Source organism: Miniopterus natalensis, chromosome 19 (genome assembly GCF_054644295.1).
Source record: "Miniopterus natalensis isolate mMinNat1 chromosome 19, mMinNat1.hap1, whole genome shotgun sequence".
Taxonomy (NCBI): Eukaryota; Metazoa; Chordata; class Mammalia; order Chiroptera; family Miniopteridae; genus Miniopterus; species Miniopterus natalensis.
The window spans coordinates 32,100,013-32,382,590 of NC_142099.1; the positions used below are offsets into that span (position 1 = coordinate 32,100,013).

At 51.4% G+C, this 282,578-nt stretch overlaps 6 protein-coding genes and 1 long non-coding RNA gene across 9 annotated transcripts; 5 read left to right on the forward strand and 2 right to left on the reverse strand.

Moving 5' to 3' along the window:
- Positions 1–48,011: 48,011 nt before the first annotated feature.
- Positions 48,012–114,487, forward strand: PLEKHA6 (pleckstrin homology domain containing A6). Its single transcript, XM_087827860.1, has 26 exons — positions 48,012–48,141; positions 78,428–78,508; positions 79,176–79,290; positions 81,511–81,615; positions 82,302–82,374; positions 84,538–84,638; positions 88,008–88,210; positions 89,689–90,171; positions 91,261–91,756; positions 92,234–92,320; positions 97,093–97,173; positions 98,086–98,154; positions 99,366–99,446; positions 99,735–99,884; positions 100,630–100,725; positions 101,886–101,997; positions 102,611–102,750; positions 103,678–103,827; positions 105,046–105,175; positions 105,367–105,473; positions 106,341–106,517; positions 107,428–107,595; positions 107,671–107,804; positions 108,301–108,446; positions 113,152–113,275; positions 113,906–114,487. The coding sequence occupies exons 3-25, from the start codon at positions 79,189–79,191 to the stop codon at positions 113,265–113,267; spliced, it is 3,507 nt and encodes a 1,168-aa protein (XP_087683986.1). The 5' UTR covers positions 48,012–48,141; positions 78,428–78,508; positions 79,176–79,188; the 3' UTR covers positions 113,268–113,275; positions 113,906–114,487.
- Positions 100,519–171,773, reverse strand: LOC148090944 (uncharacterized). The gene is made up of 3 exons (XR_015716111.1): positions 171,387–171,773; positions 103,343–103,440; positions 100,519–100,959 (listed from the first exon to the last, which is right to left on the reverse strand). It is a non-coding gene; the product is annotated as an uncharacterized LOC148090944 (long non-coding RNA).
- On the forward strand, positions 122,381–138,544 carry GOLT1A (golgi transport 1A). Its single transcript, XM_016215433.2, is given in 6 exon segments — positions 122,381–122,405; positions 135,092–135,183; positions 136,126–136,304; positions 138,251–138,318; positions 138,439–138,503; positions 138,506–138,544. Coding segments are annotated over 6 exon segments (468 nt in total).
- KISS1 (KiSS-1 metastasis suppressor) lies at positions 144,581–146,801 on the forward strand. Its single transcript, XM_087828136.1, has 2 exons — positions 144,581–144,701; positions 146,584–146,801. The coding sequence occupies exons 1-2, from the start codon at positions 144,599–144,601 to the stop codon at positions 146,799–146,801; spliced, it is 321 nt and encodes a 106-aa protein (XP_087684262.1). The 5' UTR covers positions 144,581–144,598.
- Positions 161,943–171,806, forward strand: REN (renin). The gene is made up of 9 exons (XM_087827859.1): positions 161,943–162,040; positions 164,901–165,051; positions 165,608–165,731; positions 166,537–166,655; positions 167,544–167,740; positions 170,032–170,151; positions 170,551–170,695; positions 170,914–171,012; positions 171,645–171,806. Exons 1-9 carry the CDS (start codon positions 161,943–161,945, stop codon positions 171,804–171,806), a joined length of 1,215 nt encoding a protein of 404 aa, XP_087683985.1.
- A 2,503-nt stretch (positions 171,807–174,309) lies between these two features.
- On the forward strand, positions 174,310–190,928 carry ETNK2 (ethanolamine kinase 2). The gene is made up of 8 exons (XM_087828281.1): positions 174,310–174,623; positions 176,204–176,463; positions 179,315–179,437; positions 184,046–184,188; positions 185,002–185,085; positions 187,475–187,620; positions 189,168–189,241; positions 190,775–190,928. The coding sequence occupies exons 1-8, from the start codon at positions 174,366–174,368 to the stop codon at positions 190,845–190,847; spliced, it is 1,161 nt and encodes a 386-aa protein (XP_087684407.1). The 5' UTR covers positions 174,310–174,365; the 3' UTR covers positions 190,848–190,928.
- Positions 190,929–195,177: 4,249 nt separating this feature from the next.
- SOX13 (SRY-box transcription factor 13) lies at positions 195,178–240,144 on the reverse strand. 3 transcript variants are annotated; one of them, XM_016214921.2, is made up of 14 exons: positions 240,106–240,144; positions 207,891–208,089; positions 206,650–206,761; positions 206,479–206,565; positions 203,187–203,359; positions 202,698–202,766; positions 202,241–202,355; positions 200,227–200,312; positions 199,932–200,094; positions 199,414–199,523; positions 199,171–199,267; positions 198,730–198,873; positions 197,640–197,856; positions 195,178–196,945 (listed from the first exon to the last, which is right to left on the reverse strand). In XM_016214921.2, exons 2-14 carry the CDS (start codon positions 208,086–208,088, stop codon positions 196,687–196,689), a joined length of 1,830 nt encoding a protein of 609 aa, XP_016070407.2. In that variant the 5' UTR covers position 208,089; positions 240,106–240,144; the 3' UTR covers positions 195,178–196,686. The 3 variants fall into 3 exon arrangements, with proteins under 3 accessions (XP_016070407.2, XP_016070415.2, XP_087683803.1); XM_016214929.2 differs by lacking the exon at positions 240,106–240,144 and having other exon boundaries at positions 202,241–202,352; positions 207,891–209,091; XM_087827677.1 differs by lacking the exon at positions 240,106–240,144 and having other exon boundaries at positions 207,891–209,091.
- Positions 240,145–282,578: the final 42,434 nt, after the last annotated feature.

Below are 282,578 nucleotides of genomic sequence, written 5' to 3' on the forward strand. Positions count from 1 at the left end.
CACCCTCTTAGCATTCGATTACGTACATTCGGTTCTCAAGATTGTTGACTAAGCACTTTCACATGTACCGTCTCCTGTCACCAGTCACAAACAGCTTCCCGCCTGCTGTGCTCTGGCCCTGCCTTCCTCTCTCACAGCTGGCCAGCTGCGGTGATTTTCATCTTTCTGCTTCTTCATCGCTCCAAGTTCACTCCTACCACAGGGCCTTTGCATCTGCTGTTCCCCCTGGCTGGGAACACTTTCCTCCTATTTTTGCCCATCTGGCTCTTACTTACTATTTAGCTCAAGTGTTATCTTCTCAGAGGGACCTTTCCTGACCACCTCATCTGAAGATCACCCCTACTCCTCCTTAGTGCCTCTTACCTTTCTTCATAGCACCCACCACGACCTGAAAGTTTTTGTTTATGTATTTGTTTACTTTTTTTTTTTTTAAATATGTCTTTATTGATTTCAGAGAGAGGAAAGGAGAGGGAGAGAGAGAGATAGAAACATCAGTGATGAGAGAGTCATTGATTGGCTGCCTCTTGCACGCTCCCGACTGGGGATCGAGCCCGCAACCCGGGCATGTGCCCTGGCTGGGAATTGAACCCCTGTCGCCTGGATCCTAGGTCGACGCTCAATCGCTGAACCATGCCCGGCTGGGCTGTTTACTTATTTATTGCTGGTGTTCCTCCGCCACTGCCATGGCAGCCCCGAGAGCAGATTTGGCTATTTTGTGTTCCTGTCTTTCCTAGAACCTTCCTGGCACATGAGAGGAACCCAATATTTGTTGAAATAAATGAATGAAAACTGTTGGGAGATAAACATCAAAGGCATAACTAACTCCTGCTTCAGCTACCATTCCTGAAGTCAGTGCCTTCCCATCGCCAACCCCTATCCCATCTTTGTCAGAGGTGCCACCAAGGCAGAACCTTCAGAGCCTCAGGCCCCCCCCCTCGGGTTCTTGCAGCTCCCCTAACTATCTCTCAACCCACCCGCTTCTCATTGCCCCATGGCCACGACCTGAGTTCATGCCCCATGGGCTCTCACCTGGGTCATTCTAGCAGCTTTCCACCTGACCTTCCTTCCTCCAGGCCACGCTGCTTGCTGCAAGACCGCTTATTGTCTACAATGCAAATTTGGTCATATCACTCGCCATTAAAAACCTCTCATGCTTTCAGAGGATGGACTCAAGCCCTTGAAAGGGCTTTATAATCTGGCTCCTGCCTTCCTTCTCCAGCCTTGCCTCCCACGCTCTCCAGTTTGCCAGACCAAGTTGCTGTGGTTCCCTCGACACTCACCTCCCTTCCACGCCTCCAGCCTTTGCAATCCCTTCTCGACTTGTGTCCGCCTGTGAACACTTGCTCTTCCTTCAAGACTCTGCTCATTCCATCGCTTCTTTAGGGAAGCCCACCTGTATTGTAATTGCTCGTTTATGTGTTGTCATTTTCCCTAGATCAGTGGTTCACAAACTTGAGTGTGCATCAGAATCTCTCGGAGGGCCTGTTCAAACAGATTGCTTCGCCCCACCCCTCGAGTTTCTGCTTCAGAGAGTCTGAGAATTTGCATTTCATAACAGGTTCCCAGGTTATGCTGATGCTGCTGGTCCACGGGCCTAGACTGAAAACTCATCAAGGGCAGGGGTGAACACAGGGTGGTCAGAAAGTCTGGAAACAGATGATATTATTTGATTACATATTGTAACAAAAAATGCCCACGAGCTTGTCTGTTCCCAGACTTGGTGGCCACACCACATATCAGGAGCAGCCGTGGCCACTCTAGGAGCTGAGCGCTTTGCTGCATGATTTCATTTAATCCCCCCTCCAGCGTTATGAGGGAGATGCTATCATCCCTAACTGTTTGAGCAAGTAAACTGACACTTAGTAAAAACTTTAGTGTCACGAAGCTTGTAAAAAACAAAGGTGGGATCCAGCCCCACATCTGCCTGACTTCATAGGCTGTGCCCTTAGCATAACACTACCGCTGTCCCCAGCATCCCTGGCCCTGGCTGGGACAGGGAGGTGCTGAATAAACCCTATCTGACTGACTGACTGGCCCGTTCTCCTTGTTTACCCTCAACTCCCTAAAAAGATTTATGACATTTGGTTGGCGGGTGAGTTAGAAACTCTGAGGACCCCAGACATGCATCCCAAGATATAATCATAAAAGTGAGATAAACAGGCAACTTGGGGAAGCTATTTTTTCTTCTAGTGTGGATGAGTCAAATTTGAATGAACAAATATTAACATTTGCCCAGAATCAGACACATATAATTGTGTCAGTAAGTCCTTCCCGTCATGGTCCTGGGAGGCGGTTCTCATGGCATCCACAACTGATGTCATTGCTTAAGTGTGCCTGCGGGTTTGAAGGTGTCATTTACCAGGGAGGGGTGGTGCAGGGAGAAGGGAAAAAGCACAGGGGTAAAATGGGTAAACCCGTCGCAGGCCTTGTGCATGTACCACAGCAGCCCAGAAGAGGGAACCAAAGCACACGCGATCGGTGCCGCTGTGGCTTTAGGGGTTGGCTCAGTATCACTGCTCAGGCTGCTACGCTGACAGGGCGGGACGGAGCTGATAGGGCATCTTGCCCATCTTCTGCCACATCTCGCCCACTGTGGGTCTGGTAAACTTCAAAGCTTAGACATCTGGCCAGGCTTCCCTGCATCCTGCTGAAGCAGTCAGCTGTGGAGCTTGCCAATTCTGTCTCCAGCAGTGCCTCTCCCTCCAAAGTCCTGGGGAGGGACATGTGGCAGGGGCGCTTTCAGCAGAGACACACCCCTGCTCACCCTTGCTCCCAACCTGGGCCCCTGCTGCTCCTCCCACGTGGGTGCGGTGCCCCCATGGGCCATGCCCACCTGGCTCCCAGGGAGCCCCACCCAACCGTTGTCACTCCTGCCTGGCTCTGGTCTGAACGCTTCCTCCAAGAAGGTGCTAGAGTAGGGGGCCGCTCCATCAGTGCTTCTGGCTCATCCACGAGCTGCTTGTTCATCACTGCACAGGGACTGCAGGAGGCAGGGACGCAGAAGTCCAGGGCTCTGTCCCCAGGTTCTTGTGGGACACCCTAACCTGTGGGACTCTAGAGGCAGCAGTGCTCCGGCAAGTACAGTGGAGATGCCAAGAGCTGTTCTAATGTCTTCAGAGGGCAGATGGGACACTGGAGATAGGTCATAGGGCGGCAAATCTGGTGGCTAGTGCGTGTACCAGCTCTGCCCTCAGAAGGGCAGATGACACCCATGAACAGTAAAGAAGAAGATATGAGGGGAAAAGATAGTGGGACGGGCTCATTTGCAGATGAGGAAAAGCGAGGCTCAGCAGGCAAGTGACTTGTTCAAAGTCCCTTGGCTGGTGGGAGCTGGAGCTGGGGTTCAAACTCAGGCAGGTCCTCAAAGGTAACTCATCACATGGGCTCCCTTTTCTGCTCCCCAGTTGGTATGTCCTAGGAGGGACGAAGACCCATGTAGGGTGCGGAATGGGCAGGGCACGTTTGAGGGGCAGCAAGTCCCTCGAGTTAGCGGCCTCTTAGACCGCATGATGGGAGTGGCCACGTCACCTGAAAGGCAGGGAGGACCCGAGCGGTTAGAAAGCTGTGGACTTTCTCCTCTGAGCATCGGGGCTGTGGGTTCTAGAGCAGAAAATAGACAGAGCCACAGGGATATTTTCTTAGGAACCCTTCCTCCACCTACCTCCTCACATTCTTCTCAACTCCACTGCTCAGGTTTCTCCTCGCCTGGCAGAAAACAGAGAGAAGTTAGACTTGGCGAAGGGAGTCTATTTTCTCTGCTCCACCTCACCTGTCCTTGTTGGAACTCTCTTGCTACATCTCCCCCACCTTGCTCCCCAGAATGAACGCACTGCCCCCCACAGCAGTCCTCCCTTAGGCCTCCCAGGCCCCCAAAGCCACCCAGATCTCCTGGAAGCATGATGTGTCTGGTTTGAGCTTCTCACGGGATCCATGGGGCTCGTCTGCAGCTCTTGCCCTCTGTCTGCCAGAGAGGAAACCCTCCCAGCAGGCCCATCTGTGCGTCTCCTGTCTTTTCCAGCTGCCTGAGGATTTTGTGGGATGAGGGCTGGGGCCCTTGTCTCTTTCCCCACCCTCTCCATCCCCTCCTAGATGCTATTATCTCTGGCCCCAACCTTGCTTTGCTCCATTGGCTCCTCAAGGCCAGAGCTGCCCCCAGAGCCCCTCATCTTTGTCGAGAAGCTGGCTCTTCCCCTGCCTGTATGGGTGGCCTTGCCAAATCCTGGAGAGCAAGGGCAGGTGGGTTGGGTGTAATCAGTGCTGCCTGGCACTGGGCCTGCACCCAGGACTTGTCTGCCACTACAGCTGAGTGGCCTTCCCATAGCTGAAGAGTTCAGCATCTCAGCTGGGCTGGGGGAGAGTTGGGGAGGGGACCTAGGGATCCCCCTCCCCACCCAAGATGCAAGCAGGTGCATGCTGCTCTAACCTGAGGTTTCTAGCCCTGGTGTGGCCTGCTCTGGGGTGGGGAGGATGTCCTTCCAGCAGCTCTTTGTGGTGTGGGGAGTGGGGTTTGGATCAGATCCCCTTAATACCTCCCCCCCAATAGGGCTCCTCTTGAACTTGGAGGGAAGTCTGCATTCCTGATTATTCCATAATAGAGTTTTGTTTTTCGTTTTTTAAAGATAAAGTCTTCAGTAGGTAAAAATGATGCTTATACTCAGATCATATTTTTAAAAACCCTCAGAGAAGGGTAAGTAGTTGTATTTGAGTGAAGAAAGGCTTAATTAAAAAATTAAGTTATTTTAATAATAGTCAAAAAAGACAGAATAGTCATATGGGTGGGTCCTTGCAGATGCCCTTCCTCAAGCCCTGCTTTGCAAAATGTTTCCATATACAGAGGTGACCCCAAGAGCTCATGTTTTTCAGGCCACAGCTTCTGGGTCTCTGGGTGGGACTGAGACCCAGTGAGCTGGCCGGTAAGCTCAGGGGACCGGGGGGAGGACACTCCATTTTCTTTCCATCTTTCTGAGCTTGGTTATAAAACTCAGTATTTCTGTTGCACTTACTCATTGTCACAGAGAATCTGTTACTTTTCTAACATCCATAGAAATTTGAAGAAGAGAAGGAAACTGAGGGAGGGAGAATAGAGGTAGAGATAGAGATGATAGAGATAGAGATAGAGATAGAGATAGAGATAGAGATAGAGATAGAGATAGATAGAGATAGAGATAGAGATAGAGATAGAGATAGAGATAGATAGAGATAGAGATCTCTTAACGGTCTGGGCTTGTCTACAGCAGAAACAAGGCTGCAGTCCTGCTGTCTGAAGCCCTCCCTTCTGCCCTTGACCCTCACTAATGCAAAACACAGGTGCCCCCTAGATCAACCAGCATCTTTGCCCAAGGCCATTGGAGACCAACTTGGGTTGAGGACCTAAGGGGTCCTGGTACCTTGTAATGGACTCCAACCAGCACTAGAATGTTATTTCTTTAAATTCACTGTGCTGGGATGGGGAGGGGGGATGCAGGCACTAGGGCCCTGGCCAAGCCCTCTTGACACCCAGAGATGTGCCCACCTCTTGGGTGGACAGCCACAGAGGTGAAGGCCGCTACAGTCAGGCCTGGTGAGCCAGACCCCTGGGCACCTTCTGGCTCTCTGCACTCTGGTGGGAGAACCGGAGAATGCAGCTTACACGGAAGGTGGCCCAGATCCCCTTTTGGGGGCAGCCTTGTCCCGGTGGTAGAAGGCCAGCAGCGCTGTGCAGAATACCCCCTCCCAGGCAGCAGCATGGGTGGTTAGCAGCTTGTCCCTGGTGTGGATGGAGTTAAACCTTTCCGGGGACTATTTACTCCTGATCCTAAGTGACAGCTTGGGGAGGGAGGGTCACGTGGCCCTGAAATCCCCTCGGGAGCCCACGGAGCATGCCCAGCTGCTTCTGCCTGGGAAAGATGCTGGATCCTGCAGTCACCACAACAGCATCCTCTCCCTGCGCCAGGGACCTGCCAGCTGGAGAGATGACTGATTAGACCAGATCAGATCCAGAGCCCCGCTCTTCTGAAGGGGGCCTCGAGAGGCTGGGGAGGAGGACCCCAGCTGGCCTGAGCCAGGGGAGGGGTGCTTTGGGGCCCAGAGAGTCAGAGCTTTTCAGCGCAGGGCTCACACCTCGGAAGCAAAGCCGGTGAGTCTGTTTTGATGCATCATGTAGAGAGGAGGGAGGAGGGAGGCTGGGCTCTGGTCAGGGCTGGCAGCCGCCTGCCCTGTGAGTCTGAGCTGCTGGCACTGCGGTGCCACTGCTTTCCCCCTCCCTCATTCTTGGCAGCGTCACCTGGGGATCATGGATTCTGAGAATGCTAATTATAGCTCTCTCTGTGTCTTCCCCACCACACACGCCCCTCCAGAATCCCCAGGAAGGGCTGATGTGTTTGAATTTATTATATTTGAATTGTACCTTCTGGGTGGGGCCAGTCTGGGATGCCAGCTTCCTAGGGTCCAGCTGGGCCCCCAAACAGGCTAGAGCAAAGAGGCCAGCGCCACCCTGCCTCCATTCTTGCCAGAAGGGCTATGCTGATGGCTAGCAGGAAGGGAAGGTGGAGGGAGGGCCCAGGTCAAGCTCAGGTGAGCAGGGCTCAGGGTGAATGTCTTTTATGGATCAGAGGTTGGGTCCAAGGTCTTCTGAGGCTCTTGGACTCTTAGGGGGCATCTGATCTCTGGGGTCTAAGATCAGGTGGGGAGTACCTGAAGGAGCCTGGTGTATGTGGGCGTGGGGAGCTTGAGGGGACAGGTTTATAATGGTGGGAGCAGGCTGCAGCTGGATAAGAGCCTTGGACTTCTTGTGTGAGGTTGGGGAGCTGGCAGAGAGGGGTGGGGGGCTCTTTGTGACCGCAGGCAAACCAGGGAAGGGAAGAGAGGGAAGAGCCAGGATGGAGGGTACCAGTCCTGGGGTGCAGGGGGAAAGCAGTGGAAGGGGACGGGCTGAGGCAGAGCCCAAGGGGGCTGCAGCTTTCAGGGCTTGGCAGTTCTTCCCCATCCCTATAGACCCCGCGCCCTCATTCTGGTGGTGTGGGTGGTGCGCTCCACTGAGGGTCCTGTGCATGTGGGCTGGGAGCCCTGGTGGGCCTGTCTCTGCCTGAGATGCAGTCCAGATCCCCCAAACCCTGCTTCCAGGCCCCCCCAGAGGAGCGTGGCCTCCACCTCATTCACTGCCCCGCATTTTAGCTTGGGCAGGACATGAGCAGGCCCTGTTGCTGGAGAGGAGGCAGGAGGGAGGTCCCACAGCGACTCAGGCCTGAGGCTCCAGCATCTCCAGGTGGGGGCGGCTGGCGGGCCGAGGTGGCTGCCTCGCACTGCCTGGGCTTTCCTACAGGCTTCAAGTAGCTCTGTCTCCTCACTGCTCGGAGTCCTGGGCTACAGATAGCAATTATTAAACGTCCTTGGTTTTCTAATCAGCGGCAAGGCGATGAACGTGTTAGCTAGGAGTGTAATTAATCCTGGGGCGCAGCTCGGGCTCTAGACAATGGGGGCTTTTTTCCCCTGCCAGGTTGGCTTTTCCTTCTTCACAGGAAGGTGATGGTGCACAGCACATTACACAGATAATTACTTTTAATGCGTCTGCCTGGATTGAGTTGGATTCTTGCTGCTGCTCGGTGTAAACGAAGTAATTACCGTGGAAGTCAGTGAGCCGGGGACCAGCCCTGGCTCCCGGGTCGATATCACAGCCTGTAGGAACCCAGATGCCCCCACCAGGCCAGGCCAGGCCTGTGTCCTTGGGCTCAGAGGAGGGAGCTGGCGGGGCTTAGGCCCCGGTCTGGGAGAAACCGAGCTGTGTGCGAGCGGGCCGGGCCCAGGCTGAAGAAGCTCTGTGCCAGCCAGTTCTGACCAGCTTTGGGCTCTCTGAGCCCATTCCCTCTCTGTCTTCCTCCCTGGCATGTTGGGAGGTTCCCTGAGGCCACTGGCACTGAGCGTGGGCCCCCCAGAGGATGGTCAGGAGAAAGAAGGTTGAGACTGGGCTGCAGCTGCAGGAGGGGGTCCTGGTTTCTAGGGGTTTTGCTGGGGTCTGAGGTCTGGAAGCGAGTGACTCAGTGAGGTGACTTCGGCAGGCCAGTCTGCAACCTGTTAAAAACATTTAGAGATGAGAGAACATACTTCGGGGAACATTTAGAATAAATGAAGAACAGAGAGGAAGAGGAGTTGAGACTAGGCTGCGAGAGGCCTGGTTCCTGTGAGCCCTCTCTGCACCTTCCGATGTAGCACTGGCTGATCTGCTCAATGGATTCTGGTCCAAGTGTTAATGAGAGAGAGCTGGTGCACTGCCGGTGGGGTTGTGGAAAGAATGCCTTCCTGGAATTCGAAGAGGTGGGTTCAAATCCTGGTCCAGATTAGCAGCTGTATGATTTATAACAAGTCTTTGTCCTGGTCTGAAAGATGGGATTAGTACCATTACCCACCTCTCTAGCTGACGGCTAGATGAGTAATACATATGGAAGTGCTTTCACTGCAGATAATTACACAAATGTCGGTTATTGTTAGACGTGGGCATTTGAACAGGTATATGAGAAGGCAATGCTTTAACTCGAAGGCCAGACAGGTGCTGAGGTGGGTTAATAGGAAATGTGTTTAGGGCAGATGGTATTCAGGGTGACTGTTAAGCCCTCCCAGGTTGCTTATTTCGTCTCTGTAAAGCATTGGTCCTTATTGTGTGGATTCAGGAAATTGGGCTGGGCAGTCAGTGCTGATCTGATAAACGTTCAGGGTGTTCAGAGTTGTCCAGGCTTTACTCCTGCAGGGCCTAGGCACCCGCTCCATGGGGGAGGGGGGGTCCCTCCTAATCTATGACATCACCAAGTATACCCAGCCTAGCTCATCTTACTTGGGAAGCTAAGTCTGTGATTGCAGGTGCCAGTTTGCTTGTAATTAGTCTAATCCTTGCAATTAGCCTGTTAAAATCAACCTAGCCTCTGGTGGTAAGGTCATTTTCTCTGATTTTGCTTGGTTCCTGTCCTCGTTAGCATCAGTGGTATCCAAAGACTGTAGGCAAGCCTGCTTGCCTCCGCTGCAACTTTGGCTGCCTAGCTGGGGAACTAAAGAGGTCATAGCTGGGAAGGGAAACTGGCTTTTGGTGAGGTGAGATGGTGGGGTGGGAGTGTGCTGATGGAGGGGTCGTTAGACTTGTTAGAATCACAGGTGAGGTCTGGAACCCAGATTCCCTCCTTCTAATCCAGTGTTCTTCCCCTTTTGAGCCTCAGTTTTTCCATCTCTAAAATGGGGGTAATAATTTCTGCCCTGCCTATATCACTGCGATTGAAACGAGTTCATGTGGGAAGTGGATCTCAATGTAAAACAATGCAACATGAAATGGTTTGATCACATCAAACATGAAAGCTCTTTAAAGTCATACAGGTGGTCCCAGTGTCCCTGGCTACTAGTTCCTGGACCCCTGTCCAGTAATTCCTGATCCCCACTGTGTTCTCATACTGCGCACTCCACCCCAAACCATGGGTGATTTGAGGGCATTAGCACATAGTAGTAGGTGCTCAATAAATGTTGGGTGGATATATGAAGCTTTGGATGAGAGGGAGTTTGGCCCCCAAAAATAGGCATGGGGAAACAGTCATGAGAATCCTCTGATGGCAGTAGTGGGGGGCATTTATTTCCCATCCTGCCCAGCTTTGCCCCTCCCTTCACTAGGTGGGGCTGCTTCAAGGCAAGAGATGGTCCTATCCATTCTGTCTTTGTGATGGTTCACGCAGAGCCAGGCACTTAGCAATAATTTGATAACTGCTGCTGGAATGAATGAGACAGGGTAATGTGGTAGTGAGTGCCTGGAACTGAGAGTCAGATGAGTGGGACTCAGAATCCTGGCCCCTCCACTTCCTTTTGGCAAATATTTATTGTACGCTCATTATGTACCAGGCAGGTACTAGGTTGCAAAAGTGAATTTTCACAGTCTAGTAAGGAAGTAGATGTGTGGGCAGACAATTGTCTGCATATGATAGAGACATATGCTACATATGTTGGTGGGCAAGAAAAGAGAGGGACAGGCTCTCCCAGAGGTGCCAGGGGAGGATTCCCAAAGGAAGGGGTCTTAAGGTGGGTCTCATCGGCTTGAAAAGGTCACTTAATTTCTTTGGCTGTCCGCTTCCTAAGGAGATTGAAGCCTCCTTCACAGAGATATGGACGAAATAAAATAACATGAATAAAACATCTGGTACCGAATAATCTTTTAATAAAGGTAAAAAGTGTTTCCTTGAAGCCAGGCCAGGCTGGTGGAGGAGGGACAGGAGCCAAGAGCTCAAGGAATTGCAGAAGCCAATCCATACTTCACCTTAGCCCTGCTAATTAATATCTACGGGGCCTTGAACTGTGCCTCAACTTCCCCAAGTCTCAGCTTCTCTCCCTGTAAAGTAGAGGGGATAGGAAGTTTGTCTTGTGGATCGATGGAGAGACTTCACACAAGGCACCTGGGCCATGCCTGGCACATAGTAAGTGCTAAAAATGATAGCTCGTCTTTGTTATTATCTCCAACATATTTCAGGGAGAGTGCACTGTGCACAGACACACACATGTTGCATGCATGTTAACTCAGATATTCGCAGAGAGGAAGGAGGGTGAAGGGGGCGCAGGGTTAGGCTCAGTGACAGCCAGTTGCTGCTCAGCCTGAGAAAATTTCCTTGAGTCCAGGTGACTGGAACTCTTGAAGAGATTGGAGGGACCAGGCCCGAGCAATGAAACTGGGGCGGCGGGGGGGCATCTTGTTGGCTCATGCCCCGGCCTTGGGGAGCCTGCCCCATGGGAACCTAAGGGGTGGCTCCTGACAGCAGCAGCTTCATTCCCTCAGGTGCATGGGCCCTCCCCACCCCCTCGGGGGCCAGTCCCGATGGCAGTGGCAGCCGCTCAGTTGCCGGGCTGGTCCCCTGACCTTCCTGAACAAGGCATCCTGGCCGCCATGCTGGGTTGCCATGGTAACTGGCAGCCTCCCAGCTGCGTTTCCCGGGTAACCAGTTAGCTGGTATTGGAGGAGGGGGTGGTGAACTGGGGGGAGTTGGCCTCAAAAGAAGCAGAGAAGCAGTGGACCAAGAGGGAGACAGACCCCCGATGCCCCCAGCACAGCCCTCTCCTCTCACCCTCAGGGGACCGGGGCAGCCTGAGGACGGCAGGTAGGGAGGGATGCTGTGCGGTTTCCACGGTGCGTGTGTGTGTGTGTGTGTGGGGGGGGTGAGTCATTTTGGCCAATGCAGGACGCTGGCACATGCAACCGGGCCACGCGCAGCCGCTCTCCTGGGCCCCGACGGTGGCAGCCTGGTCCAGAGGGCAAGCCGTGCGCCTTGGGAACCCAGCTCTCAATTCCCGTCCCCTTGCCCCGCTTTGAGCCCTGGTTTCCTCGTCTATAAAATGGAGATGCTAACATGGACTTCCAGGGACATTGTTTGGGACAGTGCCTGGCACTGTCACGGGTAGGTCCCTGCTGCCTTTCCGTGCTGATTTTTCTGCTCGGTGGATGCTTCCCAGGCGTGGGCAGTGTGCGTGGGAGCTGGTCTGAGCCGGGCCCTGTGGCAGGGGAGCGAGGTGGGAGGGTTAGAAAGCTCAAGGAACGGGAGAGTGGCTCTCACCCTCAAGGAGGCCACCGTCCCAGTCCCCGCAAGGCGGGAGGCGGGGTGACACAGGCAGGAACACCTGCAAGAAAGTATTCAAAGTAACTGAAATTTTCGACTACAACCAGTAGGGATAAATTTTTCATCCCAACCCAGCAAACACTGGGTGTTACCTTTACTGTTAGCTTCCTGTTACATTCGGACTAGTCTGGTCTATTTTGTGCTTTTTTTAAAAAGGTAGTCTTGACCCTGAGCATGATTTCACACCCGCCAGTGGCTTGAGAGACACTAAGAGAAAATGCAATCTTAAGCTCCTCCGGCTTCTCTCACCTTCCATGTGTCATGTTGTCTGGTCGGATCCTTACCACTCCAGTCTGTGAGGCAACAGGCTCAGAGGTCACGCGGTTGCCCGGGGTCACAGGCCAGAGGTCACGCGAGTTGCCCAGAATCTCTGTTGCTCAGGTTCCTGGCTCAGGACCTCTGGGTGCTGATGCTGTCGCCCAGTTTTTCTTGCTGCAGAGGAACTGAAGGATTCTCCTTATAGAAGGAGAAACCAGGATCTAAAGTCCAGGGCCTGAGGCTGAGCCTCTCTCCTATTGTTACAGGATGGGAGCGTCTGGGTGCCGGGGAGCTGGGAAAGGTGAGGCTGGGCGAAGCAGTCTGGGTGTGCCCTTGGTGTGCCCTCAGTGTTCGTGAGGGGAGTACATCCAGAAGGGAAGGGAAGGATGGATCTGGCTTTCCTGGTTGCTCCCCTGGGCTGAGTATAACTGTGAGGGGAGAAAGAGTCTGTGTCAGGGTCCTGGGGCCTCTGGCTTCTGGGAGATTTTCTGACAGGAAAGCCTTAAGCCAGTCCCCAGAAAAGCCAGGTTTTTTTTTGTTTGCTTGTTTTAAATATATCTTTATCGATTTCAGAGAGAGGAAGGGAGAGGGAAAGAGAGAGAGAAAGAAATGTCAATGATGAGAGAGTCATTGATCTGCTGCCCCCTGCACGCCCCCGACTGGGGATCGAGCCCACAACCCGGGCATGTGCCCTGACTGGGAATCAAACCACCATCTCCTGGATTATAGGTCGATGCTCAACCGCTGAGCCACTCAGGCCAGGCGAAAAGCCAGTTTTTAATCGTCTGTTTCTTGTTTGACAACGGAAATGATAGCAGGAGGCCTGCCAAGTGTGGGCTTGACCAGAGTAGGTTCAACTTGGGGGGAGCTTAGCACCAGGTGGCGAGGTGGGGAGTGGCTGGACAGGGCCGGCACAGTGGCTCTGGAATACCGGGCAGAATGCTGGCCCTGTAACTGTTTATTTGGATAAATTAAAGATAAGGCCTGGAATCAGAATCAGAACATTCAGAGGAATTCATGCTGCTCGGCTCCATTTCCCCCTTGCTGTAAGAATGTAGCCCGTTTCTCCATCTCTCAGGGCCCGGTTTTCCCCAGGGCGGGAGGGTGCCCCGCGCGCCCATGCACTCAGTGGGTGGTGCCAGTTACCTACCTCCCCACCTAGGACTTTGCCCTTTGCAAACAGAAGAATGGGTAGGCAAGGGGGCATTTACAGCTGAGAGGCAACTCCTTTCCATTTGGGTGTATCCCCTCTTAGTTTACAGGGCTGCCCAGACAGCCCTGTGGCCTGGGCCCCTGGGAAGAAGTGGGGGTGTGGGGTGGGGTGGGGCTTTAAGCCCAGTCATTTCCTTGTCTCTCCTGGCTTCTTGTTAATTTACTTAGCACCCACTGATTTGTGCATCAATTCCAAACATAAAAATGAGAGCAGGCAGAGGAACCTTGTTCAGAACCCCGATTTCAGGCTCTGAGCGCTTTTGAAATGCGTCAGGCCAGGCTGGTGGGTGTGTGATCGGAACTCTGCTGGGACTCAAGGGGGGTACATGTTTCCATCTGAGGGTGGGGGAGCAGAGGCTGGGGCGATGGCGGGCTTCCAGTAAGGAGAATCAGTACCTTGGGATTGTACGAGGAGGTTGTCTCTAATGCTTGAATAAGAACCGATAGCACTCTGAAGGTGGATGAGCATCTTCTTGTAGGGACCTCATCTCTGCATCCATATATTCAGCATGTCCCCAGGGCACTCTGTACTCTATTCTCTCCAGCTTGTCCAAGGTGACTTTCAACAACCCCTCTTTCCCTGTGAAGGACCTGTATTTCTGAGACAATGGGGTAGAGCACATCGAGAAGTGGGGGCACAGTCATAATTAGAATTTACAGATGTTCTCATGTTTCCTGCCCAGCTCTCTCCTCACCCCTCGTATGACCCACGTTTGAATGCAGGCATATCAGCCAGTAAGATGGTGGAGATGGGGCCAGGGGAAAGATGAAGGACATGGTGATTTATCTGGCTCCACCTTGTCCTGACACCCTCCATAGTCACAGCTTATTTGTGGCTGCTCAGGACTGCCCAGCTGGCCTCCTCTCCCCCAGTGCCGAGACCCTGAGTCCTGGGAGAGGCAGGTGGTAGGTAGATGCTGTCTCCTCTGCAGGGGTGAGAGTGTGTGCATTTGTTGCTTCATGTCCATGTGCATGTAGGCAGGGCCTGCAGCTGCTCTTGGTCTCATCAGGGGGCCCCCCTCAGACCAAGCAGAAAGAAAGCCACAAAGACATTGAGGCAGAGGCTTGGAGGCAGAGCTGGGCTGTATCCAGGGGGAATCAGAAACCGTATCTAGTGCTGGTCCTTACAGCTCCCTCCTGCCCACATCCTACACGAGGGGGAATATCTAACAAGGCAGCAGAGCCTCCAGGAGCCATAACCTCCTTTTGAAGTTCACGCCTTCTTGGAGTCCAGAAACCCCATGTCCTCATTTAACCCAAATAACCCTCTGGTGGCAGCCAGCAGGGTGGGCTGAACTGATTCTCCTTTCCCTGTATTCTAATCCCTGGTGTTTCTGCTCTTCCCTGAGACCCCTGCATTATGGTCACTTTCTGAGTGTGTGTGTGTAGATGTGAGTGCGGATAGTGACGGGGAACTTGGGTGAGCTCTTTCCCCAGTGCCTCTGGTCCCTCAGTATTAAGATCAAGGACTCAGAAGAGAAAGGAGGGTTTGCTCCAGTGGCTTTTGGAGGGGGGACCTGCCGCAGGGGAGGGAGCAGCTCGAGGCTGGGAGGAGGGGGAACAGGAAGGGTCGTGATTGATCCTGCTGTCCTGTTCAGGGTGATTCTAGAGTGCCCTCCCAGAGTGTGGCGACCCGGCCAGCTTCCCCGTCTCTCTGGGACTGTGCAGGGGTGAGGCTGTACCCAAGGCACACGGGTTCTGAGAGGGAATAAAGATGGAGATCCTGCAGACCTGCCTCATGGCAGCAGCTCTCAGGTGGGAAGGAAGCAGGACAGGGAGGAAGACCCGGGAGAGCAGGAGGGATGCCTGGGTCCGCAGGGATGCGGCTGCCTCTGGTCAGCTGTTCTGAAGGCGGGGGGTGGAGCACAGCAACTTAATGTGTCCAGACCCTAGGGAGGATCTTAGTGAATCGGAACGAAAGCATCCCAGTTGGCCCAGCATTTCCAAATCTGGTGTTGTCAGAAGCAAGGCCAAGTTATCAACACTCACTAAGTTATATTTTATAAGGTGTCCTTTTATTGGCTGAAATGCTAGCTGGACATTGAAGTCGTTCAGAAATATTTTTATGCATCTATGCCCTTCTCTGTGGGGGTAAATTTGTATATCCTCAGAGTAAATAGCATAATGCCTTGAAATCGCTGGCGCTTCACACCTGCCTTCCCACCTTCCCTGGGCACTCTGCTCGGGGATGGGGCAACATGCAAGAGGGTAAGATAGGAAGCTGCTCTCAGCCCAATCCTTTCATGGACCGAGATTTCAGATTACACAGACCCTTGAACAATGTGGGGGTTGGGGGCTTTGAATACCTGCACAGATGAAAATCCACTTATAACTACAGTCTACCTTATGCATATGTGGATTCTTAATGGAGGAGTTGACCCTTGAACAATTGCAACCAATCTGCTTGTAAGTTGGCTCGAGCAGTTCAAACCCCTGTTGTTCAAGGGTCACCTGTATTTCCCACCTTGCTCAGAGCCAGGACCGCTGTCTCCCAGTCACTGGCTGAAGGATTTGCAGGGTGGAGTTGGGTCATATCCTTCTATGCCTTTCTCCTTGGAGATGTGGGCTTGTCACTCACTTCTGGGGCACTCTGATAATGTCGATAAGGTGCTGGGCCACAGTGTAATTTGGGTTAGGAAACGCTAAATCTCTTACGTATTTTTTATGATGACTGTGTATATTTTTAATATTCCTTTGAAAAGGAGTGAGCTGTGTTCAGCCAGCTTAGAGCAGTTTATCCCTCCCACAAGAACCTCATGAGATAACAGGTTGGGGAAGGGGGTGTCAGCAGAAACTCATTTGCGTAGTTCCCACAATTCTTCCTTTGGCTCAATTTGTAGCTGTCCTGGCTAATTATCGTCTGGGCACTGCTGCCACTTTCTCTCTACCACGCATGCCAGAACTGGTGGGCAAGTCGGGCCAAATGTAGCTCATTATAAACTCTGTGCTCTGGTGTCAGAGTCCATCTTCCTAGATGGACAGACCAAGACAGAAGAGGGACCCAGAGTCTCGGCCTTGAAAGCAGTCTTTCATTCCTTCCAGCCCTCCTGCCATAGCAGCCACCTTTCCAGGCCCAGACCCAGACCCATAACCTGCACCCTCCCTGACCAGGAGCACTGCTCTGTGCAGTGGCTCCTCCACTGATGGACGGCATCAATTCCTGTCCTTCCTTAATGTGGATCTTATACTTTTCTTTTTCTACCATCCACTCTTTGGTTCCAGTTTGGCATCTTGGCCATTTCTTCCTGGGCTGTCTGGTTTGTCGTCCTTTCAAGAGTCAGAGAAGTGTCAAGAGACAATATGGCACAGTGGGGAAAATATAGGCTCTGGGGCCCATGTGCCTGAGTTTGCACCTAGCTTCACGCTCACCAGCTGTGTTACTCTGGTTATAATCCTTAATATCTCTAGCCTCAATTTAACCATCTGTAAACTGTGAATAATGATGGCACTTACCTCATAGAATTGTTGATCGGGTTAAACAGATGAACATGTGAAAAGCTTAGAGCCGTGCCTGGCAACTGCAAGCCCACCCAGGGCATGGCAGCTTCTCAGCTCCTCCTGCATAAGCTGTGTGGACTCGAACGCGGCACGCCAGATGCGCTCTCTTCAGCGGGACACTGGTGCCCTCTACTTGACAATCTGTTTCTATTATGTCAGACTGTGCTTGCAGATCACTGGTATTTAAACTGAGCTCATTGTACTGAAATGCTCGGGTCACTTTCCCATGGACAGCTGGTAGGTTCAGACTTCCCCTCTCCTACATAGAAGATGTGATCCGCTTCAGAGGAAGGTCAGTGTCAAGGGGAGCCCAGAGCGTCCCTTTATATTGGTTCCAAACACACATATATCCTCATTGAAGCAGTCTGTCCTTTTATAATGCCGCTCTGCAACTGGTGTTCTGTTTGGAAAATCCCTTGACCCACACTGGCCTGGAATAAATTTCCCTGCTCCATGGGTCTTTTCTCTTTCACTCTTCTCTGCACTTGTTTATCCAGCGAGCTGAGCATGTACTGTTGGGACCTTCCTAACTTCCAAATCTAGCTTCCCTACTTCTCCTGCGCCTCACAGGTGCCCAAGCATATTCACAGGTAAACCTTCGAGACCCTGTTAATCAAGGGGGGGGAGGCATTTTTCTGCCAAGGGCCATTTGGATATTTATAACATCATTCTCGGGCCATACAAAATTATCAACTTAAAAATTAGCCTGCTATATTTGGTCAAACATTTAATTAACTCACCCCTAATGTGATGGCTGGAACTGCTTCTCTTTGGTGAGGCCTTGGCAGGGCCAGACCAAAAGATTTCGCAGGCCATATACTGCCGGCTGGCTGGATGTTCCCCATCCCTGCCTTCGTGGGCCAGCAGCATCTACACTACAAAGGAGCTTGTTAGAAATGCAGAACCTCAGGACTTACCCAACCCACCAAATCAGAATCTGTGTTTGAATATCCCCTAGGGGATTCACATGCGCATTAAAATTTGTGAAGTACTGCTCTGCATTTTTCAACTTGGGGTAGGAATGAGGTTGAGGGGAGAGGAATCCCATCTTCCAAGATCTTGAAATCAGTCCTGCTGACAGGGCTCCTGGGGACAGACTGACACTATTTCCGGATATTTGATCACAAACTCTCCACTTTCCTCATTTGCTTATTGGAATGCCAATAGAAAGGTTTTTATAAAACATTTAAAACTATGCTTAAAAAAATCTAGATTGTGTTTTTCCTATTTTATTAGTAACATGCTCTTGAGCATATGTCAAACCTTTGGATTATATGTGCAACTGGAATCTTTTAAGTGTTAAATGTAGGGTTTCATATTTATGATATATTTCATTTTGTTGACGTTAGGCCATTTCAGAATTCAGTTCTGATTCTGTGGAATTGTGCTAACCATCCTCCCAGCTTTGACTTTGTCAGTAGCAAAGCTGGTAGCATTGTCTCCTGAGTCTATGCAAATTACAGATGAAAACATGGAGCACGGCAGGGTCAGAACAGACCCATGGGACACCCCTGGAGGCTCATTCATTGGTTCAGCCAGCGCTGAGTTTAAAGCTGCATCCCTGTGATCAGACAAGCTGCTGGGAGCTCCAGCTCTGCTGCCTACTGCCTCTGTCACCTTTGGTACGGTGTCGCTGCCCCAGACTCCTGTTTCTTTATCTGTAACGGAGGAAACTGGAGTAGTCATCAGCATCCCCTGGGGTTCATTAAAGAAATGAGTGTGTGTGTCTGGGCCCCTTCTCACTCAGAGATCTTGACTCCATTGGTCTGTCGTGGTCCCCAGCCTCAGTATTTTAAAGAGGCTTTCTGGGTAATTCTAGTGTGAAGCTGGGATTGTGAACCACTGGGTCAGATCTTCTCTAAGGAGATGGATGATCTGCCTCTCTGATCTCAGGGGCTCGGCAGCCTGGTGGACATTTTCTGAGGCCTCTGCTCCCACAGCCTGAGCTCTGCTGGCTGCGGCCTGTGGATGGAGGGAGGGCCCGCTGACTGGTATAGTGCGGTGGCACACACTGGCTGTGCCTTGCAGGACCATAGTGTGCCCTCCTGGACGCCTCCTATCAGCTACCTGCTCTCGGACCCTTTTCCTCGGGACAGAAGGATCATCTGTGAATCCCTGACCCTGGCTTCTTTCTGTGTTTCTGAGCTAGCTCCTGAGAAAACTAGCCGAAGGCCAGTGTGGTCAGCTTCAGCGCAGGGCAGTGCAGACGGCTCCCTGCCTGGCCCCTCTCCGCCCTGTTTCTCTGTTTCTTTCCTCCTGACTCGAGAAGTGACAGCACTTTGGAGGCCATGCCTTCCTCTCCATCAGCTCCCGTTGGCTGCGGGTGGCTCCATGCTGGGGCGGCGGCTCCCAGGAACCTCGTTGGCAGAGATGTGAGCATGTGAACGCATACAGACCCCTCTGGCTTGACACCGGGGGTCAAAGCCCCTACCTGCCCAGCTTGGCTCATTTGGGGCTCAACTGGCTACTACCCTGGGGCTTAGGATGTTGCTTTGCGTCTCCGTTCTGCTTCTGGAGCAGGAGTGTACCCGGATCTGCGTGGTCTTGCCCCCCCGGTTGCTGCTGGGTGCCGGGAGTGCTCTGCAGCGGCCGTGAATTGGCTTCAGCTGGCTGATTGACTCCAGTGCGGGTGAGCGTCTAGTTACCAGGCAGCCGCCTCTCAGACAGCCGTTAATTGCAGGCACGAGAGAGACAATAATTATGGGATAATGGGTGGCTTTTGTGTGAGTCCCTCTCCTTGCACTATGTCAGCAAACACCGAGGATTTGTTTTCTAACATTCAGCTGCCCTGCTGAGGAGACACCATGGCCCCCTCCTGCTCGGTCCTCCCTGTCACTCAGCCCAACCCATCCCCGTCCCGGCCAGGGGTTTACCCACATCCCCTGGGTGACAGAGAGCATGCTCCCATCTTCCAAAATATTATCTTCCAATTCCCAGGCAGTCATGACCTCATTTTTAGTATTTGTGAGGTTGAATTGGTGCTTTATTAAAAAGTACTTTATCAACTTTGTTTAAAAAGGGTAAGTAAATACTACACTCTGCCTTACTCCACCGGCCCTTCTTTGTTAATATTTTTACTTGGTTGTAGTTAGTGTGTAGCTCTTGTCCTGTACCATGCATTTTTTGCTTAATGTTATTTATATAGACACATCCAAGTATGACAATGGTCTATAAATTTGTCATTTTAAATAGCCGTAAATAATTCTGTCATGTTACTCCATTACTGTATTGCTCTTCTCTTATTACTGAGAGTTTGGGTTGCTTCCAATTTGTTGCTATTATGGATAGCTCTGCTAGAAACATCTTTGTATGTTACTGATTTCCCCCAGTTATTTCCCAGGGGGGAAATTGAATGGTGAGTTATATTGATCCGGCACTGTGTCGGGAAGAGTTGAGGGGCTGGGGGGCTGGAGGCCACTGGGAGAGTTTAACTGATTCCTTCCCCTGGCTCTCCCCATATACAAGTTCCTCTTTTTGTACCTCTTTTCCTGTCCATTTCTAGTATGATCCTTGCTCCCTTATCCCTACTAACACCTTAAGTCAGTGACGTAGAGACTTGGCAGTCCAGTTACCTATTGCTGCATAACAGATCACCCCAAGATTTAGAAAAACAATGGGTTATCTCTCAGGGCTCTCTGAGTTACCTGGGCTCAGCTGGGTGCTGGCTTGGGTTGTCTCCTGCCCTTGCAGTTATCTGAAGGTGGACTGGGCCAGATGGCCGAGGTGGCTGTCATCTGGGAGCTCAGCTGGGGCTGTCAACCTGAGCACCTCCATGTGGCCTCTCCATGTGACCTGGCCTTCCCTCAGTGTGGCAGCTGGTTCCAAGAGGGGGTGTCTCAAGAGAGAGTATTCCAAGAGACCCAAGTGGAAACTTTAAGCCTTCTTATGCCCTAGCCACAGAAGTCATACAACGTCACTTCTGTTACATTCCATTGGTCAAAGTGAGTCACAAGACCGCCCAGTCGCAAAGGAGATGGAAAACAGACTCTACCTCTCAGTAGTAGGAGTTGCCAAGAATTGGCATTCGTCTGATCCTCTGCCCTTGAAGGCTGAAAGCTTGTACTGATTAAGTGTTCTATGGATCCTATCATCATCTCCTTAGGAGAGGCCATATGAGAGACCCTGCCCCTTCATTTCCACTCCAAATCCTGCCTGTTCTCGCAGCTCAGAAGTCAAGTGATCTCTTTCCAGAGCCTTCCCTAATGGCCCCACAGGGGTCATCTCTTTTCTTGGCATTCCTCCTCCCTCACCTTCCTAAACTCCCAAGGCTCTGAATCTCTGTCCACCCTTGTCTTACCCAGCTCTTATCACACAGCACAGCAGTCAGTGATTTAATGGACTTGGCTTGCTGTGTGGTCAGCTCCTGCTTGGAGGCAGGGATTCTGTCCTGTCCTTCTTGTTGATATCTGCACCCTACCCTAAAGACCTAGTAAAGTGCCTGTATGTAAGTGGGCTTCCATAAGTCCCATTCCCTTCCCCCTTTTCATATATTGGACACTCCACTGTCTGTTGAGTGAGCGAGTAAACTAATGAAGGAAGGGCAGGCAAGAGGACAGATGTTTACTGAACGCTTAGTGTGTGTTGCGCACTTACCAGCGCTAGCTGGTAGCTTGATGTAAATCACCTTATTTAATTTTTATAACAGCCTGGTAAGTACTTAGCTGTATCTCTGCCCTATAGATGTTGAAGCTGAGGTTCAGAGATGTTAAATGCTGTGTTCAAGGTGACATCGTTGGGTCACATAGAAAGTTGTAGAGTCATGATTCGAACCTAGGTCTTTGGAACTCAGGGAGAATGTTCTCCCCTGTACGCTTAACTTCTTGGAGCCTCAGTTTCTTCCTCTGTAAAATGGGGACAATAATACTTATCTCATAGGGTTGTTTGGATGCAAGTCAGTAGGACATGCAAAACATCCAGTCCTTGGTGTGGAGTAGGCATTCGCTTCATATTGCCCATCGTGACATGACTTCTTGTTCCCAAGGGTTTGGCGAGCACTCTACACCTTTATGGCTACTGATGTAGTTGATGGAACTGCTCCATCACTATCTTTGGGTGTGTGTGTTGCTCACCGACACACACATGACTACTCTGGTACTATGCTTCCTAATTCCTTGCATAGTCATTTCTCCCATGCGACCTCCCATCTTCCTTGTAATCACAGTGCAGACAGCCAGGTCTCCCATCACCCAGGGGCTTCCCCAGCAGCTGAGACTTGGGAGTCGGCCCTCCCACATTAATTGCTTTTGTTTGCTCTTTGAAAATTAATTCCAACAAGAGCTCATTAGTTCTCATTTCCCTCTCATCTTCATGTTCACATGCTCTCTTTACCGCTCAGCTCTAATTCTTTCTGATCTCTGTCTCATCGCATACAAGGGCTCCATTCGGGAGGATTCAGCAGTGGTGATGCTTTGCGGGTGAGTTAGGACATGGACCAGAAAGGAGACTGCAGTGCTGTGAAGGGGTCTCCTTGGTAGAGCTGGAGACAGTGATGATTTATGTCTTTCCTCCCCTGATGTCCTTCCCTCTTATTGCTCTGGCTCTGGCCTCATCAATTTTTGGCTTGAGACGCTGCCCAGGAAGGGAGGAGCTGGCCAGTGTAGGCGTCCACTAGTCTGGTCTGGTCTCTGTCCCTTCATTCCAAGCTCAGTTTCATCTCCCACTCCCCTGCCTGGCCACTGATATATAGCATCAGGTTGCCAGAATCACAGAAGGCAGAAGAGGTTGGACTTTTTTTTCTTAACTCTTCTCATACTCTTTCCTCCAAAGATCTGAAAAGTCTGGGAATCCAGACAGACTAGAATTTCTTACGATTCTTTTCTCCCTGCCTGCAGGCCCTTCTTTTCCTTTAGTGAGGGTTGTTTGGTAGACTGCAGGGCTCCTTGGAGGTGAGATGAAAGCCATCCCAGCAAACTGCCCTGTGTAGACCCTGCTTTCTTTATCTCTCTAGTCTAGCACTAGCAGGCAGCTTCTCACAGACAGCTACTAGCTTCTGTGATTCTGTTTCAGTCTCGTTCTGTTCCTGGATGCCTGGATTTTGATAGGTCTTCAAGTGCAGGAAAGCATTTCCTGTATCCATGTGGATTTACGAATATAGGGGCTGGCAAAAATAGGTTTACAGTTGTGAGTACGTGAAACAGAGTTAATCAAGCTACTGTAATAATCATAACCTGCATGTCTTTTTCCATACTAACCACTGTAAACCTACTTTTGCCCACCCCTGTATATATCCCTTACGTTTACAAGCTGGTGGTGGTGGGTTGACCTAGGGAGGTGGAGAGCATAGTAGCATGCAAGCTGACCAGGGCAGGCTCTGAATAATACCTCCTCCCCCCTCCCCCCACCATACCTTCCATGGAGTCTGGCCTGATGGCCTCAGCCAGAAGTGACCTCTCCTTTCACTGAATTCCAGTGTCTTGTAACATTTTCAGGAATTTATGCTTTTAGCTGTAGGGTGGTAGTAGATTATATTGGATCGATAAATTGGGGCTAGGTTATATTAGGCCTTGCATTTTGAGCTAAGAAATTCAGCCTCTATCCTGTAGGCAGTGGAGACACACTGAAGGTTTGTGAGCAGGGCTTGACCCAATTGTCATTTGCAGAGAGCAGGGAGATCAAATCAGAGGCATCCTTCCATCTCCAGGGCAATGGGACTGGCTCATGTTTAACCTGTAATCTAAAGACAGGAAAGATTTGTTGGTAATGGGGGCTTTGGTGACGCACTGAGAGCTATTTCAGGGGCTCGGGGCTGAGGTTGGGAATCCAAGTCTTAGGTAAAGTCTTAGGATAAGGTTAAGTGGGTGACTAGAGGCAGGAGGGTTAGGACCAGAACATAGGGAATCAGATCTAAGGGGTACATGACCCTTTACAAGGCCCCTCTTGACTCCAGCAAGCTTTACCTTGGGCCACCCCCATATGCTTGTGCCCTGGACCACCTTAGAGGCACCTCTTAAAGGAGACCTGGCAGAATTATTTGCTGGTTATCAAAGTAGTTGAGGCAAGGTGACAGGGGATTGTGGTAGAACAGCGCCTGGGGGTGGGGGGAGGGATTAAAAAGAGGGTACAGGTGTGCCCATGCCACATACGCACCATCGTCCCCATTGCATGGCTCAGACAGCTAGCCTTTCCCTGGTCCCCCTGGGGGCTCAGCCTGTACCACCCAGACAGAAAGCGGGGAGGAGGGAATGACATGACCCCCTGTCTGTCAGCTTTCTCCCAAGGTCACATTTGTCTCTATACTGCCCTCGCTGGAGCTGGGAGCTGCCTGGTGTTGCCTGAATGTCTTGTTGCCTTAATTCAGTTGCTCTGGCAGAGAGCAGAAGAGAATGTGGCTGCCTCCTGCAGTTTCAGGAGAGGGCATCCTCCTTCAGACTGTTCTCTAACCCTGAAAAACAGCCTCCTTCCCTACCCTAAGAGGGGCCTTCTCTACAGCCTTTCTCCGGTGGGGAAGGGAGGGAGGGACTTGGTCCAGGGGGCCCAGCCTGGGCGTCTATACATTGAGTGGAGTTGGCTGTAGTGTTGGGCTGAGGCCAAGTTAAACACCTCCCCACCAACTGTCCCATCCATCCTGCTTTTCTGGCCTGGCTGGGGATGGGGGTAAGGGGGTGTTGTCTGTAGGTTAACCCTTGGGAGGCCAAGGGGAAGGAAAAAGTCCAGTGGGAAAGTGTCTCTGTTTCCTAGGTAGGCGGGCTCATCAAGTCCAGAACGGCAGCCCAGGGCCCTCCTCCTATGGTGATCTTATTAGAGAAGTTGTTTGGATGGTCAGGGTTTCCGTGTCACTCGCTCTGTTAGCACAAAAATTTAAGATCTCACTAACAGGACGAAAAGGGACTTTGCTTCCACTTCCCGTGTCCAAGGCCCTCCCTGGCTCCTTCCTCTGAGATGGGGCTTGTATTAGCTATGGCCTTTGTCTTGCTCCCCTGTGTGGAAGTTTGCCTCAGGGGGCTTTTCAAGGCTAAAACATACCTAGCCCACACTACCCAATTCACCCATCCCAGGCCTGCCCCCAGGGAAGGTTCTGGAGTCAGGGATTCTCTCCCTTCCCCACCCTTGCCACAGTCAGCATCATATTACTCTGGGCCTTGTGTTCCAGACCTGGGGATAAATGGCCCATGGCTGGACCTCCTTAGAGGAACCTTCTACTTTTAAATAGGCTGATTAAGATGTCATTGTCTAGCAGAAGCAAGATGAGTGGGTGGCTAATTCCTGATGGCTGTAGCTGGGGCAGGGTGCACTCCACAGAGCACTGGAGAGTGGAAGCAAGGAGCTTCCTCCCAGAGAGCTGGATGGGCCTGAGCATTCGTGCTTACCACCCGGAGGGCCAAGGCCTGGGCTGCCCAGGGGCATGAGAGCCAGTTCCCTAAGGTGCATAACTTCAGATCATCCCTCAGAGCCCCACCTGCTAATCAGCTGAGAACCAGGGATCACGACATGAGGCTTCCCTCCTGTGGATTTGTGAAGCTATAGTAAAAATAGTCAACATGTATAAAGGCTACGCAAATGTCAGAGATTATTATGAATGCTATCATTCTGAGGCGAGGCAGAGAACTCTTGTGGTCCTAGGTTTCAGCCCTAATTCCTTGTGGAAGTTCCCGCAGCCACAGGCCCGTCCCCCGGGGGAAGGAGTGGGAGGAGCCCTGGGCTGCGACTTGCCTGCTCCTCCTGGCCACCCGCTTCGGGCCAAACCCCGATGGTTAGAGAAACCCCAACAGCTGGCAATTACAAACCCTAGGGCCAGATCATGCTCCTGCGCCACCCTCTGTCCCCTTCTTCCTAGCTCCTCCGTGCAGCATTTTTCATTTGCCCCTGGTGGAGCTCCTGGGCAGGGTGCCCGGGGCTTGGGGCCTTGGTGTTCTCTGGCTGGGCTTGTCCTTGGCCTTCTTATTTGGATGGCCTTGCACAGCCAGGCAGAAAGCTGCCTGCTCCTTCCCAGGTGCGGCAGGAGCTCGCATTTATGGTAACAAAACCTCGCATTTATAGAGCGTTGCTTCTGCGGGCCCAGGGCCTTTTCCTTCTGTGCATGCTCCTGGCTCTGGAGGTACAGGCTGAGGGACAAGATCCCGGTGGCTCTGTAACGGGGGCTGGCCTTAGGTCACACAGCAAGTGGCAGAGCCAGGACTTGAGTTTCAGAGTTGGGATAGCCCTGGGATTAGTCACGAGGTTCCTCGGCTGTCATCGAGGGACTCGTTGGCCCACTTCCTCCAAGTCTGTGGGGGAGGACCCGTGCCTGCTTGCCCGGCTTGGGCGTGGGGTGACTGCCAGGTAACCTTGGGCCCTGTAGTCCCTGAAGGTCAGTGAGTGTGAGGAGGTGCCCGCCCAGCGTGGTCATGAATACAGAACAGGCACCCTGTATGAATACTAAGCTAACCTGTGTCCCCTTCAGCACTGTGTCCCAAAAGGGCGGGCTCTGGGCAGGCTCCTCTGGCTCCCTGGATTGGCCACTGGGTCTGAGGTGGAGCCTCCCTTCGGCACTGAGGCCTCAGGAGGCAGGTGGATTAGTCCACTTGTGTCTCTCCCAGGAGCAAGCTGCTAGGAGGTAGGAAGGGGACAGCTGGGCCGTGAGGTGTGCCTGCCAGCTGGTGCCCAGACACCCTCCCTGGGCCCGGAAGGGCAGGGGACTCCCTCTGAGCAGACTGTGCTGGGACGGGCTGGGGGACCCTAGAGATGGGGGACTGTGGAGCGGGGGTGGGCAGCCACTTGGATTATGTGTTCCTGGGGGCCTCGAAGCCTCCGCCCCGCCTAGCTCTCCTCACACCTTACTGTTGCTTTCTTTCTCCCTTGCTCCTGTCTCCTCCCTTCTTTCCTTTACTCAGTTATATCCTCAGCTCTGGAATGTGCCAGGCCTGGTACTGTCCCCTCTATTTCCTCCCTTCCCAGGGCCTCCTCCAGACACCCCGCAGTCCTCTCCCTTCCCCTCCCCAGCTCTCCATCCCGCCCGCCCTCCTCTGCTCTCCTCTCCCACCAGCTCTGCGATCAGCAGCACCGGGAAGTGCCAAGGGGAGGACCAGCCTGGGAGGTGCCCGCTGTTTGCCCAAGGTGGGGCTGGCGGCAGCCTGGGCCCCTGGGCCCCTGGCTGGGCCGGGCCTGAGCGTGGCCGTGGGTGTTTGGCTCCCCTGTGGCCTGTCCTTCCCACAGCCTCTTCCTTCTCTCATCCCCTTTCCCTCTCTGGCGCCTCGTGGAGGCGGGAAGGCAGCAGGCGCTTGGTCCAGCTGCTGCAAGTGCTGCTTTGCGGTGATACCAGTTCTTTTCAAGACCTGAGTGTAGTAAGAGGCTACCTTCAGCAGGAGGCTGGAAAAGCTCTTAGATTTCAGCTCGGAGCAAGGAGGGCCCGGGGAAGAAGGGGAGTGCGGCACTCCGCCTCAGAAAGCTGAGCGTGTCTCCACTGCTGTCTTGTGGTGGGGCCATGGGACAATTGCTTTCTCTTATGTTGTACTGGCCCTGCCTCTGTCTAAGGCCCCAAGGGGATACAGCTGTAGAAAGTGAGGTCTAACTTGTTGCAGGGGAGCTTCTGGAAAAGGAAAAGTAGCCTGGGGTCCTCTCCCATCATGTTCTCAAGGGCGGGACCCCAGAGGTCAGAGCCAGCAGCTCCCCCCTGGCCAGCTCAGAGGGGCTTATAATGTTTTGTGCTTATGTCACTACAGTGATGATCATGGGGGGTCTGATTGTTATTTAAAAAACTTTTTTATCAAAGAGCATTATAAATGTACATAAAAGTGGAGAGAATAGCGTAATGACCACCATGAGCCCAAGCTTCAACGGTTTTTAAGTCATCTGGCCAATCTTGTTGTAGGTAGGCTCCCAGTGCTTCCTACCTTCTGATAGTTTTGAAGCAAATCCTAGACAGTTTGTCATTTCATCTCTAAAGATAGGAACTTAAAAAAAGTCATTATCATACCCAAACAAAATTAATAATTCCTTAATATGATCAAATATTCAGTTAATTTTCATATTTCTCTAATTATTATATTGTTTCCCCTAGTTTTCTTTCTAATCTGGATCCAAATAAACCTATATATTGTGACTGGTTGTTATAATTCTTAAGGCACTCTTAATCTATATTCTTTTTCTATCTTATAATGTTTTGCTGAAAAAACTGGCTCATTTGTCTTGTAGAGTGTTTAACATTCTGGATTTGGCTGATGCACCCTCATTATATCATTTAACATGTTCCACTGTCCTTGTACGTGTGGTTAGATTGAAGGCTTAATCACATTCAGGCTCCTTTAATTTACTTATTTGGGGGTGGGAGGCAAGAGTCCCTTGGCTTTCGTCATGTACATCTATCAGGAAACACACAGTGTCTGACTGTCTCTCCTTTTGTTACGCTAGCAGCCTTGGTGATCACTGCCTAGATCCTTTAATTCATTACAGGCTAATTGCCTGTTAATGACTCTCTCTAATTAGATGTTACTTCTTTCATCCCATAGTAAGTGATCTCTTGCTTTGGAAAAAGGCCTCATTCTCTGGGAGGTGTTACTGAGGAGGCTGAGACCACATGGCAACGGGGTGGCCCACTCCCACCGGTCCTGGCCTCTGTGTGGACCAGTAAGGCAGATCTCCCATCACTGCCAGGTTGGGAGCCCTGGAAAAAGTCCTTTGCGTCTTCATTTAGTCAAATTTCAAGTCTTTGTGTTGATGGAGGGAGTCGCAGCCCAAGACACTCCAGATAACTTTTCCAATTAGTTCTGCAGTACAGTTTAGCACAGACACAAACCTTCTCTGACTATACCCTTTACTCACCCCTACTACCACCAGCTACCTAATAATAACTCTTTATATTTGCATGATAGTTTAGTTTGTAAAGCGTGTGTGCGCATACATGAGAGCTTAAGAGGGAAGCACCAAGGGCTGCTTGCTTGAATGTGGATTTTGGTCCCACACTTTGTAGTTGCTTGGCCTTGAGCAAGTTAGCTATTTTCCCTCTGCATCAGTGTCTCCATTGACCTTATAGGGTTGTTATGAATATTAACTTAGATAATGTAAAGAGTGCCTGGCACATAGTAGGTGCTCATTAAACAATAGCTATTGCTATTTTGAATCATCTGCTCAATCCAGTATCTAACTGCAAGAATACTCACATATTACATAAGGACAGAATAGTGGCAGACAATTGAAATCTTCCCTTACGTCACAGGTGTGGAATTGTGTGCTACTTGTTCCAGAATCCATCAATAAGGAGGTCCAAGCAGCATTTCATAGCAGTTTCTTTCTTTCTCACCCCAGCCAGGGTCATCTCAAAGTAGCCAGGGCTCCAACCCAAATTTTGAGGATTATGAGGTTGTGTCCAGAGAAGTCAGGGAACTTGCTCTCTGAAACGCACAGAGAGTCAGAAGATGTGCCTACAATGGGAAAGGAAACCCGGCCACCCTGGCTCTCTGATACCTGCTTTGTCCTTTCCTTAGGAATGGGAGCAGTGGGGAGGGACTGGGAGGACGTGGGGTTTGGCTTAGACTGACTCTTGTATTTTTCCCTTTTGGGCTGTCTCTCACCCTTGAGGAGGCCCCCTGAGGCCTCGGGTCTAGAGAGCCGGGTGATCAAGCCTCCTCCCCGGCAGCCTGGGGTCCCCTGGGGCCTGGCACAGCCGCTTGCCCGTCTTCCCATGCAGATCAGAGACGGAAATCTGCAGCTAGACAATTAAACACAGCAACCTGCCTGGGCAGAGGAGGTGCCAATCTACCACAGGGCTCTCAGCACGCTCTTGGCCTAAGTGGGCCAGAGACTCCAGGGCTCCTGAGAAGGGGCATGGAAAGAGAGACTGGCAGGCACCAAGCTCGTTTGCTCTGTATTAGCTCCTTATCACTGGCTATTTCCTGTAACTCTCCTTGCGCTGGGCAATACAGACAAGACACCGTTGCAGGCCTTCAGATACAGACAGAAAGGAATGGAGCTGAGGATAAACAGGGCGAGGCCTCAGTTCCAGGTGAGATGGAGAGGTCAGAGGGCTAGGCAGATATGAGCGTGGGCACTGCTTTCTCAGGCATAAAATAAAAAGGATCCTGGTACATAAGGACCAAAATGAAATGTTGTATTTCTTGAGCTACTTTTTTCCCTGGGAGCTCAGCCTTGTGACTTGAGCATGTGAGCTGAGAGTGGCAGAGTTTCCATGCCAGGCAGAGGAGAGAGGAGGAGGGGAGAGACTGGGAGAGGCAGAAACCCAAGGAGCTTCTTGCTTCTTTGTAGTAATTTCATACTACAGAGGCTGCTGTGCAGAGTGGGCTTCTGCCTGAGCCCAGGGCCCAGGGTTTGAGGGGTGAGCAGAGTTCATGGGCGCTCAGCCCTGGCCCATTGGAACAATAGAGCCAGAGGGGGATTATGGGGACAGTAGATGCTGAGTGAGGTCGGACTGAACTCCTCGAAGCCCCAGTGCCTAGCTCTGTGCTGGCACTCAGGTGGCTCTCATGTGAATGAATGAATGAATGAATGAATGAATGAATGAATGAATGAATGAATGAACCAGTCGAGGAGAAGATAAAGAAACTGACTATGCTTCTCCTTAGACCCTTTCATTCTGTAGCTTGAACCTCAGGGGTTGGACTTAGGGCTCAGGCAGTAAAAGCTGCGTGTTGGAAATGTGTTCTAAATTGAAGTAAAGCTTTTCTGTCCCACAGAGCTCTACTTTGTGAATTAGCCAGGATTTTGGTTTCTCTTCTTTCCTTTTATCTCCCGACTGTGCCTGTGCTCACTCGCGTGGGCGCGGGACAGAGTGGGGCAGCCATACACAGAGTCCTCGGGCGGGGCACTGGGAAGGTCTCTAGATTTCAGCTCTCCGCGCCCTCCTGCCCCTCCTCGGGTTCTGAGTCTGGGTCTCAGTTGCCTCCGCTTCTTTGTCAGTGCATTGCACATAGTGGGCATTGATAAAACATTTGCTGAATTAAGAAATGACTGTAAATTGGCAAAGGCAGAAAGGAAAAGCTTTCTCCATCCTTTCTTCTTAGGCCCTGTTCCTTGCCCCTGGCCCTAGAAGAGGACAGACTGTCTTTAAGAGAAGGAGGAACTGAGTCTCCACTCGTGCCCTCTGGTCTTCATGAACTCAGGGGCCCAGTGTGAGCCCGAGCTTTGTTTCAGTTGGCAGAAGGGGCATGGAACTGGAGCCTGCCCTTGGCCGTAGAGAAAGTCGGCTACAGCAGGACTGGACACGTCGAGTGCCCAGCAGCCTGCCCCACAAAGCAGCTGAGCGGAGAGTGGAGTCAAGCCAGGGGAGCTCAGCTCACTGTGCTGGACTTGTTCAGGAGGGGGCTGGGCAGGGTGGGGAACGGGCACTGCCCCTTTCCTGCTCTGTCCAGTCTATAGGTTAATGGCAGCTCAGCTGTGCTTGGCTCTGGGAGCCTGGAAAATGGCTGTTCTTGCGTCTCCCCTGCCCTTCCTTCACCCTTTATTTGCCCGGCCACTGAGATCTTTGCAGCACGAAGTGAGCTCTGGGCCAGCTGGGAAGCAGAGTCCTGTTCTGTGACCTCCTCCCGGGTTTGCTCACAGGCTACTCTAAGAAATCACCAAGCAAGACCTTTCTCGGGGCTCGGGGTCCCGGGAAACCTCAGTTAGTTTCTAAGAGTGTTTTGCCCTCCAGCTGGGAAGGTAAACTCACCCAGACCTTCTGGAGGAACCATGGCCAGGAGAGGCTGGGACGTGCCCACAGTAATGTGTGCCAAGGGCTCCCCGGGACAAGCATGGGGGCGCTTGGCTTCCCAACCCTGCATACCTGAGGGCTCAATCTTTCTGAACATGAAGATTTCATGTGGTGCCCATGTGTCCTTTGGCACGAGAGGCTTATTTCACGTGTGAGCCCTTTGGTAGGGTGACCAATTTGTCCTGGTTGGCCTGGGCTTTCTCTATTTTAGTGCTGAAAGTCCCACATTCTGAGACCCCCTCTGTGTTGGGCAAACCGGGGCAGTTGGCCACCCTGCCCCTGGGGATGCTCCCTCTGCTGGCCCTCTGAACTCAGGGTGCCTTGTCTGTGTTGCTCAAATCACGGGGAACCTTTCTTCCTGCCATTCAGCTTCCATGGGCTGACCCCAGAGATCTGAACTCAGATGTCATCTACCCAAGGTGCAGAGGCACATCTTCCCTACCTCCCAGGCCCTCTAAGATTATCAAAACAGTCCTCTCTGCCGGCAATTGGGGCAGCTGAAGCAGAGCCTGGGGGTGGCTCCTGCCTGTCTGCAGCCAGGAGCTCTGATCAGGTCTTGCATTTCCGCATCTTCTCTTCTCTAAACAACTCCAAGCGTGGTCTGGCATCTGGCCTTCTTTACCCTCACACAGTCCTGATTGCAAGGGCTGAAGACACAAACAGGCGACACGCCCTCCATTTGGTAAAGGGGAAGTGGAAATCTGTGGAAGGGTTAGTAGCTACCGGCCCAAAGTCATGCAGAAGCGCGAAGATCAGAATCAACTTCAGATTCAGCACCTTCAGGCACAGAAGCCTTAGCTTGGTGATTTCTAGGATCACCTCTGGGTTCGTCTCTCTTGTTCCAAATCCCTTCTTCTGGATCCTGTCCCTCCCAGTTGAGATTTTGTTAGAGAAACCTGATGCCAGAGATGATTTCTGTGTTCTCTTTCTTTGGCCCCCACCCCTATCTTGTTGGTGCTGAGACTTTCCTAAGTGTCAACCTTCTTTCCGACAGGGGCCAAAAAATCACCAGAGCTGGAGTTGCCCAGCCCCACCCTTCCTGTCCCATCCCATAAAGGGCTTATTCATCAAGGACCCTTTAACCTATTTATAAACCTTTGTCCCAATGACAAACACGACTCTGCCCTCCTTAGCCCTGTCTTCTACCTCAGGCGTGGTTGAGATGCTAGGAATTTCCTCCCATCCTCTACTTTTACCAGGTCTGTTGGCAATCGAGTCCGAGAGAAGAGCTGCTCTCTGGGGGATAGGCCTGTGGGAGCGGCAGGGCTCTGGGAGGTGGACAGTGCAGAGGGCTCATGAAGTTCTTGTGCAGCCAAAACACAGCCCCCTCACCCCCGAGGCTGGATTTCTATTACACCTCATCATAGCCGTGGTGACTCACGCGGGCCCATGCAGAACCTGGGGCCCAGGGCAGAGTGTGACTCCGGGCCTCACTCAGCACTCACCGGAACACTCACTCAGTGCCTTGTAATGAGGGTGCACTGATAGCCTGGACGGCGCAAGCACATGACCTGCACTTGGCTGATGCGGTCAAGAGCACAGCACTGGAGTCAGTCTGCTAGGGGCCACTTTGGGTGTTTAAGCTCATTTTGTCTCATCTGTATCAGGGAAATGAAAACAGCCACTTTGGAAGTTGTGAGGATGGGAAGATGAAATGAGTTGCGTTTGGAATTGTGCCTGATACAAAGTGTGCGCTCAGACAGCCGTTACTATCAGCTAGCTCATACTCTCTGCCACGTGCCCGTCTAGTAAGCTGTTCATTCATTTGACAAACATGTATTGAGTGCCCATTATGTGCCAGGAATACAAGGATAAACTAGTTTAAACTTTCCAGTTACAGGGCATTTTCTAATAGCCTCTATTTCTATGTCAGTCTTCTTTCTTGCTCAATGCCCATGGGCAGTGACAGAGGTTGAGAAGTGGATCACCACTTGGTTCCATCTAGCTGTCTAAGATCTTAGTCTGCATGGTGTGGGGCATGGTGTGGTGAAAAGGCCACTCACCCTGGGGGCTGGGGGACCTGAATTCTATGGATGACCTGGTTGGTGACCAGCCAGGGTCACTTTATCTTCCTGGCCCTCAGTGATTCCATCTTTCAAATGGAATAGTAACCCCTTCCATTCTACCTTGTAGGGGTGTTGTGCAGATAAAATGAGATAATGGGTGTAAAAGCACCTTGTAAATGAAGGTGCCAGGATAGAACAAAGAGGAGAGAGTCCCCAAGAGCTCCCAATCTGAGTGTAGAAGCGGGCCTCCCCGGGAAAGGGCCTGAGGGGAATTCATATGGTAGCAACCTCCTTGAGGGCACTGAATGTCCAGTGCCTAGCACGGTGCTTGACACATAGTAGACACACAATAAATGCCTGACATATGGTTGTAGATCCTTAGTAAGTGTTTGTCAAATGATCAAATCTAACAGCCAGCTCTGATCACTGTAAATGCAGGGAGAGTATTAAGTTCCCAGGAAATGCAAGATCAGGGCTGGGCATGGTCTATCAGGGACGGCTTCCTGGAAGAGATTCTTTAGACGTAGGATGGGAAGAAGGAATAGAACTTGCATCGGTAAAACAACACTCCATGAGACAGGAAGGGCATTTACAAAATCCCCAGGGCCAGTTAGTTTGGTTTGAGTGGGGTGGGGGGGGGCGCGGTTCACAGAAGAAAAGAGTGAAAGGAGTAAGGGATGTTGGGAAAGAAGCCTTGAAACCCAGGCACAGAGGTTGCATGAGGAGTTGTCACAGCTGGGTCTTGAGAGAAAAATGCTGGGTAGGAAAACGCAGGAGCGTGTGAGAGAAGTGTGGTTGCGGTTGGGGGAGGGGCGTAGGTCACAGGGTGCCCATTATCTGCTGTCTCCCCATTGAGGGCAGAATCCCAGTGGTTAATAGGTGTGGATAATAAGGACATTGGTTGAGGCTTCAGGGGCCTGGGACCACCTGCCAAGCAGCCACTAATGACACTTTGAAGGTGGCAGAAACTGATGGCAGCCCTTTGATGTGCAGTCCCATTGCCTTCCTGGGCAGGGTGGGGAGCCAGCCTGGCTCATTAGCGTTCTGGGAACTGCTGTTGCAGTGGGAAAGGAAGGGAATGGACAGTTTCCAGAAGGCTGCCTGGGCTGCTAGGATTCAAGTCATACTATTTAGAGCCTTGAGATTAATAAAGCATTATTTTCTCCTTTTATAAAAGAAGTCTAGGCACACAGGCGCTCATGTGTTAATGTATTTAAATTGGGCAGCATGAGACTAAGAGCAGGGGGTGGGCAGGCAGACCTGAGGTCCAATCTAAGCTCTGCCACCTGCTGTGTGACCGCAAACAAGTGTCCCAACCTCTCTGGACTCCACTTTTCTCACCTATGAAGGCTTTAGTCAAAGCTCATTTAAAGATTAAGTACTGACAATGGTGCCTACATAGTACATAGTGAAGTGCTCAGGCAGTGGTCATGGTTTATGGTTTTAGTTACCCCCCCCCCCCCCCCATATCCCTAATCTCCTGCTACAAGGGAGGAGGCAGGGTCTGCAATGCAGAGCCCTGGGCAGCTCCGGTGCCTGATTTTCCTGACTCTGCAGCAGCTGGGCCCTCTATGCTCATCTAGGCACTGGGGCACCGAACCACAAGACTGCCTTTCTCCCCTCTGTGTCCTGGCACCTAACAGTGCCTGGCACAGAGCAGACTTTTACTAAATATTTGTTGAATGAAAGAGGAATTTGACATGGTCCTTTAAAGTTCACAGTCTAGCAGGGGAGGCAGACTCGTAGACAAGGAATTAAGAAAAATAAGATTAGATGTGCAGAGTGCTTTGGAAACCCAGCGGAGGAAAGCCTGTCTGGGTGGAAGTCAGGAGCCACTGTAGGGGGCAGGTTTGCACTGAGCCATAAAGGGCGGGGAGGGGTGAAAGGGGTGCAGCTCCCGCAGAAGGTACAGCACGCCCCGAGGTTGAGATGTACCAGGCAGCATGGGAACTGGAAATGCATCAGCATGGCCAGGGGCTGGAGCACAGGGGACCCTTCAGGGGTTTTCAGGGGAGGAGGCTGGAAGGTAGGCGGGCTGGTGAAGAGCCTTGGCAGCCTTACCCAGGAGAATGGATTTAATGCTAGGGTTTCAGCAGGCATGGGCACAGTTTACTGCCTCTCGCTTTGCCCCCATCCTTAAGGCCCTGTGCAGAAGAGCTACCTGAGGATCAGAGAGGCTGTGGCCTACCTGAGGGCACACAGCACATTAGTTGTAGGGTCGGAATGAGAGCTCAGTGCCCTTGGCTTTCACTAGGTGGTGCTTTATGTAGTGGACTGTCCTGTCCATGTTGCTTGACTCCTCCTGTCCTGTGGATGCTCTCCAGGGTCATCTGGGCAGCTGTGGCCTCTGGCTAACGCTCCCCCACATTCTGCCTTGCAACAACAGCCTTGTCCATTCAGAGAGCCCAGGTGACTGAGCCCAGACCGCTCCCCCACCCAGTTCTTTGGCGCAAAGGAGAAGCCACAAGATCCCCTGGAATAGCTTCCTGCTTCACTTCCAGGTGCCTGGCTGCCTGGCATGGGCCAGATTTGGCTTGAGGATTTGTTTTTCAAGAGAGATTGGGAAGAATTTTCAGTGTGATGGCATTATTCTGGATTTTTAAAAGGCCAAGAACCCTCTCTGCCCCCATTCTACCCCCACCTAATCTAGGAATCCAGTTCCAAGAGTTTGCCCCAGGGCCAGCATACCTTGCGCACAGTAAGTAGGTTTTCACAAACATGGGTGGAACAAGTGACTGAGTAAGATCATGGCCCATATGAGGAAGGGGAGGACCTAGTACTTTCCAGAAAAGAGGAGGAATGGTGGGGGCCTCTCGGGTTCAGTCTGAACAGGGCTGATCTCAAAGTCTCCCTATCTCCCCACTCCAGGGAAATTCCAGGGAGAAGCCAACTTGTTAAGTCTTGGTTTCCAGTTGTTTCCCGGAGTCAGGCAGGGGCCAAGCCTGCTCAGGAGCCCCTCCCTCTAGAAGCCACTCCTCCCTCCACCTCACAGCACCTTCAGGGACACAGAGCTTGGGTCTGAGGTGAATCCAGAAGGAAGAACATGGTTCTTTCCTCAGGTTTCTGCTGGCGTCGACTCCTCACCTGAGCAGCATTCCTCAAAGTTCACGCCACCCCTGGGTTGGGAGTCCAGTGGAGGGGTGTCCTGTTGCAGGCCCCCATCCTGCTAAATCCATTCCCAGGATCCAGGACAAGACCGAGCCTCCATTTAGCAGGGGGTGGGGGACAATGACACCAAGGCAGGGGTGATCAGCGGGGCAGAGCTGGACTCCAGGAGAAGAGGCTCTGGCTCTGTTCACTTCTTGGAGGTGGGAAAGGGGAGAAGGGAGAGCGATGGCAGCTGGAAGGTCACCCCCTTCCAAGCGTCCTGCTCTTCGTTTATATCCTGGGCGGGCTGGGGCGGGGGGCAGCCTGTTTCCACAAGTCCCTTGGCTTGACGTGACCATTATCTCTTGGTACCTGGTCACCACCATTTCCCCCCCCTGCTTCCTGCTCACTTCTCCCCCGTCATCCCCCCTCATCCCTCCCTCCCCTTCCATTTCTCCCTCCTCTCTCTCCTTTTTTATCCCTCCCATTTTCCCTTCCTCTGCCCTTTCCCTTCAACATTTATTGAGAAATCACTTACCTGCCAGACACTGGGAAACAAAGATGGGTAAGACCTGGTTGCTGCCCTCGGAACTCGGAGTCTGGTGGGGAGGCGACAGGTGAAAATTGTTGCCATAGCGGAGGACAGCCTGGCTCAGAAGGGCCTGCGGAAGAGGCTCAGAGAGAGAGCCAGACGGGGGAGGGGGGCACTTCCTTTGGGCTGCAGACCAGGGGAGTGATGGGGATTCAGGGTAGAAGCGCCTTCGAATTCCAAACGAAGGCCGGCCTTACTGGGACCCATTTGCACTTAGAGTCACAAAGTTTGTGACCAGGAGCAAGTCCCTTAACCTCTCTGGATTTCAGTTTCCTGATTTGTTTTTAAAAACAAATGTTTTCATTCTGTTGTGTTTGAGGCTCACAACAGAATGAAAATATACAAACCAAAGCCTGGGGTTTGGCCGGCCGGAGGAAATGTTAGCCAGTCTCACGGGAGAGGGAGTTTGGGAGCTGCGGGATGGGGACCCGCTCCCCTCCGCCTGTGCATTTCCTGCAGGCGGGTGACGGCCTGGGGTCACCCTGTCAGCCTCCTCTTCTCTCCTCTTCTCATCAGAAGTATGGACTGGGTTCGATGAAACCCCCGTCAGATCCAGAGATGAACTGAGCGCCTTGGGGGAAGTTTTTAAAATTAATTCCTTAATAAAGTATAGTTTGTGTGGTAGTTTCAGGTGGACCGCATGGTGGTTTGACATCTGTGTTCCTTACAATGTGATCCTCACCCTAAGCCTCGTGACCGCCTGTCGTCACGCAAAGCTATTACAATCGTTTGAGTACATTCCCTGCGCCGTATACACCTCCTCGACTTATTTACTTTATGACTGGAAGTCTGTACCTTTCACTGATCCCTTTCACTTTTTCACCCGTCCCTCCAACCCCCCTCCTCTCTGGCAACAAGCAGTTTGTTCTCTGTTTCTATGAGTCTGTTTTTGTTTGTTCATTTATTTTGTTATTTTTTTTGATTCCACATGTACATGAAATAATGTGGTCTTTGTCTTTTTCTGTCTGTCTTATTTTACTCAGCATAATGCTCTCTAGGTCCATCCATGTTGCTGCCAATGGCAAGATGTTATTCTTTTTTACGGCCGAGTCATATGCCATTGAACATGTGTACTCCATCTTCTTTAGTCACTCATTTATCAGTGGACACCTGCTTCTGTCTTGTAAATAATGCTGCAGTGAACATAGGGGTGCATATAGCTTTTTGAATTAGTATTTTTGTTTTCTTCAGATAAATACCCAGAAGTAGAATTGCTGGGTTGTGTGGTAGTTCTATTTTTAATTTTCGGAGGAATCTCCATACGGTTTTTCATAGTGGCCACACCAGTTTACAATTCCACCAACAATGCACAAGGGTTCCTTTCCCCCCACATCCTCGCCAATACTTGTTATTAGTGTTGGGGAAATTTGCATCAGTGTCAAGGTGGTAAGGAAACAAGGGCAGACTGGGAGAGACAGGTGCCACTAGGAATGCAGAGACGAAGGCCACCTAACTCTGTTTTCCCATCAACAAGAAACCCTCCCACTCTTCATTTCACACTCATTCCAGAGTGACCCCTGGCAAGGCATGGGCCTCTGAGGGCTGGAAAACGAGAGAATCTTGCCCTTCCTGGCATCTCTGGACCATGGAGGAGATAAAAACGAGACACGGTCAGAAAGAACCTGGGTCTTGTAGATTAAAGGGTGTGGGAGAATTTCATATCTTCTAGTCAGCTTTATACTGCTCAGCTTAATCAAGTACTTAACACATCAGATGGTTATGAGCCCTGTTAACCAAGTTCATTACCTCTAACTGTTGTTGCAAAACTCTCTGGACTCTATGATGGGACCCTGGAGGTGCTGTTTGCTGAATTCAAGCCGTTAGAAAACTAAATTGCTTGGTTTTGAGGCAAGTACAAACAAAACTACCCTTCTCACAAACAGGGCCAACTCCTCAGAGGCAGAACTTTCTTAGGTCTGGCTTTCCTCTCTGTGCAAGAAGGTCGCATCAATGTGAAGCAGACAGTGTAGTACAGTGGTTGAAGGTCCAGACTTGGGAGGTGGAATGCAAATGCTCCACTATTTATATATGCTTCACTGTTCATTAGCTGGGCGGCAACTTAACCTCTCTCTGTGTTTCAGGTTTCTCATTCTTTGTGGAGTATAACAACATCTACTCCATAGAGTTAAATATGAATGGAAGAAGCTAATTTGGAAAGCACTTAGCGTAGTGCTTTCAGATACTCAAACCCACTGCCCAGCCACGTGCTCCTCAATTACCTTGGTCCCTTTCCCTAAAGGAGGTGTGAGGACACCTGCGAAACCTCCCACACCTGGGAACGTGACTCGAAGCCTGTGTTGTCTTTGAAACTCTTCTTAGCTCTGCCCACAGCAGCGGTTTCAGTTTTTCTCCATGCTACAGAAAGATGTTTATCTTGTAAGCAAAGTGTGTGCATGTTCACACACATACACGCACATGTGCACACACACTTATGTGTATATAGAAATACATGAAATTACACTTTCATGTAACGCTGTGCCAAGTACTTTTCCAAAGGCTTCATGTACATTAACCAATATAATCCTAACAACAGCGCTATGAGGTGGGCTCTGTCAGTGTCCCCATTGTAAAGATGAAGACACTGAGGCAGAAAGATTGAGTGACTGAGTCAGGATGCTAACAGTGTGTGCATTAGGGGTTATTAAAGTATCACAGACTAATACTGAACTCCTACCGTGTGCAGTACACACTATTTTCTATTCTGTTCCATTAAACTTAAAAAGTGCCTATCTTGATTTACTAATTTTGTTCCTCCTATGAGTCAAAAATTACAGTGTGAAAGTCGCTGTCCTATAGAATCTGCTCAGAAAGCGAGTGGGGTAGTGACCGGAAAACAGAGGAAGGGGGAAGACACAGCAGCTCCAGTGTGGCCCTTTTTCATAAGTGGGGGAGCACCAGCTGGGAGTGCTGGGGCTCTGAGCAGGGGAAGGCACCCCGTGCTTCCCACACATGGGGCCCTGAGGACAGTGTGAGAGGCGCTGCAGCTGGGTGCTGGTGCTGGTTCCTGGAGACCTGGCTGGGCGATATTGCCGGTCATTACCTTGTCCCTTATTAGAGTCAAGTCAGAGAGTGGCTTTCCGGCCAGACCCCTGCTGGGAGCCCACGATGTGGGCTGACTGCCAAGGGCTTGAAGCTCCTGGGCCTCCTTATGAGCTGATCAGTGTTCCATCAACAGTACCCTATGTTTTGTTTTGAGGCTTGACTTTCAAAACATTTCTATATTTATCAAGTTATTTGACACTCAGGAGAACTGATTAGGGTAGCGGAGAGTCTGTCCCATTCGCAGGTGAGGTAAGAGAGGCACTGATGTGGCCAAGGCTCAGAGCAGACAGCTACGCAGGTCTCCTGGCTTCCAGGCCCGGTGGTTTCACCGGCAGGTCAGTGGGCCGTGTGATTCCATGTTAACCACGGAGCTGTTTAAGGAAGTGGATCCAAAGAGGCCGCCTCCCCATCTGAGGTGCATCGCTGGGCACCGCGGTTCCTCAGCCCCAGCTGCCCACTGGTACGATATAGGCGAGTGATCTCCACCCTGGGCTATCCCAGTGCCTCGGCCAGGGGACGGGGGAGTGCTCTGAGGCTGCTGTCTGCCTGGTGGTGTCATTCTCCCTCAGGTACGTTTGGAAGCCCCACTGACTTCTCCAAAGGGGAGTAAATTTGGGTGCCAGCCACATAAAGTTAAACTGAAGACTGGATGGCCACAGAAGGTGGAAACCGAGGGAAGTTGTGACCTTTTGGAAGGGACCGTCTTCTCTCTGGGATGGGTCAGCTTCGGCGCTGCACCTCTGGAACAGGAGGAGGGAAAAGGTCAGCGGAGGCTCTGCCAGCTCTGGGGGGTGCGGAGGGAACCCTGCCCCCACAGGCCCCACTCTGGCATTTGGGATAAGGGGATGCCGGGAGGTTGAGTACCGCTAGGCTGGCCCACTGAGAACGGTTCTCCTGGTCTATGCTGAGTGACCTCCAGCTGTCTTTCCCAGCAGCTGTCTCCCGAGCCTCCCTTGGGTGTCTTGCAGGGACAGGGAGTGCTCTAACACCCACTTTCCATCCTGTGTCAGGAAAGCCGGGCTCCCACCAGCAAGTGCTTCTCCCTCATCAGGCCTGGCGTTGCTTTTAATAGTCTGAAAAGCCAGGACCTATTTTCCAGAGCTGTAGCTGTTCCTGAAGGATCCGGCTTCTGCCTGCGGGGAGTGAGCCTTCAAAGCTCATTTTATCTATTGATCGGCGAGACAGCATTTGCTGAGCAGCCGGGCCCCAAATACTCTTCCAGCTTCAGTTGGTTACGAGGGATAAACAAGACCCTAACTACAGAGCAGTCCCAATAGTCAGAGTGAACACTGGAAATGGGGGTGATTCTCACCTCCAGCATGATCCCTGCCCTAGACAAGGGTCACTATTCTCCCACACCGTGGCACCCTGTCTGGAGCGCCCACCCTCCCTCTCCGAAGCTGCTGTCCCCATGCCTCTCCCTTCCCGATCATCTCCCAGCTCCATCATTCCGCCCCATTGTGGGCTGCCTTTGAGGGGAGAATGGTTTTGTGGGTTTGGTTTTGACTGTGTCCAGGCACAAGATCGGGGTTTCCTCGAGTTGCAGGAGCATCGTCTTGCTCAGTTTCTAGCATTGTGGATGCTCAGGAACTGTCTGGGGAGTAAATGACCAATTCATGCCCATCTCTTCACGGTGGAGATACGCTACCTTAAAGGCTGTCTTGCTCTGGAGGCTGGAGAGGACAGGGACATGCTGGGAGAGAGGGTGGGGACGGCATGGCCAAAGCAAAGATGCCTACGGCCTTTGGGGAAATACTGAGAAGCTCTGGCTGGGTTAGAAAATTTACCCACTGAGCAGTGGAATATGACCTGAAAGATGAACGGGGCTGCATGGCAGTGGGCCTTGGACACCAAGACAAGGAGTGAGCGGGGCCTTTATGAAGTAGGCAGGGGAGGGGGCAAGCACTGGAAACTTCTGACCAAGAGAACAGAATAATATGATGAAAGCGGGCATTGAACCACACCGTACAGACGGGAAACTGGCTGTATGTTTAAAGCATAATGCAGAGTCCTAACCTGCTCTTATCACTCATTTCAAGTGCTTCTTGGGGTCTAGCCTAAATCCTTTCTGCTGTAATCAAAGTGCAGTTTGTCTCATAGGAGGTGGAAAACAGCTGGACAGGGCCCAGTGACTGGAAAGAAATGTTGCTCTCCCATTTCTGTCCGAGAGAACCCACATTTCTTGGTGGAACAACAGTGTGTGTTAGGGTTCTGGGCCAAGCTGGCAGAGCCCTGGGGCATGTGAGGGCACTGAGGGCCTGCACTGATACAGGCGCCCGCCTCCAGGGCCGTGGGTTTGGGGTAATTTAAGCCCCTGTGGAATTAGAAGGCCTGGGTTTGTCCCTGAGGTGCTGCGGTCCCCTCCTCCCTGCCAATACTGGCACACACACTGTGTCTTTGGCATCTACGCAGGCATCTCTCCCCTTCTGCTCCATTGTGCAGGTAAGAGGTGGGGCTGATAAAGGTCTCTGAGCCGGAGATAAGGCCTTAGAAGAAGAAAGATAAGATATTGAAAGAGGGGCACTGGAGAAGAGGTTGGGGGGGGTCTCACTGTTTCTCACCCCAACTTGTTGAGGTGCCCATCTGATACCTGCCAGGGGGATCTGCCAGGAGCCACGGAGGCAGCAGGTGGCTGCTCCCTTTCAGTCTCCAGCTTAGACCATCCTAGGCGAGGGGGAGTGGGCATGAGTTCAGGTCTGTCTTGTCTCCAAGGGTCCTCCTCTGCTGCTGCTCTTGTCCCGTTTCTCCACCTGTCATCTGCAGCAGTGTCCGATGGAATCCCAGAGACTCCAGTCTCTAAAAAAGAAAGCTTTTCTTAAACAGATAATTTCTCCCCCTGAGTTTCCGGGGCAAGTGGAACATTCCATTTAAAGGGTGAAACAGGAACAGGTGAGCTACAGTGCAGAAAAGGGAGTACTCAGAACATAGGTGGGAGGGGTGCTGAGCCACTCACACTGCCACCTCCCACCAGCCTGCTCAGGGGCTCCTTGCTACCTGTGCCCTGACCCCAAAATGCCAGCACGGCAGGATATGGCTCTGGGACTCCTAAAGAGGCCAGGTAGGCAGACATCCTCTCAGAATACCTTGTCCTCCCATCTGGGGACCTTTCCTTTCCCACCCACCTGGGGCTGCTGTGTCCCACAGTTCTGGGGGCACCATTCACGCTGAACTTGTGAATGGAACCCTCTGGGTTGTGTAGAGGCTGGGAAGTCAGTGCCAGCAGATAAGTAGGGGGGCAGAATTGGACACTTTCCTGTGTACTAAGCAAACAATGGGACCTTTCCAGGAAGCTCAGGGGAGGGAGTTGCCTGTAAGAGGATCCCTGGTGGATGCTCTGTGGGGTAGCGTGAACAGGTTTCTGCGTTTGCTGCTGGTTGCTTAATTAGACACCTACGTAGTGCTCTCTGCTAATGACCCCACCTCCCAGGGAGATGGCAAATAAAAGAGTGGGCCTCGTCAGAGCGCCAGGTGAAGGTCTGAAGGCTAGCCCCTGGGGAAGGGGGCAGTGGAGGCCAGGCGTCACGGGATTTCCTTGGGCCAGTACAGACCATAGACTATCAAAGAGAGTGTGTGTTTTCTCTCTGGGACCGAGAAGAGAAGCATTGAGCTTGGGGCCTGCTTTTGTCTCCAATATTAACATCCGGTGTGTGTGAGCTTCAACCTCCTGGCTGTGGTGCGGTTTGCCCTCTTGAGAAGGGGAGGGTGTCCAGCCAGCTCCCGAGGCCAGATGAGCTCAGGAATGTGCATGTTTCTGGGGGTAGGTGCTCTGAGGTGGAGCAACCAGGTGTTTTTCCAGGTACCTGTGTTAGGCTGGAAAGAGAGCCGGGTGGGGAGCTCCGGCGATTGTGCGGAGGAGTGCATCACTGAGCCTTGTGAACTCGACTTCACAGACCATAGGAGCCATCCTGGGATTTGGAGCTCAGTTTTGATAATGGGCTAAGGGCCCAGCTGCAAATGTTCAGAGCTGCTCAGAAGCTGTGCTAGAGGCAAACTGATGCAGGTGGCTGGGGGAGCAGCTGGACTTGTGTTTGTGATTCTTCTGGGGTTGTTGCGATGGGAGGCAGAGGCCTCAGCCCTCTCCTGGGTGAGCCAGCCAAATATTTACCAAAAGAAAGGTGCCAGGACCCAGGAACATGTTGTGTTTGTGCTGCCCAAACAATGCCATGCCTCGCGGGCTCCCAAACGCCAAGCCCTGTTGGAATGCTGGCTGTAGGAAAGCGTGGGACTGGGCAACACATGTGAGCCAGGGAGAGGTCACACTGCCCCTTGGATGTCTCTGGGATGCTGACATCCTGCCTTTGGATCGTCTTTGCTCTCATTTTCTCCCACCCAGGAGGGCATGAATACATCTAGAGGGTGCATCTGGTGAGGGGCAGCAGGACTGTTGCAGGCTGTTGATCTCTTCTGTGCTTCTGATGGAAATGATAGAAATAATCATTTCTACGAATTTCAGAGACAGGGTGAGGTTGATGATCTACTGTCATGGAAAGTTTGGACTGTAAGAAAAAGACTGAATTTTGAAGCTGGGCAGACCTAGTTTTGAGTTTTGACTTTACCACTTACCAGCTGTGTGACTCATTCTGTGCAGATTAGCTTACTCCTCTAATCACGAGTTCCCTATGGTATAAAATGGGATTTTAGGACCCACGTTGCCACAGGCGATTGTGAAGTTTTCTCCCATGAAGACATAAAACAATTACTTTTACAGCATCACCTGAATTGTCATGTTGGGACGTAGGAAAAGTGACTATATTCAATTTCATCCAATAAGCATTTTGAGCAAAGGTATTTCCAATCCCAAAGGGTCAATGATTTTGTGTCTTTAAAAACCCTTTGGACATCTTGGGATGAAGAAATATTTGAAAGCTCTATTATATTTGATTGTGAACACTAGTCTTTAGTTACCCATTCAGGAAGTCTTTCTCTATTTAGTTCCAGAACTGGAAACATGGGCGGAAGCAGAAAATCATGCTAACAGCCCTCTCTACCAGGGGAACAGGCTACCTGCCAAAGTAGTGAGCATCCGGTTCCTGCAGGAGTCCAGGCGGCATGTTCACCTTTTCCAGGTGCTGGGGAGAGAGCTGCCCCCTGCATTGGGTAGGAGGGCAGACTGTTCAGTGCTGAGATTCCTTTCAGGGTGGGAGGCTCTGATTCTGGGACGACCAAAATGTCCCTGTCCTACTAGGCTAATGTTCGAGAGATTGGAATTAGGGGGAAATTCCTGATTTCCTTTTCCAAAGCACAGCCCCTTTTATTTGGACCCAGTCTTGACTCTAAGATCTCTCCTCTCCCTAAATGTTCGTCACTGCCGTCCAAGGCTTTGCGCTCCCGTGCACTCTTGCCCTGCTGCGTGTCTCAGACCTGGCTTCTGTTCTGGGTGGATCTTCCCCTGTATTCCAAACCATCTCGACAGGATGGGAGATAACAAATCACGCAACTGTTTACAGGGCCCTGGTGGAGGACCCAAGGGGAGAGGCAAAGAATTGTGATACGTGGCCCCAGTCCTTAAAAAGCTTCTCTTTCTCTTTTGGAAATAAGTTTTACATAAGTAAAAAGCTAGGTGAGTGTACGGCCTGCGTGAAATGACAGTTGAGGGGTAAAAACAACGGTAGGAGTAATAGCGGTGGGGAGAGTAACAGTAGTGGGCTGAGGCACGTTGGTGAACTGGGCCAGTGGATTTTGGACACTGATTACTGTTGCACTGCGAGTCTGGGGCCAGGGAGAGAGGGAATCAGTTGACCTGGCAGTTCGAAGCCTGTTTGTGGGGACAGTGAGTGCTGACGTTGATAGAAGTCAGAGAGCTTAGATGGAGAGCCCGTTAATAACGAAATGTTTTAAACACGCATAGATTACAATGTTCAAACGATACAGAATCGTATTCAGTGAAGTTTCCCTCCTGCCCTATCCTGGGTCGGCCTCTTCCTTGGAGGTCACCCCTGCCAGTGTCTGCCGTGTCCTACCTAAGAGGCCTTAAGCCAGGCTCAGCTGCGACCCCTGGGCCAAATCCTGCCCACCACCTAATTTTTCATGACTCACAAACCCAAAGTGATATTTACATTTTAAATGGTTGAAAGAAAAAAATAAAGAGATGAAGTTTTAATGACACATTAAGATGATAAGAAATTCAGGTTTTAGTGTCCACAGGTAGAGTTTTGTTGAAGCAGCCAAGCTCATCCATTTATACACATTTGTTTATACTAATTAATTTATGCTAATCAATGTGTACTCATTTGTTTACATATTATCTGTTGCTGCTTTGGTACTACAAAGGCAGAATTGAGTATTTGCAACAGAGACTATATGGCCAGTGAAGCTGAAAACATTTACTGTCTAACCCTTTACACAAAAAGTTTGCTGACCCCTGCTCTAGGCATTATAATCATATAGGTAGTTACCAATTATTTCTTAACCCGGATGGTAGCGTTGCTCTAAGTTAATTACTCTGCCTCTCACTGTCTTCATTTACTCTGTCTTGGAGACTGTGCTACAATATAGTTAGTCAGTGGGCGGTGAATCTTAACTTCATTTTAGACGGCAAAGGTATAGGTATGTCGCAGGGATATCGCGGGCTAAGTTCCAGGCCACCGCAATAAAGCGGGCAGCGCAAATCAAGCAAGTCACAGTCTTTTTGCCGGTGAAGGGTCTTGCCTTCACGTTGTAAAAAACCCAACACCTGTGAAGCACAATAAGCCGAGGTGTGCCTGTAGTTTTGGGAAATGCTCAGTAGCTAGGTGGGCTCATGGGACCTGAGCTTGGAGCCTGGAGCCAGAGGTGTGGGGGGCATTGGCAAATCTGTGACCTTGGTCTGTAAATTCAGGCTTTCCCTTTATAGGCATGAAACATTGCATTCCAGGCACTGTGCAAAGTGACCTGTGAATGTTCCTAGTCAGATTGACATAAAGACAATGCACGAGAAACATTAAACCAACACCCGAAGGAACAGTAAATACGAAAGGCAATTTAGAGTTAACCTCTGAGTCAGAAGTGAAAGGGAGTGTGCCCTGGTCAACAGAGCAGGAGGGCGGTGGATCTTTATTGAGTGCCTACTGTGCGCCTACTGCTTTATACTTGTTACCTTATTGAATTGTTACCTTTATTGAGTGCCTACTGTGTGCCTACTGCTTTATACTTGTTACCTTATTGAATTGTTACCTTTAGTGAGTGCCTACTGTGTGCCTACTGCTTTATACTTGTTACCTTATTGAATTGTTACATTTTCAATTTTACAAATGAGGAAACTGAGGCCCAGGAAGGTTAAGTGACTTTTTTCACACTCAGTGATTCAAGTGAGTATCTAAGTTGTATCAAAGCACGATCCCACCTGACATTTAAAGCTTTCTCCTTCCATTCCATCACCCAAGAGGCCAGATTGGGCTGGGAGTACCTCTGCTGCTTTGACAAGCCACTTCATCGACCTAGCCTCAGTCCCTTATTTGCAAACTGAGGCCACTGTCACTGTGATTTCCCTTCCCACTCTCACATGGCCTGGCTTTATTACCAGTGAATTGTTAGGGAAAGGGGTGGCTCTGTAGCAGCCAGACACAGGAACTTGGGAGAGAAGAGGGAGAGGAGGGGAGGGGAAGGTGCATTTAGCAATTAGTACACGCCAGACCAGTTATCTGGGATCTGAACCTCAGGGGAGACTGTTATTCCTTGATGTGGGGAACAGTCTGGAAGTTGCTTGTAAACTGGAAGCTTGCTCATCCTTACCCATGACCCTGGGCGCCGCTGAAGCACCTGGACTTGATCTGCTCAGGGGGTTGGGGTTGGGGAGACTGTGGACCACCCCTGCCGGTCTCCCTGTCTGCAGGCTGAGCTCTGGGAGTCGAGGAGCTGCAGCTAGAGGGCTGTCTGATGTTACCAAGTTGCAGGCAGGGCGAGGAGGGAGGAAAACGGGCGGGCGAGCCATCAGACCAAGGGGCCGGGGTGTGAGCGTGTTTATATAGGAGTCAGCCAACCTGCAGTCTCGGATTTCAGACCCTGCTTTATCGGAGACTTTCCCCTGGTTTTCAGTCAGCGCTGGAGCAGGGAGAGCCGACGCTGCGCCTTCCTTGGAAGCCTGGGGACCTTCTGCACTCGCGGGCTCTCTCCGTCTCCTTCCTTCTCACAGGAGCTGCATCCGCCACCCTTGGCAGTTTTCTCGGATCTGGAGTATTGTTTCATTCCCTCCCAATCAGCGGTCTGAGTCTTCCAGTTGGGTCCTGACTTCCAGCATGGAAGGTAAAATCTGGGGTCCAGGGGACCTGGGCTAGGAGGGCCTGCAGCTATGCAAACTGTCAGTGGAGAGGACCCCGAGGAAGGACGCACATGCTGGGCAAAGAGGAGTGATGAGAGGGGTGTGTGTTTGTGTGTGTGTGTGTGTGTGTAAGAGAGTGCGTGCGTGCAAGCTCACATACATCGGGGCACTTCTGTGATATTGAAAGCAAATCTTCCTTTACTTCCTTCCTTTCATTTCTCCCCTCCTTCTCTTCTAACAAATAAGAATGTCCCATGAATGTCCATCGTCCTTCAGGGTCTCCCATCCAAAAGTTAGAGAACATTCCTGACTTCTCCAGTGTATCTAGTTCCTCACCAGGAAGTAGGGGGCTGCAGAGGGAATTTAGGGACAAAGACCTGTCCTGGAGATAGATGTCCAGAGGACTAAGGCCCCTGGAGCCCGTCCTGGTTTTTGCAGGCACTTGGGAACATTCCTGATAAGCTGAGTCCTGCAGCCGTTTGCGGGGCTGGAAGGTGTAACCTGTATGAACACTAGCATGGAATCCATGTGAAATTAGCTGGAACCAGGGATTAGCCTAAAGGGATCAAAGCTGTGAGGCCAGGGACAGGAGCACTTTATTCTCAGTGCCTGGGATGGGGCAGGATGCAGGCCAATGTCTGGAGAGGGCGTGGGGCTTGGCACTCTCCCTGAAAGCAGACGTTTGGGTGAGGAGGTGATAGGTGGGTCAGGCTGGCTGACTGTGGCTCTGTCTGCCTAGGGTTTGCATGGTGTTCCTCGGTGGCCAGGAGCAGAGGTCAGAGACTACCTCATACAAGGGCTGGTGAGCTGGCAGCCTGGCCTACGTGCCAAGTCCCGTTATCTGTGCAGTCATTCCCAGCGGGTGGCCCATGCTGTGAGGCAGGGTGTGGCAGGAAGGGTGGGTGGGCCACGCCAGTGGGACCCTGCAAGAGGCTGGAGGTGGCTTTTGAAAAGCCCACTTGGGGTGGTGGGGTGAGCTGGAGGCAGAACATAGAGTGGATGGAATGAGTAAGGAGAGGGGACCGAGGAGTCCAGAGCTGTCACACATTCCAAAGCTGCTGCCAACCAGGGGGCCTCAGCTCTCAATATAGATGAAACCCAAAATAGTGAGAGAACCAGCCTTTGCCACCGACTTCTGGACATAACAGGAGAGACGGCCGAGAGGTGACGAGGGCTGGGCAGACCCCATCAAAGCGCACTTTCAGCGCGAGAAATTTAGAGCGCAGTCGAAGCTGCAAGGCGGTCACACAGCTGTTTGTTAGGCGACGTAAGGAATAGGTTGTACCGTCTGGTTACTTTGGAAACTGTGGGCATTTAAAAAAATTACTATTTATTTACATCATCAGCTACTTCCAAATAGAATTCCAGTGTCTTTGTATATTTGATAGATGCTGTGGTGATTAATTTTGGCCAACAGGTAATAATAACCCTTCCTTTATACAGTCGTGGAGTGCTTTCCAGCTTGGAGTGCACTTCATAGGCTCAGTTTAGCAGATGTCTGCAAACCCCTGTTCTCTCTGAGGTCCTGTGTTATATGTTGAGTATGCACAGCTGGATAAGACTCGCAGATCTCACAGCCTAAGTGCAGTCCTATATGGAAGACAGAATAGTATTCCTACAACAGAGATGGGGAAGCTGGAGCCAAAGGATGCAGAAGGGCAAGAATTAGGATCAAGACCCAAGTCCTTTTAAAAAAAAATAGTTTATTGATTTTTTAGAGAGAGAGGAAGGGAGAGGGAGAGAAAGAGACATTGATGTGAGAGCACAACACTGATCAGCTGCCTCTTGCACGCCCCCTACTGGGGATTGAGCCTGCAACCTGCGCATGTGCCCTGGACCAGGAATTGAACCTGCAACCTCCTGGTGCACAGGACGACGCCTGACCAACTGCGCCACATCCAGCTCCTGAGCCAGTGCTTTTGTGTGTTTTTCCTCTGCACCACCATATATATCCACTTCCCTCTACCCCTTCATCCCCCACACTTTTTCCACTGAGTAATGAGCAGGAGCAATAATCTGTGGGAGGCAGAGGGAAAACTGCTCCCTGGAATGGAGTCAGTCCTCCCTGGGCTTCTAACTGTGCAACTGGAATGGCAGCAGTGGGTCTGGGTCTCTGTTATGTTGTGGATTTGATGCTACCACTCACCGGAGACCACCTTTCTGTCTCAGATAATTCTTGACTTGGGGCAGACTGGCTTCCTCCCTTTCTCCCTGAATTATCTGAAAGGCAAAGGAGCTGTAAAATTCATGGGCTCATGTGGAGGTAGATGCTCACTGAGCACTGGATTTATAAAACAACAACCAACATTTGTTCAGTTCTTTGTAGTTGACAGAGTGCATTTACATGAGCCAAGAATAGTGTGTGCCCCTCCCCTCCGTATCTGTCCTGCCCTGCCCAGGAGTCCTGGAAAGTTCCAGATTCCCAAAGCTTAGGGTCTCTCTTAATTTTTAGACTTAAGCTAAAAGGAACATCAAGAGATCATCTGGCCCAGTGATTTTCAAATTTTGGTCTATGACAGAATTTTCACCAGTCTAAGGTGAAATGGCATAAACAGGGAAAACATACCGACTTTTTTTTTTTTTTTTTTTTTTTAAAGCAAGCTGTATTTAGTTTAGAGGATTTCTTTTGGAGGCAGGAGATATACTCAAATATTTATTCTGAGGTTATGGCTTTCTTATTTTTTTCATGAGCTGATGGTGAGAGTCGATCAATAGTAGTTGGCCTTTTTAAATGTCCTTATTTGGAAAATTTAAAAATTGGCAAGCTTTTAATGGTTCCTTAAATTTCAGTTTTTGAAATTTAACTGGTTCATGAAATCCAAAAATCTTGCCTCTAGGCAGGATCTTCTCCAGACAGATGAGATGCTCCTTGATAAGGGCTCTTTGGGGAAGGTTCCAGAAAACTTGGATTCTGATCTCTCTTCACTTTCCTTTCCCTGTGAGTCCTTGGACTATGATACCCTCACATTGTCTTGGTTTCCCCATTTTTGAGGTGTGGGAGGTTCCTACCTTAAGAACAAGGCCATTGGAAAAGGAATGTGCTCTCATTTCTTTTTCCCCTTTGTCAGAGAGACTGAGACCCTCCCTTCTCAAGAGGCTTGGGATCAGGCCTTGCCAGCTCCTGTTCCTATAATTACCTTCTATCTTTGGAAAGATGGGGGGATTTTATGGATTGGATTATGGGAACAGCATGAGGTGTGTTTTACATTTGGAGTCTTGGTGTCCAGTGGTAATCATTTGGAAACACCTTTGTAGCCAGTGGTCAAGAGTCAAGGGCATTAAAATACCTTGCTTTCTGTTTTTGAAGTGGTGGATCTTCCTGAGCTCTCAACGGGAGCTTTTCTAAATCTGGAGGCTCCTGGAGGCATTAGAGTGTCTGAGTCTTCTACCTTCTGAGGAGGCAGGTCTAGAATAGCAACAGATATGTGGGAATCCCCGGGCAGCTCCAGCCGCCAGCTTGAGACATGTGGTTGGGTGTGCACATGTGTGCAGACTTGTAGAAGAGACATCGTTTAGGGAAAGTTAGTTTGAAGTCACCCTGGAAATTGAACTAGATGCTCCTTTGGAGAGTACCTAAGACCTTCTTTCTGATCTGGAAGACCAAGCCCAGGTGCAGGAGATTCTCCTTGCCAAAAGGTTTCTGGGTAGTGGAAGGTCAGCATAGCAGCACAGCCCTTAAGAAAAGTCCTACGGAAAAGCCTACACCTGTCACTGATGACAGGCACCACGGACCTATTCACATTAGCTGAAAAAGGATCCGGGAAGTGCTGATTAAAGATCTCTGCCATAGATTATCCGACGGCTCCACCTAAGTTCGGGGCAGGTGAATGATGGTGACAAGGCAGTTGTTCTTCTGAGCCTATCTCTGGTCGCCAGTGATGGTCACTTTCCCCAAGGAGGCTTTAATGAGAACTTTGTCCTAAGTTTGGGTAGGTTTGGGACACAGAGACGTGAAGTGCAGTCAAATTCTTGGAGATAGGATCTCTTCTGAGATGTTCAACCCAAGAGGGCAGAAGATGTTAACCATTTCCAGTGGTAAAGCTCAACAAAGACATGATTAGGCCCTTAAAGTTGTCCCCAACCCTGTCATGGTGAGGCTGTGTAACTGGCTGCATGATCTGGGGTAACTCATTCCCTGTCTGGGCCTCAGATTCCTCATCTGTAAAATGAGGGTGTTAAATTTGATTACCACTATCCTGTTTGTTTAACTGCATGCCTCAGTCTCAGAGGCACACAGTAGGGCCTTTCCCAGAACTTGAAGCAGACTTTACTATTGCAAGAGAAGGAGAGTCTACTATCTCTTTCAGAATTGCAGGTCTACTTATTGCCCAACAATTGCATACCTGTTGGAAAAGTGGCTGGAGGTGGCAGCATGAGACGGGTACTCTCCAGATGGCAGATCCACAGCACTTCTGGAACCGAGAGACCTGAGGACAGTAATTGCCCGATATTGTTCAGTTATTGGACAGAGCTGGGTTCCCATTTTAAAAGCCTCCTGGGGCCATGAAACACATCGGGAGAAACACGCCAAACCTGTTCTACTGTGTGTTGGATGTGTTTGTCTCTCACCCCAGAGCGTCCCATCTCCCTCATCTCCCTCACACTCAGCATCTTTTCCTTTCTTCAGTCTGATTCCACAGACTTCAACCCCTTCCACCCATTAGCATTTCCTGAGGCTCAGCCGTCCATTCCCCTGGAAATGCCTCTAGGGAGCAGGTAGTACAGATGAAGCTGTGGGGTGATGGGGCAGAGAGAGGGCTGGAAGCCCAGTGAGGTGGGGAGTTGGGAGGCATGTATGTGAAGAATCCTCAGGCATGCCTCTACCTGAAGTCCAAACCAATAACAAGAGCGCACAGCTTCTGCCAGCTCTGTTCGGGTGGAAAAGCAGCAGATCCTTAAGGGCTGCTGGGCTGGATCATCTCCCTTGCCCCATGCCAACTCAAGTTCCAGGGAGCTGGCACCAGGCTGCAGGAACCAAGGGAACCAGGAGAGGCCCAGTCTGTGATGAGGCAAATGCTTTGATTGGCTGTCAGCATCTTCAGTTTTGGTGGCTCTCCTGAAACCCCCACCCACAAGGGTTGGAGAGCAGCAGAGACAGCTCCACAACTCGTCACCTGAAACCCTTGGGGCCTGTGGCTTTCAGGATGGTAACATGGTACCCATGCTGTGTATTACTAAAACCTCCAGCAGGGTGTGGAGCAGCTCCTGAATCAAATATATTAATATTTCTGCAGCAAGACCTATTTAAAGAGTCACATGCATGGGATAAATTAAAGGCTGTAGAGTCTCATGCCAGTTCGAGCCATGCTTTGATTGCCAACTAGGGTCAAGTCACATTGGGTTCTGCCACCAGTTGAGAAGAGAGCTTTCCATTTTTCAGATATTTGTGGACTTGGAAATGCTACTGGGGCACTGCAGTTCTGTGCTGCCTCCCAAGTCCTATCAGGTGCAGTTCGTATTCCCATTTCACAGACGAGGAAGCTGGGGCTCAAAGAGGGGTCAGAACTTGACCCCTCTTTCAGCCGATAAGTGTGACTCCAACCACACAGCTGAGCTGCGATTCCAGCCCAGGTCTGTTGCCTCTAGAGCCAGGCTTCCTTGTCGGAGCCATGGCACACTCTACCTCTCTACGAGTGAGTGGAGGAGAGTCGCGGCTGGGGGTTCGGTGGGGAGCTCTGATCAGGGAGGCACTTTCTAGACACCGGATAGGTTTCATTGATTTGTACATTGACTACTGGAATCCCATAAAGGCTCAGAAGAGAGAGAGCTCACGTGCAGTCAGCTTTATGGCTTCAAGAAGAATCCAGCTGGCTTTGTGGGGACTGAGCGCCAAGAACAATAGGGTCGTGTTGAGTTTAGTGAGGGAAGCATCACCTGTAGGGGGACATTTCCTGCCCCCTGTGAAGAGCCCATGGAAAGCACAGTCCTTCCTGCTAGAAGTCTTGCCTTGAGTGGGGACCGGCCTTGAGAGAAGAGCTGTCTGGAAGGATTAGGAGCCCCAGATAAGGATGGTATTGATGTGCAGCTTGAAATGAGGACAATTCAATTAGGGGCTTCACTGGTGATGGGAAGGTCAAGGGAAGTACTAATTCAATCTGCCAGAGACACACTATGCTCTTAATACTTTATTGAAAGATGGACATTGACCTGTTGTCTGGGCAATGGCATAGATAACTCCTCTCCCCCTACATTCTAAGTGTGTCAGATGGCCGCTGCCATTTCTGGGTCATCTCTAGATCATATATGATTTGAATTCAATCTCCAGGCCCCGGGTGCATGTGCTCCTGTGTGGTGAAGCGCCTGCTGTCAGGGGACTCCGAGCAGCGTAGGGGAGGGCCTGTGCTGTGTCCTTCACTAGGGAGATACCATTAGGAAGGGTGGTGGGTTCGTTGCCATAGGAACAAGGAACATCTGCTCTAGCCAACTAGAGAACAGATGGAGGAAATATTCTTAAAGGGACCATTAGCTCATGAAATTGGTGCCAGGAAAGTAGGTTTTTCTAAAGAAGACCTGAGGGGCAGAGTGGACCCTTTGGCCCGAGAGAACTGTGAGGCTCCACGGCAGCCAAGGACCCATATTTGCTTTAGAGAGCACAGAAGAAAGAACACAAGGTTTTTGTCCCCTGAACAATGGCTCTCCTATGGGACATATGTCAAGCGCTATGAGCTTGGTGGTTCGGAACTCTCCAAGCCCATCCGTCAGCAGCGCTCACCTGCGCCTTCATTAGGGATCTTAGCTCACCTATGGCCCCTCTCCTGTTGCCAGCTCCCTCCCGCACATCCCAGGGGCTAATCTGAATCCGGTAGTGCTGAATTCATCTGCTTTCTCCGACCTTGCCCTTCACCCTGTCCTCTCAGGCGCCTGATCTCCAGGCCAGCCGAGCTCTCCCAGCACTGCCTTGCGCTGCCCTGGCCTCCTCATGCCAGCCCATGCATGCAGAGCTGATGAGGTGTTGAGGCCTCCGGAAGTCACCGTGGTCATCTTGTCCCTCTTCCTGGTATAGTCAGGACTTCTGAACACAAGTTACTGAAACTACTCATAGCAGCTTAAGCCCCAAAGGGGGTTTTATTGTAAAGGTCAGAGAAATGGCTGGGCCACAGGAACAAACTAGAACCAAGAAGCCGGATGCTTCCAGTGTGGGCTTGTTTTTGCTTCTCTCCATGTGCTGGCTTCAACCTTTGCTCTCACTGCAGGGGCCTCACGACATCCTGGTCAGTCTACAGAGTAGGGAAGATGCCTCTGGCAGCTCCCTGTGTGCATGTCACCTGGAGAGGAGGGACCTCTTTTCTCTCTCAATCCCAGTTCTCATCCCAGGCAAGGGGTTTGGCTGAGCAGGGACCAGGTGGCCACCCCCATAACCAAGAGAGCTGTCCGGCTTGAAGAACATGGCTGTTTCCACTGTAACTGTGAGCACTGGTGAGGGCAGTTTCTAGAAAGGGGTGGGTACTTTCCATCTATCATAACATTAGCCCTTCTTGGAGTTTATACACCCCTAACCTCCCGATTCAGTTCTTTTCTTGCCTGGCCATGGGGATGGACAAGACCTGGCAGGTAGCAGGCAGTGTGACTGAAGGAGCCCAGAGCATGGCTGTGGGGTCATCGCCACTCCCTGTGGGTAGAAAAGGCATGAGACCTGAACCCTGAAGGCCATTCTGGCCCCTGTCGTGCCCACTGGTAAAATTCTATCCTTTTAGTAAAGTCCTTCCTACAAGATGTAATTGTTCCGTCAGACACTAGGGAGTCAACACCCAAAAGCTCATCACCGTTTGTGAACTCAGTTATTCATAACATAATTGAATCCATTGTCCCTCATTTCGACTTGGGCTCATGAGGACAACCATGCCCACCTTCTTGTTCAGGTTATGATCCAATTAGTGACTATGAAATCACCCCCTTGCATGAAGACAGGGGTTTGTTTCAGAGCAGAGCAGAGCAGAGACAACTTAAGGGGTCAGTTGTATAATCTCTTCATGGAGCTGTACCCCTTTATCTTATTTCGCCTTATTTCGCCAAACCTCTTACCTGTGTCCAGTGTAATGGCAGACATGGAACAGAAGGTCTGGGGCTGGGAGGAGGGGGAGGCAGGCCCGCTTCGCTCTGCTCTGCCAGGGGTGTGTGGGAGAGGAATGAAGAACCGAGTGCTTCCCTCTGATCCTGCCTGACTCCCCTGGAGCCTGGGAGGTGGGGGTGTCTCTGAGAGGAGGAGAGGAGGGCCTGCAGGGGCCCAGGAGCTGGGCTATTTCTGTAACAGAGCACATTTGCAGCCAGCACAGAGAAGGTCAAACTCTGGGCGCAGGGCTGGAATGCAGGGGGCCAGGCGGCTGGGGGAACTGCTGTTTCACCCCTTCTGGCAGCTTGGAGGCTCCTGCAGTGCCCTTTGGTGAAGGTGGGGCTGCCCACAGCAGAGTTCATGGGGTGGAGGAGACTGGGCCCTGGTGGTGATGGTGATGGTGCAGGGCATTAGAGGGGGTGGGGGATCGGTGCAAAATGCAAATACCCCTTGCAGTGGGGGGGGGGAGGAATGTAATTCCAAGGGGTGGGGGCTCCAATTCATGCTCTCTGCCATAAAAACAAATCAGGTCGGCAAAGCAGTGTGTAAAGGGGAAGAGAGACAGCACTGAGGCAGGGGCAGGGGCTCAGACAGGTGCCAGTGGGACACTGGCAGGTGTGGGGGCTGACTTCCCGTGAGGTGATACAGCTCAGCTTAAGGCTCCTTCACCTGCACTGGCCTTCCAGGGCCCTATCTAACTTATACTTGCAGTCTTTTTTTTAAATGAGGACACCCCAAATTGTGTAAGCTGCAGGCCCCACACAACCTGGCTCTGCCCCTGCATCTGCATGCACCAGCATCCCTCCCCCTCCCTCCTCCCCTCCCCACCACTTTAGCAGCCCTTTCCTCCACACTCCCCTGGTGTCTTCTCACGCCTGCGTGTGGTTGGGGGCTTCTGGGGTTTCTTTATAGATAAAAAATCGCCCTGTGTCATGCCTGTGTGTGGTTGGGGGCTTCCGGGGTTTCTCTTTATAGATAGAAAATCGCCCTGCCCCGGCTCTGCCTTTGTTGCAGAGGGACCATCTTGGCTAAATCTGACCGCTGTTGACCTCTCACCACCCTGCCCTTGGCCTGCTCCTCAGCACCCTACACATAACCTGCTGGGTTTTTCACTTTCTCATGCCTCGGGTCCTCCCCAGATCAACCCAAACCTCTGAAACGGGCAGAGGGCTCCAGGTGGGAAATTAGCCTTAGAGAGGGGCTTTCCCAAAGAACCTGAACTACTCAGGACTCTGTGGCCTCTTTTGTCCCCTCACTGACTCTAGGGGCAAGGTGAGCCCCTGTCTCATGTCCAGTGGGCCCCAAGGGCAAGCACTTGCTCATACTATGTACAGTTGGATGGGTACAGCATATGCACTAGAACTTGAGTCTTCTCAGTTAACTCCTCTGCCCGGTGATGTCACCCCTAAAACTGACTTGCTTTGCAAGTTCCAAGTGTGATAAGACAAAAAAAATTCACCTCCAGGTCGCAGTGTGCTAGGGGCAGCCCTCCCTGAGCTCCTCAGGTGTCAATTATTCTGATGCCTCAGGAAAAGGAAGTGGGTGGTGGCTTAAGGGAATCGCTAGGTGCCACCTTGATGGATGGCTTCTTTAGGAGCAGTTAGGCATCCATCTTCACGTGTCAAAGTGCTGAGGGGATTTACAGTCAATATCAGGCCATTGCTTCCCATGAGTGGCCAGTCCAAGGCAGAGGCAGATAGTGATTATTACTGGCATTTATTGAACATTTACTGGGTGCCAGGACTGCTCTTAAAATCTTTGCTTGTATAATCTTATTTATTTATTAAATATATTTTTATTGATTTCAGAGAGAGGAAGGCAAAGAGAGAGAGATAGAAACATCAATGATGAGAGAGTCATCATTGATCAGCTGCCCCCTGCATGCCCCCTGCTGGGGATCTAGCCCACAACCTGGGCATGTCCCTTGACCGGGAATCGAACCGTGATCTCCTGAACCACTGAACCACGCCAGCAGGGCTGTATAATCTCATTTAATCCTTCATGAAAAAACCCATGAAGTAGGTTCTTAATATTAACGTTTTTTACAGATGGGGGAATGAAAGCCCAGGGAGATTAAGTCGCTCACCCAAAGCCCCTTAGGTAGTAACTGGTGGAGCCAGGATTTAAACTGGGGCAGTCTGACTCCAGAGCCAAAAAATCTCAAGGCCAATGCAGATTCAAGTTAGTAAAAATAAACTAAAAGATTAGCTTGTAGGATGATGCATGAGAAGGGAATTTCGATTTGCACAATGAACACGAAGTGGGGAGAGAGCTGCCCGTGGACTGCCCTGGGCGCCAGCCCCAGCTCGCCCACCTCCTAACTGCAGCCTCGGCTGCTGACCCGGCCTCAGCTCCTCCTGCACCAGCCCCGGGCAGGCGGTACCTGTCTCTGGGGGCTAAGCAGAGGATTTGCTGGTGTCATGGTTTAGGTAACTGTTAATTTCCTTGTTTTTCCTATGCCACGTCAAATCTTCCTGGGGAGGGTGAGGAGTGATTTGGGAATTCAAGATTAATTATTTTGGGAGGAGAAAAATGCCCAGTCAGTCCTCCAAGACCCAGTCTCTGGGACAAGATTTCTGCCATTGCCACTTTCTACTGTCCCCTCTTGGTTTACTGTAGCTCTCAGGCAGCTGTCACCCACCGGGCTGTCTTCATCTTTTTTTTTTTTTCCCCTTTTAAAAACAAGGATATTCTCTTGCATAATCACAGTTCAATTAACAAATTCAGGAGCTCTAACATTAATACAAAACTTTTACGTACTATGCAGTCCACATTTAAATTTCACCAGTTGCCCTACTAATGTTGTTAGAATTTAATCCAGGACATGTATCTACCTCCCCTTAAAACTGGAAGTTTCTCAGCCTTTCTTTGTTATCCCTGCTCTGTGGGTGTTTGAAGAGTGCAGGGCGCTCCCTAGTCCTTTCTGTGCCTTGTCCAGCCTCCCCATCTCCCCCCCACCCCCACCCCTAGATTCACCAGGGTAAGGTGATTGAGGCACTCTCCTCAGGCTCAGAATTTAAGAGAATGTTGAAAAATTTAAGCATGGCTCCGTTGGGTGGGTCTCATCCTGTGCGCCACAAGGTTATTGGTTCGATTCCCAGTCAGGGCACATGCCTGGGTTGCAGCTCCATCCCTGGCAGGGGGTATGCAAGAGGCAGCCGATAGATGTTTCTCTCTTCCCCCTCCCTCTCTCTCTAAAACTCAATAAACTGTTCTTTAAAAACAAACCAAAAACAAAAAAACTCAGTAATCGAGATAAATAACATTTTCCTGTGTACCTCATAGGACCATAAAAGAGTCAAATGAGATAATGATGAGAGTGCTTTGCGAACTGTAAAGAGTTTCACTTGATATTTCCCCTTCTGTCATAGAACAAATAATCCTTTGTTTTCATAAAGACCATATTCAGGTCGGCCACATTATTTTAATGCAGTATTTTAAAAAATTCAAAAGTGCAAAAATTTCATGAAGAACAAAATATCAACATTTTCAATAAAGATGGGATCAGTACCAGTGCCACTCCAAAGCCATGGAGGAGCCTCAAGCAAAAGGGAAATTCAGTAATACTGATCCCGTCTTTATTGAAAATATTTCATTCATCACAGATTTTTTTGCATTAATGTTTATTTAAAAATTTCGGCATTAAAATATTATTAACCTTGACTACTGAGTTTTCGCAGGGTGAGTTTTCTCCCTCTTCCCATCATCCTGTCCTCAGATCAAGGGGGAGAGAGGCGGGGCTCCCAGCCAGCACTGTTCCTGCACCCCGGCCAGAGGAGGAGGAGGGAGGACGGGGGACAGAGAGAACGGGAGGGAGAGCAGGGATACCGAGGCCTGGAGCCAGCCCGGGCTCTGGCCTGGAGCCTCTAACAGCTTCCAGCTGCTTCCACACCCACCAGACTTCCTGCCTTGGGAGTGGTGTTTGATTGGATTTCCCCCCCTCTTTTCTCATCAAATGTGTGATCTAATTAGATCCTCAGATCCCCTCACGTCCACCAGTCTTCCCTGTCTTAACATTGCATCGCTCCCCTTTGTTGAACCTATTCTGACCCTAGATGTGTCCACCCCCGGGAGCCCCTTCCAGGTCTGTTACTGGCCGCTGTCAGAGAGCATCCACCCAGGGCTGGGTGAGCACCACAGTATAGGTCCATGTTCCCCACGGCTCTGGGACAAAGCCAGGGCGGAGGGACACCAGGAGGGGTGTCAGCCAGGCTGCAGGGGCAGGTCATGAGGTAGCAGCAAAGACGTGTGGACCAACTAGGATTCAGCCTTGCCTCCCAGGTGGGAGCTGGGTTATCTTCCTCTTTAAGCTTCAGATTTGTTTTTGGTGTTTTGGGTTTTTTTGTAAAATGAAAGTGTTAATATTTTCCTGCCTACCTCATAGGACCATGAAAGAGTCAAATGAGATAATGGTGAGAGTTATTTGTGAATGTAAAGGGTTTTACAGTCCTTTGTTTTTATAAAGGCCATATTGAGGTCTGCCACATTACTTGACCTAAATCAATGAGAGGAGTCCTGGCTGATTCAGGGCCATCCATTCCTGCCTTTAATCAGCATTTCTGTCAGACTAAAACAGGTCACAGGAAAAGCTGGGATCCCTTTCCATCCCCCACCCACTCATCCGCATTCCATCACAGTGTAAAAACGTAATGGGTGAGTCCAAGAGTAGTTGTGTGTATTTTTTTTAGTGTCTCCATTGAAGGCTTTTTTTTTTTTCTTTTTTATACTTTTATTAAGGGTAAATTTTGATGTGTTTTGTGAAACTATAACCGTAATTAAGATAATGCACATATATGCATCAGTCCCCAAAGTTTCTTCCTGTCTCTTTGAAATTCCTCTATCCACCCCATTCCCATGCAACTTCTGATCTGCTTTCTGTCACTATAGATTAGTTTGCATTTATTTAGAATTTTGTGTAGTGGAATCATACACTGTACACTAGTATTGGTGGACGGTCTGGCTTCTTTCACTAAGCATAGTATTTTGAAACGTATCCATGTTGTGTAGATTAATAATTCATTTCTTTTTATTGCTAAGGCAGATTCTCTTGTATGGATGTGACACATACATTGTACTCATCTTTTCATGAATATTTGGGTGTTTACAGTTTGGGGTCTTCCAGAGCAGTCACTATGAACATTTGTGTACGATCTCTGTGCAGACGTGTGCTTTCATTTCTTTCGGGTACAAACCCAGGAGAATCAATGGCTTGCTTGGTAACTGTATGTTTAACTTTTTAAGAAATTGCCAAAGCAGATGTACCATCTACATTGTTGCCAGGTGCGTCTGAGTTCCAGGTCATCTATTTTTGTGTCAACCCTTGGTACTGTCGGGCTTCATTTGAGCTCTCCTAGGGTGTGTGGTGTTACCGCATTTGCATTTGCATTTCCCTAGTGACTGATGATGTTGAGTATCTTTTTATGCCCTTTATTTGACATTGTATATCTCCTTTGGCAGAATGTCTGTTTAAATCTTTTGCCCATTTTTATTGTGTTTTTTGCCATCTTAATATTAACTGTAATAGTTCTTTCTATGCTGCATAAAAGTCTGATGCCAGTTATATGTTCTGCAAATCTTTTCTCTCAGCTTACGGCTTACCTTTTCACTTTTGTAACCATGTCTTTTGAAGAGCAAAATTTTTTATTGTAGTGAAGTTCAGCTTATTGATGTTTCTTTATCGTTGGTGCATTTTGTGTCAAATTCAAAAAATCTTCGCCAAACCCAAAGTCACTAAGCTGTTTCTCCTGTTTTTTTCTAGTTTTAGCTCTTACATTTAGATCTTAGTTCATTTTGAGTTAATTTTTGAATGGTAGTAGGGTCAGGGTTTTTTTGTTTTGTTTTGGTAAATGGCTCGCCAGGTTTTCCTGCACCCTGTATTGAAGGGGCTGTCATCCCCCCACCGAATTGCCTTTACACCTTTGTTGAAAATCAATTGACTACATAGGCATGGTTTATTGTTGGACTCTTCCATTCCATTTATCTATGTTTTAATTTGAATTTATTGGGGTGGCACTAGTTAAGCCATTTATCTGTACATCTGTCTTTATGCCAATACCACCTTGTCTTGGTTACTGTAGCTTTATAATGAGTCTTGAAGTCAGGTAGTCTACCTTCCAACTTTATTCTTCTTTTTCAAAGTTTTGCTTATTCTAGGTCCTTTGAATTTCCGTATAAATTTCAGAATCAGCTTGTGAATTTTTACAAAGAATCTGCTTGGATTTTTGTTTGGGATTATGATAACTGCATAGGAAAGTATGGGGAGATTGATATCTTAACAATATTGAGCCTTCTGGCCCATGCAAGCAGCCTATACTTTTATTTGGATTCTATTTAACTTCTCTTAGCAATGTTTTATAGTTTTCAGTGTATAGGTTTTGCGTATCTTTTGTCAAATTTATCCATATGTCATGTATTTTAAGTTATTGTAAGTGGTTTTTAAATTTTTCATACACAACTGATTTTTTAAAGTATGGACTTTGTGTCCTGATCCTCTTTTAAAAATGTAATTTAACAGAGCAGGAGCCTGGGAAGACTGAGGTGCAGGACATTTGCATGATCTGAGAAGCCTTTAAAATGGCATGTAAACATCAGCACCTTTCCCTGTTTTAAGTCAATAACGCATTCCATTAGCAACCCTGCAGTCAGCTGTGGCTGTAAAGTGTGCCAGAAGAGGGGTGGTATGGCGAATCTGACCCTCCACGGGCAGTGCTCCCTAGGTTTGGGGTGTATACTGGAAGGTGAATGAAACAGGTGGCAACGTAGCACAGCCCCTTTAAGAGACCAGGACCAACCCGCCATCCGCCACTGGGGAGGCACCCAGGAGATAAGATAAGGCCCCTGCCTGGTTTAAGCCCAGGTCCTGAGCCACAGTGGCTGGACTGCTGATAGACAAATAGGAACCAGCAGTGATAAGGAGAAGGTGCCAGCGACTAGACCCAGGCCGGCCAGAAGTGGAGCAGCCCAGTCATCCATTGAGACCTGAAAGGTGAAGAGAGAATGAATTGTGGGTGTTAAGAGTGAGGGCATTTCCACTCTCCTATATATCCTACCATATTTATGATCATGGCTTAAAATCTCTACTAGACTGCTCTTAAAGGCTTTATATGTAGTAAATGTTCAATAAATCTGTTTATTGAGCTCTTAATGCTCTCTCTACTGATATCTTTATGCTCTAGTGAGATGCTCTCAGATAGGGTTTGGAAACTACCTGATTTTTTGCTCAAACTAGAAAAATCCTGGCAAGGACTTATTCCGAAGAGCCTGGAGCTACTCATTTGCACATATCTGCATAGATTTGCATACATCCTACATGTAGATACCTTTATGCAGAATTTCGATTTCCGCAAATCAGCTGCCTATTTTTAAAGGGCTGAAGAGGGGGTCTGTGTCTACCCATTCCTGCTCACCTTTCATATGCATCCTGCAAAGACTGTAAAAATGATTTCTGCTACTTTGGAATATGAAGACCACCTGTGGCCATGTAGTTTATGCAGAACTGGGAAATCCTTTGCCTGTTGAGATGTCTCCTTTCTTTCGTTCAATTGCAATTCCTAGTTTCATTCTCCAAACTGAGGCGGACAGTTTTTAAGGCAAAAAAAACCCTCTAGCTAAACAGCCAGGAGCTAAAACTGCTGACTGTGCCCTGGACCTGGACAGAGGTGCTTCCACCAGCCTGAAGCCTGCCTCCTGGACCTGGCAATGCTATGACTACCTTTGTCTGTTCTCCCTCCACCAGGAATAAATAAAATATCATTCCCTCCCCCAGATCGCAGCTCCTCGATTGGCCCATGAAGCAAATATTTCATAATGTGGGCTCATCCAATTGGGCACCGTGCCAGAGCCAAGCGCCTCAGGTTGCGAGTGTGCTCCTATCAGGCGGGGAGGCGGGGTGGGACCAGAGGGCTCCCTCTGCACGTGGGAGGCAGCGCATTGCTCAGGTGCATGGCGCCAAAGTGGCAGTCGCCACTTCCTCGGGCCTGGGAAGAGGGGACCGCAGCCCACCAGCCAGCTGGAGACAACCCAGCGCTGAAGGGGTTAAGGCCAGTCAGCATGTGTGGCTGTTAATGATTGTTACCCACCAGGGACCTGGTGAGTATTAAAGGGAAGCCTTTCTCCTGTTCCTGAGTGTGAAAGGAGTCAGGCGAGAGCAGAGGGGACAGCAGCCGAGCTCCGGTGAGTGAGCGGTTGGTGGTCTGTCCACTGCATGTTTGGGTGGCTCTGGGACAGGTGAGGGAACACAAGAGATACCCATTTCTTCAGCTGGAGCCGGCTTTTGTTACAAGCGGATACAGATCCGCAGCTTGGGGCCAGATTCTGTATCATCCTGCTTATTAGAAGGAAACCTTCGGGACTGTTTTAGTCCGAGGGGTGAACTACTTGGCACAGAAGCCAGAGTTACAAACCATTGTCTGCTCGGATGCGAGACAATGGTTTTGTGTCGCCACCCTGCACACAAAGCTGCAGCTGCTGCTCTTCCTCCCTCTCTGAGCCATTGTCTCCGAGCTCCAGGCAGAAGCGCTGCGGCCTCCCGAGGGCGACATCCTGGGACCGGCCACCCTAGGATGGCAGAGGGCACAGGCGGGGGAGACTGACTGTCTTGCCTTTCACCCCTTTTATTAGGTGTGGAGAAGTGGAAGGGAGACACAGTGGGGGGGGGCAGTGCAGAGAGCTGGGGGAGAACTGATAACTCGTTAAGAAGACAAAGTTGTCATTTGGGAGCAAAATTGAAATCTAGGAAGAAAGGGTGCCAGTCTTTCCAGTGCAGGTGTGTGTTGTCCGCTTTCCTTAACTTTCCGTTTAGGGCCCTCAGCCCCTCAACCTCCAGCACACTTGTGCTCTTCAACTCTGGCACCTTCTCATGACAAGTCGGACGCGTGCAGGGAGCGTGGGCAAGAGCCTCTTGGCTCTGGTGCTGGGCGTGGATCAGACCGACTCTTCTCCGCCGATGTCTGCGTGTGTACTCGCACGTGCATGTGACAAAAAAGGAGCCTGATTAGTCGCCAAAGCAGAAATGTTGACTTTACCCCTCTAACCGGGGCCCTTTTGTCCTCTGTCTCTTTCTTGGGAGGAAAAAGGTTTGGGTGAAATAATAGTGACCTTAGGCGGCCCTGGAGGCATCTGTGAGGTAGGGACAGAGTGCTCCCTGTGCCCGTCTTGAGGGCAGATTTGAGAGATAGGGCAAACCCACCCAGGTGGCTGGCTTTTCCGGGTGCTTTCTCTGGCTGGACTGCCCTCCGGCAAACAGAAACCAGGCACAGTCAGGGGGAGGTGCCAGCCCCTAGAGCCCAGGGCAAGAGCAAAACAGCCGAGTTTCTGGGCATGTGAGCCAAGCAAGAGGCGGAGGCAGACTGGGAGAGGAGTGGGGCCACTGGTCCTGCTCTGCCTTGTGCTGAGAGTTAGCCGCAAGTGGACCAGCCTCCCAGGCGCAGTGCACAGAGGAACTGGAGCTCCCAGCCAGGGGTGCTCCGGGGGCACAGTCGCCCGCGTGCTCAGAAGGGCTTGGTGTACGGCTCTGCTGTTCCCATCCCGCGATTCTTAATTTGCAAGGGGCCCTGCGTTTTCGTTTTGCACTGGGCTATTCCCAGGCCCAGGCAGAAGCTGCAGCAGCAGGATAGTTGTTCATATGCTCCAACAGGTGTAGGCAGATTCACCTGTTACTCAGGTGTCACTTCCCAAGACTGGCTCTGTCCTGGCCCAGGCAGCACAGCATCCTTCCTCTCTAGTGACCTCCCAAAGCATTCTGTTTCTCCTTGTCACAGCCCCTCTTCCTTCAAGGCTACTGCATGGCAGGGGGACGAGGGAGGGAGCAGCAGTGTCCCTTATTTCCTTTCTTCCCCCTATTTCCTTTCTCCCCCCTTTCCCTTCCTCCCCCCTTTTTCCTTCCTCCCCCTTTTTTTCTTCCTCCTCCCTTTTTCCTTCCTCCCAGAGCCATTCTTTGTCTGTGTTCCAGGCTTGGGTAGCCTGGAGGTGCCTCTTTCACTCTTCTGAGACCCTCGCTGCCTTCTCTAAGCCACAGTTGGCCATGAACACACTCTGGCACCTGCTTCATGTGCCATTAGCACAGGTTCCATCCAGGTCTGAGTGGGTGCTGGGGCGGGGACTGGGCAGGGGCAGGAGGAGTCCTAAGCCTGCTGTCCTTGGTGGCAGCTCCTCGCTCTCTTCCCCCTGTGCTGGCCGGTCCTGCTCTGGACCAAAAGGCCCTGCAGACCACTTCTTTCCTCTTCCCACCTCCAGCCTGTGCTGGAAGTTGACCAATCCAAGAAAAAAAGGAGGGCAGGAAGGAGGAACACGTCCCCTGTGTCTCTTGACTTTTTCTCCTGAGCTCTTTCAGCTTTTTCATGTCCCCTCTCCCCACGGCCTCGAGCTGCACTATAACCTTCCCCAAATGACTCCCCCACCCCCGTCTGCCCCCCACTATGGCTGTTAGTAACAATATTTTAAAACTCTGGAGGGGAGTCTTAATACATATACTATTTTAGCCTGGCCGGGCGTGGCTCAGCGGTTGAGCATCGACCTAGGATCCAGGAGATCGCAGTTCGACTCCCGGTCAGGGCACATGCCCGGGTTGCGGGCTCGCAGCTGATCAATGACGACTCTCTAATCATTGATGTTTCAACTCTCTCTCTCCTCCTCCCTTCCTCTGTCTGAAATCAATAAAAAAAGATACATTAAATAAATAAATTGGGGAAACTTTCCCTTTAAAAAAAATTTAAAAAATACATATACTATTTTAAAATGATGGATTATTCAAATTAATTTTAATTGGACTTTGAAATGTACCTTTTGATTTTACATTTTAATGTTTTTGTTATTGTTGGCAGCAGATTCCTTTTTCTTTTTGGTTTAACTGAAGACTATAAGGGCACGTAGCACACAGCTGGTGGAAGGGCAAACTGGTTGGGAGTTAAGTAGTTCACAGAGTCCCAAAATATTAGAACTGGAAAGTGGCTTCGAGACATCTAGCCCAGCACCGTCGAATAGACTGTGCTACATGTGGAGTGCACTACAACTGCTCTGTCCAATGTGGTAGCCACTGTGGCTATTGAAATGTGGCTGGCATGACTGAGGAACTGGATTTTAATTCTATTTAATTTTAATGAATTAAGTATAAACAGCTACATATGACTAATGGCTGCTAAATTGGATGGCACAGATTGTAACATCAGCCACTTACTGAGCAACTATTAAGTGTCAAACATTCTCCTAGATTAGCAATTTTCAACCGATGAGCCATAGAATTTCTAAAACATGCAATACCCATTAGTCAGGGACACAGACCTCTTTTCCCTTAGACTGTCAAATTTAAAAAATGGCCAAAAAATGACAACAGCCAACATAACAATAGACCTTGAGTATGAAGGCCCGTCTTGAACCATAAAGATATAGGTCATGTAACAGAGCTGCATCTTATTGGTTACATTACATAATAAGGGTGCATCTTATTGGTTAATTCTTGGTAGCAGAAATCCTTATATACAAGTATAGGCACCTGGTTTTTCAAAAAGTCACTTTGGAGCAGAGAGAGTAGGTAATTACTATTATTACTATTTGGTAAATCAATGAAAGCTATATCTTTTTTTTTATTACATTGGCAAAAAATATATTTTTTGGTGTGCCACAGAAGTTCAGTAATTCGTTTACGTGTGCTATGAGATGAAAAGGTTTGAAAGTTGCTGTCCTAAATGCTTTCAGTGTGCCCTTTAGTCCCCCCAGCAACTCAGGTATCACTTCATGTTACAGGTGCAGAAACTGAGACCCAGGGAGGTAAAAGATCATTACTGGGCAGCTGCAGAGACTCCGGACTCTGGGAGCCCTGCCTCTCCCCTTCCCTTAAGGAGAATCCACTCGCAGTCCATTCTTTGTCTTCATCAGACAGCTTTCTACCAATGTCCTTCGAATCCTTTCCCTTCCAAATCTTACTTTTTTGCTCTGAGATGTCAGAGGAGCTCATGACGATTGTCCTCAGTCCTCAGAGGGAGAGGACACTGACGCCTCTCCCAGGCATAGCTGTTTTCTGGCTGGTTCCACTGGTGGCCCTTGTACTGGATCCTCCCTACAGCAGACATCAGTCCAATACATTACTCTGCCCCAGAGCCCTTGGCAAGCTCCCCAAGTACACGGGAAGTTCCAGTCTCCTCAGTCCTGGCAAAGGAGATGCTCAGAATTTCCCACAATCCATGTGTGTCCCCGCTGGCCTGTTACTCCCAGTCTAGGAAGGACAAGCAGCTGAGCCTCCCTGGGGCCACAGGGGCAGACTCTCCCTGTGCCCCCGGGAGCAACTCTACCCTAGAGCTTTGCTGCCAGCCCACCTGCCTCTGCACCCCCACCCCATGCAACCCCGAGGGGAAGGCTCCTTCCTCCAGAAGTAGTCACCCAGGCTTCTGCTCTCCCACTCCCATTGATTTATTGCTTTCTTCTTCCCCAGGCAAATCCTCTGCCTTGTAGGCTCTTATCAGAGTCTGGCTGGCCAGTAGGGAGGGAGCAGGGAGAGGAGGGGCCATGGAGCAGATGGAGAACCTGCCCATGGGATCTGGGGAGAGAAATTTGAGGCTGAGCTCTCCTGCCTCTCTCACTCACAATTCAGCATCACAGAGCAGAATGGCACATGTCCCCTCCCCCCGCTGTGGTCAGACCAGGCCTGCCTCTATAGCCACTCCGCTAGACAGCCATTCAGGCCCTGCTGTGTGTGAGGTGCTGGCCAAGGAAGTGACAGAGAAGGCTGGGCTGTACGCAGCGTGGATGTGGCTGTCCCTCCACACCTCTGTATCTAGATAGAACTCCCACCTGCATCACCCAGTCCCCAGACCTATGCCCACAGGGGTTACGAGTGAAAGGGTTCTGTGGCTTTCATCCCTGTGTCCTCCCAGCAGGCTGTGGAGCTGGAATCACCCTGGACTATGAAGCTCTCTTCCTTTTCTTTCCTGGAGACAAAGAGCTCAGGTTGGGCAGCTAGAAGGGACTGGGGCAACCCAGGAGACAGCACTTCATCTTGTGGACCTCAGCTCCCCTGACCTAAACTGGGCCTTGTCTTCCTCCCCTTGCAAGGACCAGAGAGCCCATCCATGAGTTTAGTTCCCCCCTTAGCTCTGTACCCCCTCACAGCACTATCTGCTTTCCTCCTCTGCTGTCCAGTCTTGTGGGAAACTTGTGTTATCTACTGAACAAGACATCACTTATTACCATTGCTTCATTCTTTTTTTTTTTATTTTTTTTTTTTTATATCAATAAGATTTCAGAGAGAGGAAGAGAGAGAGACAGAAACATCAATGACGAGAGTCATTGATCGAGCCCACAACCCAGGCATGTGCCCTGACCGGGAATCGAACCCTGATCGCCTGGATCCTAGGTCGACGCTCAACCTCTGAGCCACGCTCGGCTGGGCTCTTTTTTAAAAAATTTATCTTTATTGTTGAAAGTATTACAGGTGTCCCCCTTTCCCCCACTGACCCCTTCTGCCCCGCCCCAGGCCTTCCCCAGACCAATGCCTGTGCTGTGGCCGTGGGTTATGCATATATACATATAAGTTCTTTGGTTAATCTCTTCCCACCCACCCACCCTGCCTTCCCTCTGAGATTTGTCAGTCTGTTCCATACTTCTATGTTTCTGGGTCTATTTTGCTTATCAGCTTATTATGTTCTTTAGATTCCACATATGAGTGAGATCGTGTGGTACTTGTCTTCTCTGCCTGGCTTATTTCACTTAGCATAATACTCTCCAGTTCCCTCCATGCTGTCCCAAAGGGTGCGAGGTCCTTCTTCTTTACAGCTGCATAATATTCCCTGGTGTAAATGTCCCACAGCTTTTTTATCCACCCATCTACTGATGGGCACTTGTGCTGTTTCCAGATCTTAGCTATTGTAAATTGTGCTGCTATGAACATCGGGGTGCATAAGTTCTTTCTGATTAGTGTTTCAGGATTCTAAGGATATATTCCTAGAAGTGGGGTCACTGGGTCAAATGGCAGCTCCATTTTTAATTTTTTGAGGAGACTCCATACTGCTTTCTGTAGTGGCTGCACCAGTGTGCATTCCCACCAGCAGGGTACTAGGGTTCCCTTTTCTCCATTGTTTCATTCTTAAAAGGAGAAGACTAAGGCACAGAACAGCTTGATCCTCACAAGTTGCTGGATTGGGAACCAAGAAGACATTTGTAGCCTTTGAGGGTGTGGAAGGAGGGACATCAGCCCAGCTTCATACAAACACTTACTTTGTAAAATTCTTTCCTGCGGGTGGGGTCACTGCTCTCTGTGGGACACCAGAAGCAAATCTGCTGAGCTAGGAATGAATGACCTTCCACAGGCCCAGAAGTGGACAGCTGGGCTGCCTCAGCCTTTGAAGGGTAGGGGGTTGGGACTGGGCTCAGCGTGGGGAGGAGGGGTAATTAATTATTGCCCTGCCCCAGTACCTCATAGGACTCTCCCTGCGGCTGACTGTCAGGAGAAGGCAACTTGGAGGTTGAGGGGAGGGGACTGGAGCCGCCTTCCTCTTTCTGTCTGGCTTAGCTGGGGGCCGCTCAGGAGGGCTGAGAGGAGGAAAACACGAGCTGGAACCCCAGGCAGCTAGCTCCCTGCCTCCCTCTTTCATTTCCCTTTCCCCTTGCAGGCAGCAAAACAGAAGCACAAGGACAGGAGTGTGAGGTGCCCCAGGGAGCTGGGTTGGCCCAGTTTTGCATGTTGGGATGCGGTGTGAGGGGAAAATGCCTTTGTCCTGCCCATGACACCTTCTGGGCCCCAGAACCAGTTTTTACCACTTGAAGGGACATCGTGTTCAGACAGTTAAGGAATGGCTATCCCGGGAATGACATTCAATAATGTAGCCATCGTGAAGGACACTGGCCTGGAGTCCTCGAGGGCCCTGCCGTATCTTGATCACAGAGGCGGGGAGGGCCTGGCGGCCCTGGGCAATAAGGAAGAAATTCTGCATTTGAATAACTGGCGTGGAAATGCTGAGTACCCACAGGTCATCTTCATTTCTCAGAAGGCAAGGGAAATCTAAGTAAAATAATCAGTTTAAAGATGAGACAGTCCAAGTTAGGGTAGAAGATGAACATGAAGATTCCCCACGAAGTTCCCCTGAGAGATATTCATATTGCCCCCATTCACACACATACACACACATATACACACTACACACACATTACACACAGACACATATGCATACATTAGACATGTACACACAGATATGTCTACATTTACACGTACTACACACACAACAAACAACACATATACATACACTACACGTGCATACATATTATACACATAGACACAATTTACAGGCATACACAACAGACATGTACACGCACATAGGCATGTACACACTTAGACACATACACTATAGCACATAGACACACATCACATTTAGCATACATACACACACTTTACACACAGAAGCACTCATGAACACATTTACACAGACATAGACACACTACACGCATAGACATACTTCACATACATACACACATTTAGACACATACTACACAATGCACACTACGCACATAGATACACTCATGCATCATACATAACACACACATACACACATAGACACACATGTACACAGACACAGGCACATATATACACGTAGACACACGTACACATGCACACAATGAGCTGTTACCCTGACTAATGAGTACGCAGGCCCTCCCGTGCTTACCCTGCTGCCTTAGGCTTTCCTCTCTCCTATCACTGAAATAAAAGGGACACAGAGGCCCAGGGCAGGGTCAGGAGATGATACAGTGAGAAACGGGGAGGGCCATCCGCATGGGATGGAAGGGAGGAAACCTGGATCTGCCCCTGGTTTGTGATTTCCATCCGCTGGCTCCCGAGCCTACCCTTGTGCTTTCTGTCTGAGCTGAGGTCCCTGCTCAAGATGACCTTCCTGTGTTCCAGGACTGGCCACCGTGGGTAAGGAAACGTGGGCGGGGAGGGGAGCGTGAGCACAGGCAGCGTGAAGCAAGACAGAGCAGCACCTAGCATTTTGGGAGGTGTGAGCTGCTGGCGGGAGGACACCCTCTGCTTGCTATTTTGGAAATGACTGTGGCATGGGAGGGGTGGAGCCAGGACAGAGAGGGGAAGAGAGCAAGTGCAAGTGCAAGTGCAAGGCTGGCAGCTGGGCCCCCAGAGCCTGCAGAGCCGCTGTTTTGGTCTGGAGGCAGCAAAAGGAAAAGAGGCCGTGTCTTTTGAGGGCTCTGCACTTGCGAATGCCTGGAGGTGCCACCAGGGCCTGCCTCACTTAGGCCTCCTCTCTGTGCAGCAGCAGTCAGGAGAACAGAGGGACTCTGGCAGGAAGAAGTTGGCCGGGGAGTGCGCTTTCCCGGGAATGACTGGAGGAGCTCCGGGAAGCCGGCACGGCAGGGCTGTTGGAAATGTAAGCCTAGCTGGTTTTTAATTGGGACAGAATGCCGGAGCAGATAAGTGCCTTGAAAATAATGATGAGATCCAGAGGGGGAGGGGGAGAGAAGAAGCCAAACCTCTCTCCACCTTCCCCTCCTCTGTTGGCAGCAGAAATCTTCCCTGGAGTGTGGACAGTGTTGGCTTGGAATTCGCTAGCTTGGGAAAGAAGGAAGTGGGAGGGATGGGCCTTAGGCAGCCCTGCCTCCCACTCACCTCGCAGTCCTCTCTCCCTCTAATGAGCTGTAACGCCAGAAGCCAACGCGTCCTCAGGATGGGGAGCCTGTCCAGGGCTAATTCTCTGTCAGCAGATTCTCAGGAGCTATGGAAATGAAGCAGCTTGGTGTACGGCAGATAACCAAGAGGGGCCCAGGGGTGGAAGGAGTTGAGTGTCTTTCTCTGGCTGTTTAATATTTATCACAGTGGAAGCTCCAGGCGCCCAGCCTGGGGGAGTGTGTGTGTGTGTGTGTGTGTGTGTGTGTGCAAACGTGCATGCCTGCAAAGGGCCATGGAGATCCAGGTTGAATTTGCTGCTTTTGACTGCGTAGTGCCAGGTATCACTCCTGATAGACGCTGGTTCCTGGGGAGGGCATTTAGAAAGGAACCAGTACACAGTTACCTCTGCAGTGAGGCTGTCACTAGGACTTATAGGCTGAGAGTGTGTCTCGAACTGTAGAGTCGCCCCAACAAGATGGAGAGACAAATGCCTGGAGAGCAGAAAGGATCTGCCTCTTTTCTTTGTCGTTTATTGGCCTTGGTGCTTCTGGAATGCCCAGCCCCTGGTGCCCAGCCTCCTAAAGCCTGACACCACATGATGTTATTTTCTATCCAGCACCTGGCATATTTCTTTATTTGTTTTTAAGCAAAATGATCATAACCACTATCTCATGCATAAAACATTTTGAAAGTTTACAGCAATTATTTTATAGGATTAGGAGGGGTCTCATTTTCACAAGAGAAAACTAAGGGCCAAAGAAGTCAAATCAAAATGCTAATTCCCGTTGGATCTTGGATCGAAAGCCTGGTTCTGCCATTTCTCTTCCCACTGATGGCACTGCCGTTGGGGCCACCTTCATAGGTGCAGTGGACAAGGTGAACACCTAAGGAGCAACCCAGGAAGTTAGAGATGCGCCTGCCTCCGTCCCCAAACCTGCTTCATTGCCTTTCCTTGGTGGCATTTGCAGGGTCCATTTGGAGATATGTTCATAACCATTTGCCCTTGAGAAATGGAGGCCCTTTGTTGTCCCAAAAGAAAGGGCAGAGGTGGGTGAAACCAATCGCCTCTCCCGTTACCTTGTTTTAATGTTCTGTACCTGGTAAGTTCTCCCTGATGTCTAGACTGAAATGGAAACCTGCCATTCTGGGCAATTTAGTGGCGAAGGGAAAGAACCCCAGCTAGGCATTCCGTGCACCATGCGCTGACGTAACCAAGGATTTCAGAGCTCTCCACAGGCAGGGCAAACCCTTGAGCCTTCATTCCTATTCCCTGGGCATGGGAGAAGTAATTCAACTTGCAACTTAAGCAAAGGCTGTGGGAAGCCCCTGAGCTCAGCTTGAAAGGAAAGGGGATTTTTCTGCTTCTACAGGAAGAAAACTCATTTTCCCAATGCACCTCCACCCCCTCCTTCTGTGCAGATGAGCTTAATTTTCTTCCCCTCCTAATGGAGATGGATCAAAGCCAAACTATATATTCAAGGGGGAGCAGGCAGGGAAGCTGAGTGAGGGGGTGAGGGGGCAGAAGCAGCTTCTCTTATGGAGAGGAAGTAATTAATTTTAAGAGGGAGCAGAGATAGGGAAACCCTTGGTAATAGAATGTCAAACTCCAAATGCAGGGGGATAAAAATTAACTCAGACATGAAGGGTTTCTTTTGTTCAGTCATTCAGTCGCTCATTCATTCAACAAATACTTACTGAGTTCCTACTGTGCGTGGGCAGAGACCTCAGGTGTGCCTCAGGAGAGGGCCCAGCTCTCCATAACCATAACAGGGCTCAGGAAACTGGACAGGAGAGGGTGCCGCCTAGAAACTGAAGCCTCTTGTAATTAGGACAAAGCATTTGTAAACGTACCTCTAAATGTCTGAGTATATTGGCCTTTTGAATTTAATATTAGTTGCTTAAATATCAGCAGCTGTTGACCCCGGCTGTATCTGACCAGCTTGTTTCATCATGGGTTAAATAATAATGTCCATTTACTTTTCTGTTCACTGATTGCATTGTTCTCTGACGGAGCTCTCGCCTCAGTCCAAACAATTAGATTAGCCCCTCCCTTTCAGTGTCTGTTGTGACATCACAGAATTGCCACAACAGGCTATGATGTCAACAGAATGGCCGGTGCTGCTAAAAGGAACCATGTTAGGCAGAAAGGATTCTATCATCCAAAGACAAAAGTGGAATAATCTTGAAAGCCAGAGGAACTGAAATTCAGCATCAAAAAGAACATCTCGGTATAAGACAGCGTGGGTCTGGAGCCTTCTTTGCTAGAACCCTTTACAAACAACAAAGGCACTTAAGGAGGTTGATTGTCAGGCCAGCGGGTTTGCCTGGAAGTAGGGGGATGGAAGAGATGACCTTCAGAGGCCCTTGCAGCCCCAGGACCCTAAGTCATGGAGGATATTCGGAGGGGAAATTTGAGCATCTTCGGTGTCTGGAGAGTTCAGGGAATGAACGACAGTGCAGATCTCCTTGCCCCTGAGCAGATCTGACAGCTGACAGCTGGAATTTATCATATCACATCTGGGAACATTTTCAGAAATAAACACACGGTGACCCCCCTGAGCCCTGTCTACTGCCCTCTTCCTCACGAGCCTTCGATCTCTTCCGAGCACAAAGCCAGTTCTTGCCACCAGCTCTGGCTCCACAGCACCAGCACCCATGTGCCCCACAGGCTCGTCCTCAGCAGGACTAGCCCCAGCAGAGGGCAAGTGAGCTGGGGCTGGGGCTGGGCCGAAAGGGAGTGTGTGGGGGGACTTGGCAGAGGAGCTCCGCTCGTTCTGCTCCTGTCCAGACAGAAGAAGGCTGGGCAGGCGGGGAGGAGAGGAGAGGAGACGTAATCAGCCTCGGCTTCCAGGCAGCGTGGCAACAATAGCACAGGAATCCGGAGCTTCACTTAACCCTGTGCCCACATGATCAGCAGCGTCTCTGGGAAGCAGGTTGATTCCGGCCCCAGGGCCTGTGATTCTGGGCTGGGAGTCGGAGGCAGGGAGGCTGTCTTCCCGGCGGGTCAGCTGGCTGAGTTTCTGCCGAGCCGAGGGGCGTGCAAGCCCCCGACTCCTCCAGCCGCCCGGCTGCTCCGCGTCCTTAGCTCAGTGAGCTCGGACTACCTGGAGTTGACACCTGCTCCATGCACGCCCGTCTCCACCGCAGCATTTTCTCCTGGGGGACTTGGACTGGGGCGATTAGCCCCTGCTCGCTCACTCCGCCGGGAGCACTCTGACGGGCTGAATGCTGGGGAGCCTCAGGCCCCCTAGGGCACCTGGGCACCCTTCCCACCACCTGGGAGAACCCTCCCCCTTCCCTCTTGCTAGAGCCAGGAGGAGGGGGGACCGGCAGTGTCTGGAGCTCTGCCAGGGCCCTGCGCGGGACTGAAGGACTTACTGCTCAGAGGGATGGTAGGAGCAGGGTGGCTGGTAGGTCCTCTGAGGCTGCCGGACGGGGACAGAGCTGCCAAAAAGATGTTGAAGTTTCGGGCTGATCGCCGGGTCAGGTAGGGATCATCTTCAATGGACATAAGCCAAGCGAAGTGAGAGCAGGCGGCGTTGGCGACTCCTTGGATCCGGGGCTTCAGAGTGTGGGGTCTGCCCGCCTGACCTGGAGGCGGGAGAGCGGTTAGGTCAGTGGTTGCTGCATTGCAGTGCTTGTCAAGGGGAAGGAAGCTATTTTGAAGTTGGTAGTGCCAGGGTGGAGAGAGGACGTCATTGGTAGGGGTTGCTGGGTAGGAGAGTCTGGGGCAGGGAGAAACTTGCTGTGCCCTGGAAGAAGTGTGCCAGCTGACAGCAGACTGTTTGCGTGCCTGCGTGTGTGTGCGCTTGTGTGCGCTTGTGTGTGTGTGTGTGTGTGTGTGTGTGTGTGTGTGTGTGTGTGTGTGTACTAGTACCTGCAGGGAAGGTAGCAGAGTTAGCACCAGAACATGTAGAGCAGAAGGGGACTGGGGTGGGGGCAGGTGCTCTGTGCCACTGGGAAGAGGCAGAGACCTTGGCACCTCAAGGACCTTAGTTGTCAGACTGCCAGTCTCCTGGACCCCTGTGGGGGCAGAGCCAGGGCTGAGGGTGACTAAAGCGCTAACCTTCCTTGCAAAGGTCCCCTGCTGTTAATTGAAGAGAGCATCCTGGTTGCACCTGGCGGGGAGGGAGGAAGAGCGTGTGAGAAGTGGGAGCAGGTGATCAATATACTAGTGTTAGAGCCCGGGCCAGGTGGACAGTGGCCAGGCTTAGGGTCCCGGCCAGCAAGCCCAGGCTGCAAAACCCAGATTTCCCCTTAGGCTATAGCCACCGCCTGCTGTGCTTCTGTCTACTACACGTCTTTGAATTTGATTTCAACATGACTGCTTTGGAAGCTGAAAAAATACCTTTTGATATTATCTTTATTTTCAACAGCCCAAGGGCTGGGATGTGTCTCAGTGCTATTGAAAAGGGTCTCCAGAGGTTCTTTTACTTCTCTCATGCACCTGAAGGGACCAGGCTAAGATCTCTTTCCTCTGGCACAGGCTGACCAGCTGGCCCTCTGCTGTGGGAGGCTAACGTGGCCAGCCGTGTTAGGACCCACAGCCTCAGTACAACCTCAGCAGGCTCTGTCCAGGGGTGACCTGAGCCTGCTCTGGGCTCCCACAGTGTCTCTCAAGAGGGATGGGTGAAGAGGACCTTAGCACTCCTCCAGCCCCTCACTGGCTGCATGCTTGAATCTCCTGCAGCTTTCTTGCCAGGTGGTCCCCTGTGTGCAGAACCCATCTCCAGTGGCCGCCCTTTGTGGCTTAGACCCACTGTACCAGCCCCTTCAAGCTCTATCTACTGCTCCTCCCCCGTCTCCTAAGACAGCCACCAGGGAACCCGCCTGACATTCAGTCGACAAGACTTTCCAGAGGAGCTGCCACAGTGTTGCTCCCCATCTGCCTCTGCACAGACCCCGCCCCTGGTCCATGCCCCCTGCTTCCTGCAGGCTGTCCTCACAACACCCCACTTCTGGGCCACACATCCCTTAATTAGATCTGACTGCTGAGCCAGCTCTTAACCTCACTGCCGACAGCTCCCGAGGTCTCGGTGATATCCAGTAGCACTTAGATGGGAGACCCTGGACTTAGAGGGTGGGTGGGGAGGGTGGGGTGGGCCTCCCCCCCCCCCCCCCCAAGCTCAGGAGTGGAGTTTCTGGATCTCTCATTTCACCTACGGAGATGGCACATAGAGCAGCAGAGGAAGGAGTCCAAGGTCATGAGAGGATTCTCTCAGCAGAAATGAGTGAGCAGTTTTTATGTAGAGCACTGGCAGGCTTTGTCCCTAGGGGAGAACACACCCCACGTGAAATCTGGACCGTCCTGTCCCTCCCTGCCCCACCCACATGCCTGTCCAGGACCACCACTGGGAGGGTTAGGTGGGGCCATGTCCAGCCTCAGGGGTCTCCAGTAAGTAGTTAACACGGGCTAGTGAAGGGGCTTTTTCCACGCCCCACCCGACTGTGCTGCTTTCTCCACGGCCCAGCCTCCCATCTGGCCTCAGGGTCCCACTACAGGACCGAGACGGGCTCCCACATGGTCATGGGTCCTGTCACTGCCCAGGGCCTGTTGGTCCTTTGCCTGTGCCTCTGCTTCCTTCATCTTGACCCCAACTTCTCTCTTTTGCCTCCGCAGCCACAATGAAAGACGGAACACGTTTCTACACCCAGTGACTGGCCAGGTCCCAGAAGAAAACAAAAAATTTGACCTGAAAACGTAGGTCGGCCCCACTCACTGCCTGACCTCTCTGTCTTTGGCTCCCTCCACCCCATCACCATTTGGCAGCAGGGAAGGGGAACAAATGAGGGAAAGGGGAGCAAAGGGATTTAGGGTCACTCCCCTCAGTTCCGAGGACTGGAAGCTCCTAGGACCCTCCGGCTTGACCCTCTTGCCCACTTTCCCCAAATTGTAGCAGATCCCAGGTTGGGCTAAGGGAGTGAGCCAGGCCTGAGGTGGGCATATCAGCCAGGGGCCTCTGAGGGGACAGTGAGGGAGCCTGATGTAACCGTGAGAGCCAAATGCTAATTCTACTCACTCTGCTTCTCGACTCAGTGAAAGAAAGAAAACAGGTAATTAAATGACTCTCATAATGCACTGGGCTGTTGTGTCTTTTAAATTAAAAGAGAAAGGAGTTCCAGAGTCCTAGGGTTGAGGTTTTTAAAATAAATTTACAGGAAAGAAAGAAGAGACAGCCCAAGATTACTGGCATAAAGTCTCAGAAAAGCTGAGGAGTAGCTGAGATGACCTCTTGATAGCACTTAGGGGATCTAATTTTGTGCTGATGTTGGAACAGTGGGTGGCAGGGTGGGAAAGGGATGGTGGTTTCCATTGTTTCTTGGTTCTGAATAGTCTCTTTCTTCTCTTCTGGTCAACTTGAAATCAGATCGGCCTTGGACATGTCCAATAAAGCAGGTGGGAAACGCCCGGCTACCACCACCAGTGACATATCCAACCACAACATGGTGTCCGAGGTCCCTCCAGAGCGGCCCAGCGCCCGGGTGAGTCCAGCCTCTGAGGCAGGCTGTCAGTCAGGAATCCTAGGAAACGTATCAGCCCATCCAGCTGTGCCTGCAGGCTCCAAAGAACAGGCGAGGTGTTCAGGCCAGAACCTTCTAGAAAACCAACATCTAGACCAGGAGTTCTCAGCCTCAGCGCTATTAGCATTTTGTGTTGGATAATTCTTTGCAGTGTGGGATTACTTATTATGGGGTGTTGAGCAGCATGTGTGGCCTCTACCCACTTGATGCCAGCAGCACCCACCCTGTGACAACCAAAAATGTCTCTAGACATTGTCCTATGGCCCCCGTGGAACAAAGATGCCTCACCCTCATTGAGAACCACCGATCGAGGGGGATAGCAAAAGAAGACTGGCTTATGAAGGACATGGCAGTTGAGAGCTCAGAAAGGGTGCAGGAAGGAAGAGGGTCTCGGGAGGAAGTCGCCCAGAGAAGTATGTTGCAGGGAGGTCCGCGTGATGGGATCTTACTCAGAAGAAAACGTCTACGGGGTTTAACGATGTTGCAGTAACTGGACACCTGACTAGAGTCGTTCCAGTGGTGCGATGAGGGTAGAAGACAAACCAGAGAGGGCTGAAGAGGCGGTGAAAGGGGAGATAGAAAACCACTGAAGAAGAGAAACAGTTCTTCTAAGAATTTAGACAATCAGTGGTGGCCTGGGTATGCGATGGAGTACTCTCCGAAAAGTAAAGGGACTAGGACTGTGTGCCTTAACAAGGATAAATCTTGAAAACGTAATGTTGAGTGCAAAGCAAGCTGCAGAATATGAAAAAGATATCATTTATGTAAAATGTATAAACATGAAAAGCAGTGCCACATTTTTATAGATAAGTATGCAGTACAAGCATGTAGCCATGGACAGGCGTGCTAATTTTGGGTCAGCGGTTGCCTGTAGGGAGGAAGAAAGGTAATGAGGTTGGGGAGGGGCTCAAGGGGAGTTTCCACCCCATTTGTCATTTTTTATTAGAGAAAAAACCCAACACGTAGTGGTGATTTATTCCCCACTTTTCTAAAATATTTGAAATATTAAAAAAAAACACAAAAACACTTTTAAAGAAACAGCCGTTAAGGGAAATGAGGGGCAGAGGGTGGAAGCTGGGAGATATGCAACATGGAGGTAGGTTTTCTTTGTTTATTTTGCTTTGTTTCAAGATGTTAGAAGCAAGATTGGAATGAGCCAGTGGGTCGGTTCAGGAGAAAGGGGACAGCCAGCGAGTCACGTTTCTGTGGGGACAGGAATCAGATGCAGGGATGCTGTTAGCCTGGATAGGAAAGGGGCGCTCTTCCTGAGGCTGCAGAAAAAAGGCATTTGAAGCTGGCAGGGTGCGGTGGGGGTGTCTAGGAAGTTAAAGACATTCCTACCTGACATCCTCAACTTTTGCTGGGAAGTAGGACGCAGGGTTTTCTGCTGAGAGGAGCTGGGTGGGCGGAGAGGGCATTGGGGGGTTTGAGAATATGCCCAAGGTTCGGAGAACAGGAACAGTGGTCAACAAGGCACATATGAAATATTGCTCTATAGTGTTGAAAGGTCACCCGAGGTCATAGAGCCAACCTGTGTGGCTCCAATCCGCAGGTGTATGGATTTCGTCCGGCAGAGCTCGGCGGCTGAGTGCTGCTGGAAGCCGGGGCAGAGCGGCGAGGAGGCTGGAGTACCGAGGGGTGGGCGGGTGAATAGCTGGGAGGTCAGCGGTGCTTCAGGAAGGAGGTCACGCCAGGCTGTGGAAGGAGGGCAGTGCCCACGCAGCGGCGAGGAGCTGGGGCCCTCCCGCGGGTGTCCCCAGCTCCGTGGCGTGTGGGGCACTTGAGAATGAACAGGACACTGAGGACGGTGGTACAGGCAAGTTGCTGGCAGCTGGTGGGTCCCAGAAAGCATTGTGAAAGCAGTGGGGCGTAAGGATAGAAGAAGGGTAGGCCAGGAGTGAAATGAAAAATTTTATTTTCTCCTCAAGAAAACCCCAAGAGCCCACCGCTGTCAGACAGGCAGGTTATCATTTTGAGCCCCATTTTAGGGGTAAGACAAAGAGCCAAAGACTTAAGAGGCTGTGCTCTTGAGTTAGTAACCGGCCCAAGATTCACACGTGGGCCTCTCAGTGTGAGGGCGCCTCGGGAGAAGCCCAGAGAGGTTCAGCTGCTCCCCTGGCTGGTGGAACAGCAAGCAGGAGAGGGAAGACGCCAGGCCAGCTTCTCTCTCTGCCTCCACAGGCCACCCGGACATCCCGCAAGGCCATTGCCTTTGGCAAGCGCTCACACTCCATGAAGCGGAACCCCAACGCACCTGTCACCAAGGCGGGCTGGCTCTTCAAACAGGTGAGGCCCCCTCTGCCATTCTGTCCCCCTCCCCCCCCTCATGCCCAGTGCTTCCTCCTTGTAGCACTGAAATTCCTCTGAGCTTGCCACAGTCCATTCCTGTTTGGTATGTCTTCCCATCCCTCACTTGGTATATCTCTGTGAATGAATCTTCTAATTTTATGAAAGCTCAGAGAAGTCAAGTATCTTTCTAAATCACACAGAAAAATTAGTGTCCTATTTGAGAATCCAGCTAGATCTCCTGATGGCAGATACAATGACTTTGAAATATGCTAGGTCACCCACCCTGTTAGAGCAACCTGCTGACTCATCCTCAGCTGGTGCCTCTTGCTATGGAAAGGATGGGGTCCTTTAAGTCTAGGGTCCAGTTCTCCCTAGTGGCCTTGCCACTGTCCCTGCCTGCCCTCTGCTCACTCGCTCTGGCTCGTCTCCTGCCTTGTTAACTTCCCTGGGCGGGGGGAAGGCACTGAGGCCCAGGATGACAGAACTGAAGGTCACAGGCAATAATCCAATGTCGGGTTCCTGCATCTGGGGTCTCAAGGGGGTTAGTGCTACTTGTTAGTGGCCGAGCTGCAACCAGATGCAGGATATCCTGATGGTTAGTGCAGCGCTCTCCCTAACGCATCCCGCTCCTCCCCATGCCCAGCTCACAGCCCTCCTGTCTGTCTCTCTCCACTGCTCCGCAGGCCAGCTCTGGGGTCAAGCAGTGGAATAAACGCTGGTTCGTCCTGGTGGACCGCTGCCTCTTCTACTATAAAGGTGAGCTTGTCCCCAGGCCTGTGGGGATGAGTGCCCACCACTCTGTCCCATCTGCCAGATCGCTATCGGCAGGCCACCCACTCACTGGAGCTTGTGTGCTGACCTTCTTCCTGTCCCACAAAAGGCACAGTCTGATCCGTGGAGGCAGCACATTTAGTCCACTTTGTTCACTGCTATGTCCACAGCACCCACCACAGTGAGTGGCACACAGTAGGTGCTCCATCAATGAGGAATAAATGAATATCCCCAGCTTCTGCACTCTTTGTCCACCCAACACTCACTCCCGACCCTCTCCAAAAACCAGAGGGCAAAGGTCTGATAACACTGGCGAAGTAATCTCTAGGAAGGTATTTTAAAAATATACAAATATACACAGCAACATTGGGTCAGGGAGGGCACAGAGGGAAGAGTGAGGGTGGTGACAGTGGTGGTCCCGTCCCGCTGATGCAGGGCACTGGGTGGAGGAGGAGAGACGGTTTCCTTTCCCTGCCCCTCCACACCCTGGAAAGGGCAGAGCCAGACTTCTCTGGGCCTTCCTGGAGCAACTCAGTGAATCATTAACTTTGGCAAACAAAGGTTGTACCCAGTGACCCCCCCCCACCCCCGCCCCACACTGCTATTCCTGTGCCCTCAGCTGCTGCCACCTGAACTCTGAGGAGAGAAATCAGGAAGGGGCTGCATATTCAGGGCCCAGTCACAGAGGAAACCCCAAGATCGGGGGATAAGAATCTGCCCGGGCTGGGCCTCCAGGATAGAGGGCTGCAATGGAGCCAGAGTGTGAACAAAGTTGGGGGAAAGCCAGGCTCTCTTCAGAGGAGAAACTCTCAGCCTGGCATGAGGGCAGAACTTTAAAAATCTGTGCTCTTCAAAGGGCACTGCTATGGGGGTCACTATCCACTATTGGGGTCAGATGCTCTCCGGAGATCCCCTAAATACCAACCGGGACAGTACCAGGCAGGCGCCTGTCTCCTCTAGGGGCTGGCAGCCTCTGCTTTCCTGAAGAGGCCCTGGGTCTCCAGCCCTGGTCCCTCCTGTTCCTTTGGCTTAGCCCTTCTCTGGGTACCAGGCGAGGTCTGCACTCGAAGCTGGACATTGAGCCAAGCATCTTGTGCAAGTGGTGAGTAAGAGGAAAGAGAACCAGTGGAGTTTATAAACCCTAAGAGATTTCTTCTGAACCCTATCGGGGTTTTACAGCATTTCCAGCCCAGGGAATAAAGAGCTGTTCTGGGCAAGTGGGGAGGGTCTTGCCATGGCCTCATAGTGGCCCCCATCCTATCCTGCAGAACACCCCCACCCTTTCGGGCCTCCTGCTGACAGCTGGGGGCCCGCCTAGCTAATCCGTCAGGCTCCTTTGGAGATCCAGGATGAATTATGCAACAGCCTGATTGTTAGCCTGATCCAGGGCCCAGAGGGCCAGGAGGCCATGCAGGGGCAAGCCTTCCCTGGAGACACGAGGACGGTAAAGGGAGTGTGTCTGTGCCAGGAGAAGACAAAGCAGCTGCTGGGTGCCTGCAAGGACCTTAGAAACAGTCACCCAGAGGAGCCAGAGCAAGGAAGGGGCTGCCCACTCTCCCACGCCCATCCTGTTGCCCCGCTCTGTGTGGCCGTTGGGATTGTCTCGTGCTGGACAGGCACTCTGCATAGGACAGTGGTTAGGGATGATAGCTTGGGAGTCAGACTCCTCGGGTTCAGAGACCAGTCCACCGCTTTCTACTTAAGTAACCTGGACAAATTACCTAACCTCTCTGCGTCTCAGCCTCCTTACCCATGGAATGGGGTAATAAAGCACCTAGGATTGTTGAGAGGGTTAAATCCACTCAGAACAGTGTCTGGCGTAGAGCAAACACTCCCAAACCTTAGGTCTAACTGATTTGCTTACTTGTGTAGTAGAGTGTCAGCTCCCTGAGGTGGGACTGCTTCCCTCCCATTCACCTCTGGACAGGTCTAGAGCGTGTCTGCAGAGCCACCACGTGCCCAGTTCCAGGGAGTATGCGTCTGGGTGCTGTGCAGAGCACACCCATGTGGTGGTATATGGTGGCCCTGAGCACCTGCCAGTAGATGGGCAACAAATACGTATCGCAGTTTATCATAATAGGGTTGCCGTGCCCCTCTTGCCCCCTTGCACGCGCACGCTCACCTCACCGTGCCTCTACTTCCCAACAGACGAGAAGGAGGAGAGCATCCTGGGCAGCATCCCCCTCCTGAGTTTCCGGGTGGCCGCGGTGCAGCCCTCGGACAACATCAGTCGAAAACACACCTTTAAGGTCAGTTGGCCTTCCTCTCCCCGGTCAGATGGGGGAGGGAGGCGTGTTCTTCTAGAGCACAGGGGGATGGAGAGAGGTCAAGAGCCACCTCCCGAAGGAGTCGAAGTGGTAGTGGAGGGAAAGAGTGGGCAGTGGCCCCTGGGCTCCATGCAGGCTGTCCTAAGGCTAAGGTGAGGCCGTGCCGGGACCCCCTCCTCTTTCCTTGGGGTTGGGTGGGTGGTTCTCCCTCGGGTGGGCCAGGAGAGATGTGTTTCAGTGGTACCACAGTTTTTCCTAGGGGTGGAGGGAGGAGTATATCAACTCTATTCAGATAAATATCAATAAATGTAGCCCAGTTGTTTCCTGAGCCTGTGGACCCTCTGCCCAGTGGCCTGGCTCCTGGCCACCTGGGAGACCCCTAGCAGCGAGGCAGGAGCTACAGGCTGGGGGGTGGAGGGGCTGAAATTCTTTCTGGAAAGTCTTTCTTCCCACCTTGGGCCCAGGAAACTAGATCCACAATCAAACTTACTCAGATTTTAATGTTTAGAGGAAATTAGGGGTTGAATTTCATTATAATCAAGAGAAGCAAACCTCATGTGGACAGTTGGATAGAACAAGTACGCAGGGAGATGGGCCTCTCCTGCCCGCTCAGCACGGCTCCCTCGGAAGCCCTGGGGACCCACCCATCCAAGGCTGCAGCTGGCTCATCCTAGGCAGTGTTTCGTCACATTTAAAAATGGATGACCTATTAAAAATGATTTTAAAAATCCCAGGCTCTTTTTGTATTTTATGATGAAAAGACCCTAGGTTCCTTTTCATTTTCCAAATATGATATTGCCCGTGGATTTTCTTAGCACAAAGCTCTCTCTCCCAGTGGAGAGTTGCTGTCCAAGGCCCTGCAAACCTGAAGCTGTGGTATTAGGTGATGGGACCTACAGGTTACCCCAGGTCAGGGTCTGAGCCTGAGAGACCGCCCCTTTCTGTCCTTCAGACTCCGGCCACCTGGCCTCAGAGTGGAGGTGGACAGCACACACAGGTGCTACTCTGGGAACAAGGAGGGACTTCTTTTGCACATAATTAGTTTGCAGCCTCCCTGGGTCCTGTCTGACAGAGGTGTGAACAGAATGAACAATTAATAAAACTCTGGCTCCAGGGAGCTGGGTTCTAGCTGTGAAAACAGGAACAAGCTGTTTACCCAACAACAAACAGTCCTGCTATATGCACATGCACACACTCACCCACACAGGCAGACAGCCTGCCTCACCCTCGGTTCCAGACCGGTGCACGGACACATGCGCACTCCAGCGCGGAGCTCGCCAGGCATCAGATCAACACCCGCTGACTGACATCCACCCACCCTAAACCCCAGATCTTCCCTCTGGGCCCATCAGCTGCTCTCCTCCCTCCCCATCCCCCAAGGAGTTCACTGTCTCTTTAAACCAGCTCAGAGAGCTGTACTCAGTGGCCACAAAGGGTTCCAGTTGTGGCTATTCAGAGGCCCCTCCCCAGGGAAAGGAGGCTTGTCCTGCTGTGGCCACCAAGTGAAACTCTTGGAAGGCTGATGATGAGCCTGGACTGTCCCTGCCCCACCCACTGCTGAATGCCATGACCTCTTCCAGCCCTGTGGGGCTTGGACTATGCCCCACTGGGCACCTCCCGCAATTCTCTGGTCCCCTTTCCTGGCTCCAGGCAGGTGTCCCCTCCTGGCTCCCCTGCAGTTGCCCTGTCTTCCCCAGGCCCTCTGCCTTCCCCTGTCACCAGTAGTTGTTCCCAGGCCTCTGCTCTCTCCTCGTTCCCTGTGGGCACATGGTGCCCTCCGGTTGACCACGAGCTCTTCGGAGTGCAGAGAGCACGTCTCAGCTTTCCCGGGCCTGGTGCCCAGAGCAGTGCTCTGCACTCAGAAGGCTCACAAGATGCTGAGCATTTAACTCATCTGCTGTCCACTCCCACCAGCCCCAGGGCACGCCTAGACCCGTCCCACGTCTCCTCTACCATAGCCCTGTGTTCTCCACCACGGAGGGCTTGCCTGGGCCCCTGTTCTCCACATCCCTACCTAGGTTCAAACCCCCAGACACCTCCTCACAGCTTCGTTGGCTTTTTCTCAGCACCTCCCTGCCTCTGCCAACATGCTGGGCCCCCTGCTGGAGGGTGGGGACTGACGGTATCCAGAGGAAGGAGGCCTATCTCTACCCCTGGAAAAGGAGACGTGCCCTCACTGGGTAAGGGCTCCTGTCAGGAAGGAATCCTCTGCAGGGGGAAGGGGCTGCAGTGGAACCAAGGTCCAGCCAGGAGAGCATTTGGAGGGTGTGGATTTGATATCGCTGCTTAGAGAGCCCTGGGGCTTGTCCAGAGGAGCCCTGTCTTCTCTCCTTTCAATGCCAGAGGTCCAGGATTTATCCCCCAAGGGGTCAGAGGCCAAAGTGAGGTTCCCATCTGAGACTCTGAATCACTTTGGATCTCATGTAGAGTGGGATAAACATGCTTGTCCTGGGAGACGGAAAGTCTCACCTAGGGGGTATGCTGAGATCCCACAAAAAATCGAACGCTGGAGCTGCTTTTCCTTGGAACCTAAGAATCTTGAGTTTCACCAGGCAGACCCCTCCCATTCAATAGACGCATCCATTGAGGCCAGAGCTGGCCAGGAACAGAGCTAGGGTTAGCACTGGGATTCCCTGACTTCTCTCTGCCACCAGCCCAAATTCCCTTGGTGCAAGCTCTCCACTGCCTCCTGGTGGGCCGCACTGGGCATTGCTGGCTGCTGTTGTCCAGTGGTAACACCGAGTGGAAGGGGATTGTTTGAATAGCCCCCCACTTTTATCTGCTCCTCGACATTCCTGCCACGTGGTCTCTGTCTCTCCCTCTGGTGTTCGGTTGACCTGTTCTCTGCTTCTCCTCCTGACTGCGTGAGGACCCCTCCTCCGGACAGGAGCTTTCTTCTGGGTTCCCGCCTGCCGCACCTGCTCGCGGCCGCCAACTAGGTAGCGTGCCCTGACTGTCTGCGTGTGCCCCTTGCATGCCACGAGAGAGGCCCAGCTGCCTGCACGGAGGAGGCAGTACTAGCTTCTCAGAGGCCCGGACATTGGTGTGTGCTGGGGGCATCTCTCCCAGACATTGGCTAACTGCCCTTCAAATTGGAGATAGAATTTGATGGGAAAGTGGGCATGGTAATTGTCCCTCCTGCTTGTAATCACCTCAGGTGGGGCAAGTAAGCTTACCTAAGCTGCCCAGTGGTGTCCAGAGAGCTAGCCAAGGCAGACACCTGGAGCACCCGATATGCCTGTGGGCCCCCTCCTCACCTTGCTCCTGAGCTCCATGTGGAAAAAGCTGCAGGTCATGGGCACAGCCTTCCTGACCACCCACTCTGTGGGTATGGGTGTCTTCTTCCTACAGGTGACCGTGTGCTGGGTGGACGAGACCGGGGCCGGTTCCAAGCACTGCGTCTCCCCACAGGCTGAGCACGCCGGGGTCCGCACCTACTTCTTCAGTGCTGAGAGCCCTGAGGAGCAGGAGGCCTGGATCCAGGCCATGGGGGAGGCTGCCCGAGTACAGATCCCCCCAGCCCAGAAGTCGGTGCCCCAAGCTGTGCGCCTCAAGTGAGTACCAGGGTACAGGGCCTACGTGTGGGGAGTGCTAGGGAAAAAGGAAGAGAGAGGAAGCACCCCACTCTATGCCATCACCGACCCCACTGTGCTGGGTTGCACCACTGAACAGGGTGCCTGGCTACGCGATTTCAGAGCTGCAGTCTCTTCCCCTGACCGCTCCTCCTCTTCTCTCTGAGCTGGTGGAGGTCAAGAGAGAAGCTGGGCTCCAGTGGGGCCTGGCCAAGAGCCTAAGACTAGGCTCATTTGCTCAGTTTTCCTTGATTGTGCATGTTAAGCACACGAAGGTGGACTCAGCTTGAAATCCCAACGTGGTCACTTACCCACAGTGAGACCTCAGTGTAAGTTACTTAACCTCTGTGAACCTGAGCTTCCTGCCCTCAAAGACAGCAATTATAATCCTACCTCATAGCTTGTATATAGTTTATACAATTACAGTCCTGCCTCATAGGCTGCTGTGAGGACTATACAGTGTATAAAATGCTTGGTATGTCATGAGCACCCGGTACGTGGCCGTTCCCATCACTTCCTCAGCCACAATCTGGGTGCCTGCCTCTACTGGAGGGTGTTGAGTTTGATGTTAACAGGGATCTAAAAGGAGCTGTTACAGTATAGACTCCAAGTCTATTCACATGGACTAGAAATGTAGACCAAGCAGTGTCTCGGCAAGAATGCTTGAATATGGCGAGTTTGAGAAACTATAGGGGGAACATTGTCACAAGAGTCCATCTTTGCTTCACCCAAGGGGCATGCTTCCAGTGGTTCACTCATTCATTTCATAAAAATTTACCATAAATAGAAACATGCAAGGCACGCTATCGAGTGTTAGGAAAACAAGGGAGTAAAATTCTGACAGGCTCCTGCCTTGTGGACCTCATATTTAACGAAAAGTTGGTCCTGGAAGAAGCTTGTTTCTGAGAAGGAACTAGCATGTTTCTATGCCTGTAGCGTTTGTAGCACAAGCTTCTGCCCCAGTGCCTCCGTGTTTGATCCCACAGCGAGCGGTCCTGTCCCCATCCTGCCAGGAAGCCCAGTTCGAGGAACCTTTATGGGAGGGAGGGCTGGCCTATAACAGGCCTCTGTGGCTGGGACATCAGGATGGCCAGCGCTGTGAAGTTTCAGTGTCGTGTAGACCAAGTCTGGGGCTGTGTCAGGGACAGACTCCAGAGAAGACCGAGACTTGGGTGAGCTTAGTCTAGGCCACAGCTTGAAGGCCGGGCTGACGCAGATCAGCTGACGGGAGCGGAGTGGCCCGTGGGAGACGACCTGGAGGGCAGAATGAACACGTTACGCGTAGGCAGAATCGATGGCTTTATAATTGGGAGACAGAATTGTAATTTATCAAATTCTGTCTCCATTGCTACCTTTCTGCCCACCCTTCTCCACCCCTTTCTCCCTCCCAGTTTACCACCCCCCACCCAACTCCCTGCTGGGCCGGAATCACTTACGTCATCTCCCTTGGCACCCTGCAGCCACGAGAAGCCAGACTCAGAGAACATCCCACCCAGCAAACACCACCACCAGCCACCTCACAACAGCCTCCCCAAGCCTGAGCCAGAGGCCAAGACTCGAGGGGAGGGCGATGGCCGAGGCTGCGAGAAGGCAGAGAGGAGGCCCGAGAGGCCCGAAGTCCAGAGCGAGCCGCTGGTGAAAGCTAATGGCATCCAAGCTGGAGTGGAACCAGCCTCAGAGCCAGGCAGCCCTTACCCTGAGGGCCCAAGGGTCCCTGGGGGCGGGGAGCGGCCCACCCAGCCCAACGGCTGGCAGTACAGCTCCCCCAGCCGACCAGGGAGCACGGCTTTCCCGCCTCAGGACTCAGAGAGTGGGGGACACCGGCCCAGCTTCCCCCCGCACACCAACCCTGACAAGATTGCCCAGCGCAAGAGCTCCATGAACCAGCTTCAGCAGTGGGTGAACCTGCGTCGGGGGGTGCCCCCGCCTGAAGACCTTCGGAGGTGAGGCTGGCGAGGGGCGGGGTGGCGCTGGGCTGCTGTCTCCTCTGAGGGCTGGGCTGGGGAGTAACATAAGAGGCAGCCCCTTTGGAACCCAGGCTGTGTTGTGAAACCAAGAAACCCCAGCGTCCCGCTTACCCTAATCCTTTCCTGCCCTCAAGGCTCCCTCTGCCCCTGACTCTGCTCTCTGTCTACTTCCTTCAGAGGAAGGGACAGAGCACCCAGTATCTCTCCGCGAGGGGGATGGGTGGCCCAGGAAACAGGCCGGCAGTCGTAGGGAGGGTCCTTAAAATTATTCCAATCAGGCATCCGCCCACCAGAGCTCTGACCCTCGCACAGCATCCTCTGTCCAGGTTTCTACCGACAGGAGATGCACTAATCAAGCGCCAAGCCGACTCCATTCTTGAACGGCTCTAATTGTTTGCAAGCCAATGTTTATCGGCTGTTTTTAAAAAGAGGAAAGAAACAAAATGTTGCCACTCATTGATCCTAGTTCTGCCGTCTGTACCAATGCACTCTCATCTAGTGACTGGCTTTCAACCGTTTGAAGATACTTTCTGGGCCCTGGGGTCCGGGCAGCTCGGGCAGTGGAAGGCAGCAGCCTCGGGAGGGCTGCTGGCCGCCGGGGGTCTGGCGCCGGCCGCTGCCCCCCCTCCCCGGGCGAGCGCCTCCCCTGGCACAGTCCCGGGAGAGCCGGGAGCTGCCCTTTGTTCCTCCCCGCTCTCCTCCGGGGGCCTGGTATACTCGCTTTCTTCTGTTTGCCTCTGGACAGGATCTGATAAATTGGTTCACGTGGAGATAGAGATGGCTAATAAGGCTTAAAGTTTCTCCCCTGGGATGTTTCATTTTTAAAGAGACGAACATGGAAGCTCTGACTGGTGGAATTTGGGAGCTCAGGGAGGTGGCTGAGGGAGGAGTTCTGAGGACGGGGTCTTCCCTGAGGCTGTGTGTGCTCACGAGGCCAGCCTGAGGCACCCCTCCCCTGATCAAACCCCTCACTGGGCTGGAGGACTCAGAGGTGTGGCAGGGGGAATGGGCAGATGGGGGGGACATGCCCCTCTGCCTACTTCCTTACACTGTTCCCTCTCTCAGTCCCTCTAGGTTCTACCCCATGTCCCGCAGGCCCCCTGACTACTATGGCCCCTACTCCTCCCAGTACCCTGACGATTACCAGTACTACCCACCCGGGGTGCGGCCAGACAGCATCTGCTCCATGCCTGCCTACGACCGGATCAGCGCCCCCTGGGCCCTGGAGGACAAGCGCCACTCCTTCCGCAATGGGTGTGGGTGGAAGGAGCCTGCCAGCTACGGGCGGCAGGATGGCACCGTCTGGATCCCCAGCCCCTCCAGGCAGTCCGTCTACTATGACGAGCTGGAGGCCGCCTCCAGCTCCCTGCGCCGCCTGTCCTTGCAGCCCCGGTCCCACTCTGTGCCCCGCTCGCCCAGCCAGGGCTCCTATAGCCACGCCCGAATTTACTCCCCTGTCCGTTCACCCAGTGCCCGTTTTGAGCGGCTGCCGCCTCGCAGTGAGGACATCTATGCTGACCCCGCTGCTTATGTGATGAGGCGATCCATCAGCTCTCCCAAGGTGAGCCATCCGCCTGCCCCTGCCCCACCCCCTGAAGTCCCCGAGAAGCCTGAGACCATCTGCTGAGAAGAGGCGGAGATGCAGAGGCATCTGGGACATGGGGACACTGGTCTGTGTGTGGACAGGGCAGCCAGTGCTGCCCAGGGAGCCATTGGCCCTGTGGTTCCGTCCCCAGGAGAGCTGCTCGGGGGGACTTGCTTTGCCCCTTAAGTAGGAATATCGCTTTCTGTGCCCATCGCCAGGATATGCCTTGAACCCTAATTCTGTATAAGAGGGCTGAGAGGGTGCTGTCTTTTCACATCCTGAGGACCCGAACAGATCATTGCAAAGATATTGCACTGGACAGGTGCTGTCCATTTTAGTTTGGAATGTGTTCTGGGGCAGGATACAAATATCCCTAACCTTGAACTTCAGTTGGTGGGGAAGCCTGTGTCCCAGCCGGACCCTCTCACCTCTCCAATCCCCTTTCTCTTCCAGTATGATTACCTGGGAGACAGGCGGCCAGTCCCTGCAGGACTGTACCCCTACAACTACCCACCACCCCCCACGGTTCACGATAAGATGGTACGTCCTCTCCCCCCCCACAACCCCCTCAGGGCCTCTCCTCCCAGGGAGGGCCTCTGTGCCCACTGCCTGGCCCATGTGGTTTTTAGTAGCCTCTGGATACCTCCTTCCTCCCGGCCAGGACTCTGACCCCAAAAGGCTTTGGTGCCAGTTACCCCTTCTCCTCTGTGACACAGGGCAGAGAAGCAAGGACAAGATCTGAAAGCATGTAATGTCCTGAACCCCTGGGGCTCAGGACAATCCTGCAGCACAACCCAGGGGCCTGGACAGGGGCTCAGACTGTGGGCTGAGAAGACAGTCAGGCTAGCGCCCCCAACAGGCATGGTCTTCCAGCCTCTCCCCCGAAGCGTATCTGCTCCCAGTTTGTCCTTGCCTGGAATGCCACACTGGGGAAGGAGACAGTAGGACTGGGGAGGAAAAGATTTTCCATATTGTGTTTCCTCCATTCCCCCCCCCTCTGCTGTGTCTTTTCCTAAGAATTTCTGTCTCCACCTGGAAAACTAGATGCAGATGCTCCACTTGAGGGGGAGGGGAGAGCCACTGGAACCTGCAGGCAGAATCTCCATCCCCAGAGCCTGTGGCTGTCCCCTCACCCTGCACTGCACCAAGAGGCCAGGGTGGAGGAGGCGCTGGTGGGCAGGGAGGGCTGCTCCTCTGTACCCTCTCCTCCTCCTCTGCCAGTGTCCAAATTCCAGCCTTGACACATGGTGAATGCACCCATCCCGAAACAAGAGATTTTCCCAGAAAACTCGGAAGCCTCTGCCGGAGGTGCTGACTAGACTCCTCGGTGGTGCTTCCTCACCTGGGGAGGGCCAGGCCCACCAAGGAGCCGTGGAGGGGGCCCAAATGTGTCTCCCCGCGGCTGCTCTGGGTGGTCCAGCAGGCAGCTTCCTCGCCTGCCTGCATCCTCACAGACCCTTCCCCAGAACTCCTCCAGGCCAGAGGGGCCTCCTGTCCTTGCCCAGCTAACTCTTAACTGCTTTGCTTCCTTTTTATTGTTTTCTTTTGTCCTGTTCCTGTTTGTTTGTGTTGCCGTTGGGCCTCGGGCTCCGGGTAGGATGAACTTTTAGACCTTCAGTTGCAAAGAAACCTAGAGTATTTGGATCAGCAGGTAGGCAGAGCTGGTGCCCCCTCGCCACCCCCTGCTCCCGTCCTGTCTCCCGCTCCTTCCCACCTCCTTCCCACCTCCTCAGCTTCCATCCATTTGACAACCTTTGTTGGCACAACCAGGACACAACAAAGTGGCTTATATTTTGGTTTGCGCCTTCACGCCCCTCCTCTTCAAAGCTCTTTAGGGCAGCTGGGAGTTTCTTGGGGAAAGGAGAATACAAATGACCCCATGAATAATTAATGCCACCTCGGTTTGTTCAGTGCAGATGGGACCGGCCCCAGGGGCAGGCAGAAATTTGCATCTTGGCTTGAGAGAAGAGCAGAGATGAGATGCTTGGGTCTAAACTGCTAGGATTTAGTTCAGGAGGGATCTGGGAAAGTATCCTATCATACCCCAGAGGTGGTTGTTTGCCTCCACAGTCTGTAAACTGATGACTACAGACCTGTCCTAAGATGATTTGAAAACTATATCGATTCAGTGTATTTGCCCGTGCACATGCATACACAACTTACGTTTTTCTGAGAACTCACCACGGTGGACTCAGGGAGTAGTTTCAACCCAGTTTCACAGATGAGTGTCCTGAAGGGGCACAATTGTTCCCATGGGATGGAAGAAGCCACTGGCTGGCTGCCTGGGCTCCCGGCTCCAGGGCTCTACCCATTGGCTACCTGGCCTCGTGAAGCTAAGGGGCACCCACTGGGTTTAGACAGGCTGGGGGTCAGCATGCTGGGCACTCACCTGAGCACATACTCTAATGTTCTGTGCTACAAATCATGGGGCACCAGGCCGTGCACACACTGTCCTGTGGAGGCAGCCCGGGGTGGTGGTGAAAATAATAATGACAGTAATAATAACAATGGCGGCAGCGACCATAACTGAGTGCGTCCTCTGTGCTCCATCTATCCTAAGCACTTTACAGAACCTAACTCATTCAATCTTTATAAAAAACCCTGCAAGGTAGGCACTGTGATGATCTCCTTTGTATAATTGGTAAAACTAAAGCCCAGAGGGGTTAGAGAACGTGCCGGTGGCACACAGTGCGTGGCAGAGCTCGGACTATGATCCTGGGCTTTGACCTAGTTTACAGCAAAGGAAACATTTAATATATGAAGGAGCTGGAGTCAAACCTCATCAGGATGATTTTGTGCTCTCAAAGCTGTCAAAAGAACCAGAAACTAGCAATCAGAGGCTGTAACTGTAACTGCTGGTGGTGCTAGTCGCAAGCCACGTGACCAGCATCTCACTGGGCCTCCAGGTCTTCCTGAGCTCATCCTTGCAAAAGACCTCGGGGACTGGGAAGCACTGATATCTGTCAGGGACGGCTCCCAGCCCTCAGGGACATTGCAGTTTAGTTCCAGAAAGCAGCCTGTGCTGTCCAGTCCCTGTGGGTGTCCAGTCCGTGGGTGTCTAGTCCCTGTGGGTTTCCTGTCTGGGAGACCAATCCCCAGCCAGCCTAGGAGTGCTGACCCCTGGGGGAACGGGTCTGCCATATGGGGAATGGTGAGCAGGGCTTCCCCCCTGTGGCCCATCCACAGTGCCTGGCTGTTCAGTTATTCAGTGCATGCAGCAGTGCCTTTTCCTGGGGCCTCTGTCCTCCCAGGGGGGTCCCTTAGGCGGGGAGCTTCAGAAATAACCTTTCAGAGGATCCCCTCCCAGATAAACAGATATTCCAGATATTCCTAAGAGGCAGTTTTATATGCTAAGAGTCTAGAACATAGGCACTGCACGTTAGTTCCAGCTCTGCTATTTACAAGCAGTTTGTTTTTGTTTGTTTTTACCTTGAAAATGTCTCTTAGTCTCTGGGCCTTTGTTTTCTCGATTATAAAGCAGTCATTGTAGAACCTGCCCCCTCTACGTCACAGAGTTGTTGGGAGAATCCAGTATGAGAGCATTGGTCAGGCATTGGCAACGAGTGCTGGTTGCTGCTATGATTATTTTATTGTTCTTTTTCTTCTAAAACTCAATTTCAAATATTAACTGAGCACCCTTACTCTGTATAAGACACTGGGCCAGGTGCTTTCTCGTAAAATCTAACATTTTGGAGAGTCAGAGGAGGGTATACAGGAATCTTCCTAGAGATAGGGTACACGTGGGCTGCTCCTCTCCTTTACTGCTCTAGGTCCACTGGTTGGGGAAAGAATGAGATTTGTGGGTGTCCAGGAAGAGCCCAGCCTCCCTGTCTCTCAAAGCCCAATGTGTTGGTAGATCTGCCTTGTCTTACATACACACACCATACACACATCACACACAGGACACAGCATGACACACAGACAGCAGATGTAAACATACATACATACGCACACCCCATGCACAGTAAATACTATCTCACACACACACGGGCTCCTAGAAGATAGGGATCAATGTGAGTTCAGATCCTTACAGACAATGTGGTTGATGTCCTATTGACTTATACCTATTTCGCAAAGACTCAGCCTTATATTACAATGGCTCTTTTGAAAGCCTTTTAAATCACATTTTATGCCATCAAAAAATTTTCCAATTAAAATGCTGTAGACCCTGCAATGGAGGTAGATGGGTACCCCTCAGCCATCCACAGCCCACGGAAGCAAGACGGCATTTGGACTGCCATCTAAATGGTATGAGAAAAACGTGGGCCCAATAAAGGTTGGAAAGACAAGGGCAAAAAATGTGGGGGCCTCCTGAACTATGAACCCTGGAGATCTGCCTAGGGTGGCCCTGTCCTTTCCCTTACCCACTTCTCCTCCCTAAAAAGCTTTCCCTGAACTACTCCTCCCGCTGCCTCTGCCTGCAGGTGAATCGAGTTAAAGGGACATAGCGAAGGATCCTCCCTAATAAGTTCACTTTTTGATGCCGTCCACTGGAACCAGTGGGGGAAATGATGGCATTTCTGGTTGATTTGGTTGGCTTGTGCCCCCTCCCGCCCTCCTTCCCGCCCTCCCTCCCTCCCTCACCTTTCTTTCGTTCTTTCTTTTTCATTTGGCAAATAGTCTTTCCCCTCATGTTCCGAACGATCCTTGAAACATAAGATAACGTGTTGGGAGAGCAGTGTCCGATGCCTGGTGTCCCTTTAACATGGCTTGCTTGTTTTGGCCTCATTTGCTCCCTAGCGTCATCCAAGATCGGCATGGATGCTACCAGCCCAGCTCTGGAAACCATGTTTAGCAATCCTTTCTACTCTAGAGCCAAGAGGTGGGCAGGGGTCGGGGAGAGAGACCTGTGCCTATGTGTTTGGGAAGGCCTATCCAAAGAGCAGGTCCCAGTTGTTGCTTTTCAGTTGTTTCATTTAGTTCACATTTGGGGAGACTGGCCTTTGCAACTGCCCGTGTGGTCTTTTAACTAAAGCAGTGTGCAGAATGAGAGCCGGGCCAATGTGGTTGAGACCCACGATACTCGGGCACCCTGGGGAGGTGTCACTGGGCTGGGGCTTCTTCAGAGTTGCGAACAAGGGCACAGTGGCCTCCCAGCTCCCTCCTGTGGCCTTTTCTCAAGGGCAGCTTCAGTGCTGGTTTGAGATGGAGTTCACGAAGGAAGAGTGATGGGTAAGGCCAAATAGAGGGTGCTGGAGTCCCCAAGAGGACCTGCCCCTTTCTGTTTCCTGGAAAGCAAGCGCAGGAGGGTGTGGGGACGGTATCTCTGTGTGAGTCTGAGTTTGAATCGTCCATTCCTTCCTCTGCTGCAGATGAGTGAGAGTGAGACTCTCATCAGTATGGTGAACCGCATGGTGGAGAGTTCCTCCCCCAGGGCCCAACTCTTCATGCAAGTAAGACCTCTGCCTGGCAGCATGGTCCCTGTCAGCACCATTTCAGCTGCTTGTGCATGGTCCAGTCAACTCATCTGGGACGGGGCTTGCTCCACCCAACCCACTCATCTGCCAGGCCTCATCTCCCAGGCTCAGCCTGGTCTCCCTCCTTTAATCCCACCGTGTTTCCTCCATTTCTCACATTCATGGGGAAATCTAAGGCCCATTTCCCAAACCATCAAAATGGCCAGCACCAACATCTCATGCCTGCCAGGGATCACAACTCTGCCTTTAATGTCGAGGACTTCTATTTTGGATTTGGTGTCTTCTCCACAGACATTACTAGGGTCAAGGGCATGTGGAGCCATCCAGTGCCAGAGGTGTGAAGAGTGTGCTGTGGTTACTGGATGTGTCATCAAGGGCAGGGAGCATGTCCTGTACCCAGAGACACTTCTGAACTTGTATCAATCCTGGTTTAGGCACAAGCCCTGTGACTGGTATTAAATCCGCTAGGTCAATAATTCTGAAGTGTTTCCAGTACTCATTCCATTCTCTCATGCCTTATCTCCAAAAACAGCTCAAGGTTAACTGCTGTTCTCACAGTTGTTACCAACGAGCCGTCTGGGAGCTACATACCCTTGGAGTCCCTCTCGGCAGTAGATCCCAGAGCTTAGGGCGGAGGAGATACTCAGCATGAGCTGAGCAGCACCTCTGTCTGCAGAATCAGCCTAGGACAATTGGGATGGAGCCTAGCTTGGCCGTCCCAGGCTTCCCAGCCAGGGACAGAGAATCAGCTCAGCTCAGGGCCCCAGATGGAAGCCACCAGAGGTGGTGTACCACGGTCTCTGGCAAAATTGGAATAAGGGTTTCACTTTCCCGCCTCCACATGCCCTTCTGTCCCCTGCTGCTGTAACCGGCCTCGTGTTCCTGCAGGTCCCTCCGTACCCAGAAGTGTTCCGGGACAGCCTCCACACCTACAAGTTAAACGAGCAAGATACAGATGTAAGAGCAGCTCTCCTGGTCCCTCTGTCCGCTCACCCCCTCCTGCTGTTGTCCCTGTCCTTCAGCCCCTCCACAGGGCTCCTCCTCCTCCATCCATCTCTCTGGCGGCTCTTCATGCCTGTGATTCATGTCCCCTCTCCCTGAGAAGACGACATTCTGCCCGCCCCCCTCCCTGTTCCTTTCTCCTCCCTCCAGCTCACCCCTGCCTCCCACGCTGGCTGCGTTTCCCCTCCAGCGCTAGGCCCCTTGTCTCCAGCAGTGGGGCCTGCTTATTGTAGGAACACAGACTTTGCTAGGAGGTCAGTCGTAGTCCCTGGAAAGAAGAACATGGCCATGCCCTGGCCCTCGGGGAGCTTCAGGGTAGTGGCTGACACCAGGTGACAGTAGGTGGCAGCGTATGATTCATATGCTGAACAGCCTGATAATAGGTTCTGCAGGAGTGTGAGGTAGTAAAGACCATGCCGGCTGGCGGGTCAGGGTCAAAATGGGCAGCATGTGAGCTGGCCTTGAACTAAAAGGCCCAGAGGGCAAGACCTGGTCCAGTGGAAAGGAGCCACGGGGGTGTTTGAGGAATGGCTGAGTAGAGGTGTGCACGCAGGGAAGCACACGTCTTCCCAGAAGAGAGGTTTCGCCTGACCTGCCTCCTCCCTGACACTGGCCTTGCCTGGGTAGCAGATCTGCCCAGCAGGCCTGGGAGAGGCTCCAGCCAGCCAGGACCAGACCTCCAAGGGACCCGAGCGTCAGCCATCCTGAGACCCTGGAGGGAGGAGGGGAGAACAGGTCACTTGGGACTATGGAACCAGTTTCCATTGGTCACTGGTTTTCTGAGACTGTTGTTCAAACACCCTACCTACCCCTCAAGTCCATACCCGCGTAGCAGGCCCGGAGGCCAGGCCGCATTATCTCCCCGACCCTCAGGAAGCGGGAGCCCTAGGAGGACAGGAATGTAGGAGCTTAGTGCTTGGCTTCCAGGCCTCTTCTCTCGCGCTGACTCACTTCCTCAGAGAATAGGGAGGGTGGTACTTGGGGTAAAGACCATCTTCCCGCTCCCAGGAGTTCCCAAGTCAAGGTGAGGGCTAGGGTTTCTCGGCAGGGGACCGGAGGCGGTATCCAGAGGCCAGGCCCTGCCAACCCAAGTCTCAGGTCCCCATCAAATCGTGTCCTTCACCCCCTTCTCTCTCCCTTCCCGCCCCCACTCCTCTGGACCCCAGAAGTTGCTGGGCAAATTGTGTGAGCAGAATAAGGTGGTGAGGGAGCAGGACCGGCTGGTGCAGCAGCTCCGAGCTGAGAAGGTGAGAGCCAAGTGGAGGGCCTTGAGTGGGGGCACGTGGGGGGCTGGCTTGGAGAAGGTGTGGGCTGTTATCTCCATCCTGACTAAACCAACAGAGCTTTGCCCTCCTTGAATTTCTGTCCTGCCCTTCGTCAGGCCTGCCGAAGCTCTCTTGGGGAGCCTTAGGCAGTGTGAGGACAAGCTTCACTAATCCGCCTGGTTGGACCTCTAGGGCTCAGGCCTGTGTTGCTGACAGTCCCAAAGAGGAGGGCTCAGGGCTGCTCATAGCTGTCCCCCTGCCTTTCTTCAGGAGAGCCTGGAAAGTGCCTTGATGGGGACCCACCAGGAACTGGAGATGTTCGGAAGCCAGCCCGCCTACCCAGAGAAGCTGCTCCACAAGAAGGAGTCGCTGCAGAACCAGCTCATCAACATCCGGGTGGAGCTGTCCCAGGCAACCACGGTAACTGGAGCGGGGGTCCGCACCGGCCAGAGGGCCTCCCCTCCCAGGCTCTCCTCAGAGGGCCAGAGCAGGGTGCTCCTCCAGGAGGCACCTTAATAAAGACTAACACTGCTTTGCAAAGAGACAGTGGTCAGTCAGGCTCTGCATACCATGGTCTCCATGACAGTGGCGAGCTTTCCACCAACTGTGCCTGCACCAGGATGTGTTCAAGGTGGTGTGAAATCGAGGCCTCTTATTTCCTCGGCTGCTCTAATGCCTTTGCTGCCCACCCTGTCTTCTCCCCTGGAGACCCGGACATGGGCAGCAATGCTGCAGTCCTGGTCATCTCCTGGTGGGCACAGCGCGGACCTGCCAGTGGTGACGGCCTGGGTAATAGCTGTAGGGACAGCAGCAAAAGCCCCAGGAAAGCAGGGCCCAGAGAGGAGAGCAGACCTCCAGGAGCAAACCCCTTCCCGCCGGCTCCTCTCCTTTTGCCCTCGCCTTCACTCACCCAATCTGAGCCTATCCACACATCTGGAGAGGATGCCGTTTTCTCTTTATTTTGGTTTGCAGCAGGGTGGGCTGTGGCCCCTCTTGTGAGGCTGGTGTTTGGCTGTCTTTAGAATGTCCCAGCCCTGTGCACTCTCCCCCTGGCCCTCGCGCCCTTCTCCCAGGCCTGCCAGACTTCAGGCCCTAGCCCCAGGCCCAAGGGAGGAGGAGGAGGAGCTGGGCGAGGGCTGCCTTCTCAGTAGGCCCTTCCACGCAGGCCCTGACCAACAGCACCGCTGAGTATGAGAACCTCGAGGCAGAAGTCTCTGCCCTGCATGACGACCTCTGGGAACAGCTCAATTTGGACATCCAGGTGAAGAGGGCCCTGGGAAGGTGGGGTTGGCATGTGCTCTGGGTCTTCGCTTGTCCTTTTGGCCAAAGGAGACCGAGGTGGCTTCCTTTCTTGCTTTGGAGATTCCAGACCTAAGACGACGGGTTGGCTCTGAGACAAAAGACAGGGTTCAGGACCGCTCCCAGGGGACTCGAAGCTTCAGCATGAGCAGAAGGCGGGATTCTTCTTTGTTCCATCAAACCCCAGGGGATGGAGCTGGTAGAAGCAGAGGAGCTTAAGTTAGAGGCTGGGCATCCTATGACTAAACAGGTTTAACAGGCGTAAATATAAGTACAAGATAAATATAAATCTCCTGATATCCAAAGAGTAGGCAGGAGGGAAGCAGTGCACTCGGGCGTTCTAGATAGGAAGAGGCCTCCCTTTCTGGGACCAGTCAGAAACACTCTGTCTAGAGGTGGCAGGCTGGACATGGTGACCTGGGGGCATCTTGTTCATTGCTTGCCTTTGCCTTTTCTCTGCCCAGCACACGCACATCCCGTGCCTCTTCTCTAGCCAGTGTTGCAAGCCCTCTTTCTCTGATGCAGTTAAAACCCCGGTTTCCCCAATTTTCCTCCTGTTTCCCTCCTGGTAACAAAACCTACCACCCCAGCCTTGCAGCTGGGTAGGTAGAGTGAGGTGAAGGCCTCCTGGTTCAGAGGACCCAGAGGCCACTATGGTCTGTGGACAGATTTTAGGAGGTAGGTGTGTGATCAACAGTGCCAGCTCTTGGGAAAAATAGACCCAGATTTAGATGGTGGGTGCACAACTTACTAACAGATGGTTGGGCCCGAGTCCCTTCATCTTGGAAGTGGGGATAGCTGCTGCCCTCACCTCATAGAGCTTTGCAGCCAAAATGGGTTAGTGTTCACAAAGCACCCAACGCAGTGCCTGGGATGGGTGCTAAGTGGTGGCTATCATTACAGAGCGAGTGCTGTAACTGAATACAATTCATGAGTACTGGGGCATATGTTGGGTGTGGGTTTACAGAAGATCTATTTGGATATGAAGAAAAACAGGAAACTGGAAGCTCTCAACCTTGCGTGCACAAGGCCCCAGCCTACTGCTGGTTTAAGGGATGTGGGGAAAGGGCTGGGACACTCCTCAGCAGTCACTTCCTTTGACCTGCTCTGTGGCTGTTTCAGAATGAGGTGCTGAACCGGCAAATCCAGAAGGAGATCTGGAGGATCCAGGATGTGATGGAGGGGCTCAGGAAGAATAACCCATCCCGGGGCACCGACACGGCCAAGCACAGAGGTGGGCACCTCCCCTGCCAGCCTCTGGGGCTTCACCAGAAACACTCCCATGTTCTGGCTCCATCCCACACCTGCCAACTCACACTTCTCTAGACCCTCACACTGTGCTTGGAACCGGGGCGGGGGGGGGGGGCGCTTCTCAGGGCTCCAGAATTTCCCCCTGGGCTCTGGGTTGGTGGGTGGAACTCTCTTATCCGCCCCGCCCTTAGGAGCCCAGATATACCATTCAGAGATGCTGTTAAGCCGATACCCTAGATTCCTCCCCAGGAAAGGTCAAAGAGCAGCTGGGCCTCCCCAGCCCCTAAGCCCACGGGTCCCTTGGCGGTCTGAGACGTCTACCTTAGTGTCTTCCTTCAGCCTTGGGCCCTTGGCTGGCTCTCTTTGACATCTTGGGAGTAGCAGTGTCCCTCCATCATCTTCCCCTATGCAGCGCACCTCCCCAGGGTATGACCCAGCCCATAGAGTAAGTCCCTTTGGCCAGCTCAGGCAGCCCTGAGACACTAAATCTTCCCTCCTGTGTCCTTGGATCCTCCCCTGCCCTCTCCACCTACATAGCCCACCCACAGGCCATGCCCTACCCCATCCCTCATCTGTCTCCAATTGTTTTTCCCAAGGAGGACTTGGCCCCTCGACCACCTACAGCTCCAACAGCCCTGCCAGCCCTCTCAGCTCCGCCAGCCTCACCAGCCCCCTGAGCCCCTTTTCACTTGTATCTGGCTCTCAGGGGTCCCCCACAAAGTCTGGGTCCAATGAGGTAAGCTGATAAAATGGAGTAGAAGGTAGTTGGGGGAGGGAGGGCCAGGTCCTCATTTGCCTGAAACTACACAGATTCTGGGCCCATCTCCTCCCCAGAGGCCTGCAGGCCTAGTGCTTTGGCGCTCTATCTGAAGTAGTCCCTCTCACACCCAGTGTGGCCTTCCCTCCAGGTTTCTCCTTTACCTGCTCTCTCCTTCATCTGTATCCCTAGCCTCCTTTCAGGGAAGTCTCCTCCAGAGCACCAGGGTGGGTGGCAAAGACACCAAGTACTTTATAGGAAGTTAAATCCAGGATTGTTCCAAGGGGCGAGAGGGTTGAGGGCTGGTGTGGGGAACAGCTTCCTGGTCAGTCCATCATGAAGCATTTACTGAGGCTCTACTGCGGGAGAGGGGTGGTAGGAGGCCCTCTCAGAAAGACAGCCATGCGTGCCCAAGGTCTCCACTCAGGGAGCATAGCGTGTGGTGGGGACCGAGACCGATATACAGTAAAGTAGCCTCAGGAACATGGAGCTGGGTGTCTCAATACTGAGCTATGTGGTTCAGATCGTAAGTGCTTTGACGGTCCCAAGAGAGAGTGGAACTTGAACTCACCTTGAGGCATTGGGAAGGTAGAGGAACGAGCCATCACAGGCAGAGGAGATGGTGGAAGCACAGGCCCAGGGTGGGACGGTGAGGCCATGAGGAGAGACCTTTGGAGAAAAATGGGGGAGTGACGGGGAGTGGTGCACAGGTGGGGCTCAGTGGAGAGCCTGGAAGTCCCCACAGAGTTAGTTCTGCAGCGGGGGCTCTGTCCAGACCACAGGTGGGAGTTTGGGGGTCCAGGGCCCCCAGTCTCAGCAACGTCGCCGCCTCTGCTAACACTCGTTTCTCCTGCTCACAGTGGCTGCTCTTGTTCCTCCTAATGCTCTGGCTTCTCTCTGCCTCAGGAGCCCGGCCCACCGCGGCCCCCCCTTCCCAAAGCCTACGTCCCCCTGGAGTCTCCTCCCACCGTGCCTCCACTCCCTAGCGAGAGCCACTTCTGGCCATACCCCAACTCCCCTTCCTGGCACTGCGGTGGCGAGACAGCCAGGGGTCAGGTACCCAGCACCCTTGGGTCCTGGAGGGCAGGGGTGGAGGGAATGGGACAAAAGACCAGGCAAGGGGGCAAGGCACATTGAGTCATTTCCCCATTCCAGTATTAAATTTCCCACACCTGCATCTCTGCTGGCCCTCTGTCTGTCAGACTCTGGAAAGGGGTGGTTGGGACACTCACACAGGCCAGGCCCTCTTTCCCCTTTTTGCTTTCTATGGACAATGGGGAAATGAGTCGCTGCCCTGCCCTGTGCCCAGGCTCCTGGGCGGCCCCTGGCTGTGGGTGGTACTATGACCCACTCCCTACCAGCATGACCGGACGATGGGAATCAAGGGACCCCCACACACATACTGGTGCCATTCCAGCGTCCCGCTCTTGTCCACCCCGGGCCCCATGCTCCCATGCGCTCTCTGTCTCTGCCTTGCCTGTGTCCTCTCTGAGGCTTACCAGCCCTGGGAATGCGAGGATACAGGCCCCTTTCTCCCCTGTTCTGGCCCCTTCTCTCCCCTGGCTCCCTAGCGGAGATCCAGGAGAGGTGTGCAGTTAGGCTTGGAAGAGGTTGCACGGTGAGTAGACAGAGTCCTGCGCCTAAGACTGGGAAACATATTCTCATCTCAGCAGCTGGTGTGTGCATAACGCTGAGGGTTGCCGGCACGGCGGGCAGAGCAGGCAGCGGCCCCTCTGTTTTACAGATGAGGGGAGGGGGCTGGAGTGGACGTTTCTGACCTCCGGCCTAGGCTTCTTTCTCTCTGTTCCTCATGGAAACTTAGATTCTTCAGGGGCACAGTGGGAGGGGATGGAGCAGATGGTGGCTGAGGTGCCTTCTAGTCACATGATTCTGTGAGCCACAAGCTAAGTGGCCCTTCCTGCCCCCAGAATCCTGGCCCCAGAACTCACCTGGTTCTTTTCCCCAAGTCTCAGATAGGATCCTGACAGAATCCTCAGGTCCTTCTCTGGCTCACACGAAGTCCATGCTGCTTGGTGCTTGCCCAGGGACTGGTCGGGTTGAGGGGCCTCCTGGGGCGGTGAGCCCTCACTCCCCATGAGGCCCGTGTGTTGGCCAGCCCAGTGCCTCCTTGCCCATACCATAACTGGCACACACAGTATCCCTGTCCTGTGTTTTCAAGGGTTTGCATGCCAACCAATGCTAAACAAAAATATCACTGGGAGCCTAATTCCTGGCAGTTGCTCTGGCATTAAACATCTTATCCTTTCTCCCCAGCCCAAGGCAAGCTATGAGCTAAGCAAGAAAGAGCCCCACCAGTCATCACCCCTGGACACCTCCAGAGACATCAGCCTTGTGCCTACCAGGCAAGAGGTGGAGACAGAGAAGCAGACAGCTCTCAACAAAGGTACCTCCTGTCCCGGCTTCCCCTAGAAGGAAGGTTAAGGGTCACAGAGGGGCCCCAGGAGCTGCTCACTCATACCCAAAGAGAGTGCTTACCACCCCGGCCTTTCTTTTCCATGGCGGGCAAGACTGAGCCTCCCCTGTCTCTGCCTTCCCCACTCCATGAGGCCCACCGGCTGCTCTGTCTCCCTGTAGTTGGCATTGTGCCCCCTCGGACAAAATCACCCACCGATGAAGAGGTGACCCCGTCAAGGGTGGTGAGAAGGAATGCTAACGGGCTCACCAACGGACTCCCTGGCCGGGTGAGTACACACCTGCAGGCTCTGGGAGCTCGGCTGGCCTGAGTCAGGCCAGGAGCCCAGGAGCCCAGGAGCCCAGGGGCCTCTGTGTCCACCCACCTTGAACAGTGGCAGTTCAAGAAACAGAGCTAGAGGAGGAAGGCAGGACCAGCAGGAGGGCAGCAGCCCCACCAAGAAGGTCTTCTTCAAGGAGATGTGCCAAGGGACATGGACTATGTGTACAACAAAGATAAAAAAAATTATTTAACAAAATTATCATGACGTGCCAGTGATGAAATACAGATGCAGCAAAAACTGGTGGTCAGAGTCCAGTGTGCTGGCCAAAGCAGTGTGCTAGTGTCCTGGGGCCACTAGGAAATGGACAAAATACCGCAAACTTGGTAGCTGAAAATAGCAGAGGTTTATTTTCTCACAGTTGTGGAGGCCAGAAGTCTGCAGCCAAGGTGTGGGCACGGCTGGCTCCTCCTGGAGGCTGAGGGTGAGCCCCTCCCCTCTCCAGCGTATGGTGATTGCTGGCGAGCCTCGGTGTTTGCCTTGTAGACACATCACTCCAGGCTCTGCCTCCACCTTCACATCACCAATGCATGTGTCTTCTTGTCTCCCATAAGGACACCCATTCTTGGTTTAAGGGTGACCCTGATTCAGGATGATCTTGAGATCCTTAACTTAATTACACCTGCAAAGACCTGATGTTCAAATAAGGTCACATTCCAGGTACTGGGAGTCAGGACTTGGGCATATCTTTTGGGGACCCCTATTCAATTTACTACAGGCAACTTTCCCACAGAAGGAAAATCTTAAGGGATTAGGGCAGATGAAAAAGCTGGGTGGAGGGTTTGGCACCTGTCACAGCCTCGTCTCCCACTGCAGCAGGAGCGCCCCAAGAGTGCTGTGTTCCCTGGAGAGGGCAAGGTCAAGATGAGCGTGGAGGAGCAGATCGACCGCATGCGGCGCCACCAGAGCGGCTCCATGAAGGAGAAGCGGAGGAGCCTGCAGCTCCCAGCCAGCCCCGCCCCTGAGCCCAGCCCCCGGCCAGCCTACAAAGTAGTAAGTCCTCTCAGGGTGTCTGCACAGGGCAGGACCCACAGGTGTCTGCACCTGGGAGAGCTGAGGGGGGCTCTGCCCACTGGACAGAAGAGATCCTGCACCAGGAGTTTCCTTCTGGCGTTTAAAGAAAACTAACTCACAAAAAGGAATGCCCTGATGGTTTTGGTTGAAACATTATACACAGTTCAGTTAATAGAGGATCGTACAGAATCCACCACCCAGAAGTAGCCATGAGTAACCAAACGTTCCTAGAGTCCTTTCTATGTGCTAGCCCTGGGCTGAGTATGCTGAAGGTGATCGTCGTAGGCCAGCATCGCACGGCGCAATACAGCTCACAAGTCCCTGTCGTGTTCTCTCGTTTAGTCCTTTCAGCGATGCGGGGTTAGGAATTATTACCCCAATTTTAGAAACAGACAAACAAAGTCACAAGAAATTAAGGGAGTCCTGGGCCACACAGCCATTAAGTGCAGAGCTGGGAGGAGCCCAAGGCATCGGCCTAATTTTTCTTTCTACTAAGTATCTGCAAAATATGCAAAAATTATGACTCATAAGTCCTGCCCTCAAATAGTTTACCTTCTGGTTGGTGGATCGGAGTTTCTAGAATATGAAATGATTAGAGACACTGAATGTGAGACACACTGAACCAACTGCCCAAAATATATGTCACAGGAGGTGAACAAAGGGCACAGCAGGACGGGGAGTGATGAGTATTGGTGAGAGCTGTTGGTGCTGTTTACCTCCAGGCCTTTGCACACGGGCAGGCTTTGGACAAGCAGTGTGGAAGGACAGCTGTGCAGTGGGAGCGGTGGGGTGGCGGCCAGATCGGGCGCGCTGGGCCGGGACAGTGAGCACACCATGGTCAGGGCTCCCCGGGGACACGGGTAGAAGTGGAGGTGCCCACATCCCCTAGGTGCGCCGCCACCGCAGCATCCACGAGGTGGACATCTCCAACCTGGAGGCGGCCCTGAGGGCAGAGGAGCCTGGCGGACGGGCCTACGAGACGCCGAGGGAGGAAATCGCCCGGCTTCGCAAGATGGAGCTGGAGCCCCAGCACTACGACGTGGACATCAATAAGGAGGTGAGCGGAGGCCAGGGGGCGGAGGCGGGTAGGGCACCGGGAGGGGTGGCGGCGGTGACCTTGGTCCCTCTGCAGCTCTCCACCCCAGACAAAGTCCTCATCCCTGAGCGCTACATCGACCTGGAGCCCGACACGCCCTTGAGTCCCGAGGAGCTGAAGGAGAAGCAGAAGAAAGTGGAAAGAATCAAGACGCTCATTGCCAAGTCCAGGTAACAGGTGGGGGAGCCTCCACTCCTGCCCACCCAGCACCCAGGACACCTGGGGCACTAGTGCCACTGACTCCAGCACTCCAGCAACCCGTGGCGCTGGGGACCCTGAGCCTCCCTCAGAGCGCAGCATGTGGAGGCGGTGGCTCAGGGCAGCGAGCTGCGCCCAGCCCGTGGTGGGCCCAAAGGACCTCGGAGCTCACGCACATTCTCTCATCGAGATAGCTGATGGGTCACCCTCTGGTGACTTCTCCCCTTCAAGGCAGCCTAGATGTTTCCTTGAACATTCTAATTTGTTTCAAAACACTGTGGATAAGGGTCCCAACGTGTGTTTTTCCAGGTCCCACTCACCCCTGGGGACAGCCTTGTTGGGGACCAGAGCCTACACATGCCCTTGGCCGCCCCCTACCCCCGCCAACCTCAGTCCACAGGTTCCCCCCACAAGCCAACTGGGCCATCCTGTCCCGCCCACCATGTCTGTGTGTCTGTGCCTCTTCAGTATGCAGAACGTGGTGCCTGTCGGCGAGGGGGACCTTGTGGACGTGCCCCAGGACTCAGAGAGCCAGCTGCAGGAGCAGGAGAAGCGGATTGAAATCTCCTGTGCCCTGGCGACCGAGGCCTCCCGCAGGGGCCGCATGCTGTCTGGTGAGAGGGGCTGGGCCTCGCTCTGCCAGGGAGAACGGCCTACCATGTGTAGGGGAGGAGGCACGGCGCTGTGAGGGGTCAGGGACAGAGAGGAACAGGGCAAGGGAAATGTTCCTCAAGCTCAGGACGAGAATTTATTGAGCACCAGGTACTGCGCGAGGCTCAGGGTACACAGAGGCCAACGTTGCTGGCGTGCAGGAGCTCAGAGCCATGCTCACCCTCCTCGCCCCAGTAGAGAGGGATGGCCAGAGAAAGGAGATGACTGACTTGACTGGGAAAGATAAAAGGATTTACCAGTTGTGAGTGGGGGTCAGGAATTCCAGGGTAGCCTTTCACATCCCCTTCTTGCTGCATGCAGAGAGGAGGAATAGCCAAGGTGGTGCAGGTGACCAAGGAGCCAGACGGATACAATCATCACTTTGGCTACTGACCCCACCCCACTTTTCTGCTAAGAAAAGATGGGTCTGAGGAACTGACCTCACACTGGTACAAAGGGCAGCAGGTCCCACATAGACCCTGTGAGGTTAAAGTCAACAGGATTAACTTCTGCTCAGCCCGAGGCATTGCCCGGAGTAGATGAGAGTGTAATGGGCAAGAATGAATGAATGAATGAATGAATGAAGATGGGAAGGATTACAGAGATTCTTTATGAGCGGGAGCCTGAAAGGCAGAGGAAGACAGCGGATGAGGCATGAAGACTGGAAGACAAAATATTTCCTCCCCCTCAAGACAAGGGTTAGGAGGGAGAAGGAGAGGGAGAGGGAGAGGGAGACCGAGAGCGAGGGCTTTGAAGGTCGGTCAGGAGGGATGCCCGGGAAGGATGCCAGGTTTGATGACTTTCGTCAAGGAAGCAGAGGCAGGGACACTGGCCACAGTTACAGCAGCCTGGGTCAGAGTCGGGCAACAAGCAGATAAGGATTGTGGCCAGGAGCTCAGTGGAGGGGATGGCGGTTCCTGTTGGTGTTGAGGGTTTGAGTTCTGGCTATCTGAGGCTCCAGTTCCTCATCTGTAAAATTCAATCTAAATACCTGGCCGGTGGTGTGAGGAATGGACATAATGTGTGCTGAGCACCTAGCGCAGCGCCGGGCTCTCAGTAAGTGCTCGATAGATGCCTGCCAGCTGTAGTAGTGGTGCTGGTGATGGTGGTAGCACTAGTTGAAGTAATAGCAATAGCTGAAGTAGACATAGGAGCTACTTGTGGGTTTTTTTCCTAGCTATTTTAAATTTGGATATTTTCAGGAGCCAGAAGATTTTAGGCTACAACAGAGGGGATTTAAGTAAGTCACACATGAACGTGTATACACCTACTGGCATGTACAGTATAATGGACATTAGATGGGGGGCCAGGGGAAGCCCCTGGGGATATTTCAGAGAGAGGCTATCATAGGGCTGGAGTTGAGGGAAGGGAAGCATGGGCTTCAGAGAGCCCATCCTGTAGCCAAAGGCAGCAGAACCAGTTTGGCTGCAAGGAGGCCTCTGTCAAACCTCTGTGTAGTTTAGCTGTAAAACAAACTTCAGAGATCAAATTCCACATGCTCTGGGCAAAAGGAAACTTCCTGTTTCAAGGGTTAAAGCTTGCAATACTGTTTTTAATACTTCCCTCTGCCCCTGCCCCAGCCCCTGGCTCTCTCTGCTACAATTCCCCAGCCAAAGGTTCCACGAAAACAAAACCCACTGGCCTATCAGATTCCCCCTCTACACATGCCGGCTTACATTTTCAGGATCTGTGCCCTGAAAGCAAGTGGTCACCTGGATTTTGCCAAAACCCCAACTATTTCAAAAATGGCTGTGGCAGGGCCAGACCTCAGACTTAGCCCAACTGTCCCCCCTGCCCATAGTCTATGGTCCAGATTCCCAGAGCTGCAGATCTGCCAGGCACAGCGAGGACTGTTCTTGGGCACACACAGTGTGGGGGCAGGTCCATGCTGGGGGCCCGTGTGCATGGGGGTGCTGGGCACAGGGCGTGAGGACTCTGCAGCAGATGCAGATATACAGTTAGTGCCTGAGTGTGGTGTGTGGCATGGATGGAATGGTCAGTGACGAGGTTGCAGCATTTGGCAGTAATACCCGGCGTGTGCAGGCTCGAGTGTGTAGTATATGGGAAGATGTGGCCGTTCCCAGTCGGTATGTACAGCATGAGGTCATGTACAGTGTCTGTATCAGTATTGTTTGTAGATACACATGTACTTGCGTGTAGTCAAGCGTGTGGGAAAGGGAATGTTTGAGAACAGACATAGGAGTATGTATGGATGTGTGGAGATGTCTCTGGGGGCTGTGTGGAGGCCTGCTGTTTATGAATATGGGTGGTATTTGGCACGCTGCTCGAGTGTAGATATGTGCGTGTGTGGAGCACAGTGCAAGAGTGTTTAGGAATACACGTGCTCAGTGTGACTGGCTCTGTTTGCAGAATGGGGCAACGATAAAAACATGTTTGTGTGTATGCTGTGTGCAGTGTATATATGGCAATATTTGTGAGCATCTGTGAGGTTCTGGGGAGCACAGTCTCATGAGTGTGAGTATGTGTGACTGATTATTTGTGCATGTGGTAGTACTTGTGAATACAATTATAATATCATGTCTATCCAGTACATACCTGCTGCATATATGAATTTTAATTAGTTCAGTGGATGCATTTCTAATATATATTTAGTGTTTGTCTGCCTTCTTAAAAAGGTTATATTTGACTTAACTAATTTCTTGCTCTTGCTCCTTTAATATTATTATAAATATCCTTACTTTGCTGACCTCTGTCAAAGGGATGCCCTTAGGGGTTTTCATTGGTTCAGATCTGTTTGTAGCTATGTTTAATGCTCCTAAACTATTACACTTTTAAAGTTAGTATGTCTACTTTTTGCAAAAGATTTTCTCTCTTCAGTTGTGCCTTCTTATGGATCAGGGGGCCTTTCAATTTCTCTTTCTTTTCTAATTATCTTTTCACTCTCCCAAGGGCTAGAAACCCAGTCAGTCAGCACCTTAGAATTGTGTATAAATAAGGGAAACTGTACTCCAAGGAGCTCTTCTTTTATTTTTTAACCCTTTGCGGTCGTTTGTCTACTCTCAGCCACCAAAGCTTTTTTACTGTTCCAGTCGTATGTCTGCTCTCAGCCACCACAGCAAGGAACCATATGAATCTTAACTCTATTCATTCATGTATCAGTTCATAATTTCTCTGAAAACTCTTAATTCCAACCAGTACGACACCCATGTCCAAATTTAATATGACCGCAAAGGGTTAATATGCTTTTATTGATTTTAGAAAGAGAGGAAGGGAGTGGGATAGAGAGATAGAAACATTGATCAACTGCCTCCTTCATGCCCCCTACTGGGGGTCAAGCATGCAACCAGGGCATGTGCCCTGACCAGGAATCGAACCAGTGACCTCTTGGTTCATAGATTGAGCATGCTCAACCACTGAGCCAAACTGGCTGGGCCAAGGAGCTCTTCTATGAGTAAATTGTAAGAACTTCACTGCGTGCACATTGTAACATCTATTTGGCTTCCTTGAGACAGTCCTTGCTTAGCTTTTGAGTTTTTGACTGTTTTAGAAGCTGAGTTTGCCAGAGAACTAACCATCGTGACACAGACATGCCCAGGAATGTGTGTTCCGAAAGCATCTGTGCATGCATTTGTGTGTGAAGTTATAGGCGTGCTGCGCCGTGTGGAAGTGCACAAGCACACGTGTCTGAGTTGTGTGGAGTAAGTGAAGGTACGGTTTGGCCGCATCCCATGCACAAAGTCCATACTGTGTGTGGGCAGACACGACTCCCTGCTCCCCAGAGCTCCGTGTCTCGGTACATACGTGGGTGTGTGCGCGTAGGTGCTGGGCCGTGCGCTGGCCCTTTTTCTCACACGGCGGGCAGGGAAGGTGCTGAGGTCCAGGGCAGGGTGGGGAGCAAGGGAGCAGGAAGCTTAAAGCCAGGGGCCCTCTCTTGGAGTAAACATGCATGACCCTGGCTGAGGTCTAGTCTCCTCTGAGCCCCAGCAAGGACATTTCCTCTGCCTCACTCCTGCCTCACAGCTGGGCTGAGGGTGCACACGGATGACAGAGCTGGTCCCTAACAATACAATGCCCGGCTCATGGTTCTCAACATGGAGTAATAATGCTAATAGAGTAAAATCTCATTAATTCCAAGTCACTGCTTTAAGGCTTGTAGATTGTTCAGGGGTAGACTGATACAGGGGTCCTGAGTGACAGCAGGCACACATTGTTGAGCCCCTGAGCCCAGCTAAGTTAACAGACTGCTTTTGGCCTCTCAGAAGCCTCCATGTTAATGAAATTGATTAACATGGTGAACACTTCACTTCGATCTAGTCATGAATGGGGGCCTGATGATTTGGATTAGTGCAATCTTACTGCGCTATTAATCACTATCACGGCGATATCCCCTTAGATAAGGCGCCACCCCCCATTCTGTCTGCACAGTAACGGAGAGTTGCGCGAACGTCCCACTGCCCCGATGGGAGGGGAGCCTTAGGCCCAGAGAGGCCGGGCTGGCCCGAAGCCTCGCCACACTGGTTCAAGCAGAGCCTGGGTTCGCCAGGTCTCCCTGGGGTCCCGTGGTCTCCTCCACGGTGCCTGGAATGAGGCCAGCTCTGCCTCCGTCAAGCAGGTCCTAGGCTCACTCTCCTCTCTGCTTGTCTCCAGCCCTGCTTTCCCCCCCCCCCAGCCCGCCCGATTCACCTCCCTGTTCATTTCTGTTTCCAGTGCAATGTGCCACCCCAAGCCCTCCCACCTCCCCTGCCTCCCCGACTTCACCAGCCAACCCCCTATCGTCTGAATCCCCACGGGGCACCGACAGCAGCCATACCATGCGGGTCTGAGCTCCGACGTAAGCACTTTTCTACTGTATTTCATCCACCCCAGGGAGCGGGACCCCTCCCCTCACCCCATCAAGCCATCTGCACCCTCATTCTGGCATTGCTTCTCCCCTCAGCCCCGGTGCCTGAGCGCTCCTCCCTGCCATCCCTCTGCTTGAGCCTGTGTCCCCGCAGTGCTGGACTGGGCTGGGGACAGGGCTGCTTCTGGAAGCTGCACCACCAAGGCCAGGGGCTCCCTGGAAGCACACAGAGCAGAGCTGAGGCCTCCCCGTCTGCCATGGGGAAGGGACTTCCTGACACCCTCCCCCGCAGCTCCTGTTGGCCAACAAGCTTCCCTCTGTTGAGTTACACAGAAGCCTCAGGAGCTATATCTCCCGATCTTACTTATCCCAAATCTTATTGTAAATTAAAATAACATTGGATCTATAGCCAAAGGCTGTGCACCGTCCTTACCCCTAGCACATGCCATCAGTGTCAGGCAGGTGGAGAAGCGCACTGGCTTCTGTTTATTTCTTCCCCTTTCTCAGGGACGAGGGGTGGGCTGGTTTCCATAAGGTTTTACAAGAGTCACCTCTCTCCTGGGAAAGGTGGTCTGGAGTCTGCTCTGGGTGGCACCTTCTCACCCACTTTCTCTTTTTCAGCGCAAGCTCTGGCTGAGGCCAATGCTGTGAAGCTCCACAAAGCCACCTTCTGAAGCCGTCCCCTGCCCACCGAGGCCCGGCCCCTGAGCTCTCCTGGGAGAACTGCCAGGAGCCAGGCTGGAGGCCAGGGCTGCTGCTGAGAGGAGCGTGGATACTGCAGCGTCCACACACCCACCACACCCGGCCCTGAGAACCTCACTGCTCAGACGGTGCTCCTAAGCCAGGGCCTGGGATGGTGGGTGGAAAGCATCGGTCTGATGCCCGAGTCACAGGACTCCTGACTCTGGCTGAGGTTGCGATGGCCCTACTGGAACATTCCCTGGTGGAGAAGACACCCTGGTGGGGAACATGCTCTGGGCTACCTTAGGTTAGGACAGGAGGTGAAGAGCAAATGGACACTCTGCCTCTTCCAGGCCTTCTTGACACCAAGGACAGCACCTGCCATCACCCTCTTCCCCCATCAATCCCGCCCCACTGCCCCAGCTATACCCGGGGTGTTGGCATGTCTCTGCTTATGGGTGCTCCTTTGTGGTCCAGTGGAGACTAACCACCCTGCTTGAGCCAAAGACAAGATGATGAGAGATGAGGAGAGGCCCCTTGGCTCCCAGAGGGGGTGGTAAGGCTGTAATAGCAGCAGGTCTGGTCAGTGTCTGGGGGAGGTTGAGAAGGGGTAGGAGAAGAAGGGAGAGGTCCTAGGAAAGAGGAAAGGAAGGGAAAGAAGCAGCAGGACTCATTTGCAAGTAAAAGGACAGAGATGGGAAGGGGATGAGAATGGTTTCCCAAGGGGAGCCTTAACTTGGTGCCAAGTACAGTGCCAGCCTGTCAGCTTGACCCTTCCCACCATATCCCCAGGATCAGCAGGCCTGCCAATGCAGTGGCCCCACCAGTGAGCACCTGGTGGCCTTCTGCTGAAGTGCTTGGCATGGGGATGTGGGTAGGGAGTGAGGGGACTGGGTAGGACAGTCTGGGACACAGATGGCCCTTTGTAGGTCTGGGCCTGATGTCTGCCTCCCCTACCGGGCTTAGGGGCAGAGAGAGGGATCTGTGTTATGCAGGGTGTGGTCAGCCTTGGGGCCTTCCTAACCATTTTTGTGACATTTTCTGGAATGTGCTGTCGGCCAGCTGAGAGTGTGCCCAGGGAGAGGGAATGCAGCCTTAACCTGGGAGGCCAGATTCTAGGACCCTGCTGCACATCCCAGGCATCCCAGGTGAGGACCAGCTGGGGCTGCACCAAGGATTCCCTTCTAGTTTGACTCTATCCAGGGAGCTGGTGGGGGAGGCACAGAAGCAAACTTATCCTTCCTCTGCTCCACCCACCGTGAGATGAATGTAGCCGGAGAGGAGGGAGGGGAGAGAGTGCAGCTGAACAGTCTTGGCCCCTAGGCCTTCTCTTTGCCAGAGTTGCTGCCCTGAGACTCCAGCCTGACCTCCAGCAGCCCTAAGAACAGCCACTTTACCTTCCACCAATTCTTCTCCACTCCTTCATGGCTGGGACAGTTACTGGTTCATATGCAAGTAAAGATTACCATTCATTCAACAAATATTTATCGAGCACCTTTTGTGTACCAGGCACTGGTCTAGGTACTTAGGATAGTTTGCTTCTGAGGGATTACAGACGGGGGGGTGGGGGGGTTCCACTTGTCTTCACTTCTAGTAGGTTTTTGGCTACATTTCCCATCTTTAGCACAGCTCAAGCACCCCAAACTGTCCTTTCTCCTCCACAGACTGCAGGTGGGGTTGGCTCCTAGGTAACCCTCTTCCTCATTTCCTGCACCTTTCTCCATCCACAAGACATGGATTTTTCAGGGCCTTCCATGCCTTCCCCTTCCTTTATCTGTCTCATTTTTTTAAAGTGATATTTTAAGAAATACATGTAAAATACCAAGGATTAATGTCTGCACGTCTGTCACCTCTCATTTCATAAAGCTGGCCTTTTATGTTGCTTTACATGCCTTAATATATGTTTTATGAAGATTATACATATTATAGGTATATATGTAATATATATATATTTGTTTGGATGTCTGATCTTTTCCTAGGACTCCTGCCCAGGCCCATTTTCTCTTCTTTACCTTCCATATCATTCCTAGAATGTGGCGGCTCTACCCCATGCCTCTTGATCCAAAGAAGGGGAGAGAAAGACTTATTTTAAGACAGATCTATTTTACGCTTTTATTATAAAAGCAAATCTATTTTCAAATGTGCAATGTCTCAATGAATTGGCAAACAATGTGAGGAGCCTGGGTGGCTGCCTCCAGGTCCAACCCTCCAGCCTTCCCTCTTCCCCAGCAGCTTCCTTCCTCTCACACCCCGGTCTGCAGAGGGCTAGTTCCCGATCTCACCCAGAGAGCATCTTGTCAGGGCAGGACATTCTCTTAGAAGTCCTGGACTAAGTATTTGATTACACTGTCAACTCTTGACGACCCTCTAGGGTTATCGGATGTGAATCCTATGGAAGAAAATGTTTACAGTGTGTGCATACAAGCACATCCATGCAGGCAACTCCCCCCAGATGTGCCCCTGGACCACCTTCATCCATCCCCCTGCTGCAAAGGGCGGACAGTTTCATGGCAGCCTGTGCCAAATAAGAATGTCAGTCTGTTCCGTGATGGACCCAGGATATGGTGCAAAGGCCAAAGGAAATGGTCTGGGATCCTTGGTCCTTCAGCACAGATGTGTTTGAGTTCCTTGGACTTCTCACACTCCTTTTCACTTGACCTCTTTCTGCTCTGGGTCACATCTATGGCATCTGTTTTCCTCTGTGACCTTTCTTCTGGGGGCTGTCGTTAAGGGTCTGGCATCCAGACTGCGGATTCCGCTTCTGGGCTGAGGAGAGTCCCACGGACAATGTAGCATCTTGGCCTTGCCCATAAACCCCAGGGTTTTTCTCCAGCTGCTGCCCCTGGGGCGCCTAACTAAGCCAGCTCAGCCTTCCAAACTGCTCTTTGACTGTCGCAGTGCGCAAGGGCTCTTGCCTTGCACAGATTTGGGCAGGATGGACATCTTCTGTCCAGATCTAAAATCCAGGGCTTTGGAACCTAGCACGGAGCTCCCAGCCAGCATTGGAAGCCTGGCCTCCCAACTTTGACACATACTGGCCCCTGTTTCCAACCTAGAGCATCTTGCTCTGAGTGAATGAGGCCCAGATAGGCCCAAGGCTGAGTGACCCACCTGGGCACAGCCCTGGTTACTAATCTAGAGCCTTCCCATTAGCACATTACCCTCCTGATCAATAACCAAGAGGCTGCAATCAAATACTGCTACTGTCACTTTAAAGATTCTCTGAGGTTGCAACCTGCGCACATTTGTTCTTCTGCCTTGGTGAGAGGCATGCTCTTGGGGCAGGGCTGACCATAGCAAGAAGACACCGATTCCTTTCCCTTTAGGCACCTCCCACACACCTGGAAGCCCTTAAAACTAAGGACAAATATGAAATATACATATATATATACACACATATATCTATTTATGCACATACTGGGGCCAATCTGATTTGCTAGTATTAGACAATAAACTATACAAGGAAATGTATGATCTCAGTGTCTTCATTTAGTATAAAAGTGACCTTAGAAGAAGAGTTCAGGTTAGATAAACAGAGGGCATCTCTGTCTGGGGACCGGACAGCTGTAGCAGCCCCTCAGCATCTTTCTAGCCAAAAGCCCCTCCTCCGGGCCGGGGCGTCCTGACTGATAGGCTGGAGTTTGAGTCCGCTCTCAGCAGCATTCTTTATAGATATAGGTACGGAAGAACCCTCATGAGCTCTGCATTTGTATATTGCAAGTTTGTATAAACCCAATAGAGAAAATAAAATGGTTTGTAGAAGTGGTGTGTCTCTCGCACTCTGTGTCCATGTCTGCCTGTGGCTGGCCTCAGGGTTCATGGCAACATATGGGGGTCCTGGGGCCAGGCCTTCCCTACAAGCAGAGCCGGGTTCAAAGTACATGTACCACCTCCCCTCCAACCCCCTGCCTCGGGCTGCACATCTCCACCTCCGTCCCCTGCAGCAACCTCCGAGTTCTCGAAAGAGCGCCACCTCCTTGTGTGCCAGGGCTGATGCTATGCTGCCAACACCACACTCATCTCTCTGGCTCGGCTCAGGTGACCCCACATCAAGGCTTGTCCCCAGGTCTGTATACTGGGAGCAGCAGATGCTCTGGGCCCTGGAACCTTCCCCTGATGTGGTCTCTGAGACTGAGGGTAGGACTGTAGAAGAAAAATAATTCTCAGCCTTTCGATTACTGCACAACACCCTGCATTTCTGCTTTAGGGTACAAGAAGGCATGTGGCTTTGGGGGGAGTTGTCAGAAAGGCCAACCAAGTTCTTTTCATCCAGCCTCAATGCCTTTGGTTCATTTCTCATGGAAGGTACTCAGTGGGTATCAGTTGTGGACACTCTGTGAGAGACTGAACTAGAGCTGCTCAATTTGAAACCTTTCTGTGAACAGTAAGAGGCAAGAAGCCCCATAAATTCTGTGGGGTGGGGAGTGGAGAGAGAACATGAACCCAGGGTAGTGGGGGGCCGCAGCTGGACTGGAGCGGGATGTCTGGGGAGAAATGGAGGCATTAACGGTTCAAGAAGAGAAGAAAACTGAGAGCGAGGAGACGGGAAGGGACGCTTCCTCTAACTGCCGATTCTGCCTTGGTCTGGCTCTAATGCCCAATTTGAAGGGCTAGCAGAGTAGGTAAAAATAAAGGGACTATTCCTTGGATTTTGTAACATCCCGGGGGACCCTATAAACCCTGATATCCTTTGTAAATCAGAGAGAGTTGGGACCAGATGTAGGCTCAAGACAGAGGGCTTTGGGTTGGGAAAGTATATTGGAGAACGTGTCCATTTCTGGGGCTGCCTCCGTATCTGCAGCCCCATGGAGCCCAGAGCCCACGGCTTGGAGAGGAGGTGGCATGTGACAGCACCACTGGGCGCCACTGGACCCACGAACAAGGGCTGGTTCCTCTCCAGGGATGATGCTCACAGGTCCCTGTCTACCCCACCTCGGGGCCAGCACAGCCGTAGGACAGAGCCAGGCTGGGGCTGTCAAAGGTACAGCACGCAGGAAATGTAAATAAAACAGCAACTAGCAGATGCCCTTTGAGGAGTGGTGCTCTGTGACTGCATGGTCATTTATTCTTAACGAGGGGCCTGTCAGTGTCAGGAAGCAGCCAGATCCAGACCTGCTGCTGCCAGGGAACTGGAGCCACCCCGCACACCTCATCCCTGAGCCTGCAGTGAAGAACAGGCCCCCACACTGCTGAGATGGGTCAGAGAGAAGGTGATGTGCTCCTCTCCTGGCTCTGCTCCTTGCCAGCTCCATGAAGATTTGCACAAGCCATTAAAATCCTTGAGTCTCTGTTTCCTCATCTGTGGTATGGGGATATTAATACTGCATTATAGAGCTCTCAGGAAATTTAAATGATAAAATAGAAGAAAAACACTTTGAAATTTTGAGTTAATGTACAAATAGGAGGAGGTGGTGGTAACGCTGTGTAGGCCCCTTGGCTGCCTGCAGGGGATGAGGGAAGAGGGGAATGTTTCCCAAGTTCTCCCCCTTTGCTGAAAGATGTCACCAGGGCTCCTGCTGTTCAGCCTTAGGAGGTGTCTTTCCCTTGTCCACGTCAACTCCTCCAGCCTCAGGGCACCGGGCACTCCCCCAGGCCTTTCCCATGGTGGCCAGGCCATGGGCTGCCATAGGCTGAGGTCCAGCCCCAGCCTTCCTGGGCCTACAGCCTCCTCCTGGGGTTGCCCACGTGAAGGGGCTCCTCCAGGAGGGTGGGCAATGGACAACCACACTGGGCCTAGCTCCAGTACCCAGTGCTGCCATCTGAGAATCAGACCAGGAGGGCCCATTTCAGGCAAATTCAGTTCTGAGCTCACAGGTGAGCTCCATGGCCCCGGAGAGGTTTTCCAAGCTACTGTTTTGTACACCCGTGGAAGCAGTTAGAACCACAACTTAAGATGAGAGCAGAAGTCTTTCATGTAACAGCATTGAATAGTGTACTAATGATAGTAATATTAGAACAATAGTAATTCCTATAACTAGGCAAGAAGAGTAATAACAATGGCTCATGGAGCATTCACTGTGTGCCAGGTACATGGTTTTCTGCCCATTACATGAATTTACTCACTAATCCTCAGTATATATCTATGTGAAAGGTACTATTACTACCCAAGAAACGGAGGCACAGAAAGGATAAATAAAACGTCTGAGGTCTCATGGACCTAGGAGGAAGCCCAGGGTCCTCTGACTTAGCAGCGGTGTCAATGAGGGTGATCCCACCCCTAGTGGCAACTTTAGAACTTTTAGGGGGAGCTCAAGTTGTCTTGGGGCATAAGGAGGCCACACTCTTACTGGCAGTTAGTGGCAGCAACGCACGGGACAGGTTTCCACAATAATTACTGGTCCTATGTCCTGCACACTTCTATAATGTGCAAGTGGGCTACACCCGCTACAGGTAGAAGTTGTGAGATTCATAATAGTACTGAAGGTTTTATAAGCTTCCAAGGGTTTTTTATAAGTTTCACGAATTAGTAAGTTAGGAGATGGTTATTATGGAGAAGGAACTTTAAATGGAATCAAGACATTGTCTCAAAATTACTGAAGAATCTACCCCATGCATTGTCCACACAATACATTACAACACGTCAGCCCTGCGTGTTTGGCTGAAAGCGGTTCCAGTGCAGCAGGGTCTTGCTGAGTAAGTCAAGGCCGGACGAAAATAGCAGGAGACTGAGAGAACCAAACAGCACCAAAGCAAAGATACTTGAAACGCAGGGGTTCTCGCTGGGTCTCTTTAGTAAATGCTTTTAGAAATTATTTCATATTATAGCTATCCTTTATATTTTAAAAGGCTTTGCAGCCGGGGAAGAGCACCTGTGTTGTAAGGATTCCACGTGGGTGGTTTGGTTTGGGGGAGTTGCCTGCTGGTTTTTTCTCTTTCTCTAACGCTGTCCCCAAGGTCCACATGCAGTGGCTTTCAAGCACTTGTGTGACCATTTCTCATTCCAATCTGTCCTCTATCGCATTGCCTATTGGAAATATATGAGCTCCAAGCCTTTTAAGATCCTGCCAACCGAATTTGACCTAAACGCAGGATGGCGTCTCGGGACAGAGATCTGCGTGCCAGCGAGCGCCCCCATTAACCCACTCGGCGCCGTAACACGAGCTGCTCAGCAGCACACGCAGGACCCAGCTCCTCGCACGCGCATCGCGCCTCTTCATCCCCACTTTGCCATCTCTAACTTGCCTTGCTTTATTATGCCTGCTGCAGCTTAGGTCAGTTCCCTCTTTCTCTTTTTACGTGCAAGCACATCGGGTCCGCTATTACTCGCCTAACATTAATTTCTATTCTAGTATCTATTCCCTATTACCTTTGTTGTTGTTTTTTAATTACATAATGGCCCTGGCCTTCTATTTCTCTTAAATCCAAATACATTGATTATAAGTAGGTGCAAGTAATCTGCCTATTTCATTTATGGCTTCTGGTAAGTCTTGCCTAGGCATTTATATATTGAGAGACATTGTGTCTTATTATACATTATTTTTTATTTATTATAATTAGCTTTATTTGCATTTTAAAAATGATGCATGTAGATTGGTCATATCATCTATGAGCTTCATTTCAGGATAGAGGGGACCTTATAAAAGGGATGCTGCCTTTAATGGGGTTGAGAACCGCTGCTCTACAGTGGGAAAAATGTGTTAGGAACTACCTACCCCTCCTTTTTAAGGCCCACAGAGGTAGGAAAGGACACACCCATGTCTATTCAGCTGGTGGGTAGACTAGAACCAGGCTTCCTCAACAGTCCAGCCCTACCCCAAGTCCAAATTCATCTTTTATCTTCCACAACTCTACCCCACAGTCCAAAGCTGGTTGAAGCCCTTCGTGTCTAACTCCCCCAGGGTGCTTCTGCCCTGGGTTTAGCTGAGTCTGAGACTAGCAGCAACAGGTTTTCTCAGTTCCTTGTCGTCCCCTAGTGAATAGCATGGGTACTAGCGCAAAACAAGCGAACTACTTACAAGGTGAATTTTGTACTTTTCCAAAAAGAAACACAGATTCCGACTCTTCCCACACACCTCCAAACCCAGCCGGGAGCCTGGGCGCTCCTAGGCCTCAGTTCTTTAATATACAGTCCGAGGTTTGCCAAGGAGTAGAAATCAACTGAACTCAACCCGAAGGCATGGGGGTGACGGGGTGCGATGTAAGAGTCAGGTGGGATAGAAGATGCTCCAGATGGCCAGCACGTGGAGGGGCAGTGCCCCCCCCCCCCCGGAAGAACCAGGAGAAGGGAGCCTGTGACTTTCAACAGCCGTATGTGTGTGCAGGCGTGTGCAGTGGGGGGAGGGTTAATGATTTACCAGAGGCTCCTTTCACAACTTACCAAGGGTCAGCTTCCCTTGAGCATGTACAGGCTCAGTTCTCTGCACTGCTCGCCCTGGCCAGCTTCCACCCCCGAAGGCCCCCCAGGCAGCCCGCGGCATGGTCTCCATCACCGAGTGGCAGAGTGAGTGCGAGGGGCCCCGCCGTGGACGGGCTGGGCTGGCATGGGCTGTCTGGGCCAGGTGGGGGCCGAGACAATGCCCCTCCCAGCTGGGATCCCTTGTGGGAAACCTGTGAGGTGACCTCTGGAGCTGCCGTGTTGGCATCCTCCATGCAGCAGGGCCGTGGCCGGGTGTGGCTCCTCTGTCTCCCAGGGAGTGGGGGATTGCTCCAGGCCCCCAGGCAGCCGAAGGCCGGTAGCTGGGGGAACTGGCGAGTTTGCCACTCAAGCTGACGCCTTTCCGCTCAGGGTTCTTATGCCTGGGATGCCGCAAAGGTGAACGAACCCGGGAAGCCGCTGCCCATTCAGATATCTTGCCCCTCAAAACTCTCAGGGTCCCCTGGGCCCTGAGGCCCTTCTTGTCAGAAAATAAACTCCACTCCGCTCCTCAAGTCACCATATCCCCACCCTAAGCAATCTTCCCCTGCCTTGGAGAGTGGGCAGTGAAGTAGCCTGCAGGTCTGGGACGGGTGGGAACTGGCTCTGCGAGTTTCATTCGGGTGAGTTACTTAAACCCTCTGCGAACGGGAGGTGATACTCATTCATTCACTGAGCAGATTTGTCTCCTCTTGTGCCCAGCACTGTGTCGGGCACAGAGTATACAACAGTGAATGAACAGGCATATCCCCTCCATACAGTCTAGAGTGGGGGAGCAGGCGATTAACAGGTAAAGAAGTCAGTGTGTAGTATGTATGCCAGGTGGTGATAACATCCTCTGGGCAAAAATAAAGCAGGTAAGGAGGCTGGGAGCTATTATTTTGCATGGGTTGGTCAGGAAAGGCTTCGCTGAGAAGGGGCCTTTTGTGCAGAGACCCACAGGATGTGAGGAAGGCAAGCCATGCAGCTGTCTGGGAAGAGGGGTAGCCAGTGCAAAGGCCCTGAGGCACTGGCACACTTGGCGTATTTGAAGAACAAGTAGGCTGGTGCTGCTGGAGCAAAGTGAGTAAAGGGGAGAGAAGGAGTATAGTAAGGGAGGCCACACTATAAAAACTTTAGTTTTATCTCCATAACATGGTAAACCATTGGAAGGTTTTGTGCGAAGGAGTGATATGATCTATTTGTATTTTTAAAAGATCACTGTGGGTGTTGGGTTGAGAATATACTGTAGAGGGATGAGGTAGGCAACAGGGAGCCCAGTGCTGAGGGGAGAGGTGTGGAGGAGCCCAAGGTGGCAGCAGTGAACTGGTGGGAAGTGGTGAAAGCTGGATATGTTTTGAGGAAACTGCTGCAAGGATTTGCTGGACTGGATGTGGAGTGTGAGAGAAAAGTCAGGAATACCGCCGTTGTTTTTAACCTGAGCAATTAGAAGGGGTGAGTAGGGGGAGGCAGGCATGTTGAGCTGGATGTGCTGCTTCAGGCATCCAGGTGAGATGTCAGGTGGGTAGTCAGGTATATAAGTCTGGGATGGAGAGGGGAATTTGGAAGCTTCCGCATATAGATGATATTTAAAGGCACAAGACTCTGTGAGCTCATCTGGGCACATGCCCCAGCCTCCCCACTGCTAACATCTTGGGGCGGGGTAATTCTTCGTTGTGGGCTCCATCCTGTGCATTATAGGGTTTTAGCAGCATCTCTGGCCTCTACACACAAGATGCCAGTAGCACATTCTCATTCCCAGTTGTGACAATAAAAAATGTCTCCAGTCCTGGCCGGTGGCTCAGTTGATTGGAGCATCATCCTGTATACCAAAGGGTTGCGGGTTCAGTTCCCCATCAGGGCACATACCTAGGTTGCGGGTTTGATCCCCGATTGGGGCGCATATGAAAGGCAACTGATCAATGTTTCTCTCTCTCTCCCCCCCCTTCCTCTCTCTCTAAAATCAATGGAAACATATCCTAGGGTGAGGATTTTTTAAAAATGTTCCCAGACATTTCCAAATGTCCCCTGAGAAAGAACCTCCCCCGTTGAGAACAACTGACCTTAATATTTCTAAAACTATAGAGAGAAGATATCTGAGGCCTGAGCCCAGTGGCAAGCGAACATTTTATTAAACCAAAATATGCTAAGTCCTATGAAGAATATGCTGAATTTTATGAAAGAAATGAGGGAACTAGATTTAGGTCAGGGAATGGACAGTGGAGCAGGTGTCCCTGAGGAGCTGACATCTGCCTTGAGAAGGATGAGTTGAGTGTGCATTAGGCAGAGAGCAATCAGGAAGAAACTGCATCGTCAAAGGCCCTGAGGCAGGAGGCTCATCACGGGGACAATGGAGTGGTTGGAGTGTGGCAGGCAAGGGGGACAGTGGCAGGAGATGAAGTTGGACAAGCAGGCCTGGGCCACAGCATGCAGGGCTGTGAGCCAAGGAAATGGATGCTTCGTCTCAGCCCATTGGGAAGCCATGAGGGAGTCTTCGCTGCGCGCCCATATGATTGGGCGGTGTGTCCTCCAAGATCCCTGCCTGCCGTGTAGAGAAGGGAATGAAGCAGAGACCAGCAGGAGAATGTCGGAGGGTCCAAGCAGACATGAGGGTGGCTTGGGGCGGGGTAATTCTTCGTTGTGGGCTCTGTCCTGTGCATTATAGGATTTTAGCAGCATCCCTGGCCTCTACACATGAGATGCCAGTGGCACATTCTCATTCCCAGTTGTGACAATCAAAAATGTCACAGATTTCAGACAGATTACAGGATACATTTGGGAAGAAGAAGCAATGAAACTAGCTGACTGGGGGAGTGGTGAGGAGCCTCGGTGATGGCTCTCAGGCTTCTGCTGCAAGCTGCCCGGTGGGTGGGGATGACATATTTATTGATTTGAGGAAAACCAGGGGAGGTGCAAGTTTAAGGAAAGAAGATGAATAGCTCAGTTTGGACCTGTTGATTCAAGAGAGAAAACCAAGCACATATGCTAAGTAGGCAGCTGAATATGAGTTTGGAAGCTCAAACTCATTATTTATTTATGTGGGCTAAATAAATAATAATAAATTTAATATATTAAAGATAGATATCAACAGTGTCAGCACACAAGCGATATTTAAAGACATGGGAATATGTATGAAAACAGAATAGACATGAACTTGGGCCAAAGCCCTGAGCAATTAGAATCCCAAGAGGAAGAGAGAAGTAGTAGGAGCTGGCAAAGGAGGCAGGGGAAGAGTGGTCAGCAGCAGGGAGAAAACCAACCACATGCTCTCGTGGAATCCAAGAGAAAGGCGATTTCAAGAGGGAGTGGCCCACTGCTAACACATGAGGACTGACACCTGTCCATTGGATTTGGGAACATGGACATCAAGGATGGCCAAAGCAAGAGCAATTTCTGTGGAGGAGTACGGGGGTGACTAGAGCCAGACTCCTGGGATCAAACCCTGGCCTGCCAGCTGCTAGCCGTGTGCCTCCGGGCAAGTGGCTTCATCTCTCAGCGCTTCAGTTCTGTTTGTGAAGTGCGGCTAACAGCATCCATCCCTATCCCGTAGGCAGTTAGGAAAATTCGATGAGTCAACAAGACTTAAAGTGCTTAGGCCTAGCCTGGCGCCATGCGCTTGTGAGTGCAAGTGGTTGTTACTATTAATCACTATTGTTAATTTGGAAAAGCGACGGAAGGCTCTTTCTCTCCCCAATTTCCTCCTTCCTCTTCTTGAACAATGCAGTGTTAAAGCCGTTAGGTGGAAACAGGGTGGTGCCGAGAGAAGGCATCAGAGCCCTAGCCAGGAGGAAGGAGGTTCACACTGACGTTGGCCTGTGCCAAGGCAGGGCAAGGAGGGTGTCCTGGCAGGTCAGAGCAGGGAGTAGAGAGGAACTGTATAGTGGAGGAACCTGGCAGACACCACCTTAATCAAGTGGTTAGAGAAACATCACCATTTGCACTGGCTGGTGTGGCTCAGTTGATAGAGCATCATCCTGTGCACCAAAAGGTCATCGGTTTGATTCCTGGTCAGGGCGTATGCATACGGGAGGCAACGGATCCATGTTTCTCTCACATCAATGCCTCTCTCTCTCTCTCCCTAAAAAACCAATTAAAAAAAACAAAACATTTAAAAAGATAAAGAAACATCATCAGTAATGGGCCAAAGTGAGAAGAACACAGCATCCCATCTTGTTGATATTTCTGCATAACCAGTCTCTAGCCATGAGCAAACTTCAGACAAACCAAATAGAGGAACAGATACAAAATAATTGGTCCAAGTCTTCAAAATTATCACTGTCATGTCAAGGAAAGACGAGGTACTGTTCCAGACATGAGACACATAAAACCAAATGCCACACGTGGTTCTAAACTGAATCCTTTTGTTAAAAATGATATTACTGAACAGCTGATGAAACTTCATTGTGGTCTGACTTTAGATGGTAGTAGTGTATCAATGTTAATTTCTTGACTTTGGTGGTTGTATCCTGGTAAAGGAAAACCACACCAAAGTATTCCCGGGTGGTGAGATAGCCCGTGGCAACTACTCTCAAATGGTTCAGGAAAAAAAAAATTTTTGTCTTGCACTTGCAACTTTTCTGTACATTTGTGATTGCTGAGAGAGAGAGAGAGGCAGGAAGGAAGAAATGAATGGTGGCTCCCTGCACAGCCCTGGGCCAGAAGGACCCATGCACCTGGTTCAAGAGATACTGCTTTCCTTCCTGGAGCAAGAAAGACATTGCACCTGGCTTCAGTTATCGCAGCCACAGAGTGTGAGTTGGGGCCGCCGGCTCATCTGCGACAGCTTGCAGGCTGTGGGCTCTTCTTGGCAGCCGTTCTGGAGCTACAGGTTGGGGTGGTTGCTAGAGAGGGCAGCGATCTGCCTGCCATGACAGGGACACCTAAAGCTGCTGCGTCTCAGGTCGGGGGGGGGGGGGGGGGGGGGGGGGGGGGAATCTGCGCTTCTCCTTAGGTAGGTGGTGCCTTGGAGAGCCAGGCCTCCCTGAAGTTACCAGAGCCTCCCTCTTGTCCTTGCGTCCAGCAGGGGGCGTGCTGCCCCTTCTGCCTGGATCTCGTAGGGCTGGGGACACTTCTGTCACTCCTGGTGAGGTGCCCCCATACCCCTGCCCTCTGCCAAGCTTGTGCCCCAAGAAGAACTTCGGGAGCAACCCCAGACGGGTAACTTAACTGAAATTGCTAAGCTATTCCCCTAGAGATGCGAGAGATGCGAGAGATGCGAGGGATGGAGGAAGGTCTGAGGCTTGCATGTGAGAAACAGCGTCTGACCCTTTCCCGTGAGGTTTTGTGTCCATGGTGCAGTTTCTCCAGTAAGGAAGGCTGCCCCCATCATGGGAAACCTGCGGAACTGCACCAGCCCCTGAAGAGTGCGGAACAATAACTGTGTAAACCAGCAAATCACTGTTGCAGAAGAAAGTATAATATAGGAGAAAAGACATGAAGTGTGAATCTGAGAAACTTACGCTGTTTCCACAAAATGAGGAAGAGGCTGTTCTTAAGTGTTTACAGGATGAACATATGGATATTTTAACGAAACAAAATGAAAACCTAATAAAATGCTCACATTGTGTTTCCACACAAAAATATCCACCTAAGGAAGACAGAAGACAAGGCTCGATTGTCAGAACTGGATCAATGACATATTTTTGTGGCAGGCATAAGCTAAGATCAGATATTTTTATAATAGGCATACAAACTTAAAATGCCTTTGTTATTCAAATGAAAGAATATGTTGTGGTCTCCCTCCACAATATTCCGGCCCCTATAAAATTATCATGACAAAGTAGATGTACTTCTAGATCCTCAACTTAGTGTCTCTCAGGATAGAAAATCATGCAACATGGAAGGACAGAACGTAACCTTCGTGATGACCCAAGGGGGTTGTCCTGCCCAGTGTCCCGGGCTTTAAGAGATTGAGTTCAGACAAGCACCACTGGGAGGTGGAAGTGGAAAACAAGCCCAAATAGATCACAGAAGCTGGTCAGAAGCAGGAGGCATCAGCCATTAGTGCAGATGGATTCTGCTGGATGATATGCTGACAGATATGAGGCTGCACTGGGTCCTAACAGAATCCAGCTCTGCCAAAAAAGAGACTCAACAAGACTGGCACTTTTCTGGACTATAAATTGAGTGAGGTTTATAGTCTGAACAATAAATCTCATCTCAATATTTAAAAAAATTTTTGAAGAAGCCCTTTGGCTTTATTTCTCTGCTGGAACTGGTCCTGACCCTCTTAAGGTCTGTCTGGTAACAGGTTAGAAAGACTGACTGCCCAGAAGATGGTCGTGTTGTTTTGTTTTCTTTCACTTGTAAATATAGCTCAGCCAGTAAGTCTAGTCTCAATTATTTTGTCTTTGTTTTGTTTTGTTTTTACAGTTCTGCCTCTTAACAGCCAGACTTTTAACTTGTTACCACTATCTGTAAAAGCATGGCAATAATACCAATTTCACAGAGAGTCTGAGGATCAATTTTAATACTTTAGTTAACAAGTTTGTTAAAACTTTTCTCTTTAAAAATTACCTATGTGTTCTCGTTGTAAAAATTAAGCTAACTTCAAATTTTTTAAATCAAAAATAATTTTTATAAAATTATACGTTATAGTTTTAAAAGGTACTCATGCCATATCCCTATCCACCATACTATTTACAATAAAAAGAAAATAAGGCATTCTAGCTACATTAAGTAAATAAAGCAAGTTGCAAAACTGTAAAAAAAGAAGTTGCAAAACTGTATGTACCATATAAACTTGAAGCTTTACAACCTAGTCATTAATTTTCTAAAAGGACACAACACAATTCCATTTATACAGATATACCTCCGAGATATTGAGGGTTTGGTTCCAAACCACCGCAATAAAGCAAGTTGTAATCTTTTTGCTGGTGAAGGGCCTTGGCCTTGCCTTCAATTTATAAAAAAACAAAACATCTGTAAAACACAGTAAAACAAAGCACAATAAAATGAGGTATGCCTGTACACTGAAAACTACAAATTGTTGGTGAAAAAAATTGTAAAAGACACAAATAAATAGAAAGACATCCTGTATTCATGGATTGGAAGATTTGTCATTGTTAAGAAGTCAGTAATACCCAAAGCAATCTACAGATTTAGTGCAATCTCTATCAAAATCCCAATTGTTTTTTGCAGAAATAGAAAAGTCTCTCCTAAAATTCATTTGGAACTTCAAGGGATGTTGAATAGCCAAAGTAATTTTGAAAAGGAAGAACAAAGTTGGAGGCTTCACACTTTCTGATTTCAAAACTTATTACCAAGCTACAATAATCAAAACAGTGTGAGACTGGCATAAAGACAGACATATGGACCAATGACTATAAAAGAGCCCAGAAATAAACCCTGACATAAAGCGCCAAAAGAGTTCAACAAGGGTCCCAAGGCCATTCAGTGGGAAAAGGTAATCTTTTTAACAAATGATGTTGGGAAAACTGATCCACAGGCAAAATAATAGTTCATTTTAGCTCAAAGTTAGAGCTAAAACTATAAAACTCTTAGAAGAAAACATAGGAAAAAAGCTTCATGACACTGGATATGACAATGATTTCTGGGATATGATACAAAAATACAGGCAACTAAAGAAAAATTATATAAATTGGACTGTATCAAAATTAAGAACTTCTCTGCCTCAACAGACACAATCAACAGAGTACAAAGACAATCTATGGAATGGGAGAAAATATTTGCAAAGCGTATATCTGATAAGGGGCTAATATCAAGACTATATAAAGAACTCCTACAACTCAACAACATACCACCAACAAAAACCTGTTTTAAATATGGGCAAAGGACCTAAAATAGACACTCTCTAAAGATATACAAATGACCAATAAGCACATGAAAAGATGCTCAACATAAAGTAATCATGAGGAAAAGGCAAATCAAAACCACAATGAGATACCATTTCATATCCATTAGGATGGATGCTATCAAAAACAAAAAAAGCCCTGGCCGGCGGGTGGCTCAGTTGATCAGAGAGTCATTCTGTACACCAAGGAGGTTCTGAGTTTGATCCCCAGTAGGGGCACATAAGGGAGGCAACCAATCGATGTTTCTCTCTTACATCAGTGTTTCTTTCTGTATCTCTTCCTCTCTCTATCAAATCAATAAACATATCCTCCAGTGAGGATTAAAAAAATAATAATAATAAATAAAAGATTTAAAAAAACACAAAATAACAAGTGCTGGCGAAGATGTGAAGAAACTAAAACCTTCGTGCCCTGCTGGTGGGAATATAAAATGGAGCACCTGCTATGGAAAATGGTACAGTGGTCCCGCAAAAAATTAAAAATAGAACTGCCATTTGGTCCAGCAATCCCACTTGCAGGTATATACCCCAAAGTATTGAGAGCAGAGTCTCAAAGAGATATCTGTTCACCCATGTTCATAGAAGCATACTCACAATAGCCAAGAGGTGAAAGCAACCCAAGTGTCCGCCCACAGATGAATAAACAAAATGTAGTATAAACATACCATGGAATATTATTCAACCTTAAAAAGTAAGGAAATTCTGATCGACACATACTACAGCATGGATGAACCTGGAGGACATTGTGCTAAGTGAAATAAGCCAGTCACAAAATGACAAATGCTGTGTGATTCCACTTCTATGAGGTCCCTAGAGTAGTCAAATTCATAGGGACAGAAAGTAAAACGGTGGGTGCCAGGGGCCGTGGGGGGAGGAATGAGAGGTTAGTGTCTGATGGGTACAGAGTTTCAGCTTTGTAAGATAAAAAGAGTTTCCGAGGTGGGTAGTGGTGATGGCTATACAACAATGTGAATGTACTGAAAGCAATGAACTGTACACTTAAAAATTGTCAAGGTGAGCCCTAGCCAGTTTTGCTCCGTGGTTAGAGCATTGGCCCACAGACTGAAGGGGCACAGGGTCGATTTCAGCCAAGGGCATGGGCTGCAGACACAATCCCAGGCCCCAGTCAGGGTGTGTGCAGGAGAGAGCCAATCAATTTGTCTGTCTCACATCGATGTTTGTCTCTCTTTCTCTGTCTCTCTCTCTCTCTCTCTCCCCCCCCCCACTCTCTGAAAAGCAATGGAAAAAATATCCTTGGGTGGGGATTTTTAAAAAATTGTCAAGATGGTCAATTTTATGTGTATTTTATCACATCTCAAAATAAAATTTCAGTTTAGTTCAATTTAAAAATGAAAGCAATACAGAGAAACAAGATGGCGGCGTAGGTCACAGCTGCACCCGCCGCCTCCCGCAGCCACATCAAAATTACAACTAAGATACAGAACCACCGTCACTCAGAGCCTCCTGAGATCTGGCTGAAGAGAAGCCCCACAACCAGGGACCTGAAGCAACACCGAGAACGGGCAGGGGGGGCAGAGACGAGGGCGGGTCGGGGCTGAATCTCAGAGACGCGGCCGCGGGCCCACACCCGGTGCGCGGTTGAAAGCCCGAAGGGAATCTCAGCGGTGGAGGTTTCCCGGATGAGCGAGGGGTCCCAGCCCCACAGCAGGCCCCAGCCCAGGGCTCCAGGCCAGGAAGAGACGCCCCCACAACTCCAGGCTCTGAAACCAGCAGGGACTGTCCCTGAGGGTCGCGAAGGTTCGGGAGCCCCAGCAGCTCCTCCTAAAGGGCCCGGCACGGACTCACTCAGACGCTCCCTCGGAGCCCAGCGCCGGGCAGCAGCCAGAAAGGACCTGGGACACTCGGGGGGAACTAACCTGCCTGGAATCCGGGCGAGAGGTGGAGGGGCGGCTTCCTCCCGGGCAGAAGGGCTGGCGGAGGCCATGGCTTCTTTCGCGAGTCCTCCCCGCACACAGCCGCAGGCAGGCGCCATGTTTGAATCCCCAGCACCTGACTCGAACCTTTGGCCCCGCGATTCCCGGAGGCCCCGCCCCTCCCCACCTGCAGCTCATCCAGGCCATTTCCAGGGGCTTTTCTAAGCAAGTGGCCTCTTGAGCCTCATGCTTAGGACTTTCCTAAAATCTCTCAAACAAGCAGCAGCTGCCCCATACAGCTTGATAAGTGGCCCCAGGCCTGGCACTAGCGGCAGCTGCACTGGCTCATAGCTTGGCCTCTCCTGGACACCCCCAAGCCCAGCACAAGTAGCAGCCAAATATGGTTTGCTGTGTAGCTCATGCTGGGTGGCCCTGAGCAAGGCACTGGCACAGGCTGACTTTGCACTTCCCAGGAGGCCCCAGAGACAGTGCACCTGGTGCTCAGACTCAACCACGCAGGATTACAACCCTACCACATCCATGAGTGACACTCAAGGGGCGCACTCGGTGAACACCAAAGCCCCATGAAGCAAATCCTGCTCCATAGGGGTGTCTCCAGCACAGCAGCTCTTTGGCTATAGTTGCAGCTGGTCCTCACAGCCGATTGGCCTGGGGGTCAGTTCCTACCAGGGATGCCAACAGCGACCAAGGTTCAACTACAAGAGGACAGTGCACACAGCCCACACAGGGGAGCACCTAGAAGGCCCAGCTCAGGTGACTGGGGAGGCTGAGTCACTGGACCCTACAGGACACCTACTACACAAAGCCACTCTACAAATTCCAGAAGACACAGCAGCTCTACCTAATACATAGAAACAAACACCTGGAAGCAGCCAAAATGTGGAGGCAAAGAAACATGTCACAAAGGAAAGAACAGAAGAAATCTCTAGAACAGGAACTAAATGAAATAGATCCAAGCAAGCTAACGGATACAGAGTTCAGAATAATGGTTATAAGGATGTTTAAGCAGACTGTTAGGGAAATAACTGAGAAAATCGATAACATAATAAAGTACCAATTTGAAATGAAGTCTACAGGAACTGAAATGAAGAATAATTTACATGGAATCAACAGTAGAGTAGAGGACACTGAGAATCAAATTAGCAATTTGGAACATGAGGAAACAAAAAACACCCAACCAGAAGAGCAAAAAGGAAAAAGAATCCAGAAATATGAAGATAGTATAAGGAGCCTCTGGGAAAACTTCAAGAGGCTCAACATTCGTATTATTGGGGTGCCAGAAGGGGAAGAAAGAGACCAAGGAATTGAAAACCTATTTGAAAAGATAATTACAGAAAACTTCCCCTACCTGGGGAAAGAAATCGACTTACAAGTCCAGGAAGTACAGAGAGTCCCAAACAAGAGGAACCCAAAGAGGCCCACACCAAGACACATCATAATTAAAATGCCAAAGGTTAAAGACAAAGAGAGAATCTTAAAAGCTGCAAGAGAAAAGCAGCTAGTTACCTACAAGGGAGCCCCCATACGACTGTCAGCTGATTTCTCAACAGAAACTTTGCAGGCCAGAAGGGAGTGGCAAGAAATATTCAAAGTGATGAAAAACATGGAACTACAACCAAGATTGCTCTACCCAGGAAAGCTATCATTTAGAATTGAAGGTCAGATAAAGAGCTTCTCAGACAAGGAAAAGCTAAAGGAGTTCATCACCACCAGACCAGCACTACAGGAAAAGTTGAAGGGTCTTCTTTAAGAAGAAGCTAATGAACAAAAGAATCTGATGAACTAAATAGATCCAGAGACATTGACGCATGCAACAGGTGATCATATTTCAGAGGGAAGAGGGAAGGGGGGTGGAGGGTGAGAAGAGATTAACCAAAGAAATTATATGCATAACCCATGGACACAGTCAATAATGGGGTGAAGGCCTGGGAAGGGGGTTGGAGGGAAGTGGAGGGGACCAATTGGGGGGGGGGAATGGGATACCTGTAATACTCTCAACAATAAAGATAAATTTAAAAAGTAAAAAATTTAAAAAATGAAGCAATACAATGAATTGTCATTTGTTGACTCTCAGAATGGCAGAGATAAATACAATTAACAATTTGGTGTTAAGGAGAGCATTTAAGGAAAACAAAGGAACCTCATATCCTGTTATTGTTACAACTCTTTTTGAGGGGAGCAATCTGAAATATGTATCAAGATGTCAAAAATGTAGCCCATGACCCAACACGGGGCCTTAATATCCTGCACTTCTGTGCTGTCCTCACTGGCTCCGCTGCTTCAGAAAATGCCCGAGGACAGAGCACACAGCGCAGCCAGGGCTGGGTGCTGTGGGTGCGGGCCCAGCCTGGGGAACCGCAGGGCCACTGTGGCTGAGATCCCAAGGCTTGGGGCTGCGTGGTGGGGCCCAAAGGCGCGGCTGTAGGAGGGAGGGAGGAAAAGGGAGCAGGTCCTGGCTCGGGGGCAGACTCCGGGTGGGAGGGCGAGCACATACTGACGGATGATTCTGTTTCTCTAAACCAGTGCGACAGGCCTTCACGGGAAAGTTGGGGACAGGGACAGTTAAGAGGAGAAGCAACACAGTGTGAAGAGTTAGTTGTTCAGGAAGGCTAGCCTCCTGAGAATCAGGCAGGACAGCTGGGTGGTTTCGAGGCCCTTTGGGGCTGGTGGCCAGGAGTTGTCGGTGGTCCCCTTCGGCCTGACCGTGGGTTGGGCTGGGCATGGGTGGCTCCCAACCACCCGAGGACAGGATTAGAGTGGGCAGAGGGCTGTGCTCAGCCAGGAGCCCAACCCTGATCATGATCTGGACGGCGCAGCTAAAGACGGAAAGCGGCGAGGTAGCTCCGGCTATGCCAGGGGGCTGTTCTCGGGACAGAAGGCAGTGATGCGCAGAACTGACCCTGGTTCTCAGGCGCTAAATGTGCATTGGTGCCTGTCCTCCCTTCCTGACCCATCACCTCCCGGGGCACCGAAGCTCCCCACCCCCCACTCCCCAGAGGGCTCCTGTCCAGTGGTAAGGAGGGGGAGCCCAGAGTCCCCACCTTCCCCCAGAGCCCATCCCACCACAGCCTCCTTGCCTGTTGCAGAGATCGGTGTGGGCACCGCCGGCTTCGGTGTCTTTTTCGTCTTCTTGGGAATGCTCCTGCACTTTGATTCCGTGCTCCTGGCCTTCGGAAACGTGAGTGCCCCTGGCCTGTGGACTGCCCCAAGCTTCCTGAGGTCTCTATTGCTGGGGTCATCCCTAAGCTCCTTCAGATTGTGCCCATCCAGGGGTCAGGTGCCACCAAGCCTGGGGGGATGCACAGCAGGTCCTGCTGGGCAGAGAACCTGAGGACCTGGATTCTCACGCCAAGCTCCGAGTGAGGCTCTGGGGGTGCCAGGAGGAATTAGACACTGTCCCTCCTTTGGACTCCCACCAGCTAGGGGCAGGGATGTCACACGCACATACATGACTGGGGAGGAAGGCAGAGGTGTGCAGTCACCATAAGACAAACACATTTAATAGGAAACAAAGTGCTTGGAGGAAAGAGCATACTCAACCGGGAAAGGGTGAGAAGGAATTTGGAAAGGAAAATGGGTTGGGGGCTGGATAAAGCACATTCAGGTGGACGGAACATGCTGGAAGGAAGCCAGAGTTAAATTTGACAGGAGCCTGGGCACTCTTAGGGATCCTTAGGAGCCAAGCTGCAGACCATGGCAGGGCCAGATAATGGAGGGCCGGGGGGTACAGTTGCGTGGGCAGTGGAGCCCTGGTGGTCCGTGCGACTTTGGGTTTGGCTGCCTAACCTATGTAGGCCTGGTTTTCACCTTCCTGAAGTGGAGAGCCTCTCACTATCTATCCCACCTTCCTCGGAAGGTGTGATGAGAAATGAAGTCATATATGGAGAACTGGTTGGGATCCAAGAAACTGGGTTGAATTGGGTGAGAGATTCCAGAACCTCTAGGTTCTCCTTGGCCGGCCCCCTGCCTCTGGGCATTATTCAAGGCTGTAATTCCGCCCCATGGCTGTGTCACCCTCTCTGAAATCACCCCTCCTTGCAGAGTTAGCCAGTCCCGCCCCGTGATGGGGGCCCCCGAGGCGCGGGGCAGGTGGCACTCACGCTCCTCTTCTTCTGCCCAGCTGCTGTTCCTGACCGGCCTCTCCCTCGTCATCGGCCTGAGGAAGACCTTCTTCTTCTTCTTCCAGAGGCACAAGCTCAAGGGCACCGGCTTCTTCCTGGGGGGCGTGATCGTTGTGCTCCTGCGCTGGCCCCTCCTGGGGATGCTTCTAGAAACCTACGGATTCTTTAACCTCTTCAAGTGAGTGCAGATCCCTTGCCCCGGATGGGCCACCAGGTTTGGGCAGCACAGCCAGCTGGGTGCAGAAGCTGGACTCACCCCGCAGGAGAAGGGAACCATGAGAGGATTGGAAATGGGGAGGGGCATCGGGCTGACCTTGGGAAGGCGCCTCCAACAGTAGGTTGAAGGACACATCGGAGTGATCTGCCCGTCCATCAGCACACATTGAGCACCTGCTGTGTGCCCAGCACTGTGCAGTCACCAGGGAAGACATACAGGGCCCATGCTCAAGCTGAACGGTTAGCAAGGGCAGCGAGCTAACATTTGCTAGGCCCCAAGTATGCACCCAGCACCCTCACCAGCAGAATCTCACTTTGTCGTCTCCACAACCCACTGTAGGATTGTTCTCTACAGATATGGAAACCAACACTCAGAAAGGCTGCCCCTGCCCCAGGTCTCACAGGCAGTGTGCAGAGGATCTGACCTGGATCCAGCTGTCCCTGGCTCCTGGCTCCACATCCCTTGGCCTGTCAGTGTCAGCCTGGGCCTGGTGAAAGGCAGGGTGGGACTCAGTGGAGAAGTGTATCCATTACCAGGGCCAGAGTGTGTCCTACAGGAAGCAGGACCTGACACAGGTCTTGAGGGATGGGCAGGGTCTAAGAGAAGACTGGAGGGCCCTGAGGACGAAGGAAAGGACCCTAGGGAAGGTGGGGGGTGGTGGTGGCAGGAAAGACTCCCAGCGTCTCTGTGGTGCTGTGGAGAGAGCAGGGGTGAGATGGGATGATGGAGCCTGGAAGACTCATGGCCTATGGAATCATGGCAAGGAGCTGGGGTCAGGAACCCAGCGTTCCCATAGGAGCCCTCGCTCTGCTCAGTGTAGCCTTGAAAACAGCCCTGATTAGCCTGGATGCCTACACCTCGCAAAACATCACGCAGCGTGGCCTCAAGAAAAAAAATGTCCTCACACGTGTTCTGCCATCGATTCGGTTAATATTCAGTCATTTGTTCAGAGTCGCATATATAAAAAGCACATACTCTGTGCCCCATGCATGGCTAGGTCTGGGGACACAGCGCTAAACAGGGAGAGACTTCCTGAGGACTTGCAATGCAGTAGGGAAAACAAATAAATCTGACAACAGTCATGCAGACCACTTATTGAGGGCTTCTGACTGTGAGCAGGGCCACTGACAATTCAGTAGTTTAAACCCAAAGTCAACCTGGACAAAGACACCTTACAGCAGCACTGCGTGGGTGGGAGTGGGGTCAGAGCATGAGACCTCAGGGATGCAGGTGAACCTCAGGAAACTGTGGCCCAAGACAAGGAAATAACTCAGGCAGAATTCACATTTCTGACCCCCTGACCTCTCTGCTACACACAGGGCTCCCTTCCCGCTTCAGCCTCGGTGCCTCCAAGCCCTCTGAAGGACCACACCTGTGTGCTCAGCCATGCCCTGTAGGGTGTGTGTCATGAGAGTGGGAGGCCGAGGCAGGAGGGAGAACAGACATGAGCACAGCCCCCAAAAGCTGGCCCTGCCTGGAGCCCAGGTGACCTGCAGCAGGTGGTGCCACCCCATCTGGGGAGGAGAAGACAGTGACAATAATAAAATTTAAAAAATCCTAAGCATTTCTTCATGTAGGGCCCTAGGATATAGATACTATTATTAACCACATTTTACAGCTGAAAACTGATGCAGAAAAATAAGGAATTTGCCCAAGTGTGTACAGTGCTAGTAAGTGGTAGAGCCAAAATTGGAATCCAAGGAATCTGGCCCCAGGGACTTCATTCTTAACTATTCCACTTGGCTGCCTCTAACACAGCAGGAGTGCAGAACCAAGCCTGCCCCAGTGCCTGGGGGCCCACTCTCTTGGGCGCCAAAGCTGGAGCCTTTCTGTGACCTCAGCCTTGCCACCCTCTGTTCTCCCCTCCCAGGCCATCACTGACCCTTCCCTCCACCCCTGTGTTCTAGGAGCTTTTTCCCTGTTGCCTTTGGCTTCCTGGGCAATGCCTTTAACATACCCTTCCTGAGTGCGGTAAGTGCATCGTGCATGTGGTTGGTGGTGGGGCCTTGGGGCGGGGAGAGCACAAGGAGTTGGTAAAATTGCTGCCCCAGGTGCAGTGGACCTTCCCCATCTCCCCTTGCACTCCCTTCCCCAGGTTGGCTGCCTCAGCTCCTTTTCTCCTCCTTACTCTTTCTCCATTTGACAAGAGCAGATGAAGTTGAGAGGACCCGGGAGCGGCTGTGCCTAAGGAATGGCTATAGAGGAAGGAATGGGCATGAAAGAAGGAATGGACATGGAGGAAGGAGTGGGCATGGAGGAAGGAGTGGGCATGGAGGAAGGAGTGGGCAGAGAGGAAGGAATGGGCATGGAGGGAGGAATGGGCATGGAGGAAGGAGTGGGCAGGGAGGAAGGAATGGGCATGGAGGAAGGAGTGGGCAGAGAGGAAGGAATGGGCATGGAGGAAGGAATGGGCATGGAGGAAGGAATGGGCAGAGAGGAAGGAATGGGCATGGAGGAAGGAATGGGCATGGAGGAAGGAATGGGCATGGAGGAAGGAATGGGCATGGAAGAAGGAATGGGCAGGGAGGAAGGAATGGGCATGGAAGAAGGAATGGGCATGGAGGAAGGAATGGGCATGGAGGAAGGAATGGGCATGGAGGAAGGAATGGGCAGAGAGGAAGGAATGGGCATGGAGGAAGGAATGGGCATGGAGGAAGGAATGGGCATGGAGGAAGGAATGGGCAGGGAGGAAGGAATGGGCATGGAAGAAGGAATGGGCATGGAGGAAGGAATGGGTATGGAGGAAGGAATGGGCATGGAGAAAGGAGTGGGCATGGAGGAAGGAATGGGCATGGAAGAAGGAATGGGCATGGAGGAAGGAATGGGCAGGGAGGAAGGAATGAGCATGGAGGAAGGAGTGGGCAGAGAGGAAGCACTGGGTATGGAGGAAGGAATGGGCATGGAGGAAGGAATGGGCATGGAAGAAGGAATGGGTATGGAGGAAGGAATAGGTAGAGAAAAATGGGCTTATTATAGCCAAAGAAACAGAAACTCAGAGAGTCTAGGTGAACCCAGCCAGAAAGTGCTAGAGATTTCTGGGGAGCGGGCTGAGTCTGGGCCCCAGGTATGGAGATGTGTGGCAGCTAATGACAGCAGGAAAAGCTGTGGCAGAGTCTGTCCTCTCTTTGGGGTGGGCGTGGGCAGTGGTCCCCAGTGCTTTCCCCTCGCTCTTTCTCTGAAGCATCTCTTAAAGCCCAGCGAGGCCCTACAGCCAGCATCCTGATGCGTCTACCAGCTGGGCACATCCCTGCAACCCCCTCTCCATATCTGCGCTTGGCACAGCTCCCACCTCTCAAGGCCAGCTTCATAATAACCTAGATATTGAGTCTGCTCTCCACTCTTTGTCTGGAGTAATGATTCTTGGCTCCCACAGCTGTTCCAGAGGTTTCAAGGCTCCAGCTCAATGGTCTGAACAGCAGAGATGAACTCCTTGAACTTGGATCATTGGTTGAGGGGGCTGAAAAGGAAATGGGGCCACCCTCTCAGGCCCCCATCCTGCACTAGTTCATCTATCCTGCATGCCCGAACTTCTCCAAGTCCAGAAGGAAGGATGGCTCCAGGTGACCGACCTCAAATTCTCTAGTCAACTCAAGAGGCCGTCAGGGTTGTTGAGAGCAGAGATCCAGGGCCCCGCAGAGATCGGACTGGGGCTGGTATCACATCCCACTTTGTATTTATGGGAGAAAAAGCAAAGATTAAATCCTCAAGCTGTGAGTGTGTCTGAGACTCAGTATCTCTAGCCTGGTCAGTCCATCTCTTGACTCAGGGCGGGCTGACCCTCACGAGCACACATGTACGTCATTCTGTATGGCAAGGGGCAGGCCTGATCTTACAGGCTCGTTTTTATCCTGAGTGACATGATGTGCAGCCCCTGTGAACAGAAAGCATTAGACAAGTGACTGCGGACCGGCAGGAAGTGCTTCTCAGTCATTAGGTGGATGTCTGCACAGTGCACCCGCCAGCTAGAGCCTGTCTGATAGAGACCTAGCCTCTGCCTTCAGGGACCCCCAGTCTAACAGAAGGAATTGTCTCTGTCCTAGGGAGCCCCTCGCCCAAGAGTCAAGATCATTATTGCAGGCCCAAGAAAGAGACACCCTACATATAGGGTATCCCCAAAACATGTATACACACTGTAACAGCTGATAGCTATTAAATGAAAATGAAACGTATTTTAATAAACACTGCCTTTATAATTCTTCCAAGTGTGTGTATACATTTTTTGGGACACCCTGTATTTAGTGAATATCTTTGAGGGCCCTCTATGTCTGTACTGAGCAATAAAGTGGGTCCTGAGGGTGCAAAAGGAAGGAGAGCTGTCCCTGCCTTCAATGTGGGGTACACAGCAACAAAGCACTATGATCATGGATGCCAAACACATAAAGGTGGGGTCCTGAGAGCAGCACCTTCTGATAGGATGTTGCCTGAAAATCGCTTCTCCACGTTCCCTTAGCACTTCCAGACACAGCCACCTTCTAGCTACCGCTGTATTTCGCTTTCTTAGACAGCTGCTTACAGATCTGTCTCCCCATCTGACCATGTTAAATTCACCTCAAAACCCTGAGCTAGGCAGGTGCTCAGTAACTGGGGAAAGAAGGAAAAATGAAGGGAATTCCCCCCAGTTGCAAATGACAGCCCAGGAGCCCCCTTCTGGTCTGTGACCCAGGCCAGCTGGAGCGGCCCCTGGGTCCCACTCTGCCCTCGCCTCTCCTCCTCCCTTTCAGGATGCTCACTTCACACTGGGTGTGTTAGTGGCTCTTGTCTGGTGGGGGAACATTTCCTGCTGACCCCCCCACTCCTCCTCAAACAGTCCATTTCCACACTGCTTAGAGCACAATGGGTCTCCTACTGAGTGGGTCTGGGACGAGAGGAGCCGGAGGAAGATGGAATGGAAAGAACTCGTGGGAATCAGAAAGCCAGCCTTGGAGGGCTCCTGGGGCGGGGGACGGGGGGAGGTTTCAGTCGTGAGAGCCAGGAGGCTGGAGATAGCAGTCTGTGCTCTCTAAGGGGGTCTGAGGAGGAGGGAGAGGGAGTCAAAGGGGGGGGGGGGGCTATGCCTGGAGACGTCACCCTGGGCTTTATAAAAGGAACAGGGATGTGATCAGGGAGCTGGCAAGAGCGAGCCCAGCTCCCCTCCCTCTGGGTGTTCACTCGCCTAAGTAGTGCCATCACCAGAGACCCTGCGGAGCTCCCACCCCATCAGGACCCAGGACGGAGCCAGGTAGGTGCGCTGTGCATCCACACGTGGGGAGGGGTCTGCCCAGACCCAGGGAGGCTCTCCCAATGGGGACAGGAACTGAGTTCCAAGACTGACTGATGTGTCCTAGGCAGGCAAAGGGGGCCTGATTGGCCCTGATTACAAGGTTGGCCAGGTTATTCCGGGATGTCTAGGCGAATACATTGATTTGCACTTCACTTGTGAGGCCATGACCCTCTCAAGGACTCCTCATTGTGGCAGGAATAATTGCGATGAATGAATTGTAATCCATTGTAATTATTGAATAAACTCTGTGGCTGGAATTAGCGGCCACCGGAACTTTTGGGGAGACCTGGGGTACCCCGCACAGTTCATGGGCTCAACAGTTCTCCTCTGAGCTGTTCCTCCAATTTATGGATGGCAAATACAAACCTAACCAAAGAGCCCCTCCCACCCTGCTAGACCCCTGTACTATGAAGGTCACTCCAGGAAGGAGCCACCCCATTTTAAAAGCTTTCCAATCCCGCCTAGAATTTCTGTTACTCATTAGGCACAAACACTCCTGGGGTGGGGGAGCCACGAAAATTCCCCAGAGCAGGACAGCCACTGTGGACCCTTGGAAGCTGGCAGTTCTTTTCCAAGCAATTCATTCCTACCACATGTGTTAAGAGTCTGAGGAGTGTGTGAGTGCGTGAGTGTGTGAGTGAGTGTGTGTGTGTGTGCACGTTGGAACAAGCAGCAGGAAAATCAGAACTCTCACGCACCCCGCTATCTTTGCTGGGGAGGAGGGGAGCACGGAAGGAGCACCGCTTCTAGCCCTGCAGCCTGCCCGCCTCCCTTCTTTCACCGCCCTGCGCCTGCGGAGCAGCCAGAACGCTCCGTGTGAAATGCTAGCCTGCACACATTCCTCTCTGTCTCGGACCCTCCGGGTGAAGCCCCTGCGTGGCCCTTCATCACTTTCCTTTTCTCCAGCAGAGCCTCACCCTCTGGCAGACTCAAGGGCCTGCAGTTCCCCCCACACCCAGTCCTGGCCCTCCCACCTGCCTTTCGTGTGAGCCTTTATTCAGCTTCCCCACTTGCTCAGAGACCCAGCTCAGGAGCCACCCCTGCAGAAAGCTGGCCTGGGCCCTCCAGGACCGGCTCCCAAAGGCTCCCAAAGACCCTGTGTACTCACACACCTTCAGCCTATCAATTACAGTGTCATTTTATTTTATTTAAATATATTTTTTTTATATCAGAGAGAGGAAGGGAGAGGGAGAGAGAGAAACATCAATGATGAGAGCGAGCCATTGATCCCCTGCCTCCTGCATGCCCCCCACGGGGGATCGAGCCTGTTTTGCCTTGACCAGGAATCGAACCATGATCTCCTGGTTCATAGGTTGATGCTCAACCACTAAGCCACGCCGGCTGGGCTACAGTGTCATTTTAAAATGGTCTGCTTAGGACTCAATTTTTGTGCTAGACTTGAGATAGGGGTTGAGGGGTTGGCAGCAACCCTGTGTCTTAGCACCTGTGCACCCTTACATCTAACACAGCACCCAGTCAGTACTCAAAAAATGATTTCCAAATAAACCTGGACCTTGTGCATATCCACAGTCTGAAGCCACACAAAAAATGGTTTTACTCTCTTCTCTCTAATGAACCAATCCTACCTCTACTCCCTGCCCCTTAAGGCAGGTGCAGAAGGCCATGGACTGGGTTTCCGGCTGTCACAGAATCAGAGTCTGCAAGGATAAGTGGTTATCTGTGGGGCCAATCGGTAGCCAGTCTAACCCAATGGTCTTATTTTACAGGTGGAGCAATAAGGCCCAGAGATGGGGGTGACTTGCTCCTGTCTCACAGGGACAGCGCGCATAGCTGGGGCCAGATCCAAATACTCCTGATTCCATTTCGGGACTCTTCCCCTTCTTACCATGCCTGGGCCCTGGAGGGAACAGGAGGGAACGGGAGTGGGGCAAGAACAGAAGGATGGGTGGGGCTGATGGGCACACGCGATAGTCCCAACCCCCACTGCTCCTCACCCCAATCCAGAGTGGCTCCAGCCTTAGATCTGGTGTCACACCCTTTTGTCTCCACCTGCAGCTCTACTGCCTCCCATCAGTTTGCTTTTAATCATGTTTGTTGGACAATGTCCAAGTGTATGATGACTTTTTCAAAGAGAAATTAGACTTGGGAGCTGGAAGAGATGGGAGGGGGCAGGAGGGGGTAAAGGGAAAGAGGCTGGAGCGAGGGTCAGGGTACACAGCTCCCATGTCAACAGCCAAAATTACGAGGTCAATTCACTTCACATCCTCTCAGAGCCCACAGAAAATAGAATACGGGGACAACTTCCCTGACAAATCAGGGAAAGGGTTTTCTCTTCCCTGAATTGTAGGCAGTAAGACAATTTAATGATGGTCTTCAGGCTGCCAAAGGCTGCAAGAGAGAGCAAGATGATTGCTTTCTTCCTGATTGCTTTCTGCTTCTCAAGGAAGAGAACTGCTTCTATTACAGCAGGAGGGAAACGGGCCAGGCTGAGAAGGCCTATTGGAATGGGGACAGTCGCAGATCTACGCAGAGCCCAGCATGAAGGGAGGTGCCCAGGCTCCAGAGAGAATGTCTGGGCCTCAGTGTCCTCCATGAGGTGGGACTCCTTGGCCCACTTCACTGCACCCCTCGCTGCTCACGCCGACGCTCATATCTCACCTCTCATTTCTCCAGCATTCCTCTCAAGCAAACCCGAGATTCAGAATTCTGGCCCCTTTCCAATCTGAGCAGTCTTGCCCCTCCCACCAGTGGGGATCCTTCCTTCCTTCCTAGCCTGACTGGCCTCCAGGAAGCCCTCCCTGATCTAGAACGAGTTCAGCTTTGACTATACTGTGCAAGTGATCTCAGTTCCATTTCCATGATGTGTCTGTTCGGACTCACTCCTCCACTGGGGCCTCCAAGGGCAGAGGCTGTCTCCTCCCTTCACATGGGCTCTGCCCCTGCACCCAGCCCAGACCTGTGCCTGACCCAGTCCCTCCTCCCTCTCTCTGTCTCGGCCTCAGGGCACTTCTAGGACCCTCGGTTTCTCACCAGGATGAACCTACTGGTTTCGTGGCAGCTGCTGTTTTTCCTCTGTGCCATCTCCTTCAGGGAGACACTAGAAAAGGTGGCTCCCATGGAGAATCCTCGATCCACAGGTATGAGTTGTCTGGGGAAAAGGGTGGAAGGGAGCAAGTGAGTTGTATCAAAATGAAATTGACCACATTTTTCAGATTATGGCTAATCTATTGATGTGAGTTAAACAATGTATTTAATGGAACCCAAGACTGGCACATGCAGCTCATTTCATGGCCCCATTAACCTTGCAAGTTAGGGGTGGCTTTCCTGCTGTGGCATTAGTGGGCTCGCCTACCTAGGTTCAGGTCCTGGTTAACCACCATGCTCCTTCATGGTTTTCTCACACTGTGTTCCCTGCTCCATGCCAATCACCTCTCTGGGCAGAGCTGTTGGGAAGGAATTTACAATGCAAGTTTCCTTCATCAGTGACCCCAGTCCCTTTATGGGGAATTTGGGGAGGAAAAAAACTGAACAAAAGAGCAAATCCTATCAACTTTACGAGTTTGCTGTGGTACCGATGAGCTGGAGAAACTGAGGCCCAAAGATGTAAAGATGCCTCTCCAAAGCCACTCAGTCAAACACTGCAGAGCCCAGCAGGTGCCAGAGCTCCTGAAGAGGGTGTTTCTGAGTGGCACACATCAGAGTGGTGCTACTCCCCAAGTCAGCAGTTGTGGGTTTAACACTGCTTGGTTCAGCTTTCTGGGCCAGCTAGAACCATGGCCTAGCCTGTCTGGACTGCAGTTCCTCTAGCTATGGAGCATAGCTTCACATGTGATACACTGTGCCCATAAAATGTCCCAGAACAAAGAGAACATGGTCCCAGTGTCCTTTGCCAAGAGTATCTTCTCTCCTGGGATCAGGTGTCCTTTCTGGATGAAAATGACCTCACCACTGCCCAGGAGCATTGAGTTTGTTAGCTGTTTTGGGCAAAAGGCTTTAGGTGAGGCCACAAAAGGTAGCTTGAGAAGTGATTCTACTGCTGGGATAGCAGGTAAAACTGGGAAGGAAGCCATTGTCCCTCCCCATCTCAGGCAGGCCCTAGGCAAGGTGGGAGGGACCTCTGAGGAAGATGCCCACACTCCTCTTCTCCAAAGTAGCCAGGGCATTGAAGCGTGGGCCTCAAAGCCAGCAACCCCCACAACTCACAACCACTCACACACCAGGCCTCATTTCCGCTAATCAATTGCCACAATTCGCTGGGGTCATTGTGTACTCAGAGCTAGTTGCACTACTTTTCTATCAAAAATTATAGTGAACTTAATGGGCCTTGCATGTGAAGTGCCTTCCAAATTAGCCTTGTTAACCCTCAGTATGAAGAGATTGTACCCAAAGATTATACCCAAATGGGGGAGGTGAGCCGGATATGGTGACCCAGATAATTTCTGTTTTTCACTGAGTCCTTATATAGCTTATTTAGAGAGCTACAATTATTGGGGGTTGTGGGGGAACAATGGTCTTAGCTCCACTTTCTTGATTTCTGTAGCTACAAGCTTTTCATTAGCTTTTATATCCTTAACAAGCATTTCCTGAGGCCCTATTATGTTTGAGGCCCTGTTTCAAGCACTCTGAGAGGTAAGGAGATGAATGCTCATGGCCCCACCTGCTCCAAGGACTCACAGTCCAGCTGGGGAGCCCGATGCAGAAACTGGACAGAGGGTCAGGCAGAGAGCCAAGCTGAACCAGCAAACACCGTGGTTTTCTTTAGGTTCGATTCCTAAAAGGAAGTAATTTCATATAAAAGATATTGAAGATAATTCTGGAAAACATCTGAAATCAAAACTATGTTGAAAGAGGGAGGAACCAATGGCCTAAGCACCCAGCTCAGATGCTGGTGCTCCCGGCTGAGCTCTGAGCTCCCTGGAGGCCAAGGAACAAAGGGGAAGCACAGGATGGGCTGTGAGCAGGAGCTGCAGGAGGCTCTCCTGGCCGTCCTCACAGTGTCTCCCTGTGGCTCTGTCCTAGGCCAGCAGCTCGGCCCCCTGGTGCTCCGGGCCACCTGGGAGCAGAGCCCGCGGTGCGGGGCCTCCGAGGGTGTGGTGGGGCCCCGGTGGCCGGCCCCGCGCGCGCCCCGCAGCCGCCTGGTGCAGCGGGAGAAAGACCTGTCCGCCTACAACTGGAACTCCTTCGGCCTGCGCTACGGCCGGCGGCGGGCGGCCGGGGGGCTTCCAACCCCCCGCTGAGCCGGGCTCGGGCTCGCGGGGGCCCTGGAGTCGCAGACCCTGATCAATAAAGGAAACGCTGCCAGCTCCACGCTGGGATGGATATTGGCTAATCTCTGCGAGCCGCCCTGATGAGACTTTTCGCTTTCTCTCCTCTTCTGTTGGCTCTTTAGCTGGTTCTAAGATGGCTTTCGGGTTACCAAGGGCAGTGCTTTGCAAAATAGACGTGGTGAGGGGCCAGGTTGCTTTTTCCCGGGGCAGATCAGTGCTTCTCACACACACACACACACACACACACACACACTTTCTCTCTCTCTCACTAAAAAAGTGAAAAATTTAAAAATAACTAAAGAGAAGTCAAAACTGGATGATGCTTGGGGGTTTTAGCAATATCAAATTTCTAGCCCAGAAGGAAGCCGTCTATGAACCAGTAGCAGGTCTTCACCAAAAACCTAATCTGCAGGCGCCTTGATCTTGGACCTCCCAACATCCAGAGCCATGAGAAACAAGTGTTTATTGCTTAGGTGGCCCAGACAAAGGGCCCGTTAGGTTCCATAAGCAGTGCTCCCTGAATTCTTAGGTAGGAGAAACATGCAAAGCAACACTGGTGACGAAGCCACATAGCGACTGAGGTTTGCGAAACTGAGACCTGGATAAGAAGGTTCCAAGGCTTGTCCCAAGTCAGGAAGCAGCTGAAATTGGAGGAAATGGTGTCTGTCTCATAGAAGGCCTGCCTCCCAAAGACCCAACAACAATCTTGTTGACATAACCCTGAGGCTCAGAGTTATTCCCTACTTGCCCCAGGCCAGTTCTGTGGCTCCTGTGGAAGCCACTCAGGGAACGGATCCTGTAAATATAAAAGTTCTGGTCCTTGGATGGGGAACTACATCCTGGAATAGGCCGCCAAAAAATGTTCCTCCTGCCAATCAGGCTAGACCAGGTGTGGTGGCAGAATCAATGGCCTCATCAGAAGACCCCAGGGACCAGAGAGCCAGCCCCCAAATCATGGGCCTTAACACAGATCCAGACACCAATTCAGGCGGGAAGCTGGGCAACCATCTAAGGCCATCCCCACAGCTCACCTAACTTTCCTTTATCGACTATGCTCGTGGGAAACACCCCTTTTGCCGCCCCAAGTCCCCAGTCCCAACCTAGGACCTGTCACCCTCCCTCCCCCCAATGAAGACCTATATCTTATTCTGTGGGGACAGCCAGCCCCATCTAACTCAGGAGGACCCCCTATGTGGGATCTACTTTGCCCAGGCCAGGGCACCCTGCCACCCTGCCACAGAGGAACTGTGGCCCCAGATTCCTCCCCAATCAGCCCACTCTACTCCTAGGAGGCTCCTGAAGCCAAGGGGAGCCCCTTGAAGACAGTGCCTGCAAGGTGTTGGGCTTGGGGAGCAGTCACAGGCTCCGGCTCGCTCTAAGCTTTCTCTTCCTGTGTCTGTGGGTGGGCACATTAACTGAGGAACCCGACCATGGGAGGAGGGTTGGCACGCCGGGCTCACGTTTCGAGGAGCTGCAAGTCCCAGAGCCCACTGCCCCTTTGCCAGGATCTGCAAAATGCAAGGGAAAACACTACAGCTTTCTTGCAGCTTATATTCTTGGAGTGGGGGGACGGGGTGGGGGCAGGGGAGGGAGAAGGGCTGAACAATCAAATAAGTAAAGATGATTTTGAACAGTGACCCCCCCCCCAAAATCAAATTGCTATAAAAATTTCTCAATGAGTTCCTCTTCATTCTTAGGCTTATCTCACTGTGAATGGGTAACAAACATTTTGCAGAGGGGCATGGGCCACAGCCCACACTCTGACTAGCCCTGATCTAGGCCTGGGGGACACAGACGGCTTCAGTACCTCTTCTTTCCTGGGGCAGCTTTCAGCCAGCTGGACAGCTTGACCTGGAAGATGATGCCAACTGCTGCCCTGTCCACTGAGACTTAACCATCACCCAGCCCCAGTTAGACCTGTGCTGGGTGCTCAGCCCCAAGGCACTGAAGCCTCATTGCATGTTCAAGGGGTGTCCACAGTGACCTGGGCCACCCAGGCCCTCTCCCCACAGAGCCCTGGATGGCTCAAGTACTTTACACATATTGCTCACTCTGCATCTTTGAAACCACTCAGGGAGCTGGGCATGTCATTCCAGTTTCCGCAGGGGAGAGCCCTGAGGTTCAGAAAGATAAATGCCTCACTCCAGGCACACAGCCAATGAGAGACAAGCCTAACCAGGCTTCTGACACCTCTCTGAGATGGCAGGGTTTTCATCTCAGCCATGGTGGACATTGGGAAAGGTCAGTCAGCCTTGTGGGGACATTTCAAGGGCCCCAGTAGCTGAGTTGAAATTTCTGCAGGAAAGGGTAGAGCTAGTCTACTGGGGAAACTCTAGAAAATCCATCCTTCTGCCCACGAGAAAACACAGCCGTATTTGACAGCCTCAAGCTACCTCGGCTCAGTCTAGGATGGACATGCTCCTTCCCACAAGGATTGCGGGGCCCACTACCATCCTGTGAAGTGCCACAGTGTTTCACCCATTATGGAAACCAGGACAGAGTAGGATGGAGTCAGAACCTTGTTGCTATGACAATGAGATAGCCTGTCATGGGAACAGGACAACCTGCCCCAGACCATCTCTACCCTGACACCGTCCCCCAGGATCTCTCAAATCAGTGATCCCGCTGGGAGCTCAGGGCATGGCATGCCATGACAGGGGTGCTGGTTTTATTTGGAAGAGTGTCGCATCCCCGCAAACATCCCAGATGTCTCTGTACCTTAGGGAGAGGAATCATAAACCCAACAACCAGTTTGTTAAGTGAATTATTCTCCTGCTCCCTGGACCAGTCTTCCCCTGATGGAGACTGTGTGGTAGGAAGAGGCTGATCGTCTCTGAAATCTACTCTTAGCCTCATTTTACAACATTCCCTGTGACCTCTCCAACCCTTCCTCAGAGCCTGGGTTTAGACAGACAGAAGGTGGAGGGTGCGTGTGCGTTGCTTCAGGGCAGGAGAGGGAAGCGTGCTCTGTGGTATAAGCAGCTGGGTAGGCGAGGGGGTAAATATGAGAAACTGTGTGTATGTTCATAGATGCGTCTGGGTGACCCTGTGTGTGAGGCGGCCCTTCTAACTACATTTGGGGCCCCATCCGCTCCCGCTGCAACCCAGGGGCCTCCAGGGTGTCCATTCTAGCTGACTCAGCAGGCAGCGGGAGGAGAGCTGGGTCTGCCTGTCCCATGTTGCTGGTGCTGGGCCCACTGCCTGTGAGACTCTGGGCTTTGTAGCTCTTGGCCCCATGTCTTGGGAAGAGATCTTTGGTTTCATGAGGCTCCCAGCCTGGCTTTGAACCTGCATCCTGGACTGGAGGAAGGGTGCAGGGCAGATTGCAGACTATGAGGGGATATAAACATTGCTGGCACCAGGGACTCCCATTCTCCTCTCCAGACTTTCTGGGTAGGCTCAGAGAGCCAAGGCACCAGAGCCATAAGAGCTGGAGGTACGGTTGCCTGGGAGCACTCAAATCCACACCTTCCTGGGGTCTCTGGACAGTCCCCAAAGGACAAAACACCAGGAAGGCCTGGGCATCGTAGCTGGAAAGTTGTAGAGCTGAGTGAGGTTCACTTTCTAGCTCCACATACCAGTTTTCCTGTGCACTCCAGTCTTTCCTTCCCCCAAGCCCACGGTGGGGCAGGGCTAAGGCTCTTCCTGAGCGCTTTGTCTTGGGATCAGGTCTGGCAGCCAGTGGAACTCCATCCCTTCCCACTCCAAATGTCTTTAACGACAATACAGGTGAAGTCACCAATCCCCAGAGCAGGCCTCCTCCCCTCAAACCTGCCAGGGCCAGGCATCTGAATTTTGACCCTGTCTATCTACTTCTCTCTCTGGAAGCAGTTTCCCCAAGTGCAGACTTGGTCTCAAGGAGGTGACAGAAGTCAAGCCCAGAAAGCGCCATCATGCCCTTCCCTTCAGTGCCTTTGTCCATCTTAAAGGCATCAGAGCACAATATGTCCCCAGCCTTGACTCAGAGCAGAGAGCCTGGGGCAGGAGTTGGTTTTGATTGTTGAAAGAGCCAGGACATAACAGCCCCCACTTTCCTCATCTCCTGCGGTCTTGCTTGCCCAAGTTTTCTCTAAAGCTGTCCAGTATAGTCTTTTTTTAAAAAATATGTTTTTATTAATTTTAGAGAGAAGGAGAGGGAGAGAGATAGAAACATCAATGATGAGAGTCATTAATCAGAGGCCTCCTGCACGCCCCCTACTGGGGATCGAGCCCACAACCCAGGCATGTGCCCTGACTGGGAATCAAACCCTGACTTCCTGGTTCATAGGTCAATGCTCATCCACAGAGCCTCACCTGCCAGGCCAATATAGTCTTAACGACGGTCCCTTCAACATAGTACCTTCAATAAGTGTTAAAAAGTACCACTTTTGCCCGGCCAGGCATGGCTCAGCGGTTGAGCACTGACCTAGGACCCAGGAGAGGACAGTTCGATTCCCGGTCAGGGCAGATGCCTGGGTTCCAGGCTCGATCCCCAGCAGGGGGCGTGCAGGAGGCAGCTGATCAATGACTCATCATCAATATTTCTACCTCTCTCTCTCCCTCTCCCTTCCTCTCTCTGAAATCAATAAAGATACATTAAAAAAAAAAAAAAAAGGACCACTGTTGACACATTTATGTATGCTTACTCCCTGTGCCCCTCAAAAGACAGCAAAGAAACAAGAGAGGGGCATAAACTCTCAAGGGCAAAGAGAAGGGAGAAGGGACCACAGCAGATGAGAAATGACAGTCAGATTTTGAAGACAGAATTAGATGGCAGGCTTGGCAGAATGAAGGAAGCTACACCCTCAGCTACAAAAGGGGTTCCTGGGGGGACACGACTGACTCACCCCAGGACTGAGTCTCAGTTCTTGGAGGTGTCAGGGATGAATCCTGAGCTGAAAACAGGGTGACAGCGGGAAGTCTATATATGGAGAAGTTAGATTCCCCATATCCCTTCTCCCCAGCCAACACAGCTATCCCCCCAGCCCACTGGGAAGAAACTAGAGGTTTCTCTCATGAGGACACAGTGGAGACCTCTGGTCACAGGGACACAAGCACAGTGAGGATGGGGATGAAGAGAGTGACTGAATGAAGGCAGCAAGGTCTCGCCTCCTTGGACAAGAGAGAGAAGGCCCCAAAGAAAAGACCTGCAGACACTAACATCGGAGGGGGCCTGAGTCTGTTCAGGCTGCTAGAACAAAATACCACAGACTGGGTGGCTTGTAAACAACAGAACTTTATTTCTCACAGGGCTGGAGGCTAGAAGTCCAAGGTCAAGGGGCCCCAGATTCAATGCTATATGAGCACCCGCTTCCTGGTTCATAATCGGCATCTTCTTGCTGTGTCCTCACAGGGCAGATGGGTGGGGGGAGCTCTCTGGGCTCTTTTTCCTAAAGGCACTAATCCCATTCATGAAGGCTCTACCCTCATGACCTAGTCACCTCCGAAGGCCCCAACTCTAAATACCACCACATTAGGGGTTAGAATTTCAACACATGATTTTCGGGAGGGGGGGGGCACAAGCATTCTGTCTATGGCATTGCCCCAGGGAAAGCCCTCTCAGAGCCCTGCACCTGCATACTGAGTTTCTAGACCCCTCCACCTGTCCCCTAACCATGAGTGGAGAGCCAAGGAGCCTAGAACTTCTAAGACAGCCTCCAGTTTGGAAGAGGAGACCAACGTGAACAAACACAGCCAAGCCAGTGTGGCTCAGTGGTTGACATAGACCCATGGACCTGGAGGTCCTGACTCCCGGTCAGGGCAAATGGGGAGTTTCGGGCTCCATCCCCAGCAGGAGGCATGCAGGAGGCAGCAGATCCCCGACACTCTCTCTCATCATTAATGTTTCTCTCTCTCTCTCCCTTCCTTCCTTTCTCTGAAATCGATAAAAACATATTTTAAAAAACAACAACAAAGTGAACAAAAACAGAAACATCATTTTAAAAAATTAGTCTATATTTAATATCCTCAGGGGGCATGAAACAAGTAGCAGGTGCAATAAATATGGGAATAATCAGAGGATAAAAAAGAGCCCTTGGATGCTAAAAATTTAGGAGAAGAAATTTTTTAAAGAAATAAAAGAGTTAGAATATAAAGTTAAGGAAATCTCCTAGAAGGCGGAGCAGAAAGAAATCAGGGGATAAAATACAAGAAACTTGGAGAATAGACAGAAGCTGTGATGTCCTGCTCCTATGAGCTCCAGAAAGGAGAGAGAGAAAGTGGAAGGGAAGGGAAGCTATGGCCAGAGGTGATGTGGGACGGGCTCCCGAGATGGAAGGACATGAGTTTCCGCACTGAGGGCCTCAGTGCGAGCCTGGCTCACTATGGAAAAGGCAGCGAACGCCCCTAGCGATGAAAGCAGAGGAGACTCGGGAATCAGAGTTGCACCAGACTTGGTAAAATCAGAATATGTTGGAAAACAACTTCTAATTTCAGAGGGAAAATAAATTTCAGCCTAGATTTCTATTCACAGCTAAACTATCAAGAGTAAGGACTGAATGGAAACATCTGCAGACATGCTAGGACTGGAAATGTTTACTTCTCATGCAGCCCTTCTCAGCAAGAGCTGGGAGCCTACAGGCTTAACAAAGGTTAACAGAAAGACAAGGGACGGAAGAGGGGGATGCAATGATGAGCTTAATGAAAAGCCAAAAATGACCCAAGAAAGAAAATGTAATCGTGATACACAGTAAACAATAATTATAATAATTGTAAATGCTGACCTTTGATTTTGAAAATTGAAGATCAGAGTATAAAAGAGAGAAATCCTCATCTGCCATAAAAAGATCAATAAATAAGGTATAAAATAAAAGAACTAATAAATGGCAGTGTACGCATATAAGTTTTAGGAAGATGGGCCACCACCAACAGCAGCAAAACAGCGAGGGTTGAAAGGCACAGCCTCTGTGGTGGAACAGGGCTGGTGTCTGCTAGTTTTCATTATAAGCCTTTTAGTTGTATCGGTTTTTAAAACTAGAGCATTTATTTTTCTGATAAAAAAATGATAGGAAAGAGGGGAGGGAAGGAGGGTCCATTTCCTGGGAAATGCATTCTTGGGTTACAACCACTTTCCCTCAGAGCCCTGCCGCATGCCAGCTACCCTGCTGGTGACATTCTTAGCACACAGCCCTGATTACCCTCCCACCAGGGCTATCACCCCGCATCACCCCCCACACACCCCCACATTCCTCCTGCTGCTCTGCTGCCATGCCCTCCTCTGGAAAAGGGGTCTTCCAGTTTAAGCTTTTTAATCATGAAACAGACCTCTGGTGCCACGCATGGCACAGCAGTTTCACGGTTCAATTCTCAGTCAGGGCACATGCCCAGGTTGCAAGCTCAATCCCCAGTAAGGGGCGTGCAGGAGGCAGCTGATCAATGATTCTCTCATCATTGATATTTCTTTCTCTCTCTCCCTCTCCTTTCTTCTCTCTAAAATCAATAAAAACATTTTTTTAAAAAATAGGAGAAAGCATCTATGATGTGTGTAGTCCTCATGCCTCAGGATGTGACAATCTGGCCTCACTATGCTGGGTACATCTCATTGCAGGAACACCCTTTGACAGGGCTCTCCACTAAGCCCCCAGCCCCTCACCAAGCCTCTCCTCCCCAGGCCCCTGCAGCCTGTAAGACCTGTGAGGCCTTCTTTCAATTTCCCCTTGAGCAGGCCCCAGGTTGGGATCACCTCAACCCTGTGGCTGATTTCCTGTCCTCCACGGTCCCCTGAAAAAAACACTTGGTTCTCTGCCCCCTCCCCCAGCTCCAAGGTTCTCCTGGTCTCAGTGCCTCCCCAGAGCTCTCCAGGTAATTACTCCTTTCGGAGGGTCCACCCACACAAGGCAGCCCTGGCTACTTATTAAACTCCGTTCCGGTCTTTCTGTTCCTCTCAAGGCCCCATCTGTTCATCTCTGTTGAGCTCAGTGGCCCCATCTGATTGAAAAATTCCTCCAAGGAGCCAGCTGGGGCCCTAAGTGTGGTGCGGGAAGGAGGACAGGTGGAACGAAGACACGTAATTTTTTATCTTTTCTCTTGCTTCCCCATTTGCTTTTTACGGGGAGGTAGGACTGACCCAGAGGTGCTTCGCTCCCCAACTCTAAGCCTCAATGAGTCCAATTTCTACCTTTTTACCACCTTCCCTAGAGCAGTGCCCCTGGCAAGCGTTCTCCACAAAACTAATGAAGGCCAGGCATAAATCCACGCTGTTCACAGCAGCATAAATCAGGCTTTCCCTGCTCCCAGCCTCTCTCCTCCCACCCTTGACCTCTGCTGGCCACTCCCAGGCTTGGTCTGAACACCAAATCACCTTGGGGTCATCACAGAGCAAAATAGGATTTGGGGCCATTTTTAGAGAAACTCTGAGTACACCCCCTCCCCAAGTCTCGGCTCCCACTCTATACGCCCAGCCATGGGATTGAAGAGAGGTGCAAGGGCCAGGCTCCAGCTGGATTTACGCAACTCCTGACATCGTGGGTCTGCCCCGCTGGGAAAGGGCAGGTACCACGCAACCCTTCCCTCTGAGTCCTCCAGCTCCACTTCCCCTGACCTTGTGGTGACGCAGCCAGGGGCCCATACGTAGGTTCTGGGGAGCTTCTGTGAGAACAACTGGACCCCTGGGCTGACAGGGCTTGGGAGATGACCTGATAAGGGTCCCTACCCACTTCCCTCCCACCTGCAGCCCAGGGCCCTGGAAGGCCCAAGTTCAGAGAGGAGAGACTCTCATGGTCCCACTTCCCTCCCACCCACAGCCCAGGGCCCTGGAACGCCCAAGTTCAGAGAGGAGAGACACTCAAGGTGAGGGATCTTCCGATTCCTCCCCATCCTGACAATGGAAATGGCAGAGTAACAGGTCAGAACACACAGGGCCCTAAAATGCCAGAACTGGCTATCCCAGGTTGGAGCTTACACCTCACAGGACTCTCTCTCCCGTGGGCAGTGATGCCGACTAGGTATTTCTTCCTTAGAATGAAACCAGACTCCTTCTCCTGGCCCCTCCTCATGGCTCAGGCTGCACCGATAAGCCTGCCTGGCTCTGCTTCCCCTGGAAAGTCCTTCAGGAGCTTTGTGATGCCCTAGAGCTGAACGAAGAAGGTAGACTAAGAGACTCCCAAAAGGCTGCCCCTTGCCAAGCCTTGGAGTTGGAGTGTCAGACAAACAAGAAAGATTGTTATTTCTGGATCTGTTACCCTCTTAGAAGTTGATTTCTTTGCCTCTCTTCTGGTCCCTACAACTCTTGTGTACAATTTGACTGCCAGCCTCACGCTGTTACACATCTCTCCCCTGGGGTAGTGATTCACACTCATTCACACTTGCCCTGCTGTTCCAGAGATGTGCTGCACACACTTTCAGGAGACAGGGGACAGGGTTGTGGGGAGGGGAGGATGCCTGGGTCCACAGGGGTGTGTTGATCTACCGGCAGGACCCCTGGCCCTGCCTTTGCCATAGAAGAGTGCTGTGTATTGACCTCAAATGTGTGTGAGGGCCCTGTGTACTGTTCTGAGTGCCTAAGCTACAACTGGATATAGGGTTTAAAAAATGTCCTCTCCCCCACAGAGAGCTCTGTAGGGTTAGCAGCACTCAGAGCAGCTCAGCCACTGCTTAGCATCCCCCTCTTGTGAATTCCATTGGCTCTGCTCGTCATCTCTGACATCCACAGCCACAGAGAGGGGCCAGGAGTCACAAGGTAGAGTGCTCAGCTTGCCCTGCCCTCAGCTTTCTGAAGCCTCAGCTTCCTGTCTGCACAGTAAGGATGAGATACTCACTTCGTAGGGCTGCTGTACTTCACAGCACATTGTAGGAGCTCAATAAAGCCCTAGTGTTACTTCCAGGCTAGCTCCATCTCCCCACCCACTCTGTCCCTGCTCCTTGCAACTTCTGCTCTAGGGTTTGGGGAGAGGGGAGGGAGACGAAGCATGGGTGGTCAGAGACCACATTACTCTTCAGCCACTTTCCTGAGATCCCTACACACTCTCCATTAGCAGAGGGCCTCGAGGTGGAGACAGGTGAGATTCCAGGGCAGGACATCTATCACCTCGGCAGCTGGACCCTCATGTAACACAGGATCTGACATGGGAGATGTAAGTGTCCACTCTGCCACTTAGCAGCTGTAAATTAGGACATTCAGTGTACTATTTACCCCCTAGGTCTTGACTTCCTCCTGTGTTCCAAGGATGCTGGTCCACTCACCTCCCAGGGCTGACGTGGACATTGGGAGGAGACTCTCCTCTGTCCACGCCTTGCTTTTCGCCTGGGATTGTCTCCCCTCGCTCACTTGCTGCTGTCATTGCTGGACTTGCAGGTCCTGCCCCATCATTTATCAAAGGCCATGTAGCTCACAGCCTTCCTCCACCTGGGCCCTCTGCAGTCCTCCTGGATGATATCACCATCCATCCAGACAGTGACCAGCCAGCACTCTGGCTCCTCAGTTCCTGAGTGTCCTCCTTCCAGTGGCTCACCCTCTCCACTTCAGCCACCCACCCCTACACCCTGCTCCAGATTTGTCATCATTTGTAACTGCTCCACCTCCAAGGACCATCTCAAGTGTCCAAATCTTGACCAGCTCCCTGCCTCCAGCTTGATGCTTCCACTATTCCCACCACCACCGCTCTTTCTTCTCACCCATCTGGGGCCCTCTGCTTCCTTCCAGCTCATCCATCCTGTCCGGGCCTAACTTCTCCCCCATATCCACCTTCTGTCCACAGTCTATCATTCAATAACATTTGTGCTAGGACCCTAGGTCCCTTTGTCCCTCATCTTTGATCACCACATCTGGCATCACCCCAGCCCTGTATGACACCAGCCACACAATTCCCCCGTGTCTGTCCCCAAGCAGCCAAGCATGATGGCGGTGGTAGGAGAGGCAGAGAACAGGGCGAACTGACTTCCCATAAAGTCATGATCTCCAGCCATTAAACACCTTAATCCCTTCCCCTAAATCCCCTTAGTGTCCCTGGTCAGCTTCTCTCCACCTTCCACATTCCATACCTATTTCAAACCTTCACCATTTTCCCCATGTCTCCACCCCCACCACCCCCATTCCCTACTCTCAGCAGAGGTCCTTGCTTCCAGACAACAGTCACCAGACAGAAAGTCCCTTCCCTTCCAATCAAGTAGATAATGTGCCAACACCGCACAAGCCCACCTTCCCGCTTTCCACGCTCCTGTCCCAGAGTATTCCACCCTCCACCCATGTGCTCCTGCCGCCTCGGGAGTCCCCCTGCATTGATCATCCCTTCCTCAATGATCATCCCTTCCTCATTGATCATCCCTTCCTCATTGATCATCCCTTCCTCAATGATCATCCCTTCCTCAATGATCATCCCTTCCTCATTGATCATCCCTTCCTCATTGATCATCCCTTCCTCAATGATCATCCCTTCCTCATTGATCATCCCTTCCTCATTGATCATCCCTTCCTCAATGATCATCCCTTCCTCAATGATCATCCCTTCCTCATTGATCATCCCTTCCTCAATGATCATCCCTTCCTCAATGATCATCCCTTCCTCATTGATCATCCCTTCCTCTCAATAGAGACCTTTCTATGCCTTTAAATAGAGTCAACTGTCACCCATCATTTGAAAGGGGGAGAGAAAGAGGGGGAGGAGGGGGAAGAGAAGAGAAGAGAGAGAAGAGAAGAGAAAAGAGAGAGAAGAGAAGAGAAGAGAAGAGAAGAGAAGAGAAGAGAAGAGAAGAGAAGAGAAGAGAAGAGAAGAGAAGAGAAGAGAAGAGAAGAGAAGAGGAAGGGAGAAAAAGGAGGGGAGGAGGAAGAGAGGAGAGAGAGCAGAGCTCCCACTTGGCCCCACTCCCCTGCAGCTGCCGCCCTCTTCCCCCCTCACTGCAGTCCAGCTTCTCAGAGTAGCCGCAGCGCTGCACCCGCTGCCTTCATCTCCCTGGTTCGCATCCCTCTCTAGGTTCCGTCCACCTATGTCACCAAAACAGCCCCAGCAACAGCACCCCAGGCCACGTCTCTCATCTGCCCTGATGGCAGCACCGCCACTGCTCACCATCCCTCCCCACCACTCTCCTCCCTCCCTCAGCGACTCCTATGGCTTCCTCCCATTGGCCTCTCCTCCTTGGTGTTCCTGGCAGATTCTCCCTCCACTGCTGGTCCATTAAAGCTTAGAGTCCGGGGCCTTCTGGTGCTCTGTCCTCTTCCCTGGCTACTTGCTGTCCTACCTGTGGCATCAATTGCCAACTGCAAAGAACACACAATCTTTCACCTGCCATTTAACAGCATACCTGGGATATCTCAAAGGAACCCCCCATTAACAGGCCCTCAAACTCATGGTTTCCTTGGCCTTCTTCCCTTCAGGAATCCTGGCTCTCTTCCACTACATCCACGTTGCTCCAAGCGTTCAGAAACCTCCATCTCCCTCATTCCCCTCTCCAACCCATCACCCAACCCTGCAGCTTTTATTTCCTAAATTTCTCTCAATCCCATCCAGTCTTCTCTGTCTCCACCACGCCCATCTCCCTGGTCCAAGCTAGCTCTAGTGCGCTGGCTTCCTAACTGGCATATGACACATGATTCTGGGAAGTTCCCAAGTTCTTGCTGGGCCACACTGTAGCCAGAGTGTTTTTGCAAACATATTTAATGACATCATCATCGTCTCCTGACGCTTTTTATCCACTGCTCTTAGGTAGACATAGCTTGGAGTTTAAGAACTCTTATGGTCAGCTACAGAATGAGTTCTGGTCATGCTTCCTAAATGTATAGCCCCACTTCATCCCTTATGGTCAGTGTAAGCTTAGGCAAGCTACTTTCTGAATCCTCCTATGTTTGTTTCCTCACCTATAAAATGGAAGTAATAATGGTGCTACCTCAGCTGGCTGGTGTAAGAATTAAATGCATTAAGCACTTAGAATGGTGCCTTGCATATATTACTATCAAGCAGTAAATGTTAGATCTTCTTACATGCTGCCTCCCCAGTCCCATCTCTCTCCCCACTCCTGCTCCTCTCTGTTTAGCCACATTGGCTTTTCTCAAGACCCTCATTCTCACCATGTTTCCTCTCTCCTCAGGGCCTTTGCACATGCTATTCCCATTGGAACTCTTTTTTCTCCCTCTTCAGCTATTCAGTGCCTACCTGTGCAGCCTTCAGATTACAACTCAAGTGTGATTCCCTTGGGGGAAGCTTCCTGGAGTTCCCTGGCTGGTACTGGTCATCATTAGTATTTCACATTTATGCTGTGATGAGAACACTCTATCTCCACAAGAGCAGAAACTGTGTTTATTTTTGTCACCTTGGTAACTCCAGCACCTTGAAAAGTGTTTGACAAATCATAAATGCTCAGTGAATATTTTCTAAGAAATGAAAGAACTCAGAAGCCTACAGAAATGTTTAATAAACAGTCTATCTGACAGGGTAGATTTCCCACTTAAGAGGTTCTAAAAAGTCTCCCCCTGTCCAGGTTGGGTCGCTCAGTTGGTTAGAGAGTCGTCCCCATAAGCCAATGTTGCATGTTCAATCCCTGGTCAGGGCACATGCAACAATCAACCAATGAATGCACAAATGGGTTGAACAACAAATCTGTCTCTCTCTTGCTCTCTCCCTAAAAAAATCAATAAATTAAAAAAAATTTTTAATTCTCCACCTGCCCTCAAATACTTCCCCCACTGCCAACAACTGTGCCTGAAAAGTCTCCAGTTAGAGTTTATGCCAAAAAACACCAAATTCTCCCATCGTTTGATAAGGGTATGAGTTTTTGAGGCCCAAACATTCATCAGCAGGCACATCAGCAACAAAGATGAGCTCCTCTAAGTCTTTACTGCCCACAGTTGGTGCTGAGAGCACTGTGTACCCAGAAGGCACAGAACAAATACTAGTGTCTGAGCAGGAAGTCACCCTGGGGGCCACCAAGCATCTGTCTCATTGTACAGATTTAGGAACTGAGGCCCAGGGAGGGGAGGGGAGGGCAGGGGCCCAACGTCACACAGCAAATTTGTGTGGTAGAGTCAGAACTAGAACCCAGGTCCCTGATGACCAGTCCAGGGCTCTCCACACTGCCCATTGCAGTTCACCAATTCATCCATTTGGTAAGGATTAAGCACCACTCTGGGTAAGAGGAGGGTGCATACATACAGAAAAAACTGATATAGGACAGTCGAGGCCCGTGCTCTCGTAAGAGGGCTTGTACCACACTGTGGGAGCCCATATCACAAAGCAGTCAGTTCTGGGCTAAATCAGGGCCTGCTTCACAGAGGAAGTGGTGATAACTGAAGTGGGCCCTGAAGAATTCGCAGGAGGAGGTTGGGAGAGGGTATCCTAGGCTGAATAAACAGTGCCCATCCTGGGACTCAGGGGCCAGGTTTGGGACTGTCCCAGACAGCTTGTAAACTACAAGGAAAGGGGAAGGAGGCAGAGACGATGCCCAGCAGGGAGGGCCAGGCGGAAAGACAATCAGAAGTTGGAGGAGCAGCTGCCCCACCTTGCTCTTCTGCACAAGCCTCCTTGAGCCCCTGAGGGCTGCCACCAACACTAAGTGGTTGGGGATTGACACAGGCCCTTCCCCCCAGCTCCCAGCTTTCTGGGGGCTATGCGAGGTATACTTTCCCATAAATAGCCACTGCTGACAAAGGCCTGGAAGATGGCAGCTGAGAGGCCCTGGGTCTGGCTCTGTAAGGGAACAGGCCAGGGCGAGTCACCCATGTTCCACATGGGAACACTGGAGTGCAGCCTGGCAGGAGCCAGTCTGGGGCACAGCCACGACTAATAGAAAGGATGGAGCTTCATGGGGGCGGAGCCTTGGTGGGGGATGGGAATCAGGTTCTATGCCTCTCCCAGCCCTGACCTTGCTCCTGAGCAGCGCTGTTTCTCACCAGCCTCTGTCCCTTCTGGGGGTCATAGGGCCAGGCTGAGAGGGGGCTGCTCGCGTCACTGGTAGAGCATTGCGTTCCCACAGCCCCACTTCCTCTAGCTCCTAAGCTCCTGCTGGAAACCTGGTGACCCCTCAGTCACCTAGCTCAGTCCCATGGGCAGGGAAGTAGTACTGGCTGCCCTGCCATTTGCCCCAGGGTAATAAATCAGGGCAGAGCAGAGCTGCCACCACCTCAAGTGTGGAGAGGATAAAAGGAGAAGAGTTCTGGGAACCACAAGGCTTTAGGAGATCCCAGAGAGACCAGGGGACCAGGGCAGCATGGACGGATGGAGCAGAATCCCTCGTTGGGGCCTCCTGCTGGTGCTCTGGGGCTCTTGCACCTTCAGTCTCCCCACGGACACGGGCCCCTTCAGACGGTAACTGGGGCGAGAGGGTGGCTAGGGGCAGGGGTTCCCACCTTCCTAACACTCCCGGCTTTCAGATATGTGATGTCATCCAGTCCTCACGACCCGCTGGGCAGGGAGGTATAGTCCCATTCAGAGAAGTCAGGTGATTCGTCCAATGTCACACAGCCAGTGTGGCGCTAGCCAGGCCTGGAAGCCTTGTTGCTTGCTCCCTGCACTGAGAGCCACACTAGGCCCTGAGGGGAATTCAGAGAGGACTGAGACAGGCCCGCACGCCCCTGTTCCGGAGTTGCCGATCGCCTAATTATTGAGAAGGGTATGGCATGGTCGCTGGTCACATCTACTAGGGAAAAGCACAGTGTAGTGCTGAAAGGCAAGGCTTCGGGAGCTGGATTGTCTTGGTTGAAATTCTGCTTTTAACTTGTGCAGTGATTCTCTGAGGTACGTACTACCATTAAGTCCCTTTTTTTCCTGTGTGAGGTAAAATTTTGTCTAAGGCTTGCTCCCCCCCCCCCGTTACCATTTATCCCCTCTGCTCCCCCTTCCACCTCCACCCCCTCCCCACTATCACCACACTGTCTGTCGTCTGTGTCCATGAGTTCTCACTTGTTTTCTTCTTTGCTCAACTCCCCAGCCTCCCACCAGAGCTGTCAGCCTGCTCTGTCTATGAGTGTGTCTCTAGTTCAGTTTGTTCATTAGACCCCACGTCTGAGTGAGCTCATACGGTGTTTGTCTTTCTCTGCCTGGCTTATTCCACTGAGCGTCATGCTCCCCAGGTCCACCCATGCTGTCCCAAAGGGTAAGATCTCCTTCCTTTTTACGGCCAAGTAGTGTTCCCTGGTGTGACTGTCCCACAGCTGTTTCGTCCACTCGTCGACTGATGGGCGCTTGGGCTGCTTCCAGATCTTGGCTCTTGTAAATAGCGCTGCAATGACCATAGGGTGCATATAGTCTTTCGAATTAGTGTTAAGTCTATTTTTAGAGAGGAGTTCATGGGGGCTCAGACAAGGCCCAGAGAGGTTAAGTAAGTTGCTCAGAATTACACAGGGAGTAAGGAATTCAAGCCTGTCCCTGCCACCACAATGCCCTCACCGCCAGACAGCAGCACCTCTGTGAGCATCTGGCTGTGTAGTGCTGGTGTGAGCACCCAGGGAGCACAGAGAAGGAGCCTCAGCAAAGGTGAGGCCAATGTGAACTGGAGTTCATGGGCATGTGTCCTGGCAGTGGGGGTGAATGCTGGGCTTTGAAGAATGAAAGAGCTGGGGGGGAGAGGGGGGCAGGGAAGGGACTTTGTGAAGGAGAATGGTAAAAAAGTGAAGGTCCAGAGCAGAGGATGTTCAGAGTAAATAGTGGAAAATGCACCCTCTTTGAGGTCAAGCCTTCTCTGCCCCTCCATTTCCCCATCTGTAAAATGGGAATAATAAAATTACCCACCTCATGGGATGACTGAGAATCGAATAAAGTCATAATTGTAAAAATACTTTTTTTTTTAATCCTCACCTGAGGATACTTTTTCCATTGCTTTTCGGAGAGTGGGAGGGAGAGAGAGAGAGAGAAACACTGATGTGAGAGAGACATCGATTGGTTGCCTCTTGCCTGCGCCCCAATGGGGGCTGGGGATTGAGCCTGCAACAAAGCTACATGCCCTTGGCCAGAATCAAACGGGGACCCTTCAGTCCACGATCCAAGGCTACAGCCACTGAGCAACTGGCTGGGCTGCAAAAAGACTTTCTGAATAGTAAACTGTGGCATATGACAAGTCATGTGCATGAAAATATTACCCTGATAGGCATGTGCACGTGACTTCCATGTGGAATTTCACGCGGTATTCATATTCATGGGCGTGAGGGGGTACAGAGAATGAGGGGAGGCCACAAGTGCAGGGGAGCTCGCAGCTGGGAAGAAAGAGGGATTCTCTATAAATGGGGCTGCAATCCTGAGACCCTTCCTCTTCCCCCGCAACAGCCAGGGACATTGTCCTTCCGGCTCCGGAAAACAGCCTTTACGTCGCAGTACAGGGGACCCTATATAGGAAATAGGGCCAGACACGCGGCCTTGAGTGTCCGTTCCAGCACTTCCGAGTCACCTCCTCCCTGTGAGCCTCCATTTCCTCACCATAAAGTGAGGACAAGCCTAGTGCGCAGAGTGTCCTGAGGGTCACATGGGGGCGTGGCAGCTTAATATGCTGTGAGTTTTCAGGTCTCTAACTCTGCCTCCTAAAGGTGGTAGGAAGCCTCAGGACAAGAAGCTAAGGGACTGGGATTTGGCCCTGAAAGGCACTTTTCCTAGGACAGCGAGCCCAGGCCCTCTGGTCTGCGCCCCATCCTACTCCACCCTACAGCCCTGGCATTGAGGAGCCCCTCAGGCGCTGTGGGCGTCTGCTGCCACCTGCAGGCCAGGCCGCATGTGGCACTGCCTCTTCCTGTCCAGCTGGAGGGGGCATTCCCAGCCTTCCTCTAGTTAGAAGGGACAGCATTGTTTCTCCCGTCTCCTCCTGATGAAGCTCCGTGAAGGCCACAATGACCTATCTCTATATCTCTAGTCTCCAGCGCTGGTGCAGGCACAGAGAAGGTGTTAAACATGTGATTATGGAATGAATGAATGAATGAATGAATGAATGAATGAATGAACAAATGGCCTTGTGGTGATCAAAATTACACAACAGGAGGAAGGTAGCTGAGGGTTATTAATACTAGTACTGGTAACTCACTGAGGTTTGTAAATTCTCCTGCAGAGGCCTAAGGGCACAAGGGTGATTCCTAGTTGCCTGGGCCAAGGTTAGGGGTTATGGTCCTAGATGTTCCAGGGACTCTACCCTTACTCTGGGGGAGTACAGAGCTCTTCTCCTTTTTCTTTCTTCCCTCTGGGCCAGGATCTTCCTCAAGAAAATGCCCTCAATCCGGGAAAGTCTGAAGGAGCGTGGCGTGGACGTGGCCAGGCTCCAGGCCAAAGGGAGCCAGTTCTCCATGACATTCTCATTCAGCAACAGCACCTCTCCCGTGGTCCTCACCAACTATCTGGATGTGAGTGCAGACCTTGCTCCTTCCATCTCCTTTCTCTCTTGGGCCTAAGGCTTTCTTTGTTCTTTCTGGGCTGTCTTTGACTGAGTCGCTGAGGAGCACTAAGCACCCCACCAAGTTGCCACTTTACAGCTGAAAAGCCTGAGGCAGAGGGCAGGGAAGAGCCCAGAGGCAGGGTTAGGTTTGGAACTCTGAGCTCAGGAATTCAGGCTCTGGGCCTTAAGGCCAGGAGTCACTGGTGGGCAGGAGCCGCATATGACCTCAGATGCAGGTTTCTGTGACCAGGCTCGGCACAAACCACTGCTTACTGTGTCGGTGGTTCCTCAAGGAGTGACCCACTTCATTTTCAGTATTTTTATTTTGCCTTCTTGTCTCACATCCTGGGAAGTCATAAGACAGTGCTAAGCCTCCCATTCATGCCCTACTGAAAAATGGAAACCCACAGAGGCTGCATGATCTGCCTTATCTCACCCTGAGGGCCAAGGTGGGTACCAAGCGAGACCCCAAGGCCCAGGGCTCCCCAAGTCCCTCCAGCTGCCTCTTTCTTTCACCCCTGCAGACCCAGTATTATGGCGAGATTGGCATTGGCACCCCGCCCCAGACCTTCAAAGTCATCTTTGACACAGGATCGGCCAACCTCTGGGTGCCCTCCACCAAGTGCAGCCCTCTCTACACAGCCTGTGGTGAGCCCCAGGCCCTGTGGTCCTCTCCCCAAGCCCCCTGCCTTCCTGGGCAGTCCTGCCTCACTCCCAGCTAAGTCCCTCCTGCTGTCATTTGAACTGTTTCCTCTCTGCCTCTGTTCCCACTGCCCCTGGGAGAGAGGAAAATGTCCCAGATTTCCTGGTGTGGCCATCAAGGTAAAACAGCAAGCTTCAGGAGACTCCAGCCCACCGAGAAGGCCACTTCTCACCCTTCCTGAGATTGAGAGAGGACTGACTTCTCAGACCCTCCAGGCACTTGGGCTCTTCCATCCTATCCTTAAGTCAATCTTCTTGTCACCCCAGTGTTAGAAATTACTTTCTATTATTATTATTAATATATGTTTTTATTGATTTCAGAGAGAGGAAGGGACAGGGAGAGAGAGATAGGAAAACCAATGATGACAGAGTCATTGATCGGCTGCCTCCTGCATGCCCCCTGCTGGGGATTGAGCCAGAAACTCAGGCATGTGCCCAGACCAGGAATCGAACTGCAAACTCCTGGATCCTAGGTCGATGCTCAACCGCTGAGCCACGCCAGCCAGGCAGAAATTACTTTCTAATGCTTCATTTGAGACAGAATTCTGAGAGACATGGGCACATAACAGGGGCCCAACAAACATAGTCCTTGATTGATAAAACATTTTTCCAAGCCTCTGACCAACCTCAGGACCACCCCATCCCTGCACCTAAGTCCTTAACCACACAGGCCATCCCCATATGCACCTGCCTCCGAGGCCCCCTGCCTGGACCTCGCTGGCACAGACCTGAGCCCATGTTACTCTGCCAGAGATTCACAGCCTCTACGACTCCTCGGAATCCTCCAGCTACACGGAGAATGGGACGGAATTCACCATCCACTATGGGTCCGGAAAGGTCAAAGGCTTCCTGAGCCAAGACGTGGTGACTGTAAGTGGGACCAGCCCAGGCCATCTGACCCCCTGCCCTTCTTGTCCCCAAACCTCTCCTGCCACTATAGGGTCCACACTTGGGAGAGGTGACATCCAGTTCACCTTAGAGTCTGGGAACAAACTGGACGCAGCAAACCCAAGCTCCTGGCTCAGTGCTGGGTGATTTATGGAGGCTTTTGCATCTAACACATAAAGGGCTGGTCTGAGCCCCAGGGCCTCCAGTCAAGTAACCTGCCTGAGGTCGCCTAGCTCTGACCAAGCTCTTCACAGACCCTAGACTGAAGTCAGTCAGAGTCAGGGTCAGCAGTACTGTTGACATTGTGGTCAGGGTTAGTTTTCTGGTCAGGCATAGGTTTTAAGGTCATAGTTAAGGTTAGAGTTTAGGATTAGGGTCAGGGCCTGGTTTTCTTTTCCACTTGGCCTGTGTCTGACCCTTTCCCCATTTTAGGGTTTCTCCAGCCCCCACAAGTGTCAGAGTTGGAGAAGGGCTACTCAGGAAACCTAAGAAAACCAGTGTGAGCCCTTACCCATCCCCTTGTCCGTGAAATCAGGGAAAAGGAGCACGAAAGGCAGGCCCTCAGCCCACAGTGGGGTGGGCACTGAGCCCAGTCCTGTACAAGCAAAAACTGGGCCATTGGAGAAGGGGTATGGGGGCTCCTGGCATCTTTTCTATGACTGTTTGGCAGTACCACCTTCTCAGCCTCTGCCCCTTCCAGCTGCTTGGCATATTAGAGGAGAGGGTATGTGTGGGGGCTGACAAAAGGCCTCATCCCAAATTGCTATACCCTGGAACACGTGCAGCCCCAAGCCCCGGTGTGGAAGCCCAGACTAGACCCTGGTCAGGGTGGGCAGTAGGTTTAGTCTCCTCTGGTCCTTCCTTCCGTAGGTGGGTGGAATCACGGTGTCGCAGACGTTTGGAGAGGTCACGGAGCTGCCCCTGATACCTTTCATGCTGGCCAAGTTTGATGGGGTTCTGGGCATGGGCTTCCCTGCACAGGCTGTTGCTGGGGTCACCCCCGTCTTTGACCACATCCTCGCGCAAAGGGTGCTGAAGGAGGACCTCTTCTCTGTCTACTACAGCAGGTGGGCCTGGGACTCTGCGGGGGGGGGGGGGGGGGGGGGCAGGAGGCAGGAGGGCTGGCAGAGCAAGAGGAGAGTTGGACCAGGATTTTGATGTGTTCCTGATTAGGTGGTACTCAATCCATACCCAGAGATGCACTATCCAATATGGAAGCCACCTCCTAAATTTAAGTAAGTTAAAATTAAAGTTAGGCATCGAACATTTCCCTCGTTACAGACAGTTCTGTTAGCCAGCACCGCTCCAGGACCTGGGGAGAATGGGGGTGGGGTGATGGGAAGGGAGGCACTGCTGTGGCCGGGCGCCTTCCCTGTGAGGGTCCATGGTTCCTCTCACACAGAGATAGATAGCTGGCATCACTCATTCATTCCTTCACTTATTTGCTTATCCAATGATTCAACAAATACTGGGCATTTCTGTGCCAAGCACTATGAGAGGTGCTGAGGGTTGCAGCCACGAACACAATGTAAAGACAGAGTCCTGCGCTCACAGAGCCTACAGTCTGGCAGGGGGGACAAGGAACATGACAACTTGATGACAACAGCAGGCGGAACAGTGTTGAAACATAGGGGCTTTTCAAGGCTAGGCTGAGCTCATGTGCAGGTCAGCTGGCCATGGGGAAGCCATTGTCCGCTGGTGAGATGATTTCTGATCTGCGCCAAGCTCTTGGGTTTAGAAAGATGGCATGAGCTAGCGACAAGCATCATAGGGCAAGACCACCAGGCCAGTGACAGTGAGGACGGAGGGGAGGGTCGGACTCTAGAGAAAGCTCAGAGGGAAAATGAAGAGGAGTGTCTGGTTTGGTGGGAGAAAAGGAAAGGCTGGGAAAAGGCCACCGATGGGCTCTGCAGCCAGGTGAGTCTTAGGGAGAGCTGGTTTAGAGGCAGAGCAAGGCCAGATGGCAGGGAGTTACCAGGCGAGTGTGGGTATGAGGCGAGTGTGGGTGTGAGAATGGGCAGATGTAGGCTGCCCTGAGAAATTCAGCAGGAAAGAATGTCAGGTGGGGGTGCAGGCAGAGATGAAGACAGCCGAAAAGGGGGGGGGGGGCGTTCTTAAATGCTAGAGGATGCCTGAGCAGGCTTGCAGGTGCAGGGAAGGCCATGGAAAGCGAGAGATTGAAGATGTGGGGAAAGAGATGATAATGGCGGGCCCAGGAGCCAGGAGATCATGGGAGGGGAGGGACCCAGCAACGGCAGGAAGGCGGCCTGGTTGACAAAGGAGCTGGAGAGATCCTGAAGTGCTGGGAGGGGGCGGAGGAAACTTGTACTAGCACACACGCATGCATCCTGGAGTTGTAAAAATGCAATTAATTGCACTTGCACAAATAGTATGTACATGGCTACACACCTGTGTACACATGAGCATGCACACATGCCTCCTGTTACGAATGCTGGAAACCCCATTTCTCTCTCTCTCTCTCTCTCTCTCTCTCTCTCTCTCTCTCTCTCTCACACACACACACACACACACACACACACACACACACACACACACACAGGAAACCAGACCTAACGTAGGCTCTGAGCCATGGGAGGCACTGTGCAGTATAAAGGAGAGGAAGGCAAGGGGATCAGCTTCAGACTGGGCCCCAGGAGCCCTGATTCCAGTCCCCCAGTCACCCCACTCAATGCCTGGATGACTTCAGGCAAGTGACTTCACCTCTGGGTGACACCTTGCCTGAGGGATCAGAAGAGTATAAAATACCCACCCTGCCCAGCCACAGGCTAGCCAGGCTCTCCTGAAACAAAAGCTTCCTCTCTGCTGTGTCTCCTTCTCTGCAGAAATTCCAAGTAAGCAGACGAAAGCCCCCACATGGCCCTGACCTTCCAGTGCACCTGGCCCAGAATCCCACCCGCCACCTGCCCAAAACTTACCTCACAGGCCAGGCTCTGCTGGACACCCATGTACTCTCCCCTCCTTCCTACTCCTCTCATGCCCCCTGCCCAGCCCCACCCAACAGCTCCCCCGAGTTCCCTCCCATGCACCTGTTCAACCCACAGCAACCCAAACCCAAGTGAGGGTGGGGCCAATTTGTGTCTTGTCTGCATCCTACCGTCTGTCCTGGTGCCTGTTCTTTTCTGTGACCTTGATGGGGATGCTTTATTGGGTGCAGCTGGACTGTCATTGGGGAACCTCCACTGGTTGGGTTGGGGGAGGGGCAAGAAAGGTGGCGAATCGGCAATTGCTGCAATGTCGCAGCCTTGCCACCCCCACCCTTTGGGCCACACCTACACCCGGCCCACTTCCCTTGCTGCTGGGTCACTAGGTCTCCAAAAACCTCTGATCTTTCCTTTAGGAATTCCCATTTGCTGGGAGGAGAGATTGTGCTGGGAGGCAGTGACCCCCAATACTACCAAGGGAATTTCCACTACGTGAGCATCAGCAAGACTGGCTCCTGGCAGATCAAAATGAAAGGGTCAGATTTCTCAACCCTTCCCACTCTCCAAAATTGCTGCTGCCACTGGGGGGGGGGGGGGAGGGACTGCCATCCTGCCCTCTCTCCAATGCAGCGACTTCCTAAGGCACAGCCAACATCTGCTCTCTGCCTGCTCTGTCCAGGAATGGGGAACAGTGAAATGTGAGGGACGGAGGGGAGGGGCCGACTGGGAGGAGGGGGGTCGCTGAGCACACGCTGAGGGGGCAGTGCCTCTCCTCCTCTTCCTCCTGCCTTACACATCCTTCACTGCACCCCTGGCCCACAAGCATGGCCTCCCATCACCTGCCCTCCCTCAGGAAAGGTGCACAGCCTGGTGGTGCCCCATCAGCCTTTTGTCTGTGTCTGTCTGTCTGTCTGTCTGACCATGGCCTCTCTCAGGGTGTCTGTGAGGTCAGCCACCTTGCTCTGTGAGGAGGGCTGCATGGCGGTGGTGGATACTGGTGCCTCCTACATCTCAGGTCCCACCAGCTCCCTGAGGCTGCTCATGGAGGCCCTGGGGGCCAAGGAGCTGAGCACAGATGAAGTAAGAAGCTGGAAAGGCGGTACCAGGGGTGGGGGAGTGCTACCCAATCACCCCAGCATTGGGTCCCAAATGAGGCCATTTCAGGCCTTCACCTCCTCACCTCTCACACTCTTCATGTGTGGCTGGGTCTCGCTGGGCGGGAGGCAGGCTACAAGCACAGGGCCCTGTCTGCTGAGAGGCCTCCCACACTCAAACGGCCTCCCTTTACTCTCCCCCAGTATGTCGTGAGCTGTAACGAGGTGCCTTCACTCCCTGACATCTCTTTCCACCTCGGAGGCAGAGCCTACACACTCACCAGTGCAGACTACGTATTACAGGTGAGGTTCCAGCCTGCCTCTCGGCGATGGGCAGGAAGGGTTGGCAAGAACCCTCAAAAAGGGACAAGTCATTGTGACAGATTACCTACGAGGCCAGCAGTTCTCAAACTTGGCTGTTAGAGTCACCTGGGAGCTTTTAAAAGTCCCAGTAGCAAGTCACATCCCCTACTTATTAAATCAGAGCCTCTGGGGGTGGGACCTTGGCATCAGTGTTTTCAAAACTCCCCAGGTGATTCCAATGTGCAGCTAAGTTTAGGACTCACTGTGCTCAGCTCCTTATCTCCATTTTCTCATCAATGCTCCCAGTAATGCTAGGCTCCTGTATTCTAATCCCCTTTTACACCCAATAGACTTAGAGACATTAAATAACTTACCAGGATCAGAAGCTCTGCCAGACAGTAAGCTGGTGCGGGTAGTGCTGGGCCTACTGTATCGTGTGCCCAGTGCCAGCACTGCGCCTGCACCCAGGAGGGCTGCGATCCATGATGAGTTGAAAGGGCCAGCATGCAGTGGAGGTGCCGGTTGGGGGTTGGGGGGAGGGATGTTGCTGAGGAAGACCTCTGGAGTCAGGCGAGGTGAGGGCAGAATGGTCACATGCTGGGCAGTGGGGAAACCCTCGTGCTTCCTGCCAGGACCCCTACAGTAATGATGACCTGTGCACACTGGCCCTCCACGGCCTGGACGTCCCACCACCCACTGGGCCTGTCTGGGTCCTGGGCGCCAGCTTCATCCGCAAGTTCTACACAGAATTTGATCGGCGTAACAATCGAATTGGCTTTGCTCTGGCCCACTGAGGCCCTCTGCTGCCCCGGCGGCCTGCCAGCAGCCCTAGCCCAGAGCTGGAGGCCTCTCTGGGACCGCCCCTGCCTGTGCTCTGTCCTCCTGTGGGGGGACAGGGCAAGGAGCTCCTCCTGGACGCTTGTCCTGCCCCAAGCACCAGCTCTTCCCTGCTTTGAGGACAAACAGAATAAAGGCTTCACGTTCACAGCCCTATTGCACCTGGGTCCACTAGGGTCTGAAACAGAGGGAGGGGCAACCACGTGATCCTGTGCAGACAGGAATGTGGCACAGAATAACAAACATTCACCTGATGTCTGCAGGGCTCAAATGGAGTTGTTTACACAACCTTGGGTGCGAAGTTTGCAGAGAGCCAGGCCCTTGCCCCCTCCAGCCCCTCAAGGACCAAGGCTAATGCTGTAACAGTAGGCTGTGGATCAGAAAGATGCTCCCAGCTCATGGAGGCAAGCCCTGAGCTCAGGCTCTGCGCTGCTGAGCTAGCTAGGCCTGCCTCTCCTGCACCGCAAACCCCTAGTAAGCAACCTTCCCCCCATTCTCACCCCACACCAATAGCCATTTGCAGTGCAGTCCAAGACACCGTCACCTAAAAACGTGGACACCTGAGGTCTGATTTGACTCTCCCCTTTTACATGTGGGGAAACTGAGGCTCAGAGAATGGAAGGCATTTGGCTGCGTCACTCAGTGACGCGTGAAAAATCAAGACTGGAACCCAGCCCATCAGACTTAGGCCCTGGGGGCTTTCCACCTTCCCACATGCAGGCGAACCGTGACGAAGAGAGCCCCCCACACCCTGGCACGGGGCCACGTTAGCAGGCACAGACACGCTCTGCTCTCTCCATCTCATGGACTTGGGACCCGCTGGAGTCTTCTCCTACTTCTACCCTTTGGGCTGTCTGCAGGGATGTCTAGCTCGGGTAATGAGAGGCAGTGTCCACCTGAAGCCACTGATGTTCTCCCTATTCATGGTAGCTGCTCACCCCTCTTTTAACCAAAAAGGGTGAGGCGCTGAGTAGCCTGACCAGATCCCGGCAAACCTCACACCTCTAGAGAGGCAGCCTCTTGGGACTGTGTGGGACCCCAGGGCTCCTTTAGGGCAGCATTCCTGCATGGGCAGAGTCCTTCTGCAGAAACAAGAGCATGGTTCTCTGAGTTTGCCTGCCTGCCTGGCTTTATTTCCTTACTGCAAAATTGAAGGGTCGGAGTCAGGGCCCTGAAGTATGCAGCCCCCCCAATCGCCTCCTACCACTGTCCAATACGATAACCACATACGGCTATTTACATTAAAATTAAATTAAGGGTCACACACTAGTGCTGGATAGTCACCTGTGGCTAGTGGCCACTGCAGTGGACAACGCTATATAGAACATTTCCATCATCACAGAAATTCCTCTGGGCAGAGCTGGATTCTGGACAGCAATCATGATGGGGCCTGTGGTTGAGAGGTTCCTGGACAGGACCAAGAGACAGCTTGGGGAACCAGAAAAGGGCCCCTTCTCTCTAGGGAGTTCTGGGTGGGGCAGCAAGAGCTCTCCCACCAAGCTGGTAACTAGTGAGATACCCATTAGCACCCCCACCCCCAACATACATCACGCAATGTCCCTTCTCCGTTGTGTGTGTGCGCGTGTGCGTGTGTGTGTGTGCGCGCGCGTGTGTGTGTGTGCGCGTGTGTGCGTGTGCGCGTGTGCGTGTGTGCGCGTGTGTGCGTGTGTGTGTGCGCGTGTGTGTGCGTGCGCGTGTGCGTGTGTGTGTGTGTGTGCGCGTGTGTGTGTGTGCGCGTGTGTGCGTGTCTAGGGGGATATTTGCCTGGGGCCTTCCTTGCAAGGAACCGCCATTGAGATGCGGCAGGGGCTGCAGGGTCTTTTTCGAGGAGTCCAGGGATTGGAGGCAGAGAGCTGGGCACAGCTGGGCCCCCCAACTGACCTCTTCTTGGTTGTGGCCGGATTTCCCCACAGCCGAATGGAGTGGGGGCGCAGCAAGAGCCCCCCCCACCCCGGCCCTGCCCCAGGGGGGAGGCTCCAGCCAAGGTAGAGGGAGGAAGCCACCTTACTGCCTCGGGAGCAAGGGAGCGGGCCCTGGGCGGAGGTGGGGTGCCCCGGGGCGGGGTAACCCGGGGCGGCCGCGGCCCCCCACGCGCCCCGCCCTCCAGCCAAGGCTAGGGCCGGGCCCCGCCCCCACCTTTGCGTCACGGTCACGGCCCCGCCCCCGCGCCGGGGCCTCCTCGGGGGCGTCGACTCGCCGGGCGCTCCAGGTGGCGGTGGCCGCGGCGGCCCAGGGCTGCTGGCAGCGCTTCCCCGGGCCTGGGCCGGGCGGGGGCGGAGGCGCAGGGGGCGTTCCCGGGCCCCCGCCCCGCGCCCGCGCCCGTGATGTCACAATCGCGGCGGGCCCCGGCGTCCCCGGGGCGGCTCGCGGCGGCGGGCTGCGCGGAGGCGTGCGTGGCGAGCAGCGGCCCCCGAGTCATGGCCTGACCCGGCCCCTCCCCCGCCGCGCCGCCCCCCGAGCCGCCCCCTCCGCCGGGCTCGCTGCGCGCGGCGGCTCCGAGGGGGCGGCCGCTGGGAATGGCTGCGCCCCCTTCGGCTCCCGTGCGGCGCTCGCCCTTTTACCTGAGGAGGCCGGCGCCCGGGCCGCATTGCTTATGGAGCATGGAGGAGGGAGCGGCGGCCGGCGTGCGCTGCCGGGAGCCGCCCGGCCCCCTGCGGGCCGCCGCGGTCCCCTGCTTCGGGATCTCCTTGCACCCGGACGACATCCTGCCCGGCGCCCTGCGCCTCATCCGGGAGCTGCGCCCGCACTGGAAGCCCGAGCAAGTTCGGACCAAGGTACCCACGCGGGAGTGCGGGCCGTCCATCCGCGCATCCTTCCGGGGGGCGTCCGGCCCAGGGGGCGCGGCTGCTGCGCGGGAGGGTTGGGGTGGGGGGTGTATGTGTGTTTCCCTCTCCATCCACCCCCCGCGCCCTCCACGCACGCCCCTCCAGCCGCGCTCGCGGCCGCGCACCCCGGAGGTCCACCTGCCCGCTGCCAGCCGGCCGCGCGGGCGGCCCCCCTGTCGCGGCTCCCGCTGCCCCCAGCCCCGGGCTGCCCGCGGGCGCGTACCCAGCCGGCTCCGAAGCCTGCGGCAGGAACTTTTCAGCACCCCCCCCCCCCCCCCACTCACGCACAGGTTGCTGCCCCTCTGCACCCTGTGGTGGTAGCAAAGCCTCCAGGCTCTGAGCGGCCCCACCGCCCAGGAATCCGGACCTGCCCTGGGCTGTGTAGAAGTCCTCCCCATCCCCGGGCTGTGGCTCAGTCCCCTCACCGCACCCGAGACACACACACACACACACACACACACACACACACGCACGCACACGGCGCCTCCCCACCCCCAGATGGGCGCATTTGCAGGGACACAGAGTTGGGCAGAGCCTCCCACTCAGGAGTCTGGCTGACACCGCAGCTGACCTGCATCCTCACCTGCCCACCCTCCAGTCCCTTCTGGGAGCTGCCCGTGGAGGACCCGCCCTGGGGAGGGGGGAGGCCTGCAGCTTCTGCTGGAGTGGTAGGGGCTCCATGCTGATGGGCCTTCCAGGTGGTTCAGACCAAGTGTGGAGGCTGACAGACCCCTCTTAGGAGAGGGGAGGGGAGGTAGCCTTTTAAAAATAAAAGACAACCTTTGGATTGTAAGTGTCAAGGCATCAAGCAGGCCTGAGGTTAATTCCAATACTGGCCTAACATGTTATCTGCCAGTCCCTCCCTCTCAGGGCCTCAGTTTACCCACCTAGAGTTAGTTCAGGTGTCCTCTAAGTCCCCTTCCAGCACTGACACTGTGCCCAATAAATTCCATGGTTCATTCCTCCTTGTCACTCTCTCAGGGAACCTGGTCTTCCGGCCCAGGGTCTATTGTCTCTCCTGGTATGGAACTCAGAGGCCCAAGGAGCTCTGGCCACCAAAGCCCTGGGGTGGGTGCCAACCTCAATACCCTGGATGGGCAGGAGGGACAGCAAAAAACCCTCTGCCTACATGCAGTTGAGTGGGGATGTACCCGTTCTGGGTGACCCTGGCCCTCCTCTGCCACATTCTGGTCCATGGAGATTTCTTTCAGGGCCAGGACGGCGGAGGAAGGAGAGGAAGGGGGCTTCTAACCACCAAGTGGTGTGCAGATTCCTCTACCACAAGTCCCATCCGCTGGAGGCAGACCCAGGAGAAGTGAGAGTGCCTGGGCTGAGCCAAAGCTGCCACTGTTCTTTGCACTCTAGTCCATCGCAAGCGTTGGGGACAGTGTTGAGCTCCATATTCAGTGAGAGTGTAAAGGACAGGGCTCTGTGTGGTTGAGCTCAAATACCTTGCTGGAGCTGGGCAGCCATGGGGCAAGAGCAGAGATCCTGCCCCCACACCCTGTGCTGCCCTCTCCCCATGCTAGCGCTTCACTGACGGCATTACCAACAAGCTGGTGGCCTGCTATGTGGAGGAGGACATGCAGGACTGTGTGCTGGTCCGGGTGTACGGGGAGCGGACGGAGTTGCTGGTGGATCGGGAGAACGAGGTCAGGAACTTCCAGCTGCTGCGAGCACATGGCTGTGCCCCCAAACTCTACTGCACCTTCCAGAATGGGCTGTGCTATGAGTACATGCGGGGTGTGGCCCTGGGGCCTGAGCACATCCGTGAGCCCCGATTCTTCAGGTGAGGAAGGTGTCCTGGGTACTGTTCGCCACGATTTCTCAGGCCTTGGGCTTTGAAATCCTTGGCTAGCTTCCATGGTGTAGAGTGAAGTTCATTAATGAGTCATAAGATCTCCCTGAAATTGCATGAAAAATGGGTGTGTGTTTATGTGCATTAGTCTGCAAAGAGAGACTATAGCTTTGTATAGATTTTCAGTGGGGACTGCTAGGAGAATGAGTTCTTGAGGGAAGCACATGAGAACTTTGGTGAACATGGGACCAAAGCACTTGGTTCCCTAAATGCAGCAGGGATCCCCTTCCTGGTCCATGGAAACATCTCTGAGCCTTGGAAATGAAATCAGCCAAATCCCCAGAGTGGTCAGGTATCTTTGCCCTCCTCTCCTCTCAAGAGCTCAGGCATGCTAGGAGAATGGACCTATCAAGGTGAACACGGGTTTAGTAGCCCAGAGAGATGCCATCCCTCCCCTAGTGTGAGCTCCTTCCAGGTTTCCTGACAAGGTGGGAGTCCAGGTTTGGGGAGCTACTGAGGCTTCCAGAGGCTCAGAGAACCCATAGTCCCCGGGAAGCCACTCCTGTTAAATGTCTAGATGTGTAGGACCTTCAAGCCCTGTGGATACTGTGGCTGTGGGGCCTGGAAGGGAGAGAGCCAAAGAAGGGCCCATGGTACACTGTGCTCTGACTGTGCTGGGCAGGTAGGTCAGGCATAATCCACCTTCCTCCCTCCAATGCTACGGCCATGTTCAGGCCATTCAGACTAGAGTGAGTCCCCAAGTGGGCTGAGATTTATTCCTGACACTGGGGACAGTGGCATAGGGGTCTTCCCAGGACCCTTGGGCCCTGTCCTGTCCCACCCACAGGGTAGGAGCTTTCCAGATTCCGAGAGGCAACAGCAAAGTCTACCTAGGGAGTGGACCAAGCAGCTTCTTTCCTCCCTCACCTGCAACAGTTAACCCCAAGTTAGTGTACCTGGCCCTATTTGCAGGGAAACCGTTAGGCCCTCTAGGGATTTAGAAGGAGGGAATCTAAGAGCCTCACCCTCCACCTACAGTGCTCCTGAACACTGCTTCTGGGGCCATCGAGTTGTATATTGTAGCTGTGTGTTTGTGTCTTGGGGTGGGGGATTTACAAACCCCTGCAAGGGGCTTCTCAGGCTTCCAGCCTGGAGAGGTGAGGCCTGAGCAGGGTGGGGGGCTAAGGAGCCCTGTCCTGGCTTCCCCCACCAACTCCTCCCAGCTCTTGTGCAAATAAGCTCAAATATTGGCAGGTTTTCACCACTGCCAGTTTCTACCACCCCTATGAATCTGATACTGTCACTTATCCTCTCATGAAAACAGTTACCATTGTCAGGAAGATTGAAGATGGATTTAGGTTCAATAAGAACTTTACATTCAGGGGAAAGCCAGGAAAGGGGCATAGTGTAGAAGGTAGGCCCTCCTTGATACTTTTCCTAGGATAGACCATTTTCTTCCTGGGTTAAGGTGGACCTTTGAGGGGAGGTGTGGGTGGGGAGGGAGAGGCCTCTGGGAGCCACTTTCCCTTGTTACCCCGAATCCCACCTCCCAGCCTCTGCCTGTTGAGGCTTTGCTGCATAAAAATGCTGAGGGTGGAGGTTAACTTTCATTGCCATTCCAGACAACATCCCTATTGATATTCAGGGAAACACTCTGTTCGTGCTCAATTGGGAATCTTCCTTTGGGCAGGGAAGGCCTGGGCCTCAGGTCTGTTTCTCTCCTTGCCCAGTGCCCAAACCCTGCGGGCTCCCTCCTGTTCCAGGGCCTCTGGCCTCTGAGAGCACAGCCTTCAACTCTCACCCACTCAGTTGCTGCCACACCTCCTGCCCTCTTCACCCTTTAGGAGATGGGAGCCTTGGGGGCTTCCAGAGGAGCCCCCAGAGTGCCCTGTCATCCTGTTGGGCAATGGCCTGCCCCTTCCTAGGACCTGGCAAGGGGAGGGGATGTCCCTTGAGCAGCTTGGCAACAAGGTTTCCAACAGCCAGTGCCTTTGTTGTCTTTCCTAGTGGTTATTATTCGAGCAACAGGCAGAGGTGAAGGAAGCTAGAATGTTGGAGGCTTGGCTGCGGGTGGGAGGTGTGGCCTCGGAGAGCTGGCAGGCCTAGGGGAGCCCAGCTGCGACAGGGCCTCAGGCACTGGGGTCCTTATCAAGGCCCACCCTCTCTGACCGTCAGTCCTCCATCCAACTCCACCCTCTCACAGCAGCCTTCCCCTGAACTGCCTTCTCCTCTCCCCACCGCCCCTCCTTCTCTCCTGGGACCTTGGATAATGGCCACAGGAGAACTTGAAAATAGAACACTGGTTTGTTTTGCGTCCTTGGCACCCAGCCGCCAGCATCAACTCCCTGCCACAGAGGAAGGGGCTGCCCTGGGCCCGCTTGCTTCCCTCCCCACCTTTGCCAGGCTGATAAGAGGCGGGCATTTCTCCCTGCCTGGCATTACCACCCCCTGATCCCTTGGTGCCCTGCGTTCACCTCCCCCTGAGGGTCAGAGTCCAAAGAGGGAGGAGGGGCACTGCCCTCACTTCCCCGGTGACCCCTCTGTCCTTAGGGGTTGTTGTGGGTATATGACCTTGGTGTGGGGCAGGGTCACTGACCTGTGGCCAACAGCCCACTGCTTTGGCCTTCTGCTACCTGAAGCTGCCCCAGCTCTGGTTCTGGAAAAGGAGCTGCTAGGCTAAAGGCCATAGCTCATTTTCATGCCTTCTACTGAGGTGGAGAGCTCTTAAATGATTTGTAATTGTCCCACACTCTGCCCTCTGGCTAGCCCCCTTGTGGACAGTGTAGGGCCTCTTTCTGGTCAGGAGGGGCTGATACTCTACCCTTCCTGTTTTTTGCTGTAGGCTAATCGCCTTGGAAATGGCAAAGATTCACACCATCCACACCAACGGCAGCCTGCCCAAGCCCACCCTTTGGCACAAGATGCACACTTATTTCACCCTTGTGAAGAGCGAGATCAACCCCAGGTACAGAGATCTGGGAGGGTTCAAAGCTGCCACTGTCTCCACCACCTTAATGTGATCCCACTCCCCATTCTTTTGCTCCACCTCACCCCACAGGAGGTTTTGTGATTTCATTCCAGGAGATTTAGTGATTTCAGTCCTGATTGCTGAGCCTGTCTCCAAGGAAAGCTGGGCCAGTTGAGAAATCTGAGGAATTTAGATCCATAGTTTTAGATCCATGTGCTTATTTTCTTTTTTTTTTAATCCTTACCCAAGGATATGTTGGGTTGTTTTTTTCATTGATTCTAGAGAGAGAGGGAGAGAGAAAGAAACATCAATGTGAGAGAGAAACATTGATCAGCTGCCTCCCACACACGTCCCGACAGAGGGATCCTTGGGTGCACTGGACGACACTGTAACCACTGAGCAACACCGGCCAGGGCTGCTTATTTCTTCTTGAGTCTCTTGGTTATGGCAGGGCCTAGGGTCAGGGACAGTGGCTCCCCATTTTACTTAAAGGGTACTGAGGCTCAGGGACTAGACTTTGCCCAGTGTCAGGTGCTGGTCAGAGGCAGGGCTTCTGTTCCCACCCAGGGCCCTATCTACCTGAGCTGCCTTCTAGCCATGAGGAGGGAGGGCCCAGCCCTCTGGGAACGGGGTGAGGCTGAGTTACAGTCAGAAGAAGTCAGCTCATCTGCTGACAAGACCTTGGGACATCAAGACTCCTGCTACTTGTCTGGATGCCTCTCATCCCCGTGTGGCCCTGGGGATCCTGTTCAAACTGACAGCTTGCTGTTTCCTCTCTGTCTTTTCATCCATGCTGACAACACCTTTCTCCAGATAAGACAGGGTTCCCAGAACCTTCCCTTACGCTCTCTGGCTGGCCACCTGAGTGAGAGTCCTTCTGCTTTCAGATACCTGACTCACCATCAGACCCTTGAGTGTTGAGACAACAATGGGGACAAGGGAGAAAGAGTGGTATCACCCTGCCCCTCCCAAAAAAGGCTTGAACACCCTTCTTTTTCCAGATGTTCATGGAGTGGGGCACGCAGGTCTGGGGGCAGGCTATCTCCTGCCCTCCTTGAAGATGACGAGACATTAATGGGCTCTCTCCCAATCATGTATCTCTGTCACACTCTCGCACACACGATGACTATCTGGATCCTCCCACTGAAGGATTATCACACTTTGTACTCTGGGACTATTTGTCCAGCATGGCCCATGTTTAGACCTTCTATGTCAAATGCAATCTCTGGGACAAGAACTGCCTTTCCTCTCAGGACTAGAACAGCACACAGAGAACAGGATCCTCTGGTATCTCAGCCAACGGAACCCTCAGGTCCCCCATTCAACAGATTAAGAAACTGAGACCTGGGATGGGGATGGGACTTGCCGAAGGTCATTGCTGTCAGTGGCAACAGAAGGACTAGAGTCCAGGCCTGATGCTCAGGTATAACCCTGGCTTCATTTGATTCTGCCGTCACTGTGTAAACTTTGGGAGAGGGGGTAACCTTTTGGGGAGGGGAGTTGTCTCTAGAGAAGAGCCGACCAACTCCCTTTGTTCTTGTCACACTTTTGACCTTGGGCAAATCAGGTTGCTTAACTTTTTTGAGCCTCTTAGGGGGTGATGTCTGCCCTGCTCTGCCCACCCTACCCCAGAGCAGGCTGTGATGAGCAGTCACTCTGACAGGACAAGACGAAGCGCCTGAGTTCTATAATAACCCTGCCTAATTTGCCTAATAACCTTGATTTAGTCCACCCTTCATTTCACAAACACTGATTAATTGGGATTTAAAACAAAAAAAATATGAAGGTGATATTGGCTCTGCCCACGAGAAGCTTAAGAACCCTCTGGGTAAAGAAGACCGGTGCATGCAGATATAGAAGAAGGCAGGGTGTGTAGTGCATGCCAGGGGTGGGAGAACCAGGGAGTCTTCTTGGCAGAGATGGGAAAGGAGGCACTCTGCCTGGAGGAGGCGGCATGAGCAGAGTTTGCTCATGGATGAGGGGTAGACAAGTTGGCTGGAGCAAATCTTCAGGAGGGATTGGGAAGGGTCTCGAGAGAGGGAGCTGCAGAGGTCGTGTGAGTTGGAGCTAGATTGAGGGGCCTCCAAGGCTAAGGAACGAAGATTGTGTTTAGCAGCAGTGGAAAGTAATGTGAAGGTGTTTGAGCCTGGACTCAGGTCAGTAACTAGCCCAGGACTGTGGTGCAGGCGGGAGTTAGGGAAAGCGGGGATCAAGGCAGGGACACCAGCTGGAGCAGTGTTGAAATTGAATGGGCAGTGTCCAGCACTAGGCTTCCCCAAACTTGAGCATGAGCTTCCGGTGCATGCTCGCTAAGAGCAGGTTCTGACCCTGGAGGGCCTGAGTGAGACCTTGTGGAAACAGATGTGGTAGCCTAGGCATTTGGGTAGATATTGGCAGTGTCCAGGGTTGCCAGGAGGATGGGGGGTTGATGATGGCTTTGGGGCATCAGGAGGAGACTCAGACAGGCTGAGTGGTATGAGGGCAAAGGTAATGTCAGCTTGAACACTTAGAAGAGTCCACCTTTCCCACACCCCAATCCCGAGGGCTGAGTGGACACTTGCCAGGTGTCAGTCCCTTCATCAGGAGGCATCCCGGGCCCCTTAGCCCGCTCCTGCGGCCTCTGAGGGACAGGGAGCAGCTGCCTGACATGTGGAAGTCTCTGAGATGACCATTCTGCCAACCTCACAGCCCTGGGAGAGGATGGTGGTGTCAGGGCTGAGGGAAGCTGCGCTGGCGATGTTTCAGGTGCTCGGGGGAGGGAGGGAGAAGGTCAGGATTGTTCCCACAGTAACCATCTGTGTGGCCTTGGGGTGGGTAGTGTGGGGGTCAGACAGAGGTCAGGGCCTGGGCAGCAGGCGTCTTGGATGTCAGAGCCATGTTTTTCAAGCTGAGACCTGGACAAACCAAAGGAAGCCTCCTAATTTTTATCTTTGGATAGTCTCAGAAGAAAAAAGAATTTTAAAGGAAAAGGTAGCTGCTTAAGGAGAGCCAAGAGGGAAATGCATCCTATGCAGCCCTGTGGATACAGATAAACTCCAGTGAGGATGGGCTGGGGCAGAGGGTGGGAGGCCTCCCCCAGATCAGCCCCTAACAGATGCCTGGACTCCGAGTGTGCAGAGCCGCTGGGTGGGGCACGGGGCCCTCGTGGTTAGGAGGCCTGGGTTGACTTCAGATCCTTGGATGCACTGACGACCACTTTCCCTAGTGCAGAAGTAGAGGGTCTAACTGCACAAAAGATGTCTGGAGGCTAAAAGGAAGACTGTGCCCTTCCTTGAGCCTCAGTTTCCTCATGGGGTTGGTCTAGAGACCGAAGATCCTCTTTAGCTTTGATCTTCTTCAAGTGTGAGGAAGTCTGTCACTTGTCCTTTTCCGGGGGGGACATGGGGACACCTTAGTCACTGAACACTCTTCTGCATGTTCTGGTTTCGGGGCTGGGGGGGGCATCCCTTGGGAGCATCAGGAGGACCCTCTCCTTCTCATCATAAACTCTCACTGCCCTAGACGAGAGAGCAGGCAGGAGACACATGAGCGGAGATAAAACACCAGCCCCCTCCCCTTCTCCCATTGGTGGTTCTGGGGTATTAAGGGCTCTGCTGACTTTTTGGCTTTTTAGTGTACATGGACCTGTGCTTCCTGGGGCCCACAGTTCAGAGCTTCTGCGCACAGTGTATCCTCAGCTTCCCATGGCCTCTGATGGACCCATTCATTCCTTCACTAACATGCCTTTCTTTAGCAGCAATGCCTGTGTGTGGGGTGGGGTGGGGTGGGGTGGGGTGGGGTGGGGTGGGGTGCGGCAGAGTGGCCTCCATGCATCTTTGTTCCTGGTCTGGGAAAGGAAACTCACTCCTAGTTCAAGGTGGAAGGGGCAAGATACTGGGGAGCCACACAGCAAGGGCTTTTCTGTTGAATGGCCCTAATGTCCCCTTGGCCTTGCAGGAGGGGAGCTCTAGAAGCGACTTCTTTGCTTTCTTGCGTGGGCCTGAGGGTCTGTCTCTCGAATGTGAAGTTAAGCTACATGACATCTCAGTGGTTCCAGCTGCTAGAGCGTGAGGGAGACGCGCCAGCACACACCTCTGCCTCCTCAGGAGAGCGCCAGCGCTCCAGCCCCTCCCCAGGGCACTGTGATCCACTCAAGGAACTTTGCAGGGAGGGTTGTTTTAGAGAGCCGCCCCTCCCCCTGGGAGTTTTTCCTGCATCCTGAGAGCAGGTCTATTAGCATCTCTGCCCTGCTGCCCTTGTTCTCTTGGTCTGAGAGATGAGTGGGTTTGGACACTCATCCTCACCTCCCCTCCCTCTCCTGTGCCTCTTTCCTTACCTTCCTGTCCCTTTCACGATTAGCAGGGACACTGTTCAGTCAGGGATCACGATGCTTTGCAAAATCTTTTGAGCCAACGTTTTAATCAGCTTCTTAGAGTAACTACAGGACATCAGAAGGACAGGAAGCTCTAGTGCCATTTACAGATGGCAAAAGATTGGCCATTTGTCCAAATTCCCTGTGCAGTAAGAGGTAGTGAGGCGGCCAGACCTCAGGGTTTTTGAGGCCAAGCACCTGCCTGTCTACTATCAGCCCTCCCTCCATTGGTCATCTTTCTCACCCCTGTCCAGCCTTTCCGAAGATGTCCCTAAAATAGAGGTGTTGGAACGGGAGCTAGCCTGGCTGAAGGAGCACCTCTCCCAGTTGGACTCCCCTGTTGTGTTTTGTCACAATGACCTGCTCTGCAAGAATATCATCTATGACAGCACCAAAGGTATGGCTTCTTTGGCCCTGGCTGGCCAGCAGGATTCCATTTCTGAGGCTGGTACTTGGACAAGCAAAAGAAGACCTTTTGGTTTAGATCAGGGGTAGGGAACCTTTTTTCTGCCAAGGGCCATTTGAATATTTATAACGTCATTCACGGGCCATACAGAATTATCAACTTAAAAATTAGCTACGAAGAAAGCTCCTAGATTTATTGAATTTTGAGTCCCGCCTGCAGTTGCCTTGGCAGGGCCAGACCAAATGATTTCACGGACTGTATAACGATCCACAGGCAAGATCCGTGGTTTGGATCTTAAGTTAATTTGTAGGAGAGAAATGGAAAAGGAAACAAATCCCCACTTAGAAAAATCTGTGCCAAGAAAGAACTCGAAGTCCTGGTTCATGGAGGTCTTCAACATTAGCACCGGGCTGTTCCCGCTGACAGTGCTGGGCTTCCCAGGCCTTCCCAGCTGCCGCCACCCTTCCTAGAGGGAGGACTTCCTGTGGCCCTGATGAGAGCTTCACCAGGGAACCATTTGCTTTATTTCTGGTCCTCGACCATGCTGAGGACAGATGTCTTTACATGGGGAGAGCCTGAGGATCTAGCTATGGGAGAGGGAGAGCTGGGGCTGGGGGAAGGGCAGGTGGACAAATGGAAAAACAGGAAGCAGCTTAGAAGACTGGCGCAGGAGAGGTCAGGTGAGGCCAGGGTGCTGCAGAGGCTGGCCCGAGGCAGTGGGTGAATTCCCGAGGTCTCGAAGCTTGACCAGGCTTGTTCAGATCTCCTGGGGCCAACCCTCATTGCGTCTCCTCTACCTCCCAGGTCATGTACGGTTCATTGACTATGAGTATGCCGGCTACAACTACCAGGCTTTTGACATTGGCAACCATTTCAATGAGTTTGCAGGTGAGAGGGCATTACTGTTTGGCCTGTGTCCAAGATACGCTCCGTATGGTGGGGGGCCAGGTCCGGGGAGAGGACGCGAGGGGGTTCTGTACTTCAGGGGGTGGAAGCTAGATAGCCCCTGTAGTCTGAAATATCCCAGCTCGAGGGACAGAGACACAGCCTGTCATGAGAGAGCTCCAAGTCTCTTGGGGGAGGCAGAACCCATCTACACGGAGCACACCCCTGCTAGCCAATATAGCAGTTTGGTACAAATTAGGAAGACGTGCCCACTGTAGGATCCCTGAGGATACTTGGCTTGGCATGTGAGTTAGAAAAGGACCCCTTTCTCTGGGCACATGCAGCCCATGCCAGCCGGGCCAGCACAGGCAACCTCAGCCTCCACTCATCCCCTTGCCGAAGCTCCGTTACGCCCGGCAAAGCCTGCACAATTGTAAGTAAGGGCCCAGCATGCAGGTACGGAGCAGAAAAGCCACGAGTAGCTGCTTGCCTGGTGGCACTATGAAAATAACCGAGGCAGAACTAAAAAGTATGTAGTCTGTGGCTTGACTCCCCAACTTGAATTCCTGGCTGTGTTGCTTACTAGCTGTCTGGCCCTTACCCTTTCTGTATGTCTGTAAAATGGAGATAATAATAGTACCTGCTTCATAGTATTGATATGAGATACACAAGTATGGCACATACTAAGCACATATTAGCATTTGCTGCTGATGTTAGGAAGGGAAGCTTTCCTGCAGCTCGGGAGATGGAGCAGGACAGGAAGAGAGAGAATGAGGGAAGTGTTTCCTAGGAGTAGACAGCAGCTATAAAGGCATGGTGTGCACCGTAGAATCATTGTGTAAAGGAAGCAGGGTGGGTTTTTCCAGCTCGAGGGCTTAATTGTTAAAAACAGATAGGACTGAAAAAGCTAGCCCCTGGACACTGGGGTTGGAGGGACAGCCCCAGGATGGCATTGTGAGGTGCTCAGCATGATGTAGCTGGCCCCTGAGGCTTTAGGATAAGAGAGGCAATTGTAGAGCCATCACCTGGCCTAGCCTCAGCCACTCCCCAGCCCAATGTGGGCCAACCATGACCCTTCTGGAACCCCAGCTGACGGTGTGTCAAGCACTAGAGTGCCACCAGCTACATTTTGAAACTGGAGGACCATAGGGCCTCCGCTGGGCAGAGCAGCTGAACTGTGGGGGTGGCAGAGAGCTGAGGCTGGCATCTGCAGGGCATTGGACCTGTGTATGCTCAGCTGCCAGACCCACTGACCTTTCCAGAAGGGATCATTCGTAAGCATTTGAAGCCCTCACACACCACACAGCAAAGTCCAGCTGGAATTTCTCCAAAGGGGCAGGTTGCATCCTGCTCCTAAGTTGAGAATGAAGGTGAACTGAGCATGGGGGAAGGGCAAGGGAGCGCATGGGAGCTGGGGAGAGGGACCTCCAGGGTTCTTGGGAACAAGGAGGCCTGTTACCTCGAGCTGGGAGATAAGAGTTCCAACCCTGAGCCCATCTCTAATGGCTGCATGATCTCGAGCAGATTTCTTCTCCTGGGCCTTAGTTTCTACATATGCACAAGGAGATTCTTTCCAGCCATCCTCTTGGGGCCCTAGGAGACTGAATGTGTTCCTCCAGAAATATAAGGGAAACTTGGGAAGGACAGAAAGGAAAGAAGGAGGAAGAGACCAGGGAAGGTGGTCCAGTCCTTCCTAGTCCTGTCCTAAATAAACTGCTGCTTTCTGTACCAGCTCTAAAGCCAAGGCCTTTGCCACTGTGCCCAGGATGTGACTGGTGCATGTTGGGTTGGCAGCTTGAGGACTCAGGAGAGGTGGGACTAGAAGGGACAGAGGCCATCTAATCCAGGGTTTCCAAACCTGGCCATATTTCCCCGGCATCTGGAGGATTGGGGTGGGGGCAGGGTATCTTGGAATCTATGTTGTTAACAAGCTCTCCAGGTGTTTTTTTAAGTAGCCAGCTCAACACTGGCCCAGGAAGCAGTGTTTGAGACACACAGAGCCCCTTCACTCTGTCAGCGGAGAGATTTGGGCCAGTGAGAGGAAAGGGCTTGCCCAGGGTGAACTGGAGATTAGCATTGGTCCTAAGACAACCAGGCCCTGATTCAGTGCTGTGCCCCCCTGCCTCCTATGTGGCGTAGTTTCTATAGAGCACGGGGGAGACAGTGGTGCCGAGGGGGTCCCCATCACTCCCAGAGCCGTCCCTTGCCCCTCAGCCAGTCTGCTTCTCTCAGTGCCCCTCTACACAGTACAGGCGATCAGACCAGCTGCATTCCTAGGCATGGCCCACAGGGCAGAGAAGATGGAGGTTTTCAGTGAAGCAGGGACCGCCTGAGCTGGAGGCGGCACCCAGGGGGGCCATCTCCCAGCAACGTCTGTGCTGCCCCCCGACAGGTGTGAACGAAGTCGATTACTGCCTGTACCCTTCAAGGGAGACCCAGCTGCAGTGGCTCCGCTACTACCTGCAGGCACAGCAGGGGATGGCCGTGACCTCCCGGGAGGTGGAGAGGCTCTATGTGCAAGTCAACAAGTTCGCCCTGGTGAGTGCTCGTGATCCGTCGGGGGCAGGGGAAGGAGGAGCCAGGAGGTGGGACATGTGACCCACCCCCAGCTCCCACCCTCTCGCAGCCTAGCGGTGGAGGACGCAGAGCCTGGGGTCAGGTGTGAGGTCCTGGGGAGCCCTGCCCTAATGGCGAGATCTGGGAAGAGCCATCTTGGGCATCCCCGTAATAGTAAGATGCCCTGTGTCCTGCTTCACCCACCCCATCAAGTCTAGGTTCTCTCCTTCCTAGAGAACTACTTCTAGGAAAGCTCTCAGCTCCCTATTTTAGCAGTTCTCTCCTTTGGACAAGTGGTTCTTTCTAGTGACTAACCATGGTCTTTCCTGCTGCCGTTAAACAGTCCCCTTCTCATTTTTTAGCCTTCGGAAGAAATAGAGAATGTCAGTCAGTCCAATCCCTGCTGACTCAGACCTCTTTGTAAGCCTTTCCCATCACACTCTTCCTGCTGCAGTCACTGTGCTGTCAGTTCTTGATTTTGAGTGCCACTTGTCCAGGGTACATGGTTCATGCCAGGTCTCCACTGGTGTGTGCCCAGGGGATTGCTAACTAGTCTTATTAGTGTCAGCCATGCATAAGCAAAAAGGTAAATCAGCTGCCCTGAGTTTTACAATCCATCGTAGGGCTTAAGTAAAATCCTCGCTCACCCGGGATTTTGGTTGCCTTTTCTGTTCTCATGGGCACAAATCCGATTCTCCTTCAGTCTCTTCCTCATAACCGTTCAATCCAGTGCCTTGCTCTTGCTAAGTTTTTTAGTAATCATTCATACTTGCTAACTGATCTATGCCCCATTTAAGTCCTGAAAGGGGCAGAAAGTAGAGGGAGGTACTATATAGTCAACCCCAGAGCAAGCAAGATTTGGGGTGGGAGACCCCAGCCAGGGAAAGTACTGGTGTCACTGTTGTTTGTTCTGGGGCAGCAGGAAGCACAGCTCTCTGGCTTCTTAAACCTGGGGCGACCTGGCCCCCCTGGGCACCTCTGGCTGTGGGGAAAACAGCTGGAAGCTCAGCGCCCCGATTCTGGCTTCTTACTCCCACATCTACACTCATTTTCCAACCCAACCCATCTCCTGATAGAAGGTAGAGAAAGGTTGCTTTAGGGGGTCTTCTAGCAGACCAGACCCTTGATGGCTATGTGGCCAGGACACTGCTGAGGGGTACCGGCCCTTCCACTGGCCAGTGGACCTGAGCTCTGGCTCCGAGGTTCATCTTGCCCTGGATCCATTGGCCTTGAGGCCTTGAGGAGATGCCCTGGTGAAGAAGCCAGGGGTAAAATTCTGCTTGGACCGGAGAACACCATCCTGCTTCCCCCTACAGGGGTAGGTAGAACTGACTCTCCCTCCTTTTGCTAGAGTGAGTGGGGTCCCCAAATGCTACCCAGTGACTTGACCTCCTGTGCTGGGGAAACCCCACCGTGTCTCTGCCAGCGTCCCAGCTCTGTGTTTTCCAGAGTGACTGTGTCCCTCCCGCTAATGGGGACAATGGCAGGCTTGGGAGGATGCCATGCTACCCTCTCTGCTCTGTTTGCAGGCATCTCACTTTTTCTGGGCACTCTGGGCCCTCATCCAGAACCAGTTCTCCACCATCGACTTCGATTTCCTCAGGTGAGCACAGGGGACAACTTGGGGCAGAGTGGGATGGGAGGAAAAAAGGCAGAGCCAAGGGTTTGGGGGCAAAGGACAGCCCAAATAGAACATCCAGAGTCCACTCCTCTGCTAACTTGTTCCCTACCAGTCAGCTCATGGCCAGTGGGGTCACTGCTCCAGGGGAGGGTAGGAGCCCAGAGCAGCACTCTAAGGAGCCTGAAGTTCTTATACCTGCCCTGCCTGCCTGGTGGGAGATTCCTCCTGCAACTCTAGTGCCCTTATCCACAGGGCCTCATGGTGAATGGAATTGTTGCAGATCAGTCTGAAAGATCATGAGCCCAGCCCTCATTTTTTAGCAGAGTGGTCAGTGTTCCAGAGAGTAGACGTGACTCGCCAAGGTCACTCAGTGGTTTAGTGCTTACTGTGGGGGTGTCAGACCCAACTCCTCCTTCAGTGGCCCCTAGTGATGCACTGCAGGCTGTACCAACACTACTTGAACACTGACTCTTTGGTGGTGGTGGTGGGGCATCATGTGAGGTACATATGTCCCTAAGGGCCAGGAATCATTTTGTTCATTCTGGTCCAGTTGCCTCACCTATCTCTTCCCCATCAAAAAGGAGTCACTACTCTAGCTTTAAAGTGTTCACAACCATTAGAGGAATGCTGGTCAAAAGCCCAATGACATATCATCACCTCACACCCATTAGGATGGCTACTATCAAATAAACAGAGAATAATAAGTGTTGGCAAGGACATGGAGAAACTGGAACCCTTGTGCAGTGCTGTTCATGCAACTGCTGTGGGAAACAACACTGTGCTTCCTCAGAAAATTAAAAATAGAATTACTGTATGACCCAGCAGTCTCACTGCTGGGTATATATCTAAGAGGATTGAAATCAGGGTCTCAAAGAGATACCTTTACACTCTTGTTCATGGCAGTATCTTCACAATAGCCAAGAGGTAGTGGTAACCCAAGTGTCCATTGATGGATGAACGGGTAAACAAAATGTGGTAAATTCATACAACAGAACATTATTCAGCCTTAAAAAGGAAGGAAGTCATGTCACATGCTACAATATGGATGAACCTTAGGACATTGTGCTAAGTGAAATAAGCCAGTTACAAAAAGATAGAAACTGTATGATTTCACTTATATGACGTAACTAAATTAGTCAAATTCATAGAAACAGAAAGTAGAGTGGTGGTGCCAGGGGCTGGGGGAGGGGAATGGAGAGCTGCTGTTTAAGGGGTATAGAGTTTCAGTTTTGCAAAATGAAAAAGTCCTAGAGATCTGTTGTCCAACAGTATGAATGTTATTATTACTGAACTGTAAAAAATTTTTAAATGACCTTGTTTGAGAAAAGGTTGGTTTAGTTTGCTCTAAGAAGAAAAGTAAAATTATAGTTGAAGTTAAAAAAAAAAAAATCAGCTTGGGCTGCGGTTGCCCTGCACAGACCCAGGTGGGCTGAGCTGGTAAGAAACTGCTCGTGGTGGGAGTCTCACAGCATGGCTTCCCTTCTCACCCCAGCTTCTTTCCCTGTCTTCTGGCAGGTACGCAGTGATCCGATTCAACCAGTACTTCAAGGTGAAGCCTCAGGTGTCCGCCTTGGAGATGGCAAAGTGACCAGCTTCCCCTCTCTCCCCTCCCCCAGCTGCCTGGCCGGCTGGTTCTCCAGGGCTCAGTTCTGCTCTGGGGTCTGTACCCTTGGACAAGGTGGGAGAGGGGACAGGTGGGTGTCCAGGGAGAAGATTCCACCAGCCCCCATTGAGTACTGCTGTGATCACATTCTCATTTGGAGAGGCTGATGGACCTAGCTTTGGGGTCCCCTTTACCTGGCCAGACTTGGGAGGGAAGTGCCTGCAGCCAGCCAGAGCTCAGACCACAGCCACCCCTGGGAAGCCCAGCATTCTTAGCCCCAGGCCAGGCTGGAATCTGGGCTGCCTTAGAAGTGTCTTTGATCTTCCTGGCTTGGGGAGGGGGGAAGGTGGGAGGGCTCCTTTCTACCTCCAGTGCCCTGAGCCTCCAGCCCATCTCCCCATAGGTCCCATAAGGGAGGTGTTGAGTCCAAACCAGCACCATGCCAACTCTGACAGATGGATGTACATGTTTGGGGGGGGAGGGGAAGGTGGTGTAGAAGTAGATTTGACACCTCCCTAGCAACTGCCTCATCTGAGATACCTTTCTCCAAGCCAGGTCCAATCAGCCCCTTCCCAAACCTCCGTCCTAGGACTCATGCTCTCCTGTGCCCCTCTGCTCTGTGCTGTGTCCCTCTGCAGCCTGCTGGGAGGGAAGGCAAGGGGGTGGTCACGTCCTGGGCCTCCAGAGCCTGGCTCAACTTCATGCTGTGGTTTGGCTGGAGGGGACAGCAGCCAGCAGCCTTGTTCCCTCCCCTGCCTTCCAGGCCCCCACTTCCAAGGATCTCTCTGTGGCCACCCACTTGGGATTGACTAGTGGGAGTCAAGGAGCAGGGGCAGGGACCAGGGCTCTCCTGGCCTGCCAGAGCCTGGGGAGGATCTGTCTGAAGGTGCTGAGATCATTGTCTCTGACTCTCAACAGCCTCCACCACCTTTCTGCCCTCACAGCCCCTGGGGCCTTCAGCTTGGGCCCATAAAGTGATTCATTTGTAAATTTATCTTGATTTTTCTGCATTAAAATGGCCATTTCTGGACCACTCTGTGTCTGAGTGCAGCTGACGAAGCTTTGACTGGAGGGTGTGACTAATACACTTGTGATGGGAGGTGGGGTGTTCCAGCCTCTCTTTGGGATCCCCCTTGGCCACACACTTTCCACCGTGCCCTTCATGCACCTGGCTTACCAGGCCCCTGCTCCTGGCTTGGGGTAGACCTGGGCAGGGCTGGTGGTTTCTGCCTTTGACTATCTTGCTAGAATTGGTTGGCCCTGGGAGAACGCTGCTTAGAGTGAACGAGGCTGTGGATTCCAAGAACTTGGCCTTATCCAGATGAACCACTAAGACACTGAAGGGAAGGACTGTGGACTTCTTCCTCGGTCCTCTTTGGCTGGTAGTATTTGGAGGCTGGAGGTGGCTGCTCTGCCTGAAACCCATCTGTCACTTTCTCAGAAGGCTAGAGGGAGGGGAGGGCAGGAGCCCAAAGGTAAGCTGGAGTGCCCCTCTCAGCAGCCAGGTTGCTAGGGCTGCCCTCCCAGGCCTGGGCAGCAATGCCTCCAGGGTTCCCCAAGAAGGTGCCCAGTGTCCTTAGGGGCAGTATCAGCCCCGTGTGTTGGACTCTGGCTGCTTGGCTTTTGCCTGCAGAAGTACCAAGGTTCCATGGCAACTGCTGAGCTGAGCTGGTACTTGCAGCTGGAACTGCCTTCAAGGTCACGGTGATCTATTGTGGCTGGGTCCAGTGAGCAGGACTGAGCCTAGGGGTACCAGTGGAGAATGTGGGGAAAGGTGTGCCTGGCACAGGGATGGTGCCAGGAGCAGGCAGGGCAGGCCCTGAGGGTTCTCTGTGGGGTCAAGTGGTCACGGTGTCACCTTCCTGTGAACTGAAGGGCAGTGCCTGCTCTCCTTTCCCCTCAGGTCCTCCTCTGGAGCTGCAGGCAGGAATAACCACTGTGAAGGCAGCTTATCTCCATCCCTCTGGGTCCTGATGTCATAGTGGTGAGCAGGGAACGGCTGGTACAGGGCACCCCGGTACTATCCTGACCCCTCTGGCCCCTGGTCACCACATTGACGAGGGAGTTAACCTGCAGGCACCATCCTGCTGCCTTCTTTGGAAAAGCATCTTTATTTCCCAATTCTCCAGGGGAGAGGGCAGGTGGGGCAGGAGGGGTGAGAGTTTAGCACACTCCTCCCCCACAAAGCCTGGAGCTCCACCGCCGCTCCAGACTAGCAGCACCCAGGCCTCTTTTTAGACCCTCAGCAGGCCCTGCCGGCAAGGCATGCCTGGGCAGGCATTCATCTCTGCTGGGCTCTGACCCTTGGCCGGGGCAGGAGAGGCACAGAGAGGGCAGAGAATGAGCTCGTGACCCAGCCATCCTGATAATTATCAGGACATTCTGTTCCTGGCCTTGTAACCAACCCACCTGCCCCCATCCTGCCTCTCCTGGGCAGGGGGTGGGGCTCCAGGACACCAACCGCAGGTTCCCAAGAAGGGCTTTTCCCGTCCTAAAGCATGCAGGACACATGGCTGTCTCAGCAGCTACGCTGAGGAGGGTGGGACAAGGATTCCTGGAGGGGCAGGCGGGCAGTACTGGCCTCAGGCTCCGAAGCCACAGAGCACCTGGGAGTTGGGAAGCGAGAGGAACTCGGGACTGGCAGGGGGTGAGGGTGAGCCTAGCTGGGGTGTCCTGACCAGGCTCCCTCCATTTGGTTTGGAACAGAGGGGTGCGGAGGAGAACGGAGGGATGGGGGTAGATGGACAGAAGTTGAAATGAGCAACTCTCCCATGTGACCACTAGAGGGCAGGCGCTGCGGTCAGCCACCTTCTCTGCCCAAGGACCACTTGCACTTCTCGAGTGGCCAGGGAAGCCGGGTTCCGCAGTGGAAATCGGTGGGGAGGGTCAAGGAGAGAAAGCCTAAAGCTCTGGGAGGCTGGGCTGGGAAAAACCACCAAAGGTCAGCAGCCAGGATGACCCCTAGATCCAAAGGCTGCGGCCTTAATTTGGGAGGAGCCTTCAGTCCCAAGTTTGTAGCCCTGGCAGTCAACCACACCTAATTTCTCTCACCAGCACCCTCTCTAATTTAGAAACCCCTTTTCCAGCATTCAAGAGCCTCTGCTTGGATACTTCCTATGTTGGAAAGTTCACTACCACTTTGAACATCTTTGTCAAAAAGTTTTTTATGTTAAGCCAAATATTGACCCTCAAGAAGATCAAGACACCAGTTCTGCCTCCTGAGCTACAGACTGTAGTGGCCACCTGACAGCTTTGAAGAAAGTAGTCTTACCCTTTACACCCTACCTTAGTTTCCTCTTTCCACCATGCCTCCAGCACATGTCCACTAGGATCCCTCCAGTCCTCTTCCGTGCAGGGTACCTGTCCCTGGGCCCCTTCAGTGGGACAATGGCCTTTTCTACTGAGGGGCTAAGACTGCCATAAGACACCTGGGACCAGGCCTGTGTGGTGTACACTGGCTTGTCACCTCCCTTTTTGTGAACACATGTCTCTACTACTCCAGCCTAAATCTAACTCACAACTGTCATTCAGCTTTATTAACAGGATTAATTTTTTTTAACAAGAGTTAGTCTTTTTATTGATCCCTGTTAATGTGCATTTTGAGAGTTTTAATCTACCATGTACCCATTTCAGGTCTCACTGACTGTAACTTCTACTGCGATATGTAGTTCTTTGAAATCCTCATTCAGAGCCTAAGGTCACAGAAGAGCCCTGAAGCACATCCTCAGGGACCCTGTTTTTAGTATCCTGGGGGACTCGTACATGGGTTTGGGGTGTCCATGTGCACACTTTTCTGGGATGATGGAGTGTCCATGGCTTCCATTACTCCAAAGGGCACCTCTAGAAGGATAAGAGCTACAGATAAGGCTTCACCTCCTTGTTTTGGATGAAGACAGTAAGGCCTGAAGGGGAGTCCTGACCCCCACCCCCCACCCCGGCCGAAAACACACACACAAGGCCATGTGGTTAGTTCTGGGGAGAGCCCAGGCTTCCTGACTCATTACAGCGTTACCACCTTCTTTCTTAGGACCTAGGCAGACACTCTGCGGTGAGGTCTGGCTCTGGCTCCCCACCTTGAGGCAAGGGCCGCGTCTCATTCATTCAGGGTGCGCTTTCAGGGCGGGGGCCAGGCAGGGGAGCGGTGAGGTGGGTTGGCGGGGGCGTGGGGCCTGAGCCTCCCTTGCTCACCTGATTCCTCCTAGGTCCCATGCCTGGAGCTCCCTCCAGCTGCCACCAGGGGGCGGTGGTGCCCAAGCTGGCAGCGCATTTAGGATCCCCGGGTGAGCCTGCCTCCCCCTCCCCCGCAAGGGCCAGATGCTGAAATGATCTGCCTTTATTACACTAACAGAAAACAAAAAATTCCCCGAGTGTAAACAGGAGAAACGTGCTGGTTAAGTTACTCATCATTATCTTATTATTAACAAAATAAAGCACTATGTTTACAGTCATAAAAAAAGAAACAGCCTGGAGAGAAGTAGGGCTTTGGGGAGAAGATAGGGGTAGGCACAGACTCCACATCTGCCCCTGTGGGATTTGGGGTTCCCTTCCGACTCTGACACACCTGGATCTTTGGAGTCATGCCAGTGAGATTTCATTTTCTTAAGGAAATACCTTGCGAACGTGATCAGGAGCAGGGGCAAGTCCCCCAGTGCAGAGTGCAGGGCAGGCAGGGCGAGGGCAGAGCTGTGTGGAGGGGACAGAGCATGAGCCTCTTCTCTATTCTTGGAGAGCCCTCCCGTCCCCTGCTCAAGAGGGAGGAATGGAGACCAGCTGCCATGGGAGCCCCACTCTCCAGGGCCTCTGTCACTGACAGGAAGGGGTGCGCCATCAGTCCCTCTGCTCCCGCTCCTGGCACTTGGATTGGGACCAGGGTCTGGGCCACCAGGACAGAGCTCCTTGGAGGCTGAGCACATTCCCTGCTGCTCAGAACTAAAAATGGCTCTGTGGGAATCCACCAGCAAGGGTCAGGGCGGGGGTAAAAGGGTAGGCAGGGGAGGGCAGGGTGGCCCAGGGCCTTCAGAGACCCAGAGTGACCAGTGGGCAGAGGGGCAGAGTCAGACACCAAGGAAGGGAGAGAGACACAAACAGGGCCCTGCAGAGAGATAGGGATGGAGAGAAACGCATACAGGATGCACAGAACCTGAGACACCCAGACTGACAGAGGTAGCAATTTGGGGACGAAGAGAGCCCAGAAAGAGGCCCCCAGAGAAGCAAGAGTAGCATCAAGAGACACACCCACAGGGACTCAGCAACAGTGCCTGGCACACAGTGGGCACTCAATAAATATGCAATGAATGAACAGATGAAAACACACACGCGCGTACACACATACACAGCAGCCAGAGGCACAAAGGGCTTAGCAAAAGATAAAATCAGAGGGACAGCCAGACCTTTCTGCACAAAGTACAAAGTGACCCTGGTGACAGAGGAGCAGTGCATGTATGTGGAGGAGGTGCGGGGGGTGTGGTCCCATGGTGGCTGGTCCAGCCAGGACAAGAATGGAAACAAAGCACGTGGCTCCAGGGAGACGGGTCTGGAGCTGCCATACCCCTGGGGTGGGTAGACCTGCAGGAGGGGAGGGTCATACAATGTCCCCTGACCATGAGCCCCAAGGACCAAGGAGCTCAGACAGCTCAACTGTCACCCCAGTGCAGGCCCTAGCCACTTATGTCAGCAGCTCCTCGGGTGTGCCTGCAGGTGTGGGGGAGTGGGCCTGTATCTACAAGTACACAGCCGGCCGTCTCCCGCACACCCAAGTCCAAGTACCAACAGAGTCCAGGCGAGCTGGCTGTGCCCTCTGCTCGAGGCCAGGTCTTCCCCGGGATCAGTCCGTGAGCACCACCAGCTCCCCATCGCTCTTCTCGCCCTCGGAGTCCTCGTCTTCGCTGTACCGGTACATCTCTCCATCGGCCCCCGAGTGCCTGTCCTCCGTGGGCTCGGCCTCCTCCCTGAGGCTGCAGGTGTTCACGATGACAGGCATGTTGGGGTCCAGGCTTCGGGGCACATAGTGCTCCACCGGGGGCTGTGCCACCCGAGGGTACAGGACATCTGGGGAGCTCATCTGCACCTGGCCTGCCTGCGAGCTTCGGGGCAGACAGGAGGTGGGTTACAGAAGCACCTTCGCCTCTGCCCCCCCAGCTCCCCTCCAGCCTCTTCAGCACCCCATACGCTTTTGGCTCCAAGACACACGTTCTGCCCCCGGTCTGCTTTCTGATGGCCACACATTGTCAGCTATAGCCCCATACACACATGTAGTCGCAGGGTGTGCTCAAAAGACACTCCTGAGGACTGTGCTGAATCCCACTTTGGGAAACTATTTAAATACTTTAGTCAAGTCAGGAATCCTCTGTATGAGTACCTCGGTTTTTAGTATCCCTGAATTTTTACAGAGCTTGTCAGAAGGGATCCACAGGCACATTTCTCCAGATCCATGCCAGTCCCCCACACTTAGTCACAAATCTACATCCTGAGCCACTCGGTACCCACCACACACAGTCGTCCCTGCAGCCACACACAATGTTCACACACACCTATGCACATACATATTCACACATAGCCAACACACATGCACAGCACCCCTACAGCCACATGAGGCCCAGCCACGCACACGCAATGCTCACACCTATTCACACACACACGCAGCCAATACACACGCACAGCACCCCTACAGTCACACACAGAGGCAAGTCGCACATGAACACCCAGCCATTCACAAGAGCTGCACACACACGGGCACATGTGCACACGGTCTCAGCCGCCCAGGGAGGGCCTGCTCACGGGGTCATGTAGCTCTGGCGGGCATCCTGGCGCCGGGTCCTCATCAGGGCCTTGTACTCGCCTACCCGCAGCCGCTTGCCCTCCACGATGCAAGTGCGCTTGGGCCGCGGCTTGTACTTGTAGTCCGGGTACTTCTCCAGGTGCTGCCTGCTCAATCTTGCTTGCTCCTCGTAGTAGGGCTGCTTCTCCTGGTTGGTCATGGACTTCCAGCGGGAGCCTAGCCCAGCCCCCGGGGGTAGGCAGTCAGTGCTGGGCTCTGCTGACCCCCCCCCCCCGCCCCCTGCAGGCCCTGGAAGTGCCAAGAAGGTTTTGGTTCCCAGATATATGTGCAAGCACTTAGCAAGAACCTGGGCCAACGTGGATGCTCCATGGGTGCTGAGCAAATGAATGAAGTTGGCATGTGTAGGCATCCAACTGCCAGCTTCAGACACAGCACCCACACACATTCCAAGCTACCCAGCAACTCCTGGGAGGCCTCTGCTCTGTGTGATTTGCATAAAGAAAAGAGAAGCTACCACAGGCGCTCAATAAAACAGGCTCCCTGCCCAGGACAAAATATCTGGTGTCTGTGCTCACAAGAGACCTGCACAGACATTGGAGTAGCCTCAGTCTTGAAAACAACTGCCCCCTTCTAGCCCCACCTGCCCCACCCTATATCCCACCTTAGCCTCCTAATTCAAAAACCTTTCTACTGACAGCCCAAGAAGACCAGTATCTCCTGTTTCCTGCCAGAGCCAGCCAGCTTCAAGGGTCTGGGCAAACAGTGGAGCAGGTTAGTTAGGCAAAGATGGGAAGGAGGCTCTCTCTCACATGTACGTGTAGGTACACATGCACACACACACACCCCCCTTAAGTTCCTGGGTGCAGGTGCTAGCAGAAGAGCCAGACAATGGTGTAAGACCTTAGGATCCAGCTGCCTCACATCTGCCTGACTCCCACACCCCCTTCGGATTCCACCAGAGTTCAGCATGGTGTGGACTATCGCCAAGCAGGCCCCAAAGAGATCCGGGTGGCTCCTGCAACCGTGTCCTGCTGAACTAGGGCTCCTGAAACCCCACAGCTCCTGCAGCGCTTACCCAAGGGCCCTTACCGAGGATCTTGCTGATACTGGAGTTGTGCATGTCCGGGAAGGCTTGGAGGATCTTCCTCCGCTCGTCCTTGGCCCACACCATGAAGGCGTTCATGGGCCTCTTGATGTGGCTGCTGTTCCGGGACTCAGGGAAGTGGCGGGAGCCTGGGGACAGGGGTGGAGTCAGCAGGGCAGCCAGTCTAGGGCAAGGATAGTCTGCCAGGGCCAGCAGAAGCAACCTACAGTCTACCCTCTTCTAGCCAAGGGCTCCCACAGCACCCAGGGACGGCCAGCAGCAAGATGTTGGCAGAGGCCAGGCCAGGGACCCAGGGACAGACAGATACATATGGGGATTCCACAGACAAAGGGAGAGAAGAGAAAGGAAAATGATATGACCTGCCCCACCTGGGCCCTGGTGGGAAGCAGAGGTGGGCCCACCAGCTCAGTGCCCAGAGCCCTCACCGTCCACGTCACAGCCCAGCATAGCTTCCTCCAGCGGGTGCACGCAGCTCTCTTCCAGTCGCTCCTTGACTGGGGACGTGTCCAGGCTGATGAGGTCCTGGGATGGACGGGACAACCTGTATATCAGCCCCTCTGTGTCACCCCACTTCCCCCCCGACCTCTCCCTTTGTGGCCTCAAACCTGTCTTCCACCCTGGCCACCATCTGTTCCCTGCTCCCAGGCCCAGGAGAGTGGGGCCCATACCTTACGGAAGGGCACGTTGGGGGAGCTGTCCAAGGCCCCGCTGTGGCTGTGCAGCAGCTGCCGAGCATCCTGGATGGCCTTGGTGACAGCGTCCCCTTCACCAAGGAAGCCTATGGGGGTAGGAAGAGAGGGGACGGGAAGGGAGTGGAGGGGTCACCCCAGTTCATGCCGTGCCCCTCCTTGTGCTCCTTTTTGCCCCTTCCTGGGGCCATTGCACTGCACATCCCCAAGGGGGTGCCATTGACACGGGCTGTTGTGCCAACAGAACAGAAATAAGGACAGTACGCCCTGAAATTGTGCAACCCAGTGGCCGGAGTCACCCGAGGCGAGGGTGCCCAGACAGATGTGGGGAAAGAGAAGGAGGAGCTCTTCTGAGACACTGAATACTGAAACTAAAAGGGGCCCATCAGAGCAGGTCTGACCTACAGAGGTGAAAGGTCATTCCCAAGGTCATACCATACTCTTGACCCTCCCCTAGAAAAGGGCTCAGGGAACGGTGCAGGAGGTAGAAAGCTTACCCAAAGGCAGGCTGGGAGGGCTGGACTGCAGGTCCCGGGTGGCAGCTCCATGGCTGGGGGGGCGGGGCCCACAGTTGCCCATCTTCAGGCTGGGGGAGCTAGAGGTGTTGGGCAGCTCGGGGGCCTTGGGCTTGGCTGTGAGGTTCAGGGGCTGGGAAGGCTCCTAGGGGGGACCCAGAGGCAGAGGGTAAGAGACACCAATGGAGGCCCCCCAGAGAGACAGAGGGCACAAGCACACCCAGAACAGTCAAGGCAGCAGCCAGCGCGCCCAGCTCGCGAAGCGGTGGAACAGTACCTGCAGGGGGTGGTGGGCAGCCATGGCCCCAGGCCTCTTCACAGCTGGGGCTGGGGGACTGTGCAGCAGCTGGAGCGGATACTCCACTATGGAAAAGGCGGCAAGGAGAAAAGTCCTGGATGAGCACAGAACAGCAGACACCCTGCTTGACGAGGTCCCAGCAGCGCAAAGCGGACAGAGGCTCGGAGCTGGCCCAGCTTGCTCCCAACCACCGCCCACCCCGGCCTCAAAGTGCTACTAAGGGCCTCCTATGGCTTCCCCACCACTGCCCTGCACACCAACAGGCACTGTCACCCTGTCCTGCCCTTCCCAACCCACCGACCTGGAGTTCCAAATCTGTGGTGAAATGAGAACAGGGACACCATCTACTCACTCCAGATACTTGTATTTTGTACCTACTATGTGCAGGATACAAAAGCAGCTACCTGTTGTGTAGTCTGTCTCTTGTGCATTACCTCACAATAATCCTTACTCTGTGGTATATAATAGGTGCTCAATATAGTATTCCATTTTACAGATAAAGAAACTGAGACCTGGAGGAGTTACATGGGTTGCCCACATAGTTAATCAGTGGGAGCACCGACATTTGAACCCTGGTACTCTAGACTCTATAGCTTGTCCTCTCCCCTCTGCATGGCACTCTCTTCTTCCTCGACTATCTCAGTCTTCTCAAACAGGCCCAGAATTAAGGAGCTGACAGTTCAGATGGAGAGAGTCATGTATACAAATTACTAACCACTTGGCCCATGGTATATGGGCCAAGTAGACAGCATTTGAGAGAGCTCTGTTCCAGACAGGGGCACTGGAGCAGGCCTCTTGGGCAGAGACGTGAGCTAATGCTGGCAGGACAGGGGGATGAAGTGATGGGTGTGAGAGCAAGATGTGGGCAATGAGACTGGCACAGGATGGGCAAGCAAGGCTCAGAGGCCTGTGAAGGCTCAGCTCTGGAGTCTGCACTCCATGCTGACATGGAGGCAGTGGGGCACCATCTAAGGTGTGTGAGCTGAGGACTACTCGCTCAGCTTTAGGAAGGGGCATTTGGCAACATGTAGGCCCCCTACTTCCTAGAATTCTGGAGCAAATGAAGCAGGTGGAACCCTGGCCAGTCCAGGTCTTCCACAGCTCATTTCATGCCTCCCTTGTCCAGAAAGCATGTGGCCCCTCCCCTGACCACGTCCCTGCCCTCCTCACCCCGGTGGCTCTGCTCCACCTTCACCTGGAATTGCCACGGTTTGTGCTGTTGGCCTGTCCTCCCCATTCAACCCTTCCCAGCCTCCCCAATAGCCCTCCCTGGAATCTTCCCTCAGGGTAGCGTCAGTGGGGCTGACCAGTGAACTGTGCCCACGGCCCAGGCTTGATGGTGGACCCATCAGAACTCACCTACCTGGACTTCCCCTGGAACAGGGAGGGTGGCCCAGAGGAGTTGGCTTAAAAGCTACCCCCCTTCCTGGGGCTTTTATGGGCAGCATTTCTGCCCTGTCCCCATGACCACTCCCAAGGAATCCATGATCGTGGCCTAATAATTCTGTCTCTGTCCCACTGTCACTGCCCTTGTTCAGGGCTAGAATCACCTCAAGAGCAGCCTACCCAGTGTTCTGCCTTCAGTTGTTCCCCCTCCTTTCCCTATCCTCACAGTCAGCGTGACAACACATCTACTCAAAGGTTCAAGCACACCCCACAGTCTACAAAATAAAGCCCGAACTCCACGCTCGGTCCCAATTGCCCTCCCCAGCTATGTCCCCTCTACCCAGTCACACGCCTCTGCCTGAACCGCCTACCCGGTGCCCTCTCCCCTCAGCTCCCAGCTCCATCCTCACAAGTCCACTCTCCTAGGACCCAGTCAAACGCCACAGGAAACCTCTCCAGCTTCCCTGGTGGTTGGCGTACTTCTTTTTCCCTCCCGAGATTATAAATTCCTTGAGCTCAAAGTCCACATTTTATCACCCCCATGGCCCTCGACAACTACACAGCGCCTGATCCTTCCCTTATCTCAGGGGCCTCCCCTTCCACTCACCTGGTTTGCAAGGGATTGGCTGAATGGGCAAAGCCAGCTGGGAGTCCGGGGTGACAGGCAGAGGTTGGTGGCTTGGGGGGAAGGCTGGGATCATGACATAAGGCATGTTGACCTGCTGAGAGCAAACAGACCCTGTGTGAGTACAAACGGCTACCCAGCTATGGTCAGCCCTGGACAGGGGTAGACTCAAGGATGAGAGGCACAGGGTTTGGGGCAGAGACAGTCTTCCAAAGGATCTGTCTGATCCCATGCCACCTTCCTGGGCCCCTGTCTACCTGCCCTCAGGGCCCAGCTGGGAAGAAGATATTCTGGGCCCCTCCCTTGAAACAGAGGGCAGGGGAGGGGAATAGAGTAGGAATGAGTCCCCTCCTCAGAGTCATGCCTGTCTCTCCCTCCAAGCAGGTGTCAAGCCCTCAGGCTCCGGCTCTCCCAATGCCCAGCCCTCCCCTCTCCTCACCTGGATCTGCTGCTGAAGGAGGTTGATTTTGTGCTGCTGCTGAATTAGCTGTTGCTGCTGCTTGGCGATCTGGCAGAGGGATAAGAAGGCAAAGGGGGTTTGGGCTTAGGCCCCAGGTCCCACCTCCCAGAGCCTTCTAGGCCCCAACCACACCCTGCCCTCCGAGGCTGCAAACACGGAGAGCTGAGTGGGGCAAGAAGCAGAACAGCCAGCCCTCAGAATGTATTCCCCTTTTGCAGGGAGCTCCACCTTCCCTCAGAGGCCAGGGGTGGAAGGCGGAGGGGCCCTTCAGCATCCCTCTACCCTGAACCCCCCATAGGGACTTAAGAATAGCCAGAGGTGGGAATCCTTCAGCCCTGGCCCACAGCCCCCTCCCCAGGAGCCCCACCCCACCTGCCCCGGAGGCGGGCATTGTAAAGTCCTGCCCCCAAGATGCTCCCCTCTAGGTCCTGACAGCCCCCTCCCCGGAAAGGAAGCAAGTCAGCCTACCTGTTCCTGCTGCTGCCGGGCCAGCTCCATCTGCTGCTGCTGCTTCTCGAAGAGCATGGCAGCCATGTTCTTCTGCTCCGAGTGGGCCGTCAGGAGCTGGTCCCGCAGGGTGGACAGCTGATGGATCATGACCAGGAGCTGGAGCTCCTTCTCTGCCAGGCTCTCCTGGGTCCCTGTTCCAAGTGAAACAGTCACCATTGAGTTATGTTTGTTCACCTGTCCAGCCATCCATCATCTGATATTTACTAAGCAATTGCTGTCTCACACCCATTAGGGGCTGAGTGACAGAGGTGGTTGACACGTGAGCCTTGCCCTGACAACCACCAGACACAGGCAACGCCGACGGTGGGGCATCTTGACCCTGCCCGCCCCGTGGACATGCTCAAGTGCCCAGTGCCACAGGGCCAGGGTGCACAACCATCCCACAGGAGCGGCCCAGCGGGACATGCTCAGGCTTTGGAGCAAGACAAATAGGGGGTCAAGTCCCCCTTTGAACCCATCCAGCCTGGGAGCTGTTGGGTAAGACACCAACTTTTCTGCACTTGCGTTTTTAATATACAAATGAGCACACTAATAATCATCACTTCACAGGGTTCAAGGGGCCATGAATGTAAAATTTTTAGTCCAGGGCCTGGCACACGGTCCTCAACCAATAACTGTTAGTGCTTCCTTGCCCTCCAGTTTAGCAAGGCCTCAGACCATTTGCATTGGAATTACTCAGGGAGCCTTTGGAAAACAGAGATGCCCGGGCCCCCATCTTCTGGGGTTCTCATTCAGTAGGTGGGGGTGGAGCCTGGGCATCTGCATTTTTTAAAGTGCCTTCTGTGATGAGACTGAGCAAATCATACGGACCTTGATGGGCAGCTTTGCAAACTTCTTGGAATTATCGCTGACCCTGTCACCCTCAATTATCAGGCAAGGTCAAGAGAACTAATGGCAAAACCAGATTCAAGCAGAACAAGTTCAACTGCACAGAAGTAAATGAACTGATGGATTTCATGCCTTTTCTGTTTGAGATTACCAACGTTTAAATCTTTTGTTTTCCAGATAAAAGGAAACTTGTTTTTCTTCACCTTCCTATGACTTAACAAGTTGGTAAATTATACCTTTCTTTGCAAGCAGTACTGAAACATTCATATTTTTCTCCCTACCTGATCCTTCCAGAATTTGGAAACTCTTAATAAATATTATTATTTTTATGGCAACATTTGCAAAAGTTCAGTACGAATCTGTTCCCCTTATAACAGGACACAGTTGGGAACTGGCTTTAAGGCTTTGATGGGAATGTCATATTTGAGAGAGAAGCATAGACTCAGATATGAACAGACAGCTTTAAGGAATTAAGATGGACTTCTGGAACCAATAAAAACCTTTGGAAACATTGGCCTGGTACCTTGCTTACAGGGCTCCCAGCAGCATTACCATGTGAATAAAGAACGTCACTTCTTGGCAGGTGTAGAAACCTCAGAAGAGAGGAACCCACCCAAACGTATAGGTATTGAAGTCAACATCTGATGGCAAGTCCTTGCCTTGGCTTTTCAGGCCTTGAGAGAGGTCTTGTTAAATTCAACCTGAAGATTCCTTATGAAAAATTCCAGCAAAGAAGATTTAAAAGAGCCTATGTGGTTAATTACTATTTTTGCTGGAATTATACAAATAATCAGGCCAAGTTTAACAAAACTAGACTTATTTTGTAAGTATTAATGTGGCTACCTTTGGTAAAGATGGGGGTGATTTTAGAGAGAAAATTTGTTTCAGTACAAACTATCATATACCCTGTGGATATTAGATAAAATTTTCTACCTATAAACTGGACTGGGTTCTGAGTTCTTCCCGTTTTCTTAAATATTTGGCTGCAACTCTCCAAACTAAGATTTTCATTCTCCCACCCTTAGACTTGGAGTCATTGAGCATTAACACTGCCCTTTTTCCAAGGCCACAGAAGCTAAAGTGGGCCAGCTTGATACAGACCTCAGAGAAATCACAACCACAGCTCAGCTATGGACAATCTTTGTGCCTGCTGCAGAAAGATCACCAAAGACATTCACACTACAGACCAGGAGACTCTAAGACTGTCACTGCCTGCCTTCACTCCACCTAAAGATGCTTCAAGCCAGACATCTAGAAATCTTCTTGACTGCCTGTCGTTGGAACTCACAAACCAAGATTATAGTCTGCTCCAATCATTAACCTTTGTTTTCTTTTGTTTTCATAAAGATGCCTCTTATTTAATACCTGACTGCTTGCGCCACGGGCTTAACTCTGGGAGCCCACTGGTATCACCGCCTCCTGAAATGAAATACAACTTTAACTGAATTTTCCTCAAGACTAAGGCTGGTTTAATGATAGAACGATTGATCAGCTCATTTTCTGCAATGTGAAGCTTCCAGGGACGTTTCTGAGGAGGAAACTGTGGGGGCTCAGAACAAGCCACCCCAAGATGTGCTTCTGTGGTAGGCAGATTATTTTGAGCTAAAGTCAATTTTAGCCTTGGGCTCAAGAGAAACTTCTGCCCCTCCCTCTAACTACTTAGAAGAACTTGAATTAGGGGCCTTGCCCATAATAAGAGATTATCAGGGATACTCTCTTTTTGACCCACCTGTATGACAGGGCAAAGTTTTATTTCCTAAACATCTGCTCTTCCTAGCACCCTGCAATGACCCTTTGAAGCCCCCCAGGTGCCTTGCCTCATCCCTAGCTCAGAGTGTCTTATACCCATGTTCCCTTTCTAGCTCTGAACCTCTCATGCATGTGGGGTCTCTGACTCTTTCATATGTGGGGGGCTCCCATACATATGTATGTATTAAATTTGGTTAGTTTCTCTTGCAAATAAGTAAATACGTGCCCTCTGTGAGTGTGATCAACCACATTGGGGAAATTATCACTCTAATGAACCCACTAAGCAGCCCTTTAATTCACTTAGTGAGGTCCTGTGGCCTATAACTAATTTTCAAAAGTGAGAGGGAACGTTGGGATCATTTTATAGTTAGTTCTGGGAAGTAGCAACGATAAGCCTAGGTCATAAGGGCCCCTGATAACAGCCCAAACCCATACCCATGAGATCTGATTCCTACCAGGCCTCTCCCGCATGGGAATGAGCCAGACCTCATGCTTGGGCGCCAGGTGAGGGACGTGCTGACCCTAAGGCCAGGCAGGAGTCAGAGTGGCACAGGCCAAGTCTGAGGGCACAGAGAGCCCCAAGAATTGCCCTGAGGCCTAGACTGCATGGCCAGACTGGGAAAAGGGACAGGGGTTCACACATCACTCCCCTGCCCACCCCCACAGCCTTCACCTTTGACATCCTTTGTTTCCACAGAGCTTCTTCCCAGAAACCTCTCCTTCCAGTCACTGGACAGCAGCTTCTCAATGGCCGGCACGACTAGAAGACACCAAAGGCATGAGGATCAGCCGTCCTAACACCGCCCCACCCCAGGCGCCCCTCTAACTAGGGCAAACATCTCACCTTCTTTTAAATTCCGGTTGAAGTCCAGCTTCTCCTGGCTCCCAGAGGCAGCCTCAGAGCCTCCTGGTCTCTTGGGTTCTGGGGACACATTGCTCTCTGGTGAGCTGCAATCCTGTAAGACACACCGAATGTCACTGTCACCTCCAGGGGAGGGGGCAGGCTGCAGCAAGGCCTGAGCACCCCGGAGATGCACACCGTAGGGCCCTCTCTCCCCACCTTCCCTACGTGCGCTCTGACTTTGCCTGATATACTAAAAATAACAAAAGGTTTCAAGACAAGAGACCAGGCTCAGTCTAGGCTCAGTGACTCACAGGTGCTTGATCTCACGTGAGTACCTGAACTTCTCGGAGCCTGACTTCCCCTCTGCTGAAAATGGAAATGCACCATCCCTGTCATGGGGTTGTGTCGGAATCAAGGGAGTGAATGCATGTGGATGGTTTGCCACTGCAGCCAGGGGCCAAAAACCAGTTATTAATTATTACTTCCTGCATCTACCCACCACTCCAGCCAGGCTGGTTACTCCAAGGGCCCTCACCTCTCCTTAAGACACTGACCCCCAGAAAATAAAAATAAAAACTGGGGGGGGGAGACTGACCCCTCTCTCATCATCTGATTCCTCTCCATTCTTTAAGACCCAGCTTGAGGTCCCACTCCCCCAGGAAGTCTTCCTTGATCACCACCCAGCCTCCTAATCCACTCCCAGACCCCTGCCCAGAACCCTAAAACTCTATTTTCTCCTCATTTAGCTTTCAATTATATATTCCCTTTTTACAGCTCTCACATGGAATCACTGCAAGAATCCTTACTGCTAATGTAGTTCAGCTCCATTTTAAGGATGAGGAACTGTATTGTCCTAAATGGCAATTTAACTCCGGCTTCAGTAAGAGGACTGCTTTTCTTAACTCAGATGAAAAAGCTGGTCGATTAGCTCTAAGCCAAACTCTGAGTGTATGTACCCTCTCTTTCCAACTAGTCCTGGGGGTAAGACTGCTCACGCAGGTGAGCGTTAACATCAGGTGAGTGAGCGCCGAAGGGAGTCCACGTCCACGCGGCTGGGCGGCCGAATGAAACTGGCAGCCTCCCCACTCACCTAGTCTGGCCCCAGAGATGGCCATTTCCGCCTGCCCCTCGCCCAGCCAGGGGGTGGGTGCTTGCCTGGCCTAAAGAAGAGGCCAGGGGTGGTGCATGGACGTATGTGGTGGGGACACTGACCCAGGAGCCCCTGGGAAAGCGCTGGGCACCTGGGCTAGAGCTTGGGGGTCAGCGCCATCCTGGGTAGGCCGGGCTGGGTCTCCGGGCTGGGGGTCAGCTGTGGCAGCTGAGCCCTGGGGGGCCTCGTGGCAGGGCTCCTTCCTCCCCTCTGACTTGACAGCACAGTTCACCATGGTGCTACCGCCATCCAGGGCCAGCTGGGCAGAGCCGGGGCTCCTCATGGACATCCTGAGGGAGGAGGGGCAGAGTGAGTGAGGCGAGTCCCGAGACCCGGGGCAGCAACTCCACCCTCCGTCCCCAGCCCCAAACAGGCACACTCCTAGGAGACGGACGCTCCCACCGGGGACCTACAGTGGAAATTAGCAAAGGTTCTTCTGTCTTCTTTTATTTTAAACTATGTTTTTATTGATTTCAGAGAGAGATAGAAACATCAATGATGGGAGAGAGTCATTGATCGGCTGCCTCCTGCACGCCCCCTCCTGGGAATCCAGCCCGCAACCTGGGCATGTGCCCTGACCGGGAATCAAACCATGACCTCTTGGTTCATAGGTCGACGCTCAACCGCTGAGCCAGGCCGGCCAGACTTCTTTTTTTTTCATAGGAAGCTGTAGAGAAGATGGGCCCAACCTTTGGTGCTCCTTGCCTGCTGCAATGTTGGGCCTAGTAGCGTGATGGGTCCAGGTAAAGAGGCCAGAGGTTGTTAAGTGGCTATTTCTCAGCCCAAAAAAGCCAAAGTTATACATGTATGTGTGTCTGTGTATGTGTGTTTGTGTGTCTGTGTATACATAATTTGTAATTAGTTACCAACGTTTAAAAATAAAGAAGTATCATAAAAATTTGGATTTAAACTTCTCTTAAAGTTGGCCTGTGGCAGCAATTGGCTGGAAATGAGGTACCACTATGGCCTGGCCAGTCTGCCCTACTCCCTACCACTCCCCAAAAAGGAAACCAAGTACCAGCTTCCCTATATAATACATTTATTCTTTGGTTTTCTCATAGTAGAGACGAGATAAAACAGGACTATTTTGTTTATCCATAAATTGACCAAAAGTGGGAAAATAAACACAGCCGAGAGATGGATGAGTGGCTTCAAGAAAAACATTTTCTTTTTTTGGTGGTTGTTTTTTTCTTTAGAGGAACATTTTCTTATATGTAGCTACAGTATCTCATTGAGAGCTGGCCCAGTAGGTATCTGCAGTCCTCGTAAGCAGACTCTGAATCCACCGCTCCCACTGCTGCCCCCCCCCATCCCATCCACAGAGTAGCAGAGCGATCACAGGGGTCTGGGTAGTGGTTTCCAGGGGTCATGGCAGGCTCAGGGCCAGAGAGGCAGATCCCCACGGCTCCCCTGCTCACCCTCCAAAGTCACCGAGATGAGGCCAGTGGGGTTACAAAGCAAGTTCCCCAAGTATGCATGGGTCCTGCCTTGGGCACCCAACGAGCCGCTGAGTGAACTTGGGTGAGTTACTTAGCCTCTCCACACCTCAGTTTCCTCATCTGTAAAATGGGCTATGAATTGGTATTTGTACAGTGTCTAGGACGCTACCAGGCAGCAGCAGTAAGCACCTGTGTGGTATCTGTTAAGCCACAGCTAGCTGGGATGTAGCAAAAGAAAAACAGCCTCAGCTGGGCCTGGAGGCTTGAGACACAAAGTCCTAGGTCCCTCACAAATCCGAATCTCTGTGGGTGGGGCCAGGGGTCTGGCTTAACAAGCCCTCCTGGTGGCTCTGAAACATACCAGTTTGACAAGCACTGTTAAATAAAATTTAAAAATAAATTTTTTTACATGGCATTAATTTTTTAGGAGGGCACTGCAAGGCAAAAGTCAGATGTGGTAAAACACCCCTTAAATGAAACTGCAGGTGCACTGTATTTGTACAGCGCATCTACTCTGTCCAACTAACTGCTCTGGAACCTGTAATAAATGCCAGAATGTGCCGCATACAGCACGCTAAATAAGTGAGAAAGCATTCCAGCAGAGTAAGATGTGTTTGCCTTGGTGCCATCCTACAGATCAGCCCCGAACCTCCTGCCACTTTCAAAGGGCAGGGCGCCCTGGGGCTGGTGTGGGACCCGGGACAGGGCGCTGCAGGGTGAGGAGGGGCGGACCTGACCTGACCCTGGGAACACCAGCCCGGGAGAAAGAAGAGACCCCAACCCAGCTCAGCAGGGCTTTGGGGTCCCGCTCGGGGTGCCCTCCCGCCACCCCGGGACCCGGAGCGCATCCAGGAGGCAGGCGGCCGGCCCATCCGGGCGCGGGAGGGGTGCGGGCAGGCCCGAGCCCGAGGCGGGAGGGGGCTGGGGAGGGGTATTATCCTGAAGCCGAGGGCAGCAATTACATAACAAACAAACCCGGGCTCAAGCTGTGAATTAATCAAACCGCTGAAAATAAAACCTTCCTCTCAGGAACTTCAGACAAAAGAAATGAAAACAACCAGGCAGGCTGGGAAATAAAAGGCAGCGGCGCTGAAAGGGGGACAAAAGGAAACCAGACAATAGGGTGTTGGACAAAGGCAATAAAGCCAAAGGAAGTGTGACAGGCGGACAATGCCGGCCTGTGGGCTTCTGATCCCGCCAGGCTCGCCACACCTCGGCCCACACCCACCGCTCGCCGGCCTTGGCGCAGGCAGGCCACCGGGTCACCTCCTTTCTCCAGACTTGGGTCCTAAGGGCCCTTCTCCTCCACTCTGTCCCAAGCCCGTGGCCTTCCAGCCCCCACCTCAGAGCCTTTCTTCCCACGGCAGCCTGCGTGGCTAGAGAGCGGGTCGGGGCCAAGGCCCGGGGGGAACGGGGCTGCCGCCTCCCCAGTGCCAGACGCTGACTGGGGTCCATCCCCCTGCCCCGAGGCGGAGGCAGAGGAGGTGACGCTCTGTCCAGATCACCTCTGGGACAGCCACTGGCCACACGAGGCTACGGAGAACTTGTAACTACCCGGTCCCTCTGGAAATGGGGCTGTGCGAAATCCACCTGGGTTTTCAAGAATGAGAATGTAAAATGGCCTGCAAATAACTGGCTATTGATGACATGTTGAATTTACGCTATTCTGAGAATGCTGGATTAAATAAAACACCTGTTAAAATTCATTTACTTGCCCCTTTTTACCCTCCTCAATGTGCTGCTAGAAAACTTAGTGACGCATGTGGCCCCTGTTCTATTTCCGTTGGGCAGAGCGGCACTGGGACGCGTCCTTCCTTTCTCTACGGCCTTCCTACCCACGCCTCGCCCCCAGTCCTCCAGTGGGGCACTGTGGATTATCTTCATAGGGAGCAGTCTCCCAGAGCTCCCAGTGGCTCATCCTGGCCTCTGGCCCAGCGCCTGGTAACAAAGAAAATGGCTTCTGGTGACCAGCCAAGCTGGCTGGGAGGTGTCAGTCTGTTCATCAGGGCGTGGTGCCCACCGAATAACCCTGCCAGATCCTGCTGCCCAGACAATGGCCCTTTACTCCCACAGGCTGGGACTCAGGCCGGCCCTGGGCACGGCTCTGCTAGTCCCCTCTGCACCCATGTGCCGGTGGAGATGCAACAGCACAGGCCGACCAGTCGGCTCCTCTTGGAAAGCACCTCCTGGCCTCACTTGGGAAGAGGGTCCATGGGCACCTCTTTCCCCCCCCTGAGCACAGGCCTTCTCAAGAAGAGCCTTCCTGCCCTTTCGCAGCCTGAGGCCCACAGACATGAAGTCTCTCCAAGGAACATGGGTACCAGACTCTGGACCCCAACCATCTCAGCTCTAAGTGCAGAGCAAAAGTCACATGTGACAAACTAAATAAAGAAAGGGCAATACGGTGGAGGGTATGCAGTTGACATACAGCCCTGCTCTGTCCCTGCAGCTGGCTGTCCCTGTACAGGCTCCTTTACCTCTGCGGTCTTTGTCTGTAAAGGTGTCAATGGAATGGAGTGGAAAACTCACAGGCTTTTGGGTTCAACAACTTGGGTTCAAATTCCTGCCCTACCACCAGCTGACCTGTGTGACCTTGGGCAAGTTAATTAACCTCTGAACCTCTGTCTCCTCAACCATACATTGGGTATAATAACCCCTACTGCACAGGTGTCCATGAAGATTAAATAATACGGGGTAAGCATCCATCAAGTTGCCATATAGCCCACGATGCTCCCAGAATTGACTGGTTGAGAGAAAAGCCTCTGGGGTCAGACAGACCTGAAACCAAATTATGCCCAATTAATTGCTGTGCAACTTTGAGCAAGTGTCTCAACTTCTCTGAACCCCAGTTTCCTCCTCAGTAAATGGAAATTTAAAAACCCAAGATGAACGAATGAGCCTTCCACCAACACTCGAGACTCTGTAATATATGCCCGTTTTTACATTCTCATGGCACCCTGAACTTGGTGTTCAAAGTACTTATATAGTTGGTAATGATACCTTTACATGCTTGATTTATTTCTGACTCACCCCCAACCCCACTCAGGGCACTGAGGAAAATACCTGGTTTTGCTCATCACTGTGGCCCCAGAATCTAGCACAGTGCCTGGAGCAGAGCAAGTGCTCAATATATGTTCATGCAACGCTCAGAAAGTATAATATAGCTCAGCAGCTAACACAAGGCAGACCTGGATGCATCATAAGTGACAGCTACAATTATCCTCATTACCAGATAGATGCTGCTCTCTGAGGCTTACTTCCCACGCCCCCACCTCCCACACTTCTATCCTCAGCTGCCTTTTCCTTGCATCTAAGATCTTCCTGAGAGTGACCTAAATCTCCCAGTAGCTAAGCAAGTCCATTTGCTTTTGTTTTCACCTTGGGACAGGTAAAACATTTTCCATACCTTTCAGATTTAAAAACTCTACTGGAGCCTTCCCTAAAGTTACTTTTCTCCAAAGACTTAAAAAAGCTTCTCAAATTCCTTTCTCCCTTCCTTACCAGGCATGCTCCATGCTTCAACTATCCACATGGTTTCACAGGTTTTAAGCTCAGCAGCCACACATACCCCTCCCCAGCCACCCAGAAGCCAAAGGACTCTTGGCGCACAGGAGATGTGAGCTATTGGATTCCCCCAGGTCCCACCTGGGTCCTGGTCAAAGGCCACAAGGCCACAGGACACTCCATCGGCCACCCACTCTGATGGAGGTGCTCCTGTGTGTCTGATCTCCTCCCTCTTGCCCTGACTTAAGTCGTATTTTATAAATGGAGAAACTGAGGCCCAGTGAGGTCAAGCCCACATGTCTTTTTGGAGACAATACTGCTTCAGAACTCTAGAGTCAGAGAATCCTAACCAGCAGGGACATGAACAGCATCTCTGCTCTGCCCTCCCTTCCATTCTCGGGAACCCACCCAAGGCCCTCTGCTGCTTTCCCTCTCCTTGGCCTTATCTCACCTGAGCATCCGTCACAGGTAAAGGCCCCTAAGGGGAGAGGGCTCCAGCCATCCTCACCCTTGATGCCGCAGAACCTTGAATCTCTGAGCTGGTGCCTGAGAGGCCCTGGGGCCCCAATCCCCTGCCTAGGACAAGGCACAGAGGAGCGTGCCCTCCATGGAGGACCAGTGGTCAGAGCACTACAGGTGCCGGTCTCCTTTTCCCCCTTCCCACAACCACCCGCTCAGGGCCACCCACCCACAGGCACACACACTGCACCCCCTTCTACCCCAAACAAATCACCAGCCACTTCCTCTCCCAAACAGCCAACGAGCAGCCCAGCTGGACTGGAATCAAAGGAGTTTTCACTCAGCCCTTCCTCCCTCCACAACGTCGGCCCCCTAACCACCCCCCCAAATCTAGATGCAGATAAAGACAGATAAATTCCAGTCATCGAAGCATGACGGGTGACTCAGACCCAAGGCACAGGAAGACGGCCTTAACAGACAGGCAGACCTCTCCACCGGGCACACATCAAGTCCCTCTACCGCAGGCTCCCAGTCCCAAGCTGGCCCTGAGTGGGTGGTGCCAAGGGCATTGCCAGGGAGAGGTCCATACCACAGGGGTGGGGCAGGCCCTGAGTCCCTGGGGAAAGGCACTTCCTCTCAAAGCTCCAGAGGGTTGAGAGCCTCAGGCAGCCCTAAACAATAGCCCGAGGCGTGGGTGCCCAGAACGGTGCCCCGGTGCCACATCCTGCCATTCTTCTCCCAGGCCGCACCCTGCCACCCTTCCTGGCTACGCCCGATCCTATCTCTGATGTTTACTCGGAGCTGGGGGCTGGGCGGGCTGCAAACTTGGGACAAAGCTTTCCTGAGAGCCCCCCTCACCTTCTCCAGCCTCTGTGGGCCCAGGGCGTGTGCCCATCTGGTCTAGCCCAGCTCAGGAGGGGGCCACAGCCAACGCTCCCAGTCCCTGGGCTGTGTTGGGCTGGCCAAGGTAGCAAAGCAGCCAACACCAGCCAACGGAGGCTCCTTGAACTCCCAGCACCGGCAAGAGGAGGCCGCGCCCCAGCCTCTGGTACAGAAGCCCAGCTCTAGACAGAGCTTCTTTGTAGCCACCAGGATTCAGCTGACCCCCAGCCCAAGGGCATGGAAGACTGGAGGAGGTGGGCTGTGATGTCCCCACCCACAGCCCCATCTGCTTGTCAGGCCTCTGAGGCACCTGAGCCTTCTCCCAGCCCAGAGGGAGAGCCCAGGAAGAGAGAGAGGGACAGAGGGGACTTCCAACAGACCTGGAAGTGCCATTGAGGTTCCCAGGGGGATGTGGGCCTACCCTACCAGCCTGGGTAAAACTGAGAAAAGGTAAACAGAGTCCCCAGGGGTCCCTTCTCTAGAGGCCTTGCTGCCTTCGGGACCTGATGCTGTCTCCGGCCCATCCCGTGCCCCTAGGAGACAGATGCGGGTCCTGTCCTTGTCTCTCAGTGGCCAGGTCCATGCCTATACCCAGGACAGGGGAGTGTCTGGTCTTCTGCATGAGCAGTGCTCAACCCAGGGCCGGCACACAGCAGAAATGGTGCAGCTGGGGCTGACTGGCCTTGTCAAAGGACTCCCTTTTGGGATAGCTCTGAACATTGACCCAAGGAAGGGAGGAAAAAAAAAAAAAAAAAAAGCATCCATGAGAGAGCACTCACTTCTGAGTGAGGGGCTCGCCACTCATACCCGTCCATCCTACCCCAGGCCCGCAGAGGTGGCATCTGAACCAGGCTTCACCGATGCCCTGGCCCCACGTTCCCTCTACCCCAGATGACAGGACTGGGTCCAGCAGAGGCACATCTGTCACTGTCTTCGCTGGTTACAGGATTCTAGCTGTTTCCAACATGAGTCATGGCCAAGGAAGCATTACTCCAAAGAAACCACGGCCACTGTGGGAACTTACAGAAAAGACTCACCTCTCAAAGCCTTAGTTTCTCTATGTGAAAGGAAGATCCCAGTACCTACTTGGTGATTAGAAAATAACATATAATGAAAGAATCTGGTACAGAATGTATGTTCAGGGAAGGAAAGAGGGAGAGAGAGAGACCTAAAGCAGCAAAGAAAGTCTCTTCCTCCTACCCCCGGAGTCCCAGGGAGCAAGCAGGCCTGTCCCTGGCTCTCCAGGAGGCAGGCGGGAGGGTGTGACCCTCTGGCATTGCTGGGAGGCACCCAGACCTGTGTTTGAAACCGGGCTCCACCACAGGCCACCTGTGTGAACATGGGGAAGTGTCCACTTCTCCAGTGCCAAAACGAACCAAATAATAACTATCTTGAAAAATTATTAGGAGGAATGAATGTGATGTTTGCCAAAAGCAAAAAGAAGTTTGCTCCCTAACCCTCCACACCACACTTTGGGGAAGGCTCCCCAAGCCGTGGGTGGGCATGTCGCCCTCTTTCTTCTCCATCCGCCCCCTGTAGGTCTCCCTCTCTTTCCACTGTCCCACCACCCCGTGTAGGTTGTCTGAATGTCCTGTCACTGTTCCCAATCATCCTGGAATCTCCCTGGCAGGTCAGGGGCCCCAGGCCCCACATGGAGCAGATTGGCTAAAAGGACCAGAATTTGCCAAGGAAACCCACATACTCAGTGCCACTGCTTATCTGGCCAAGCCAGTGTGCCTTCCCTTCTCGGCTGATGACACGAAAGCTCTGCAAAACGTTCTGTTAACCCCTGCAGCCCCCCGTGGAGGCTAGAGGGATGAGTACAGAGGGAAAGGCACAGGAGGGACAAGGCCGGATGAAGTCTCATGGGACAGAGTGACAGGGAGGCTCTGGAGACGTGCGTCAGTGTTTCCAACCCCAGCAGCCCTCTCACTAGCAGCAAGGACAGGCCGACTTCCTCGCTAAGTCACCACTTTATCTCCAGATGGGACTGGTGATATGTACCCAATAGTGTGGTTGTGAGGAAGAAGTGATATCATACAGGCAAAGGACAGCGCCTGGCACACATCCGTGTGGAACATCTCTAACGGGCATTATCGTCATAATCTGGAGTTGGAGGGCAAGGGCTGGAGAAGTGAGGAGTCCCCCAATTCCATACTGCTCTAAGGAGGAGCCCAACGAATACTTGAGACTTAACCTCTTTACACCACGGATTCTTAGAATAAGTGTTGTATATAAAATGCTTACCACACTGCCCGGCATAGTAGACTGGCCCTTAGTACAGCTGCAGTTGAATGAATGAATGAATGAATGAATGAATGAATGAATGAACGAACGAATGAGTGAATGAATGAATGAATGAATGAATGTGCTTCCAAGGAACCTCTGCCAGCCAGAGCACTCAGCCCCAGCCAGTGTTGTTTTGAAGATCTTTCTCAAAGGCATGTCTAGTATCAGCCTCCACACATCATGAGCCCACAGTCCCCTCTCAAAGTGGGCACCTCCACACTGCATCCTGGGTCTCTGGGGGCTCACAAAGGTATCTGATTCCTCCCCTAGTTCCTGTCCCTCTTCCTGCCTCAACCACCCATTGCAGGGGCAAGGGAAATGGGTCAGCAATCCAGACAGGTGAGTGGTACGAGACAGAAAGAGTAGTCGGTAAACGCAGGTCTCCAAGAAGGCCACCAGGCAGTGTTGAGAGCAGCACAGCCTCGAACCAGAAGGTCGGCATGCAAATAAAGAGCAGGTCCACCTCAGCCTCCTCCCTGGGGTGCACCTCCCTGAGGCGCTACCTCCAGATAAGGCCTGGGAGCTCCCCGAGGGGTTCGAGCACCTAGCTCCACAGCTTGAGCAGACGGAGGAGGAAGAAGATGACCAGCAGCCCTGCGGGCTGGCCCTGGGGGCACTGGCCTCTCCTTTGGGCATCCCACTCGGGTCTGCTGCGTCTTCACCTCCCCTCCCCTCCGCGGGGTTCTGGGTGGGCCCGTGTGGGCCTAATCACCAGCATCTCCCCCAGACAAGCACGCTCATCGGAAACCAGCGCAGCTGCTCGGGCTCCAGCAGCGTTCATTCCTCCCGCGAACCGAGCGTTCCGCTCTCCCCTGCAAAGGCCGCGTTTCCTCTCCCATTATCTGTCCCATCGACAGCCAAGCCTGCCGCGACAGCAAGATGTCTCTTTTCTTTTTACTTTCATGGCCCCTTTTATTTATGGGTTATGTTTTTGCTTGGCTTTGACTCCTTTTCAAAAGGGCAGGGAAGCAAGGGGAGGAGAACAGTATCTTATCCTCTGATTTCACCCGAAATGCTCAGCACATGGCCCCCAGGGCAGCCAGCCCGCACCCCAGCCTGCCTGGGAACCCGACCTTCCAGGGTCAATATGCTTTGCAAACTGAAGCTGCACTACCCCAGGCAAGAAAAGAGCCAGCTCTGGCAAAGGGGTGGGATGAAGTATGATCTGGGGAGGGATCTTAACTTCTGGAGCCCACAATGCTAATAATAATCAAATAATAACTGTACACTCAAAGTATTTAACAAGTGAGTAATGGGCACTAATCAATTAGATGGGACTCTTGGGCCAATCAGATGAGTTGGCAGATGCCAGCCACCAACTGGTGGGCACTCTGGTGTGTATTAGCTGAAGACCCCCTCTGGTCATAGCTAACATTTACTGAGCATTTACTTGGTACCAAGCACTGTTTGAATCGCTTTTACTTACATTAATTTATTTTACCTTCATAATAATCATCTGAGGTAGACGGTATTATCGTCTCCATGTTACAGATGGAGAAACCCAGGCACAGAAGTGACTGTAGCCCAAGCAGTCTGGTGTCAGAATTCACCTCTCCACCAGACAACAGGAACGCAGCAGAACGCACAAAATGCTAAGTGTCATCTGCAGGAATTCGCTCTTTAATTCTTTCAACAGCCCTGAGATATAGTTACTATCATCATCTCTGTTTTACTGATGAAGACACAGAGGCTTAAGGAGGTTAAGCAATTGCCTGACGTCGTAGCCAATGAGTGGTGACAAAGAACCTGAGCCCAAAGACTGGCTGTTGAGTCCCTTCTTTTAAGCACTGGACTACACTGGCTTCTCTTCCCCTTGTCTGAGGTCCCTAGAGCCATGGAAAGTCATTCCGGGAGCCCCCAACCCCCAATCTCTGCCGGGCCACTGCAGCTAGCATGATGGGAGTCAAGGAACCCAGGCAGGTCCGAGTTCAGTTGATGTGAGAAAAGTCAAAGGCAAACCTGGGGCCAAAAAAGCCCTGGTTTCACAGGTTGTAGGCTCACACCTGCCAGCCACACCAGATCAGGTCAAAGCAGGTAGGGGCAATGCACCTGCCCACACCACACAGAGATAAAAGTGCCCAAAGCCAGGGCCCTACCATCTTCCAGTGAATTAGGGGCATGGTTCTGGAGGTGACAGGGCTGCCCCGTCCCTGACTTCCCTTAGTACTTCTCTATTTCCTGGACATCCCCCCATGCCACCTGTCCCCACGCCTCCACTCCTGCTCCCTTAGCTTCCCATTCACGCCTGACTCAATAGCACTGAGCTACGCACGTCACAGACCCTGCAACACATACGCCTAATGAATGGCTAGAGTCATTCTTATATTTTCTTATCAATTTTCTCTAAATATAAAAGGAATGTGTGCTCATTGTAGAAAATCTGCAAAGTTTATAACAACATAAAGAAGAATAGAAAAATTACCAAGCCACCCATTTCCCATCAATCCAGAGGAGGCTGCTGATAACAGTTGGGCACCTCTCCAAGTTTTTTTTCATGAGTAGTTTTCTTTCCCACCAGTGAGCTCATAAGCAAGTTTTTATACCCCCCCTTAATAGAATATATAAGGGGAGTTCTCATGTCGCTAAAAATCGGGAATTATTCTTTATAAAGCCATGTTTAATGGTTGCACGTCTTCCACTCCATGGCTACATCATAATTTACTTGACCAGCACCCATGAATGAAATGGGCAACTCGTGAAATCTTATGTTACTGAAATCTCCTCCTGCACCTCCAGCCACCTCTAGCGGGTCAAGGCCATTCTGCTCCTGTGACAGATGGAGAGGAAAGGGGCCTCGATAGTCAGTGGACAGAGCAAGGCGGCCTCGTCCTGATGGGCTGGGGAGTAGAGTGTGGAGGCTACGAGGGCCCACAGGCTGGGGCCCCAGGTCTCACCGCCTCTGCAGTGGGGAGGGCCAGTCTCAGCATGTCTCGCTTGGGGCCTTGGCTTGCCCCTAAAAAGATGGAGAAGCACAATGAGATACTACTTAACACCCATGACAATAGCGATTATAAAAAAAAAAAGTCTTGGCAAGGATGTGGACAATTGCTAGAAGGGATGTAAAATGGTGCAGTCACTGTGGACAACAATATGGCAGCTCCTCCAAAAATTAAACATTAGGAAAACCATATAACCCAACATTCTACTACTGCATGTGCACCCCAAAGAATGGAAAGCAGGTTCTTAAAGAAAGATGTGTACACTGATACTCATACAGTCTTATTCACAGTAGCCAAGAGGTAGAAACCACCAGAATGTCCGTGGAGGGCTGATTGATCAACAAGCGTGACAGATGTTGGACAGGACATTAGCTTTAAAAAGGAAGGCGCCTGAGACACATGCTACAGCAGGGCTGAACCTTGAAAACACTGTGCTACGTGAAATAAGCCAGACACGACAGGGCTGGTATTTCAGGGTTCCACTTTTAAAAGGTAGTTGGTGTAGTTAAATTCCTAGAGACAGAGCGTAGAATAGAGATTACAGGGGCTGTGGGAAGGAACAGAGGGGGAGCTGCTATTTAACGGGTACAGAGTTTTAGTTCGGGATGAGGCAAAGTTCTGGGGATGGACGGTGGAGGTGGCTGCACATGTGTGGGCTTAATGCCACTGAGCTGTACACTTACAAATGGTTAAAGTGGTAAATTTTGTTTTGCGTACTCACCACAAGGGAAAAAAGGAAGAGATGAAAATGCTAATAATTTGCACTTTCCCGCACCTTTTATCTTGCAGATGGGCAGAGGTGAGAGCATAACTGCAGCCTCACAGACTGCGAACAATGTCAGGCTGGGCATCAGGGAGGGTGGCGGAGCGCTCACAAAGCCATAATTAACATCACTAATTGAAGCGTCTAGAAAAGGCCAGAGCCAGACAGTGCCAGACCGCCCCCCAGCCAGAAGGCCTTCCCCTCAAGCCTCCCTTGCCTCTAGGGCCGATTAAAGGCTTCCACCTGCCTCGCAGAGACAAGGGGGTATTTAGGATCCCTCAGCAGGGAAATAGAGAGATCTGGGGGAGGAAGAGGGGGATAGAGGAAGAGATTTAGTCTTCCCTTAAAATCGGTTCCTCAGCTTTCCTGGAAATCCTTCCTTCAAATGTCCTTCTCGGGGTGGTTTCAAGGAGTCCACTGGGCTGACACCTGGATCTAGAACAGGTGTGCACCTGACGTGCAGAACAACCCTGGTATCCTGCTCTGGGCCTCTCAAGGTTTACTCTTGGTGTCCTCGGCATCTGGAGAGGACAGTGACAATGGTCCAAAGGGAAGCTCTAAACCAGAAGGTCTGTGCTAACAGAGGTGGTGTGTGGGGTGGGGACCACCTGGGGAGAAAAGGAGGGAAATAAGCATCCTAGCCAGTTCGCAGGGACTCCACCCACCTATTCCATAGATGCTGGCTTCTGCAGGCCAACAAATCGCCCCTTTCCCTCTCAGTGAATGACAAGCTGGTACCAAAGTCTCACTAAGCCCTAAGGTTCATCTGATAGTTCCATCTCTATTACTGGTGCCTCTACTTGTAAAAGTCATCCCAGAACACGTCACAGGGGTGCCAGTGTCTGTAAGAGCTGTCTGTACTCCGTGGCACAGCTCAATGATAAAGCATTGCTAGAAATACTGTCACGTGGATAAATAAACGTGAGTAATTAGGAAAAAAAGAGTGCAGGCCACCATCAGGGACCCTTAGGGATTTCCTATGGAAACCAAAAAAGCCACCAGCATCTTTGTCCCAAGAGGAAGAGAGATGTGTCCCCTCCCCTGCCCACCTCCCCAGGCCCTCCCTCTGCCCCCTTGGGCTTTTAGAGGCTCTCAGCCCTTCCCCCCACAGCCTGCTGCCCTGACCCAGGGGATGGGGGTCAGTGATGGGGTCAGTGGAGGCGCCAGCTCAAAACCAGCTCTGTCGCTGAGGAGGAATTTAACCCTCTCTGTGCCGGCTCATGACTATCCACCGTCACAGACCTACCTGTATGGAGGGGGGGAAATGCAGAGAGGGTCTAGACAGGCTGGGCTGAGAATTTTGACTGCACAGTGGAAATAAGCACTGGGTCCGGAGGCAGAATGACTGAGTGTGAGCCCTAGGTCTGCCACAAACTCAGGCACAATTCTATGAGCCTGGGTTTTCTTATCGGTAAACTGAAGTCAAATACCACCAGATTGCTGGGAGCTTTGGCAGAGTGATTTTCTAAATGTCAAAGCACTTCATAGACTTGATGGTTAGTTTGTAAAGCCCTGTACATGGGGAGGGGTTTGGATGCCATTAATTCACAGTGGGATCTCAACACACCACCCCACCTTCCCAGCTCTCAATTTTTCCATTTGCATGTGGAATGAATTCTTTCTTCTTCACCCAGATATAAGATTATAAGTGGGGGAGGCACCACGGCCTTTGATGCTGTGAAATAAATACAGGTGCTGCTAAGCCCCTGATCTCCACCTTCAGGATGCAGCCAAATTGGCAGAAGGATGCTGACAGCACCTGCCATTTATTGTGATCACTAAAAGCTAAGCACTTTACAGGTATTTTCAGCAATGATGAAACCCATTTTACAGATGAGGCAATTGAAGCCAAGGGGTGAAGGCAGAGTCCCACTTAAGGTCTGCCTGAGCCTAAGATCAAAACCATAGCACAAGGATCTGGGAGAAGAGGCTAATACCCACAGGCACTCCAAGCCCAATTAACCCTCTCGTTGCGGACGTGGGTGTCAACTGGGCAGCCTTCACTTCCTGCCAGGCTCCTGCAGGCGCCTCCTGCACACCCAGGGTCCAAAGATTAGCGAAAGGCTGTTGATTACTATGAATTATTAAAATTCACCAGCAGATGGGTTTTGTAAATGTGGTAGTTTTGGGTTTCAAAACGATCCCAACTACACATGAATTCCTTTGGTTTTTTATAAAAATCCATCCTGCTGGGTATAGAACTGCTCCCCTTTCGTGACCAGATTAATTAAGGGGCCACATGGGTGAGGGACAAAAGATGGCGTGCTCTGAGCTAGACTGTCATTTCTGCTACCTGGCAATGCCTTGCCAAAGCTAGTGTGTGAGGAAGTGTGTTCCCTTTTCTGGGCGTCTCCCCAGCCGGCCCCCACAGAACCCCACCCAGCTCCCAGCTCCCAGGACACTTGAAGAGCAGCTCACGCTTCTTTGAGGAAATGGCTCACCCCAGGAACAGAATAACCACAGAAGAGTAACAGCCCCAAATACCTGGAGAGGAGTCCCACGTGCCAGATGCTGTTCTGAACACTTTTCATAGAACACTTTCTATTCTATTGAATCCTTCCAACAGGCCTGCCCGACTGTCAACAGCATTTTACAGTTGAGGAAGCGGGAGCACAGAGAGACTAAGTAACACGGCCAGGGCCACACAGCACATCCATGGGTTGCATCTGAAGGAGGAATACTGTGCAGGGCTGAGGGAGGTGTCACAGCTGACAGTCTGTCCCCACCACACTCTGGAGAGGTGCTCCTCCTCCTTCCCCAGATCCTACAGAGGCCATACTCATGACCCAAGGGAGGGGGCTGCCCCCACATCCAGGCAGGCCCCAGGAGAGCCACACCATCTGCACCCCAGCACATGCCCCAACCACCACCCCAACTGCCATGATACTAACATGGGCTCCCACCTACTGGAGCCTTCTGTACTCCAGGCCCCATACTAAGTGCTGTGATACATACACACTCCACCGAATCCTTTTCAAAACCTTGTGAGGTATGAGTCTTTTCCCGCTTTGTAAATAAGAAAACTAGGCTCTAAGAATGTTCTGGTATTTGCCAGAAATCACACAGCTTAGAAGAGACAAAACCAGCACTCAAACCTGAGTCTGTCTGACTCCACCTTGTCCCCAGCCTCCTAACCCAAGGCTGTGGAGATGGAACCATCACCATCAGTCCTGGAGCCCTGGCCAACTTGGCTGAAGGGCTTTGTTCCCACAATGCAAGTGGGTTTCCTAGGATTCTGTCTCACCTCCCCAGACAGATTACAGCTTCCCTGAGGACAGGGTCTGGTCTCTCCCCCGGCCTCACATTTTTGCTGCCTTCAAATCATGCCGAACCAGATCAAATCTGGTCTCTCCCCCAGTGGATTTACATAATGAGGGTTTAGGAAAGCTTATCCATTCCCTATCTCATTTGTCCAAAATATATCAAACCATCACCTTTTTAAAGACATCTAGAGATTACTATTCCTCAATCCTGAACAATATACATTTGCCCATTCATCGAGAACTGGCACATGCTGGATTTCCCAGGAATGCAAGCCACACTCACTCACTTGGGCCCCAGCGGGACCAAAGCCCAGGGCAGCATGGGTCAGGGCTGGGAGTGAAAAGGACCAGCCCCACTGCCCAGGGCTGCCAGCATGGCCCCACATCCTGGAAGCCCACTAGCCCTGGCAGGGAAGGGAAAGCGGTCTCGATTACCAGCTGGTTCGGCATGATTTGAAGGCAGCAAAAATGTCTTTAAGGAAAGAAAAAGAACAGGGGTCTGTTGGAATAAGTCAGAGAACACTGAGATGAGTTGCAGCCTGAATGAGTGAGCCCCATTCTGAAAGTTCTCTGAACCGTTCCCTGGTTCCTGATTGTCAACAAAGCGCTTGCTCCTGGCCTGCTCTGACCTCGGGGGGCAGCCCACCTGCGCCCTCAGCCAAGGCCCTGGGTTTCCCCAGCAGGACTCCTCACAGCACCTGGTACAGAAGAGCCCTGCCACCAGCTGTCTTAGCAGGACTGGGGTTGCTAATGGAGCCCTACGTCCGGTGCTGGGCCCAGAAAATGTGCTCCACACACACTTTACTGAACTGCATCTCCGAGTTCACCCTTTCACGAGCCCCTGGCAAGAGGCTTGAGCTAGCCAGGGAGGAGGGTGTCAACCCGAGAACAGAGGACAAGTACCCACCGCAGGACTGAGTGGCCATCAGCTGTGTGAGGATAATAGTAAGATAACAGTCGGAACCTCGCAGCTGGAAACCAGGCCCATTCTCTCACTGCCCAGCATTCCTCCCCCTACGCTCCCCCGCCCCATGCACACAATCCCTGCCCTAGCTCCTTCCAGAACCTCCGGCGAGTCTGCCCTTCCCAGCCACACGACGGGTACCAAGCTTGGGGACTGCTGGATTGCAGGACTCAACCACTTAGAAGGTCCACTCTCCTTAAAGCAGCCTGGGACCCTCCCAGCCTTGAGGCACCACCGACCCTGACCCTGAGAAATGGCCCCACTCCCCAAAGAAAGGCCAATGTAGCTACATCTGTTTCAAGCCAAACAGTTGGGAGGAGACTGAGGAGAAAACATGGGAAGAATAAGACCAACTTACATGAGGGGTGGATGGAGAAAGGGGACTTGCTTCCAGGAATGGGGACTGGTAACAACCGCAGGGAAGCGCGGAGGCCAGCCTGGTGGAGGGGGTGCCACAGGTGCTGCTCCTACCCTCTCCATTGTCTTCCGGGACCCCCACATACAAATTGCACACACAGCCCAGGTACCCGCAGAGCTCTATCTCCTGCCCCAATCTCGCGGCCTCGCAGCTAAATTCCACCAGCTCAGCACTTTCGCAGAAAAGGGGGTTGTTTTGCTCGTGCGCCATTCTTTCCACAGAGGTGTCCGTGTGCCTGCTCCCCCTCTTCCGGGGTCCTCTCACACACAGCTGCTCCTTTCCTTGTGGGGGTCTTCCTGGGCCCAGCCATCTCAACAAACTACAGCCACTGTTCCAAGTGTCAGTGCCTTGACTCTGTTTCACGGAAAAAATTCTGGAGCTGGAGGCCCAGGGGGCATGAGTGTGGGAGGGGAGCCCACTCATCCTGCTTTCAAGAGCCATCTGGGTTCAGGTGGGGATGCCATGCCATCCGGAAGGGCGTCTCCCCTTACAGAGCTGGGCTCAAACTGGCCCCGAACTAAAACTCCCTAGCACAAGCCAAGACACCACACAGTCAATCACAAAATTGTTGACCTGTCTTCTTTCCTGTCCAGCCTCTCACCATGGCCCCTAAGAGTCTCCCCAACACTAGAGAACAGAATGTGCTTGGCTGGAGACCTGGATGTCATAAATTGCTGCAAATAACAGATTCTCAATCTGAAAAACAAAATAACAGAAGGCCTGGCCCTTCCTTTCTGCTTCTCTGATCCCCAACACTATTTCCTGCAAGGCCCAAAAGAGAAAGAAATGCCCCCTTTGGCCATAGTCAGAGAGGGAAATGGATTCCTACCACCCCAGGGCCTCCAGGGGCTCCCTTTTCCCCACCAGCCTCTCCAGTCATGGGTACAAAAACCAGGCCCCAAGGAGCAACTTTTCTAAGTGTCCGGCACTGTGTACCTGTGTGCAAAGGCTCCCTGGTCACCACCCACTGGTGAGGGCTGGCGCTGGGGAGTGGGGGAATGGCTGGGCCTGTATGTCCTTGCTGAAGAGCAGTGGCTGGTCTAGCCCTCAGTCCTCACCCCAGGGAGGCAGATATATAGCAGGTGACCCAGAGCTGACTCTGTTCCCTGTCACTTGCCCTCTATGAGAGGGGTCAGGGAAGAAATGGGACAGGAGTGAGAAGTGAGAAGGCATAAAGGAGATCAAAGAGCCAGAAGAAGCCATCTTTACAGAGAACAACAGTATAAAAGGCAAATCTGAATGTGCCTGGAGATAGATTATAAAGTTGTGTTCATTGTATTGGCTCTATGCAAACTGCATGCAAATAGGTACACGGATCTTAAAAAAAATCCAAGTGTCACTGCTGCTCTTTCCACCTCTCTCTCACTCAGGGCTACTGGGAAGCTGTCTGCCCACCTGGCCAGGGCGTCCCAGAGTACTGTGCCCAGCCACATCTCCCAGCATTCCCCTTTGCACCAAGTTCTCTTCTTGGCCTGACCTCACCTCACAGCCATCTGAGAAACCTGATGCAGAGGAAGAAAAGAAAACAGAGCTGTGCCCATGCCGGGCACAACTGAAGCGGCCAATGAGGGAGAGGACAATGGTGGCCTCAACCCAGGCAAACACCCTTCTGATTGGGTCTCAGGATGGGCTCTCTGCAAACGTCAGAAGACCCAGTGGGCTCCAGACATTTGTCAATGCCCCTCGCCCTTCCCATCACCAATCCCTCAAAACCAATGGCAGGAGGCCAGGGGCTCTGCAGCAAATTCCAGAGTGAGCTTCCTTCCACTTTTCCTCTCAAGGTCAAACACACCACATGGAACAGCTCACTCCTGCAGACGCACAGCCACTGTGGGACAAGGGAGGCCCACCGCTTGGACAAGATCCCATCTCCAAACCCGTCTCCTCATCCACAACATGGGCAGCGAGACACTCTCAGCCCTTCTTCCCTGAGCTAAGCGACACAGAGGGAGGCGCACCGGGAAGGCACTGGGCCAAGTGCAGATGCAGGACTGCGGAGAAGTGTCTGACTACACATCTGGAGTTTAAAACTGCAAGGAAAATGCCCAGGGTGGTTCTCATTGTCCTCCGGTATCTCTGACTCTACTGCCACAGCAGCACAGCATTCTCGCGTCATCCCGGGTGGGGTCGTGATGGGCCTTCCCAAGTTGCAGATGGGAAAAGCGAGGTTCCAAGAGGCCAAGTGACAGGCCTGAGGACATGCAGGCTGAAGCTAGACCAGGGCCTCGGTCTCGTCGGTGCCAGCAGCCCTCAAACACCAGCTCCGCAGTCACAGGAAGGTGTGAGAAGGCCTCTGAAGGGCTGCACCCGGAGGGAAAGGCGGGAGGGGGGCCCCACTGCCTGATGTACCGGGAGCAGCACCGAGACTGGAATCAGGGCGCCACAGCTCCTGAGGAGTCAGCTCCCTCCACTTCAGTCCAGCAGGCCCAGTGCTGCTCCAGGAAGGCCAATGTCTGTCCCCTCTGGTCCTGGGCTTCCCGGCCTGACGGATCTATCCACAGCCCATTCATTACCAGTTCGAAAATCATGGAAGGAAGGAGACACACAGTTGTTTCAATGTTACAGATATAGAGACCGAGGCCCAAGAAGGGTTCCAATGAGGGCAGGACCACACAGAGAGTGACCCTCACAGCCCCCGTTTACTGTGCAGCCAGGAACATCAGCCCTTGGCACACCGTTCTCTCTAATACTCATAATCGCTTGGCCCCAGGGGAGATCCCGTTATGCGGCTCAAAGAAATTAGGTAACTGGCCCAATATTGAGATTCCAAATCCAAAAGCTGCAAATCCATAACTTTCTGACTCTAAAACTCAATGGTGTTTTCTCTAAACATTCCTGCTCCTCTGTAAGTTGAAGATTATTCCTGAGTGAGACTAAATTTTTCATAATGTAATGGTGTGGGGAGGAAGAAGAAAAACACTATGTGACAACCAAAATTAGCAGCTCACCCGGCAGTAAGCTGGAATGAGCCTAACATCTTTTGCCTGCAGTACCTGCCCTTCTCAGCCTAGCCCTGGCGAGCCTTCCAGCTATTGTCCTCACAAATCTTTAATATAGATATAAATATGCGCTCCGGGCTCTGGTTCACCTGGTGCCCTGACTAGAAGTTTTGTTCTTTTTTTTTTAATATGTTCTTACTGATTTAAGAGAGAGAGGAACAGAGACGGAGAGACAGAAACATCAAAGATGAGAGTCATTGATCGGCTGTCTCCTGCACGCCCCCTGCTGGCTATCAAGCCTGCAACCCGGGCGTGTGCCCTGACCAGGAATCTAACCGCAATCTCCTGGATCCTAGGTCGATGCTCAACCACTGAGTCACGCCTGGCCGGCTGTCCTACGTTCTTGGTCGGAAAACTCCTACACCTCACTCAAAGCCCAGCTCAAATGTTCCCCGCCTTCCTAAATCACTCTAATAATACTAGCAGAGTTGATTGTTCCTCCAGGGCGTTCCACAGCCCTTGGACATCCTGGTCTCTAGTACTTGACCAGAATGCAATTATTTTTTACCTGTCTACTTCCCAGGCTCTGGCTAGATTTGAGTCCCCGACTCTCTCTGAGACAGGGACAATAATGGCCTTCTCTTATATAGTTCTTACTATACAATAGGCATCACAGGAAGCATCTCTTCACACATTTAACTATCTCAACAGCCCCACCAGGCAGTGACTATCATCACCCCTATGTTACAGATGAGGAAACTGAGACTCAGAGGTTAAGTTACCCACAAAAGGCCACACAGGCAGTGGGCTCCAGAATCTGCCAACCTGTACCGGTACTGTATTATTTTTCCTTGCCTCCTCCACTCCAAATACAGTGCTTGGCACACAGTAGGTGCTCAGTAAAGGTTTGTTTCATAAAGAGGTACGGAGGGAGGAGAGTGCTGCCGCACCCCAGCTACCTCCAGCCCCAAGTCCTACCTGGAACCCCCATGGCCCAAATCTCCCTACTTGTCGCCCCACCTTCCATCACTACTGATATTCAGTGCTTCTTGCCTCCCAAAAGCACCAGGTGCCTTTCCCATCTCCCATCCTGTTCCTCCTTGGGCACCCCAGTAGGGGTGAGGAGTCTTGCAGGTTTTCCAGTGGGGAAACAGACTATGGCCTCGAGATGGGTGGGGCTAGTGGGGCAGACTCTCCCTGCACCCCACCTTCCCACACCCAGTCAGGGCTGGTTTTACCTTGTCTCAAGCAAGAAAAAACAAGCACCAAGAGGCAGGGGGAGTCTGGAGGTCAGCACCAGCCCCTCCCTCACTCCCAGCGCCCCCTGGCTGACCTGACCACTGGTCTTGGGCTTGGAGGAGGGGGACTGCTCCCTGGGGCCAAGGGGGAGGAGACAAGAGGTCCTTTGTGTCTGCAGTGCTCCTGAGACACCTGTTCTCCCTCCTGCCTGCAGCCTCCCTCCTGGCCAGCCTGTGTGCGGCCTTGTTTATCCTGCAGCCCTGGCAGCCAGGCCCAGCCTGCTCCCAGCGTGGGGCTCGGCAGCCCCTGCCAGCACCTGCCCAGTCCTGGCAGCCCTGGAGGCTGCTGGCCAAGCACAATCACCCTGCTGTTGACACAGTTGTTGATTTTCAGGAGGGCAGGGAGGGACGGGAGAGGGGGAGAAAAGCAGCAAAGGCATTTAACGCCAGCCTGGTTAATTTGCAGTTGGCCCAGGCAATCCTGCAACCACCCCCCAACCCGCACCCCTTCCTCCGCAGCTGCCTAGGAGACGCTTGGGCTTCCAATACCTGGGCTGCTTGGGCCACACACCACAATGTGCCGAAGTCCCACTTGAACCCGCAGACCACACCATAGGCGGCCACCCCCCCAAATCTATGCTCCCCTGTGCCGGCACACACAACTCATAGCTGAACAAGGCCTCTGGTTGCCAGCAGCCCCTAGCCACCCTGTCATCTAATGCCCTACACTGCCCCTCCCCCAAAGTCAGGATGACCATCTGACGCGGGCATGGAGACCCAGGTGGGGCCCCTGGGAGACAGGGGGATCTGCCCTTAAAACCTTCTCTTCTGACTTGTTCTTGCCAAGCTATCTCTTCCGTATTCTCCAGGTCTTTATGTTTCCTCTTACAGGGAGCCTTCCCTGACTGCCCAAATCTGGGGGTGGTGTCCCTCTTGGATGCTCCCGAAGCACTCTACCCTGCACCTCCCTACCTTCACTTTTGTCCGTCAGTATCTAATCGATTATTTACTTTCCTTTATCTTCCTCAAAACTGTGTAATGGCTATGCTGGTCTCACAGCCCCAGTAGAGCGGGTACAGCCTCGAGGTGGGTGCTCCCTATGTGTATGCCGAGTGGATGGGTGACCTGGGCAGGCCCCCGCATGCCCAGACATCCACTCCACCTCCACGCCTTCCCACTCTGTCAATCACCTCCTGGAATAATAAGGCCCATGGCTGGTTAAAAGGCTCAAGCGCTTCAGGAGTACCTATTAATTTGTCACCAGCAGGTGAACTTAGATCAGTAAATCCAATTAGCCAGTTATCGAAGAGCAGGATCCTGAAGAGTAAGGGATGGGTGAGTTTTCATGAAGGGAGGAGGGAGAGGAAGAAAGAAGACAGGGAAGACCCTTTGGGTTGAAGACCAGCAGAAGGGCCTGGCCTAGGGGCTGTCCTCAGGTGAGGCAGGAACTTGTCCTCCCCATTTGCCCTGTCAGTCTTTCCTGCCCCATCCTAAACCCAACCAGCCCCGACTCGGGAATCACGGTGTCCTTTGTACCTGTGGCGAACTATCCAACCAGAACTCTGACTCCACAAAGAAGGCAGTGACTGTCCAACTCTAGACCCTCTCTCTAAACTGCCCGACACACGCCCACACTTGCACACAAGCCCTCCCTTCAATTCTGGATCCCAAGCTCTGTGTCAATCAATGCCCAGAAAGGGGTAACCAATAGCCAAGAATCACCTCCAGATTGGGGGGTGTCATGTTGAGGAGGAGTAAGGTTCTCAGGCCAGGTGGTGGAAGAGAAGGGAATTTACATTATGAAAACCATCAGTCCCAATCTCACACTTGTCAGATAGCTATCATCGAAAAGACAACAAATAACAAGTGTTACTGAGGATATGGAGAAAAGCGAACCCTCATATGTTGTTGGTGAGAACGTAAATTAGTGCAGCCACTATGGAAAAAATATGGAAGTTCCTCAAAAAATTAAAAATAGAACTACAGTATGACCCAGCAATTTCACTTCTGGGTACTTACCCCCCAAAAAGCAAAAACATTAATTTCAGAAGACATATGCACACTTAGGTTCATTCTTGCAGCATTATTTTCTATAGCCAAAATATGGAAGCAACCTAGGTGGCTACCGATAGATGTCTGGATAAAGAAGAGGTGGTACACACATACAGGGGAATATTGGCCATGAAAAGACTGATATCTTGCCATTCGCGACATGGATGGACCTAGCGCACATTATGCTAACTGAAATATGTCAGAAAGACAAATACCATTACCTTTTACACAGAATTGGCAAAAGTAGGTTTACAGTCTTTCGTATGGAAAATAATACAATAATTAATAAACACAGGAATAAACTCTGTGTTTCACGTACTCACAGCTGTAAACCTACTTTTGCCCACCCCATATGGAGAATCTAAAAAACAAACTAAATGCATAAACAAACGAAACAGAAACAAACTCAATAGAGAAAACAGACTGATGGCTGCCAGAGGGAGGGGGTTGCAGGGCTGGGTGGAAAAGGGGAAGCAGATTAAGAAGTCTGAACTCCCAGTTATAAAATAAGTCAGGGGGTGGGATGTATCACATAAGGAATCGAGTCAATAGCATAATAACTATGTGTGATGACAGATGGCTACTAGGCTTAGTGGGGGATCACTGTGTAAGGTATATAAATGCTGGATCACTATGCTGTACATCTGAGACTAATAATAATATTGCATGTCAAATATAAGTAAAAATAACATTTAAAAATTAAAAAACAACAGCAGCAGCAGCAACAAGACACAACTGTTAGTCCCTGATGCCTTGAGCCAGTTCCAGCAGGGCCATCAGGGGCAGCTGCACAGACTGGGCACAGCACACCTCGAAGAGCCTCGTTCACGGAGACTGACACTTGTTACAGTAATTCTCTGGCAGGTAGCAGTCAAGTTCATCCCTTCACTTCCTCAGATACCAAAGAGGAAACTCTCCTGCTGCATACCTCTCCCCCAGGCCAGCTGTGACACAAATCCCCTGCTTCTGTTCTCTGACCCTGTTTCCTGGCTAGGGTACCAGTGAGTGAAGGCTGAGCCCATCTCCCGAACCAAGAGGAGAGGCCTCCCCTCCCTGCCCCACTCGCCCCAGCTAGGAGATCCCTCTGACCCCACCACTAACTCTTTCCCAACCGCTCCTCGCTGGCCCCTCACCCTGGCCAGACTCCCGCACCATCCACTACTGGTTGAGGGGGCTGTGGTCTCAAGCTCACAAGCACAGGAGGAGAAAGCTGAGCTCACAGAAACAGAAGGAGGGAAGGAGGGTGATTGCCCACCGCCTGCTGCTCTCCGGATAGACTGGGATTGAGCCCCCAGTTATGTGGGACCCAGAGGCTCTGGGGGACTGGAGCTCAAGGAAGAGGGAGGAGAGGAGGGCGTCCTCCTGCCTGTCCTCAGCAAGGCCCCTGCCTGGCTCTCTTTCTCTGCCTCCCAGTCCACTCTTCCCCCTTTCCTTCTGGGTCTAATGTCTCCACTGTCTCCCTGGGGCTCTCAGAGGCACCGCCTGGTCCCCCAGGGGCCAGAAGGGGCTGACCAAGCCCCCACCTGGCTGCCTGTACACGTGCATGCATGCATGCCCTCTCCACCAGCCAAGAAAATGGGAGCCGGGCAAACAGGAGAAATGGCAGGAGCTGGAGGGGCCACTCCCTTCTTTCAGCAGCTCCCTATTTACTCCCCACTCCCCTCACCCCACCTGCGGCTGAGGGCCTGGGTGTACCTGTCTGTGCTCAGGCTTCCTTCCAGCCCCTCCCCACTAACCTTCTATCCCCCCTCCTTCCCCACCCACCTCACCCTTCCAGGGACAAGCCTCGCAGAGATGACTGAATGACTTCAGGCGCTTTCAACAGGGAGGTGAGGGGCAAGGTTTCAAGAGGGCTTCACACCCCACACCCTGAAACAAAACTCTCCTCACTCTCCACTCTAAGCAGGGCGCAGGACCTGCCTTGTGTGGCCAGGCAAGAGTTAAATTTTTTTTTTTTTAATCCTCATCAGAGTACATGCTGGGTGGCGTGGGAGCAGGGAGAAACATTGATGGGCTGCCCATTGATGTACATGCCCCAACTGGGGACCGAACCCACAACCCAGGCATGTACCCTGACCCAGAACCTAAACAGCAACCTTTTGGGGCACAGGACAGCGCTCAACCAACTGAGCCACTCCAGCCGGGCAGGAGTTCATTCTTTGGCGTCACTGTGAGGGCAGCTTAAGCCAGGGCTTCTCTGCATGTCCTACCTCCTCCCAGGTGCCAAGGCCAAAGCAGGAGGCCTCAAAGACCTGGGTACCTGGGCCACCCAGCCCACCATGGGGCCCGCTCAACTGTCACCTGAGAGTGTTAGTCCAGTCTCACAGGCTCCTTCTCAGATTTCCAGTATTACCTCTCCAGAGAGTGAACTGATGACTACTTTTTCTGTCTCACTGTCTGGCAAGTCTGGATATATTTTTAAATCTTTTCCATTCTGATTACAAAAGTACACTGTTGGACTACTTTTGGAAACTATAGAAATATAGAAATAAGAAAATAAGTATGAACCAAATTTTTAAAAGTCAACAAAGCTTTTGGTCCAGGGCAGGTGAGCCCGGCTATGGGAATTGGGGGCGATCTGCTTTGCCTATTTCACCCTGGCCTCTAATTGGCCACCACCTTCATCTTGGACTTACAAGGAAACCCCCCACCCCTAGCTTTCCCTTCAAATGGCTGGACCTGGACCACCATGGCATCCACCTCTGCTCCAACTCAGCACAGGTTCTGGGAGAGCCAGGGGCACCTCTAGTTGTGCCAAGGAACTGGACCCAGCCCCAGGATCCCCCACCCCCTGTGGAGGGGCAGGAGGGGGCCAGGACCAGGCCCTCAGGGAACCAGTTCTCACCCCATCCTGTTCCACAGGCTGCACATTCCATTCTGAGTCAAGCAGGGGCGGGGATGGGGGAGGCAGGGCCAGGGGAGGAGACCAGCCTGGCCTCCTCTGGGGCGGATCCCCCAGGGAGCTCCAGGCCTGGCAGGGATCACAGACCTAAACCACCAGGGGAAGGAGGCCAAGAGCTGCCCAGTCTGTGGCCCCTTCCTGGTCTCCTCTCCTCAAGTTTAAATACTGACCTTCACCCAACCCTGGACATCTCCCCAGAAAACACAAAGGGGACAAGGTGGGGGGTTAACGCTAAGCCCCTCCCGGCCTAGGCTGTTTATGGGGCTCCGTGCCAAGGCCATTCAAATGCTAAGGCCACTTCTTTGGGGAGGGGAGTCTAAATGCCGTGTTGTGTATCAAGGACAAGGGAACTGAATTCAGATTTCATGGCCTGTGGCCTGTGTCAGGCTTCCCGGAGTAACCGAAAGCACCTGGGTAGTGATGTTATTTAGGAAAAAAGTTGGCAGCTGAAGAGACTGTCCCCACTTCTTCCTGCCTCTCCTGTACCACCCCATACACACTTCTCCCTCCACTCAAGCCCCATAAAACGTTTCTGGCTGGAACCCTAAACCTTTTGGTACAAATCTCAGCCCCTGCCCTAATGTGTACACTAGAATTGAGATGACAGGTTACACACAGCACATCCTGGGCTGCGCCCAGGCCTTGGGTTTGCCCACAGATGACCTTGAGAGGAGGCAGGGAAGCCCTGGCCACTTCCTCCTCACCTCACAGCCTCTCAGAGGTCTAACCAATGGTGCTGTCCCATCTCTGGGACCATCCAAATCCTCCTTTGCAGCACCTAGGAGAGAGCAAGGGGGCATCCCTTACAGCACCTAGGAGAGAGTAAAGGGGCTGTGAGCTTTTGGCCCCTCCCAATAAGGCAGGTCACAGCACCAGAGGTGTGTTCAGGGGCAGGGGAGCCCAGAACATCCCTGGAGTAACAGAGAGGTTCCAGGCTGTGGACTACACAAGGTGGACAGAAACCTTTTCCTGGGGGAGCCCCAAGGGCCTTCATCACTGTGTGGCTTGAGCAGAGATGGACGCATGAGTCTCTGGGCTAGGTCCATGGCACTCAGGCTGGAAAGAACACTCACCTGACTCCACCTCACCCTTAGGAGGGAACTACCCTTTCACTGCTGCTCAGAGAAAGTATTTGAACTTTTTAAAGAAACTGTGTCACCTCTGACCAGAGAAACTGGAGGAGGTTGAAGGTGGCCCTACTGAGCTGGCCTAGAACAAATCTCCCAGTCAAGTCTTTCCAAGGAGCTGAAAGAAAGACCAAGGAAGAGGCAGTCAAAATGGGGTGGCCCCAGCCCTGGCCGGGTAGCTCAGTTGGTTAGAGTGTCATACCGATACGCCAAGGTTGCTGGTTCGGCTCCTGTCAGGGCATGTACAAGAATCAACCAATGAATGCATAAATAAGTGGAACAACAAATCGCTCTCTCTCTCTCTTTCTCTCTCCACCCCCTTCCTCTCTAGCTAAAATCAATGAATACTTTTTTTTTTTAATTTCAAAAATTTTTAAAGACTTCCATCCAGGGCATGTCTTCCTGTTTGGGGACAGAGAGATGGCAGGAGCTGTGAAAGTGATCCTCATGGGCCCTGGTTTCTCGCCCGGTAAAAGGCACTGTGACAACCTACCTGGCTAACACATCTGGGTTCCAGGAAGGGGACCAGCAAAAGGTGAGGATCACAGAGGGTTCCAGCAGGAGTGAGCCCTACTAACCAAACACTGAGCACAGAAATAATTCCCATTCAAAGCACGATTTGCTGTGGGCCTGGCCAGGCCTTCCCAGCACAGAGCCCTTTGCAAACACTCAGCTTGGCCCCTGAATGTGGCTGGGGGAGGGGCACAGGGGCACAGCTGCATTTGAATTCCATTTTTTCCAGAGGCATCAGCTTCAGCTTCCTAGTGACTTACTCAGGGCACTGCCCAAAAAGGGCCAATCTCAAAGCACCCCCAGAGAAGAGAAACCCTTTGTAGAATCAAGTGTAGCCCAAGCAAACACTTGTCTGGCAATAGCAAACTCCAGACCCTCACCATTCACAGAGCCCTACTACAGACGTGAGCCCTCTATGTTCTCAGAGACAGGGATTCTCACTGTTACTGTCCCATTTCACAGCTGGGAAAATGGAAGCTCAGAGATGTTATGTATTGCACATGCCCCACAGCTTTAAAGCCTTCTCACTTTACACGTCATGTTGCCCTGAATCTGCTAATTATCAAAGTAGTAAAATATTCAGGAAGGGCCCCCCCATCCCTACTAGGAGTTAAGATGGGGTGAGAATGTAGCTGAAATCTGAGTCATCTCCAAAGCCAAGGCAGCACTGGAAATGGTCCTTCACCATCACTGATTCCCATGCTCCTGATTACAAAATCTGAGTTGGGGTGAATGCCCTCTCTGGGCACCAGCAGAGCATCATGATATCAGGCAATGGTGTGTTAGTGAGACCTATTGGCTCTACCTCCAGAACAATTTCCTGCTGGCCCACCCTAATCCAAGACATCATTTCAACTCAGAATCAGCCTCCTAGCGGCCTCTCTGCTTCTATCCTTGCTCCCCCTCAAGTTATCCTCTCCTTAGCAGCTGAAGCAATCTTTTTAACATTTTTTTCCACTTATAAAAGCAGTTCCGGACCATTGTATTAGATTGGAAAACTCAACAGAAGATATAAAAGGAAGTAAAAATCACCATATGTCCAGTATCTAGAATTAACCTCTGTAAAAAGGCAGCCTTCTAGTTTCCTGTGTGCATCATGCACATGGGTAAACATATAATTATCTTTACAAAACTGGTACTATACTATATCTTTTTATATCATTTTTTACACTTTTTATTATATAGTTTCCACATTATAAACAAACTATTCTTTTTTTAACTATGCTTTTTGTTTGGTTTTTTTGGGGGGGGTTATAGTTGATACATGCATATGGCACTACAATTAGAAAGGACAAGAGTCTACAGTGAAAACACCATTTTTCCTCCATCCCATCCCTCAGCCACCATTTCCCTCCCCTGGGGCAACTCTGATTACCATTTCTTGTGTACCAAACCATCTTCTAAAACCATAAATCAGATCGTCACTCCCTACTTAAACCTCTCCAATGGCTTCCACTGCCCTGGCCATAAAATCCAGGCTCCTAGCCAGTCAGTCCTACCAGGTCCCTGTGACCAGGCTCCATACTCCTCTGATTTCTCATTTGCTCCTCCAGCCACATTGCTGTTGCAAACCCTGTTCTGGCCTCAGCAAGTTTTCATTGGCTTTCTTCAGGTTTTTGTGCCACTGGCTCCTCTCATCCTATAGGCCTCCCTGAGCTGTGCTCTCCCCAGGGCTGCTTTCACCGGCCTCCCAACCTAGGGCCACGCCTGCCCACCCCCCACACATATGTTCTCTATCATATCACCCTGTTGTATTTCTTTCACATCACATAGTATCTAATATTGTCTTGGTTGCTTATTGCAAATCATTGCCTGTCGCCTCCCACTAGAAAAAAGTATCCCTGAAGGCAGGCACACTGTTCACCCTTGAAGCCCCTCTGGCACATAAAGGTGTTCAACAAATTTCTGTTAAAGGAACAAATGGGGATGGCTGCACTGGCTGGTTCTCATCACTGAATGCCCACTTGCAGGATCTCCAAGCACCAAGAACCCATCACCTGGCCATCCTCCTTCATGCCTGGAGTGGCAGTTAGAGGGTCAGAGAAGGGAAAGAAAGAAACCCAGTGTGAGACAGTGTGGGTGGCAAGCAGCCGCCTGCTCTTCCCATCATCCAGCTCAGAATCCAGAATCAAAAGAGCTGCGACAAACCCAAATTCCTAGAAAATACTCTACACGCAAATGGAAAGTTGGAAGTGAAACTGTGGACCATCGTGTACCCAAAATCCCATATCCATTCTACCCAGGCAGCTGGGAATGTTCCAGGTTCCCAGGTGAGCAGCTGCAACAGGCAACACAGACGCTGCCTTCCCCAGGAACAGCCCAGCCCATTCCACCTGACTCTTCCCCCGGGGCAGAGACACCTGGGCTCCTCTCTCTGGAAATTCACCCAGCCCCACAGACACAAATGCACATCCAATCCATGAGCCAGCAGCCCATGCCCTGCACTCAGGGGATGCCCTGTGCGACACTTCCTTCCTGGGGCCTGATTTCCACTGAGGACACTGCACTTGGGCCAAGATTGATTTTTTTTAAAAAGGACGGAATGACGGGTCTTTCACAAAAATTGTGAAGGAAAAGAGGGAGGAAGGAAGGGGGGCAAGAAAGAAAAGATAAAAGACTTAGCAAGAGGGAACTAGAAAAAGGGTAAAGGGGGATTGAGCAAGCCGAAAACAGGAAAGGGTGAGAAGTGTGAGGTTTCTTCCTTCCCAGAAGTGGACAATTATTGTAATTGATTAAATGAGCACAACCCCAAAGTGCTCTTGTGGGCTCTGTACAAGGTCAGGGTAGTAATAATGACAAGAACAGCTAACATTTCCCAGCACTTACTATGTGCCAGGCACTGTTCTATGAACAGGGCTTTATTAAGACTTTTAATCCTCAAGACCACCTTATGGGGTAGGTACCGTTCATGGTAAACCCATTTTACAGACAAGCAAAGTGAAGCACAGAGCAGTAAGATTAAATTGCTCAAGATCACGTTGCCAGTGACAATCCCTAGGCTCTAACTCCAGAGCCTTGGCTCTTAACCACTAAGCTATAGGTGGCTTTGAGTGGTCCGATTACAGGGGTCCCTACAGGGGTCCCTACCCTCCTGGAGCGCCTGCCTTCCAAACCACCACCCCTTAACTAATTATTAGATACCAATTTCGAAGATGTGTGCATAACTCTGTCCATTCTGCGTAAGGGAAAATCTAGAAAAGTTAAAGGACTCGCCCGAGCTCACGGCGGTGGGGAATTAGGACCAAAATGTGCTGAACCCCAGCATCTGAAGCGCCGCTTCCTAAGGGAGCCCAGGGGAGGCCAGGGTCCCTGGACTGTCCTCCCAGAGCGGCCGCGAGCTCTCCGGCCGTCTCTCCAGACCCCTCACCAGCGCCGGGGCGCCCTGCCCGGAAATTCCCACAGAGTCCGAGCGGGCTTCCCAGGCAAACTCCCCGGCTTCCTCCCGCCGGCCCGGACGCGGCTGCCAGGCGCGCCGCCGGAGTCCTCGCAGCTGCCGCGCACCCTCGGGGGCGGGGGCCGCCGCTCGCGCGCCGGGGTCCTCCCGGAAAGGTCCGGGGCTGAAGTTCAAAATTCACTTCCCGCCCAGCGCGGCTCCGGCCCCGCCCGCGACTCTGCGGCCACCCCACGGCCCTGCCAGCCCCCTGCCCCCCAGCCCCAGCCCCAGCCCCAGTGAGGCCGCCCGGCAGCTGCCCGGCCGGGTCTCGCAGCTGGAGACCCCGCGGGCGATCCCTGCGCGTCTCGGGACTCCAAGCAGAGAGTGCGCGCGCGCGCGCGTGTGTGTGTGTAGCTGTGCGTGTGTGTGCGTGGGGGGGGGTGTAGCTGTGCGTGTGTGTGTGTGTGTGTGAAGCTGTGTGTGTGTGTGTGTGTGTGTGTGTGTGTGTGTGTTTACGTACCGAACGCGCGGGGTGGGAAAACAATGGCGAACCGCTGGGAACGGAGTGACTAGCCCCCCGCCCCCCACCTCTCTACCCCCCGCACGATTTGCGCAGACGGTGAATCGGGATGAAAAGGTTCACCTACGACATTCCCAAGGAGGGAGATGGGGGTTCGTAGGAAGAAGACTCGGTGGTAGGTGGGAGGGGGTGAGACAGGAGCAGCCCGAGCAGAAAACAAACAGGATGCAGCGCGCGGCTGGTCGGTGGGGGAACCGACCTGGAAGGTGGGAAGGGTGGCTTTGGCCGGAGCCCCGCACCCCACACACCAGGGCTGGGCGGGGCGGGGCGGGGGGAAATCTCCGTCTCGGCGCCGGCACCCGAGTCTCACTCGGGGCGCTCACAGGTCGCTTCGGCTTCCTGCTGGGAAGTCCTTGAACTGGGCGAATGGACAGGATGCGGTGAAAGACCTGGGGACCCCGCCAGCTCGGCTCGCGCGGGGCGCACAAGCACAGCCACCCGCAGCCTCCCACGGCCTCACCGGCGGCCACCCCTCTCCCAACGACCCTGTCTCCGCCCGCGAGGAGCCCCCACCGGCGGGCGATGCCGGGGTCGGGAGGGGGTCCACCCTTCCTCGGAAAACTTTGCATAGAATGGAAACTCGCAGAGATGGGAGCCGGCGTGTGCCCAGAGCCGTGGGGGCGCGAGTGTCAAACTTCCGAGGGCGGGAGGGGAGCACTTACTACTCAGCCGGGCGCCGGGCTCCGGCTCCGCGCCGCCGCTGCTCCCGCAGCTCCTCCGGCCGGCCTCGCGCTGGCGCCCGGGCTTCCCGCTCACATGCCCCGCCACGCAGCGACCGGGCGCGGGGCTGGGAGGGGCACGCCCCCGCCGTCGGCCGGGACTCGCTCGGGACGCAGGGCCGGCCGGGTGCGCGCCCGGAGACCCGCCGCCGTCCCGGGCGGGGCGCTCCGCGGCCAGGCCGCTCTCCGCCCTCTGCCCTCCGCCCTCCGCCCTCTGCCCTCCGCCGCGGCCGTCTCCCTGCCTTCCGCGGTCCTGCCCCGGACTCGCCCGGACGCGGCGCCGGCCCGCCGCCCGGCTCTCCGGCCCTCCGGCCCCGCGCCCCGCGCCGTCCGGAGCAGGGCCTCGGCGGCTGACCGCTGCGCCCGGCCTGGAGCGGCCGACGCGCCGGCGCGGGTGCCGGGACCGCGCTCCCACTTCACTTCCCGGCCGGGACCGGCAGCCCGGCGCTCGCGGCTCGCGGCGGCGAGGCGACTCCACAGCCTCAGAGGAGAAAGAGGGAGGGAGACGGAGCGGGCAGGGGAGGAGGAGGGAGGAAGGGTGGGGAGACGGAGGAGGGAGGGACGGAGAGTTCCCTCCTCCTCCCTGCAGCCAGGTCCATCCTGGCATCAACAGCTGGAAACCTCTGGTGGAAAGGGGAGAGCTAAGGGGCTGAGCCGCGGGGGTGCATGGGGGTGGAGAGGACGGAAAAAACACGTGGGTTCTGCCCACTCCCACGGCCCAGGAGTGAGGGTCCCTACAGAGGCTCTTAGCTCTTTAGGGCAAGACCCAAGAAGTTGTCCACCCAACTCCCTGCATCCTTCAGACAGATAGACTCAGTTTAGGGTTTTTAAAACCCCCATTTCAGAATCTCCCTCAGAAACCTAATCCCACCTGCAGCTAAACAGCTTTCTAATGTTTCAGACCAGTCCCTAGTCCTGTCACTTTGCAATCATAAACAAGCCCTTTTTCCCCCTGACCTGTTCTATAGAGGGGGACGGATTCCTTTAATTCAATGTATATTTTAAATATCTGCAATATGCCTGGTCCAGCTGGGTGCAGGGGACACCGGGATGAAAGAGAGAGTGCCTTGCCCTTTCCGGATTCCCACTTTGTGAAGGAAACAGATGAGTGAGCGTATAATTACAGTGAAGTGCAAGAGTGCTGAGATCAGGCAAGCACATGAAGCATGGGGCCCACCAAAAGCACCAGGGTGTGGAGCCTTCTTGGGGAAGGCGTCATGTGAACTGGGTCTTGGAAGGGCCTGTGGGAGCAGAGCAGGTTAAAGGAGTAGCAATCGTGGAACTGCAAATAATGTGCCCACAGTGTAGGTGACCAGGGTCTCAGCAAGTGATGGTCAGCCGGCCACATAGACCTTCTAAGGGCGTGAGAGATTTCATCAGTCCCCAGCACTTTCCTTGGCTAACTCCTGTTCAACTTTTAGTTCTCAGGGTAGATATCAACTCTTGCAGGAGTCTTTCTTGACAGGCCAGTCTGGGTCAGGTACCCCATCTGTATAAGGGCTCCAGAAGCCCCCAGTCATATGAAAACAGTTCATTTGCCTGTCTCCCACCACCACCACCACTGGACTGTAAGCTCCACAAGGGCAGGGATGCATCCAGGGGTTGGCAAAGATCAGGCCCTTGAAAAATACTTGTTGATCAGTTGGTTGAGGGAATGGGGAGTCTGTGAGGGATTCTAAGCAGGGCCTCTGCTGAGATCATTCTAGCTGGAGGCAGGGAGGCCAGTGACCAGACAAGGGTGATAACCTGATGCAGGCCTGAGCTAAGCTAGGGGTGGGGAAGATGGGCAGGCAGAAACAGGTGGGGGTAAGAAGGTAAGAGAATCCATATTAACTCTTCACGGTCTGGCTTTTGGGTGACTGTGAATGAAGCAAGTACAGAAGACACGAGAGTTACCCAGGTGCCACCAGCCAACATGCCTGTGTTTGCCATATACTTGGATGCTTTTCTCTGGTTCCTGATCAAGCTTCAATGGGCAGCTTCATTTTGGGTCCCTACCTGTAGCTGTCCTTGGCCACAACAGATTGAAAGAGGAAGAACAGAGAGGTAGAAGGTGGGCTGTCCTGTCTCCAACACCCACCATCCACTATATTTCACTTCCTAGGCACCCACTCTTTCCAGCCGCTGCCACTTAAATGAGATATTTTAAGTCTCTGCCTACTATGTCTTATGTATGGTACTACTCTCACAGTCAGTATCCTAATTCTGCATCTTAGAGATGAGAAAAATGAAGCTCAAGGTCATAACCAGTAAGTAATGGGAGGGAGTTACCTGACTAAAGATTCCAGGTCTTTCTATAGTGTCATACCATTTCCCAGGCACACCCATCAAATTTACACCACTTAACCCGGCTGACCACTCCCGCCTTGAACCACTCACCTCATGACTTCACACGCTCCTGAATTTCTTCTGACCTCACCGGTTGCCCTTTCTCAACCTCCCTTATTTCTATTCCTTCCTCTACACTTGTCTCCAGGTGGGTGTTTCCCGTGGGCTCTCTCCTGTGCCACATTTTCCTTCCTCTGTACCTTCTCTCCCCAGGGGAAATGTATCCGTTTCCATAGTTTTCAATAACAGCTATGTGCTGGTGATTATTCCTATTTTTTATTTAAATCTCCAAGTGCACTAAATCTGTTTGATGCGCTTCAGACTCGTGCATCCAACCACACACTTGACATCTCTACCCAAGGATCTCACAGAAACCCTGAACTTCACGTGTTCAAAACTGAACCGTTAGTCACCACTCCCAAGCCGTCTGCCCCATCTCAGTAAGTGGTCCCACCACCTACCCAGTGGCGGAGGCCTAAAACCGGAGTCATCCTTAATTCTTCCTTTTCCATCTAATCAAATCAGAGCTGTTGATCTATCTCCAAAACTACATACCAATCCATTCACTTCTCTTTCCTCACTGTCCCCACCCTAGCCCAGGCCATCACCATCTCTCAGCTACACTACCACAGCCTCACTGCTTCTCAGAGCTGAGACCACCTGCAGCCACATAATCCAAATAATACTGTTTACATCCACATGACTTTAATATTTGTTCCAGAAATTTCTTGCCGTAAACCAGTAAAAAACTTCATTATTTGCTTCAGAAACTTCCTGAAAATCAATTTATCTGAACAATAGACTGCTCAAACCACCCCCTCCTTAGGACAATAGTTTGCTTAACCTGGCAGACCACTAGCTTATCAAACAATTGTTTATCTTTCAAGACCCTTCCCTCGCTGTGTCCCTCCAATCCTAAACTGTTATTTCACAAATTTTGTCTAGTCTCAATCAGATCTTCCATATTGAAAATCTGTGTTAAACTAAGACTTCAAACCCTATAAATACCTCTTTACCTGGAAAACACTCCCCAAACCCTGCTCTTCCCAGAGCGGGTTCCTCTTCACTCTCCAGCTTCAAAACAAATGTCCCTTCATCTGTCCTCTTCGGTCACCCTCTACCCTTTATCTCCTCGGCCCCTGCTTCCTTCATAGGCTTAGCACACAGTTGGTACTTATCTGTGTTCTGTTTTCTTGTGCTTTTCCTATCTCCCCTTTAGACTGTAGGCTCTGTGAGGGAAGAGCCTTGTCTGCTCTATTTTCCATCTAATTTCCAGAGCCCAGAGTACAGCTAGTCCTCACTTAATGATGTCAGTAGATTCTTGGACTTGAAGAAAACTGAGGTATAGAAACCAGCCTTACTATAGGCTAATTGATGTAAACAAGAGTTAAGTTCCTAGGACATCTCAACAACCTTATAACCAAATGATGTTATTTGAGGAGCTGCTGTAGATGCTCAAAAATATTTGCTGAAGGAATGACTTTGACTGGTTTCAGTGGATCTCTGCTTCCTGCCACTGCCAAGCCTGATCATGAGACACCAATGGGGGCTGGGGTGCCCAGGGTTCTGGGGTTCCCCACACTTCTTTAACCTCCGAAGTTAGAGACAAGGTGTAAAATGCAAATTCTCTTGGGAGAAGTAATAAAAGGATTAAATCCACAGAATGGTGTGAATTGCTTTCCTCAGTGTTCCAGGAGCAGGGTGAGGGAGAGAGAGCTGAGAGACAGTGAGCTGAGGAGTTGGGAGAAGGGCAGAGCTGCACTGAGACCCCTGTCTCCCTGCTCTGCCTGAAGCCCTTCCTGCTCCCCTCCTCGTCCCCCAGATCACCCTCACCTAAGCGAGGGCCATTCTGTCTGTGACATGGAGAGGAGGGTACCTGTAGGCCGGGTCAGGTCAGGGTAGGCCAGCCTAGTGGAGCTTGTTTGGGTACCAACTCCATCCTGCTCACTGAGGAAGCGCTTTTGTAGATACATGGAGCCAGACGGGAGAGTCAGAAGTGCTCAGTTCAGGTGGGTCTTGCACCCCGGTGCCTCCCACAGCAGTTTTTTAGAGTCAGGTGCTCCCCAGGCCACTTTTGGGGGGCCTCCACTCAGTTCTACTTGAGCTTTTCCAGAGTCACCCTTGAATATGGAAATAACCAAGATCACAGATTGATTCACAGAATGTTTCATTTGCCTATCAGAGTCACAGTATCAGATGGGGAAGGAATCCGCCTTCCAGAAACTTCTCCAGCTCCTCTCTGTGCATACAAAGAGGAGGCATCTTGCCCACGGCCTGAACTTACACACATAATCTCATTTATCTACGACTCTGTGAGATGGGGACAGTTCCATTACACAGATGAGGAAACTGACACTCAGGGGGCAGAAGGAAGGTTTTTCAGTACCACATAAAGAAGGGACAAGAGCTTGCCATTTGAACCAGGTTTCCTGGCCCTCAGATCCATGCTGCTTCTGCTGTACCAGCTTCACTTCTTTTTAAAAAAATTTTTATTGATTGATTTTTAGAGAGAGAGGAGAAGGGGGAGAGAGAGAAACACCGATTTGTTGTTCCACTTATTTATGCATTGATTAGTTGCTTCTTGTATGTGCCCTGATTGGAGATCGAATCCGCAACCTTGGCCTATCAGGACAATGCTCTAACCGTTGGACCTACCCAGCCAGGGCCACTCTTCACTTCTTAAAGGGTTTTGTGGTCCTTAGAATCTGAACCATATAAACTAGCACGTGGGTGTCATTCAGCAGCCTGGATCCTAGCCTAGACCCTAGAAGTAGAAACAGCTCTCTGCCCCTTATGTGACAGTCAGCCTCTTGTCCCCAACTGAGGACTTTCTCCCAAGGACAGAGGACTCAACCCAAACCACCACCCTCCAATACACTTGCGCCCTTGCACTCCTGCACACACGCACACAGGGACCCCATTCAGTGCATGTGCTCTGCTAATGCTGGTGACTTGAGTCCTTTACACACACACACACACACACACACACACACACACACACACACACACACAAAGTTTCACTTCACTCTTCACCCGTTTAGCTGCTGTGGAGAAGTGAGCAGGGGGAAGAGGGCTGGAGTGGTGACTCTCACCTCCACAGCAGCCCGCATTCTCTCTGTAAATTTAATTCTTGGTAGTCCCACACGCTGGGGGTCAAGATCAGGCTGCCTGTCTTACTTGGAGTGGGTGCGGTGCAAAGACGCACACATGCACACACACGTGTGCATACACACAATGGGTGCTTTTCTCTTTCCATTCCCTCCTGTCCCTTCCCGCAGAGGGGGGTGGGCTTTGGGCCTACCTGAAAAGGCAGCTGGTTGAGGGAGGGAGGTAAAGAGGTGAAGAGGTGCTCCCCTCCCAGAAGCCTGGGCAACCTAAAAGCCCTGCTGTGGCCTCTCAGCGCTCCTCACCTCCACCCCACCACCTGGCTGTGCGCCCCACCCCCACCTCCTAACTACTGCTCTGAACCCTCTTTCCGGTCTGGGGGAGGCCTAGAGCCCCATCCTGGGAGGGACTGGCAACAATTAACAAAGGCACCGCGCAGAAAAGACAATTAACAATCCAGAAAAGAGGGGAAAGAGAGGCTTTGTTCTGGTCTCCATGGCAACGGTGGGGGGAGGAGGGGGGAGGAGGAGGGAAGGGGCCATCCAGAGAGGCTGATACTTTCACTTTCCTTTAATCCTTCCCCTCTCCAGCCCGGTGGAGACTGGCTGAGGGGATCCTGGAGGGAACCAGGCTGGGACAGGCCAAGTCTGCCAGCTGGAGATTCGAGATGGTTGACTCCAAGGTTCATGCCTTAGCTGGAAACCCACTGGGGCATTCAGGCCATCGAGAGGGCCTTGGGGCCTCGGTGAAAGGCATCCTTCCCGCTCTCCTCCCGCTCTGAAGGGCTTGTCCTGTGCTAAAACTGTCCCCAGAGTCTGCTCTGGACAGCTCATGGTCAAAAGGAGCTGGGCTGGCTGTGGTTCCTTCCTCATCACGAGCCGGTGGGAAGTGGAGTCGGGGCGGGTGGGGGTGGGTAAGAGGGCCACCACAAGTTGAAGGGCCAGCTGCAAAGTGACATCTAGCACTCTTGTTCCAAAATGTTTAAGGATTCAAGATGGCGATAGCAGAACATGCCATCAAGCTCTGGGCTCTTCTGAGCACAGGGCCTCATTCAACTGCACAGGCTGAACGCTATGAAGCCCCCTCTGTCGGAAGGCAACTTGGGGCCTGGGCTCTGTCTCCCCACCCTGTGGGGGGCGGTGAGAGAGAGAGAGAGACCAGAACACTTACTTTTGGGGAGGCCTTGCCTTCCTACGTTTCCATTTCTTCAACCATCAGCTAGGAGATTGAGCTAGGTGACCCCAGCCTTGCTTCTATGGTCCTGTGCTGCCTTCTCCGGGATGAGAGGAGGAGAGTTTCTCAGGCTTCGCTCTGTGAGCTCTCTGGGGAGCACACAGTTCTGGGCTCCACCTTTGGAGCAAGAGAGAAACCAAGTACAGAAACTTCTTTGCCACGACGGAGGCGTTCTGGTGCCCAGCTCCCCCAGGCTTCCCTGTTTGGAAAAGGCTGAAGACACCAAGCTCCGAAACACCGCTGGAGGTCCTGCTGTCAGTGTGGGGCAATTAGGAGGCACCTCGGCTCTCACAAGCCTTTCTAGCCAAAGCTGAAGTGAGCCTCTCCGTTAGCCTTTGGACACTGGCTGCAGCGACGCTTCTTCCTCCCCCAACCCTGACATTATGAGAGAAAATGCCTTAGGGATTCCAGAGTCTTATTCTAGGCTCAGCATTACCACCATGTGGGGCCAAGTGAAATGAAGAATACGAATCAGAAACTAAAATCAAGACGAAGAAAAAGTCAGTTCTGCCAGAGGCCCCAAACCAGGCAAGAGGTCAAAGGTCCTGTTCTTTGTCTTCTTCTCTCTGCCTGGAGGGTCTCCTCCCAGGGACTCCGGGCAGGGATGCTGCTATGGGCTGAATCGAATCCACCGTCTTCCCCAAATTCATGTGTCCTAAACCCCAGGACCTCAGAGTATAAGTGTATCTGGAGAGAGGGCCTTTACAGAGGCAATGAAATTAAAATGGTATCTTTAGGGTGAGTCTTAATCCAGTGTGACTGGTGTCCTTATAAAAAGAGGAAATTTGCACAGAGGAACACATTTGGAGAAGATGGCCATCTGCAAGCCAAGGAGAGAGGAGTGGGAAAGATCAGAAGAACCAGCCCTGCCCACAGATCATGGACTTCGTCCCCAGGGCTGTGCGATGGTACATATGGGCTGTGTAAGCCCCCAGCCCCTGGCACTTGGTCAGGGCAGCCCTAGAAGTTAACATGGATGCTCAGAGGTTGGCAGGTCAGCGCGGCCTTGAGGTTGCCTGGCCTCACAGAACGCGCCTGCGTGGCCAGGGGGCTTTTGTGCTTGCCCAGCAGCAGTGTTTTAACTTGAAACAAAATTAATCTATTTCTCTGTTCCTCCATAGCCATTCTTTTAAATTTTTCATTTCTTGTGGTTGTGGTTTAACACACTTTATTGTTTTAATCCCTTTAGTCTTTTATTTTTCTGGTTTTAATGATTTCACTTATCTCAGTCATTTTTAATCTCTGTTTTGTCTTTCTTCTAGCCATTTTATACGATCTCATCTTATCTTCTAGGCTGATTGTTACTGTATTATCTTTTTATTCTCCATCTTTTATTTCTAACCTTTGCCTTATTGGTTTCTTTGTTCTACCTTTTTATTTCTTTTAAGTTTATTTGGTTTATTTTTAGGTTATATTATCACTTGCCTGCTGCCTTTTTTTTTTTTTACTGTTTTAACCCTCTTTTTATTTCTTCTTAGTTTATTTTATTTTTTTATTGACTGTTGTATTATCTTCCACATTTTACTGTTTTCAGTTCTCTCAGCTTATTAAATGCGGAGGCTGGAAACACAGCCCTCAGGGGAGAGCTGTGAGGCTACCCCAGCCCGAGCTGAGGAGGCTGGAGGCTCTGCCTGCTCGGCTGGCCCTCCAGCACCTCCCTTAGATGTCCCAGGCCTCCAAAGCTGGTCCCTCCTAGCTGAAAGAATTCATCTGTGCGATACAGGAGACCCTGGGACAAAATTCTCTCAGGAAGATACCAGGTTTGCTTATAGCAGTAACACATTAGAAGGGCCGGAAGATCCTGGCTTTCTCACGTCATTTGCCATCAAATTGCTTTTTATGCACTCCGTCATCTAAAATTCACCATCATTAGACATTAGACGAATGCTATAAAGAAACCACACTACCTGTCAGGGTGGGAGTGGTGGGTAGGAAATTTCACTTCGGGAAGAACTCCCGATATACCTTCTCAGGTTTAATTTTAATGAGAAACCAAGTGGTCTTTTTTTAAGCTATGTCTTTATTGATTTTGGAGAGAGAGGAAGGAAGAGGCAGAGAGAGAGAGAAAAACATCAATGTGAAAGAAACATTAATGTGAGAGAAACATGGATTGGCTGCCTCCTGCACACCCCCCACCAGGAATGGAGCTGGCAACCAGGGCATGTGCCCTGACGGGGATTCCAGCTGGGGACCTTTTGGAGCATGGGACGACATGCGACCAACTGAACCACACTGGCCAGGGTGAAACCAAGTGGTGTTGATCTTTGCAACAAAAGTCCTTGGGCAGGGGCACAAGGAGGGTCTTCTGGAACTCTTAAACCCAGCTGCCTAACTAACATTCATTCATTTACTTGATAAATATCTATTGAGAACTTTCTCTGTGCCATGATTGTTCTAGGCAATGACAATAAAGTGAAGAGCAAAAAGAGCTAAGTTCCTTGCTGGCATAAAGTTTACAGTCTAATGAAAGGATATTTACGGGACTGTGGCTGATCTGCTTGGCCTTCCCTTCGAGTGAGATTACAGGAGGTGATTATGTCCGAGGCTGCTAACTGTTCTCCCAGCATGTTTTTCCTTCTAGAGCAATCCAGGTGTTAGCTGAGAAAATGACAGCCAATCGAATGGCTGCGTTTCCCGGCCTCCCTTGCAGTTAGGTATGGCCATGTGCCTAGGTTCTCCCCGCAGGCCCCAAGCAGAATTGACACATAAATCTTCCTGGTTCTGCCCTATCCAACCTACACAGAGTAATAGATGCAGCTTCCTGGTCGTGTCCCTCACCAGGAAGGGTGTCTCTTCCCACTCTGTCCTTCTCTCTTCTGCTGGCTGGAATGTAAGCATGGTGACAGGAGCTGTGGTGGCTCTCCCAGGCCATCAGATGAAAGAAGGGCATTCAAAAAGGCGTCCGGGTCTCTGATACTATGGAGTCCCCATAAAGCTTTGTACTGCTTATTTTTGGACAATTACAGGAGAGACTTATAAACTGCCATCTTCTATAAGCCACTGTGGCATTGGATTATTATAGCAGTGGAATCAATTCTCTTTAGCATGTAGGTCTCCCCTAAAACTTTCTATTATTTTGAGGTGAGCCTGGAATCATATCTTTCCACGAACTTTTAGAAAGAATTAGATATATCCCTACTGGGTTACTCCTATAGGCAAGAAAGAGAGTCCTTCCTTGTCACCAGGGTGCTTGAGGATGGGTGATCCATTCTGAGCCTATACAAGCCTCCTCACTGTGTTCTGTTCTCCTGAGTCCTGGAAAAGAAAACTAGGTCTTAGCACTTGTTTTGACTTCAGATACCTTGTTCATGACAAACTATTTATGCAAGCTGAAGAGCCTATTCTGTTAGAAAAAAAAGTCTTTCATCAGTGGAGTCTACACCAATAACCATACTGACCCCACCCTTCCACCGAAAATGTGATTCGTCTCCAAATTTTCTGTTATTGACTTAGAACTCCAAGTTGGCCCTTAAAGTGTTTACTTCCATGATCTCCAGTCACATGCTCAGTAACCTCTTCAGTTGTCGGTGCTCCCTTCCCTCAGTCCTGCCCATCTGCAGACAGAAGCTGTCCTGAAACACTGAAGATCCCTCCACCAGAGAAAACTCTGTAGAATCCTAACACTGTGAATTTAACCTTACATCTGCTTAATCAGGTGACAGCAGTCGGCTTGAGCTGTTATAACAAAACACCATAGACTGGGTGGCTTAAAAAACAGAAACTTATTTCTCATAGTTCTGGAGGCCAAAAGTCCAAGATCAAGGTACCAGTCACCTGGATTCCTCACGAGAGGGCTCTTTCTGGTGGGTAGATGACCACTTTCTCCCTGTATCTTCACATGTGAAGAGAGAGCTCTCATCTGTAAGGACACTAATTCCATCACTGGAGCCCCACTTTTACAACCTCACCTAAACCTAATTATCTTCCAAATATCCCACTTCCAAATACCATCACATTGGGGGTTAGGGCTTCAATGTATAAATTTGGGGGGAAGCATAAACATTCAGTCCCTCAGCCCCACTCCCCTCTGTTTTGTCAATTGCTGCATCCTCAGTCTCTAAAATAAATAAATTGAGTCATAATCCTGCATAATTCTTAACTGTCAAAGGATAATGGTTACAGCCTTCCAGAAGATTCCTTGAAGTTGCCTCCTAATATCAAAGGTATTTCTCCCCGCCTGAGGCTGGATTTGGTTCTCAGTAAAAACTTTGTTCTTCAGGCTTGTAACAGTTTAATATTTATAAAGAGGACTAGATTCTACAAAATAATTTTATTTCTAAGAATGAGATCCTTTTCTTTACATTTCTATGTGGAAAAATAAGACAAAGATTAATTGGCTATTTCAACCTCAATGTCATTAAGCTTCCAGATTCTGAAAATTATGTTTTGGGTTAGGAGGATTCTGTGGTGAGTAAATATGTAAGAGGGCTCCCAACAATCCCCACCTTTTGGTGTGCACATTTTTTCCTTGGCGTAATCTTCTCCCACTGAGGATAAGATGGACTTAGTGACTCATTTCTAGTGGACAGAATAAAGCAGAAGTGATAATGTGTGATTCGGACGCCAGGTCATAAAAGACAGAGTGGCATTTGGATTATTGGATCTGGGGGAAGCCACCTCCCATGTCCAGCAACCCTGGGGAAAGGCCCACACCGTGGGGAACTGAGGCCTCCTGCCTGCAGCCATGTGAGTGCCTTGGAAGCAGACCCTCCAGGCCTAGTCAAGTCTTCGGAGATTAAAGCCCCAGCCACTGACTTCATGAGAGACCTTGGACAAGACACTGCGTCAGAAACACTCAGCTAAGCCACTCTTGGGTTCCTGGCCTTCAAAAACTGTGCGGGATGACAATGAAGTTGCAAAGTTCATTTGCAGCAATAAATAGGCAGGTAGATAATAGATAAGAATGTCAATATTGATACCTCCACAGCTTCAAGCATATTTACCTCTTGTGGATGGCATAAGCCATCTGCAAAAGAGAAAATCAGGAAGTGGGAATCTGAAAGCATATTTATTCTCTGGAAAGCATGATCGAGTCACCTGCATTCTGCACTCTCCCGAACCTCCTAGCATGATGCTAGACACAAAATTAGCTAATTGATTAATCGATGACTGTTTATTGAGACTTGCATTGTTTTCTGTTTGCCTTATTTAAACAAATATTTAGTAGATTCACAAAGCCCTTTCTGAAGTGAAGGAGAGTGGATTCATTTTGTCTGGTGAATCCATTTTAGAGGTCTTGTCTGGCATCTTCCCCAACCACTCCCTACCTCCAAACTCAGCTTCCCGCTAGCTCTCAAGCTCTGTCCTTCTTTCCTCAGTGGGTGCGTGGCACTCTGGGAACACCTTGTTGTGGTATTTAGCACTGTCATTTTCCGAATACTTACTATGGTCCTCATTAGGCTGGGAGATTTTTGAAGACAGAGACTGTGACTTATTCATCTTAGTTCTTAGAACAGAACACAGTCTCTGGCACATAGTATAAGTTCAACAAATGTGTCTTACATGAACAAATAATAATATATTACTAAAGGAAGGAATAAATAAATTAATAAACGAGCTGGCCGTGGAAGAAAACTAAGTTGCCTGAGGAAAATGTCTTCGCCATAAGATTTAAAAGGGGTTGGACAAGCCTATGTCTAAGACCCTTTTCCATTAAGAGCTCCCATGACTTATGATTGAAGATGTGGGAACCTGTGCCCTTCTGCAACCTTCAAAGAGCAATGTGAGGAAGAAAATAATAAAAATGAAAGTGGGTATCAGTGGCCTAGGAAACAGATCAATAATGAAGAAAATCAATGAAAGCAAAGGCTGGTTCTTTGAACAGATCAACAAAAATGACAAACCTATAGCTAGACTGATCAACAACAAAAGAAGAAAGATACAAATTACCAATATCAGAAATGAAAGGGAGGGAGCATCACTTCAGATCCTACAGACATTAAAAAGATAAGAACAACTTTATAGAATATACCTGGCTACTTACATGAAATGGACAAATTACTTGAAACACACATAATAGGAAACCTGGCCCAGGAAGAAATAGAAAATTTGAATAGCCCTCTATAGATTAAAGACTTGAACTTAAAATAGAAAGAAGAAAAAAGCCTGGCAAAATTCTATCAATCATTTAAGGATAAAATATTTATCATACATTAATTGTTTCATAAAACAGAGGAGAAAGGAGCACCTCCCAACTCATTTTATGAGTCCAACATTATCCTGATGCCAAACCAAAGATATGATAAGGAAAGAAAACTATAAACTAATATCCCTCATGAACATAGACACAAAGCCTTAATAAAATTTTTGCAAATAGAAACCAGCAACGTATAAAAAGGAGAATACATCAGGACCAAGTATGATAGTCCAGAAATGCAAGGCATATGGACAGTAAAGGGAGAAATAAAACTGTCTTTATTCACAGCTAAAATGTTATGTATGCAGAAAACTCTAAGCAATTTACAAAACAATCTGCTAGAACTAATAAGTCAATTGAGCAAGGTTGAAGAATACAAGTCAATACACAAAAATCAGTTGTATTTCCACATACTTGTAACAAACTATTGGAAAATGAAATAAGTTGCCATTTACAGTAGAGTCAACAAACATGAAATACGTAAAGATAAATGTAATGAAAGATGTGTAAGACATTTATATGAAAAATTATAAAACACTGCTGAGAGAAATTAAAGAAGATCTAAAAGAGTGAAGAGATATGCCATGTTCATGGATAGGAAGACTCAATATTGCTAAAATGTTAATTCTCCCAAAATTTATCTGTAGATTCAATGCAATCTCAATCATAATCACTACTACAGACTGAATGTTTGTGTACCCCCAAAATTCTTATCTTCAAACCCTAATCCCAGTGTGATTGTATTAGGAGATGGGGTTTTTGGGAAGTGATTATATCCTGAGGGCAGAGGCTTCACAAATGGAATTAATGCCTTTATAAAAAAGTACCCAGAGAGAGCCTTGGCCCCTTCTACCATGTGAGGATACAGCAAAAAGATGGCCATCTGTGAACCATGAAGTGGGCTCCCATCAGACACGGAATCTGCTGTCCCTTGATCTTGGACTTCTAGCCTCCAGAACTATGAGAAATAAATTTCTGTTATTTAAGCCTATGGTAAGTTGATGGTATTCTGTTACAGCAGCCCAAATGTACTAAGACAAAGACCCAGTGATTTTTGCTGAAATTTACAAGCTTATTCTAAAATGCATGTGAAAATTCAAAGGATATAGAATATCCTAAGCTATCTGGAAAAAGAAGAGCAAAGTAGGATTTAAACTACTTGACTTCCAGATCTGATATAAAGCTACAGTAATCAAGTCAATGTCATAGAGGTGTAAGAATGGACATGCAGATCAGTGAAAAGAACAGAAAGTCCAGAGATAGACCCACCCATGCTTTGTCAATTGGTTTTTGACAAGGCCTTATCCACACTAAGGATAAAATGATGCTAGAACAACTGGATAGTCTTATAAAAAGGAAATGCCTTGATCCTAAGCCTCATAATATATAAAAATTAAACTATGTATGGATCATAGACATAAACATAAGAGATAAAATGATACAATTCTAAAAGTAAACATAGGAGAAAACCTTTGTGATCCTTGGGGTGAGGAGGACACCAAAAAAGAAACAAATTTTACTCCTTTGAAATTAGAAACTTCTCTTCAAGGGACACTTTTATTTTATTTTACTATTTTTAAATATTCTTTTAAATTTATTGATTTTAGAGAGAGAAATATCAATTTGTTGTTCTACCCATTCATGCATTCATTGGTTGACTCTTGTATGTGCCCTGACTGGGAATCAAACCCACAACCTTGGTGTATTGGGATGATGCTCTAGCCAACTGAGCTACCCAGCCAAGGCCAAGGACACTTTCAAAAAACAAAAAAAGAAGTCATATGTCACAGCCTGGGAGAGAGTACTTACAATATATGTCTCTGACAAAGGACTTGTATTCAGAATATATAAAGAACTCTTACATTCAGTAATAAGAAGACAACCCATTTTTTAAAAAACGGACAAAAGATTTGAACGATCACTTTGCCAAAGAAGATAATGGCCAGTAGGCACATTCAGCATCATTAGTTATCAAGAAAATGCAAATTAAAACCATAATGACATTTTACTAACTCCCCTTGGAATGGCTAAAAGAAAAAAGATAGACAATACCAACAGTGAGAAAGGGTACAGAGCAACTGGAATGTTCAGGTATGCTGGTGGGCACATAAAACGCTACAACCATTTTGGAAAATAGTTTGGCAATTTCTTATCAAGTTAACATACACTAACCATACGGCCCAACAATTCTACTAGATATATACCTAAGAGAAATAAAAATATGTATCCACAAAAACTTTTACACTAACTATGAAGGAAGTTTTATTCATAACATCTCCAAACTGGAAACAATTCAAATGTCTATTAACAAGTATGGAAAAACAAATTGTGGTAAGGTCACTCTTGGAATACTACTCAGCAATGAAAAGAAACAAACTACTGATACAGGCAACAACTGAGTGAAGCTAGACACATAAGGGCCCATGCTCTGTGCCTTTGTTTATATGAAAATCTTGAATTTGCAAAACTATTCTATAGTAATAAAAACCAGATCAATGGTTGCCCGGGCCAGCAGTTGGGGAAGGCTAGCTGCAAAGGGCCAAAAGGGAACCTTTTGGAAGTGATGGAAATGTTCTGTGCCTTGATCATAGTGGTGATTACATAAGTTTAGAGATTTGTCAAAACTCACTGAACTGTATACTTTAAATGGTGTATTTTACTTTAAGTAAATTATATCTCAATAAAGTTAATTTTTAAAGAAAAAAATGCTGTAGTGCTATGTCCAACATTTAAGCAGTATGGTTTGAAGCTGGTCTCAGTCTCATTCTTCCCATCCCCCTTCAGCATATTCCAGCATCTTGACCCGAAGCCACAGCAGGGACTCCTTTCTCTGTGGAAGGTCTCTTTCCCAGCATGGCCTCCCACCTGCCACACCCAGCCAGGACCTTTCTTCATCAGCCTCCACCATCCAGAGCAGGCTGTAAGGATGAGCTAGTTGTCTGTGCTTCCCCAGGTAAGGGCTTGGGGCCAAAACTGAGCAGCCTTAACAAATTGTGTTCAATTAAACATATTAACTTCACCAGCTCTTGCTGGGTCTTGGCAAGAACAAGAGACTGCACACAGAGCCTCTGGGACCTCTGCCTTCAGACCTCAACACCTCGTATCCTGTGGACCACCTGGGCCAGGTTCTCTGGCCTGTGCATTAAGTTTCACAGACCTGTCCTAGACTGCTTGGTCTCTCCCCCACCCTGAGTTTCATCTTAATTTTAGATTCTAGCTTACTCTGTCCCAGGTCCTCTCCTGCCCCTGAGACATCATTTCATTTAATAAGTCCCAAATAGAAATGTTTAAAAGAAAGAAACCCACATGGGCAGTGACTGTAGCATAGGCCCACTGAGGACCCGTTAGAATCCCTTGAGAAAAGACACCCTGGGCTGGCCGGTGTCCCTCCCCTCCAGGCGAGTGACTATGCTGGACCATCTCCTTGTTGCTCACATTATTGAAGGACCCTATTTCCTCCCACCACTCAGTCCCTGCCTGGGAATATATAAACAACCCTTTGGGAACATAGGGAGCAATTCTAGCCAAACATAGGGAGTAAGGGGTGCCAGGAGGGCTGAGAGGTTTGGTTAGGGCTTCTTTGCACCCCAGTTCCAGGGAGAGGCTGAGGCATGAAATTCAGATGGGAGCAGACAGGGTGGTAGTGGGGAGGCAACAGACCTCCTGGTCAGGGACTGTGGGGATTTGGGCAACACCATCCTTTGGGGAGCTATGGCTCTCTGCCCCCAGCCCCTGGTCCTCCTACTTTTGGATGGCCAAGAGGATGCGATTACCCTGGTCATGGGAATGGCTGGACGCATCTGACTTGGAGACAATGGCTTGGCCAGAGCACGTGGGCGAGCCCAGGAGACTGGCTTGGGTCCGTGGCTTCCTGGAAGGAAGTGAGGCATTGTTTCAGGGGTTGTGTGGGCCCGCTGGAACTCTGCACAATGCAGGGAGCAATGGGTGCCAGGTCCAGCCCACCGGCAAGCCAACAATCTGGGAACTTGTTTATTGCTTTAATGACCCCATGGTGGATCCACCTGGAAACAGACCTGCTAATGAGCGGAGACAGAGCTGGCATCCCCCCAAGGGAAGCCTGTCGGGCCAGCTCCCCTGGAGGCACTACGAGTGTGTGGTCTGAGACAGGGAGAGCTGGGAAGTAGAGACCTGAGCTCTGTCTGGGAAAACCACAGAAAGATCTCGTGCTTCTCCATCCCCATCAGACTCTTGCTGGGGGGTCATGAGAAGGCAGAGAGGGGAAAGCGGCCTGAGGTTGAGAATGAGAGGCATAGTTGGCCTTCCCAGTCCAGCCTCTGCTCCAAACTGCTGGTGGCCTTGACCAATCTTTCTAAGCTTTCTGGGCCTGTGTCCCCATCTTTCAGAAAGAGATACCCAAATCCTTCCCACTGTCTCCACGCGTTCCCAGGGTGTTAGAAGGATAAGATCAGACATAGCAAGTGCTTTGAACTCCTTGGAAGAAAAAACCTTTTAGACATCAAGGCTTTGCACTGTTTGTGTCTTTACTCTGTGGCTGGGACCTGAGAACGTGGGGAGATGTACTGTCTGAGACTTGGTTTTCCTAGACTGTCAGACACCTGCCAGGGACTGAGGCAAAATTAAAAGCTTCCCCTACATCAGGACATCTGGGAGCCAAGTGTGGGCAGCGTAGGAGGGGGCGATGGTGTGTTGGACCCAGCCCACGCAGGCTCCCAAGAGTGTGTTCAATGTTCAGGAATGTTAGGTAGCTTGCAGTAGGCCATTGTAAGAGTTTTTATACTCTAGCAATCAGCAATCTCTAAAATCAGGCCTCTTTTATTTTTATTCTTTTTTTAGAGCTGGTTTCCGAGATAGGGTCTCTGCAGGCTCATTCAGCGTTGCCTTGACCCCACCCAGGTCTCACCAAGCAGTCCCAGCCCAGGTGCTGCATGTTGCCCTCTGGACACAGGCCCCAGAGATTGGAGGCTTGAGCAGGTAAGAAAATTGCCCCAGCCCAGGTAGTGGGGCAGAAGTAGCCAGTGAGTTGGAGGTCACTGGACTCCAGTGCCAGAGCTAGAAGGGTTGCCTCTTCTGTCCCACACTGAGCCCTGAGAGTAGGAGCCAAGCCCAAGCTCTAGGTGTGCTGAGGACTGCTGCTGCCCTGGGGTTTCCTTGCCCTGGTTCAAACTCCACGGGGCTGGGGATGGAGGGAAGGGCATGGGGGTGAGAATGAATGAATGGGGTCGGGAGGCAGTGTGAGTTGAACGTAGGCATCTGTGGGGACCCTCCTGCAGGGGGATAGCTCAGAGTCCTCCTTAGTTACTTGAGGGATTGTCTGCTGGCTTGTGTTTTGGGGGTTTCTCTACAGGCTAAAAGGGGGTGATGCTCACAGAGTCTGCTAACAGCCTCTGATGCGGCAGGCAGTGGGGGAGAAAATTGTGAAGCTGAAGGAGAAAGCTGCCAATGGCCTGGGATGAGGCAAGGGGCAGCGGTGAACCTGGAAGCCAGGGGACCTGGGTTCTAGTTCTGGCTCTGCCATTCGATCCAGGGCAAACTACTCCCTGTCTGTGGGCATCTGTTTTCTCACCTGTACTCTGCCGTCATGAGTAGGTGACGTCTAGGGGCCCTTCCTGCATTCATATTTTCCGACACTGAGTTCATCTTTTCTGCACTTTGCTTTCTCTTATCAATGTCCCTCCTCTAATGGGGTGGTACATAAGCTTGGATGTGCTACTCCCCAGCCCCTATCCAGGGAATATCTACTTGGGGCACAGTACATCTTTCACAAAGGCATTTGCTCCAGAGTCTAGGAGGCCCTGGGCTTCGATCTCAGCTCTTGCCTCTTACTAGCTGAGTGACCAAGGACAGGTTGACTTCTCTGATCCTATCACCTCATCTAAGGAATAAGAGTGACCAGAGAGCCCTCTCCCCAGTGTTATTGGGAGAAGTAAGTGGGATAATCTGAAAACTCTTGGCACAGACCTGGCATGGCACTCAGTGAGCGTGCAGTCAAGGTAGGTGTGGTCGATCCTTCATTCTGAAGGACACTGCTCTCTAGAGCAAGGGGACACAGGTGGGCCCAGGAAGAACCTGCTGCTTAAAAGAACTAGGAGACAGATTCTCTGCCAGGGGAAGGGATGCATCCCCAGTCAGTCTCGTCAAGAAATTTCAACCCAGCAAGTAAAAGCCATGACCTCAATGAGGAGACCCCCATATTGTCACAAGGAAACTACATAATTGAGCCAAGAGGGAGAGGCAGGGCGCTGGTCTGGCTTTGACTTGGGCATGTCACTTAGCTGCTCTTGTTCCCTTGTTTCTGACTCGGATCTCGGCCCTGCCTCATTGCCCCAGACGGATGAGGTCATGCTGATGAGCAAAATGAAATCAGTTAGGATGTTTCAGAGTGCTCTCTAAAACGTATTATTATCACAAACAATAATATCTCCATGGCTCAGGACAGCCCGTAGAGATTTCTTTGTAGGTAGAAGAATTTTTTCTTTTTCGCTTTTTTCCAGGAGCCCGCGTACCTTGGAGACAGAGTGGAGCTGAATGTCCAGCGCAGTTCACAGTCCTGGCTTCCACCCTCCCACTCGTCCCTCCACTGGGAAATCGAAATGTATTTTTAGGGAACCTCATTCCTCCCGCCCCAGTTTCCTTTCCAGGGCATGCCTGGGAAAGCTCTTAGAACTCGGAGTGGAGGCTGCTGCAGGCCCTTCTGAAGCAGATTTCTCTCTGACCCTGGGCTTTGGTCCCAGGAGGGTGGATCAGGATAGGAGGCCCAGGACCTGAGATGGCCTGCAAGACAAAAGGTGTGGCAGAGATGGGAAAGTGAGAGATGCGGTGAAGTCTAGGGGTGGGGGACACACTGCTGAGGCCCACAAGGAGAGCAAATGAGTCCCCAGCCCAGCCTCTGTACCTGGTCCGCCCGCCTCGAGCAGGCTGAGGGCAGGGCTCCAGGAGGAGGCAGGTCAGCTTCAGCTTCAGAGAGCTGGGGGTGGGGCAGATGGGTGACAAAGGCTCCTCTGCCAGAGGGATAAATAACCTTCGGCAGCAACAATAAAGATCAATTATGACCTAATCACCAGCCTGATTCCAAAGGCCCAGGGGGTGCGTCTCTTCCTCTGGTCCCTCTAGGTTTAATTATCTGAACAGTCTTTGGACTTTGGGAGACTCTAAAGAGAAAGAAGGCCTGCAAATAATTAAGCTCAGGAATGGCCTTAGAAAAAGAAGTGTCTGTGGGCGTGGAGTGGGGGGCAGAGAATATGGCAGGTCCCCCGTTGGTGCATCTGTGTGCGCGTGGGGTGGGGACAGAGAACTGCAGCAGAGAAAGAGAGGCAGCTGAGGCAGACAGGAGCTCCGGGGACAGAAAAGACTGGAGTGAGCCCTGAGAGCCCTCCGTCTGTGCCCAGTAAGGGGCCCACGGGGAAAGCTGCCCTCTGAAGATCCCTCTTACTCGCCTTCTCTGTAGTGCTCATGGCACTGTGGCAAATACTACAGTTGTTGGCAGTATCTTGGAGGGACTCAAAGAACTCAACACAACTCTAAACAAGTCAGCAGGATTATTTCACTCACGCTACAGTCCACATAGACGGAGGGTCCAGGGAAGTTTCTCCTACTCTTCAGACTTGGGGTGAAGCTTTCTCTCTCTGACACCATCCTGGCTAAATTCTTGTGTGCTCAGCAATGCCTCTCGCCTCTGTCTGGCAGCAGGTTGTACCGTATTTGGTATCACCTTACACAACTATCCCAGGCCCACGTTCTGCATGACACACGTCACTAAAATATATAGATATGCACAGTGGGGACAAAGGTCAGTTTCACAAGTGATCAAAGCTGTGAAGGATGAATGCCTAGCATACAGATTACACATCTGCTAGGATGTGGGCCAGACTCACAGATTGTCCTTAGAGGAGTTTGGAGGTTGCAATTCATCTGGCCTGGTCCTTAGTTTCTAACAGGGGTACCTACTATGAACCCCTGATGGGATTTTCATATCTCCTCTGCCATGTTTGCCCCTGGATTCCTGAGTAACCCCTTTAGAATCACACTTACTAATACCAGAAGGAACAGTAGAGGTCATCAAACCCATTTTCCAGGTGAAGAAACAGTGTTCTTTTCTCGCCCGGTGCTCTTTTCTCTGGACTCCCATTTGCTTTCTAAATGATTTTTCCATTGGTTTTTGCTAATTAGGCATATCTTTATTAATGATGGTTTTATATGTACCCCCAGAGCACATGGTTTGTTAAGAGGACCATGGAAGCTCACCCTGGGTTAAACTGTAGCCCCAAGCAGCCTACACAGGAGACAGAACACAAGTTGCCTGTGAGCCTTAGACCCATCCCCCACTGTCGTAGGCTCTACTGTGTTTTAAAATTACCTTGGTATATTTATATATTAGTGTTCTTTTCTATTTTAAAAATGCTTTCCTATTGTGCTTTGGCTCACTAGGGCAATGCTTTTCTCCTGGTTGTGCCGATAGGCTTTTCAATCAAAAACAAGAGAAAATCCACATGTTTCTATTTCTTTATATATCTCTGCTTTTGCAGGAAAATAAATATTGGTTGAATTGAATTGGAAGAATTTTTGAGAAAAATGTTTTGTACCTTGTGTGTTTTGCTGTTATTGTTGTTAAATAAATGCTTTTGGTGACAGGGCTTTTGTTCTGAGAAAGGGCTTTTTATGTTGGGGGATGCTGCGTGTCCTGGGGGCTGTACTGGGAGTTTTAAAGTGAAAGAGTCTTCTGTTGTGCAATCCAGCAGTGGCCCTCACTCTTTCCTTCTTTTCCACTTTGGTTCTGCCTTCTAATTCTTCTAATCCCTTCTATCACCGATCCATCACCCTACACTTGGCCTTCTCACCAAGACGTGGTAGGAGATTAGGGCAGACAGTTATGCAGATTTTTTAGTGCCCTGAGGGAGAGCAGAGGTCCCAGTATCATTGGAAGCTCCATAGAACCCATCGGACCCAGAAAGAGGGGCAGAGGAAACAGTAGCATCCCACTGGAGATTAATAGAGAGCTCCTCTGGGGTGCAAGTGCCTGGCCACTGAGGTCACCCCTTTGCCCACCCCAAGGTTATTACCAGTGCCCACAATTCACCTGGCTCTCTCAAGGGTCGTTTCACACAGTGAGTTTCACTTAGGTGGAGACGCTAATATAGGTAGAGGTGCAGAATGGGTCCCACCCCTTCATCAGCCAGCGGCGAGCAAGGCCCTGCAATCCCAAAGACCAAAAAGTCTTGCCTTATTATAGCATCAGCTCTATCTCTAAGTCAAGTCCTGGTGAAGAAAAGGCTCTCAGGTGTAGTTCCTTAAGTACAGCTCACATGAAAGTTTCCTCCTGACCAGTTAAACAAAGAGATGAGTTATCTGACACCCTCTACACATTTGATATACAATGTGGGAGAGGCATAAGATAGCTGCTATATATGTTCCTGTTCGAAAAGAGGGAAAATGGTCCTTAGCAATTCTGAAATCCAGCCAGGCAGATGGAATAGTTCTCCATGGCGCTTGGCTTTCCCCTCTGAGCTCTTGGTTTTGACCTCTGTGTCATCCTTCCTTTCTCATGGAAGCTGGCAGGTGTTTGCAGCTGAGTAGTTTTCTCAGCTTGCTTCCTGCCAATAGAATTTTGGGAATTCGAAGTCCTCGTTTCATTTTGTATTGTATCTATAAAAAAAAGACAGTCCAGAGACTAAAATACAAAAAAAAATGTTCAGCAAATGGTAGCAATTATTATGAAAGGTAAGAATCTAGATGGCTGTGGTAGGCAGAATAATGACCCCCCTAAATATGTCCACATCTTAATCCCTGGAAACCATGAATACATTACCTATGTAGCAAAGAGGACTTTACAGATGTGATTAAATTAAGGATCTGGAGATGAAGAGACAATCTTGTATTATCCAGGTGGGCCCAATGTAATCATAAGAATTCTTATAAGTGAAAGAGGGAAGCAAGACATTTCAAAAAGGAGAGGTGATGACAGATGCAGAGCGATGCATAGAGTGATACAATTGCTGGCATTGATGATGTGGGAAGGTGGCCATGAGCCAAGGAATGTAGGCAGCCTCTAGAAACTGGAATAGGCAAGGAAATGAATTATCCCTGGAGTGAATGCAGACCTGTCAACTCCTTAATTTTAGCCCAGTGAGAGCCATTTGGATTTCTAACCTCATGAACTATAAGATAATGTGTGATGTTATAAGCCACTAAATTTGTAGTAATTTGTTATAACAGGAACAGGAAATTAATATAGGGGATATTGATGCCATCAAGATATGAACAGGTAGGAGCGGATTTGAGGACAAGATTTACGTTTTGGACATATTAAGTTTATGGAGCCCAGGTGCAGATGTGTAAGAAACAGCTGGGCATTTGAGGCTGGAGCTCAGGAGGGAAGCCTAGGGAAAGAGATCCAGGCTTCTAGGGGCTATGGAAGCCATAAAAATGAGTGAGAGATGAGAGTGCAAAGAGGTGGAAGATGGAGGATTACCAGAGGGCAGGCCAAGAAATAGAAGCAGAGGTGCCCTTGAAGGAAAGAAAGAAGGAACAATTAGTGAGGATTCATTAGGGGATTCGCATCCCTTAACAAAAGTGGTAACATGATGACAGTTAAAACTCTAGTTTCATTCTGCTTATTCCCTGGGGTCTGCTGTTTATATTCCAGGTTGCCTGAATCCCCAGAGTTTGTCTGGGAAGCCTCATAGATGGGGACTCATTGCTCCCAGGAGCCAAGAGAGGAAGGGTGGAGGAGCAGCAGACAACGTGCCTCTGCAGCAGCCCTGTCACTGACCCGGGAGCGAGGCCCAGGGCCTGGCTCACGCACGTCTCAGGAGTACACTCTGGGGTCCTCAGGGAATAGGGGTGCAGAGGGACCATCAGGATGAAGCTGTCTCTTTTAGTTCCTTGGCATTCAGCCCAGGGGCCTAGATTTATCCTGTACTGGGTGAACAATACAGAATCCTTCATCTGGGGGCCAGATGAAGCCAACGCGGGGCATCTGAACAGAGCTCGGAGGACCAGGTCATGCTGAGGAGGGAGAAGGCTCCTTTCCAGATATTTCCTTTCTAGATGGAGGCCTTGGTGACTCTTCTCCTCTGTTCAACTCTGGAGGCTGAGGGTTCCTTTAAGCGTCTTCCTTATACAAACATTCATAAGCAAGTTTATCACTTAGGAATGCTTTCGAATGGCAAGAAACAGAAAGGCCAACTATCAAAGGTTTAAATAAATTGGGGTTTATTTTCCTCACATAACAAGAAGTCTGGAGGCTGTCCGTAGTTGGCATTGGTTCAGGGACAACATCTTGTGTTTTTCTTGGCCTTTCTCTCAGAGTCACAATATGGGTGCCATAGCTCTGGGTGTCACATTCCCATTCAAGGTGGGCAACAAGGGGAAGGGATGGTACCAGATACAAGGGTTTCTCAAAACTCAGACAGGTTTTCGCTTATGTGTAATTGACCAGGACATTGTCAAAAATCACCTACAGCCACAGAAGACAAAAAAAGGTGACTTTAGTTCTTTCAGCCTCTAGAGTGGAGAACGGTAAAGGAAAGGAGGTTGGAATGGGTGTGGGGTAAGCCAGTCTATGACTAAAACAAAGTGTGTTGATTCAAATAGCCTCTCTTTAAAGGAGATGTTTTGTTCCATTTGAGGGCAGCTGGGGCTTAAGGGACCTCTGACTCCTATCAGGGACCCCTCATTCACTACAGATCCCCAGATAGCCTATGCAGACATCTGGCACCATGGGCTATAGCCCCTGATCTCTCCCTCTCTGGGGTTTCTGTCTTATAGAGCCACACCACTGAGGAAGAAGATGAGTCCGGCCGGCGTGGCTCAGCGGTTGAGCATCAACCTAGGATCCAGGAGATCGCGGTTCGATTCCCAGTCAGGGCACATGCCCGGGTTGCAGGCTCGATCCCCAGCAGGGGGCGTGCAGGAGGCAGCCGATCAATGACTCTCATCATTGATGTTTCTATCTCTCTCCCTCTCCTTTCCTCTCTCTGAAATCAATAAAAATATATTTTTTTAAAAAAGAAGAGGAAAGTGATGACGTCTGTCTTAACTTCCAAGTAATAAAACTTCGGGCTGTCTTTTTGAGGCCAAAGATGGCTGTTCAGCTGACTGAGGAAGAAATCAAGCCAGATGTCTGGGATGGTGACTAGTTCTCACCTTTCGACCAGCCGCTAGGCCTTGGCAAGGCAGCCGGTGCCCAGGCCCGGAGGACAGCGCCCCTTTCAGGCAGCTCTGCACCTTTTCCTCTCCCCTCGTCTCTGGCTCTCGGCCTGGTCCCACCCGGCAGCCACACCTGCTGGCCCTTGGTTTGGGCCATCCCCCAGTTAGCTTCTCGGCCCTGCAGATGGAGCGTCTCTGAAGCTGGCTGTGCTGACACCCATCCCCTCCCTGCCCAACCACTGCAGCATGCTGCCCGGGGACCCACTTCCCGAGCAACAGCCGCAGGCCAGGCGCACCCGCACTGTTGGGAAGATTCCCCAAAGCTACGTGATTCTATTACATGTGGTGGGAGGGTGTGTGTGTGGGGGGGAGGCCATTCCCTCTAGGGGAGGATCAGGATTTGGGGAAAATCCAGACTGACCTTCAGGCGTGACTCACACTTGATGCTCAGTGGGTGTCTGCCCATGGGAGCCAGAGGTCAAGCACCCCCTCACTCTCAGTCATGCCCCGGGGTCTCCTGCATGAGCAGATAAGTGTCTACTTCTGCTGGGCCGAAGGGAGCCCTTTGGAATGTGCTCAGGAGCTGGACCTTCCCTGTGACAGTGCCCAGCCTGCCAGAGCAGGAGCCTAGCCCAGCAAGGACACTGCATCGCCTAGTGATGAATGGACAAGCGTCACTCACACTGACCCTTTTCCTGAATCCAAACAGCCCGGGCCAGTGGGAAGAGTGCAGAACAGGGGCAGGCTGATCTAGAAAGCATTTTGAAAGGTCTGGTTTGGACCCTCTGCTGTGCTGGTGAGGGTGTGGGCAAAGGGGGAAAGGGACCCTCTTATAAGCTGTTGGTGGGAATAAAAATTGGCTCAGCATTTTTGGAGGACAATTTGGCCTTACTGACCATATTTTAAATGGGCATCTGTACATCTGCACACATATATTATGTTACTGAGGTTACTCTGAGTCTGGAGTAGGACTTGGGAGAGGTGGGGTCATACATTTTTTTACTTCATACGCTTCCACACCTGTATTTCTTGATGAAGAGAATGTTTTCCCTTTCTAATTAAAATAGTGTGAACATCACCTCCCTAGTTCAAATATATTATCAGTATATGTCAATATATTATTACCCTGGGTGAGAACTCTGGCTTGGGGGCTCCCGAATTCCACAGGTTCAAGTTTTTGAGCCACTGGGGAAAAGACACACCTGGTAAAGGGATGTGGGGGGCTCAGCCTGAGGGGCAGAGCATCCAGCCCTTTTGCTTGGGTGGCCTCATGGCACATAGTTTCTTAAGGTGAAGAAATAGAAATTAGGAAATAAAAAAATAGTATAGTAGTCCATAAAAAAGATAAAGTAAATTAAAAGAAATAAAAAGATTATTAAAACGATATAAAAAGCAGAATGCAACTAAGTGATGAAATGAACTAAAAATAACCCCAATTCAGCCCTCAGCTCCTCAGCAGTCAACCCTGAGGTTGCCAGCACAACTGTCACCGGAGAATCAAACTCCTCCACCACTCGTGGGATTGGGGTTCTTGCGATATCTTTATAAAATGAATTTTCTAAGATCCACGCGGGAGAGTGACTTGTGGTAGAAGACTTTATTTGCGTGGAGTTACACTCCTTGGGTTGTAAAGTCCCCTGCCCCTTAAACCAGTGCTAGAAAAGGTGCAGCTGGGGTTCCAATAGAGCCAAAAGCAAGGCCAGTGTCCAGAGCTTCCGTTCCATGTTGCAGCTGGGCCTAGTCCAGCATCAGTTAATTAAAGTCCATTAGTCTGCTGTGTGGAGTCCCACATGGCCATGGGCCACATAGGCGCAGGGAAGCGCACCCCCTGGAGAGCCAGTGAGAGAGAAAGAGAGCGAGAGCGAGAGCGAGAGCGAGAGCGAGAGAGAGAGAGAGAGAGAGAGAGAGAGAGAGAGAGAGAGCACTCCTTTGTTTAGAAGTTTAAATATTCAGGTTTCCGACCCTTGCAGTGGCCTCGCCTGTTCTGGCCACCGACTTGCTCCCAGGTGTGACTGGCAGACAGGTAAGCACTTTCCCATGTTACTCAGACCTTACTGGGCATGCGTCCAAACTGCCTTTGTCCAGTCCCTTCCCCCATATCAGCAGGGAACAGACTTGGAGAGTGTTAAATTAGCAAAGCTATATAAATGGCATGCCTATACTATCTAGTCTTCCCTTCACTCCTTTTCCATTAAATAATAACCAGATTATTCCAACGGTGTCACAACCATTGCTCCCTGGGAAGCTCCCATTGTCCCAACTGCACTGACCTAGGAGGACCAGCCGGGGAGGCAGGTCTCGACCCAGGCTGCTCCCTAACTGCTCACAGCTGAGCTAGAATCTGGTGGGACCGTTCAGACATAAGCTGGGTGAAGACTTGGGACCCTCAGAGGGCCATGAGGATATAGAGAAACGAGTTAGGACCAGATGTACTTTCTGAGTCCCCCAGCCCCATGTTCCTTGGCCTGCCTTCTTCCTCCACAAAGAGCAGATTTGGGAAGGGGAAACACCCAGGCTTTTTATGGGGATCCTCAGAGCCCCAAAGCAATGTCAGGCCCACCTCTACCAGATCTCCCTCCTCTTAGGCTGTGACCCTCCTAGATCAATTGAGAGAATGTGCAGCCCCTTGGGGCCAAAGGGATAGTCTAGGACTTGGCCCAGCTCTGAATAGAAGGTTTAACCAGCCTCTCTCTCCATTTAATACACTCCCCAAAGTCAGGGCTCTTCAGTCTGCAGTAACCCCATGAGGAGATGCCAATATTTCCCCCAGGTGGGTCTAAGGTTCCTTCAATCCCGCTGTATGAGGGCATCTCTGCCAAGTGGGGGGAAATATAGTGCCTGGCCCTCCTTCTGGCAGCTTCCTCTCTGTGCCCCATGTACCAATAGCTAGAACGGAATCCATCCTCACTTGCCTCTGAGACTTACAGGAACATCTTCTACATCCCTACAGAAAAGAAACATCTGTCACGAGGGGAAAGATTGAACGCACATTGCTGTGTCCTCACTGTGGAGTATACTTGAGCTCGCCCATGGGTGATGGGAGCTTACGTGTGGGGATGGGGAAGGGTTTATGCACCCAGGGTCTGGTCTCCCAGAACAAAGAAATACTTGCCCAGAAATAAATGCCCACCGCTTAGAACAGCTTTCTGTTTTGAGCCTAGGTGTTTTCTGAGGCTTCGAAAGTCCCAGGAATAATTTTCGGTTAAGGCTTGAGCTTCAATTTTGAGGGCCCCCCACCACCCAGAAATCTCCTCGGAAAGAAACTTTCCCAAGTAGAAAGCAAAATGGCTCCAAGGGAGGGGTTCCTCCAAACCCCAAGGTCTTCTCTCAGTCACTAAAAAATAGCACAATAACAATAGTGGTCAAATAGATCAGGGTTCTCAGCAGCCAGCAGTACCAGGCCTATCCCGTGTCACACAGTCAGGCTTTGAGGCCTGATCTAGCCAACTCCAACTTCCCTCCTAGACCACACCTCACTGCTTCAACATCGTGGGACCTTTGGGTCTGATTTTGGCTGATATCCATAAGGTGGTACCCAATTTGTCTTTTTGCCAGGATTTCCCAAAGCAAATTTGATTGGGAACTAGCTAGGTTCTCACTTCTGAGATCCCACAACCAAAAATGTTGTCATCCCTTATTTGGTGGCAAATCCTGAGCTGAACTGGGGTGAAGCTACTTCTGGGATGAATGCTTGCGCGTCTCCTTGCAGAAACGTTGACGGGTTTGATTACCGGGTTCTGGCTCACACCCTACCTAGGGAGCTGCGTGCACCTTCATTATTTTTCTAAAATTCTGAAACACATCTGGCCCTGATGTTTCAGATACAAGATTGTGGACCTGAATTAAAATCCTCCGCCAGATAGAAGAATATAAAAAGTGTGGCAGCCCTGGCTGGTGTGGCTTGGTTGGAGCCTTGTCCCATGCACCAAAAGGTGGCAGGTTCAGTTCCCTGTCAGGACACATACCTAGGCTGTGAGTTTGATCCCTGGTTGGGGTGCATACTGGAGGCAACTGATTGATTTTCTCTCTCTCTCTCTCCCTCTCACTCTAAAATCAATAAAAATATATCCTCGGGTGAGGCTTTTTTTAAAAACTGTGGCATATTTACATACTGGAATATTATACAGCAAGCATAATGTCAATAGAAAGAAGCCAGATACAAAAACACATTGTTGGAAGGCTCAAGACCACCTTGCTTTTGTTTGTTCATCTCTTAAAATCTATATATAAGTTCAAAAACAAGCAACTTAATCAGGTAGGATTTCTTTCATCAAATATAGGCCACCTGGGAGAACGCACCGCTGACACCCCCACTCGCTTACCGCCCTGTTGCCAGGGCAGGGCCACTGTGCGGTGCCCCCCCCCCTTTCCGCCTTCCTCTCTCTGCTTTTGTCTCCGGCTCCTGTTTGCTTTCCCCGGGTGGGGCGGCTCAAGGGATGGTGGCAAATCTTGTCTTTTCATGCTTTTGTCCCATCTCCATTTGGGGTCCCTCTCCACCCTCTCCCTGGCTGTTCGCATAGGCGTTTTATCTCCCTTCGTTCCCGCTCCTCCTTGGCCGACGGCTTGCGGATCCCCACGCGGCCTGCTCTTTCCTGTCCTTGTGTCTCCACTGTCTGATCCTTGGGATCGGCTGGTTTTAGGCTTTTGTTTGGGCCGCAGGGCTTCTCTCTGCCTCTGCCTCTCTCCCCCACTCCCCTCCCTCCCTCCCCCTCTTCTCGGTGTCCTTTGTGGGACGCGCACTTTTATCCCCCTTTGATTTGCTCCATCCCCTTTGTTCGAGGAGAACGGGAGGCTCAGCTAATTGTAGCAGGAGGGCAGCGACGCCCAGTTCCCCTTCCCAGCACCTGCCCCACAGGCTGAGCAGGAAGGGAAATGAGGGCAGTCAGACCCCCACCCGCCCCCAGGCAGCTCCAGGTCTCCCTCCTCCAAGGGCAGTCCTGGGGCCCCTCGCCAGTCGTCCATTTACGCAGGGTGGGGCAAAAGTAGGTTTGCAGTTGTTCGTATGGAAATAATGCAACAATTAATAATACTGCAAGAATAAACTGTGTTTCGCATATGCACAACTGCAAGCCTACTTTTGCCCCACGCTATATATTCACTGTGCACGGGTGTGTGCCAGCCAACATACCAGGTGCTGGGTGCCGCACAGTGAACAAGAGGGTTGTGCCGTCTCCGAGTTCACGAGTCATAGCAATAAAGTGGCCCAGGGCTTTGAAAAGGAAACTGCGGTGATGCCTCCAGCAGAGGGACCCAACCCAGAATGGGGGCAGGGCCATCACCGAGGAAGTGATGTCTAACCTGGGCAGTTAGTCAGGTGACAGAGGGGAAGGAAGCAGGTCCTAAATGGAGAGCATTGAGTCTAATGGGGAAGGGGGGGGTGGAATTTATTGTGTGAATTTATGGAGTATAAACTGCTAGGGGCCCAGTGATGGAGCCTTGCAAGAAGCTTGGAATTTATCCTAAAGATGCAGGGGAATCACAGAAGTGTTTTAGGTGGATGGATGACAGGTCATATTGGGTTTGGGTGGTGTGGAGAATAGGCTGGAACAGAGCAAGACTGGAGGAAGGGTTAGGAGGTATATTCACTTCCTATTGCGGGTGTAACAAGTTACCACAAATTTGGTGGCTTAAAACAGTATAAATGTATTATCTTACAGTTCTAGAGGTCAGGAGTCCAAAGTCAGACTCACTGAGCTAAAGCTAAGACATTGACATGACTGGTTCTTTCTGGAGGTTTGAGTGGAAAATCTGCTTCCCTGTCTTTTCCAGCTTCCAGAGGCCACCTGCATTCTTCAAGTAGTGGCCCCTCCCTTCATCTTCAAAGAGCATCACACCAATTTTTGCTTCTATCATCACATCCCTTGTCCATGTCTGACCTTCCTGCCTCCTCTCATAAGGATCCTTGTGATTACACTAGGCCAATTTAAATAATCCAGGGTAATTGTCTCAAGATTTTTAATTTAGTCACAAATGCAAAGTCCCTTTTGCTATGTAAGGTGGGACATTCATAGGTTCTGGGGATTAGGACATGGGCATCTTTGGGGCCATTGTTCTGCCTACCCTAGGAGGCTATTGTGGTATCTGAGGCAGGAGATAATGACAGCTCCAACTGAGTAGTAGAAGTGGAGATGGAGCCAAGTGAATAGCTTTGAGATAATTTTAGGGAGTTGACTAATTGGATGTGGGACATGAGGGAGAGGGATGAGCAGGGATCACTTCTAGCTTTCAGGCTCCAGCAACTGACCAGATGGGAGTGGCACTTACAGGAGAGAGAACACAAGAGAAAAGCCAGGTGTGGGGTGCAATACAGGAGGAGTCGAGGTTGAGCTACCTCTGAGACATCCAAGAAGAAATACCTGGAGGGCAGGTGGGCATGTATCTGGAGTCCAGGAGAAGGGTGTGAGAGGGTGATACAAGTTAGAGCAGGGGTCAGCAAATTATGGCCCGCAAGCTGGCAGCCTGTCTTGCAAATACCGTATTATCAGCCCATTCATCTACGCATTATCTATGGCTGCTTTCTCACTGTAGCAGCAGAGTTGAATGTTTGCAATAGAGATCATTTGGACCACAAAGCCACATGTCCCTTTCTTGAAAAGTATGCCAACCCCTGGGTTAGAGAATCATCAACCCAAAGGTGGTATGTAGGAGTGTACGTTGGGCCAGAGCAAACATGTGGAGTGAGAGGAACAGAATGCCCGAGGAACCCATCAGTCAAAGAACAGAAATAATACAAGAAAGCATAGATGGGCATTGAGAGTGAGATGCCAGAGACATAGGAAGAAAACCAGGGGGGTTGTCTTGCTGCAGAAGATGAATGTGCCAGTTTTAAAATATGTCCATAAATTCTTTGATACTGTAGAGGATCTGAATATGCCACTCCAAAATATGCCACTTGGCATAGGAATTGTTCTGAGGTGAAAACAACCGAGAAACAGCAAATACCAAAAGAAGCTCTCTGGAGCCCTGTGCCCCTTCCCCCCATTTGCCTGAAAGCATGCTTAGGCTCTTAATCACCAGACAGCCCTGAGAGCAACCTACAGAACAGACCTTACTGAAATGCCCCTTCTCTTCTTTGGTTTTCCCCATATATTAGCTTGCCACTCTTGAAGCCTAAACCTTTATCCTATGTCTTATCACTTCTCTACAAATTTATTGGTTTTTCACTAAGATGCTACAAGCCTAAATTGTAACCACCTCTTTCAGTTACTCGTCACTGTTTCTCTGAGCTCTGCATGTTTTAATAAACTGTTTTTCTCTTGTTAATCTCTTTTGTCGATCTAATTGGCAGGGCCCCTGCCAATAAGTCTAAGAGGGTAGAGAGAAAAATGATGATCCTCTGTTACAATATTCCTCCCTTTAAAAGGCAGAGTCCAGTTCTCCTCCCCTTGAGTGTAGGCTAGACTTCTAGACTCACTTCTAAGAAATGGAATAAAGTGGAAATGACAGTATGTGACTTTGGAGACTTGTGATAAAAAAAACCCCTGCAAATTCCTCCTTTTTCTTTCCAGGGGAAATTATGCTGTGTTTTGAGGACTCGCTAACAGCCTGTGGAGACATCCACAGGGTGAGAGGCTGAGGCTTCCTGCAGAGAACCAGAGGGGAGCTGAGGTCTCCTGCCCAAAGCCATATGAATGAGACACCTTGGTAGGTCCCCAGCCCTAGCTAAGCCTTCGGATGACTGCAGTCTTGGCCAACATCCCAACTGCGAGTAGATGACTTAGAACAAAACCATTCAGCTAAGATGCTCTGGAATTCCTGCCCTACAGAAACTGTGGGATAATATTTGTTGTTTTAGGTAACTAAAATATTGGAGTGATTTGTTACACAGCACAGATAACTAATACAACAGGAAGTGTTTCAAGGGAAGAGCGATCAGTGGTGTCCACGCACCTAAGAAGTCAAGCAGAATTTAGCAAACTGTGCCCATAGTTACCTTCTGGTGGGTACTGAGTTCTGTTGGATTGTTCCAGAGTTGAGGAAGTCTAACCAAGCTTTTAATTTTTTTTAACTATATCTTTATTGATTTCAGAGAGAGGAAGGGAGAGAAAGAAACATCAATGATGAGAGAGTCATTGATCTGCTGCCTCCTACACGCTCCCCACTGGGGATCAAGCCCACAACCTGAGCATGTGCCCTGACTGGGAATCAAACCACAATCTCCCGGATCCCAGGTCAGTGTTCAACCGCTGAGCCACACCGGCAGGGCCTAACTAAACTTTTATAGAAGTCCCTTGGCCGGGAGGAGTACAACTGTGTGAAACTAGCAGTGATTTTTTTTCTCACTTATGCAATGCTGGAGTAGAAAGAAGAAAGGAGCACCTGGGACTAGTCTAGCATCAGCCCTCACAAGATGGTTTCACCCATCACAATGTGAATTTGGAAAGGCTTTATCTTTTTTTAAAAGAAGTCCTGCCTGTGCCTTTGGCCAGGAGGCTGATGGACTATCATCAAATAAAAGAATGTTCTCTGCTACTTCTCTGAATTCCTCTGGGCGAAGTCAAGACATCTGTTGGTGGCTTTATTATTTTCAGTAAATGATCCTAAGTGACTTGTACTTAAGTCAGTCATCACCCGATTGAGCAGCTCGAGAGGAAAAATGTCCCAGGAATCCGACTTTAGTTTCCACCTGTCACATAACACTTGTCCCTCAAAAGCGTCACTGAACTCTATGCCGAACAGACTGATTCTTTCTCATTGGCATATTTTTTGACATGGATCAGCCAGTTTGGTGAGAGAGGGAAGCCCTAAGGCTCTAGGCATCCACTGTGTGCAATGAATTGATTTCTCTCCTTTGCATTTAGATGGTACTAGTCATGTACCATCCTAGGGAGAAGTGAGAAAATAGTCACTCAAATCCTTTTCTGCGTTCTGTGGTTCAGATGAGGAACCCGGGCTGAGAAAGACACTCAGGCAGGCTTGTCAGACTTGATGGTTGCTTCAGCGCAAAGAACTCTGGCTGGCTTTCGCATGAGATTGCTGGGCTTTCGAATTTGTCGCCTCTCCATATTTGGACTCTTCCTGTGATTCCTTACTTCTTGGTTTCTCATATTGTATTTGCTTTTATTATTTTAGCTTTTAAAAGTTATTTGGGCTCGGCCGGACATGGCTCAGCTGTTGAGCATCGACCTAGGATCCAGGCGATCAGGGTTCGATTCCCGGTCAGGGCACATGCCCGGGTTGCGGGCTCCATCCCCAGTCGGGGGCATGCGGAAGGCAGCCAATCAATGACTCTCTCATCATTGATGTTTCTCTCTCTCCCTCTCCTTTCCTCTCTCTGAAATCAATAAAGATTTTTTTTTTTTTTTAAAGTTATTTGGCCCTCTTAATCAGTCACTTTCCTCATGGGCTGCTTTGGCACAGCTGAACTATGCCTGAAGTGCTGCCTTTCTTCCCACTTTTTACCTTTCTTTTATTCACGGAAACGTTTTGCTCTCAGTCATATCCTCTGTTTCTTCTTATCACTTTTAACTTTATGGCTTATCTCTTGTTATCTTGTCTTAAATTTTGACTTTTCATTTATTTTAATCTCTCTTTATCTCTTTATGAAGTGCTTTTTAAACAATAACTTCTTTTATGTTGGCTTATTAAATGGGGGTCATAAGTACTGTTCTAAGGTGAGCTGTGGTGCACATGATCCACACCCTAAGCTAAGGAAGCTGGAGGGGTTTTCCCTTTAGTTCATCCATCCAGCTTTCTTTAATGGGCACCACATTCCCTTCCTTTTTTTTTTTTTTTAAATATATCTTTATTGATTTCAGAGAGAGGAAAGGAGAGTGAGAGAGACAGAAACATCAATGATGAGAGAGTCATTGATCGAGCCCACAACCCGGGCATGTGCCCTGACCAGGAATCGAACCCCGATCTCCTGGATCCTAGGTCGATGCTCAACCGCTGAGCCACGCCCGGCCGGGCATCCCTTCCTTTTTTTTTTTAAGTTTCTTTATCTTTATTGTTGAAATATTACAGATGTCCTCTTTTTTTCCCCCATTGACCCCCTCCATCCCGCATCCACTCCACTCCCAGGCCTTCCCCAGACCAATGTCTGTGTCCATGGGTTATGCTTATAAACATATAAGTTCTTTGATTAGTCTCTCCCCACCCCGTCCCCCCACCCCACCTTCCCTCTGAGATTTGTCAGTCTGCTCCATGCTTCTATATCTCTGGATCTATTCTGTTCATCAGTTTATTTTATTACATTCCACGTATAAGTGAGATCATGTGGTACTTGTCTTTCTCTGCCTGGCTTATTTAGCTTAGCATAATGTTCTCCAGGTCCATCCATACTATCCCAAAGGATAAAAGATCCTTCTTCTTTACAGCTGTATAGTATTCCCTGGTGTAAATGTCCCACAGCTTTTTTATCCACTCACTTACTGATGGGCACTTGGGCTGTTTCCAGATCTTAGCTATTGCAAATTGCGCTGCTATGAACATCGGGGTGCACAAGTTCTTTGTGACTGGTGTTTCAGGTTTCTTAGGATATATTCCTAGAAGTGGGATCACTGGGTCAAATGGCAAGTCCATTTTTAATTTTTCCAGGAACCTCCATACTGTTTTCCATAGTGGCTGCACCAGTCTCATTCCCACCAGCAGTGCTCCCCTTTCTCCACACCCTCGTAAGCAGGAGTCGTTCATTGATTTGTTGATGGAGCCATTCTGACAGGTGTGAAGTGATACCTCATTGTGGTTGTAATTTGCATCTCTCTGATGATTAGTGACATTGAGCATCTTTTCATATGTCTCTTGGCCATCTGTATGTCCTCTTTGGAGAAGCGTCTTTTTAGGTCCTTTGCCCATTTTTTAATTCGATTGTTTGTCTTCCTTTTGTTAAGCTGTATGAGTTCCTTATATATTTTGGATATTAACCCTTTATCAGGTGTATCATTGGCAAATATGTTCTCCCATACAGTGGTCTCCTTTTTTGTTTTGTTGATGGTTTCTTTGCTCTGCAGAAGCTTTTTATTTTGATATAGTCACATTTGTTTCTTTTCTCCTTTGTTTCTCTTGCCCCAGAAGATCGGCAAACATCTTGCTGCGAGAGATGTCTGAGACGTTGCTGCCTATGTTTTCCGCTAGGATTTTTATGGTTTCATGTCTTACATTTAAGTCTTTTATCCATTTTGAGTTTACTTTTGTGTAGAGAGTAAGTTGGTGGTCTAATTTCATTTTTTGCATGTACATGTCCCGTTTTCCCAACACCATTTATTGAAGACACTGTTTTTACCCCATTGTATGTTCTTGCCTCCTTTGTCAAGTATTAATTGACCATAATGGCATGGGTCAGTTTCTGGGCTCTCTGTTCTGTTCCATGGATCTATATGTCTGTTCTTGTGCTAGTACCAGGCTGTTTTGATTACAGGGGCTTTGTAGTATAACTTGATATCTGGTCTTGTGATCCCTCCAACTTTGTTCTTTCTCAAGATTGCCATGGCTATTCAGGTTCCTTTCCATTAAAAAAAAAATACCTGAATGCTATAGGACACTCACTGGCCAGAAGTTCTCCAAGGTCAAGTGAGGTGGGCAGAATTCTAAGCTGGCCCCTAAGAGTCCCATTCCTGGAGGTCATGCTCTGCATATCCACCTCCTCTTGAGTGTGGTGGGACCTGTGAATAGGATTGATTTTGCTCCCACAATTAGGTTATGTTATCTAACAAAGTTGGGGGGATTCTACAGGAGTAATTAAGATCCCAAAACAACTGACTTTGGACTATTCAAAAGGGAGATTATCCGGGATGGACCTGACCTAATTGGGCAACCCTTAAATGGGACGGGGGCCCATCCTAAAGTCAGAATCTGAAGCATAAAAGAGATTCTGTACCTGGCACTGAAGACATAAGTTGCCGTGTTTAAAGGGTCTGTGGAGAAGGCTACACAGCCAGGACCTGAGAGCAACCTCTCATTGCCGAGAGCAATCTCCAGCTAATAGCTAGCAAGGCACTGAGGACCTGGCACACAACCACAAGCAAAGGAATTCTACCACAACCTGAGGCAGTTGAAAATGGACCTTCCTGTATCTGAGTCTCCAGGTGAGGACCAACCAGCTGACACTTTGATTTCAGCCTTGTGACACCATGAGCAGAGACCCAGCTAAAACATGCCACATTCCTGACCCCCAGAAACTGTGAGATAACAGCTGTGTGTTGTTTTAAGCCACTACGCTGTGGTAATCTGTTACATAGCAATAAAAAAACTAATCCATCATCAATATTATACTGATAATAACTCTTTTGAACTGCTGAAATGGAGCTGTTTGTTTATATCACACTGTCAAGTTTCTCTCTGAGGAGGTACATCCTACAGTCTCCATCCTCTAAGCCCTTTGGACACAGAGCAATGCCTTTATACACATCACCACATATCAGGAAGGGGGGCTAAGTAAGAAGTTCAATTTGGGCAAGGATTCTTAACATAAACATGTTTAAGGTTAACAAATAAATAAAAACGTGGCCCTGAGCCTTTCTAACAAGACTTCTTGAAAGGATGTAAGGTATAAGAATCGAAACTTGACACCACAATTATGTTTTCCAAAAATGGGCAAAACATATTCCCCATCTCATGTGATCATCTTATAAAGTGACTTTGACACTCCTCCCGGTAGAAGAAATCAAAACCTGAGAGCAAAGATGAATGTGGGGCTGGGTAGGTAATGAGTCCAAAGAAAGGAGTAGTGTTCAGCTACTCCTTTAAACAGCTTGGCCAGTTTAATCAGGGATTTAATCCTAGAATGCCTCAGTTTTGAATGGAACTTTGAAGAAAAGAAAGATAATTTTCCCCTATCACCCAGGAATCTCATTGTAAATATATCTGCACTTATTTAAATATAAGATAATTTTGACTCAGAATTTAAAGCTTCTTAGCTAGAAAAACAGCAGTCTTTGGTATTGGATACTTAGTCTACTACCACAACCTAAATTACTACCTCCTGAGAAGTGAAGGGTGGGCTGAGATTACACTTCTCTCTGAAGAGGACAGGCAGAGTCACAAAATAGACAATAAGAACAATCTAGGCACCAAAACTTAGGGGTTAGGAAGAGAGTGGGGTAACTTTGGTACCTCACTGATGGGGCATCAATCTGAGAAGAAAAATGGGGCTGGCTACATCATAGCTCATTACAGGAGGCATCATTCAGATGGCAATCTCTGTGAACCTCCTGTACGCCAACTGGAAAAGAGTCTTTAAAACTGAAAACCCACCTGCTTCCACCTGCTTCAGATTGAGGGAGGGGGGAAGAACATGAGGACAGGACGTGGTGCATATAGTGAGTGCATAATGCTAGAACTCCCTCTAGGGGGTTAATTAGGGTCTGTGGCAAAACCAACCAACCAACCAACCAACCAACCAACCAACCAACCAACCAACCAACAAAATCCTGTATTATTAACTCTAAAATAAGAGCTGAAGTTTACAGTTATTTTATGTGTGCCTTACATAGTCATCAGCAGAAGCTGAAATCCCTTTCACAACTCATAAGGCTCTCTTTTGGGGGGGTCACCTTCCCCTCATCTCTATAAGAAGCCCAGAGACCTTTGCATTTACTTAACATAGGGGAGAAAAACTGTTTTCTATTACCCATCTTAGGTTAATTTGCTGGGCCCTGTAAATTAGAGTGATAAAAGACAGATTAACAGGAGAAAAACAAACAGAAGTTGATTAACACGTACAGCCACATACACACGGGAGTGCTCATTGATGAGTAACTCGTAGGGGTGGTTAGAACTTAGGCTTATTTAGCACCTTCAATAAATTTTTGGAGAAGCAACAAGACAAAGGAAAAGGACTTTGAGTTTCTAAGTCAGCAATTGGTGGGAAGGTAAGTATATGGGAACTCTCTCTAATGGGTGACAGGACTTGTTTTAGTCAAGTCTGTTATGTAGATACCTCCAGTGCCATCTCTGGGCTGTTAAGTGTGTAGAGTTGTCTCTAATGATTTACCTCTGTCCTTCCTGATAGAGCAGGGACATCTTTGCAAATTTATGTCCTGCTTTTAGGCAAATAGGGGGAGGGTAGAGAGCTTTTCTTGTGTCTGATTCTTCTCAACTGTCTTCAGCTCAAAGTAATTCTTATGCCAAAGTTGCATATTACGGGGTAGCATATTCTGCTATCTTCATTAACATTCTGTGAGTAGACTCCCCAACTCCCCATCTCAGGTATTCTCTGTAGTAACTTAATTTCTACTTTGTTAAACTCCCTTGAGAACTTGGAGCCATTGCTTAGCACTACCTATAGGATCATTCTCAGACTCTGGAAGATGGTGCCATCCTGTGCCCACACCCTGTGTGTGTTGACCAGAGAACCTACCTATATATCAGAGGTAGCCGGTCTGAGATGATTAGGTCATGTCAGAAAACACACACAAATATGCTGAAGGGATAAGAGAACATAGGACGTTCTTGTTATTGCAGAATTGCCCAGTGGCTGAGTTGCTGTGTGAATTAGAAAAGCTATGAACACAGCTGCTGCTGTGGCTGCTGTTGCTTGCTAAATGTTGCAAAAGCAATGATAATGCCTCTATCCCTGTCCTCTGTTGCTGAGAATTCAGAACAAATTATAAATATGCTAAATGGCAGTCCATCCCAAATCTTAATATTTTTTCTCTACTCTGCCCTCCCCTAATCTGGGGAGTAGGGGTGTAGGATAGTTAAGCTAAGTGGCCTAGGAGGAGTCAGAAGGAAACTTCTGAAAAGCTGCTTTTCCAGTTTGACTGGTTGGTAGATCACAAGCCCCAGCCATTCTCCCCTCCTCCCAGAACATGACTGCTATTCATTTCATTGGAGAGAATTCACTGGTTTGATAGAGGAAGACAGTCAGATAAACACTCTGCAATGGCAGTCATGATGATCTTTATAGAAGATGATGAAATGTTAACATATTAGGATTAAATAACCATGTGAATAATGCTTTTTATAAGTAGGCACCAACAAAGTTGTTTTGAGGGTTTTTTAAAAATCTAAACTATGGGAGAAAAAAATTAAATTTTAATTATAAATATTTTACTTTATTCATTTGTAACTTTACTCCCTACAAGTTGGGAAGATAGCACCATTGTCTTCTTATGGGAATAAGGGATAGGAGAGGTCCTTTTATCCCTCTGAGGGTGAATTTCTTGCAATATCTGAAGAAAAAGAATTTTCTGAAATCCCTGTGGGAGAACAAGTGATTTTTATTCACGTGAAACTAAATTCTTGGGTTTCCAAAGTCCCATTTCCCTTAGTCCAGTCATAGAGGAAATGTAGTTGGGGTATCAGTAGAGCTAAAATCAGAGTCAGTGTCCAGTTTCCTTTCCATATCTGCACAGCCTAATACAGCATCACACTAGCTTAATTTGTGTTTCCCGTTGCAGCCCATCAGTCCATTGCATATGGGGTCCACAGGTCCACATGGCTATGAAGGAAATAGAGGCAAATGCAAGGAAACCAAGCAAGGGAGAGAGCCATGAACAACAAGAGAACCAAGAGTCAAGAGTGAAGAGAAACAAGAGAGGGAACTCCCTTGTTTAGAAGATTATGTAGTCCCAAATTTTCACAAGCTTACAGTGGCTACACCCATTCTGGTCAATGATTTCTGTTTCCAGATATGACTGATAGGCTAGTAGCTTCCTTATGTCAGCCCCAACTTTACTGGGCATGTATCTATCTTCCCTTTGTTGGATGCCTTCCCCCTGTGTTTTGCAGGGAATAAGCCAGTGGTTCCCTGGGGAGTGCAAAGTTGCAGCTTCCTGGTGAAGCTGCTCAAATGACATGCCTGTAATGCCCGGCCTTCTCCCTTGGCTCCTTTCCTATTATGAATAACTATCTAATTACAATGGTATCAATATGAACAACAACAGCAAAATATTTCACTCTAAGAAAAGAGTTTTGAGTTAGAATAAGCATAATGGTCTTAAGTGTCCATCCCTGCCTAGGAATTGCTTTGAGTTATAGAGCATACAGCAGCCCCACAGGGCTCATTGCTAGTGTCTTGTTTTCACCAAGGACATCAGAGGAAAGGATGAAATGTTACCATCTCTACTTTGAAGGACTGAGATTCTGTGCGTCTTCTGCTGTGACGGCCCTTCCAGAGCCCCTCAGTTCACCCTGTGCAGGCCTAGAGGCCTCTCCTTCTCTCCCATCATTAGGAATTGAATTCATCAGCTTGGGCATCCATAACAAAATATTATAGACTGGGTTGCTTAGATGGAAATTTACTTTTCACAGTTCCTGAGGCTGGGAAGTCCCAGATCAAGGTCCAGCAGGGTCAGTTTGGTAAGAGCTCTCTTCCTGGTTTGTAGAGGGCTACCATCTCACAGTGACCTCACATGGGGCGGGGGGAGCTTTATGGTATCTCCTCTTATCCTCTTATAGGGTACTAAACCTATCAGGGCCCCACCCTTGTGCCTCACTTAACCTTAATTACTTCCTTACTCCAAATATAGACACATTGGGAATTTGGGCTTCAACATATAAATTTAGGTTGAAGCACAATTTAGTCCATAGCATTCTGACATTGGTCCCCCAAATTCATGTCCTGTTGCATGCAAAATACATTTACTCCACCTTAATAGCCCCAAAAGTCTTAACTCATTCCAGTATCAACCATAAAGTCTAAAGTGCCACCTAAATATCATCTAAGTCAGGTATGCATGACACTTGAGATGCACATATTCTGTGGCAAAATTCTTCTCCAGCTGTGAATCTGTAAAACCAGGCAAGTTATGCACTTCCAAAATACAATGGTAGACAGGCATAGGCTAGAGAGTCTCATTCAAAATGGGAGAAATCCAAAGGAAGAAATTGGTTATGGGTCCCAAGTAGGTCCAAAACCTAGCAAGGCAAATTCCATTAGATCTTTTTTTTAAAAAAATATGTTTTTATTGATTTTATATAGAGAGAAAAGGGAAATAGATAGAGAGATAGAAACATCAATGATAGGGAAACATTGATCAGCCACCTCCTGCATACCCCTCACTGGGGATCAAGCCTGCAATCTGGGCATGTACTCTGACTGGGAAATGAATGGGTGACCTCTTCTTCCATGGGTCGACACTCAACCACGGAGCCACACTGGCCAGCCACATTAGATCTTAAGGCTGGAGAATAATCCTTTTTGGCTCAATGTTCTGTCTTTAGGACCCACCAGAGCAGTGGTTCTACCTCCACAACTCTGCCAAGGTAGGGATCTTGCCCCAATGCTCTGGGCAACCCCACCCCCAAGGCTTCAGTCAGGGGCCACCTGTTGAAACTGAGGCAATAGCCTCACCCTTTGAAACCAAGGAGACAGCCTTGATGATTTCTGAATTACAAGAGGGATCATTCTTCCCTTTTCTTGAGAACAGTACATATTCATAGCCAAATAACAGCTCTATGGTCCTGTTTTGTAGGACCTAAAAAGACAGTCTTCCTTCATTTCATCTTGTTTTCTCTGTCCCCTGAGTTCACACTGACAGTGTCTTTGCTGGTATATTGGCATCAATATTTCTGGCTTCTACTGAAATGGCTGATTAAGTCCATG

What these genes read in the sequence shown, in the direction of transcription:
- PLEKHA6 (XM_087827860.1), top strand. Translation starts at nt 79,189, where the DNA reads ATGTCCAATAAAGCAGGTGGGAAACGCCCGGCTACCACCACCAGTGAC. An exon ending in CCACGGTTCACGATAAGATG is followed by an intron (nt 92,321 to 97,092) that starts GTACGTCCTCTC and finishes CCTCTGCTGCAG; the next exon opens with ATGAGTGAGAGTGAGACTCT. An exon ending in GGGCCCAACTCTTCATGCAA is followed by an intron (nt 97,174 to 98,085) that starts GTAAGACCTCTG and finishes GTGTTCCTGCAG; the next exon opens with GTCCCTCCGTACCCAGAAGT.
- KISS1 (XM_087828136.1), top strand. Translation starts at nt 144,599, where the DNA reads ATGAACCTACTGGTTTCGTGGCAGCTGCTGTTTTTCCTCTGTGCCATC. An exon ending in GGAGAATCCTCGATCCACAG is followed by an intron (nt 144,702 to 146,583) that starts GTATGAGTTGTC and finishes GCTCTGTCCTAG; the next exon opens with GCCAGCAGCTCGGCCCCCTG.
- REN (XM_087827859.1), top strand. Translation starts at nt 161,943, where the DNA reads ATGGACGGATGGAGCAGAATCCCTCGTTGGGGCCTCCTGCTGGTGCTC. An exon ending in TCCTCACCAACTATCTGGAT is followed by an intron (nt 165,052 to 165,607) that starts GTGAGTGCAGAC and finishes TCACCCCTGCAG; the next exon opens with ACCCAGTATTATGGCGAGAT. An exon ending in CCCTCTCTACACAGCCTGTG is followed by an intron (nt 165,732 to 166,536) that starts GTGAGCCCCAGG and finishes TTACTCTGCCAG; the next exon opens with AGATTCACAGCCTCTACGAC.
- ETNK2 (XM_087828281.1), top strand. Translation starts at nt 174,366, where the DNA reads ATGGCTGCGCCCCCTTCGGCTCCCGTGCGGCGCTCGCCCTTTTACCTG. An exon ending in CGTGAGCCCCGATTCTTCAG is followed by an intron (nt 176,464 to 179,314) that starts GTGAGGAAGGTG and finishes TTTTTGCTGTAG; the next exon opens with GCTAATCGCCTTGGAAATGG. An exon ending in CCATTTCAATGAGTTTGCAG is followed by an intron (nt 185,086 to 187,474) that starts GTGAGAGGGCAT and finishes GCCCCCCGACAG; the next exon opens with GTGTGAACGAAGTCGATTAC.
- SOX13 (XM_016214921.2), bottom strand. Translation starts at nt 208,088, where the DNA reads ATGTCCATGAGGAGCCCCGGCTCTGCCCAGCTGGCCCTGGATGGCGGT. An exon ending in CTGCCCACCACCCCCTGCAG is followed by an intron (nt 200,095 to 200,226) that starts GTACTGTTCCAC and finishes GGTCCCCCCTAG; the next exon opens with GAGCCTTCCCAGCCCCTGAA. An exon ending in CGCCAGAGCTACATGACCCC is followed by an intron (nt 196,946 to 197,639) that starts GTGAGCAGGCCC and finishes TCTGCCCCGAAG; the next exon opens with CTCGCAGGCAGGCCAGGTGC.